The sequence below is a fragment of the Lynx canadensis genome, chromosome D4 (assembly GCF_007474595.2).
Source record: "Lynx canadensis isolate LIC74 chromosome D4, mLynCan4.pri.v2, whole genome shotgun sequence".
NCBI lineage: Eukaryota > Metazoa > Chordata > Mammalia > Carnivora > Felidae > Lynx > Lynx canadensis.
Window position 1 is genome coordinate 91,923,832 of NC_044315.2, and position 271,130 is coordinate 92,194,961.

The following is a 271,130-nucleotide window of genomic DNA, read 5'->3' on the forward strand; positions in this document are numbered from 1 at the left end:
CGGCTCGTAGTAGGTGTTCGGTTAACAAAGGGGCGGATGTGTGTGGTGGCTCCTGACGCCAGGGCCCCCTGTCCTCTGAGGTTCTCTGCTCTCCAGAGGCAGAGCTCCCTGCTGGCCTGCTGACGTCCCCCAGGGCCTTTGCCGCATGGAGACCCCACCCGCCACCACCTGTGGGTCCCGGCTGTGTTTTAGGAGATGTCTTGCCACTGGAGCCTTCTGGATGTCCGAGGAGGAGCTTGGAAGCGGGAAAGCAGGCACATTTCTAACGACGCCAAGCAGGGGTGTGGGAAAACAGGAGGCAGACCGTGAGGCAGGCTCAGGGAGGAGGAGAGATCCAGGGCACGGGAGGGGCGCGGGGTGCCATGGGGTGATGGGCTGGGGGTGCTGGTGGCTGAACAGTCACACACGGAGCCAGGCCCTGTGCTGCACGGCAAAGTGTCCAGAGCGGAGCCCAGAAGCATGGGGACCACGGCCAGAGCGTGTGTGAGGCGGGTCCCCCTGCCCCGGCCGCCAGCGGCCTGCCTGCCCTCCTCCTCCTCTCTCTGTCCCCCCAGAGGCGTCCTGGGTGCCTTCTGACAGCAGAGCTTTCCCACCCAACAGGCCCTGGGCCATCGAGGGGCCAGCTTGGAGGTGACCGGCCAGACACCAGAAGAGGACCAGGCCCCCGAGGGCAGCCCCAGCACCGTCAGTCTGGAGCTCCGTGAGCTCTGGGGACCCCGTGAGCTCCCTGCCCAGCCCAGGGCAGATGACAACTTTCTCTGCCCCGGGCCCAGGGGCTGGACATTCGGGAAGAACTTCCCCCTGCAGACCACGGGGGTCAGCAGGTGGGAGGCTGGACCACCAGATGGACTTCTTTGTTGCCCTGTCCAACTTTCTCGGCCTTTCTTCTGTCGAGCCAAGGCTCGAAGTTCAAGCGGGGGAACCCCGGAAATGGGTAGACCTCTCTGGTTCTCAGATTCCACCCAGATATGGAACAGGGAGGGGGCGGGGGGGTGGCGGGTGCATGAGAGGCCCCAGTAGCCTCTGCAACCCCCAGGGAGACGAAGCCCCAGGCCAGACAGGCGGCCGGGCTGCTGCTCAGAGCTCCACACCACGACCCTGGGAGGCAGGGGCAGCGCGGGCTCCATTTTGCAGATGAGGAGACTGAGGCTCGCTGGGCGAGGGGCACACCAGAGCCCCAGAGCCAGGCAGGGGCGGCGTGCTCCGGCTGGCTCACGTGGCAGGCGTTCAGAAGCTGGGGGTGGCTCGGGTTGCTAATTCTCAGCCTGCGGCTGAGGACGACACATGATTGCTCTCACAAGCTCCGTCGCAGACACACAGCGCGGACACACGCGACACGTGCACGGCGCAGAGGCCCCGGACAGCGGTCCGGGCTGCGGACCCCAAGGAACGAGCTGGAAAACATCAGAGCCCGGCCCCGCTCCGCAGGTGCGGGCCCGCCTCGGTGCACCCCTACGCAGGGAGCCAAGGCGCAGGGGCCGCCCGGGAGCTCCGGGCCGGGTGTTCAAAGCTGGGAGGACGCAGGCGCAGCCGCTGGCTCCGCTCTCCGGGCGGGCAGGGCAGACAGACAGCTGTCCGGGAGGCGGGGGCTCCGTGCCATTCCAGGCGTTTCGGCACCTCTATAAAACCCGCCTGCTCCGAGGCGAGGGGGCGAGGGACGGGGGGCTGGCGGGCGGGCTCCCTGGGGGCCTCCCCCCTCCCCTCCCCCCTCCCCCCCCCAGCAACCCCGGGCCAGCGCCACCTGCTGGGCGGAGCGGGGATGGCGCCTGGCGCCGCGCAGGGAGACTCCGAGCAGTCTCTGCTCCTCTCCGGGCCTCAGTCTCCTCCCCTGTAAAATGGGCACGGCAGAGGCAGCTCTCCCCACCCCCCTCCCCACCCCCCACCCCACCCTCTAGCAGCTGCCAGGACCCGACAGGGCAAAGTAGGAAGAGTGCTTGGCACAGGGCCCTGCACATGGCCGGCGCTGAATAAATGTCTGCGCCTGCCAGTGGTTTTCAAGACACACACAGTGTGTGTGTGGAGGGGGGTGGGTTGCAAGGGGGAGCCCACACCCCGCCGGGCGTCAGGAGAGGCTGAGGGCCACAGGGGAAGGCGAGAGCGGCCAGGCCGAAGGAGGGTGTGCGCTGGGACGTGGGCAGGTGGGGGCCGGTGGGGGAGGGTGTCCACGGCAGGCTGGCAGGCGGAGGTCACCGAACGCGGGGGGGGGGGGGTTGCACATCTGCTGCTCAGGCCGCTGGTTGAGCGGCCCCGTCCCCCCCTGCCCCTGCACCTCCGAAGGCAGCTCGACCCTGAAAGCAGCCGCCTGCCTTCCACTCTGCCTCCCCCTCCCCCAGCCCCCAGGCCCATCGCTTCGCCTGCTGCAGGGAGAGCCGAGGGTCATTTCAGTCCTGTTCGGAGCTGGACGCCTTCCCCCGAGCCAGCTGGTCGGTCTCCAGGCGGCCAGGTCTCAGAGGGGAGCCGCACGCAGGCCCCCCCCCCCGCCCCGCTCCACGCTGTCCCTGCACTTCCGGCCTCGCTACAGGGGCTCCTCGGGCTGCCCCCGGACTGGTCACCTGTCCCCCCGCTCTGGGGGCGGCCCCCCTCGGCCCCCTTCTGCCTTAATCACTGCAACACATGTACAAGCGGCCTCACCCTTGCTTCCACCACCTCCCCCTTCTCTTTTTCCCTTCCCCAAGCTCACAGCCCTGGCCCTGGAGTTTACGGCTGCAAAGAAAACACACACACACACACACACACACACACTCCTGCACAAAACCAACTGTGGAATGTTTTCCTGCTTCTGAGCAGGGTTTATGGCTCCAGAGAGTTCTCGGACACCTGACATCTACTCGTATTTCCACTCCTGGAAGCTGGGGCCGGGGGCCGGGGGCCGGGGCCGGGGCCGAGCAGGAGCCGAGGGGCGGAGGGGTGGGCCCGCATGGGGTCGCCTGCCTCCTGCCCCGAGCTGCACGCAGCAGGATCTGGTTTTCCCGTCTGGGGCAGGGAACTGGCCGCTAAGCGCCAGGCTGAAATGTGCAGCCGCCTGGCCTCCTCGGACTTTCATTCATTCTCTTAACAAAGTCATTCATTCAGCCGGTGTTTGTTGAACTCCGACCGCGTGCCAGGCTGGGGCTCAGCACAGGAGCGCCATCAGCTTGCCTGGGGGCCAGCGCGGGGGGCAGCCTCCCCACGGATGGCACGGCCCGGACAGCGACCAGAGGGACCGGAACAGGGGAGGGGGAAGCATGTTCTTACGGGGTCTGAGAGCACGGTGGGGAGCGGGGTGTGCGGTGGGGGCACCGGGGCCGGGGATGGCCCCGTGGTCTCCCTGACACTTGGACTTCACCCCAACGGCGGTAGATGCCTTGGAAACTTGGCAGGCGCTTACGCAGAAAAATGACACGACCAAATGCATCATTGCAAACAGCAGAAGCGGGCTCCGGCCAGCTCAGGTCAGAAATGAGATTTTTGGAAAGGGGTTTTGGTTGCTCTTTCGCAGAAGGAAAAGTGGAGTAGCCAGGCCCCTCTCTGAGACACTGAGATGCGTTGGCAGACCCTCCCCCGGCGCCCCCACTGTCCCCGGAACGGTCACACTCCGCGGCCCGGCTCCCACGAGAACCAAAGCGTGGCGTACCCGAACAGTAGAACGCTACGCGCCCCGCGACCGAAGGAACCACTTGCCACGACGTGGGCGAACCTCGGGGACATTCTGTTGGTGGGGCGAATGCCAGTCAGACCCACGAGAACGCGTGCTGCACAGCTCCATGTGTGTGGGTTTCCAGAACAGGCAAAATCAGGCAGAAATCAGGCCAGCGCCCGCCTGTGCCGGCAAAGGGCACGCGGGCACATCCTGGGGTGACGGGGACACGGCATGGGTCACCGAGGTGTATGCGCTCATCTAATTGCATCAAACCCGTACTTAAAATCTGTACATTTGGGGGGCACCTGGGTGGCTCAGTCAGTTAAGCATCCGACTTCGGCTCAGGTCACGATCTTACGGTCTGTGAGTTCGAGCCCCGCGTCGGGCTCTGTGCTGACAGCTCGGAGCCCGGAGCCTGTTTCGGATTCTGTGTCTCCCCCTCTCTCTGCCCCTCCCCCACTCACTCTCTGTCTCTGTCTCTCTCTCTCTCAAAAATAAATAAAACATTAAAACATTTTTTTAAATCTGTGCATTTTTCATATGTGAATTTTATCAGGATGAAAAAAATAGAGCAGAAGGGAAAGAATGTTCTTCTGCTGACAAGGAATCCATCCATCAGGAAACAAGCAAGCAATCAGACCAGGGAGAAAGTCTGTCTGTGGAGCTCACCACTCCCATCGTTCTTGGGCCGGAGGATAAGGGGGCACCCCGCCAGACGGCTCCCCTCAGACCTCTTAAAACAAGGGAAAGTCACTTCCCAAAGGCCAGCCAAGGGGTGCGGAGAAGGCGAGCGTCAGCCTTACCCTGGATCGCTTTGGAGACTATCCTGTGTCTGCTACAGATGCAAGACGATGTAAACAAACAGAAAAAAACCGTTTCGTTGGTTCTGTTTTGGGGGAATCTGTGTGGGGCGGGGGGAAAGGGGGGCGGAAAGCAGGCGAGTGAGCGGGACCCTGCCTATGGGCTCGTAAAATATGACACTTGTCTACAGGGTCCTTCAGTGATTAGAATTGACTAAACCTTGGGGCGCCTGGGTGGCTCAGTCGATTAAGCGTCCGACTTCGGCTCAGGTCATGATCTCGCGGTCCGTGAGTTTGAGCCCCGCGTCGGGCTCTGTGCTGACAGCTCGGAGCCCGGAGCCTGTTTCGGATTCTGTGTCTCCCTCTCTCTGACCCTCCCCCGTTCATGCTCTGTCTCTCTCTGTCTCAAAAATTAATAAAAAAAAAAAAATAAAAATTAAAAATTAAAAAAAAAAAAAAAAAAACCTTGGCTAAACCTTGGGTCCTCTCACCTCTAGCCGCCAGCGGACATTGGTGCCCTCGTCCGGGGCTCCCGAGTGCCCTGGGGAGAGGGCCAGGACGGAAAGAGGCTGCAAGTTGAGGCTGGTACTCATGGGGACTTTGTCGCCTCGAAGGAAAGAAGGATGGTCTGCTTGAATCAATAACTCTGGTCTCCCAAATTAAAAAAAAAAAAAAAAAAAAAAATCCGAGACAAGTGTTGATCACGTGGTACGTCAGCTGTTGGCCTCCGTCCGTGTGCCCTCAACACGTGCACTCAAGTCCCTGCCCCCCTTCGGGGCATTCGAACCACAGCTGCCATCGGAGCCCCCACCGAACGGAGCAGGCCTCGTCCCTTCCGTGTTCTCGGCCCTGGGGACCCGGGCGGCCCGCACCCTCCCCTCCTCCCCAGCCGGCGCCCTCCTCCCGGCCCATGGGGACGCTCGTGGCAAAGCTGCTCCTCCCCACCCTCAGCAGCCTGGCTTTCCTCCCCACGGTCAGCATCGCTGCCAAGCGCCGCTTCCACATGGAGGCCATGGTCTACCTGTTCACCATGTTTTTCGTGGCGGTAAGTCCGGGCCCCGCGGGAGGACCCACACGGGGCACCCTCCCCACGGCGGAGGAGAGGGGCCATCTTTCCACCACGTGCCTGTATCGGTGATGAGGAGAAGTGATTTGGAGGTGAAAGAAAGAGCCCGAAGACCAGGAGAAAGGGGTGGGGGCCCCCCTCCTCCTCCCTGGACCTCAGGTTCCCCGTCTGTGCCGGGAAGTCACTCTGGGGTCGGTGTGCGTAAAATGGGCGAGATTCGGTGGGTCCAGGACGAGCCCCTCCGGGGTGCCCCTTCTCTCACCGCTGGCAGGCCACCCCAGGCCCCCCCCCCCCTTGTCCCACCTACGAGCGCGGGGCAGCTGAGCCGGGGCGGAGGGGCCGCCCCGGGCCCCGGGAAGGGGGTAGTGGGGTTTAGGGAACGCGTAGGGCCTGGGTGAGTCTGATTCCAGGATTCTGGAATCCTGTAGCTGGCCCCTGTTCAGGAGGGCCTGCTCACGTCTGCTTGTCTCTCCTTCTTGGGGCCTACGTCTGTCTCTCTCTGAGTCCTTCTTTCTCCATTTATAAGCCTGGACGGCTGCCTTTTAGCACTGTCTCTCCCCCCCTCCCCTCCCCATGGGGCTCTTTCCCTCTGCCTTTGTCCTGTTGCTTTTCTCCACATCTGCCTTTTTTTCTTTCACTCTGTCTGCGTCTGGGTCTCTCTTGATTTCTGGAGCTCTGTCTCCATAGAACTTGCCCTCTTCCCAAACCTCCTTGTCTCTCCCTGTCTGGCTTTGCCCCCCTGCCCCTCCACGTGTCTCTTTGGCTCGATCTGTCCCTCTAGTTTCTGTCTGTCTGTCTGCCTATACTCCTACCCATGTACATCCCTATCTAATCAATCATTGCCCCCTACCTACCCAATCGGTGATCCTTCTGTCCACCTGCCCGCCCCCGTCTGTGTCTCACCTCCCTGCCGCCATGTCCCTCTGAGCCCCCCACGATCACGGCTGGCCCCCCTCCCTGGCTCTGACCGTCCTCCTCATCGGCTCCCCTCAGACTCACCCTTCACTGAAGCCCAGCTCCCCGCGAGAAGCACGCACCGCGGGGGCGAGCGTCCCCCCGGACGTGACAAATCGCACGATGCCTTTTGCCGCCGGCCTGGCTCCCCAGCAGCAGGGCCTCGGGGTCCCGGGGGCAGCCGTGGGCAGTAGGTGTGTGACCACACGCCTGTGTCCGCAGACGTGCCTGCACCTGTGTGTGCACTTGGGCGGGCGCCCCCTTAGGCAGCAGGGACCTGGGGCCAGGGGCTGCCTGGGGCTTGTCTCCACCTCTGGGCGGGAGAGACCCCCGCCGGGAGCCAGCATCCAGGCTGGGGGGCGTGCCAGGGGCTCTGCACACAGCGTCTTCTGTGGTCTTCTCGGCTCCCCGTGAGCCTGGGATTGTGACGGGCCCATTTGACGGATGGAGAAACCAAGTCCGACAGAGGCTGAGTCCCGTGTCACTGTGAGCACCAGATGTACCTTGGAGCTCCTGGCTCAGTCAAGGCATTTTGTCCGATGCCATTTCATTGGCCCCACAAGGGACCCCTGCTTGGGAGGGCTCCAGGAAGTCGGTTTGGCAGGTGGGAAGCCCAGGCACGGGGCGGACGCGGGACTTCTCTGCAGGTACAGGGGGCTTAGGGCCGGGGAGGGGAGCCAGGGGTCTTGTCCCCAGGCCCAGGTCAGACCCCACCCAGGAACCCACAGACACGGCCAGGCCACCCCTCCCTGCTGGGGCTGGGCTGGCCCCCAGCTGCCTCCGGGCTGACCTCAGCGGCCCGCCCTGGCCCGCCCAGAATGGCAGAGGCAGCTGCCTCCTGTGACAAATGTCCTCCAACCTCAAAGCCACACTCAACCCCTCTCTCCCAGAGCCCCAGGCAACACCACTGCAGCCCCTGCCTCCCATGTGGCTTCTTCTGCGTTGCACCCAGGACCCTCCTGGGCCAGTTGTCACGGGGGGTCGCCTGGCCCACCCCGCGGACCGACAGAGGGGGCCCCAAGCAGGCAGCCAGTGGCCGGGCTCACAAAACAGGGATCCGTGAGGTCGGCCTCTGGAGGCTGTGCGGTCTCCCACCAGGTCCCCAGCTGTACCCCACCCCCACCAGCACCCTCCGGGCCCCCAATCTGCCCCTGCATTGGAGGACGGAGGCAGGCCTCACGGGCGCCTATCCCCGCTCTGCCCTGCCTCCTTGGCAGGTAGCACTGCTCGGAATCTCACCGTCCCCACCTGCCCAACAGAAATGAACCAAGGGCCTGGCGGGAGAGCCCCCCCCGCCCCATCTCGGGTCAGCTCTCCTTCAAACAGCTCTAAACCCTGCCTCCCTGACCCTGCGTTCACACGGCCGGGATGAGACAGTATTCCTGCTCTTGATGGGGGCAGGGCACAGACACTCCAAGAATCTCTTAGCAGTTAAGTCCGTAATTCTACACGGTGATCTGTGCTACGAAGGAGAGGTGTGGGTGCAGAGACAGCAGATGATGGGGCTGGGGGGCGGGGGGAGGGATGGAGTTCTAGAAGTAGCAGGAGAATATCCATGTCACTTGTAAGGCCTCGCTCTGCCTGCCAGAGCCACGTGGAGCAAGTGTCCTTCTCCCCACTCTGTTCCACAGAGTTCTGAGCACCTTGATCAGGCCTCACCTGAAGCTTCCCTTTCCCCAAACAGTTATGTCCACTCCCTAGTTGTTCTTCTCTATCCTCTTTGCCTGTGTCACTTCAAAGGGTGCAGACTCCAAAGTTCAACACAGTCTTCTAGGTGGGTCTGGCCCGGACAGAGAGAAGCAGGACTCTGTCACCTCCTTTGTTCTGGGCACTATACCTCTATTAACACCTCCCGGGGGCACCTTAGCTTTAAGACACCCGTGATTGTAACCGATATGAGCTCTAAATCCACCCCAACTTGCTTGACTCACCGGGTGACCCTGGGCTCCTGCTCCCCCTGTAACATCCCTGGGGCCTCCGGACGTGGACTGCTCTCCTGCACACCTCCTCCCGCCCGCTGAGCTGGGCTCACCAAGAGACGGTTGTGCCGGTTTCCGGGCTCGTTTACGCCCGTGGAACTTGTCAAAATAATTACGTCACATAATTTGATATTCCTTAAAATGATGAAATGCATATATGCAAAAGGAAAGAGCCGTTTTTGGGAAGAAGTCAGTTGACAGCTCTGAGAATACTCCACAGAGGCATTTGGCTTTAAAAATTGCCAGTAGGGGTGTCTGGGGGGCTCAGTCGGTTAAGCGTCCGATTTCCGCTCAGGTCACGATCTCGCGGTCCGTGACTTCGAGCCCCGCGTCGGGCTCTGTGCGGACAGCTCGGAACCTGAAGTCTGTTTTGGATTCTGTGTGTCTCCCTCTCTCTCTCTCTCTCTCTGCCCCTCCCTTGCTTGTGCTCTGTCTCTCTCTCTCAAAAAATAAACATTAAAAAAAAGTAATAAAAAAATAATAGGTTAGAAAAAATTGCTATTAAATAAGGTGTCGAGGAGACGACCGTACGAGTGTGGGAGCGGCCGGGCAAACCGACCGTGCCGTCTGCAGCGCAGGGGTCCCTGCGGTGGTTCTCGAAGCGTGTTCCCCACTGGTGGCTGGCTTCGGCCTGAAAAACTCTTAAAAATGCACATCTCCGACCTCCCGCCAGACCTGCCGAGTTAACGACTCAGGGTGGGCTCAGCGATCCGAGGATTCACAAGCCCCCCCGGGGGTTCTGGTGCCCACTCGGGGCTGAGGGCTTCCTCTGCGGGGTAGCCCAGTCACGACAGGGGTCAACCGTACAGCAGGAGGCCCCTCAGGCCCCCCAGGAGCCGCCTGGCATCCCAAGAGTAGGCCCTGGCCTCACGTCCACGGCCGCGGGGAACGCACACCTGCACCCACTGGCGGTAACCCCGGCTGTTGAAGGAACGTGCAGGGCGCGTCTTTGGGCCTCAGCGGAGCGTCGCCCGGCCTCTGTCTACTCGCGTCACAGAAAGTAAGAGACGCGTCTGAGCCCTCAGCGCGTCCCAGGCTGCGGACCCCGACACGGATTGTTTCCTCGAATCCCCGCGAGACCCCATGAGGGGAGCAGTCGGCAGCGCCCCCATTTTTCAGGTGGGGAAACTGAGGCACGGGGCCGTGAAAGGACTTGCCCGAGCTGGCGAGTGGTCTGGCTCAGCTCGGAGTGTGGGTGTGGCTGGGGCCCAGCCCCGGCCCCGGTCCCCGCACCCCCCGCCCCTCCTGCCCTCCCCCACCCGTGCGCTGTCCCTCCCAGCCCCCAACCGCCCCGCGTGTTCCGGCAGTTCCACCACGCCTGCAACGGGCCCGGCCTGTCGGTCCTCTGCTTCATGCGCCACGACGTCCTGGAGTACTTCAGCGTCTACGGGACAGCGCTGAGCATGTGGGTCTCACTGATGGGTGAGTGGCCGCACCCCGAAGCCCAGTCTCCCCGCCGTCCGCGGGCCGGGCCCCCCGAGAAACCCGACCCCAGCGATCCTGCTGCCCAGTCCTCATCTGGAGCGTCTCCTCCCCCGCTCCCGGGGTCCAAGCACAGTCTGGTCTAGGAACGCGCAGTCCTTTCACGCCCGGATTCCCATTCTCGAAACCTCTAACGTACACACTCGGTAAAGGCTTGTTGCAACACACGCATTCTAGAGCCGTGCCGAGGGCCGGCGGAAGGGCTTCCGCTCTCTCCCCCGGGAGACCGCTGTCCCCAGGTCAGGGTTGGCCCCCAAGACGTTTCTTGAGGCTCGCGCAAGCCTTGACGCACGTCGCTGTCAGCCCGGGTCGGTACGAGGATGGAATCCCTGGACGCAAGTCGTTCCGCGACTTTGTTCTCACTTAGCGCCGTCTCGCGGCAACGTGAGTCAGGGCACGTGGACCCCGTCGCTCGGGGCTCCCTGCTACGTGCCCGTGAAGGACCCAGATCTTTCCTGTCTCTTAGCTGGGTGTCCTTGTCTCCGTCCCAGGGGTCCCCAGGGGCGGGCGCGTGCCGCCCGGGCTGCTCCGTCCACGTCTTTCCCTTCAAACCCGCTGGAACAACTCAGACCTCGGAGTGACCGGGCTGGGCCGTGGGCTGTCTCTGGCGGAGGACGCCCAGCACTGGGAGCCCTGAGGGATGCCTCTGGGGGAGCAGTGGCCGGGGGGGGGGGGGCGGTCAGGGGGCCGCTCACCTCTGCTGGTTCCTCTCCCCGCCCTCCAGCGCTGGCCGACTTCGACGAACCCAAGAGGTCGACCTTTGTGATGTTTGGCGTCCTGACCATCGCGGTCCGGATCTACCACGACCGCTGGGGCTATGGCGTGTACTCGGGCCCCATCGGCGTGGCTGTCCTCGTCATCGCCACCAAGTGGGTGCGTACTGCCTGGGCCTGCCCCCCCCCCCGCCCCCCTCACCCCTCCGCCCCGGGCTCTCCGATTACCGCCCGTCTCACCTAAAGCACAGAGACGGTGAGCACCAGGCACCCCTGCCCCACAGGCGCGGTTTGTGTCACCCGCACTCACCGGCTCTGGGCCTAAAACCCAAGTGACGTCACTCCCTGCCTCAGTTTCCAGGTCTGTGAAGCGATCATTACAGGAACAGTCTCTTCCTTACCTCGTGGGCTGGGTTCCGAGATGAACTGAGACAATGCACTTAAAAGTACTAGCTGGCGTCTCACTTGCTCAACAAATAGGAGTCGTTAGGAGTATTGCTGTTAATAGTATTGCAGACAGCGACTCCTTTAAAGATGCAAAACCCATCGGAAATGGCCTGGGCTAATCTGGGAAGACTTCCTGGAGGGGGTGAGCCTAGAGTTTGGTTCTAGTGAGGAAGGAGGCTGTGGTATGCAGTCGACAGGAAGAGGGATCTCCCCGTAAGCGTTGAGGAAGCTCGAGTTGCAGTTTCTGACACCGAGAGCCCTCTGCTGCCCACCCCTGGGGGGTATGGCGCCCAGTAGGCCCTTACACACGGCTGCCAGGCCTCCCCTAATCCTCTGTTGTACCGAGGCCCCCGCGGCGGTGAGGCCTGAAACTCACTCACACCCCCCAGGCTGACGAGGAGCCTTCGGCAGGATGGACCCAGGGCCATTGCCTGGGGCCCCAGAAGGGAAGGAGCTGAACCTTGCCGGGCCAGAACACAGGTCTGGACTGCCGCAGGCCTGAGGCCGGCTCACTCTCCAGCCGTGCGGCAGCTCAGGCCCCAGGGGGACGTACCTCTGCCCCATTTTAGCCCCTCTGGAGCTCCTCCTGGAACCTCGGGGTCCCAGCTCCAAGTGCTGGCGGGAGGTCCGGTCCGACCCAGCCCAGGCCACACACCCACTCAAGGCCCTAAAATTAAGCCAAGATGGCAGGACTTCAGAGGATGGTCTGCCGGGCCACCTGGGGAGCAAGCAGGAAGGCAGTTCTCTGGGAAGAGGGGTCCGGCTGGACAACTGGTTGCAGAAAGTGCCCACCAACCCATTTTACAGCTGCGGGAGAGAACATAAAGTTCTGGTGGCGAGCCTTCCCCACGCGCCCCGGGCTCCTCCCGCAGCCAGGGAGCAGAGGGTTTGTTTGGCCAGGCGGTTAATGAAGGAAGTAGGGCTCAGAGAGGTCAGCCACCAGCAAGAAGTCACAGCAGCACCGAGCGCGGCTGGGCCTCGACTTTTCAAGCAAGGGAAGGGAAGGAGCCTCTTTCTCACTGGGGCTCAGGGACGCACTGCTGGCCTGGGCCTGACCCAGGAGGCCCCTCGGAGCTGCCTCGGAGGAGGGGAGGCATGTTGGTGTCTGGACCCAGGGAAGGACCACATTAATGAACAGGCTGGAATGCATAAACACAGAGCCCTCGATAATGCGCTCACTCCTGGCAGGAAGTAGGATAGGCTCCTTGGTCTGCCCTGGAGGGCTGTCGTTCCCCGCCTCCCCCACTCCCCCCGCCTCGCAGATCTTGGCAGGTCTGAATCTGGGCTGCGTTGTAATCCGCCAGAATAGAAGTCACTCCCTAGTGTCCCTGAGAATCCTCACGGGGACTTCCACGGCCTTGGGGGCTGTGGGTCCAGCCACAGGAACCAGGAGGTCTGCCCGGCTCCCTACATCTGGGGCTCCAATTGTGTTTTGCAGACCATTTAGCGTGGAGTTTATTTTGGATTTTCAAGGGCAGTTGTTTCCTGGAATGACGGTGGATTTTTCTCCCGGAGGCTCGTCCCTCCTCGAGCCAGAGTTGGGAACAGCAACCCTCGGGGAGAGGAAGCCGAGCCGGGTGCGGGGGGGTGCAGGGCTGGTCAGGCCAGGCTAGGGCACAACCTGGGGCAGCCACGGCCGTGGCCACCCACACCCAGGACGCCCCCAGCCGCACCCAAGCCCTATCTGTGCCGTGCAGTTCCTGATTCCTCATCGGCGATGGTAAATTACAGAAACCTGAAAACCGGGCTTTGGCGGCCAAAGTTGCCCTGCCCCAGCCCAAGGCTACTCGGGGTCTCTGTGCTGTGCACTCCACCTGGTGGGCTGGTGGGGGGGAAGGGGGGCGCTTCCCCAGCCCCCGGGGGCCTCCATCATTCACAGTGTGTGTGTGTAGGCTTGCCACAGGCCTAAACACCCCGCTCTCTGAAACACTTCGGAACGCCCAAGGGTTCGAGATTTCAGGGTGTGGCCCTACATTTACTGCATGATTTCAGTGCATGTGAACCCGAATTCAAATGCCCACTTGAGCCTTCCGCTAACATCAGGGCCTGTGAAACCACAGATGTAACGCGCGGGTCAGGCTGTCTCATAAATACTGCGATGGGACACCGGTGAAAGCAACCAAAGGGACTTTCGGAGCACCACACGGGCGCCCCCACCGGCCATACTGGCGGGCAGGGCCAGTGCTCCAACACCCCCTTGCTGTGACTGGTGCCCTGGGGGGTCCCCTCCGGCTGGGGGAGGTGCATGTGAAAGGGTGGCCTTGTTACATCCCCAAGAGGCAGGCAGGGGTGGGGTCCCCATGGGGGGGTACTGGGCCCACGGTTCCCAGCTCGGCCGTCCAGGCTGGGGGCTCCCTTGGGTCCTACAGCCGCGAGGCTGGGCATGTGGGGCGTCTCCCTGCGCCCCAGCCCCTGCCCGAGTGTAGCCAAGGTGCTCATGCCCAGGGCGAGCTCTCCGGGCAGCCCAGGGCGGCGTCCCCCGCATCACCGGCCACTCTCCCCACAGCTGCAGCTCATGAAGGAGAAGAAGTGTCTGTACCCCGACAAGAGCGTCTACACCCAGCAGATAGGCCCCGGCCTCTGTTTCGGGGCGCTGGCCCTCATGTTACGATTCTTCTTTGAGGTACAAGGCCTGAGCCTCCTCGGGGTGGCCTCACGTTCCTGCTTTTCCGTCCCTCCGGGTGGGCAGAGGGGAGCCTCCCTCCCTCCCGCCACAGCCTGCTTGGTCCCCAGCACCGGGGGGGGGGGGGGGGGGGGGGGGGAGGCGATCGCTGCCTGCGCGCACCTGAGGCGAGGCGAGGCGAGGCGCGCAGCCCAGATGGGGCCTGGGGCGGGGGCCAGCACCCGCAGGGAGGAGGGAGGAGGGAGGAGGGAGGGGGGCAGGGAGGAGCCCCAGACTCCTTGTCAAAGGCCTAGCGAGTGGGGTTTGATGTCAGGAAAGATGGCCTGGGCCGGACACTGAGAGGAGGCTCCTTGGAGGAGGCCACTTGGCCACATTCCTGAGTGGGGGCGGGGAGGTGACCGGCAGATGCCCTGGGGAGCCAGGCAGGCCGGCGTGCAAGCAGGCGCCCAGAGCGTCGGGGAGGGGGGCCTGGGGCCCCAGACTGACCCCCCACCCCCCACCCCTGCAGGATTGGGATTACACCTACGTGCACAGTTTCTACCACTGCGCGCTGGCCATGTCCTTCGTCCTCCTGCTGCCCAAGGTCAACAAGAAGGCCGGAAGCTCCGGGCCCCCCGCCAAGCTGAACTGCCCCACCCTCTGCTGTGCTTGCGTCTGACCGCGTGCCGCGCCCGCCCCCTGCCCCCTGCCAGCCCCTGCCCTGCCGCATCTCCCGCCTGCGGAGAGACCCCCATGCCCCCCCCCCGGCTCTGAGCATCCGGGAGAAATGTCTCCCCTCAGAGGGATTTGGGGAGCATCTTGCCGAGGGCTGCTGGGAGCCCACTTACTAGGTTTCTACGGAGCACAAACCACCGTGCTGGAAAGAAAAGGACTTCCTGCCCCGCTCCTGCTCCCCCACGGTCATGGCCAGTCTGCGTCCGCGGGACCCTACAGCCAACATGTGTCCCCCCCCCGTCCCCCTTTCCTCCTCACCCAGCCACAGAGGGACTCTGCCCGTGTCCCCCTCACAACACCTGTCTCCTCCTGGACCCTGGTTGTCACCGCTTCTGTCCTGTGCCCTCGAGCTCTGAGCAGACCCGTGTAGGAAGCCAAGGCCAGTGGGGGCCGGCTCCGTCCAGGCCTGCTGGCCGTCCCTCCAGCCGGGTCCCTGAATCAAGCCCTGTCAGTAACGGCAGCCCACAGGAAGATCCTCAACCCTTGACCTTCCTGTGTGCCAGAAGCCGTATGATCATCGCTTCATCTAATTCGTAAAACAAGTCTGCATTAAAGGACGATCACTCCCTTCTACAGACAGAAGCCCGAGGCGCAGGGTCCGTGGTGTGTCCGAGGCCTCGAGCAGGCGAGTGCAGACCCGGGCCGGGCCCGCCGCCACCAAGCCCGCCCCCTCGCTGTGGAGCGGCCCACGGGCTGGGCGCGAGCACCTGTGTTGGCCCTTCGAGCGGCTCCACCCTGGGCTAACGGCCAGCGTGGGAAGGGGGTCTGGGCCCGGGGACACCCGCGCGGAGGCCGGCGGGCCCGGAGCCGGGCGCACGGGGCAGGCTTGCGGCAGTGCTGAGGGAGGGCGGCCGGCTCCCGCCTACAGCCCGTCTGCGCGGGGCCCCGCGAGGGCGGGAGCCGGCCTCCCAGACGCCACCTCACAAACCTGAGCCTCCCCAGCAGCCCCAGCCCACCCCGGCTTCCCGAACGATGTGGGCACATCTGTCAGGCGGGAAGTTGCCTACACCTGTCTGGGGCCCGTTTTGTGTTTCCAGACGGTGCACCCCCACCGCCACCGCACGGGGCAGCCCCTTATTTGTCCTGAAGTCACCTCTTGCTCCCCTCAGGGGGCCGGGAGAGAGCTGGGGACAGGGCTGGCCCCTCGGCGAGGCACCCCCGGTCTGTCGGCCTCCCTGACTGTCCAGAGGTCCCACGTGTGGGGCCCGGACGCCCACAGTCTCACTCTGGCTCAGCCCCTTCCTGAGCCTACAGACTGGATCACAGAACAGGCTCGGAGTCCCGGCCGGGCCCCGGGGAGCAGGCCTCAGCCTCAGCTTCGGGGCCGTCCTCCCGGACAGACGTGTCCCCGCGTCCCCCGCCCGGCGCAGGGACGGGCAGGAGCCGCTTCCGTTGGCTTCTGGTCCGGTTGAGGGGTGTGCACACACAGGTGCCCGCTCACACCGTGAAGAGATAGGGCCCCCTGGAAACAGCATCGTCCTGTCCGGCCTGTCTCCCAGCTCCGCGAGGGGAGACACCGGGCGGGAAGGAAAGGGAAGGCTGTGGGGGCCACGCGGGGGGCCCGCGGGCATCGCTCTGGAAGCAGGCCTCTGCCGGTCGCCTCCCTCCCCGTCACCTCCCTCCCACCCCCTCCCCCGTGTCCCCCCCACACACACCCGGCGAGCACACCCCAGCTCCCAGCTCCGCGGCAGCAGATGGAAAGTTGGAGGCCGCGGGATGCTCTTGAGCAGGGAGGAGGCGAGGGGCCGGCCAAGAGCGTTAAGGACCATACTAACAGGCTACTCACTGCGGCCACGCTGATTTATGAGGCCGTCTGGGAGCCCAGCCAAGTCTGTAAGTCATGGACAATTAGGAGGCTCGCTCCAGCCCTCAGCCCCGTCCGCCTCTGGGGCTCTAGGCCCACCGCGCCCCTCCTCAGCAGGGTCAGCACCGTGGAGACCCCACGGTGCAGATAGGGACACGGAGGGCCGGGAGGCCGGCGGCCGGCCCCGGTGACTTGGACACTGGGTGCTGAGCGGTGGCTGTGCCCAGGGTCTGACTCCTAACCCTAGCGGCATCTTCCTCTGCTTCCAAGGCCCACTGTGACATCTTGGGGGCTCCAGCCAAGGGCCGGGGGGGAGTGCCCGGGAGGGGGACAGAAAGAGAAGAGGCCACTTGGAACCTCCAGCCCTACACCTCGAGACTAACAAGGAAGAAAAGAAGTCTCATGGCCTTCAGACCAAACACCTCTGAGTCCCAGTGTCCTCGAGCCCGGGGCCTTCGTGCCCTGGAATTCAGCAGTCATGGCACCCGGTGCCAGGAGGGACCTCCGAGGGCCCCCCCCAGACCCCCTGGGGCTCTGGACGGGACTCACCTCCAGCCAGCCCTGATGAGGGAAGCCTGGGTCCCGACTCCAGCGTGCGCCCGGAAGCTGAGCCCGAGATGATGGCAGCCCCAGAGCAGCCTGTGCAGTAGAACTTGCTTTAATGATGGAGGCGAGGCGGGGGCGCCCGGGGGGCTCAGTCCACTAGCGTCCGACCTCGGCTCAGGTCATGATCTCGCGGTTCGTGAGTTCGAGCCCCGCGTCGGGCTCGGTGCTGACAGCTCGGAGCCTGGAGCCTGCCTCGGGTTCTGTGTCTCCCTCTCTCTCTAACACCCCCCCACACTCATGCTCTCGCTCTCTCCCTCTCAAAACTAAGTAAAAACAAAAACTTTAAATGATGGAGATGAGGAGACCACCCCCACGCCAACTGCCCGCCACACACATGGCCGCAGGGCATTTGAAATGTGGCTGGTGCCACGGAGGAGCTGATTAATCTAAATGTAAGAAGCCACGTGTGGAGGGTTGCAGATAAAATACAGGACACCCGGTTACACGAATTTCAGATAAACAAAAAACGATGATTTCGCCTACGTGTGTCTCACGCGGTATTTGGGACCTATTTACATGAGACGCGCTTACGGGAAGACAAGAGTCGCCGCTCATCTGAGATTCAAATCCGATGCAGCGCCCTGTCCTATCCCCGCGGCCGCGGCCGGCGCCTACCACACGGGACGGCGCGCCTGCCAGAAACCGAAGGAACGGGACAGCTCCCTGGACGTGCAGGTTTGGGGTCCTGAGTGAAAGCAAGTGCCGCGGGCCGAGGGGCTGCAGCGCCCAGGACGCGCCGTCTCCGCTCGCCGCATCCTCCTGCACCCTGGGGGCTGGGAGTGCGCAAAGGCCTCCCTGCGCCTGGACGCGGCCTCCAGACCCCGCAGAGCAAGGGGCACGGAGCAGTGCCCCCGCTCGAGCACCGGTGCCCCCGACCCAGGCACACACGCGCACACACACATACGCACACGCACGTGCACACGCATGCACACGCGCACGCCCATGCACACATACGCGCACACACAGAGCTCGGCTGCAGGGGGAGCCACACACCCCCAGCGGCAAAAGGCAAACGCAGAGGTATTATAAACACTTACAACCACGCAGACAAAACAGTCTATCGTAGGGGCCCCTCCGCCTCCCTGGAGCTGGGGCGGGGTCCGCCCGGGGAGCCAGCGGCCTCTGTTTGCTCAGAAGGAGGTGTTTTGGTCTGAGGGCAGTCTGTGTGCCCGTGGCCTTTGCCTGCTACCGACATTTCCTGTCTCTGTTATTCTCTTCTTCAGTAAGACCATCTGAAACCCAAAACTTTTATTGCCCCTTTTAAAAAGGCTTTACAGCTCCCCGTCTGCCTCATCCCTGCCGGCTGGCGGGCTGCGATTGTAGTTAGGGAAAGCGGGAAAGCGGCAGCTGCCGCAGGAATTCGCCCTGGGCTCAGCCGCAGGGTCTTGGCCGAGGACCCGCAGGGAGGAGGGCCAGGTATGTGGGCAAGGCCAATTCTGCAGAGTCGGCAGGAAGGCCGTGGGGGCGGGGGCGGGGGGACCCGGCTGGCCGGTTAGCCGGTGGCCAGAGCTCGCTGGGCGCCCCCCGGGGATCCCTCCCAGCTCGGCGCCCTGGGGCCCGTGTGGTCCCACCTCTGCAGCAGGTTTCCTCACCTCTGGCCGGGGACAGCAGCCTCGCCCGCTGCCGCACTCAGCACTCACCCCGGAGGGGGTGAACTGAGTCAGATGCTGGCTGCCCTGGTCTTGGGAAAGAAAACAAGGCAGGAAGAGGAAGCAGGAGTGTGTGTCGGGAGGTCCGGTGTGGAGGTGAGGAAACAGGCGTGGGCTCCATCTCCCTCTGGGACCTCGGGCAAGCCCCCTGCACCCTGCTGGTCCTCTAGGCCTCAGTTTCCTCCTTCGTAAGGCGCCTGCCTCACCTGGGAGTTGCCAAGATTAAATGAGGTAATTGAAAACAAAGCGCTTAGCACGGTATTGTTTAAATGGCGTTTAAAAAACTGGCCTTGTTTTCGTGATCAGTAGTCTTGGGCGAGCAAGAGGGTAGCAGGCAATCAAGTAGAGGGACCCTTACAGTCAGGGGACACGCACCCCAGATATGGCACCAAATGGCAAGAAAATGAAATGCTTCAAACCAAATGTTTATTATGGATTAAGAATTATGGATCAAGGAAGTAAGCGAGGAAGGCTGCCTGGAAGAGGCGGGTTTGAGACGGAAGCTAGAAAAGCAAAGCGGACTGAACCGTGTGAGCCTGCAGATGCCTGGCTCTTGAGACTCGTCTGTGACGGCTTCACCGGTCCACGGTTCTGAGTCCGACCGTCCTCTAGGCCCTGGGCCTCCCCGGACCCCCTGCGTCCTTCCCAGAGAACCGCTGCTGCCCAGCTGGAGAGAAGGATCTGCCCGGCTAGACCGTCCCGGCTTCTGTCGCCGGCATGTGATCCAGGATAAGAGGGACATAGATGGGCCTGGCCTGGCGTGCTCAAGGTCCAAAGGTGGAGGGAGGAGGAGGCCGCCCTGGGCTCTCCTGCCCTCCCTGGGAGCTGGGGTGGGCGGGGGAGGGGGCTGCGGTCAACCCAGCACATGAACAGGACTTCAGAGGCAGGCGTGTGCTGGCCTCGGGGTGCGGCCTTGCGCGAGAAAGGGCTGCTGGATGGCCCACGCCTCTGTGCCTCGTCGCCAGTGCCGCTCTGGGGTTTCTGTCTCGCCCCGATGCCTCACTTTAACATCACCCCCTTCCCGGCCGGTCACATTTGCCAAGCAGCTTTCCCAACCTCGGGGCTTCGCGGGGAGCCAGCCACGCCCGGGCTCTGTCTCCCCGCCTCGCACAAGCAGAGATAGAGGTGAGCGCGGGGGCGGGGGTCGGGAAAGACCCCGCAGAACGTGTGCCGTTCGCCGACCTAAGGAGAAGGGAGCGGTGGCCCAGGGAGAGGGTGGAAGGTCAGCGGGGTCTGTCTGGGCACCGCGGGGGCCGTTGTGGCCGCGAGAGCTAGCGGCGGGGGCCGGGCGGACAGGGCGCGGGCCGGGTGCCCCGGGGCCGGGAGGCTGTTGCTGCCATAGCGGAACGTAGGTGGACGTGGGTGACTCTCCACGCACACTTAACCAATATTTGCCAACAAATGGGTGGGCTTTTCCATGTCTTGGTGAGGGCAGACTCCTGGCCCCTTGGAGAGCCCACACTTGATAAAGGGCTAGTCGGTAGCCTGAGAAGCCTCGGCCTTGACCCCTCGCCGACCTGCACACCAGGACCAGGATGGCGGGGCCGAGTGTGGGAAAAGGCTCTGGAGCCGTGGGCCGTGGGTCCCTGGACGACCCTCGGCCCCCAACGTCTCCAGAGGCAGAGACCCTTGCTCATCCTGCTGGGGCCGTCCAGTGACACAGTGGCCGTGTTGGCACCTCCCCCACAGCCACCACCCCCTCCCCCAGGCTGCCGAAAACCTGTCCCGCTCAGGAAGGCTGGCAGAGGCGCACGGGGCCCTCACTCTGATGGCAAGCCGGCACCACGGGGTCAAGCCGCCATCCGGGCTGGGGTGAGCGGGATCACGAGGTCCGCATCACCACCCGCGGGCGCTTTGGAGGAGGATCCGGGGAGCCCTGGGCAGGGGTCACTGAGACTCCCCACCCAGGAGGCAGCCAGCGATGGCCGTGACCACCCCAAGTTCAGGGCCGGCTGGGCAGGCTGGGCTGTCCGGCCTGGAGGCCGCAGAGAAGGAAGGGGCCAGCAAGTGCCTAGAGCCACATGACCAGGCCGGTCGCCCTCTCTCCCTTCCGAGAAGCCGGGCCCCTGGTGCCTTCGTTGGGGTTTGTTTTCCTAATAGCTCGGCTGACGGGAGTCTGCTGGCTGCGGGCCCCAGCCAGAGCCAGGCTATCGAGTAGCTGCGGCCACATCTGGAAGATGTTTGCAGAGACCCCGGCCCCCTGCCCGAGGTAGCGGGCCTCGGAGCAGCAGGCCTTATCAGCTTGGGCTCCGTCCGGGAAGCCGCCTGCCTCAGACCAACAGCCCTGACTTCTGGGACTGGAAGGGGAGGGGCCGGGCGGCGGGGCGGTCCGTGGCCTGGGGCCTCCAGCGGGCTCCAGAAATCCCAGAATGGCAGACCCCAAGATGTCAACTCAAGAGACAACCTCAGAGGCCAGCTGATCCTGCTTCCTGCCAACGCTCGCCCTTCCGTGTGGGGCCCCACGACGCCCACGTCCTACGAATCGTGTGATCGGCCCCCATGACGGACTTCAGAGCCGAGAAGGGGCTCTCGAACCTGGGATCGCTTCCTCATCCTGATCCATCCCGGCCACCGTGGCTGTCCCCGTTGCACAGGTTGGAAAACTGGGGATCAGTGAAGCGTCAGGGGACCTGAGATCTCACACCGACCGAGCTGGGACTCGACCCTGTTTGCGGTGGGGCTTCCTAGCTCTGTGTCCTGTCCGCTGCCCCTCACGGCCCCCCTCGTCCTGCTGTGCGATGGCACAACGTGGCACTGCGCTGTGGACCACCCAAGCCACTGGGCACCGCGTCCTTCCGTGAGCACGCAGGAAACGTGACCGGCGAGGCATTGGTGTCGTTCTTGCTGACCGGGAACTCAGGGAGCTCCCCCACCAAGCCTGGTGCATGACCGGCCATGGAGGCAGCACCAGGACGTAAACCGGTTCGTGAGTCAGCAACGGAGCCTGACGGGCAGGGGGCAGAGGGAATAAAAGGCCAACCACCCGGGGCGCCTGGGGGGCTCGGTTGATTAAGCGTCCGACTCTTGATTTTGGCTCAGGTCGTGGTCTTGTGGTCCGTGAGTCTGAGTCCTGCATCGGGCTCTGTGCTCAGAGCCTGCATGGTTGGGGTTCTCTCTCTCTCTCTCTCTCTCTCTCTCTCTCTCTCTCTCAAAAATAAATAAATAAACCTTAAACATTTTTTAAGTAGGAAGAAAGGGCTAGCCGCCGGCGTGCACGGCGCCTTCCGGACACTTGGGTGCCCTGCTTTGCATGTCCTGACTCGGGCCTCTCCACCGCCCTCTGAGACAGGCACCATGACTGTCCTCGTTTTGGACTCTTTACGACGCCTTCTTTCCTAATTTTCAAGCTATTACTGACCCCTGGTCCTGAGGTCACTCTGTGAGACACCAGTGTGTAAAAAATGGGCAAAGACTGGCTTTATGCCCCGGCGTGTGGTCGGTTTTTGTAACTGGCCGAAGGTGTTTACCGTCCGCTTCCTGTAGGAGGTCCAGCAAGTTGAGCTCGTTGGCTTACTAAGTAGATGCCGTCAGTCACGGGGAGGGAGGTGACAAAACCTCCCACTCGGGAAAAAACAGCTTCTTTTAAAAAACGTTTATTTATTTTTTAGAGAGAGGGAGAGAGAGAGAGTAAGTGGGGGAGGGCAGAGAGAGAGGGAAAGAGAGACAATCCCCGGGAGGCTCTGAGCTGTCAGCACAGAGCCCGATGCGGGGCTCGAACTCACGAACCGTGGGATCATGACCTGAGCCGAAGTCAGACGCTTCACCGACTGAGCCCCCCAGGCGCCCCAGGAACAGCCAGCCTTTAAAACAATGGGTGCTGGCACCAACGAGACGAACCTCAACCCGTTCCTCGCACCACACCCCCAAATTCACTCAAAAGACCCCGAAAGCTTCCAGCGGAAACCACAAGAGAAAATCCTCGTGACCTTCGGGTAGGCAAACGTCCTTCGGAAGGACAGCACAAGAGTGAGCCATCAAAGACAAAAACTAGTAAGCCGGATTGTATCAAAATTTAAAACTTTGGTTCCCGAGAAGCCATCATTAAGAAAATTAAAAAGACATGGCACGTGGGTGGCTCAATCCGTTAAGCATCCGACTCTTGATTTCGGCTCGGGTCATGGTTTCACAGTTGGCGAGTTCGAGCCCCGCGTCGGGCCCTGTGCCGACAGCTCGGAGCCTGGAGCCCGCTTCGGATTCTGGGTCTCCCTCTCTCTCTGCCCCTCCCCCCTCTCAAAAATAAACTTTAGAAAACAAAAACAAAAAACAAATCTCCCACTCAAACAGTGAGTTCGTTATTTTTTGTAGCTCTGCCCCATTTTGCTTTCTATATCTTGAGGTTTTTGTTAGTAGGGGCACTCAAGGTAAGAACAGTTATGTCTTCCAATAAATCAAGCTTTTTAAAAAATCGTTAAGCAATGGACTGGGTCTGGTGGTTCTTTTGGACAAAGTATATTTTTTCTGGTACAAATAGAGTCTTTTCCAACTTTGCCTGGCCCAGTATTTGCACAAACTTTTCATTTCTAGCCGAACCGAATCCTTTTATCTCCCTCTTGAGCCTTACAGGACTTTAGAACCCCTTCTTTCCAGTTTCTCCCCTCCTGACTTAAAGGCCATATTACCTTGTATTTCTGCCCTGTCTTCATTCAAAGCCCACACAACATTGCTATCCTCTTTATATGTTCCAATCTGCCCACCTACACAGCCTTCCCTTTGACTCTCTTCCCTTCTGATGCTCCCCTCCCCCCCCCCCCAGCCTCGGTTCATTGGTTTTCCGCCTCAGATATGTCCTTTAGAACTTCCTCAAGTACACGTCATCCGTGGGACAGTTTCTTGATGTTTCTTTGCCTTGATTTTGGCCCCTTTTCCCTAACATTGACTTCTAGCTTGACAGTCATTTGCTGTCTGTGTTTTGACATTATTATTATTTTTTTTTTTAGAGCTCCCTGTTGCTGCTGAAGGGTAAGCTCCTGAAGAGATAATCTATACTTTCTCTCCAACTCATTCTCAAGCCTTCTCTGCTCTTGGGTGTTCAGCATTTTCCTCTGAAGTGATGAGGTGTGGACCCCTTTTCTACTCGTCTTGCTTGCAATACATTGGGCTTCTTATATTTGTAGGTGGCTGTCTTTCATTAGATCTGAAACAGTTCCCGCCTTAATTCTCTTCAAATGCAGCCCTGTCCCTATTCTATCTCTCCTCAATGGTCGAAACCCCACTTGGTGACCCGTGTACCTGCTCACTTTATTTTCCACGCTGTTTCACGTGTCCCAGGTCTTTACTTTCTCAGGAGTACAGTTTTCCTAACCTCCTTTGCCTTATCTTCCAGTTCAGTAATTCCCTCTTTGATTATGTTCAAACCATCCTCTGGTTGTTTTGTTTTGTTTTGTTTTTTTAATTTTTTTAACGTTTATTTATTTTTGAGACAGAGAGAGACAGAGCATGAACAGGGGAGGGGCAGAGAGGGAGGGAGACACAGAATCTGAAACAGGCTCCAGGCTCTGAGCTGTCAGCACAGAGCCCGACGCGGGGCTCGAACCCACGGACCGTGAGATCATGACCTGAGCCGAAGTCGGACGCTTAACCGACTGAGCCACCCAGGCGCCCCACATCCTCTGGTTTTTAATTTCAAGTACCATGTTTTGTTCTGTTTTGTTCTTTGTTTTACTTTTAGGAGAATGCTTGTTCTTTATTAATGTGTTCAAGCCCCCTTCATTTCTTCTATAAAACATGTTCATTTCGTGTTTTAGGTCGGCTATTCCTAATATCTGATTTTTTTTTTCTGATCTGATTCTAGCGCCCATTGTTTCTGCCAGCTTTTGCTCATGGTGCCTTGTTTCCTTGGGCACCATGAATGGGCACCATTCATTTTTTGGTGAATGTTGACTCTGAACTGCTCATTTGCTGTGGAACTTTGTGGAAATTCCCACAGGCCTGACAGAAAAGCAGCTTCCTTTGGAAAGTGCTAGCCTTTGCTTCTCCTGCACACCTAGGGCTCTCCCAGCCTCAGAGCCCTTTAACCACAAATCCCTTGTTTGAGGTTGGGGGATACGTGAGGGGATGTGAATTCAGGTTGCACACACATGGGGCCAGCTTGTAATCATGGGTTCCCAGAGCATTTTTCCTCCTCGGCCTCGGCACCAGGGCTTGAGATAAGCACTGTCGATGCGACGCCTAAAGAACAGATGGATTTTTCTAGTTTCCCTTACAGCGAGGGGGGACTTGGGGGTCCCCTATTCATGGAGGTGGTCTTCTGTTTCACCCCCAGCATGGCCAGGCTCGGCGCTTCGTCTTCTGTCCCTAGCCCCAAAGGGAGCCAAAATACGATGCTCCAATCCACCTATGAGAACAGAAAAGTTTCAAGTCCCCGTATTCAAAAAGAGAGGACAGGTGCGTCTGGGTGGCTCAGTCAATTAAGCGTCTGACGTCAACTCAGGTCGTGATCTCACGGCTGATGAGTTCGAGCCCCCCATGGGGCTCTGTGCTGACAGCTCGGAGCCTGGAGCTCCTTCGGATTCTGTGTCTCCCTCGCTCTCTGCCCCTCCCCCATATATATATATATATATATATATATACACACACACACACACACACACACACACACTCAAAAATAAATAAACCTTTAAAAAATTCAAAAAGAGAGGACACGTTGCTCTTTGGCCATCAAAACCAGTTAACGCCAGAACCAGCTTCAAATCTACCCCAACCTACTGGTGACAACTTGGCTGCGGTCAGCCAATCAGCGGCAGACAACTTGCTGCGGTCAGCCAATCAGCGGCAGACAACTTGCTGCGGTCAGCCAATCAGCGGCAGCCAGACTCCCGGGACTACACTTCCTCATTTCAAGACCGTCCAGCCCCCAAACTCCCCGCCGGGAGGGCCTGATGCCACCCTCGATAAAACTCTGCTCCGGGCCAGCAGTTTGCTTTGCTCGGGAGGTCTGTGCCTCCCAGTTGCGGTGCTCCCTGGTTTCACAAACAATACGTGCAGGCTTTTGTTCCAGAGGTGGCTTGGTGGCCTCATCCCCCTACATCTCAAAGCAAAACCAGCTTCGGTGCGCCACGTTCCTCCCTGGGGCGCCCCCTTTCCCCATCCTGGCCCGAAGATTCTGCGCCCCCTAGCCAACGGAAGATAGCATCCAAGATGGACATCTTTTAGTCTATCCCGAATTTGTAGCGGCTTTTCATACTAATAAGAACGGAAATCTTTTGCCTTTATTTTATACGTGAGAGAAAACTGAGGCACAGGGACGTTAAATAAAGGGCCGGTCAATCACAGACTCAAACCTCGGAGCCAGGACCCTCTGGCTCCAGGGTCCGTGCACTTAAACTCTGCCATCGTCAACAAATGAGTTAGTAATTGGTGAATTTATTCATTCGCCAGATATTCATTGAGCCTCCTCGAGACGCCAGGCACTGCTGGGGCACCAGACATATGGCAGGGAAGGAGACGGGTGACATCACTGCCCTCAGAAGCTTATATTCCAGTGCGAGTGGGTGCAGCAGTGAGTGGAGGACGTCTGCAGATCCCTCCTCTGCAGAGGCCAACGGCGGCGGTCAGACGTTCTGCATTCCAGGAGGGACCAGTGCCCACGTTGGCCATTCTGGCTGGACCTCAAGGTTGGGACCACTCTTCTAAGGCTGCTGGCATTTCTCTGTGGGGGACCCTGATGGCCATGACGAGGGAGTTATGAGCTCTTCCATTGGAAGACAGGGCCTCCCCTAACTTTACAAGCGTGAGCAAAGGGCATCCCCTGGGCTGGGCCATGGACAATACTTCTGAGCCCCCGAGTGTACCTGGGAGCCCTCAGGAAGTCAACAGTTTTCCCGAAACTCTGCGAGCCAGGCAGGTCTTGGCCTCTGTCCCGTTACCCCAAAGGTCATAGGTCCCCAAAAGGGCCCCGACACCTGTGTCCCTTGGTCAGCAGAGCTGCTGGGGAGAGGCTGGACTTTCTGGACGATGTCATTCGGGAAACAGCTGGGCACAGCTGTGTCCTGAGGACACTGTCCCAGCCTCGCCTGGAACACAGGCTCAGACGCCATTGCCAGCACGGGCCCTGCTCCAGGAGGCCAGGCCAGGCCAGGGGACGGCGTGTCCCGGGGCTTGGCTGGCCCCCATCCCAGCCTGACAAAGCAGTCCCCCGCCCCCCTCCAGCCCTGTGGGTGGGAGGATATCTCTAGCCCCAAACCAGAGGAATGTGTGAGCTTCTTGTCTGGAGGCTTTCCCAAGCTGGGTGACTTCTGTGGGGTAGGGCCATGTGCCGGCGTCCCACGGTGTCTGAGAAGAAGCCTGAAGAGGGGTTTGTAAGCTTCTGGGACCCCCGACCTACTCAGGAACCACCCCTGAGACCTGAGGACTTGGTGAAGCCTGTCCCCAGCGTCCCGCCCACCGCCCACTGTGCACCGAGACCTCTCTTGGTGAACCGTCCCTCCGATAGCCCCTGCCCAGCGAGATGCTGGGACCGAGTCACCCTTCTCAGCTCAGGTTCCTGCTTCCAAAGTCGACACTGCATCACGCGGTGGGCCTCGTCCAGTCTGCACGCCTCCCAGTGGACTGGCCTCACCTGCTCTCCAGTTTCCCCTCCTGTTAGGTGGCAACCCCACCCCCAGCATATACGGAGGGACCCGTGTGTGTGTGTGTGTGTGTGTGTGTGCGTGTGTGTAGGGACCCGTGCGTGCACACAGGCTGTTCCCTGCACCTGCACACCTTCGTGCACATCTCTGCTCCCCGACTGGTAAAAATCCTACACACCCTCCAAGACCCGGCCCTTCCGTGAACCCCTTCCTCCACTCATCGCTCCCTGCTGAGAGGCGTCGTGCACCCACAGATGCGTCCGCATGTGCAGAGCCGCGACCGGCGGAGCCCCTGCCACGCCCTGCCCCCCCTGGGCCTGTTCCATCCCCAGCCCTGCAGCTGGCCTCCCATCAGGGACGACGGATGCAGAGTTTTCTGTTTTATTAACTTTTCGTCACGTTTTACCACGTAGGCAACACACAGGTGACGATTCTAGTTTGTGCAAAGCAACCGTTTAACCTTTTCAAAAATGGCCCCCGCCATTCACGTGTGTTGTAGACAAATTCACACGTGCAGATGAGTAAAAAGGCCATCTGAATCCCCTGGAATCTGAGACGCCCTCCCCTGCAGACACCTCCACGGGGCTGTGGCTCAAGGTTCGCGCTCCCTGTGTGAACTCATTCGATCCTCTCCGACGCCCCCCGAGTGGGGGTGAGAGTACCACCCCAGCTGAGGCACCAGAAGTGTGGGGGAGGCAGGCGCCTGCCCACGGTCAGGGCCAGCTGGAAAGTGACAGGGCAGGACCGAAACCTGCAGAGCCCACGGTCTGGCCACCGCGGTTCCGGGTGGGCACCCACGTCCATCTCGGCAGGACCAGAGACTTCCCCTGACCGCCTCTCTGTCTCTCTCTCTAGCACCTTCCGAGCTCTGGGGCCCAGTGTTCTTTCCCGAGCCGTCACATCCCGCACAGGCAGGTCAGCCCCGGCCGAGACGGGGTGGACAGGAGCTCAAGGAGGGGGCCCGGTGTGGCAGGACTGCGCCCCCAGTCTGTGGCCGGCCCGGGAGCCCTTCCCCCAGGCCAGGCCGCTGCTCCCCCAGCGGCCACCAGGATTGCAGCGCCCTCCCACCCGAGGAAAGGCCAGCTCAGCTTCCCAGAGGCGGGAAGTGGGGGGGGGGGGGTGTTCCGGGTCCTCAAGTCTACAGATCAGGCTGGCCGACCTGGGGTGGGGGGAGGGCCGAGCATCAGGAGGCCACGCACAGCGAGGCCGCTGCCCTCAACCTGTCGCAGAAGCTGCGGGCAGTTCTAACCGGGCCAAACCCCGCCTGCCCTCCCCGAGCGGGGAGCACGAGGTCCTCGGGGTGCATCAGAGAAGGTGCCGGGTCCCCCTGGGGATGCTCAGCCGTCAGCCAGCCTCCTCACTTCTACCAGGGCTGTCGTGGGTGGGGGCGTGGCCTCCGAGCCGCCCAGGGACTCCGTCTGCCAGCATCTGGGAGATGCCCTCGGGTCTCCCAATCGAACATATTCTACGTATTCAAAACCATCAGCAAAACACGACTCCAAATTCAGTCGTTGCTTTTGGCGGGAAGTCCACGCGGCAGCACAGGGGCCGAAGATAAACTAGAGAGACACGGGGACGGCCAGGGAGGACAGAGCCAGACTGTCGCCTACACACGGCGAGCCAGGAAGAGTCCCACCGTGCGACCAAATGTAACGTCATGCTTGAGCAAGCAAGGCGGCCGTGTGCTGGCCGGCTGCGTCCCCAGAGAAGGCGCTGGCTGAGGCCGGCAGGGGACATGAACCCCAGGGCGTCTGGCCGGGGTGGGGGACCTGGGCTGACCCTTCCTGGCACCAGACAGGGAGGGAGCTCACCTCACCTGCTCAGATCAGACCGTGTCCGTCTCCCAGGCAGCCGCCTTCTCTCCCGCAGGCCTCGGGTCCCCGCCTGCCACGTGAGGGCTGACAACAGATGGGCCAGGTGACGAGCGCCCATCCAGGACCCCCGGGCGTCCAGCTTGGGGCTCCGCCTGCACCTGCCCGTGCGGACCTCCCCGCTGTCCCCATGTACGCATGAGAAATAGAGGCTCACGGAGGGGAGTGGCTCACCAGATCTGCACAGCAAGGACTCAGCCCCAGGCCGTCTGGGCACCCTGCCAGGCCCCCGAGGCCGGAGTGGGTGGGGGTCACAGCAGTGCCCTGAGCAGGGGGTTAGCCGGCGGGGCGGGGAGGGCCTCGCCCTGGCCTTTTCCTGTTCCCTATCAAGCCCGGAGCAGGACGTACCTGATGGTGCGGGCTGGCCGGCACCCCGAGAAGGTCCCCAAGAATATCCACAAGGAGTGTCCGGCCAGGTCTTTGGCGTGGCTCTCTGGGGCCTGGCCCCCAGGACTGGCTGCCTGAGTTATGAAGAAGGAGGCCCATCTGTTCACCTGCCGTCTGCGTGCCCCTCCGTCCGGGCTCCCCTCCCCACCCCCCCGCCCGTCACCCACCGTCCCCACTGGCTCTTGTGTTGTCACCTCACGGAGGACACGAGGCAGGAGGGCAGTGGCTGGCCCAGGCCCCATGGCCGCGCTGGGTCCCCGGCCACTGCCCGGTTCCCTGTGACCCGGAGCCTCCACCTCTCCACAGGGGGCCCGGCCAGGCCCCCAAACCTCTCTACTCAGGAAACGTGACCCTCCCTGGACACTCTCTCACCTACCCCTCTGGGCCAGAACTGATTCACTCGGTCACCTGACTGCGAGGACAGCTGGAGGACCTTTTAGGAAGGGGCAGAAAAGAACGGAGACAGTGGCGTCGCCCCCCCCCGCCTCCCGGCCCCCCGGCCCTCGTGGGCTGCGTGACCCCCCCAAGGACGCCCGGCTGGAGAGCGGAGAGCGGCCCGTCTCCCACACACTCTCTCCAACGGCAGCAGGGGAGAGCCCCGCCTGGAGCCTCGACGGGCCACTCACCCCCTCGCCCTGCAGACCCCTAGCGTCCCTCCGCCAGGCTGGGAGGAAGGATGCCCGCCTCGCTACCGCACACGCTCCTGCAGGGAGGCCACGGGGACTAAGCACACAGGCGCGCGCACACTCACTTGCACACGGCATTGTACACCCATATGCACACTCACATGCATACTCGCACACACATACACACAGCGTGTGTGCACGCGCACGCACACTCACACAGGTAGGCTGCCTGCCCCCAGCGACGCTGACAGCCTGCTCAGGAGCGGTCCGCCCGCCCCAGGCCCCAGGCCCATCGTGTCACCCTTGGCGACGGGCAACCCACCCAAAGCATATACTTTCTTCACCTCAGGCATCTGGCTGCCCCGGTATCCCTGGAAGTCGGTGGGGGCGTAGGGGGGTGGGCGGGAGGCAGGAGCCGGGGCAGGGAAAACCCCAAGTGGAACCCACAGCGTTTATAAAACCGGTCCCTGAACGGGATCCTCCTCGCAGGTGCAGTTCCCAGAGCTTGTGGCCCCAGCAGAGCCCTGCCCCTGCCACACGCTGGGCCTGCAGGACAGGAAGTGAAGTGGGACAAAGGAGGGCAGTCTCAGAGTCACTGTGCCAGCGGTCAGGCCTCCCGACCCCGGTAGCAGGTGGGGGGTCAGCTGACAAGCAGAGCTCCCGAGAGCCGCCCCGAGGTGCTGCTGACAGGTCAGGAAGGCTACTGTCCAGCCCCCAGGCCTCGGCTCCCTCACCCCCAGCTGAAGTGCCCGCCCCCACTTTTTCAAGAGGCGCCTCCAGACCTCCAGGATCCACCTGCACACCCCTCCACCCGGGAAGTCTCTGAGGCCCCCAGAGCCCCCACTCACTCCCCACCTGCCCTCTCCACTGGGCTGAATCCACGCAGCGGTGGGGGACAGAGGGCATCTGCCGCTCCCGGCACACCAGCCTGGACACGCAGGTGCGTGCTTTGACTCTGAGAAGCCGGAGGAGCGGGGAAAAGAAACGTCACCCCCGGAGGGGAAGTCTGTGGTTGGGGCTCGCGCCACAGGCCTTCCCTTCCCCGGGGAGGGCCGGCCCCGAGCTCTCTGGGCGCCCCCGCCCCGTCCACCTTCCCGTGTCTGGCACGTGGTGTCTTGATAAGTATTTGTTCAATGAGGACAGAGGGGTCCTGGTGCCTCCCGGTCCTGACCTGACGGTCCCACGCCCCTCCCATCCTCAGCAACGCGTGCCTTCCTTTGTCAAGGTCCAGGACGGGGCCACCATGGCGCAGCAAGACTCCAGTGACCCCGGGCAGTGTGACCCATCACCACTGCCCCCCCGATGTACACAATTCTCTCCCACCCCCTCCACCCCCTTCCCGGGGATATTTTGGGGGCAAAATTATAGATACAGAACTGAAAGGAACGAAGATAAATAGCAAATGGTAAAAGAAGCTCTCTCTAAGTAACAGGACTTGTGCTTAATCCATAATCTCACATTTTTCCAGTTTGAGGAATAAAACACCCTCACCTCCTCTGCCCTGAGGAACCCCCAAAGGGATCGCACCGCAGATGGTGCAATTCTCACTTCAGCCAGCAGGTGGCGGGCCAAGACCACATGGACCGGCACAACCCTTCGTGGCCAGAGCCTGGGCTGGAACGCTCATTTCTGGACTCCCTTTGATTTCGTTCCACAAGTTCCCAGGGATCACCTGGCTTTATTTGCAGCACCCGGATGGTCGTGCAAAGATGGGGACTCCGGCGCTGCGGCAAACCTGGATGAGGTGGATTTGAGCCCCATCTGCCGCAGCACTTTCTGGGGCCCCAGGCTCTTAGCCCACCATCTGCGGCCATCTGGAGGGCTGAGCCTCCAGCAGTGAGGTTGGAAAGCAGAGACTAGGGCTCCCCTGGGTTCCCGCTCTCCAGTAGGGGGGCCTTGGGGTCTTCCTGGGGTCCCACGGGGGCTGCCATAGACAGAGGCCACAAGTTTTCCCCACACTCTTACCCCCAACTCCCCGCCTCTGCAGACCCCCACCCTCCAGCCCCGTCCCTGGATCTGCTCCTGGAGCTCCACTCTTGACTCCCGCCCAGCCCGGCCAACAGATACGCCACCCTCTGCCTCGGAGGCCACAGCAGCAGCAGACTCAGAGGGGCCTGTGTTACACCAGCCAGGCCAAGAGCAGGAGGAACACCAGGACCAGGGCTGCGGCCAGGGTCACAGAGGGCACCAGGTCCGAGTCCTCGGGACCGAGGATGGCATCTCCAAGGGCATGGTGGAGGGCGGCAGGGGCACCAGACAGCTGGGTGTCAGCGACCTTCTCCCCGGGGGGCCCTGGCCGGCCCATCTGTGGGAAGGGGGACCTGAGGGACAGGAATTCCTCTGGGAAGCGTCGCACTCTCTGCCTGGCCGTCCCATCCCTCTCCTCTGGGAGGCCCTCCAGACATAGCAGGTGACCAGAGGTCCCCGAGGTGACCCTGGGCAGTGACTCCCTGAGCCTCAGTTTTCTCCGCTGTAAAACCGGGATGCCAAAGGCCACCAGGGAGGACAGGGACCAGATGAGACAGTAGCGCCTGGGCTATTGGCATCTCCTCCCCGCCCCTCAACCCCTTACCTTCTCTCTTGAGACGACTGGGGCTGGAAAGTCAGGTCCGGCACCACAGCCCCCGAGACCTTTGCCCTTGTGCCAGGGGATCTGGAATGCGGCTCTGCTGGTTTCTTGGGCACTTAGAAGCCTAGGACTCATCTGGGGGGAACTCTGTCAAACTGCGGGAGAAGCCCCATCAAGGCCTGCCAGCTGCCCTCTGCCCACACAGTGGCTGGGGCGGTGGGCACCAGATTACATCCGTTTTACAGTTGAGAAAACCCAGGTTCAGAGAAGGAAGCACCTCCCCGGAGCAGGGTTCCCGAGAAGCCCCAGAGGTTGGCAGAGGTGGTCACAGCATCCTGGGTCCTCTTGGACCTCAGGCTCCTCGTCTGCACAGGGGCAGACTGTGCATGAACTCGTTGGCTAAGCTCCAGCACCCAGGATCGGCCAGGGATGGAGACAGCCCAGGAGTCGGAGGTGGTCTCCACCCAGCCCCTCCCCACCCCAGGCAGCTCTGCAGGACGTTTACCTTCTGGCCAGGGCGGGAGGCGGCTCCCACGCCCGGGACCGGCCACGTTCCCCAGTGCAGGGACCTGCCACGTTCCCGAGTGCAGGCAGCGACCAGTGGCAGCTTGATTGGATCAACTAGGGAACCTTCTTCTAAAGAACCCACCCTCCTTGGGGCCTCCCTCGGGGAGGGACTGGAGATGGGGGGCGGGGAAATGAGGGACCGGCCCCTGCTGTGGGTGTGTCCGGGCCAGAGGGGAAGCAGAATGGGTGCTCCCACCCCCAGGCAAGTGCTCTCTGCTTCTTCTGAGCGGACAACTCCCTGAGGGGGCTGGAAGGGGCTCAGGAAATTGAGCAGGGACCTCTTGGCACCCCTATGTGCCTGCGCCGTGCCAGGCACGGGAAGGGGGGCAGGGGGGAGGAGGAGAGCCCCACCCCGTCCCAGAGGCCAGGTCCCCAAGCAGCCCATCTAGGGCAGGCCCAGGTGGCAAGAGAGAAGGCCCAAGTGACCCAGTGAGGGAGATGGTAGTTAAAAGAGGTCCAAGGACCAGAGAAACATCCTTGGTGGAGGAAATCATCCTTTAACGACAAAGATGGCCATTGAATCACTAATTTTAAAAGCAAACATGTTTGAAATAGCCTTAATGCCCATGACAGAAGATTCCTGAACAAACTCAGGTTATATCTCAATTGTTAAAATACGGTTACAAGGCTTGTGCAACACCAGCGACGAGAGTCACCATTTATTGGGTGCTGGATCCAAAGCCTGTGTCCTTTACGGCAATAAAAGGCTTAAAATACGTAAAGTGGTCACACAGCGGTATACACGCGCAACGAAAATAATGGGAAAATATGAAGATTAGACGCAGGTGGGGAAAGACACGGAAATGCCAGCAGGGTGATGGATGGGGCTTTCCGGAGCCTGTTTTTCCTGTGGGTCTACTAGTTGGATTTCCATAGTAAAAGGGAATGGTACCTTTTTTCCTTTTAACGTTTATCTGTTTATTTTTGAGAGAGAGCAAGCATTTGTGAGCGAGCACAAGAGAGGCGGAGAGAATCCCAAGCAGACACAGCTCGATGCCACAACCCGAGTGTGAGATGGAGACCTGAGCCGCAGTCGAGTCCTACCCTTAACTGACTGAGCAGCCCAGGCACCCCTATATAACACCTTTTTCAAACAACCCGCTGTTACAATAGCTAGAACTTGGAAATAACCTAAGTGTTCAACAACAAAGGATCAGTTCAAACATAACACGGGGCACGGCCGGGTTAGGGGCCGCAGAAGGGGGTGGGATCCAGCCGCTCCCGGAAGAAGCCCACAGGGGGCAGCGGGCCCCAGTGACTGTGCTGTTGTTGGAGGGGGAGCTTCCTGGGATATTCAGTTTCTGCTTCTCTTATCTTGTAATTTTATCTTATTACCTGGAAGATTCTCAACAAGCCGTTTATTCCTGCAATCAAAAAAGACCAGAAACGGGGAAAATGCAAGTCTGTGCCGCTGGAGCCACCACCCTCTCTTCTCTGGGTCACACACACACACACACACACACACACACACACACACACTGGCTGTCGGGGATGCGGTTCAGCCCGAATGCACCTCGTCCCCGGAGGGGAGGAAGCAGGGCCAGCGGTGACTCAGGACGCGAGGTAGCAGGGACGGAGTCCTGCCTTCGCTGGAGACCAGGGTTCTCCCTGTGACCTTGGCGAGTCGCTGCGCCCCTCGGGGCTCGGTTCCTCCGGCCTGTAGGAGCCACGGGCGCCGGACCCGAGGGTGGTCCGCAGTCCCCCCCACATTGCACACGGACGAATCCGCAGGGGCTCTGCCTCCAGGCCCCGCAAGGCTGTCGAGTCTCCTCGTTGGGCGCGGGGTGCCCATCCTCGGGGCCAGCCCGGGAGGTTCTCGGGGGCTCACGAGGCACGGGTGACGCCCATTTGGAGCCCAGCCACGCCCCCACACCCCCAGCCAGAGCTCCGCGCCCCAGTCCGCGCCCCGCCCCCAGGGCCGCGCCGCCGGAAAGCCCCAACGGAGCCCTGCCCCCGGCACCCGCCCCGCCCCCGGGCTCCGGCCCCGGGAAAGCCCGGCCGAGCCCCGCACCCCGCCCCGTCCCCGGGTCCGCGCCCCGGGAAAGCCCGGCCGGGCCCCGCACCCCGCCCGCGCCCAGCCCCGGCACCCGAGCATCCGCACCGCTCGCGGCTGCCCCATTGGCCCGCGCCCGCTCCGCAGGGCCGCCTGGCAGCCAATCGCGGCCGAGGGGCGGGGCTGCGGCCCGGGCCGGATGCTCGGCGCCGCTGCGGCCCGACGCGCCTCCCGGCCCGGAGCTGTCCCCCAGCACCCGGCCACTCTGCGGCGGCGGCGGCGGCGGCGGCGGCACGGACACTGCCAGGAGGGGCCGGCCATGCAGGAGCCGCTGCTGGGGGCCGAGGGCCCGGACTATGACACCTTCCCTGAGAAGTCGTCCCCGTCGCCGGGGGAGAGGACGCGAGTCGGGTGAGAGTCGCTGGGCATGGGGGCTGCGGGCAGGGGCTGGCTTCCGCCTTGGGCCTTCTCTGACCTTCCATGAGTGTCCACCAAGGGTCCATCTGGTCCCCTCCTGCCCCCAGACACCCTCGTTTTATTTAAGGAGCTGCTCCCCCCCCCACACCCCCTGTACCGGGCCCAGCCCCCAACTGCCTCAGATAGGGTGAGTGAAAGCCAGAGAGGGCGAGGGGCTTGCCTAAGGTCACACGGCAAGCTTCAGTGGCAAAGCTGGTGGCAGAAACCAAGCCTCCTCTTCTAGAGAAGAGTGCTCCTTCACCCGTGCCTCAGCCACGGGGATGGGCTTTGGGGACCGTCCTGGGGAATTCTCCAAGCGAGATGACACTCAGGCTCCGGGAGCTGGCAGTCTGGCCCTGGAGCCAGCCCTCGCCAAGCGCTGCCCTCACAGCCTGAGCGGGCAGCCATTGTTCAGCAGTTGGGGGAGGAGGAACTCAAAGACCTCATCGTTCTTCCCACCCCCCCACCAGGGCCCCACAGAACAAGAGGGTGTTCCTGGCTACCTTTGCTGCCGTGCTGGGCAATTTCAGCTTTGGGTACGCCCTGGTCTACACGTCCCCTGTCATCCCTGCTCTGGAGCTGTCCTTGGACCCAGACCTGAGGCTGACCAAAACCCAGGCATCCTGGTTTGGGGTAAGAGCCATGCTCTGAGCTGGAGGTGGGCAGGGCAGAGTGAGCAGGGACCCACGAAGCCAGGGACGCCCAAAATCTCAGGCGTGGGGCCCCCTCTAGGGCCCTGGTCTTCCCCCTCCCCCATCCACCCCAATCACGCTGGGCGGCAGGAGGGGCAGTGGGTGAGTGAGGCCAGATGATGGCTCTGAAATAGAAGGAGGAAGTGAGAGCTGAAGGAGAAGGTGTGGGAAGGAACAAGTGGGGAGGTGCCCCTCCAGGTCTCACCCCTGGGGGGTTGAGGGCTCCCCAGACTGCCCCCGCCACCCATAGCCGGGCTGTCACAGCAGAGCAGACGCCTCTCTGGATGATGGGGGACAGGGCATCAGATGCCGATGGAAAGAGGTGCCAGCTGGGGCGAGGGGGGTCCCAGGACAGAGTGTGGGCGAGTGGAAGGGAAGAGCAGAGGCCCCAAGAGTCCCAGAATTCCAGAATTCCAATCTTAGCAGCCTCAAATGTACAATGACAACACAGTAGCTAAGATAATACCCAGTGTGTGCCGAGCACTTAGTATGCGCCAGGGATGTGCTGGATACTTTACGTGAGAGCTGGTTAACTCCCGGGGCCAACCCTAAGAGTGGGTACTCCTGCCCCCCCCCCACCCCCCATAAAGCAGCTAACGAAACTGAGGCTCAGATAGACCAAGCAACGTGCCCAAGTCACTGACCGGATGCTACTCACTCCACTCTACAGGGAATCCAAGAATCCCCAAGTCTAAAAATGCCAGGGGCTTTAGGTTATAGAATACTCCTGTCTGCTATACTCTAGTATCAGACTTTTAAGCGTTCAGCTGAGCAGAACCACCATGGACACACGGCCCCACATCCTCTGCAGAGCAGGCCTCCCTACGGTGGCACCTCTTAGGAAATGGCTATGCACATGCTGCTTGTACACGCCCGGAGATGGGAGGCTCACTACCATTCAGGGCCTGAGTCCTGCACCCCAGGATCCCACGGTCAGCCTGGAAAAGCAGCTGCCTCTGGGCTCTGATGGGGGGTGGGGCGGGAGTGCGGGGTGCCCACACACGTCTGCCGTGCACTCCTTTCCTGCAGTCCGTTTTCACCTTGGGCGCGGCGGCTGGGGGCCTCAGTGCCATGGTCCTCAATGACCTCCTGGGCCGGAAGCTCAGCATCATGTTCTCAGCCGTACCCTCGGCAGCTGGCTACGCGCTCATGGCAGGCGCCCACGGCTTCTGGATGCTGCTGCTGGGGAGGACGATGACAGGCTTCGCCGGGGGGCTCACAGCTGCCTGCATCCCGGTAAGGCCAGGACCGCCCCTCACCGCCTCGGCCGCCGAGTTGGCCCCCGTGTTGCTAAAGCCTCCTGACCCTCGAGCCATCTGGTCGGCGGGGGGTGTGTTTGCCAGGGAGCCTCAGCTTACCTCCACCAGGGCAACCCATTTCGGGGAAATCTGGCCCCAGCTGACCTCACTCTGGACTCCCCATAGTTCCTACCCCATTTCCTGACAGTCAGGCACATTGCTCAATTGGAGAAAATCTGCACGAAGCAAGGGGGGAAGGGGAAGTGTCTGCCCCGAGCCGAGCCATCCCTCGGACTCCTCCCACAGTGCCCCACGCCAGGCCACCCATTTTCGGAGCCGAGTGCCTCTGCCCACTCGACGGGGAAATGGACTGAGTCCCGATCAGGATGAGAACCCCACCTGAAGCCCCCGCTTCTCACCTCCCGAGGTTCACAGGGCCACCTCTCCCGTCTCGGGCCGGGCCCCGGACCCTAAACTCTCACCAGAGGCCGTGCGGCCCGATGTGTCTTGCAGGTGTACGTGTCTGAGATCGCTCCCCCGGGTGTTCGTGGGGCCCTGGGGGCCACGCCCCAGCTCATGGCAGTATTCGGGTCACTGTCCCTCTACGCCCTTGGCAAGTATTGTCCAGATGAGCAATGGGCACCTCCTGTGTGCGGGCGGGCGGGTAACAGGGCGCCGCTGCTGAGCAGCCGTGGGTGGAAAGGCAGCGAATGTGCCCCAGAGCAAACCCCGAGCCGGGGGACAAGATACTTGCTCAGCCAGCACTGGGCTGCGTACCTCTAGGCAGCGCTCTGCCTCTCTCTGGGCCCATACGGAAAAGAGAGCAGGGTGCATCCGGTTGAGGTGGGGTGGGGGTTTGGAGATAGTAGCCCGGGGCCTTGCCTGCTCCGTCTACCCCGCCGTCCCCCTGCCGTGGCCCTTGAGACACTCCGAGAACCTCCTTCAGGCCAAGCCATCCCTGTAGCCCCTCCTGGTTTAGACCGCGGAGGCCTGAGGCAAGCAGGGTAGGCTTCCTGTAGGAGACGGCCCTGGGACTAGCGCTTGAGGACGGAGCAGGTCGCTCAGAGGCGTCGACAGGAGGGGACTGGACGTGTAGCCTGGACGCCGGCCGCTCACCCCGTCGTCACCTCCAGGCCTCCTGCTGCCGTGGCGCTGGCTGGCTGTGGCCGGGGAAGGGCCTGTGCTCGTCATGACCCTGTTGCTCAGCTTCATGCCCAACTCCCCCCGCTTCCTGCTGTCGCGGGGCAGGGACGCGGAGGCGCTGCGGGCGCTGGCCTGGCTGCGCGGGGCCGACACCGACACCCGCTGGGAGTTCTCGCAGATCCAGGACAACGTCCAGAGACAGGTGCGGGAGGGTGGGTGCGAGGCCCTGGGTGGTGCAGCCGGCCACTGGGCCCGAGCCTTGGCGGCTCGTCCTGGGGGGGTGGGGGGGGGGTAGACGGCGGATCCCACCTCCGAGAACGAGGGGAAGGGGAGGCGTGGCCGCGACCCAGAGCGCGTGCTCCGCGCTGCCGATGCCTGGGCGCCCGGAGATCCTGACCAGCAGACATCTGCCTTGTCCCACCCGCTCCCCCAAGAGCCTGGGGCGGGCGGGGGTCTGTGGCCGGACCGCCTCAGTGCCCAGGGTCTTTTCTGGGAGGAAGGGAGAAGGGAGTCCGGGGCAGGGTGGGGGCTGCCGGAGGGGCGGGCGCAGCCGCCTCGGGAGCAGCTTCACGTTCGCAGAGCACCCGCGTGTCGTGGGCCGAGGCCCGGAGCCCCCACGTGTACCGGCCCATCGCCATCGCCCTGCTGATGCGCTTCCTGCAGCAGCTGACGGGCGTCACGCCCATCCTTGTCTACCTGCAGCCCATCTTCGAAGGCACCGCCGTCCTGCTGGTGAGACCCGGGCCCCACACCGCCCCGGCTCTGCCCACCCCCCCCCCCCCCGTGTCCGCGGGGGCCGTCCCTTACCGAGCACCTGCTCCGCACCTCGGGTCGGGGGCGCATGCGCCGTGTGGAGCCCGCCGGGCTCTCTCCGCCCTCGTTGTGCCCCGCACCTGTTCTCAGAAGCACGTTTGCGCGTAACCTCACGTGTCTTAAGCCAGACGGGACTGCAGAGGAACCCCCTGTATAGAAACGCAGAGAGAGCCCGGGGGGGCGGGGGGGGGGGGCGCCGTGGACCCCCAGGTTCAGAGCATCTGCCACGCCCCTGCAGACCTCAGCTTCCGCCTCTGTAGAATGGAGATAGCAGAGAGGGGGCCTCCGTCGGCCCGTCCTGGGCTCGAAGGGAGATGAGATTTAGAGATTAGTGACAGTGCAGTCCCACGAGTCACCGTGATGCCCGGACTCTCTGCCGGCCTCGGGCTCGGGGGCGGGGGCGGCAGTTGCGTGCGCCCTGGCTGAGGGGGCCCGGCTGGGTGAGCAGAGGAAGTGCCCGGCACACGGTACGCGCCGAAGGAGCTGTGGCCACGGCTTGGCGTCTGAGCGCCCTGCAGCGCCGTGTGCGGGACGGGTGGGACAGGAGCGGCAGGCCAGCGTCCCTCAGCCCCCGGTGGCTCCCTCCCTGCAGCCCCCGAAGGATGACGCAGCCATTGTGGGGGCCGTGAGGCTCTTCTCCGTGCTGATTGCTGCCCTCACCATGGACCTGGCTGGCCGCAAGGTCCTGCTCTTTGTCTCAGGTGAGCACCGGCCTGGCCCCTGCACTGGCCCACTCCTCCCGCAGCCACCGCCGATTGTGTGCCGGCCCACGTGACTGGGAGCCCCGGGGCGAGGGGGGGATGGCCGGGTCAGACCTGCCCTGCTGGCCCTGCCCCCACCAGCGCCCAGCAGAGGGCCTGGCGGCCACGAGCTGCTCCACAAAGACCTGCTGGGGCTTGGGTGAGCAAACGAGCCAGTCGTGAGCCACACGGTGGGTGTGACAGCAGCTCACACGCGGGCAGGGTCAGAGCTCTGCAGGAAGTGTCCGGTCGCAGACGGGCCACGACGGCGGCCTGGATGAGAAATGGGCCGCACGGGTTGCAGGGTGCTGAGGAAGCACCGGGCTCAGACGGTCCCGGCCCCTCCGAGGGCCACCGGTCTGTCCACAGCCACCATCATGTTTGCTGCCAACCTGACGCTGGGGCTGTATGTCCACCTCGGTCCAAAGCCTCCGACTCCCAACAGCACCGTGGAGCTCGAGAGCGCGCCCTTGGGGGGCACGGAGCAGCCCCTGGCCGCACCCACCAGCTACCTTACCCTGGTGCCCCTGGTGGCCACCATGCTCTTCATCATGGGTAGGTGTGGCCGTGACCCCACCAGGATGGGCGGGGGGCGGGGGCCGGGAGGGCCGAAGGCCAGCCAGAGAGGGGCTGTCTGGGGCTTAGGTGTGGGGGACGTGCTAGGGCACGGGCAGGGCACCGCTGTCCTGGTCTGTCAGGGTGGTTGGGGCGGGGTCTCGGCAGCTCAGTGGAGGCAGAAGAGGCCCCACGTCCCCTGTGTCGGCAGGCTACGCCATGGGCTGGGGGCCCATCACCTGGCTCCTGATGTCCGAGATCCTGCCCCTGCAAGCCCGCGGGGTGGCCTCGGGGCTCTGCGTGCTGGTCAGCTGGCTCACCGCCTTCGCCCTCACCAAGTCCTTCCTGCTGGTGGTGGTGAGTGCCGGGGGCTGAGCTCAGGGCTTCAAGGGCACGGCCTCTAAGTGCCACACAGGGGTCCTCCCGGGCCAGGGCGGGACCAAGCCCAGAAGGCCGCACTCGTCCACATGGCAGTTTGGGTCTCTCAGCGTGGATCTCTGCTGGTCAGCCCACATCCGGCTCTGTGCCCGCTTCCCCCGTGCCACACACACACACACACACACACACACACACACACTTGGTTCAAACCCCTCCCCGGGCAGCTCGGCCGGTGCCTGCCCTGGTGGAGCCAGTGCGTCAGGGCAGGGTCGGGGGAACCCAGAGCGAGCACAGCCCCAGCAGAGAGGCACAGACGAGCTCGGGGCAAGGCAGGAGGGCGTGTGGGGTGCGCTCCCAGCCAGGCTGTGGTGGCGGCGCCGGGCAGCGAGGGAGAGAGGTGGGGGGGGTGGGGGGTGGGGACCGAGCCGAGGCGGAGACCAGAGGTCCGGGCCCCAGGTCCAGGCCTGGGCAGGCTGCTGCCCTCGAGTGGAGGAAGTCCTCGGGGCCCGGCACCACGGGGAGGCCGCCCCAGACCTGAGGGCCTGGGGGACGGGACTGGGGGGGGATGACTAAAGCATTTGCAGTTCCTGCGGGAGGCTGTGGAGCCCAGAGAGGCCCGCTGGGATAAGCAGGAGCGTGCTGGGAGCCCCCGGGTGACCAGGCATTCCCTCCATGTCCCCAGAATGCCTTTGGCCTCCAGGTGCCTTTCTTCTTCTTTGCTGCCATCTGCTTGGTCAACCTGCTGTTCACCGGCTGCTGCGTGCCTGAGACCAAGGGCCGGTCGCTGGAGCAGATCGAGTCCTTCTTCCGCACTGGGAGGAGGTCCTTCCTGCACTAGGTCAGGGTCCCCACCTGGGAGGGGCCGAGCACTGGACGCCGGGCCTCTGTGCTGGCCACAAGCCTGAACCCCAAGCCCGGGGGGCGACAGCAACACGCCATCAGACGGAGCCCAGGACCAGACAGAAGCACGACAGGCCCCCCGAGTGCGCTTCTGGCTCTGGGCGGGCTGGGCCCCAGCTCAGCCGTGCCGCACGCTCGTCGGCCAAGACCCGCTGGCAGAGGAGACAGCCATGGGCCACAGGGGAGTACGTGGCCCGGGGTCCAGGATGAAGCCGGGGCTGAGCAGGGGAGTACACAGCCCGAGGTCCAGGACAAGGCCCTGCTGGGTGACCCCAGGGCCTTGGCGCTTACTCAGGCTCAGAGGATGCCCCCACACAGGGCTGCAATGAGGACAGAGCCAGGCAGGGCAAGAGGCAGTGGACGGCTCCACACCAGGACGTCGTCGTGCCATTTTGTTCTGATCACTTAGTCACCATTGAGCGTCCTAACCACAGGGAGGAAGACAGATCTGCACTTCTGAAAGCTGTGGATGCCACAGAGAACATTCTGGACTCCCAGGCCAGGGCACAAAGCCCAGTACAGACCTTCCTCCTACACCCACCCGATCTCTGGGAACAGGGCTCTTAAGTGCCCCTGTCTGTAAACCGTGTTCACCCCGTTTGTAAAAATAAATCAGGCTCTCGGCCCTGGCGTGGAAGGGAACGGGGTCTGTCGTAGGTGGGGGAGCCCACGCAGCAGCCAGGCTCGGCCAGACCCAAACTCTCAGCCAAGGCTACCATGGCCTAATGCCCCAGGCAAGGCCCGCCCGGTGGGGTCCCAGGGAGGCAGAGAGAAGGGGCAAGGCAGCCTGGGAGGGAGAGCCTGGCCACACGACGGCCCCATCCGACAGGCCCCGGCCCTTCCCGGCTGTGTGACCTCGACAAGCCACTTGCCTGTCTGAGATGCTGCCAGCAGACCTGGGACAGGGCCAGCAGCACAGAAGGTCCTCGATAAAAGGGCAGTTCCTCCCAGGACCAGCGATCCCGGCCCCCGCACTCACGGTATCAGAGGGAGAAAGGAGCAGGCAGAGTGCGCGAGCAAGCATTCAGACCACGGCCAGGCTTTATTGCTCAGACAAGTTAAACATGGAGCGTGAACGAGGACCCCAGGAAGGCGGAGTCCAGACCCACTGAGGCAGGAGTGGGCCCTGGCAGCCCAGCCAGACAGACAGACGCTCCCTGCGGGCGGCAGCCCACACGGGCGGGGGACAGGATCCCCGGCTGCGGGACTGCTCGGCTGCACTCACCGGGAACCTCGGGCACGGAGCATGTCCATTCTTGCCTGTGACTGAGGGGTCAGAGGGCCCTCCCACCTCTGCACCTGCCTCCAGGGCCCCCCCCTCCCCTCCAGCAGGCCTGCTGACAGAACGGAGGTGCAACCTTCCGGGACACACAGCCAGCCCTTCCCCTCCTGCAGCAGGGAGACCCCCGCCAGCGAGGCCCCTGCAGCAGGGGCAGGAGGGCTGGGCAGAAGTGACCCCCGCGTCCCGCTTCCCAGATAAGAATGAGCCAAGAGGGGCGGGCAGGGCCCTTGCCCCTCCTGGGAGGTAGACGGTCTTGTCCACGGCACACACAGCAGACACACACACACACACACGCACACACACACTCCCGCCCGCCTGGAGAGGCCCGGAGCCCACAGCCCTTTGAACCCTGCGCTGGCTTGAGAAAGGTGGTCCCAGAGGACCCCTGAAGGCACGTGTCCCACCCGCCGGCCACGCCGCAGGGCCCGCGCCCCCCCCCCCCCCCCCCGGGGCTCGGCCTGGTCGGGCTCGCTGGAAGGCTGCCGGGGGGACTGCCGCAGACCAGGATCCCCGTGCGCGTCCCCCGGGACAGTGAGTGCTGCTCCTGCGAGGAACGCTAACGAGCCCCGGGGAGGAGGGCTCCCTCTGGGAAGCGAGGATCTGGACACAGCTCTAGGGGTGGTTTCAACAAAGGGGGGCTGGGCCCGAGCTCAGGGTTCTGAGCAGGGCCCAGCCGGGGGCCCTGGGAGAAGGACGAGTGGGAGCTGGGCCCCAGACCGAGCCTTTTCCACACCAGCACCGCCCAGGCTCAGCCAGGCCCCACCAGACACGCCTGGCAGCTGGGCGCCGCTCGGGCTGGCGGGGCAGGCAGCGGGCCGAGGGAGAAACACACAGGGGACGCCAGGAACAGTGGACGGAGGGAGGCCGGGGTGACAGTGCGCATCCCCGCCGGGGCGGCTCCCTCGGGCCCCGCACACGGGCCAGGCACCCGGTGCGCACAGCTCGTGGTGGTGGAGGCGGCTCTGGCCCCCGCCCAGCTCCCCCGAGACCAGAGTAGGGGGCAGGCCAGCAGGAATACGGAGGTGGGCGGAGCTCGGCCCCGCTGCCTGGGCCCCGGCCACGGCCGACACGCCGGGGGCACACAGACAGGTGGATGAGCAGCCCCCCGGGGCAGGGGAGAGCCTGCCCTCCGCGCTTCCTTGGCACCGGGCCCCTGGGGGCCGTGGGGGAGGACCCATGACAAGCGTCCCGGAGTGGCCTGTCCGAGGTTCCCGGGAACTGGGGAAGGGGCGCTCCCCAGCCAGCCAGCCAGCCAGCCAGCCGCTGCCCTGGGCACTCGAGGGGCATCCCGGGACTGCTGTGGGCTCCCACGGAGAGCAGAGCGGCGGGGAGGGGCCTGGGCAGCGGGACGAGGCCCTGCCCCGAGGGAGAGCCACAGGAGGCTCACCCCACCCCTGCCCAGGGTCGCCGTGCCTCCCAGCTCACGCCGGGACCGGCGTCCCCCAGGAAGCTCCTCCTGGCCCTGCGGCCCCGCGAGCGGTGTGAGTCCGGACACCCGCCCGGCAGCCTGCTTCCAGCGGAGCCGGGCCAGCTGCGAGGGGCGGGGCCAGGCGGGCCGCCCGTGCGCAGCCACTGCGGGCTCCGCTCTCCTCCAGCCCCGCGGCCTGGGTCACCCCGAGGCCCGCGCTGCCTGCCTGCCTGCTGCCACCGCCAGTCTCCCTGCTGCTGGCCAAGGCCCGGGGCAGGAGACACAGATCTGGAGAGAGGGAAGACAGGAGAGGATTCCAGGTGTAGGGACAGGTGTAAGGGGGCTGACAGGAGCTAGGCAAAGGCTCCTCTTCCAGGCTGTTCTCCAGGGTCGACGCTCCAGGCCTCATCCCTGCAGGCCGTGCTCACGCAGAGTCCCAGGGGCGAGCAGGGAGGAGCGGGTCACCTGACCTGCCTCACAGCTCTCCCTCCAGGGTGTCCGTGAGCTTCTCCTCGTCAGCCTGCTGCTTCTGCTGCTGGATCCTGGCATAGGAGATCGCGTCGCCCCTGGGGAGACAGCGAGTCAGTGTCACAGGACGCCCGGTCCTCCCACCCACCAGCAGATTCCTGGCCTGTGACCGAGGCTTCAGCTGCAGGGACAGCAGGTGTCCCCAGAGACCCTGCTGCTAGGATAGCAGCCTCTAAGAGAGGCACAGGCTGCCCGGGATCTTGGATTCAGAGTCGCAGCCCGGGCTCCGAAGCAGAGGGCGGCAACTGACTGGGACGCCAGGCGTGGGCGCTGGACGGGAAAGAGGCTCTGCCGAACCACAGACCTGCCATCCCCACTGTCGGCTGTGGCGAGGCACAGCCAGGCCACCAGGAAGTCCACCAACCCTCCTGCTCTCATTCCCGTGAGCGGCAAACACCCTGGGGACACTGATGAGAGTCACTGACAACTGCCGTGCCCGTTCCCACAAACGGACACCAGGGGCCCCTCCTGGACCCTCCGCACTGAGAAGACTACAGGAGGTAGGATGTGAAGATCCCTCCCAGGGGCTGGGAGAGGCAAACGCACTTTTTGCCCAGAGCCGAGAGTCCGTACAGCACCCCAGTGGCGAAGGCGATGGCGTTCCCCAGCAGCGTGGTCAGGGTCAGGCTGATGACGATGGGGACGATGGCCATCCTAGGAGAGAAGCCCGGGTCAAGGCGGTACCCCTGCCCTGCGGCTGCCATATGACTTCCAGGCTCCCCAGACTAACCCAGCCCCCCCCCTCCCAGAGAGCCAGGTGCAGGAAGGGTCCCCAGAAATCAGTCCAGACACAGGGTCACGGCCAGGCTTCAAGAAGTCCTTAGACACCCGTGCACTTGTCTGCGAAGTTCCGTGAGCTTTCTGAGGCGAGGACCCAAGCCTTCATCAGACCTCTGGAAGGGTCTGTGGTACACAGAGTAAAACAGCGCTGGGGTCATCCACCCACCCCTTCGGGGAACAGGCCGACCCGAAAATCTCCTGTCAGTTCCTCCCTAGCGGCTTTGTGACGGGCCAAGTTCCTGAACTCCTCCCGTGTGAACTCCACACACAGTGCCTGGAACAGCATCAGCACCAGGTAAAGGTCAGCTCTTCGTGGTGCAGTGAAACCAGCCTTATCTCAACAAGAGAGATCCCAGAGCGTGAACCGCACAAGGCAAGGGGTTTCCTTCTGGTCCCCGCCACGGTTGGGCGCCCCCTGGCGGCAGGTGTCCCCTCTGGCTCGAGTGTCCATGGGCTGACTCTCGATTCCGGCTGGGATTTCCAGACCCCCGTGGCAGTGGGTTAACTAGGCCAGGGAGATACCGCAGCTGGGGGACCAGCGCTCTGTCCCGTGGCTTCCCTGGGCGAAGCGGTCTGGCCCAGCAGCCGCACCCGCCCACGCACACCCCGCACGCTAAGGCGAACACTGGGCCGCCAGATGGGCCTCCGCAAGTCCGCCTGCCTCTCTACTCAGGCGGGACATGCGATCGTGAGGTTTTGCTGTGCTTATAAAATCTGTCAGTAGTAAAAGAATAACGGGAATTAGAAAGAAAAAAAAAAGACCAAGGGGGAAACCTTCTATCAACAAAATTAAAGGGAAACCGGCTGGAAAGATGTCTGAGAGAAGTAGAACAAAGGGTTAAGAAATCTTCACTATAGGAAACACATAACTTGCTAAGTGAAACATGGAGACGCCAGTAGGTAAGAAGTAAACCAGAACATTTTCAGGAGGGAAAATGCAATTAGTAAAAACGTTCAGAAAAACAGCTCAATTCTTGTCAGACACGAGACGGGCAGCACCAGCGGGGTGGAGAGGAGGCAGAAACCCTGATCGCCTCTTGGGAAAGCAAGTCAGTCACATATTGAAATCTTTCCAATGACTAACCTACAGCCTAACAATTCCATGCCCAAGGAGAGATCTATCCTAGGGAAAGCACCACAGGAAAAGTTTTGCTCATCGCTGTTTACTGTGGTTTGATTTAATCTGTACCACTGTTTACAGAGGAAGAAAGCATGACACAGGCAGTGCAATAAATATTCCTGTCAGTAAAAGTAATCTTATGAAGTCTTTACCGGTGATCCTGAAAACGTTTACGTTGTGGTATTAAGTGAAAACGAGCAGGACACAAATTTACTTCAAACGGTCATACTGTGTAAGAAACAAGTTTAAAAAACCTGCAGGGGTGCCTGGGTGGCTCAGTCAGTTGAGCATCTGACTCTCGATTTCAGTCCAGGTCATGATCTCACGGTTTGTGGCATCGAGCCCCACAATGGCCTCTGCACTGACAGTGTAGAACCTGCTTGGGATTCTCTCTCTCCCTCTCTCTCTCTCTCTCATTCTCTCTCTCAAAATAAATAACTTAAAAAAAAAAACTATTAAAAAAAAGTTTTTTAACGGACAGAAACATACCAAAATGTTCCAAGCAGTAAAGCTTTAATATTTTCCAAGTTATTTTTAGTAAACGTATATTACTGTTAGTATTTTTAAAATACAGATCAAGGCAAGGGGCATGATGGCAGATAGTATTTTGTGAACCTCTATTTCTCCGTGGTTTAGACCCAGTAGGAAGCGGCTCTAGAATGCAACGCACATCTCCTGCTGTCAAAGCAACTGGCCTCCACGAAGGGAAAAAACCCTGGAATAAAAAACTCCACATTTATTTATTTATTTTTTTAAAGTTTACTTATTTTGAGAGGCGGGGAGGGGCAGAGAGAGAGAGAGAGAGAGAGACAGAGAGACAGAGAGAGAACCCCAAGCAGGCTCTGAGCTGTCAGCACAGAACCCGATGTGGGGCTTGAACTCACAAAACCATGAGATCATGACCTGAGTGAAAATCAAGAGTAGGACGCTCAACTGACTGAGCCCCCCAGGTGCCCCAAGATCACCGCATTTATTGCTAAAGATAACCTAAATCATGGTAACCATTGCCATTGCTGTCAGAAGCCGCGAAGAGCCTCCTGTGCACCAGCACTGTTCTAGAAGCTTCCGTGCATGGGACACACCCTGAAATTCGTTCAACCTCATGACTCAGGTGGACAATGCCCCACAGCGAATCTGCGGTTAGAACCAGGAAAATCAAGGGAAGCCCACTGGCAGGTAATATTTTCTGTTCTGCGACCTGCCTTCGTGCCGGGGCGTCGGGATGGACCCCTCGTGCAAGGCTGCACAGAAGCACATCGCTGGGCCTACCAGGGTCGATTTAACAACTCTCAAACCCCGGGCCAGAGGTCCAGGCCCCGCTCACTTTTCTCTAGCCCGTACAGGCTGCAGGGCACGCATTCTCCCTGCGGAAGTGCGGGCGGCCACGGCTGTGGGCTCACCCCACCAGACGCAAGACCACACACGCCACACCCACCGTCGGAGGAGGACTCTGCACGAAGCCATCGCAGCCTCGCCCTCCCCGAGAGGTCCCCCCCAGCCCGGCCCGCTGGCCATCGCCTGCCCTTCAGGTCCCTGACTCTGGGAACCCGGGTCGGGGGCCCCGGAGGGTTAAGTCCCCGCACCGTCCAGCCCCACCCGGGGGCCCCGCACCCGCAGTAGAAGACGGCCTTCTGCCAGGAGCGAAGCCGGTCCACCTTCTCCGCCACCGTGTTGGCAAACTCGATGAACTGGCAGCAGAAGGGCGCCTCGCAGAGCAGCAGGATGAAGGCGTTCATGCTGGAGGGCGGGGAGAGAGGCTGGTGGGCTGACAGGGTCGGGGAGGGGGGGGCCAGTGCCCACCAGAGTGCCGCTCCCCCTCCCCCAGCTCCCCCTCAGCGCCTCTGCGGAGCCGCTCCCCACCCGAGGACCAGAGCCTTCCCTTCACCCCTCCTGTCTCAGAAGGTGCCCCTCAGCTCTGCCATGAGCACGCGGAGGGGTTCCTCGACACAGGGCGCTTTGCAGAGAGCCGGCCGCCCCTCGGCCACCCGGTTACCGCCACTGTCACCGACATCGTCGTCTGTGCGGGGAAAGCTGTGCCCGGCAGCGGCTCACCCATCAGGATGGCCAGGAGGAGGTCATCGGTCCACAACAGTCACTGGGGGCTGACCCCTGGGAAGCCCACACGGGGAGGAGGGCACCTAGCAAGCCCCGTACCCTGCCCCTCCTTCCTGTGTTCCGGCTGGGGACAGTGAAGCCACGGAGACAGACCGAGGGGGTCTGCTCCAGTCTTGGTTCTCCACGGCTGGGTCACGGTCACGGACGCCGGGCCCTCAAAGAATGCCACAGCCTGCGTCCACCCCAAGCCTCGGAGGAAAGTGCCCTCATTACCTACCGGGGACAGAACCCAAGCTGAGGTGCCCCGGGAGCCCACCTGAGCCCAGGGCAGGGACTCTGCACAACTCACACGCCCCCTGCTACGGGCCAGTCCCCCCAACCCCCCCCCCCCCCCCCCCCCCCCCCCCCGCATCCAGGCCGGCCGGTCTCCTGACTGCCTCTGGCCAGCACAGGCCTCCGGGCCCCGCTCCCACAGGCCTCACCACTGGCCTGAGTTCCCTGAGGGCAGGGTCCCACCCGTCCGCCTCTGTGTCCCTCCCAGGCCAAGCCCCACGTGGGCACCGACGATGCTTGGCGCACAGCCACTTCTCACGCGCAGGTGGCTCAGGCACGGCCGGAGCTTCACTGGCTGATTCCCACCCCACCCCCTCCGCCTTCCCTTCCAACGGGATCGGGCTGCCCAGGCAGGGGGGGGGGCAGGGAACTCACCTGGGGCCTTCTAGCCCCTGTCCCACACCAGCTCTAACCTGCCCCGTCTGGCTTGCCCACCTCCGACCTGGAGCCCCCGGCACCTGACTCCAATCCCACCAGACACCAAGCCTCCACCAAGCCTCCTCCAGCAGCCCTGACGGCCCCCGAGCTCCCCCAGGCCAGGCCCCTGGTAGCAGACACAGTGCCTGCAGAGTCTCGCTCCGTGGACACTCAGGAGGCATTTGTGACCCCGGCCCTAAACCCAATGGAGGCCTGGGTGAGTGTCGTCCCCCCCGGCCCGGCCCTAATGAGAATCGGGACAAGTGAACACGGCAGGGTGGAAAGGAGGTGAAGACCCCCGCAAGGCGACCAGAAATCCACGTGCCCCCAGCCCCATGGGGCAGGACGGTCACGGGGCTACTCACATCATCCACACGCCGGCCGCGATGTTCAGAGGGTGGATGGTGACGCAGTTGAAGAGGCCCGAGATGGCGCAGGCTTGAAAGCAGACAGGAGCCGGAATTAGCAGGCAGGAAGGGACAGAGCCTGCCGGGGAAGACCCCTGGCAGACCCCTTGCGACACCAGCACTGCACTCTGCCCTCTGAGACAAGCGAGGTCCCTGTAAGTGCCCCACGTCGTGGGTGAGGACCCAGACTGGGAGAGGCGAGGCGGCTTGGCCCAGACCCCGCGGCAAGGGCGCGGCCGGCTGCGAGGGCATCTCACCCTGTCTCCAGTCCAGGGCCTGGAGGGCCGGCCTCCGCACCCCAGCTGTACCAATACCCGCCGCAAGGCATCGAACGTGAAAAGAGAAGAGGATCTCAGGCCTCGGGCTCAGGCAGGTGTCACCAATCACAGGGCTGGCCACACGAGAAGCCTCTGACGCCAAAAATGAGGCTTGGATTTTGCCGGGGCGAGGCCTGCTGCCCCTCTGGGAACAAAAACTGGGACCAGGTAGACCTGGGTCACAATCCCAGCTGTGACCTGCACACCAGCTGAAGAACCTTGGGGACGTCCTCGTCACTTTTTGAGGCCTGTTTTGTCCCCGGAGTGCGGGCAAGTGCCACAGCCCGGCCCAGCCACCCCTGAAACACCAGGCCCTGAAAGTGGCTTCTCCGGGGTCCCAAGTGTGGAGCCTCGCCCAGTGCTCCCAACCGCACCCCGAGGGGCGGGTGTGCCACGCTCCCCTCGCTTCTCCCTACAGCCAGCGGCCCAGCTTCACCAAGAACTGGCGGTTCCCAGGCACAGGCTCCCAGCTGGAAGCAAAGCCCAGCCCAGGGCCATAGCTGGGGTGGGACTGGAAGCTGGGCCCCGAGGCAGCAATCAGCAGCCAGTTCATTAAACTTGCAGCAGCTTGCCTGGCACCTGATCCCTGCCTGGGCCTGGAATTCTCCTGCTGTTCTCCCAGGTAACCCTATACAGGCTGCAGGGGGAGGATGAAACCAGACGAAGTGAACCCAGACTGCAGGGGGCCTGCCCTCGCGTGGTCCCAAGGTCTCCTAGAGGGACAGAGGTACTTTCTGCGTACTAGCGGCACTCAGCCCGGACACGTCCCATCAGCCTCCAGGCAGCAAGGTTCCCCGGAGACACAGAACACAGACCTGAATGCCCACAAGACAATGCCCCTGCTGAGTCAGTACTTCTCCTCCAGCTCTGACCCTGCCCCCACTGTCCTACCAACAGCCCACCTTAGGGGAGGACTAGGTTTCAACCCAGAAAGAAGGCTGCAGCAAGGAGTCCTTTAACAATCCAGCCCGGAGGGTGTCTCACCCCTTGGAGATCCGGACTAAAGTGACCAGCCTAAAGTGGCCAGCTGGAAGCACAGCCCTTATCTGAATTCCTGTTTCATCACTCAAACTTTTTTAAGATTTTATTTTTAAGTAATCTCTACACCCAATGTGGAGCTTGGACTCACAACTCCAAGACCAAGAGTCGCAGGCTCTACTGACTCGGCCGGCGGGGCGCCCCGCATCGCATCCCTAAAACTCTCGCCTTGCACCCCACCCTGCGATCTCCTATTTGGTATTTGCATAACAATCACCTCCCCCCAAATACTCAGGTGAAACCGACACAAGTTTCTCCTGATGCTTCTGGAGTAGCCCCAACACCACGAACTCCTGGGGCGGCCCAGGTACCTCACTTTAAGAAGCACAGAACGGGATGGAAGACCAGGGTTAACCCGGGAGCCGGCAGGGCTGCTGAATCCAAGGCAGAGGGAGGGTGAGGGCCCAGAGGCCACAGGCAGAACCTTTCCTTTCTCCACCACTGGCCCCCTCACTCCCTACAGGACCCCCACTCTCGTCTGCAAGGAAAACAACTAGCCACACTTGAGAGGATCCTATCTAAAGCCCTGATCCTGAGCCGCCAGTCTCTCCTACAAAGTCAAAAAGATGCTTGCTCTGACAGCAGTGACCGGGACTCAGGGGCCTCTTTGGGATCTGCAGAAGGGCCTGTCCCATGATCACCTCTGGATAAGGGTGTGCCCTTCTGCACAGCACACGCCTAACCCTGCACCCCTGAACTTCCTTCCAGCACCCAGCCACCTGGGACGACTGTGGGACAGGCAGGGGACCCTGAGCGGTGTTCCCTCCGGCCGACTTGATCAGGATCTGGCCTGCTCCAGCCCTCTGTGCCAAGCGGGCACTGTTGAAACCCACTCCAGTGATTCCCAAAGGTGAGGGCCGCAGGACAGGACAGCAGACCATTCGAACAGATCAGACACGTATTTGCCACATGAGCTTCATTTTACTCCTGCAGCAGGTCTGCCTTCCTAGCGGTGTTCTTTGGGCGGGGTGCTAAAAGAGCCTGGCTTCCGTGCAACTTGAGGTCAAGATGTGTGTCGGGATGGCGCTGGGGGGATATGAGGAGGGGAGAGGAGCGGTGGCCGACGCAGAGTCGACAGCAGAGGGAATGCACTGGCCTCGGAGTGGACAGTGAGGACCCAGATGCGCACTGCCCGGCCCTCCCTCGAGGACTACTTGTGCCCGGGCACCACCCGCCCATGTTTAAACAGCCTTGGCCCAAAGGTTAAGGGGGCCTCCGCCCGCGCCAACAGGTGAGGCTGCCTCCGGGCCGGGCAGTGCTGCGCTCTCCCGGCAACATAAGGGAGGTCTCGGAAAGCCCCCGGGGCAGAGGCCGCACGCACCGTCCCGGCGCTCAGATGCGGCGCGGGGGGGGGGCAGTAACTCGGCCACGGTAGTTAACGTTCCCTCCTGGAATGTCCCCATCGCCGCCAGCCCAGCCGCGGGCCCCGCGGGAGCCCGGGCCGCGGGGCCGGGACCATAGCAACCGCCAGGGCGTCCGCCCCGCGCGCGCCCACCCACCGCAGACCGCCCCCCGCCCCACCAGCCCCTCCCCGCGGGGGCGCGCCGGAGGGGCGGGGCCGAACACGCATGCGCGGTGGGCGGCGAGGCCGACCCCTCCCCCGGGCCGGGTACTCACAGACGGCCCCCAGCACCCCCGACAGGCGACACAGCCAGCGGTACCACCACGTCATGCCCTCCTCCTGCGCGGGCGGCGCGGAGCTGACGGACGCTGTCGACGCCCCGCCCGAGCCGCTCATGGTGCCGCTGTCTGGCGCAGCCCGCCACCCTCACAAAGGGCTCCGGAGCCGGCCGCGTTGGCCCGGCGCGCTGCCTTGTGGGAGAGGCGGCCGCTCATTAGCATAAGGGGCGGGGCTCGCTGGGCGGTGGCGGGTGCGCCCGAGGGTCTCGCGCTGATCAGCATAGGGGGCGGGGCCTGGCGGCACCCGCCCTCCCGAGTGGTCAGGTCCTCCCAGCCGGACCAGCACAGGGGCGGGGCCTCGCAGAGAATTAACGAGTGTGCCAGCGTGGGGGCTCATTCTCGGCCCCACGCTCCCTCGTCCCTCCTTCTTGGGTAGAGAAAAAGAAGACCACCACGGGTGGCGTGGGGCTTGTTCAGCTCAGTATTGGGTCTAGAGCCCTGCCGCAGCCAGGGAATTCCGGCAATGCCCCGGGGTGGGTTTTCAAGGCAGATTGGACAGGTTACGTGAAGAAAAACGCTACTCAGACTGCACATTCCGTTTATTGGTACAGAGGGACTGGTGACTGCCATTCCAGACAGAGTCCAGACCCTGCCTCCCGCCGCCTAGCCTTTTGCATGTTGGAGGAGGCCCTAAAGGAGATACTTAAGATTGGACGGAATTCAAATTGGAAAGCACTCAGAGACCAGAGTCAACCCTCTGGGGCTTGCCAGGCACCTAACAGGTGCTCATAAATGTCAAGTTCGTTTCTTTCCTTTCCAGAACCTGGAGGAGACATCCTACTGTGCACGCAGGGCACTGGAGGTTTGTGCTTGGAGAGCAAGCTAGGGTACGGCCCAGCCAGGTTCCTGCACTCGAGATCCGAGGGTCCAGTACAGGCCCCACAGGCTAGCGCCCGCCTCCATGAAGCCCTGGCTAAACTCCATCTCAGCCTGGCTTCCCTCGGACTCCCAGAAGAGTGCCTGCTGCCCACGGAATGTCATCGTCTTCAGGCTGTGGATGTCCCGGATCTGAGGGGAAAGGCGCAGCCCCAGAGGGCCGGCCAAAAACGGTAGCTAGCATTTATGGTGCCTTTAATATACAAGGGATCATACACTCAGGGCCACACACTTAATCCTCACACAACAGCCCTGTCAGGAAGCCACTACTTTTCTACCCAGGAAACAGGTTCAGAGAAGTTGTATTACTTCCCCAAGGACACACAGCCAGGGTGTGAGAGATGGGTTCTGAGCCCAGGTCTGTCTAATTCCAGAAGCCAGGTTGCCTCCAGCAGGGGAGCTGACACTTTGCAGAGGGCAGTTCTCCCAGAACACACAGACCTCATGGGAGGAGGGTTTGATCCACTCTTCTGGAAAAGTTATATCAGGATCTAAAATTATGCTTGAGTTCTGGGTTAACTGTCTACATCAGAAAAGGTCTTGTCTATTTCACTCCTGTGGGGAGCTCAGTAAACATCTGTTGGTGAGTAAGTGGAGGAAACTCTTCTCTCTCATTCTTTCACAAATGATTTTGAGGTTTGGGGGCAAAGTGGGTACAGCACCCCCAGTTCTCATCCCCAGGGACAGCTGTCTAGACTCATAGCAAAAGTCAACCCATTCTTGTCCCCATCCTGGTAGCCTTACCAAGATGTGGCTGGCATCAGTGCCTGTGCCCACGCTGGTGACCAGGGCATGGATGGCAATGCGGGCCCGTGGAGCCACATTGATGAAGATGCGGCAGCCCCCCAGGTTCCTCCCACGTGGACTCATCGAGGGGCTCACGATTTTACCCCAGGGTCCAAAGAGCTGCATATCACACTCTGCAGAGGAGAGCAGGTGGATGGGCTGGGTGTGGGCCACTTCAGGACCTAGCAGCCCTGGGAAAGACCACTAATGCCAGAGGCCAGGGCGGCTCACAGCCAGGGGGCAGTGAAGGGGGGCAATATGGCATTGTGGTCAAGATCGGGTCTCCGCCACAGAAGCCCTCGCCGAACCCCACCTGTACCACTTTCTGCTGTGAGACCCTAGGCGAAGGTGTTAAATGCTCTGAGCTTCAGTTCCCTCCTCTGTAAAGTGAAGGTAACTGTCACAAAGGCCATTGACATTAGGAGCCCACGGGAGCCCCGCCTGCCTGCGCCTCCTGCCTGTGCCCCTGGTGAGGCAAGAGCCCATGTGCGGGAGGGAAGCCAGAAGAGAGGAGCCTGAGAAGGGGTGGCCCGCCCTTGAGCACTCAATGCCTGTGCTCAGGCACCAAAAAGCTACTCGCTGAGGGGTGGGGGGGGGGCAGGCAAATCTCTGTAGAAGTGAAGACTAGGGGGCCCAGAAACCTCTGGAGCTGGCTAGGGAAGCCACCTTCAGCCAGCTTGGGCTGTTGGGAGAGGGAAAGTCCCCTGAGACCTCCAAGAGGGCTACTGGAAGACACCAGTGGGGCCACGGGATGCCATCCTCTACCTGAGGGGTGTGTGTGTGTGTGTGCGTGCGCGCTCACTCACACGTGCAAGCATGCACGCACACACCAGCTCTGTGGGGGCTGAGCAGAGAGGACACCGCACTGGAACAGGGCTGGGGGAAAGCTGCTCACAGAGGACCTTGAAGGGTCTTGAGGGACATGAGTGCCAGGGCAGCCACCCATGTGGCTGCAGGGGCCTAGCGAGGGACCTCGTCCTGGCACAGGGAGCTGGTGGTGTCCTCCTCCATGACAGTCAGCCGCCCGGTAGGCGGCACCCGCAGGGACGTGGGGGGGAGGCTCTGCTCCCCCCCCCCACCCCCCATACCTCTGTGGGAGGCTCCCGGGGCAGGCTGGCTCCGGTACCGCAGCACAACTCCGCCTTCCGGCCGCTCACGGCGCTGCCTCACCAGGAGCGTGTTGGCTCTGGAGCTGAAAGTCATGTCCGACAGTTTCCCGCACATCTTCCTCCACGTGAGCCTGCTCCAAAGCAGCAACATGTCCCCTAGGAAGTGACGGAGTGGTGAGGGTCCAGCACCCCCTGCTCTGGGCGGGCAGCAAGACGGCCCTGGGGTAGACTGAGCTGTGGTCGGGTCCCAACCGTCCCACTTCCTGCCTTTGTGGCTCTAAGTCATCGGACACAGCCTCAGTTTCCCCATCTGCAGAACGGGGACAATCGCACGACAGGCTCGAGATGGCCATGATGATTATTGGGGGGGGGGGGTGGAGAATGCACTTGGTGCATCCCGCTGGGAACGGGGCAGGCTGGAGTCCTGCTCACCAGTGCCCGAGGCCCCACACCAAGACCGGTGGTGCGTGCGGCCCCAGACGTACCAGTGCTGCAGTTGAGGGAACTCTCGAGGACTTGAACGGTCACCGCCTCACCCAGGGGCCGCCCGATGGCCACTACACAGTCAGCCTGCCCTGGGCCTCGCATGTCAATGGTTCCTGTCGGCTCAAGGTGCTGCCGGCCACAGGCGCCTGGAAAGGAGGCAGGAGCACAGGAGAACGGAGCTTCAGGGCGGGGCGTTCCCCGAAGGGAGGCCCGGGGTTTTCCACGCTGGGTAGGAGACGGAGAGGTAGGGTGGCTGACAGCTTCCTAGGCCCAGCTGGAAAAGCATTCTTAGGTCAGGGGAGGGGCTGCATGGGTGCAGGCAGGGCACAGAGCCGCTTCCAGATGCTCCAGTGAGAGGGAGGCAGTGTGGACAGCAGCACGTGGCCTTGCGTCCCACAGACCTGGGTCGGATCCTGTGAAACCTCAGGCTGAGGGTAAGGAAAGCGAGGTGCACTCGGCCAGCAGAAGCAAAGTGGAAGGAGAGGGCCAGCCTGGAGCCCCACCTCCCAAGGCCACGCCTTCAGCCCCCGCCGCACCTAAGGGCTGCTTCGCAGGATGACCCCAGGAGGTCCCCACAAGGAGGCTGTCCCAGCTCTCCCAGCTGGGGACGGCTTTGCCCACCCTTCCCGCAGCCAGCCAGTGCCCAGACAGAAAGTTGAAGGACATAACTGGACTCAGCCGGGCTTTCCTGGGGCCCAGGCAGAAGCCCCTGAAGCCGGGGAGCTGGGGAGAGGAGGTGGGCCTGGGGCCGGGGCCGCTCCGGAGGAGCACCAGCAGTGGCTTCCTCGGGGGGCGCCGGGCTGGGGGTCCCCTGCCCAGCGCAGGGCCCAGCCCAGCAGCCCCGCACCGTGGCTGGCTTGGGCAAGTGCTGGCAGAAGTGGGCTGGCACCGGAGCCTGGGACCCGGGTCCAAGGCAGGCATCGTGCCGGTGCTGAATGCCGTCTCCGCAGGAGACAGAGCACTGCCGGGAGACAAGAGAGGGAGTTGAGGCTGACCTCGCCAGAGGGCGTCGAGGACAGCAGTGACCGCTGGCCAGGCATGATCTGATCTCACTTGTGCACAGCCCGGGGGGCGGGCACACGTCTCCATTCCACAGGTGAGGAGACTGAGGCTCGGAGGGGTTACCTTGCCGGGTCACGGCACCAGCACCCCCCCTGCCCTCCTGCCCTGCACTGCCCTCGTCTAAGCTCTCGTTTCCACCAGGACCCGACGCCCAGAGTCCTTGTGCCCAACGCCGGAGGTGGCTGTCTGCTTTGCCTCCTCTCCCCCTCCCGACCATGAGCGAGATCTTCCCGCAGGAGACCTAACCACATCTACCTTTGTCTTTCCACTACCTTGCGAGGTGACGGCGCCAGAAAGGCAAGAACGGAGACCTGAGTCACCTTCCCCTTCGTGGCCTGGTGTCTCCAGACCTCGGTCCAGACCCGCCCCTCAGGTCTCCAGGCTTCGCTGTGTCTTCTGTCTCTAGGTGCCCTGACTACTTCCTCCCGCCCCAGTCTCCCCCTTCCTTTCAGGGGTCACGATGAATCCAAGCCCCCAGGTCCCTGCGTATGAGGACCCTCGGCCGACGCACGCCCCAGCTGCCGTGCTCACCTGTGTCCAGGTGCTGACACGCCACCGGTAGGCGCAGTCGGCGGTGATGCAGGGGATGCTGGCCTGCGGCCTTACCAAAGCTACACAGGCCGCCCCGTCCACCTCGACGTCCTGGCCTTGGTCGAACTGCACACAGGCCACGGAGCGCGTGGCGGTGCCAAGGCCACAGCTGGCTGAGCATGGGCCAAGGGACACGATCTTCCACCTGCGAGGACAGAAGACCCCAGGGTGCAGCCCCGAGCCCAGGAAGGGTGGGCCCTTCCCGTCCAGGGCTCGCGGATCCTTAGTTATGCAAGTGACAGGGACGGGGGAAGAGACGCCCTTGGATAAGGGAGAACACATCCCAACATCGGTCGGTCCTGCCCGTGTCGACTTGTGATTAGCCTCAGCACCGCCTTGGCACCACTGACATCTGGGGCCGACGGTTCCGTCGGATGCGGTGCAGGAGGTTCACTCCACCCACTCGCCAGATGCCAGTGGCAACCCCCCTTCCCTAGTCACGGCACTTAACGTGTGTCTGCACATCTGATTCGAAGGGGCACGGGCACCCCCATGTTCATAGCAGCGCTATCGACAATAGCCAAAGGATGGAAAGAGCCCGAATGTCCACCGACGGGTGAATGGATAAAGATGTGATTTATATACACTTGCCGATGAAAAAGAATGGAATCTTGCCATTTGCAACAACGCGGATGGAACCGGAGGGTATTAGGCCAAGTGAAATAAGTCAGAGAAAGACAAATATCGTAGGGCTTCGCTCATCTGTGGAATTTGAGAAACTTAACAGAGGAACATAGGGGAAGGGAAGCAAAAGTAAGATAAAAACAGAGAAGGAGGCAAACCACAAGAGACTCTTAAATACAGAGAACAAACTGAGGGTGGATGGGGATGGGAGATGCGGGGGGTGGGGAAAATGGGTGATGGGCACTGAGGAAGGCATTTGCTGGGATGAGCACTGGGTGTTATATGTAAGAAGTGAATCAAGGAAAGGAAAGGAAAGGAAGGAAGAGAAAAGAAAAGAAAACAAAAGAAAAGAAAAGAAAAGAGAACCAAGGCTGGGAGAAAAAAAAAAAAAAAAGAAAAAAAAACAAAAGAAAAGAAAAGACAAGAAAAGAAAAGAAAAGAAAAGAAAAAAGAAAACCAAGGCTGGGCTTCTGGATGGCTCAGTTGGTTAAGCGTCTGACTCTTGCTTTCTGCTCAGGTCGTGTTTTCACGGCTCCTGAGTTCGAGCCCCTTAGCATTCTCTCTCTCCCTCTCTCTCTCTCCCTCCCCTGCTGTGCTCTGTCAAAATAAATAAAGAAAAACTTAAAAGAAAAAATGTCTCTAGACAATGCCGCCCCCCGGTTGAGAAACCGCTACGCTCAGTGAAGGAACAGACAGAGAAATCAACAGCGAAATAAACGCCAGGGCGTAGCACATGCTATGAAGAAGAGGGCAGAGCCGAGAGTCACGGGGTGGGCTGAGTGTGCCGTTCTGGAGTGGCGCTCAGGGAGGACTCCCCACCTCTCTGCTGCGGTGCTTTGAGCAGAGCCTGGACGCAGACCAGAGAAGACCCGTTCTGCCAGCGGGAAGGCAGCCACAGAAGCCCTGAGGCAGGTGCCATCGGGGGAGTATAAATCCCAGATAAATTCCCATACGAATGACTGGGCTGCGCGGCCAAGGGACTTCGGCACAAGCCAAGAGACACCGGTGTGGGTGGTAAGTGGACCATAAAGCCACAGTATTTAAAACACTCTGACACGGGGACGGGTGGGGGAATTACAAACAACGGAAGCCGATAAAAAGCCCTGACACAGATCCCAATGTACACAAGGATCTAGGACACGATTAAGGGGCCGTCGGGGGAAATTCAGTGACTGACGTGGAGAAATAAAGTGTGCTCCCGACTTTGCGACAGACCCCAAATAGATGACAGGTGAGCTAAGCGTTTTAATTGGAACGAATTCTTATCCGTAACGGTGTATTTCTTTGAAGCCAAGGAGACCGACAGGAAGGAAACATGGCAATACAGCGCGTCTATTAAGGCTGGTGGCGGGACACGGGTGTCTGTTCCCTTGTTTGGGTACAGAAAAGCAGTTCGGTGGTAAAAACGCAAAGCTCCCGGGGCGGCTGGGTGGCTCAGTCGGCGAAGCGTCCGACTTCGGCTCAGGTCACGATCTCGTGGTTTGTGGGTTCGAGCCCCGCGTCGGGCTCCGTGCCTACAGCTCAGAGCCTGCTTTGGATTCTGTGTCTCCCTTGCTCTCTGCCCCGCCCCCGCTCACACTCTGTCTCTCTCTCACTCCGTCTCTCTCTCAAAAATAAATAAACGTTAAAAAAAAAAAAAAAAACAACAAGAACGCAGAGCTACAAAGAAGCAGCCGTGGAAGCAGGGCCGACCAACAAGGTGACTGTCTGCTCCTCCCCGTCAGGCTCCCACCCCACCCCTGGACCTCGTCGGCTGCAGCTACTCTGTCCTGTGCCCAGCAGGGACCAGCCGCGGACTCCGCGTCAATGCTGCCCCCTCCCGGTGAAGCCCCCCAGCCCTCCCCACACCCGCGCACCCCACGGGCACGCCACCTGCGTTTTGTTGGAACGTCACCTCGGACGCCTAGTGCAGCCTGCCAGGTGGTCCTGCTTCCCGAGCACCGTCTCCCGCCAGAGCCACCCTTTAAGCCCCACCGCGGCCGGCCGGGCGTCCACACGCTCCAGGACCCCGGGCTGCTTGCCGGACACCTGGGGGCTGCTGACCTGGGTGGGCAGGGCTCCGGGCCGCACGGCTCCTGCTGCTCCGGGCGAGGCAGCCCCAGGCACCGGGTATCCGGCAGGATCTCTTCGCCCTCGTCCCTCCCGTGGGCCCGTGCGCAATACAGGATCCTCCGTGCGACCCCTCCTCCGCAGCTCACGCTGCAGGCTGCCAGCTTGTACTGCCACCTGGGGCAAAGCGGAGTCAGGCGGCGCCCAGAGAAGCAGGTCCCATTTCCCCAGACCGGGAAGGGCCTGGCAAGGGCCTTTCTCCGAGGGTCACCTTCACATCTCCACCGAGAGGCCGGGCCCAGTGGACAGAAAACACGCGGGAGAGCCCATTCTGCAGAACGCAAAGCTAAAGGCAAACCGACGTGTTCGGAGGGAAGTTGGGGGCGAGGCAGGGGACCCAAGGGAGCCTGCAAGGATATCTGTCTCTAGTGGGAACCCCAGCCCCTCACCGCGCCCGGCCGGCACTCCTAATCTTCCTTCCCGCCACGTTTGCCACATCCCCCCACCCGACTCTGTCTCCCATCCCCCCCCCCCCCCCCCGCCCCTGGCGCCCGCTCCGGGAGGCCAGGGATGCCTGTCTGTCCGGCTCCCTGCTGGGTCCCCAGGAAAGGGCAAGCGATAAACGAACCGTCAGCCACATGGGCCCACGGCATCCCAGACCCCGGGAGACAACACTCACACGCTCTAAACGTTACCCACCCCCCCCCACCGCCACAGCCTTCCCGGACGCCAGTGTGACCTGCTCCCGCAGGCGAGGACACGGAGGGTCAGGGGCTTCCTGGAAGGCGATGCCTGGGACCACCCGTCTCCTTGGGAAGGGGCCCACCTGGCAGGGCAGGGCTCCGGACTGCAGTCCCGGACGGGGCGGGGCCTGGGCAGCGGCCAGCACTCGGAGTGAGGCAGGGGGATGGGGCGGCCGCGGTCCAGCCTCACGCAGCGGACAGCCAGTGGCACCCGCCCCCCTCCGCAGGTCACTGGGCACGGCGCCAAGGCTCGGGTCTCCCACCTGCAGTAACAGGCCAGCGTTCCCTGGGAGGCTACACGCCAGGGTAAGACTGCTTCCTCCCCGGGGGACCCAGGCTGCCGCCCCCAGCACGGTCTCCACCCCCACTCACCAAGCCGGGCACGGGGCAGCCTGGCAGACCTCCCGCCGGCTCCCAGGCTTGCTTCCCAGGTCACATAGCTCTTCCTGGACAGGGGTCCCCAGGACAGAGTCCACGCACACGAAATGCAGCTCCTTCAGGCCTGCAGGGAGGGAGCAGAGGCCCCGAGCCCCAAGAGGAGGATTCGGCCAGAACTACAGGCTCCCAGCTCTCTGGAGACTCTAGCAGATAAGGCCGACGTGGGCTCCAGCCCTGCCTCTGCCACTTACCAGCTGGCCAAGTCACGTGTTCGGGTGACTTAACCTCTCTGAGCCTCGGGTTGTTCATCTGCCTAACGTGCAGGGGTATTTATAAAGACTTAAAAATTTTTGTTAATGTTTCTTTTTGAAAGAGAGAGAGAGAGAGACAGACAGACAGAGTGCAAGTGAGGGAGGGGCAGAGAGAGGGAGACACAGAATCTGAAGCAGGCTCCAGGCTCCAAGCTGTCAGACGCGGGGCTCAAACTCACGAACCGGGAGATCATGCCCTGAGCCGAAGTAGGACGCTTAACTGACTGTGCCAGCCAGGCGACTCTAAAGATTTTTTTTTTAATTTTTTTTTTTAACATTTATTTATTTTTGAGACAGAGAGAGACAGAGCACGAACGGGGGAGGGTCACAGAGAGAGGGAGACACAGAATCGGAAACAGGCCCCAGGCTCCGAGCCGTCAGCACAGAGCCCGACGCGGGGCTCGAACTCACGGACCGCGAGATCGTGACCCGAGCCGAAGTCGGACGCTTCACCGACCGAGCCACCCAGGCGCCCCAAGATTTTTAAAGCACAGATACAAAGTGCCTGGCACATAGTAGGTCCAGAATAGCTATATGAGAATCTCTTAATGTGTTTCTGATGACGATGTTATCAGGGCTGGTTTCCTTGAATCTCTCCTTTAGGAGCGTCCTCGAAAGAAATCTCTGGTCTTGGCTGTACACATGCTCAAGTTTCACGAAGCAAGCGGTTAGCGTTTTGGTTTAAGAACGCGGCCTATCTTGGAATTTTCTTCTGGTTTGGCTGCCAGGAAGCTCAGAGCTAAGTTTGGGGCCCTCCTCTCACTGCTTTTCCACACCTTAAGAAATACATCTGGGTGCCAGGACTGCTGGGTTTTATCATCTTTTCCTATCTTTCAGCCAATCAATGAACACATTTACACGACTGTCTGCACTTTGCCCCGGTCCCCTTGCGTATTATGTTACGTTCTCGTGGAGTTTGGATTCTCTGTAAGCCCACCCAAATGCTTCTAGAACTAGGTAAAACGCGGGGCGCCTGGGGGGCTCGGTCGGTGAAGCGTCCGACTTCGGCTCAGGCCATGATCTCACAGCTCGTGAGTTCGAGCCCCGCGTCGGGCTCTGTGCTGACAGCTCGGAGCCTGGCCTGGAGCCTGCTTCGGATTCTGTGTCTCTTTCTCCATCTGCCCCTCTGCCGTTCACGCTCTGTCTCTCTCTGTCTCTCTCTCTCAAAAATAAATAAACATTAAAAAAAAAAAAGAACTAGACAAAATGTAGACAGGTAAGAGTTAGCTAACGAGCCCTGGGGGCCTTACCTCGACTGCAGGAGACAGAGCACGGCCCCGCCAGGGGAGTCCACACGTGTGCGGCGCGGGCCCCCGGCCTGGCAGGGGCCGGTGGGGATGTGGCCTCCTCCTCTAGAGACCGGGGGTCCGTCTGCAGGGAACAGGGAACGAGCCGCTGGGTCTGGGTTTCACCCTCTCGATCCCCGGGCACCTGGCCTCCAGCCGTGCCGATCTCTTCAGGAGCGAGCGGAAGCGGTCAGCAGCACCCCCAAAGGCTGCGCCCCTCCCTGCCGCCCCTTTCTGGGGAGATGTACTTCTGGCTGCCAGAGAGCGCCCTCAGCCCACACCCACCTTGGCCTCCGTATCACGGTAGCGCAGGGCTGAGGCTGGGGCTCGGGAGCCAGATCTGCAGGCGCCCTTGACCCCGCAGCCCCCACCAGTCTGGAGGGGACAGGCTTGGCTTGTCTGAAAGCAACGCCCGTCAGCCAGGGCCCCGGGACGCAGGCAGGAGTGTGTGTGCTGCAGGGAACTGGCAGCATTCTAACAGGGTCTGGGCTTCGGCCTGGCTTGCCGGCCGCAGCGGGGCCTTCCGGTAGGTCCCGAGCCTTTCCCCTAAGTTTTCCCTCTGACCGGGGCGGGGGGATCCCGCGCACAGCAGGACTGCGCAGGGACAACCTCTGCGCTCTGGCCAGGAGGCGGATGGTAACCAGCGCTCCCCGTTCTCTGGCCAGAGAAGCACCCAATAGCCCAGGGCACTCACGTGGCCCTGTGCCGGAGGACACGCTGTGGCCACGCACGGCTCGAGGGCGGGCAGCTTCTCGTCTGTGGAGCAGGGCCCGGCTGTGGCCAGCGCGTCCGGGCCACCTGCCCCGTGCACACACGTCCCGTTGTGCGAAGCCAGGTGGGCCTCACAGGCTGATGAGCACGCGTCCGACTCCTGGCGCCTGAGGAGGATGTGGGACTCACATCAGGCCCTGTCCCTGCCGTTGGGCCACAGGTACAGCCCAGCCCCTGGGGCAGGAGGCAGCGAGCCTGCGCCCCAGGATCCGAGAGCTCAGAGAGGCGCCCCACCACGGAGCAAAACCCGGAGGCCTCTCCCTGCAGCGCGGGACGAGCGGCTGCCGGCATCCACGGTGACACGGCCCTCACCCTCCTGCCTTCCAGAGAGGACAGCGGGCCTCCGTCCACGTTATAATATCACTGCCGTGACAGAATCGGGTCACCCAGATCGGGGACGGCCGCTGCGTCTCGTGTGCGTGCGAACCCTGACAGGTGGCGTCGGGCCCGCGGCGCCGTGTTGAGGATTCGGAGGCAGGCGCGGGCCTCGGTGGGACAGGGGGGTGGATCCTACGACTGCCACGGATGGGAGAGGGAAAAAGGAGCCCAAGCCACGCGTGGGCCACCAGTGACCTAGGCCAGCCCCCTCGCCGCCGGACAAGCAACAAAACCGGGGCCCCGAGAGGGAAGGGACTTGCCCCGGTCACCCACCCAGTATATGGCACATCAGAATGAGCCAGCTTGGACGCTGAAGGGATGGGGGGAAGGGGTGCCGGTTGCAGACAATGATAGCAGTGACAAAGTGACCCTTATTGCTTTCCATCTGTGGCTTCGTCACTTGGTCCTCACAGCCCCTCCATGAGCAGCGACCCGGGGGTTCAGAGAGGGAAATGGCCAGCCCGGGGTCTCTTGGATGGCAATTCTGAAGCCGGCCACTCCGGGCCGCCCCCGCCTCTCACTCAGGAGGGTGGGGCCCAGCCAGAGTCCTGGGGAGGACGGGGCACTCTGGAAGGGTAGGGCTCGGTGCAGGGACGAGCCCTGCCAGGCAGACGGTGCCCCCGCCTCCCCCGCCTCCCCCGCCTCCCCGCGCTCACCTGCCGGGGCCAGGCTGGGGGGTTGCGGGTTTCCAGCACTGCCGGCTGCAGGGCCAGGGCTCGGCACCGGGCAGGGGGCAGCGTCCTCAGGAGGCTGCCCTGGGCCTCCACGAAACGGACCGCCCTCTCCCACGTGCGCCCAAGTCTCCAGTGGCCCAGCTGAGCGGGGAGGAACAGAGCCGCTGGGGCTCCGGCTCCCGGAGGACCGGCCCAGGAGAGGCGGTGGGAGACAAGGCGGACCTGTCCTGCCACCTGAGCCTCGGGACAGCTGTACAAAAGTGCTAGCGGGTGTGCACCAGCCCTGCACCCAACAGGGACAGCCTGGTCCCTCGCGTTACGCTCCTGCCAACGGTGCATGCAGCTGCTTTCCACCGTCACCTCTCTGAACCTCACCTCCTCCCTCCCAGGGAGGCGACCACCTCCACCCTGCGGCGAGCTCAGAGCGGGTGCACGCTGCCCTTAGACGAGGTGCAGCGGGAATGGGTCACACTAGGCTGACCCTGGCACCGCCTTGGCCCAAATCTCGGTGTCCTCGCCTGCAGGACAGTGTCCGGGACGGCAGAGAACACGCCTGGAAGTGGCCTCGCCGAGCCCAAGCTACGTGGACCCCGCAGCCAGCAAGAACCCAGGGGACGCTGCCGGGCGCAGACAGCACTCACTCTGGGGGGCAGGGCCCAGGGGCGCAGGACTCTGGCCACGCTGCTGGCCGCTGGCTCCCTTCGCACCGGGCAGCCTCTGCCCACTCGTTCCTGGCCTGGTCCAGACAGCTGTAGGTCACCCAGCGCAGCCCTGGGGTTGGGGGGGGGGGAGGGGGAGGCTGAGCTACCTCGCCGCAGGGGGCGGAGGGTGCTCCGGGCCAGCCCCACCCCGGGCCTCACCTGCCCCACAGCTCACGGAGCAGGACCCCCGCACGGCGGCCCATGCCCAGGCCTGTGGCTGCTTCGGCTGGAAGTAGGTGAAGGTGATGTCTGGGCGCGCAAGGTCACCATACTCCTCCCCGTAGCGCCTGTAAACCTGCGTGAGACAGACAGGGGCCGGGCTGGCCCCCCCCCCGCGAGAGGTTCTAACACCTGTCCCCACGATGCCTCATTTGGCCACTCAGCATCGGCACCGTGTTGTTTGTTAAAACCCGCCTGGCGGGTCCTGCCTCAGCGGTTCTCTCTCGAGCGGCCCAGGAATCTGTATTTTTTTACCCACAGAGTAAAAGGTGCAGACAGCTGCCAGGCGGACACATCCGGAGCAGTGTTCCCGGGGCGGGGGGGGGGGGGGTTGGAGCTGGGGGCCGAACCGGGCTGTACGAGGAGGCAGGGAAGGAGTGAACGGCTTACCAGGAGGCTCCCTCCAGCCTGGCTTGCACTCTGGGGGAGCCCCCGGCCGTCTCCCCCCGCGGTGGGGGCAGAGGTGGGGCTGCCAGACCAAAGCCAAGGGCCACCAAGCCTCGGACCCCTCCCTGAGGGTTCTCAGGGCTATTTCAACACATGCTAACTTGCATCCACCCCTCCAGGCGCCTTCCTCGGCAAAGCACACGTGCGGACACGTGCAGAGGAGCTCGTGCCTGGAGGATGAGCCCGAAGCCCGTGCTCCCGTGTGCCTCTGTCCCCAGCAGAAAGACCCCGCATCCACCCGGTGCCAGCGACTGCTGCCCATGCTGCCGGGCGCGTGTGTCCCCTAACCCCGGGAGGCGGGACGGCAGCCTCCTGCCCATTCTACAGGAGAACACTGAGGCACAGGGCGGTGGCATACACAGGCGGCAAGGGCAGGGGGAGAACCTAGCAGCCTCTGCGGAGGACAGCGTGGCTTGGGAGAACATTCAGCTGGCAGGCCTGGCCCTGTGCCCGTCCCTCTGTCCCACGGCTCCCGGGGGGTCTCACTTTCCCTCGATTAGGGTGGGGCGTGCCCACCCTCTGGCACCTTCAAGATCCAAGCCAGCAAGCCCTTTAGCAGCGGCCACCTTTCAGGACGTGCCCCCCTGCCACACGCTTAATGCGCCTTATTTTTTTTTTTAATTTTTTTTTTTTTTCAACGTTTATTTATTTTTGGGACAGAGAGAGAGCATGAACGGGGGAGGGGCAGAGAGAGAGGGAGACACAGAATCGGAAGCAGGCTCCAGGCTCTGAGCCATCAGCCCAGAGCCTGACGCGGGGCTCGAACTCACGGACCGCGAGATCGTGACCTGGCTGAAGTCGGACGCTTAACCGACTGCGCCACCCAGGCGCCCCTAATGCGCCTTATTTTTGACAAACGGATCTTGACAAAACTTCGTAACGTAGGCATGCCTAGCCCCATTTCACGGGTGGGGAAATTTAGGCTTAGGAAAGTTCATGCCCTTGCCCAAGCTCTTGGAGAGCCGGGATTCAAACTCCAGTCCGTCGGAGTCCCAGGGCCTGGCCCCTTCACCTCTGGGTCACCCTGGGCTGACGCGGCTCCAGGAGGGATGCCCCCACAGTGGGTCTCTAATCAGGGCATCACCGACGGTCTCGCTCCCCATGCCCTCCTCGGGCCAGGTCCGACACAGGCCTGATCCCCGGTGCACCTGATCGCCCTGCATAGAGCCCCCTCTGCACCCTCCCTCCCCAACCCCCAGTCCCCAGGGGGTGAAGCCCCCACTCTTCCCGTGGCCAGCAAGATCCCTGCAGATCTGTCCTGCCTCCTTGCCTGGGGCGGGGGTGTGTGTCCCCTTCCCTCATCCCTCCTAGTTACCCATCCTGGGCACACACTGTTCCCTCAAGACGCGTTCGTCACTCCCTGCTTGGCCCGGCCAGCTCATCTCTGACCTCAGCAGCACAGCCCTCTCCTGGGGAAGCCCCCGACCCCTGCATGCCCACTCTCAGAACGCCAGGGACCCCGTGGGCTGACTGCTGAGCGATACCAGGAGGAGGCCCCACTGACCCCCCCAGGCCCTCCTGGTCACCTGGATCTCCACGTCTTCCTGAATGGGTCCCCGGATGCGGATCTCCTCCAGGTGAGGCAGCCGGTCCTCGGTGAGGGTCACTCTGTACTCGACACGGCTGTCCTCCAGGAGGGAGGGGTAGGTGGTGCTGGGAGAGATGCTAGAGTTCCCGGCCACGATGTAGCGCCCTCCGATCCGCACCGCTGTGGGGGGATCCAGCCTGTCAGCAGGGGGAGCGCCACCCCACCCCACCCCAGCCCCACGGCAGGTGGCCGCCGGAAGAGGTTCCGGTTTAAGGAATGGGGTGGTGGCAACCACGGGACGTGATCTCTGCTGCCACATCTGTAGCCTCCCCCCCAGGGTCCCAGCCCTCCCTGGGGAGCCCATCTGCCTGGCGCCTCGGTGGGTCAGGCGGTCTCTGCAGCCAGCAAGGCACAGCCTCCCAGGTGTGCACAGGCATCTGACCACAGAGAGCGTCCCCAGGGGGCACCTGGGGGGGGTTCCGTTAGTTGAGTGTCCAGCTCTTGACTTCGGCTCGGGTCATGATCTCACGGTTCGTGAGTCTGAGCCCTGTGTCAGGCTCTGTGCTGACAGCGTCCCCGTGTCGGTGGCTCTGCGCCTCTGCCCAGAACCTGGTGAGCACTGTGGACCTGCCGTCTCACCAGGCGCGCTCACATGGAGCTCTCCAGGCAGCTTCAGGGGCCCAAGGACCCCCAAGCGCCCCCACTCCGGATTCCAAGGATGGGTGTAGGCGCCCCCGAAATCAAGAACCACCGTGGCATTGGGTAGTAACGCAACCGGTCCAAAGACAGACGTGGCCTTTGCCCTGGGCTTCCAGGCAGGAACTTGCGTCACACCTGATAGCTGTATCTTTGTTTAAGGTGGGGGCTGGCCAAGCCGGCAAGACCAAATACGCGATTTAGACAGCAGCTCTGAGTCAACTGCCTCAGCGAGCCGAGATGGAGACCATCCACGTGAGGAATCGGTCTGCCGGTCAGGCCTCACGTCTACATGATGAAGCCCTAATTCAAACTGGACGCTGAACCCCGGTGAGCTCCCTGGGTTGGCACTACTCGGTGCATGTTGTCACGCTTCGGTGCTGGACACGGAACCCTCCCACGTTCTGCCCTAGGCGTCTCTTGCTCTGGCTTTATTGTCTAAGCCATAACTGCGGGTATAAAAGCTCTCCAACTTCTGGGGATCCTCCTAGTGACGTATCCACCCTGGCGGTGCTCAGGGAACCCCCTGAACTTGTAGCTGGCATCCGAAGTGAGGGCATCTTGGGGTCTGTGCCTCGCCGTTCGCAGTCTGGCTAACTCTGGGTGAGTGCCCTCTGCCCAGCTCACCCAAGTGTGTGAAGAGAGGTTTCTGGTTGGCGACGTATATGCTGGTCAGGTTGCGGGTAACCGTCAGGAACGTGACATACTCTAGAAGGAAACAGGGGAGGGTGGGTGGGAGGGTGGGTGGTCCCAAGTCACTTACATCGCAGTCAAAGGGAGCAAATTTCAGGTGTACAGGAAAAAGAGCCTCAGCCCCGAAAGCTACCAATACAATGGGGCTGCCTCCGGCAGTAGAGGGCCCCCTGTCACCCCTCGGGCTGTAGAGAGCCCCGTGTCACCAGGGGCCAATCAAAGCCAGGCTGGGCAGCCACCCTCCAGGGTGCTGCCCCGGCCAGGAGGAGGGACTGAATCCAAGGTTCTGGGCTCAGCGTGTGACCCGCCACAGGGAGGTGGGACTCAACTCCTCAGCTGGCCTTCTAAGCGCCCACTTTGCAAATGACTTGACCTCCTTTATAAACAGATCACAGCCAAGGGATTCCCAAGTATAACATCCCTTCTGATGGGATTCCTTGGGTAGGAAGGGCCAGGCCGGCCTCCCACAGACTGCCCAGTATCCTGGTTTTATCTGCATCACAGCTACTGTGAGCAGTCATTCCCAAAACTCCATTGCCCCCCGCGGCGGCCTCATCAGACTCCGAGCTGGGTGGGGAGGCTGGCGAGGCGGAGGGCAGAGGCCGAGGCCCATGAGGAGGGTCCGGGGCTCACTGCCAAGGCTCTGAGCTGCAGGTGTCTCTTGGAGGCTGGCAGGGGCCCGGCCATCCACCCCGAGGGAAGCCCCTACCTCTGGCTCTTCCGGCCGTGAAAGAGCCGTTGCGGGGGCTGCACGTGCTGTTGTCCCCTCCACACACCTGGCACGCGTCTCGCACCTGCTGGGAGTCCATCCTGCCGTCACAGCCGAATGTCTGTGCAAAGAGCAGTGGCAGGTGACGCCTGTCCCACCGACCCCACTGCTCTGAGGCCCTGGGATTCACACGACAAACTCGAGGCGTTTTGCGGCATCTGACCTCCATGCAGGAAGCAGGCATAAATGACTCCCCCAAGGTCACAGCGGAGCTCTTGACCCCCTGCTGACTCCAAGGTCAGTTCAGTGCCCTAGCATCACCCCATGCGGATTCCGCGGCACCTTCACAAGGACCGTGCCCGCAGACCGGGCCCTCTCCGAGCCCCTTAGCATCTGGCTTCCGACGTGACTGGCCGCAGGGCCACAGCGGGTGGGAGGGTACCTCCGCTGCCCGCACACGCGTACCCTGCAGCTGCCCGACACGCACAGGCTCAGGGTCCCGTCCTCCCGCCGACCACTTGGCACACACCGGGTCCCATCCAGGAAACTGTCCCCACGCCTCACAATGAAGGTCTCGCCGATGGCTCGGCACATGTGTCTGCACAGAGCGTCCCCTGGGAAGGTGGAGAGACAGAGAACCCTGACGGGAGAGTGACCGGGAGCTGGGAAGGCGGTGACCCTGCAGAGCACAGCCCAGGTGGGCCTGCCCTTGTCAGGGCCACCTCACTTCATCCTCCGGGTTTGGGGCCAGGGCCCCGCCTCCTGAGGCAGTGATCACGATCACGACGTAACGCTTGTTACCGCATCGAGCCAAGGAGCCCCCTTGGTGCTTCCCGGTGTCGTCTCACTGAATCCTTCCAACAACCGAGCAGGGAGACCCTACTTTTATTTCCATCTTACAGATGGGAACACCGAGACTCAGGCCCCTTAGCAAGGGGGCCGAGCCAGGACGCGATACAGAGCCTGAGTCCGAGCCCTGCTCTCAACAGCATCAGGGTGATGGGGGCCAGCCCACCTTGACTGTACTGCTCAGCGGAGCCCCAGCGGTAGAAGGAGGCGTTGCCTGGGGACAGGTGTAGCGGTTTCCTGTCCGTCCGGGAGCACTGCTCAGACATGAAGTCCAGCTGGGTCTTCTCACAGGCCTGGCCGGGAGGAGGCAGAGAACAGGCACAGGAGGGGCCCTGGGATGGGGGGCCTGGGGGCGGGGGATCTAGGACAGGAGCCTTTGCCACTGGGGACGGCAAGGCACCCCGCGGCACGAGGGCCACGATGTGGGTTTGCTCCTGGCTGTGCTGCGGTTCCCCATTCCATAAAGCAGGGGAGCCAAGAGCCTTTCTCTGCTGAGGAGAGAATCCCGGAGAATCTGCAAGGACACAGGGCAGGGCCTACCACCCAGCAACAAAGAAATAAAGAGCACTGCTCGCCTGCTCCCCTCCCTGAGCCCGTGCTCCAGGTGAGGACTCTGCCCTCCAGGTCTGGGGAGGCCCGTGACCGCCTGGAGAAAGTGGGAGGGAAGGCCTCGCCACGTGCAGACCTTGACACCACGTCAAAGGAGCCATCCGAGCGCCTCGCACCCAGGGTACTGGCCATGATCAAAGAACACCGGCAATAGGGGCGCCCGGGTGGCTCAGTCAGTTAAGCGTCTGATTCTGGATTTCGGTTCAGGTCGTGATCTTGTGGTTTGTGAGTTTGAGCCCTCAACCCTGACAGTGTGGAGCCTGCTTGGGAGTCTCTCTCTCTCCCTCTCTCTCTGCCCCTCCCTGGCTCGCTGTCTGCTCTCTCTCTAAAAGTAGAAAAAGAAAGAAAGAAAGAAAGGCGAAAGAAAGAAAGAAAGAAAGAAAGAAAGAAAGAAAGAAAGAAAGAAAGACGAAAGAAAGAAAGGCGAAAGAAAGAAAAGAAAGAAAGGCGAAAGAAAGAAAAGAAAGAAAGAAAGAAAGGCGAAGGAAAGAAGGAAGAAAGAAAGAAAAGAAAGGAAGGAAGGAACAAAGAAACAAAGAAAGAAAGAAGAAAGGAAGAAAGAAAAAATCTTAAAAAAAAAACTCATGGGCAATAAAGATGGGGAGTGGAGAGGATATGGAGAAAGCGGAACCTTTGCCCACAGCTGGTGGGAGTGCAAAATAGCTGGGCTGCTGTGCAGGATGGTTTTGGAGGCTCCTCAAAGACTTGAACGTAGAAACACCATACAATCCAGCGATTCCGCTTTTGTTTTTAACGTTTATTCGTTTTTAAGAGCAAGAGAGACAGAGCACGAGCAGAAGAGGGGCAGAGAGAGAGAGACACAGGGGGACGCAGAATCCAAAGCAGGCTCCGGGCTCCGAGCCGTCAGCGCAGAGCCCGACGCGGGGCTCGAACCCACGGACCGCGAGATCGTGACCTGAGCCGAAGTCGGACGCTTCACCGACCGAGCCACCCGGGCGCCCCTACCCAGTGATCCCACTTTCAGGTGCATACTCAAAAGAAATAAAAATTGGTGGGGTGCCTGGGTGGCTTCTGGCTTCCGCTCAGCTCACGATCTCACGGTTCGTGAGTCCAGGCCCCGCACTGGGCTCTGCGCTGACACCGAAGATCCTCTGTCTCCCTCTCTCTCTGCCCCTCACACCCGCACGCGCGCTCTCACTCTCAAAAATAAATATTGAAAGACAGGAATAAGAATTGGTCCTCGAGTCCACATACACAGCAGCACTATTCACAATAACCAAAAGGCGGAAATGGCCTAAATGTCCGTCAACAGATGGACGGATGACACGTGGCCCATCCACATGATGGGCTGCCGTTCAGCCACAGAAAGCACTGCACTTCTCACACCTGCTACACCGTGGATGACCCTTGAGGACACGGTGCTGAGTGACAGAAGCCAGTCACAAAAAGGCCACGCGTTGCGTGGTCCCATTTGTATGACATGTCCAGAACAGACGCATCCGCGGAGACAAAAGGTGACCGGTGGCTGCCAGGGCGGGAGGATGGGGGAGGGGAGCAACGACTTAACTGGTCTGGGGTCCTACTCCGGGCTGACAGAAGCGGTTTGGAACTTGATGGAGGCGGTGGTTGCACAACATTGTGAATGTGCTAAATGCCACTGGATCCCACCCTTAAAATGGTTGATTTTATGGGACGTGAATTTCACCTGCTCTTAGAACGGAGGAATGGTTTCAGGGGGTGCTGGGGGGGGCAGTGGCAGGTGGGGAGGGAGGGGGACACTGCAGGGACGTCCTGGAGTATGCACTGAGGTCCCAGTAGAGGTAGAACAGCACCCCCCTCTTTCAAAAGCGCCCTGGCGTGAGCCACGAATTACAGCCGCCCTGATCCTTCCACGCCCCCGGCCCCGCGCTGCCGACCTGACCCTCTGGCTGCACCCCGGGGAGGCAGGCCTACCTGGGTGTTGCACATCTCCGCCTGGAGGTCATCGCCCACACACGCACGCCCTCCAAAGGCCGGCCTGAAAATACCCACAAGACACAGGGGGTGACAGGGGAGCCACTCCCCCCTAGCCAGCCAGCCCTGACCTGGAGAACAGCGCCTCCTGCATGCAGTACCTGGGGTTGCTGCACTGTCGCCTCCTGGTGACCACCCCTCCCCCGCAGGAGCGGGAGCAGGGACTGGGGGGACCCCAGCTAGACCAGTGCCCGTGCACCACTCCCACGGGGGTCAGCTCCGCCAGGGAGCGGCAGTGACCTTTGGAGCACCACTGCGAGAGAAGGGCACACCATCGCACACCCAGGACGGCTGGCATCCCCAGGGCCCCGCGCCCGCAGGGTGGCCACACAGGCATGTACACGTGCTCGTGCCCCGCCCTCCCATCCTGCTCAGGAAACGAAGCTGAATACGAAAGAGGGCAAACCCCCGCGTGTAGGACAGAGGGGTCTGGCCCCCGCAGAGTGGAGGAGAAGGGCAGAGGCACAGAGGTCTGCAGGGTAGCGGGAAGCCGAGCGCCTGGTAGAGCCCGCCAGCCAACACATGCTCCGTCACTCCCGCTCCGACCTTCTGCTCGCCACACTCTGTCCCATCCAGGAGGGGAGTCAAGAGGCGGCTACAGACGCTTTGGTCCAGGGGGTCCTCGTGGCAGGAGAGAGCCTGGCACACGTCCTAAACGGGGACACAGGGGGCTCGCTGGAGGGGCTAGTGTCCAGCCTTAACTGTCCCCCCGCAGACCACGGGGGCACACACACCGCTCTGTGGGCACCGGTGGCCGGGGAGAATGGGCACAGCACACCTGTCCGTGAGCCCACGAAAATGTTTTCACTTTTTCTAAAATCAGCAGACAAAAAATGATTCTTTAGGTCAAAGCAGGTGTCCTCGTATGTAACGTTAACACGTCTTGTTATAACAACGCGAAGAAGAAAAACTTTATATGTTTTATAAAAACACTGATAACAATTCTCAGTATTCCCTATCGAGAAAGAGGCCCTGCTAGGGCAAAGGTGCCTGGGGCCCATGGAAGTCCAGGGAGGAAGACCGTCTTTGGGGAGCCGGCCCCCCTTCATCTCCCCTTCCCCCGCTAGCTCACACTCCTGCTATAGGATTCAGTGTGGAGGGGACTTCCTCCGGGGAGCCCTCCAGGTTCCCATTGGATCGGAAGCCCTTGGTGACTGCCTATTTAAGTCCCGCGTCCATGGGCTCAGGGGCTCCACGTAATCTGTGGGACACAGTCAAAAGGAAAACATGAGCACCCTCGCTCAAAATTTACGCATTTTAGGAGGCGTCTGGTGGCCTGGCACGGAGGGCGCTCACAGGGCACAGCGGAGCAGGAGCTGGGCGCGGGTAGAGGGTGCAGGGGCTGGGTGGCGGAGAAGCGGGACGGCCGGCGGGACTCACCAGGTGCCCCCTGGAGAAGGTGCAGGCCACCGCTGCAGGGCCGAAGGCGACGCGGCACTGCTCGTCCGCGCCGTAGTGGAGGCCGGGCTGCGCCCGGGGAGGGCTCCCCGCGGCCCCGGCCTGCGGCCCCGGCGGGTCCCACAGGCAGCGCGCCCGTCCTGCGCTGCGACAAGTCCCGGCTCAGACCCCGGGTGCACACCGGGGTGGAGGGGTGGGCGCTGGCGGGCGGGCAGGGGGTTCTCAGCGCGCACCCCCAGCAAGAGCTGGGACCGGGCTCGGGCCCCGGCGGAGGGGAGGTGGGGCCGGGGCAGATGCCCGCGCGAGGGAGTGGGGAGGAAGGGGATGAGGCAGGGGAGCGGCGAGGAGGGAGGGGTGGCTGGAGGGAGGGGCGGGGATGGGGCCGAATTGAGGAGTGGGCGCGGAAACCGGTGGACGCGAGAGGGTGCGTGGGAGTGGGGGAGAAACAGGATCCGCGCAGGGAAGGGTGGCTGGAGGGAGGGGCCAAGGAGGACGGAGGAGGGCCCCGGAGGGGGGGAGGGGACAGAGCGCGATGGGGATTGAACAGAGAGGGCTGGGGCACAAGTAGGGGTGGCCCCAAGTGGAGATAGGGCGGGGAGGGCTGCGCGGGTGAGGGACGCGGCTACCTGAGCAGGTGCAGCAGTTGCTGGCGGCTGCAGGCGGACCACGAGAGGTCACCCCTGGCGGTCGCCGCGTCCTGGGACGCCATCACGTGGCCGCTGGGCCCACAGCCGCTCCCGGGCGCGCCGTCGTGTTCCAAGCCCAAGCTGTCCCGGGGAGGCAACGCTCAGAGCCCTCGTGCCCCCTCCACCCGCCTGGAGTCCAAGCCTGGCCAGCCCTTCGGTCGGGTTGGAAGCGTTTGCAGACCCCACGGCCCCCTGGCCCCCCCACCAGCGAGCCCTGCCTCCGTTTCCCCCAGAGGGAGTGCTCAGCCAGCCAGCCAGGTGGTTCCTGCCTCTTTGGGCTAATAAATATCAAAAGGCTTTAGTGGCCCTTGGGTGGCTCAGTGGGTTGAGCCGCTGACTCTTGATTTCCACTCAGGTCATGATCCCACGGTTGGTGAGATGGAACCCCCCCCCCCCACTCTTGGGGCTCTGCACTGACAGGGCAGAGTCTGCTTGGGACCCCCTCTTTCTCTCTGCCCCTCCCCTGCTCATGTGCATGCTCTCTCTCAAAAATAAATAATAAATAAAACATTTTTTAAAAGGCTTTAGGGCGCCTGGGGGGCTCCGTCGGTTGAGCAACTGACTTTGGCTCAGGTCACGATCTCCAGGTTTGTGGGTTCGAGTCCGTGTGGGGCTCTGTGCTGACAGCTTAGAGCCTGGAGCTGCTTTGGATTCTGTGTCTTCCTCTCTCTCTGCCCCTCGCCTGCTTGTTCTCTGTCTCTCTCTCTCAAAAATAAATAAAAATTTAAAAAACAGGAAAAAAAACAACATACAGTATAATCCTGATTTTGCAAATAAAAACTATGTGTGTGTGGGTGCCTGGGTGACTCAGTTGAACATCTGAATTTTTTTTTTATGTTTATTTAGAGAGAGAAAGAGAAAGAGAGCGTGAGCAGAAGAGGGGCCGAGAGAGGGGGAGACAGAGGATCCAAAGCAGGGTCTGTGCTGACAGCAGGGAGCCCAGTGACAGGCTTGAATTCAGGAACCATGAAATCAGGACCTGAGCTAAAGTCAGATGCTTAACTGACTGAGTCACCCAGGGACCGGAGAGTCCAAGTCTTGATTTCAGCTCAGGTCATGATCCCAGGGGGAACGAGCCCACATCGGGCTCTGCACTAGCATGGAGGCTGCTTAAGATTCTCTCTCTCCCCTTCTGCCCCTCCCCTGCTCGCTTAAGCATGCTCAAGATTCTCTCTCTTCGTAAAATAAAAGTAAATATGTGTGTGTGTAAGACCTGACTACAATTACGTACAAAAGGTGAACAGATGTTACCTCTAAGGGCTGGGATTTGGGATAATTTTTACAGCCTGCTTTTCCTTTACCCGAATTTCCTAGAAAACGTTTTCTAATTGCGAAGTCTGTCTTGCTTTTGGGGGGAGGAGGGGGTAAAAACAATTTTTTTAATCACCTGGTAATCAAGAAATAGCAGATTTCCCAGCCCTTGCCCTCCTCCCCCCCCAAGTCCACTGAGGTCAAGGGTACAGGTTCCTTCCAGCAGACTCCTACAGGGCTGCCCTCCTACCCCACGGCAGCCTCAACGTTCCCTCCTGGGAGCCCCAGTCGGCTCCTAGACCTCAGCTTGGGGACAGTATGCCTACCTGTGCCCAATCTCATGGGCGATGGTGACCCCCAGGTCAAAGCCGGTATCCTCAGTGATGAGGCAGCTCCAGGAGGACGAGCAGACACCCCCCAGCTGGGTGACCCCCCGAACCTGCCGGTTACCATCAGGCAACTCCAGGTCAAACCTTGGGAAGGAAAAAGGCACCAGGCTGCTGCTGAGGGCGGGCCGCCTTTGCAGAGCAGGGGTGGGGAGGGGAGGACAGCTCCCAGGCAGGCTGGCGTGCCACGGGGGCGCTCGGCTACCTGGTGATGTAGAGGACCAGGTCGGCATGCCCAGGATCTGTGTCGTCCTCGGGGTTGACCGTCCTGCTCCACTCACAGACACTCAGCAGTGAGGCCGTGATGTTGGCTGTGATATTCGGAGCATCCTGGGGGTGGGGGGGTCACAGAGCCCGTGTTTATGGGACCTGCGCCACCACAACCCTGTCGCCGTCCATGCTACAGACGGGGAGAGCGACACGAAGAGATAGAGAGAATGGAAATGGGGTTTCCAGGGACTCTGGGCTCCCAGCTTGGTGCCTACCTCAGGCTGGGTCAGGGTGACCATCTTCACCAGATGCACTCGGAACTGAGTCCCCAGGGATGGGTCCCTCAGCAGCTCTGACCCCTGTGGAAAGGCAGGAGGGAGAGGTGACTGGTGGGTGGGCGGGGCCTGGCTGGGGCGGGGCCTGGAGAGACTGCTCCATTAGCAGTGGGGGGAAATGCTGGTCTCGGGGCTGGCGGCCAGCCACAGAGATGGGCAGACGTGTGCTGGTCCTCCTTGCTCACGGCTCAAGGAAGCCAACCACAAAGAAAAGAAAACCTGAAACCATGGGATGCAAATAATTATGAGTTTAGAACATTCCATTCCAACACCGTTTCCTGCTCACCAGACTCACCCCGTCCTTTCCCTTCTCTGTCCATCCGCCTGGAACACCCTTCTCTCCACCTCGGCTTGTTCCACCCGCGCCTCTCCAGGAGGCGGCACGAGGGCCTCCCCTCCCTCTGCAAACCCTTTTCCGGGCTCCCGACAGAGCGCTGCCCCCACCACCCCCCCGGCCAGGCTCCTGGCTCTCTCTCTCTCTCTCTCAGCACATCTGCCAAGATGCCCATCATGGTTGACCGTCTGTGGTTATTTGCAGCAGCCTGTCCCTGAATTAGACATGCCCCCCCACCCCCAGAGAGAGAACCCTGCCATCACTGGCCTCGGCTGACCTGAGTCTGAATCCGAGCTCTGCTGCGAACTACCCGTGTGCGCGTGATCCTGCTAACCAACCTTGGAAGCTCAGGTTCCTCATCTGTGACATGGAGGTAAAGCCTTCCGTGGCTATTGGCGGACTCAGAATGATGCCACGGGCACAGGATGGGTGCCCAGCCACGACAGTGGCTGTCACCACGGCCAGCCACCATCGGGGCAGGAGCCAGTCCGGTACCTACCACTGTCCCAGGTCCTCGTAAGACACATCAAGTGACCAGAGAGAGTACGGCTTGATGACCGAATTTCAGCAGAGTAGACGGGGGGAGGACCCCCCCCCCCCGCCAAGCTTTCAGGTGACTGAAAGGAAGTGTTTTTCACCTCTGGGGCTGCAGGCAAAGACCTGTGGACTCGGGCTATGTCTGCAAGGGGACAGGACCGCACGGGTGTGTCCCTGAGGCCCAGAGAACTGACAGCGGACAGGGTGGTCTGATGGCCTGGCGCTCTGAGCCCGGGGGGGCTTTTCCTTTTGCCCCAAACAGGTGGGCACGCCTAAGGCTGGGCACAAAGTGGCGCCAAGCTCTGCACATTCTTGGAGCGGGCTCTGCCTCCCTGCACGACCAACTTGCAGACGGCGGCCGTCTCCTCGTCCTGCCCGCCACCCGGCACTGGTGTCCATCCCCCGACGTGGCAGACACTCGCCGGCGGCCCAGAGCAGTCACCGCGTGTCATACGTGTATTCTCAAACTGCTGCACACGGGGTTTCATGCAGTCCGTTAGGTTACACGCGAGCGTCAGGTTGTTGAAACGCCCCTTTCTTTGCTTACCCTGCCCCCCGAGACGACAATCAGTGGGAGCCACTCTTCCCACGCCACCTTTAGCCCTAGAAGCCAAGGGAAGGGGGGGCCAGTAGAAACGGGGGTGCCCCTAAGAAAGGGAACAGAGAGGCCAGTGTGGGGCACCCCGGCTGGTGCCCGGGCAGTGCTGGCCGAGGTTCCCATGGAGCAAATGGACTTCAGGCCAGAGGCCAGACCTGAGGGGCCCTTGGAGAGAAGGGACCCAAGTAGCAAGAGGCCGTGGGGTGCACTAGGGAGCCAAGAGGGGCTCCAGGACCTCACCCGCCTCCACTGCAGGTGAGGGAGGGGAGGAGGAGGAAGGAAAGGACAGACCACACCCCTCCCCGCCCCAAAGCCCTGGGCCCCAAGCATGACCCCAGCCTTGCTTAGGTTTACACCCGAGTTCAGCCCAAGTTCAAACTACCAGATGAGCCAGCCCACTCACATTCGGCCCCAAGTCCCCGGTGTGGGGCACCGTGTCCAGAGGCTCCCGAGCCCCACCGCTTGTGTCAGCGCCATCCAAGGGGTCCGCTCCCCAAGGAACACTCACCATGTTGAGGTGGTGAGCACGTAGCGCTCAGTGTCCTCCTGGTGAGCCTGGTAGACGTCGGTGGCCCACGGCCACCAGCAGCTCCAGGTGCAGGACCCTGCCGGCAGCCCATCTCCGGAGGCGAAGGCGAGGGGAAGGAGGACGGCCTGGTGAGGGAGGGGGCAGGGCTCAGAGCGAAGGTTCCGGAAAGCAGACGACCCATAGCTTTGGCCGCCCACGGCCAGGTCTTTCTTGGACTTGGAGACACGGTTGTGAGCTCTGTCCCTGCCGCTTATCACCATGGGTTTACGGAGTCAGGGGGCCCGGTCCCCAGCTTTCTCATGGGAAAGGTGGGGAGCAGGGAATGCCTGCTCCCAGGCGGGTGGGCGCCGAGTGAGAGGGCCTGTCCTGGACCCAGTCTCAGCCCCTACCTCGGGCCCTCCGGGAGCCGGCCTCTAGGCTCCTCCGAAATCAATGGTCTCAGAGAGCAGAGGGGCCCGAGCTGTCGAAAGTCACTTTATATTGGGACTGTCAGAAACAGTGGCAGCTGGCCCAAGAGGCTTCTGGGTCCTGGATTTCAGCCCACCCCCACGGCCAGGTCCCATCAGCGACTAGCCATTCCGGAGCATTGAAAGGACCAGGTGGCAGGGCAGGGCCCAAGGAGGGAGCTGTCGTGTGGCTTTTACGTCCTTGGTGTCTCCCCAGAGTCCCACACTGGCTCTGCCCCCTTGATGTGCCCCCGCTCTGGGCACATGCTGGAGAACGGGGTCATCCCGAGATGAGCCCAAGACAGGACCCTGCTTGCACCTGGATGCAGCTGGGGGCCCGACGAGCAGGCCGGGCAGCCGCAGAGCCAGCCATGCCAGCCCGAGTGGCCACCTTCTGTCTTTGGGCCTCAGTGTTCCCATCCGTGGTATCGGATGTCCTGCCAGTCCCGGAGCTGGGAGACCCCAACAGCACATGTCTGTGAACGTGCTTTGTGATCGATGAGGGGCTACTCATAGGCTGGAGGCCTAGCTGTCCCCCTCTAGGACAGCTGGGGGCACGGCCGATGGCCACGTGTCCCCCTGGCCTGCCCACTCCCCAGCATCCTGAAGAAGATGGCTCAGCCGGGCTTGTGGCATTCTGCACAGCCACCTGGGCACTGGGGAGAGCTGGCCCTCCCCCAGAGCTGTCCCCCTCTCCCAGGAGCCGTACCTCGGATGACTTGGGGGGCCTCGGGGCGGGCCTGTGGACCAGGTGGGGCTGCGCACGAACCCGGGGAGGCGCATCTCCAATGCCGCCTCCTCCCGGCCGGACGCGGAACCTGTCCGCGCCCACCAGTATGTCGCCCTCCCTAGGGAGAGACAGCAGCAGGCAACGTAGCCCACCGGCCCCACCGAGGGACAGGGCCTCTCTGGGACGTCGCGCTCACCAAGTGGCCTGGCAGTAGGTGACCCCTGGCCACCGCGCCCAGGGTCAGCATGGGCGTCCATCCCCGCGAAGCATGTATTGTATTCCGCCTCTCAAGCCTTGATGGAGGCGTTCAGCACGGGCTCGCTGGTGAAGGAGGCGGTGAGGAGTCTTCCGCTCCGGCGGGAAGGAGAAGCGAAGAGCTGTCCCAGGGCGAGCAGGGAGCAGCTCTCGTGGCCCTGCAGGGAGGCCCCCGGGGCCCATCCTCACAGATGCAGGTGAGCGGGGCCACGTCGAACTGCAGCCCTGCGGGACAGAGGAGACCACCTTGCTCCTCCCCTCCCCCCGGGGCTCAGCCCTCCGCGTCTTCCTGCCCTGGGGAGGGCCCCCCCAACCGATCCGTTCCCTTTGGTGGGTGAGTGGGGCGCAGGGCTGGCCTGGAGCCCGAGAGGCCTGGGCTCAGATCCAGCTCCTCCCGGCACGCAGGGTGGTGGGCTGAAAGTTTCCTCTCCAATTTGGGCCTCACCCCGGGGCAGACCAGCACTCAGCATGCGAGCCTCGCCCCAGAATAGGGTTTCCTGAGGGGTGCCTGAACCCCAGCAGGCAAAGCAGGTACAGCCACAGCCCTCTCTGGCCTTTACGGAAGAGCAGGTGCCCCAGGCCAGCCTCACCACCTTCTCCACCGATCTGCCTCACGAAGCAGCCCCCAGGCCCCAGGAGGTCCCACCCCAATCCCCAGGCAGCCCCAAGCAGTGCTCAGTGTGCATGTGACCCAGGCCACAGGGAATTCAGTCACAGATGGGACATCCCCTACTGCTCTCCACCCTGACCGCTAGCCCACCCTGCCTCTGGTCCCCAACAGCCTTTACGTCGATGGCCTGACTTGGAAAGGGGGCTGGCACCCCAGCGAAGTCCGCAGGCACGGCCAAGAGCGACACGAGAGGCTCCGGCCGGGGCTTGAGCCAGCGCCTATCTCGCTTCTCACGGAAAGGATAAATAATTCCATTCCGTCCGCGGCCAAAAGCCACAAGAGCTCCTGCAGCTTGGCCAGCCCTAGGGAGGCCCAGGGGCAAAAGGGACCAGCTAATTAGGAACCATTCCCTGGAGATACTGAGCAGAAGCCTGGGGTCAGAACCCCAGCTCGGTCCAGGACGCCCAGACCAGCTTTTACGGACTTGGCGGAAGTATGGAGTTAATAAGCAGGAACGATGGCAGCTTCTAGGACCTCCTCCCAAGCGGAGCTGAGATGCTCCCCCCCCCCCACCCCACCCCGGCTCGGTCGGGGGAGCTCCCTCTGCTGAGAAGACGCCAGGACAGATACCTTCTAAGGTAGCATCGGGGCCAAAATAAGAAGTCACTTCCTCTGGCTCCAAAGCTTGGAGAAATTGCTACAGGACAGAAAGCACAAGGGAGAAGAAAGGCGGGGAGAGGGGGTGGGAGAGGGGCAAGGCAAGGAGGAGGGGGAAACCAAGGCAGGGGTGGGGTGGGAGGAGATCAGTACTGAGAAGCCCTTTCCTTCCTCGGTGAGCACGCTCTATCCCCGAAACCCCAAGCTCGGATCCACCCCTCTCCCGGTGCAAACCTGAAGCTGAAAGGACGCCCTCACTCTGCCCAAAGGCCGTTTGGGGCAGCTCCATCTCTCCCGGGGGGCACCCCCCTGCAGCACCCAGCAGAGCTCAAGATTCCCAGCTCCAGGGCTCCCAAACACCCAGCTCCTGCAGATTCGCCCACCTGCTGGAAATCGGAGCGTCCCCAGCAGCCCAGGAGAAAGAAGGCAGAAGTGAGCGTTGTCCCCACGCATCTCCCCCAGGGGCGAGGCTCCCTCATCCTCAGGAAAACCAGCCTGCTCAGAGGGAGAGAGCCTTGTGACTGGAAATCTGGCCGGTGTGGAATGTGGCAGACCCTGGTGGGCGGAAAGAGGAGGCTGTTGTTTACTCTTAGGAGCTTCCTCCAGGGGCAGGGGCCACGGGGGTGGGCAGCCTGCAGGCCCTTGCACTAGGCTGGTCCTGGGTCTGGAGCTCCGGACCCTACACCCCCGAGCGGGGCTGAGCCAAGCAGCAGAGTCTGGAGGAGGGAGCACTGGACTAGGGATCTTAGCAGATGTGGACCCAGGCGTGATTCTAGAACTGGGGCTGGGTTACTCACCCTTGGCTGGTGACAGGCTGCACCGGAGACAGCAGCATTCCAGCCTCCAACAACCCGCTCACGTCCACGGACGGCCCATGATCTGCCCTGCTCTCCTGTCCTCAATTCCCTTTGTCAACCTAAAATTGTCCGGAGGTGATAATTACACGAGCACATTTACCTGGGATCCAAGAACCGCAATTCAGGCCACGTAGATTTGGGTCACAATCCAAACAGTGCCCCACCAGGGAGCCAAAGTCAGGGGCCTTTACAGCAAAAGTAGGCTCGCTCGTGTGCATTGCTTACAGAGAATTTCACACTGGTGTTGGTTGCCGCAAGTTAAATCCGTGTAAGACACACCTCGACTAACGCTGTCAGTAAACAACCTCTCACTAGCTGATTGCAAGGGTTCAGGCTCGGTCCTTGGAACGTTTGCACTTTGGCCCAGTTCAAAAGTGCGTGGTTCCACCGGTGAGGATGTCGAGGACGTGAATATGGCCCATCTCCTTAATGGACTCCGGCTCCACTTAAAACCCCTTGACATAAATGGCCCCGTCTCACTTCACCCTCTGCGCCCAGGGCAGATGCCCGGCCCCCCACTGAACTCACTCCTCACTCTCCCCCTCCCGCCCCCGCCGGGCAGGGACGGTCACAGAACCAGGTGAGTGGCACCACATGTCACAGACTGCTTGGCAGCCCACTCCACTTTCTGGAAGGTTCTCAGCCACCCTCTCCAAAGCCCTGTTTCACACTCCCTCCCACCTCCAGGACACCGCCCCCCAACTCCCCTGACAGCTAGAGGGGGATCTGAAGGTCTCCTGGCTTCTCCTCCTCTTTATCAGGGAGGCTGCCCCGACTCCACCCTGGGCCAATCCGCTTCCCATTCCCTGACCACACCTGCAGGACTGTCTGAGGCTCTCTCTGTCCATCCTGCTTTTCTCCCTTTCCCTTTCCCAGGTATGCCATCCTAATTCACACTGTGCACTCCTGACTTTCTCTGTGACTGCTCTCTAGAGACCCAGATGGACACATGCCCTGATCCAAGCTGCATCACTGCCGGTCTGGGCATCTGTCATTGGTTCCCTCCGGCCTCCCTGCTCTCTCCCTCACGTCCTCCCCATCCCGTTTCTCTTAGAGCGGCAGTGACTTGACTTAAGACTCAAGTCAGATTGCATCACCCCCCAGCTCTGTAACAATCGATGGCTTCCCCTTGCCCTTGGGGTAAAACGTCCAAACCCCTTCCTGAGGCCTCCAAGGCTCTGTAATCATAGATCAGACTGGCCCCTGCCATCCCTCCGCCTGCCTCTCTAAGGCCTCTTCTCCCCGCACACAGAGCCTCAGCCACACCAGCCTGCTTCTCACTGTTCAGATACTGCTCTTTCCTCTGAGCCCTGGCTTTACGTTCCAGTTTCAGCTCAAATGTCACCCGCTCAGGAGGCCTTCCCTTAGGACCTGATCTAAGCGACCTCCAGGTAGGGTTGCCACATTTAGAAAATAAAAACCGGGGCACTCTGTCAAATTTGAATTTTGGAGAAACAAAGAATACTTTTTGTTTGTTTCAGTTGACGTATGCCCCAAATAGTGCAGCTCTTGCATCGGATACATTTATACAAGAGCTATCCTTTGTCAGAAATTCCCATTCCCCTGGGCCCCCACACCCCTGGTCACCCTCTTCCCCAGCATCTCACTTCATCACCTTAGCGACAGGTACCCGCATCCAGAATTACCTGGTTCAGTTTGTGATCAGTTTCTCTGAAAACCCCCCACCCCCGCACGACACACACTCACCGCGAAGCTTCAGGGAAGCGAAGGCGTCATGGGCTCATCAAGGTACCGAGGGGCCACGCAAGGTGTGCTAGTGATTTATTACCACCGATGTCGCGCAAACTAATACGCAGCATTGTCATCACGCTTTCTCACTGCTGCTGGACGTGGCTCAAGTGCTTCTGCAGCCCCAGGACACACGTGCCGCTTTACCAGCGCTCTGGGGCCCTTTTTCCGTCTCGCGGGCTCAGTTTCCCCACTTGGGGAGGGCGGGGCGGGGCCCGCGCGCCTTTGCTCCGCTACCCGCTCCCCCCCTCCGGCGGCTCCCCAACCGGGGCCCGTCCGCCCAGCGCCCCCTCGCGGTCGCCTGCGCCCCCGCGCTCAGCCGGCCCAGCTGCGGTGCTACACCGACAGCGGCCCCCCAGTTCTTTTCCGGCGCACGCGTCTCTCGTCCCCCGTCCCGGCTCTCGGTAGGGCCCCGGGCCTACCCCAAGCCTACCCCAGGTCATGGACCCCGGACGCCGCTCCTGGGGTGGTGGCCCTTCTGCCAGGCGGGAGAAGAGCCCCGCCCTGCTCCCGGCCGTGCGGAACCAGGAAGGGAGGCCCGGTTTCCAGCCGGTCCGGAGAGAAGAGCACTTCCGGAGGCCGGGACGCACGTGCCGGGGCGCGCGCGGGGTCGCTTCCGGGGTCCCGGAGGCTGGTGTCTCTCGGGCGCTGGGTGGGCAGAGCCCGGCCGGGGGCGGGATGGCCAAGGCGCTGACCTCCAGGCGCGCCCCCGGCGACCCCGTGGCTGAGCCGGGGCTTGGCAAGAAGGTAGCTCGGAAGAAAAGCAGGAAGAGGAGGTTCTGGAAAAGCCGAGGGCGAGAAGCGAGCAAGACAGCGGGCTGCGGCCCCGGAGTCGCCGTGGTCCGACCTCCGAAGGCGCCGGAGGACTTTTCCCGCAACTGGAGGGCGCTGCAGCGGGTGAGGTTTGAGGGGCCGCGCGGACGGAGGCAGAGGAAGACGCGTGGGGCCGCTGTGCGGGCACATGGCGGCAGAAACCTTGCCGACAGAGCCTGTCGCGGGAAGGTTAGCCTGTGAGGGTGGACAGCGAGTCCGCGGGAACGTGATAGAACCGGGGTTTGTGAGTGAGTAAAGACCTTGATGGCAGCTGCCCCCCGGGGTACTGATCTCTGGAAATGCGCGGACTCCGCCGGTAGATCTACACGTGTGTTGTTGTTTAACCCCCACACCGACGGTGTGCGGTGGATGCCTGTGTCGTCTCCTTTTACAGACGAGGAAGGGAGCCCGGAAAGGTTAGAGAAATTGTCCAGGACTGCAGCCGGGTGGGCAGAACCGGGTGTCCCACACCAACAGCCACTGCTCTGAACCCCCTGTGGTGCCCTACTGCCTTTCTCCGCACGGGTGGCCAGGCCCTTCGTGGAGGTTTCTTCTTCTTTCTCCCTTAAGTTTATTTACTTACATATTTTGAAAGAGGAAGAGAGCACCAGTGGGGGAGGGGCAAAGAGAGAGAATCCCAAGCAGGCTCGATGCAGGGGTCAGTCCCGTAACCCTGGGATCGTGACCTGAGCCGAAGCCAAGAGTCGGTTGCTTAACCGACTGAGCCACCCAGGCCCCCCACGTGGCGGTTTCTTTCTGCCCGATGCTGTTCCATGCCGTTCAGTCATCAGTTCTCTACGCCTTCCTCGAAGCGAAGCTGCCGTTGTGTTGTCATCGCTGTTTTCCAGGTGAGGAAACGGAGGCACAGAGCTTGAGGAGTTTGGCCCAGTGTCACAGAGCTAGTAAAAACGCGGCAGATCGGGGTGCAGACTCACCCTTCCCAGCGGGAGTTTGTGTTCTTTGCTACCACCGACCTTCAGAGTCTTCCACAACGTCTTGGGCTCTGTTTCGGAGCCTCGGGCGATAGAGAAAAGCTTCTTGAGCCTCTTAATACGGCCAGTGTCGTAGGGATGGGAGATCCTAACCGCCTGTCTGGACGGACAGGACTGAGGAGGCTCCTTCAGGCAAACCCAGGGTTCTGGACGATTTCTTGAGCTGTGGCTCTCCTTCCCTCTCTTTCAAGAAGGTAAAGCAAAATCAAGTGAGCGGAAAGGAGATTTATTAGGGGGAAAGCTTGTATTTTCTGTACGTTCTACAAAAAGTCAGCCCTTCCGTGGTTAAACGTTGCAGGAACAAGTAAGTAGAAACCCACGTTGTCTCTCAGCTCGGTGCCACCTCCCAGGGTCTTAACTGCGGTTGAGAACCGCCGTGCTGGGGGCTGGGGTGCAAGGGAAGGGACACAACAGCCCTGCTTGCCTGAGCACAGTGTATGGCTACCGGCAGCTCTTCAGCCGCCACGGGCTTGAACCCGTGGCTTGAACCAAACTCTTGGTCGAACACACGCCCCTCTGTCTTCCTGAGACCCTCGAGGGGTTTGTAAAGGATCTGGTTCCCATCCCCCCTCCTCCCCCGCTTTGTTGGCCTAGTCTGTGCAGGAGGGAGCTCTAACACGAGCCCTAAGCAAACGGGAGAACAGCTTGCTCACCATCCCTTAGGCGGAGTGAAGTCATTCGGGAGGCACTTAAGGTGTTGGACGGGCGTTTAAAATTTTGTAGGAATGAGGCAGCAGGTATCAGATCATGCCTTGTAACGAGATAAGCGAAGAAGACCGTCTCACCGCAAGTGACCAGGCGTGAATGAGAAGGGCTTTTGCCAAACTGTCAGATGATGGATCTCAGCGATGCCCGTAGGGGTAGACGGGGTGTATACACACGTAAGTTTTTCAGTCTCTCGTGCTTGGTTTCCAAATTAAAACGTGTCGTGTATTTTATTTTGGGTCCTCTTAGCTCCTGAAACAAAAAACACAGGCCCCGGAAAAGCCTCTTGTTATCTCTCAGACGGATTCCAAAAAACAGCCCGGAATTATCCAACCGAACAGAAAAGTCGTCCCAGATAAAGCAAAGAGAAGTGAGACGGGGCCAGAAACAGCGGCCCCAGCGGCCACGGGGGGCTCTGGTCCTTCAGTACCTCCAGCGGACAGGAAGGCGCCGGCTCCCCGCACAGAGGTCAGCAGAGCGGGGCACGATGGGAAGGGAGCCGAGAAAAGGACAAATGACGATACTTCTCCGAAAGGAGGAGATGCCAAGCGCAAGAAGTGGAAAGCTAAGGAGGCGACTGTGGCCTTGACTCCGGCCGTGCCCACCGAGTGAGTACAGGGGGTGTGTCCGCCTCCCTGTGCTGCGCGTGGCCTTCGTCAGCTCATCCCTGAGCATCTGTCTCCTGGGGGGGGCCTGGGGGGCGGGGGGGGTGGCCTCTCCGCAGTCTCTCCATCACCTCCTCCCAGTGCTGTCTCTCCGTTTACTAGTTTCCCCCAGGACGGAGGCGTGATGAGGGCAGGGCCTGTTTGGTAACCGCTGTATCTCCAGGGCCCAGAGCAGAGCGAGGCCCTTAGGCCTCCGGTAAAAATTTGTGGGGTGAACGGAGGTCAGAGCCAGAAAGGCCCAAGTTTGAAACGATTCCTGCGTCTGGCCAGTCAAGTGCTTTGGTGGGGTTCCTCGTGGCCACCTGTGGTGCTGGGAGGCGGGGCTTGCGAGATGGGCGGGGCTGCCCCCTCCCCTTCCCCGGGCACCCTGTGGAGGTCACTCCCACGGGGAGAGCAGGGGCCCGGGGTCAGTGGCTGCCTCCAAATGGCTCGGCTGGAGGCAGCGCAGGAGTTCGTAAGTCAGGCTGCTGGCGAGTTACCTGGGCGCCGAGGACACGGTTGCTGAAGCTTCCGGGAGAGAGCGGTGTGAGTGCCGGCCACGTGTCGCTGTGCCGGTCCGCTCTCTGGAAACCCAGGGCCCTCCCCCTGAGGCCGGCGGTCCGGCAGGAGAGACGGCCAGACGGAAGCTAGGCGGGTAATTCTGTGAGTGTGGGCAGCGTAAATCGGTGAGGACGGAGCTCGTGGGCGCAAACGGCCAGAGGAATGTGTCCACCCAGTGGGGTCGGGAAGCGGTTTCTAAGGAGGTGACGTTTAGCTGCGCCCGGGAGGCAGTTCACCAGGCAGACGTGTGCGTCCTCGCGTGGGCCTCTGTGTGGGCATGGTGTGCAGGTGCCAGGGGTCGCCAGAGTTTGGGGGGGGGGGGGGCTCGGGGCGTCTGCGCTTCCCTTTTATAGTCGATGTGTGTATCTGTGTCTCGTGTTCGGTGACGAGCTTCCTGCTCTCTCAGTTCAGAAGAGAGCGTTAGCAGCCGTCGCCCGCAGCCCGCACGTCTGTGCTCTGTGTTCTTTGTGTTTCTCTGTGGTTCCTGGGTTTTGGGGTAGCGAGCGCGTCTCCCAGTTAAGAAAAGCGGCCGAAGGACCGCGCTGAACCAGTAGCAAGGGCGGCGGTGTGGGCCCGACCGCGGGAGCCCCTCCGCTGACGCCCGGTCCCTCTGCCTTCCAGGGAAGACATCTGGTTCGATGACGTCGACCCGGCGGACATCGAGGCGGCCCTGGGCCCGGAGGCGGCCCGGATAGCAAGGAAGCGGCTGGGGCAGAGCGAGAGCAGCATCGCGCTGGTGAAGGAGCAGGCCTTCGGCGGGTACGCGGGGCCGGTGCCCAGCCGGGGAGGGCGAGGGTCTCGGGCAGGGGCTCCCCCGCGCCCCCAGCGGAGTCGGGCAGGCGCCGCCCCATCCTACGAGGAGCCCTGAGAGCCAAGCCGGTCTCCAGGCGGCGGGGGGCGCAGCGTTGAGTAAGTGGGACCTTCGGCTCCCTTCAGCCTGACTAGAGCCTTAGCCATGGACTGCGAGATGGTGGGCGTGGGCCCCAAGGGGGAAGAGAGCGTCGCCGCCCGCGTGTCCATCGTGAACCAGCATGGGAAGTGTGTTTACGACAAGTGCATCAAGCCCACCCAGCCGGTTACGGACTACAGGACGGCGGTCAGCGGGATACGGCCGGAGAACCTCAAGCAGGGTGGGTCCTCCCTGCTGGCGAGCGCGGGAGAGGCGGCGCCTGGGTCCCTTTCTCCCCATTTATTGTTACTATTAAGTTTATTCGTTTAGAGGGGGTGCGAGCAGGGGAGGGGCAGAGAGGGGGAGAGCATCTCAAACAGGCTCTGTGCTAAAAGCACAGAGCCTCACACACAGGGCTTGAACCCACGAACCATGAAATCGTGACGTGAGCCGAAACCAGGAGTCAGACGCTTCACCCACGGAGCCATCCAAGAGCCCCCTTTTTAAGTTATTACTTTATTTTTTTGAGTAATCTCTCCACCCAAGGTGGGGCTTGAACTCACGACCCCGAGATCAAGAGTCGCACGCTCCTCTGAGCCAGCCGGGCACCCCCTGTCTCTTCCTTTTGTCCCCTTTCTGTTCTGGAGCATTGGCCACAGCAGGAGCCCCAATAGTCCCACGTCTCCCAGGGTGACTGTTTTCAGATGGCTCTCAGGCACATTTGTGTCTTCACCCGTGTGTCATTTGGCAGTAGGGACCCAGAGAGTGTGCCGGCGTGGGGGTGAGGAGGGAAGGTGGGGACAGATGGGAGTGTCTCGTGGATCTTCGTGAGGACCTCGGGAAGCCACGGGGAGGTCTGAGCAGTGACAGGCCCGGCTCAGGTTTCCACAGGTTCCTCCCGGCCACGGGATTGAGAAGAGACTCGGGCCACGAGGGTGGAAACAGGAAGAGGGGGCACGTGCCGCCAGTGACCTGGTCATGGTCGGGGGGCGCCGTGAGAGGTGACAGGACGTGGCCCAACTCCGGGTGCACCCTGAAGGCGGAGTCCGTGGGGCCTGCTGGACTGGCCGTGGGGGAGGAGTCACCCAGGGCGACTCTGAGGTCAGGGACCTGAGAGGTCCCGAGGCCACTGCTTTCCCTGGCCCCCGCGGCCTCCTTTCTCTGTGCCTCTCAGATCCCCCGTGCGCACATAACCAACCAGGCGGTGCCCCGGCCTGACCAGTCCCTCCGGTTCCAGGCTCGGTCAGGTCCTGCTCAGCGTGGGCCACCCTGGACCTGAGCGCTTCTGTCCGGGGGCGGGCACGGTGGCTCCGAGCCTTCCCTTGGCGGGGGAGGGAGAGGACCAAGGGCGTCTGCCAGGAGAGCAGGCGGGGCTGCCTCCGGAGCTGGAGGTCTGGGGGAGCACTCCTCGCCGTCTGTGGCGGGGGACCAGTCTTGTTTTTACCTCCGGTTGGAAAGCACGACATCTAAGACCGATTCTGACTTGAGTCAACAGTAAAAAGGACTGTCGGGTCGCTTCCGAAAGGCCACTCTCCTCCCTGCCTCTGTCGTGGCCGTGGCAGGTGTGATGGGCTCAGCAGCGTGGCACACGGCGCTAAAATCCACTTCTTCGTTCTCGTCAGGAGAAAACTTCGAAGTTGTTCAGAAGGAGGTGGCGGACATGCTGAAGGGCCGGATTCTAGTCGGACACGCGCTGCATAACGACCTAAAGGTACCGCTGCCTCGTGCGGGCTGCACCCCTGCCGTCGCCCACACCGCGTTTTGGACGCATTTCAGTGTTTGGTTTGTGCACCTGGGTGTCGGGAAGGCCCCCCAACAGCATCAGACGCCAGTCGTCCAGTTCTCCCTGTGTCCTGGGGGAGCGCTGGGCGTTTCTCAGTTCTTTAATTTTTTTTTTAACGTTTATTTATTTTTGAGACAGTGAGAGACAGAGTGTGAACAGGAGAGGGGCAGAGAGAGAGGGAGACACAGAATCCGAAGCGGGCTCCAGGCTCTGAGCTGTCTGCACAGAGCCCGACATGGGGCTCGAACTCACAAACCGTGAGATCGTGACCTGAGCCGAAGTCGGAAGCCTAACCGACTGAGCCACCCAGGCGCCCCTTCATGGCCTTTTAAAGTAACCCGGAAGTACTGAAACGAATATAGCAGGCGCTCTGCCCGCCGCAGCACGGTGCCGAAGTCTCAGTGGCCCCTCCCTGTTGGGCCATGCTGTCTCCTCACACCTGTTCCGTCCCTGGCGACTTGGGCAGGCTCGTGTCCGGCGGTCTCCTGAGACCATCCTGAGGTCGCGAGATGAGCTGTTAGAACACGTTCTCCGTAACTTCCCCGATGTGCGACACCCACTCAGGACACAGGAGCGCGGTGGTTGCTGGATAATTGATGGCTGTCGGTCTCCGGTTTCCGTGGTTTCGAGATTGTGTTTCTGTTAACGTGGTTCTTGCTGTTGGGCGTCGTCTTTAGTCCGTGTGAGAGTTTTCCATCCCGAGTCCAAGTTCACGTCAATACCTGCTTACCCGTGTGTGTCACCCGTTAGGATTCCTTGTAAGAGGCTGTTTGAAAAAAGGGAGTCCCACTGCTGCACGCTGACAGCGGCTGTGACCGTCGCTGTATTCTCTTCTTCCAGGTGCTGTTTCTTGATCACCCAAAAAAGAAGATTCGGGACACGCAGAAATACAAACCTTTCAAGAGTCGAGTGAAGGTATTTAAATAAGCATGGCTGTGTGCGTCGTAGTTGTTGGCTGGTTCATGTGATGATTGGTTTTGGGTGGCCTTCTAAGTTTTGAAACAGAAATGTTTAAAAACCAAAAACAAAACAGAGTTTTACTGAACGTTGCCCTTTAAAAGTCAGTGTGACCAAGGGCCGGCTACCCCGGTCTCCACGGGGAGGCCCCCAGCAGTGGGAAGAAGCTGCCCTCAGATCTGCTCCAGAGGGAGTCAGACACGCAGACCCCTTTCCAGGCCCTCCCCTGCGGGCAGACCGGGGTGTCACGTGCCCTAGGTGCCCCGGGCGCTTCCAGTGAAGGCACTTTGGAGGTCCCTGGGCCGGGGCTCAGTAGGTGACCCCCCTGCTGAGGCCTCCACCCCAGCATGGCTGCGTGCTGTCCCCTGGCAGAGCGGAAGGCCATCTCTGAAGCTGCTCGCGGAGAGAATCCTGGGGGTCCGGGTGCAGCAGGCAGAGCACTGTTCGGTAAGTGTCCTGGGGTGACAGTCCTCAGGACTGGGGGCCATCCCTCACCTTGTGGCCAAGGCACTCTGTCGGGGCCCGGAAGACTTATTTTTAGAAGGCCGCCGGTCCACAAAAGATGACATGGTACAGCGGGCTTGCAGAGTGGCCGTGAAATTCTGGATGTTTGTATGTAGCTCGTCAACACTTACACACAAAAAACTGCCACATCACAGCCCTTAGGAGAAAAAGTCCCCCGTCTAGATTGAAGCCTTTACAGGCCGTGCGGCCCAGGCCGGTTGTTCCCCTGGGCCTTGGGACAGGCTCCAATGACAGGGCTGGGGGGTGCTGGCACCAGGCTGCTGGCCCACGGAACCCAGCCCCTGCGTCGAGGCCTCGGTCAGCATCCCGCCCGGACCCCCGCTCGCATCTGCGTGTCTGCGTGCATCCTGTGGGTTGCTGTCCGATACACCTCGCGAGAGGCAGCAGGTCTGTTCCTGCCTCCCTCTGGTCCTTTCTTCCCCCGCAGGCTGGCACCTGAGCTGCCAGAGCCCCGCTGGGATCAGACCCCCAGGTGGCTGCTCTGCTTGGCTTTCTCCTTGGCGTGCCCCGCGTGTGGCTCGAGGGCTCGGGTCGTGTGTGCCCTGCCCGTCGCCTGCTGGGACAGTCACAGTGGTGTTCTGTGCCCCCTAGATTCAGGATGCCCAGGTGGCGATGAGATTGTATGTCCTGGTGAAGAAGGAGTGGGAGAGTTTGGCCCAGGACAGGCGCCCCACGGCCCCCACTCCAGACAGCCACAGCACCTCCCGTCCGCAGGCGGTTGTGACCACGCACAAGACAGCTCGGGTCTCCCCGTAGCAGCAGCTCTGCTGAAACATGTTCACCGTCCTGGCGGCAGGGCGTGGGGGCGGCCGAGAACTGCTTCCTCCCTCTGTGCCATCCCAGACCTGGCCCTCCTGCTGCGGGCAGGCAGCACGGCGGGGCTCTGTCCTGAAGACTGACGGCAAGTCGGGGGGCGTTCTGCAGTGTGCTGTCCCCACAGCGGGGTGGCATCTTTGCCGGGGATTCGCCGGGTCCCAGGAGCCGGGGGCACCCAGCATCCACTGGGTTTGTAACATCTTCCTGGGAGGAGGCCAGACCCCTTTCTGTGCCTCGGGTCACAGGTCACGTAAAGAACCCCACCGGACTCACGGGCCGCACCCAGCGTGTGCAGTGAGCTGTGCTCCAGCCCCAATCCCAAGTTTGCCGCGGCCGCCTTTGGACTTGGAGAGATTCTCTGAGGGTGCCGATCCTTTCTCACACCCCCAGCCCCACCCCACAGGTCCACCCGCCAGGTTTCAACTTGGGGTCAGGGCCCGCGGCGCGGCGAGGGAGGCTCAGCTCGTCTGTGTTGGGTGACCCCCCAGAGGCGGGTGTCCCTCCCCGTCTGGGACAGATGTGCCGATCCCCAGCTGTGGGGCTGGAGCACCGTGCGGGTCTGTCCCGGGTGTGAGGGTCTTTGAGAAGAGTCGGGAGCCCGGCATACGGCCCGGCTTTACCAAACCGCCTGACGTGGCACAAGGAAGCCCCGGACCCACTGAGGAGATTTAACACAGGTGGGCTTTTACTGGAGGCGGAGTGTGGGGAGGTCGCTCTTTCCGCGTTTAGACGGGTCTGAAAGGGCCGCTTTTTCCACAAGGGCCACGCTGACGGGTCCAGGGCCGAGGTCTGTGCGGAGCCTGCTGAATCGAGCCCCCGGGGCCCCACCGGTGCGCCACGCTGCCCCCCAGGGCGCCTGCATGAGCGAAGTGGAACCCCCCCCCCCCCACACACACACACAAAACCTAAGGAAAATGCCGCTCACCGGGCAGCTCCAGGGCCCGACAAGGAAAGGAAGGGCGGGAGAGAAGGTGCGGGGAAGCGGGAGGCCGTGGGGTGTCTGCCTCCTCAGGGCAGAGCCGACTGTCCTCCCGCGGAGCCTGGTGGCGTGCCGGCCTCCAGCCTCAGGAGTACCTTCTCTGCGTAGGAAACCAGCTCCTGGAGAGACAGCCAGTAGGCACCGTGTCTGTGACACTCTTGGGACCTACTCGTAGGTCTTTTTGTGACCGAATCTGCTCTTCTGTGAAGAGGTCCGATCGTCCCTGCCCCTTAGGTTTGGGGGGCCCAGAGACACATGTGAAGTCAAACGGGAAGAGAGTCATGAAAACTACACACACACAGTGGGTGCTTGGGTGGCTCAGTCGGTTGAGCGTCTGCCTCGGTTTTGGCTCAGGTCATGATCTTGGGGTCGTGGGATTGGGCTGCACACTGAGCGTGGAGCCTGCTCGGGATTTGTTCTCTCTCCCTCTGCCCCTCGCCTGCTCATGCCCCCTCTATAAAATAAAACAAAAAAACACCGTACACAGAGCCAAGTCTGTTTGGCACAATGTGTCTTGTTCTGGGCCCCTCTGTGCTACCCAGATCTGGCCGTAGAGGCAGTTGGGGGCCTGGTGTGTTGGGCCCCCGCTGACACTCACCAGGCTGGAGGTGAAGCGCTCCTTGATCTCCTGGGCCAGAGGCTGGATGCCACTGGCCCACAGCTCGGGCAGGATTTCCTCTGTGGGCAGAGCGGAGGGTCCTGAGGTCAGGGCCCAGCCAGCCCGATGCTTGTACAACCCGGGCCGGGGCACTTCTGAGGCCAGTGGGACAGAGCCGGGCGCCATCCCACTTGGGCTTAGCATGACCGCACGCTGCCTCTGGGGCTCACCAGCCGGTGACCCCCACGGTCAGCGCGGCACCCGCTGCCTTGAGTTCTGTTGAACGCACAGAAGTTGCAGGGAAGGGTTCCTTTCCTTGTCCCCACCAGTAAGCTGGGAGCAGGGTGCCTCTGACCACTGGCTTCCTGGGGGGATGACAGGGAAAGGGGGACTCGCACCGTAGGACGTGAGGTGGGCCAGCAGCATGCAGATGTTCACCACCACCTCCGGGTCATCCTTGTACAGCCGGTACGTCTCCCGGATGAGGCTGAGGCCGCCACCGCCCTCCTCTGGCATTGCCACCTGCAGCGCTGCCAGCTCTGGTGGGGGTGGGGGGGGTGGGGTTCATTTCCTGCAGCTGCCTGTGCCTTGGTGTCCTCCAGGAAGGGGGCTGACGGCAGTCCAGGGTGCTCAGGATAGCAGGGACCTCCGCCATTGGCAGAGGAGGCCAGTTTCCTGCTGCCTGGGGAGCCGCTGAGGCCAGCATTGCCCCACGGGTTGTAAAGGTCGCGAAGGCATCTGCAGGCCGCTTTCCTCCTGGTGGGAATGTACACCCCGCCCCCCCAGCAGAAGGCTCCCGCTCGAGGGCTGGCCTCTGGCCGCAGACGGAAGAGAAGCACTAGGACGCGTTCCAGAGCATGCCTGTAGGGTGGGCCTGGGGGAGTGCCAACGCGGTACACGTACACCCCCAGTTAGGGGTCAGGCCCTGGCTCTCGAGGGGCCAGGGGCCTGTGAGATGTTACCGCTCAGACCCTCCCGGAGCCTGGGGGACCTCACACGCAGACTTGAGTTGTCGGGCAGGCAGGTGGCAGAGTCCGTTCCCGCTCACGCTCTGGCCCCGGCTTCTGACCACCCCTCCATTGCTGAGCCAGGTCACATCTGCCCTCGGGACCCCAGCTCCCCTTCCTGTCCCACGAAGGTCGGCAGCTGCTGCAGACCCCGTGTCGGGAGAGGACGACCCTGCCGGCGCCCTTTGGAGCCTCTCCAGGAAGGAGGGCGGCCCCACTCCCGCAGGCCCGGACCGCCTCAGGCCGAGAAGCAGACAGAGGCCTGGCCGCCTGGCCCCCGTCCAGCCCACCCTGTGTACCTGCCCTGAAACGCTGCGTTGGGACCAGACCTCAGAGGGGCTGGAGCATCCCTCACGCGCCAGCTGGCGGCCTGTCCAGTCTCGGGTCCCAAGCGTCTCCGAAGGGTTATTGTGCCACGAGACAGTCACGGCCCCTAGCACTGCCACCCCAAGTAACAGCGCTCAGGCTACTGGGGGGGGGGGGGGGAACCCGTCTCCTGGGTGTTTCCATAAGCTATACCCGTAGGGATACTGCGCTGACCTAACACCTGTTCAGAGTGTTTATGGGCAGGGAAAGAGAATCTCAGCGTAGCATGGAGCTAAAAAACCCCACAAAACCAGTATGTATGTGAAAAGTCTCCACGGCAACTTCTGGATGATGGGACTATAGGTTGCTCTTTTTCGATTTTGACTTTTTGGTTCTGCTTTTGGTTTGTGGGCAGCTGGCAGACACGACTTGTTGAGTCCTGGCCCCCCGCCTCCTCGGAGTAGCCCAGTCCACTCCCTGGCTCACCGGACACCTTTGCGAGGCTGGCCAGTCCCCGGTAGGCGTTGTTCACCAGTGGGGTTCTGTCCTGGCAGAGCCGGATGCTTTGGAGGAACAGCGTCACCACATCTGCGAACTGGTGCTCCTTTATGCAGCCTGCGGAGGGCCTAGTCAGGCCTCCTCGCCTCACGGGTGGGGTCCGTGCCGCCCAGCCCAGGCCGCTCACCCAGCAAGGACAGCAGCCAGAAGACCGCGCAGCCGGCTTCAGCCATCTCTGCGTCCGTGGGGTGGGCAGCCAGCACCTCAGCGATGAGGACCGGGGCTCTCTCCAAGGGGGTCTTGTTCACAATGACGGCTGGGACCGGGACAGGATGAAGGAGGGGACACCTAGCCCTTGAGTGCCCGCAGGAGTGCCTGCTGTGTACGCGACCCCACGCCCCCTGCCTCCCACCAAGGACACCAGGGCCAAAGCTGCTGGGAGAGAGTTCAGGCGAGAGGGGAGTTTGGGGAGGGGAGGGACTGTCTGTCCCCAGGGGGTCTCGGGGAATTTTGCACTTTGGGTGTGGGCAGGCCTCTCTGGTTTCCCAGGGTCTCCGTGGCCCGGAGCCCCCTTCTCCTTAGAACTACTGCCCAGGTGCTGCAGGGCCCAGAGGGCGCCTGGAGGAGAGGGAGCAGCCCAGCCCCTTTTCTGAATCAGAGGCATCCGCCAAGGGCACCCTCAGAAACCAGGGACTGCCCAGGAAATCCCAGGGTGGGTGGCAGGTAGAGGGGGCTCCCAGGGCAGGAGCCACCAGAGTCGGTGTGGGCGGGGGGGGGCACCCCACCCTGGGTGGAGCCCCCCTCCCTTGTCCTCCTCCCCTCCTTTCTCTTCCTCTGCTTCCAGGCTCTCAGAAGAGCCTCTCTGTGGGCTCTTGTCCTGAGGCCCTCGAAGGCTTGCAGAGGTGATCAGGGAGCAGTGAGGACACCAGCCCCCAGGCGGGAGAGCAGGAGGAGGGGACCCTCACCGTCCACCATCAGGGCCCAGAGCAGGCTCAGGCCGTCGACGCAGATGTCCCTGTTTGTGGGGAAGGTCCTCAGGTGCTCCAGGATATGCTCGAACAGCCCAGCCTCCTGGAGCTCCTCTGAGGCCGATTCTGTGGGCAAGACCCGGAGAACCCCGTCCGTCTGTGGTCCTTGCCCCCCACGTTTCTGGGCGCCTACTCTGTGCCAGTCATACCCAGTGCAGGGCCCGGAAACTGGAGGACGCGGTCCATCCCCTGGGCCGCCAGTCCCCGTATCGCCCATCCCAGTACTGGGCTGGGACCGGCCTCCTGAGAGGACAGCGTGATTGTGTCCCGGCGGGTGGGCCGACCCCCAGTTTGCCTGATGGCTCTGATGTATGTCTGTCGTCCTGACGTGCCTCCTCACGGCACCCTTGCCCACTCCCCAAAGGGGGATCCAGCCAGTGTGGTGAGGAGCAGTGCGGGGTCCCTGCCCTTGGCTGGCCACAGGGCTCTAGGTCCCAGGGTTCACGGGCCCAGCTTCCCGCTGGAGAGAGGGCTGCTGACCCGGGGAGGAAGGTGGGAACAGGTCAGGTACCAACGCCCTGGTCGCGATCCTCCCCGTGGCATTCCCCATCTGGCCGCCTACGGCCTGCCTGCCTGGTGGCTCCAGGAGCCCAGGTGCTCCGGGGAGATGAACAAGGCAGAAGCCGCTGCCGTGAAGCCCGTGGTGGCACCTGGCACCCGGTCGGTGTCCGTGCACGTTTGTGGAGGGAACAAGTGACCGTCAAATGGAAGCTCCGCGTTGGGAGATAAAACAGAACGACTGCGTGGGCGACACCCGCCGAAGCCAGTGCAGGTCGGGCCGCATCCGGAGCGGGCACGCCCCTGTGCCCCGGCAGTGCCCCCGCCTCCGCCCAAGAGAGGGAGGGCCAGGCACACCCACCCTGGCTGGAGATGATGGCGAGCACGCTGTAGACCGTGACCAGGAGCTGCTCTGACTCGGGATGAATCCGCAGGCAGCTCAGCAGGACGGAGACGACGGAGCTCTCACTCGGCACCTTGGCTGCGGGGTCCTGTGCCAGCGCTGCTTGGGCCGAGGGAAGATGCCCAGGGTTACGTCCCGAACCTGGGTTCATGGGGCAGGTGGCAGGCAGGTGTGCCCCCTCCCTGGCTGGGGTGGGGGTGGGGGGCAGTGCCCCCACTTCGCATGGAGAAAGCCTTGCCCGCCTGGCACGGAGCACGTCCCCCCAAGTGCCCGCTGCACGACAGTGAGTGGCGCTGTGCAGCCAGGGCTGGTTTCCAAGGCTCTGCTGGCTCTGGGACGGCGTGCCAGAGTCCACATCTGACACAGGCGTGGCCCGGAACCCACCTTGGCCCAGGGTGCGCAGCAGCAGGGAGCAGGCGTGCAGCTGTACGTCAAGGATCCTCTCGTGTTGCTTCATGATGGCGGTCAACAACTCCACCAGTTCTGTCGGCCACGGCAGACCTGGCAGGGCAGGGTGACGAGGTGAGCCTTGGCATAGGAGCAGGGGTGGGACGGGTGTACAGACCAGACCAGGGACCCCAACTCCGCTAGGAGTCCACAGGGCATCGTGCACGCGGCCCCGGAGGGACGCGGAGGCGGGGAAAGAAAGTCCTTATTGGGCGCCTGCCGCGTGTCTGCTGTGGGCATCTCGTTCCAGCAGCCCTTCTTGTCACTCTCGTCTTACAGATGAGGAAACCGGGCAGAGAGAGGACAGCTCTTGCCTCAACAGCCTGACTCTGGAGCCCGTGGCCATAACTACCCTGAGTGTGGGCATCTGTGGGTGTCGTTGACTCTCCTCAGTGCTGTGTGTGCTGGGTAGGAGTGAGAGGTGGGGGCGGGCAGCTGACGGTCCAGTGCCCGCTGTGCCCCTCCACTGCTGCTTTGTTGCCTCGTTCAGTGAGAACAACCAGAACGAGAGTGCTGGCGCCCAGGAGGCCGAGTACAGCTAGCCCGCCTCCGAATGAGGCTGGCTGGGGCAGGTGTGGCCCCGGGGAAGCCTCCCTCAGCTCCTCCGGGAAGATAAAATCTCCCTTCCTATGGACTCTACCCTGGCCACAGCCTAGCTCCAGAAGGAGTCAAGGGGAGGAATGAGGAAGAGGGAAAGGCAAGTGGCCAGTGTGAAGTCTCTGCTGCTGCCTTAGAGGGCTGGGACTGGGCCTCTGCAATCTGATGCCCCAGCCACCGAACGGACCTTTGTGCAAGGACGGATGGACAGATGGTTGATGGATGGGTAGATGGACAGATGGACGGATGGCTGGATGGATAAACAGACGGTTGATGGATGGTTAGACAGATGGGGGGGGGCGGGTGGAGGGCTGATGGATGGGTGGATAGATGGATGGATAGATGGGGGGTGGATGGATGGGTGTGTGAGTGAATGGTTGGATGGATGGATGGATGGATGGATGGATGGTTAGATGGGGAGTGGATAGACGGATGGATGGACAGTTAAGATGGGGTGGTGGATGGAGGGCTGATGGATGGGTGGATGGATGGATGGATGGATGGACGGATGGACGGACAGTTACATGGTGAGTGGATGGATGGGTGTGTGGGTGGGTCGGCAGATGGATGGATGGGTAGATGGACAGTTAGATGGGAGGATGGATGGAGGGCTGATGGATAGGTGGACAGATGGATAGACAGATGGGTGGATGGATGGATGGATGGATGCATGCATGGAAGGATGGTTAGATGGGGGGTGGGCGGATGGATGGACAGTTAGGTGGCGGTGGTGGGTGGATGAAGGATGGGTGTGTGGGGAGGGTGGGTGGGTAGATAGGTACTTAGGTGGGGGAGGTGGATAGGTAGACAGATGGATAAATAAATGAATAGATGGGTGGGTGGATGGATGGATGGGTAGATGGACAGTTAGATGGGGGGATGGATGGAGGGCTGATGGGTGGCTGGACAGGTGAGTGAATATAATATTCACTCTCGTGAGACAAGTTGAATGGAGAGATTTTATGAAACCATGTTTTGCAAGATTTAAAGGATTACGAACACTTATTGATGGAGAGTGTTGGGAAGAAATGCTGTCCTTGATAGGTGGGTAAGTTGGGGTCTCCGTGGAGGGCAGTTTGCAGTATCTGTGAACTCTTCACACCCCAGACATCTAGGAACTCATCCTACAGAAACGCTCACACAAGTGCACAAGGGCATGTGCCCCAGGGCGCCCACTGTGGGTTTGCTCACGATACTGGACAATCAGGAACAGATCAGATGCCCGTCAGTGGCAGCGGTGGAAGAGATGGGATGTCACATTAAGAACCCACGAGAAGCGCGTGACGGCAGGCTGCCACAAGCCACACACCGAACCGTCCCGTTCCCGCTGTCTGCCGGGTAGAAGGCGCTCACCCGCCAAGAGTTCCGGGCTGCCCGTCCCAAGCAGGTGGCAACATGAGCCTCAAAGGTGTAGGAGAGCCCCTCTGGGAGAGCCTCCGGGAGGGATCACCGCTCCCCCAAAGGCCTGTGCCACAGGGTGAGCCCCGGGGGAGCTGGGGAGGGGGTGGGGGGCTCTACCTAGCTGCTCTTCCGGCATCGTCAGGAGCCTCTTCAGGGCTTTGAGCTGGACTTCGGGTCTGCTGGAGAAGTTCTGCATGACCTCTGCAGGAGACAGGACGGCATGGGAGGAGCCCGGCTGGCTCCGGGACCCTTCCGAGGGCCCCATCTGTGGGCACCCCGCTGCTCACGGATACATATGATAGGGCATGAGGGGGCGCCCTTCTCCCCACTTCTCAGGCCGAACAGCCTGTCTTGGAGTCTCACTCGAGGCTCGACATGGCCAGGGTTCTGCCCCGAGCCCAGGGCTCTTCCCACTCTGCCTCTGAGCCTCCCCGCAGGGGTCTTTGCCTTTGATTCATGGCAAACGCCCCCAGCCCCCAAAAGGAGCAGCGGTCTCCGGGTGTGCCCATTGTAGAGCCCTTCCCTATCCCCTGGCTGACTCAGAGCCCCTCCTGCACCCGTGTCTGGGCACAGGGCACCTCGTAGAGGCCCACAGCTGGGCCCTGCAGCTCCCCTCGCTCGAGATGAGGGAACGGGCTCAGAGGGGGTGGCTCGCTCAAGGCCACTCAGCTTCAACCGGACCTAGGGACCTGCCTCCAAAGCCCGGGACCGTGAGACTCAGGGAAACAGAAGCTAGGGCCTCGTGAGCACCCCTTCCCCAGAAGCGGGGGCAGAAGCGGCAGACGGGGGAGGGGGTCCCTCGTCACAGCAGCCAGCGCAGGGAGCCACAGATGGGGAGGAGGGCTGGGAGAGTGGAGCTCGAGTGGAAACTGAGGGTGACCTGTAGACCTCATCGTTCACCCAAGACCTCAGGGGTACTGTGGGGAGCCGCGGGGCGCCCCCGGCCAGGGGCACTTGGTGGAGATACGGTGCTGTGTGTGCGCACGGGCACCAGGTGACTGGTGGCACCCCCGACGGAGGCCAGTGTGCGTCACACTGCACGGAGCCCCCACAGGGATGCGCCTGCCAGTCTGGCAGTGTCCGGCGCCATGACGGGCATCGGGGCCACCGTGTGCCAGGGCGTGGAAGCAAAAAGCAGGCAGTTCTGGGGGCTGTAAGAATGAGGGGGCTGCTCGGCTATGTTGAGGACCGTGGAACAGGAAGGGAAGGGAAGCAGGTGGGGGCCAGGCACGAGGATGGACGCTTAGAGGTGGCGGGGGTGGGGGAGGGGACGCGAGGGGCTGGATGGAGGGGAGTGCCCCGAAACCTTCCCAGCCACCGGCCGCATGTCGGGAGCAGACCAGGGGACTGGGCCTCAGGGGAGGTAAGAGAGCAGTGCCAGGGCCCTCCCCATCCGGTCCCCGCCATCACCTATGATGCTGGCGATGCTGCCCCCTAGCAGCAGGTCGGTGACAGAGTCAGGCATCAGCTGCCAGTGCGGTGAGAGAGCGATGCTGGAGGACCTGAAGTTGCTGCCCACGAAGGTGATGTGTATCACTTCCCTGGAGAGGAGCGGAGGCAGCTGGCTGGGCTCACCTGGGGGCTCTCGGTGGGGGGGCTCAGGGTGGCCGGCAGGCGGGCGCACGGACGCCGGAACCCCACCTTCCCGTTGGGGACCCCATTCGGCGGCACCTCTCCCGACGTCGCAAGCGTGCCCCGCTGGCGCCCCAGCCACTCCACCTCCTGGAGGGGCCCTGGGCTTGCTCCCAGGGCGAGGGAGGACGGTGCTGGGCCCCGGCAACCTCACCCGCGGGGGCTCCTTCCTCGAGAAAACGTATTGAAAGATCAGATGTTACTATTGTGTCGGTATAATGGCGAGTAGGGCCCAGGCTGGACTCGTTGTTGTATATTCCTGTTTTCCTTCTTATTTGAACGTAAACTGCAACGAAGACCGGTCCTGGTCCTCAGGGCCTTGGCACCTGACGGAGGAGCCGGAGCCGGCTCTGTCGGCTGTGAGGTCACCGGTTACCGCGGTTTGGGACGGCCACACCGGGAAAGCCAGTGGTCCACGGATGGGACGGCGTGTTTGCGGCGTTAAAACACCAAGTGGCGGGGAGACACCGTGAGAGATCCGCGGGAAGATTAAAACACGGCCCCAGCCCCCAGCTCACCTGATCGTTATTCGCTCCGAAGGGTTGATCCGCAGCATCAAAGGCAAGAGGGAACCGAAAGTTTCCGCGTTGGGGATCTTCTTCTCCTCCAGGGTCTCCAGGACGCCCCTGAGGCCATTCGGGAGGGTCCGGAGGGACTTTCTCAGAAGCATGGCTTCCGTTTTCTGAGGGGACACAGACACCGCTGCTTCCCGCGCTGCGTCAACGGCGCCCCGGCTGGGCCCGGCCCCGGCGGAGGACTGGCTGGCCTGTCCCAGGGCCGCCCTGAGGGGGCCAGAGGTGGGAAGGCTGGGGAAGTGAGCCTGCACGGCCACCTGGGGGCCCCGGGTGACAGGCAGCCCCTGTGTGTCAGGCCAGCCTCGGTCACTTTCCTGTGGCACCTGCATCCCACCGCGGGCCGGCTAGTGCGCCTGAACGGGGCCTTCTCATCCGCAGGAGGCAGTGAGTACGCGGGGAGCCCGCTGTGCGGGTTAGCGTGGGGCGGTCTGCCTGTCATGGCCGTTGCCCTCCTCACCACGCCGGGGCCCCGCAGGCCCAATGTTGAGCGCGAGGGTCCCCCGGCAGCTGGGACGGGGGGTCCCTCACGGCCCCTTGGAGGCTCAGAGCAAGGCAGGAGGACGCAGGTGGGAAGAGTGAGCCCCTTTTGAGCAAGGTGGGCAGGGCCGGCCTTCTGGGGGCGTGGGGTGTGGCAGGGAGGGGCAGGCAGAAGGCAGCTCACGTCTGTGAAGGAGCAGCTGGCCATGTCCAGGATGATGCAGCCCAGGGACCAGACGTCAGATCTCCGGCTGAAGGAGAAGCGGAGGGCCTCGGGCGCCATCCAGGACTTCTGACAAGGGTCTGTCGGCAGGAGAAGGTGTCAGATGTGGGAGTCCTGTCTCCCTGGGAAAGTGAGGGGAGGCTCACTTTCACCAAAGAGGTGCTCTCTTTGGAGGGAAAGGAAGAGGGCCCTGGTCAGCGACATCCCGGCCCTGGCTGGTCTCAGACGGCGAGGAAGGTGCCCAGCCAGGCTGGCCCGTGTGTGCACACACGCGTGTCTCTGCACCCAATGTGGCTGCAGAGGTGGCCCAAGAGCCGTGAGCCAACAAGGCTGAAACTTCCGCCCTCTCTGACCATCTTGCCCCTCTAAAGGTCGGAACCCGGAGGCAACATTCCAGTTTCCCCGCCCTCGTTTCTAAAACCTGAACCCCAGACAAGGAGCCAAAAGAGCAGGGTCACCAGTCTGTTAGTCCCTGATAGACCTCAGGCAGCCCCTCCCTCTCCGGGCCTTCATTCCCCAATCGAACGGTAAAGGGGTGAACTCCAAGGACCCTCCTACGTTTCCAGTAGACCCGCCCACTCACCCATCCGCCCACACGTCCATCCCTCCGCCCATCTATCCGCCTGTCCGTCCATCCATTTGTCCTCTAGGCAACCAGGACTCTGAAATTCTCAACTACGGTTACTCTCTCCGTCCCTGACAGCTGGCATGGGCTTGAAGCCCAGCTCCCTTTGCCCCACTGTCCTTCCAAAGGAAGGAGAAGCCGTCTCCCCTTACTCCCCATGTCTACCATCTCCTCGGTTATTTTTAGGGCTCAGTAAAGTAACCCAGCCCTCACCGGTGCCTGGCACCCACCAGCTCTCCGTCTCCTTCTGAGGCCATTCTTCTCCTTCCACGAAGGCTAACATTTCCTGGGTGTCTTTTGGACCCTGCGTGCGCCCCCTCCCCTGCCACGGTGGTACCCCTGCTCAGTTACAACCCAGGCAAGGGGGTCTCTTTGGAGCCCACAAAAGCCCATGGGGGTCTGTGGGGACCTTCTGAACAAGGAGAGGTTTGACCCGTTCCACCAGGGGGCCCCGCCCTCTGGGATCTGGGAACGACCCCGCTAACCCCACTGGCAGCGTGGCCCCTCCCCCAGCCTGGGACGCAGCCTGGGACGACCCCGGGCCACCTTCCTCCGCGCGGACGTTCCACTTGGCTTTGTCCATCATCAGCGTGTTGGAGCTCAGGTCCTGTAATTTGCAGTGGTTGCTGCTGCTGAGGACTATGTTGGAGGGCTTGAGGTTCCTGAAACGAAGAGGCAGGACTCTCCACCTGCCCCCACCACCGGCCGCCACGGGTGACCCTCCCGGGGCAGGGGCCAGCACCTTGAACCTCCCTCCCTGCTCCCTGCCCCACCCAGTCCTGCTCCGCTCTCCGGAAATGCCCCCCTTGCAGCCTGCTTTTTAAATACTGCTTCCTACAGAAATAAAGTCTACTCCGTTCTTCTAAGTGGGAAAACCGCCAGCCAGCCACAAGGAGGAAAACACCTGACCGTCTGCCGTTTCTCCACTGCCATCTCGCTCACCTCCCTCCAGACCCTCGCTATCCATGCATCTGCTTAGGGATTTGGCTTTTGACCATTTGTTGAGGTCCAGTGACGTCAACACTAAATCGTGAGCATTCTCTTTGTGCACATGGTCCACGCGGTTCTTCTCTCTTCCTTTAAACCCGGCACTGGTTCCGTCCGAAGCCATTCCCAGCCCCTTCGGGCCATGGATGCCACAGGGTGAGCGAAGCCGTGCTGGTGGCGACCTCGAGCTCAGCCCCGGGGACGGCGGCAGCCCCGCCAGCCGGCCAGAGGCCACGGCGCGCAGCCTAATCTCTTTCCTCCGAATGCGGTTATCTGGGTGCTCTCCCTGCACTTTAGAACCAACCTGCCCCGGTCAGCTTGCGCTTCATGAGGCTGGGTGAATCACCGCAGGTGACGTGGAGGGGCTAGCCGTCCCTTTACGCCTGGGAGCTGCTCTGGAAAGGTGCCCGCTCTTATCCTGGCTGCGCTGACCCCAGCCACACCTCTCTGCCCTGCCCCCGCCCCTGGGTGCTGACACCTAAGGGGACTCAGTGCCTTTGCTCCCGAAGCAGCCTGGCCGCCCCGGTCACCTGTGGATGATGTCTAAGTGGTGCAGGTATTCCAGAGCGTCCAGCACCTGGCCCAGCATGTTCTGCATCCACTGGGGGGAAAACGAGAGACGCCAGGATTGGAGGGGTCTCCCGGCAGCCGGCTTAGGCAGGTCAGCGACCATGCAGAACAGCCGGTGGGATCGTGGTGTATTCTCTCCTTTTTTTTTTTTTTTTTTTTTTAATTTTTAAATGTTTTTTATTTATTTTTGAGAAAGAGAGCGAGAGAGAGAGAGAGGGGGAGAGTGCCTGTGTGCTGGTGGGGGAGGGGCAGAGAGAGAGGGAGACACAGAATCGGAAGCAGGCTCCAGGCTCCGAGCCGTCAGCACAGAGCCCGATGCGGGGCTTGAACCCACAGACCGTGAGATCGTGACCTGAGCCGAAGTCGGACGCTTAACCGCCTGAGTCCCCCAGGCGCCCCTCTCCTTGCTTAAGACAGGCCCAAAGCCCCACAGAAGTTCAGAGCCAACGCAAGAGGCTTCTGCTTCATGTGCCTTTGAGGCTGAAGTGTGTGCGGCCTTCCAGACAGTGACAGCACATCAGCCAGGGCAGCGCCCCAGTTTCCAGACCACCTGCCCCTGCCTCCATCTCAGAGTCCCCGGGTGCCCTGACCCCAGCCCTGTGCTCCACCCCTTGTGGCCCAGGGGCCTTGTGGGGATCAAAGATATTGAAATCTTTATTGCCTACTTGAGGTTTGCCTCTCCATGCCATTGGAATGAAAAGTGCTCTGACAAAGAACATTCTAGAAATACTTTATGTCAGAAACAAGATCCATCTAGTGTCCAGGGCAGTGATTTCTTTTTAATTTTTTTTTAATGTTTATTCATTTTTGAGACAGAGACAGAGCATGAGTGGGGAAAGGTCAGAGAGAGAGAGACACACAGAATCTGAAACAGGCTCCAGGCTCTGAGCTGTCAGCACAGAGCCCGACACGGGGCTCAAAGTCACGGACCGTGAGATCATGACCTGAGCCGAAGTCGGACGCCCAACCGACTGAGCCACCCAGGCGCCCCCAAGGGCAGTGATTTTCAAACCGTGTTCCTAGGAACCCCGGACTCTACCCAGGGGTGTCAGAGAGGAGCTGAGCGTACAAGACCCCGGGCTTCCACTCTACCCTCCACCAACCCTGCCATGCCCCCTGAATAGACTAGCTTTGCCTTCCTTGCTGGGTTTCTGAGAACATTTTGTGCTTGAAAGGGTTCCACCACTAACAGAAAGTTTGAAACCTACTCCAGAACCGACCCTGAGGCCCACGTTGGGAGAGGAGCTGTGTGCCCTTCAGAACCCCTCAGTGGTGACACGGTGCCCACAGGCCCCCTGAGCAGAGGGGCGCTCACAGCAAAAGCAGGCAGAATTCACTTGGGGTGCATCATCGGCAATGTGAAAGCAAAAATGACCTAAGCAAAAATGACCTCGCTTAAAAGGCAACAGGAAAATATCCTCATGACCTTGGGGCAGGACAGGCCCTCAGATAGGCTCAAAGGCGCTAACCATAAAAGAAGGACAGAGAACCTGACTTCATTACAATTCAGGAGTTCTGTTCATCAAAAGACAAGGTTAAGAAAGCAAATCGGGAAGCCACAGTCTGGGAGAAGACTCTGGATGCCCGCATCCATGATATGTAAAGAATACCTACACACCAACAAGAAAAGACAAACAACCCCAACGTTTAAATGGACAAAAGACTCGAACAGGCACAACATCCAAACGGCTAAAAAGCACTCGCCACGATTACTGAGCTTATCTCAAATTAAAATGTGATTTTTAATTAAAATGGCACAGAATGCCGTGTTGGCCAGGAAGCAGGAACCGGAATGCTCACAGCTTGTGCTGGGAGTAACCCCGAGTCACCCAAACTGTGCCGGACACTGGAACATGTACGGAAGCTACTCACACACACACCCGCTCTGCGGTCCAACAACTGCATGCCCAGGGATTCCTCCAGGAAAGGTGAGCACTTAGGTTGACCAGAAGGCACATCCAGCATTGTTCATGGCAACCTGATTCATAACAGTCCGAAACTGGGAACAAGCCACGTGGCCAGACAGACGTGGCCCCACAATGGGGCGGCACCTAGCCACGACACGGACAATTTCATGATACATTCGCACAAGAAACCAGACACAAATGGTGACACGCTGTATGAGCCCATTAATGTGAACCCCAGGGCAGGCAGAAGAATGTCTGGGCAGAGAATTCCAACCGTGGGCATGGACAGGGACTTCTGGAGCTCCAGGAGTGTTCTGCATCTCCACGTGGGGGAGGTTACGTGAGCGTATGCCTGGTACGGTGCACCAAGCTGTGCACTGAAGGCCTGTGCATGTCACAGCGTGAAAATACCTCTAGGCATAGATGTGAGAAAAGATAAGGCACGTCCGCCCTCCCTTCTGCCCCCGATTGAGGTCCAGGTGGCCCCCAGGCCTGGTGTTCTAGAGAGTCTGTCTCACCTCGGAGTCAATGATTGTCTTTGTCTCCCTCTTCTTCTCAATGACCTTCTGGAAGCTTCCATGGTTGTACTCCATCACCAGGCAGAGGAACAGAGAGGAGATCTGCTGGGGACATGAGGCCTCAGCCAGATGTCACAGTCCCAGCCCCCACAAGCCCAGGCCTGGGCGCCTCTGCGAGTCTGTGAGGGCCTCCCTCCACAGGGCTATGGGAGCACTGCCTGCAGTGGGATATGAGCCCCCCCGCAAACAGCCCCTGCTCACGCCTCTGGCCTCATCTATCCTCTCGTCCCCTTCCGTCCCTGTTCCATCTGTATGAACCCCTCAGACTTTTCTGAAAGTGGCCCAGGCCTTCTGGCCACTGCATACACAGACCCCCGCGCCTGGGACCCCTTCTTCACAGGTAACCATTCAGTCTTTAGGGCTCAGCTTACGTCCGTTTCCTCTGTCAGGGGAGCCTGGCCCGGGTGGGACTCCAGCAGACCAGGTCAGGGGCCTCAACTCAGGGCTCTCAGAGGACCCCTGCTTTTCCTTCCACGGTGAAATGCCCTCTTGGCTTTTCTGTGTTTCCTTGAGAGCGTTACAGGGCGCTCCGAAAATATTCGGGGTGCACACAGTGATGGCCTCTCCCTAAGGCTTTCCCCAGGGCCCAGCTGAAGAGGGGGAATATGTATGAGGGGACCCTCCACTCCTGCTCAAGCCCTTGGTTGCCACCCGCCCCTCCCCCAGACAGGGACACCAAGGCAGAGGTCTGAGTCTGCCAGGAAGCCTTGTGGCCTCCCTTCACCTCCAGGGCCCCTGCCCCACCCAGCTCAACCCATCTGGGACGATTTGCAGGACTCTGGATCCCTGTAAAGACCAGAAGTCACATGGCCTATGGGGTGAAACACAGGGCTTGGGGACTTACAAGACCCTGATCTGAATCTTAACTCAGCTGCCACTGGCTGTGTGGTCTCAGAGAGCTCCTTAACCTCCCTGAGCCCCGGGGAAATGAGGACACTACGTCCAACCTGCAGATCTCCCAGGCCGTAGGGACGGCCATTAGTAAACTTCAGGAGCCGCAAACGTCAAGGGTCCAGAGGCCCAGGACAAACTGATGCCAAATAAGGGGGGAGAGCAGGGACCAGCTTCCTAAAGCCTGCTCCTTCCGTGAAAGTCAAAAGCTCCCCCTCCGGAGGGCAGACTCACGGAGCCTTTGGCTGCAGGATGAGCTCAGCAGTGGAACACACAGGGCACCGGAGTCAAGCCTTGCAGGCCCGGCCTCCTGGCTGGGCCACGGACTAGGTAGGTAACCAGGAGGGACTGGTTTCTCTTAGCCTTTCTTTCCTCCCTAAAGTCGTATACTAACCCCTCCTCCACTGAGACTCCTGCGGGCTCATAGGAGATGATGCCCACAGAGTCCCCAACGGGGCCCCGGTAAGTGCTGAGTCAGGGGCCGCCGCATTTACAGTCCCTGCCATTACTGCTCAAGGGGTTAAATGGCATCGGGGTGCTCTGTGCTCAGCTGGCTTGTTCCTGGAGCCATCGGACGTCAGCTGAGCCCAAAGGTGTCGGCTCTGACCCACCTGACTGTTCCATATGATGAACAGCTCCTGGTATATGGAGATGTGGGCGTGCCGGAGCTTCAACAGCGGCATCAGCTGCAGGGACGAGAGCAGAGGAAGTGGCCACGTGCGGGAAACACTGCTCCTCAGCTAGTGCTTCTGTGTCACGTTATCCCGACAAAAACGCAAGCTTCTGGCTCTGAACGGGGCTGGGGAGCGCGCACGAGGAGGGTATGCAGTCTTGTGCTTCAGAGTCAGACAGCCCCGTGTGGGTCCCGGCTCTCCAGCATGTGCCGGCTGTGCTGTGTGGCCGAGGAGAGGCTCCTCAACCTTTCTGAGCTTCTAGCCTCATCTGAAAATGGCAGTAACAGTGACACCTGCCTCACGGGGGTGTCGAGGGCCAAAGTGAGCTCATCCAGGGAAGTGCCTGATGTGGACGGCACAAAGCACGGTCAGGGTCAGCTGGAGAAGGTGGTGCGGCCACAGGGTGGCGGGACACTGATGCGCTTGCCCCCACCTTGCCTCCTGGGTGGCACACACTTGGGGCTCCAATGGCCCACTCCCGGCTGACGGTGCTTGAAGAAGCCACGCGGCTGGGCCACAGCAACGGCGGCCGTAGCCACCAGGAGGCAGGCGGCCAGCCGCTGCTGGTGGAGGGCTGGCTGCCAGCGCAGGTGGCCCAGCGGAGTGGGGAAGGGGACGGGGTTGGGCACAGCTGCGGTGGCGTGGGGGCTGCGGGAGGTCTCCCACGGTCTCTCTCTCACTTTGTCGGGATGTGGCCTGGGTCCTGCACTGTGCCTCCCTCACACTGTGGACTGGACAGCTGCGTGCTGGCAAAGCTCAGGAACCGGTGATTCCGGCAAGATGGCAAACGGGTGACCACACAGGAAGGGAGGCATTTGCTTCACGCAAGTTGAAGGTGAAGACAAGCAAAGGAAAACTGCTCGGAGCCTTTGGGCAATCCAAGCGCATGCGGCTGTTAGTGCGATTGTTATAAGTTAGGATGTTATTGCGGGTTCTGACTGGTAGATTGAAGGAACGTAAGAGAACGTACATTTGCTTTCTCAAGCACTTCCAAACTTCCCAAATCTTCTACTGTGACTGGTATTTTTATAATCGAAGGGACAATGTTTTAAAAGATGGTGATCGGTAGATTAGTCTTGGGGCCTGGCCACCTTGTAAACTTTATCTTCTTGGGGCACCTGGGGGGGCTCAGTCGGCTAAGTGTCTGACTTTGGCTCAGGTCATGTTCTCACGGTTACTGAGTTCGAGCCCCACAATTGGGCTCTCCGCTGTCAGCAGAGAGCGTGCTCTGCATCTTCTGTCTCCCTTTCTGCCTCTGCCCAGTTTGCTCTCACCCTCTCTCTCAAAAATAAATAAACATAAAAAAAAAAAAAAACGTTATCTTCTCTGAGAACATATATTCTGGGTTGTCTGCACCAGGATTCAGAAACGAATGTTTGGGGCACAGACTCTCTTCATGACCTTGGGGCTTCTGGCTTTGCAGCACTGGGCAAGAACTGGTTCTGACCCTCCTTGCCTCCAATGAGGTCTTGGAGAACAGTCTTTGTGTGTTCTGCATCGGGTCCTCTAAGGAGGGAACCACCCAGAAAGTTACCTCCTCCAAGGCCTCGTTGGCCTGATGCTCATCAATGCACTCCACCTGTAGGGGTACAAGAACACTAACTCAGTAAACAAGTAGGAACCCATCTCCACCACCACCCTCATCAAGATCACCATCTCCACAACTACCACCGCCACCACCATCACCATCATCATCATCATCACCGTCATCATCATCACCATCATCACCGTGATCATATTATCACCATCACCATCGCCACCATCATCACCATCATAATCACCATCACCATCGTCGCCATCATCACCGTCATCGCCATCACCAACATCACCACCATCACCGTTGTCACTGTCGTCACCATCATCAATCATTGCCATCATCACCATGACTACCGTCATCACCATGATTGTAACCATCACCACCATCCTCACCACCATCCTCACCACCATCACCATCGTCATTGTCATCACCATTGCCACCATCACCATCTCCATCATAACCAGCATCATCATCATTACCATCACCATCATCATCACCATCAACACCATCATCACCGTCATCGCCATTACCAACATCACCACCATCACCGTTGTCAGTCATCACCATCATCAATCATCGCTATCGTCACCATGACTACCACCACCACCATGATTGTAACCACCACCACCATCGTCATTGTCATCACCACTGCCACCATCACCATCTCCATCATCACCATCATAATCATCAATACCATCACCGTCGTCACTGTCGTCACCATCATCGTCATCACCACTGCCACCATCGCCATCAGTATCACCACCATCCCCACCATCACCATCACCATCATCACCGTGATCATGATCATCACCACCATCACCGTTGTCACTGTCATCACTCTCATCATCACCATCATCATCATTGCCACACCACCATGACCATCATCACTGTCACCATCATCACCATCATCATCACCACTATTATTCACTGGGACGGGGGCCAGGCTTCTACCACTCGTGCCCCACCACATGGCACCAGATGAGGCCTGGAGTTGTTCCTAAGGCAGGGATATCCAAAAATGCTTTGAGCAATGAGAACATCTTTACTCCTGTCACAAGGATAAGCCTAGGATAGAATAATATAAACTCCAAACAACATTAGAGGATCCTCCGGTTGGCCAAGTATCAACCTCACTGCTTCATTCCTTATCCAAACTGGGAAGATTGTCCCTGTCACTGAACACGGGGCAGTGGGGGAATGTGGGAGAAAAAGGGTGGTTGATGGGAGGAGCAGCACGAAACTTCGAGTCTACCACATACTTGGTGGCAAAGTATGCACGTATTTTGCAGGAGCATATCATCCCCGCCTCTAATACCAGATCCTCACCCAGAGCTTCTGCTCGTAAGACTTACAGATGACGAACTCTTAGGGGCGCCTGGGTGGCTCAGTCGGTTAAACATCTGACCTCGGCTCGGGTCATGATCTCATGGTTCGTGGGCTCAAGCCCCGCATGAGGCTCCGACGGCTGGGAGTCTCGAGCCTGCTTCAGATTCTGTGTCCCACTCTCTCTTGGCCCCTCCCCCGCTCACACTCTGTCTCACTCTCTCTTTCTTTTTTTTTTTTTAAAAAAATTTTTTTTTTCAACGTTTATTTATTTTTGGGACAGAGAGAGACAGAGCATGAACGGGGGAGGGGCAGAGAGAGAGGGAGACACAGAACCGGAAACAGGCTCCAGGCTCCGAGCCATCAGCCCAGAGCCCGACGCGGGGCTTGAACTCCCGGACCGCGAGATCGTGACCTGGCCGAAGTCGGACGCTTAACCGACTGCGCCACCCAGGCGCCCCTTTTTTTTTTTTTTTTTAAATTTTTTTTTTCAACGTTTATTTATTTTTGGGACAGAAAGAGACAGAGCATGAACGGGGCAGGGGCAGAGAGAGAGGGAGACACAGAATCGGAAACAGGCTCCAGGCTCCGAGCCATCAGCCCAGAGCCCGACGCGGGGCTCGAACTCCCGGACCGCGAGATCGTGACCTGGCCGAAGTCGGACGCTTAACCGACTGCGCCACCCAGGCGCCCCTGTTTTATTCATTTTTGAGACAGAGAGAGACAGGGCACGAACGGGGCAGGGGCAGAGAGAGAGGGAGACACAGAACCGGAAACAGGCTCCAGGCTCCGAGCCATCAGCCCAGAGCCCGACGCGGGGCTTGAACTCCCGGACCGCGAGATCGTGACCTGGCCGAAGTCGGACGCTTAACCGACTGCGCCACCCAGGCGCCCCTGTTTTATTCATTTTTGAGACAGAGAGAGACAGGGCACGAACGGGGCAGGGGCAGAGAGAGAGGGAGACACAGAATCGGAAACAGGCTCCAGGCTCCGAGCCATCAGCCCAGAGCCCGACGCGGGGCTCGAACTCCCGGACCGCGAGATCGTGACCTGGCCGAAGTCGGACGCTTAACCGACTGCGCCACCCAGGCGCCCGTTTTATTCATTTTTGAGACAGAGAGAGACAGGGCACGAACGGGGCAGGGGCAGAGAGAGAGGGAGACACAGAATCGGAAACAGGCTCCAGGCTCCGAGCCATCAGCCCAGAGCCCGACGCGGGGCTCGAACTCCCGGACCGCGAGATCGTGACCCGGCCGAAGTCGGACGCTTAACCGACTGCGCCACCCAGGCGCCCCTGTTTTATTCATTTTTGAGACAGAGAGAGACAGGGCACGAACGGGGCAGGGGCAGAGAGAGAGGGAGACACAGAATCGGAAGCAGGCTCCAGGCTCCGAGCCATCAGCCCAGAGCCCGACGCGGGGCTCGAACTCGCGCACCGCGAGATCGTGACCCGGCCGAAGTCGGACGCCTAACCGACTGCGCCACCCAGGCGCCCCTCACTCTCTCTTTCTCAAATATAGATAAACGTTAAAAAAATTTAAAAACAAATGATGAACTCCTATAACTGGGGTGATCGTAGGTGAAAACGCAGAGCTGGTGGCTTATTCCCAGACCCCGTAAAGACCCCAGATGGAGCAGCACAGTGAGGCTGCCTTCCCTTCCTCCTGTTCCAGGGGCTCATGCTTACCGGCGAATTTGGCCAACACACCCTGAAAGCCTTCAAAATGTCACCTCCTTTGCCCTAGATGCCCCACCCCTAGGAATTGATCCCCAAGGATGTCATGGATCCTCAAGAAAGTTAACTAGAAGGTTGCTTATCAGAGTTGTTGACACAGAGTGAAAAATCAAGAACAGGCTAAGCGCTTATCATACACGAAGGGCTCAGGGATCGTTGGCAGTTACAGTCCATCAAGCAGGTGGGGCCACGCTCCTTGATCCCCCAGAAGGCGGTCGGCTGTCCTGCTCCAGTGGCCGGAGAGACAATGGGGGCGGCCCTCCAGCCAGCCTGCAGTGGAGCCAGAGGAAGGTAAGGACTCCAGGCCCAGCCTCCTCTGGGAGAGGCTGCTGAAGTGCTCCACAGGCAGGCCGCCTGGTCAGCGGAAGTGGGCCCAGCAGCTGATGCCAGCGAGGCTCTCCCACGTGCACGGTCAACCCCAATTCCACGGTATCCCAGCCGTCACCGTGCACCACGAGGGCGGGGCCGGAACTCTTCAGCGCGGCCCTCTTCTCCTACACCTTCTGTGCGGACACCTGAACCGCCCTGGCTCGGAGGCACAAAGGGCTTTCCCCCTGCGGGTCCGTACCCACCCTCTGCCGTGCCACCCCGGTGAGGAGGTGGCGGAAGGGCCCAGGGCCCGATGGTGTCCTGTGTGACCTCGGGCGAGTCCCTGCCCACCCCTCCTCCACCCCAGGCCTGGCTCCCCTTTGGTAAAAAGATGGCCCTGCTGAGGTAGCCTGAATTCGCATCCTCTTGGGAGCTGATGCTGGCCAGCTGCAGCTATCCTTGTAGGATATCCTTGAAGGCCAAGCCTCCCTATCCTTGTAGACCGGGGCCATGGCTCCTGCTTGGCAGGGCTGGGGGGAGACTGAATGCGACTGGCTGGAAGCACATGTTGAATAAGGGGCTGGTATGGTTGCAGTCGTTGAACTTAAAATGAGCACCCCTACTCCACGCAGGTGAGAGTCAAGTGTGTCGGGAAGCCCGGGGAGCCTCGTGCCGCCCCCACGTCTACTCTCAACCGGATCTGCCTCCGTGACTGCCGGCAGAGAGGAAACAGCTCTCATCGGGAGGGAGCCCTTCTCTAACATGGGGGCGATAAGTGTACGTTTGGGGACACCACTCGCGCTACGATGCCACCGGAGTCAGCTCTTACCTGCTTTATCACGTACTTTACTTTGTTTTCTGTTTTCTCCACCACCAGGTTCATCCCCAAGGCCCCAGGACTCAGCTGGTCCAAAACCTAGCAGGAAGAGAAAGAGAAGCTTTCAGCAAATGCACAGGGATGGCTTTTCCCTTTCCAAAGCGCGCTCAACTCCGACGCCTTCTCTGACCCCAAGCCCCCTCGCAGACTAGCAGAGCAAGCGTCTCCACCACATTTTGCAGAGAAGGAAATGCCCAGAAGGCTGAGGAGCCCTCAGAAGGCAGAACCTGAGCCCGTCTCTCCGTGGGCCAATTCTGGAGCTCTTTCCACCACCCTGTAATCCCTTCTCCACGCGGCAGCAGGGAGCAGTGGGCATCCAAGAGCCAGTACCTCCCTGGGGCAGAGCTTTGTTCACTCTCTCTAGCCCCCCTATTATTCCAGCTTCCAGCACCCACCTCCGAACTGGACATCCAAACGAGAAAATAACTGGTCCATAATGGCTGTGTAGTTACAGCTATGTGTGGCCTGGCACTGTGCCAAGCACTTTACAGCCCCCTCCCCCTGGTGAGCGGCACTATTGTTACGTTCGTGTCCATACTGGAGAAAACTGAGGCATAGGGAGCGAGGTCCTTGCCTGAGGCTACAGTGTTAATAAGTTAGACGGCCTGGAGTGGACGGGAACTCTGGGGTCTGACTCCAGGGTCTGCGTTATGAAGCAAACCTGCAGAGATGGCCGCCAAGTCAGAAATCTGTGCAGGGAGGCCAAGGACTATGGGGTAGGCTGGACGATGGAATTACACCTGCCAGGGGATAGAGGAAGCCTGGCAGGACGGAAAGGAGTGGATGTAGGAGGTGGAACCCTGAGTTTAGGGTCTTGGATTCTGCAATCCAGCCCCTGTGGGTGGACTGAATTGTGCTTAGGGAATTTGGGGGGTCAATGTACTACTGAGTGGCTTAAGCCAGTCTAAGGATGCACAGCTGAGGCTCTCTTAAGTGGTGGGTTAAACAGTAAAACACTCGTAGCTCAGATGGGGTCTCCGGTTTTCTCCCCCAAAAAGTAACTTTGCCTTTAAAATTCTCTGCCCCCCAGAAACTCATCTCCTTTACAGGGCTGACTCCCCCACAGCCCTCCCACACAAAGGAAGGGAGTTCTCCCAAAGTGAGCAAAATCTTATCTACAAATTGTTTTCAAATTAATGAAATCTTTACAAAGACTGAATCTAACATTTGATAAAGTTGGCCTATCATGTATCGAAGCAGTCAATTAAACAATTAAACACTCATTCATTTTAACTTTGCATCTTTCCTTTTGTTTTGGGAATTTTTCAAGTCTTACACATGGTCACGGGCCCTGGAAATGGTCCAAGCCCTCCCACCCGGGACTACCGACGGCGTGTATTAGGAGTTTGGAGGCTCCTGATTGTGAACTCTGGACGTTTTAGGGTGTCCTGTGTCCGCCGGCAAAACGGTGGACTTCTCTCCCATCAAGTATTCAGACGAACGATGCTGGAGAGTCATTTCATCCATCATTTTAGAGAAGGGGAAACTGAGGCCCAGAGAGGCAAAGGGCACCCAGGGGGTCGTTCCACGCGCTGGAGGCAGACCCTGGCGGGGGGGGGGGGGGGGGGGGGGGAGGGGTGGGACTTGGCCACCAGCCCCCTCTCCAGCGGCTGTGACCGGTAAACCGGTAGGGGGCTGGGTGGGGGTTGCAGGAGGTCGTTGAGGTCCCTGGCTCGCCCCAAACCGGCGGGTTCTCGTCGCCCCGGCCTCCCCACCAGGGAACAACTTGGCACCTGGTACTTCTCCATAGTGTCCCCAGGGGAGACTCCCCGCGTCCTCTCCCTTGGCACGGCGCTGGGGGTGCGCCCCTAGCCGGCGCCCACGCGCGGACCCTCGACTGAGCATGCTCAGTAGAGAGCGCGCCCGGCAGAGCGCCCCTTCCCCCGCCCCGAGGGCGCCCCCTCAGCCCCAGGTGCGCCTGCCTGAACGGTGCACGCGCGGGCGGGGGCGGGGAGGGGGGGGGAGCTCCGACACGCCCCTCCAGCGGGGCGGCCTGAGAGCGCTCGGCGGGCGGGGCCTGAGAACGTGGGGGGCGGGGCCTGAGTGCGCGGCGGGCGGGGCCGGGCGGGGCCGTCCGGGCCAGGGCGCGGCGGGCGAGGCCCCAGCGCGGTGGGCGGGGCTGCCGGCGACAGAACGCGGCGGGCGGAGCCTCGAGCGCGGCGGACGGGGCGGCGGCGGGCGGCGGGCGGCGCGCGGCCCCTTTAAGGCGCGGCCGGGGCGGGCCCGCCGGCGCGGCCCCTTTAAGGCTTGGCCTACGTGGCAGCCGCTGGAGCCGCGGACGAGGAGCGAGGCCGGCCGCCGGGCACTTCCTGTGGAGGCCGCAGCGGGCGCGGGCGCCGACGGGCCGAGCGCCGAGCGAGCGAGGGAGCGAGCGAGCCGAGCCTCCCGCCGCCGCCATGGGCCAGAACGACCTGATGGGCACGGCCGAGGACTTCGCCGACCAGGTGCGGCCTGCGGCCCGACCGGGCCTCCTGCCCCGGCCTCGAGGCCCCTCCCGCGCGTCCCCTCCGACTCCCCCTCCGGGCCTCGGCCCCGAGCTCTCTGCGCTCCCAGAGTCGGGCCCCCGGCCCCCGAGGGCCGCCCCTGGGTCTGCGCCGCGTCCTCACCCCTCCCGAGCCCGCCGGAGAATCGCGCCCCCTCCCCCAACCGGGGCATTCCCCTCCGGGGCTCGTCGCCTTCCCGACCCGGGGCTCCCCGAAACCCGGCCTGCCCTTGTCGCCGCCTCCCCGCCAGGGCTCCGGGTGGGTTCTCGGGCCCGTGCTTCGGCACCCAGGTCGTGAGCCGCCCCCCTCCCCCCACCCCCCCCAGCCTGGCCGGCCCCAGGAGGTGAGGGGTGTGAGGGGCTGCCTCGCCCGGTCCCGAGAAGGGAGCCCGAGGCCTGGGGGCTGGGGGGCGCTGCGGGTTTGGGCCGAGTCTGGCTACTGGGGAGCGTTCTCTCCGTATCGAACTGTTGGGGTGGTCCCTGCACGCTTCTCCTTTCACTGGCACTCTTAGGGGGCGGGGTGGGGAGCTGTGATCCTGAACGGGGGGTTGGTCAGAAAGGAGGCCTGGGGGTCCTCCCAGAGGAAAGGGGGCGCCCTGGTATGTACCCCAACTACGGAAAGCAACCGCACTTTCTTCTGTTACTATTTCCCAGATGTGTTGGACTCACGGGGTCCCTTTGACCCTCCCAGCATTTTCCCTCCCTGTTTGGACTCTGCCCTGGGACTGAATTGAATGGGTATCTATCAGTACACAAACCTGGGAGGAGGGGAAGCCTATCTTCCTGGGTTTTTTTTTTTTTTTTTTTTTTTTTCTTCCCCGAGTGTACAGGTGGCATTCTGAGCACCGGGGAATCTCTTGAAACAGGCAGTTGACACAGACCAGATGGACAGAATCAGATCCTAGAAAGGGGAAAGGACGGAGCTTCCTGGCGATTTTCATCAAGCTTTGATTATTTGGTGTACCTTTTAGCTGTGAAAGTGTCCCCGTACGTCTACAGATGAGCAGCCTTATCCCTGCAGGCAGAGCCATGTCTGGCCCACTGGCCATTTCTTTCCCTTGTGCACTTAACGGGTTTGTGGTTTTTGCGAGACTTAAAAGTAGTGAGGTTACATTTTTTATTTTTATGGGGGTGGTATTGAGTAACGAAACTCTGAAGTCTGGGTTTATTGGAAGGCTTGTACGCGTTTGTGTGAGTTAGGAACACAAATGCGTGTGTTCTGATCCGGCATGGGCGAGCTCGAGCTTCCCTTGTTCCCCTTGAGGGGTGCCGTCTGTAGTGTGGTCTGGTAGCGGGGTTTCCATTGCACCACTCTCCTGTGAGCTGGTATTTGAGAACCAGCTTGGGGGGGTGGGGTGGGGAAAGCGTGTCCATTTGAAAAAACAGTTTTTGCTCAGGTCATGATTTTGTGTTTAGAGACCTTTTAAAAATCGTATCCTTCATAAACACAATTCATATCAAAAGCTCTCAAGAACCACGTAGGCCTTCCCTGTCCATTTTTCAATGGTTTTAGTGACCCGATTGCATTTCCCCAAGTAGCAACTCCCTGAGAAGATGGCTCCTTTGAGCCACGGGGACCGTGAGAGCTCTGCACACTCACTCTTCGGTCCGGAGAACGCTGATTTTGCAAGTGCATTTCATAACCAAGTCTAGATAAAATGTCTCTAACCAAGCTGGTGCCAACTATCAAACGATCAACTTTCCTACAGAAAAAAAAAAAAGCTCAAAACCTCTATACGTAATCTTTTCTTCTGTTTCTCCCTGCATTTTGTTTAAATCAAAGAAGCAGGATCTTGGAACCTGAAAGGCCCTTCAGGCAGACACACAGTCTGGCTGCACCGAAGTTACTGGTGGGAAAGATGGCCTGCCGGGGCTTCTGGACTGGCCTGGGGCACAGCCCCGGGGGGAACCCCAGACTCTGACCTCAAAGCTAGTGCCACATACGACGAGCTTCCGAGGCCTGGTGTTCTTCTGGTGCAAATGGAGGGGAAAGGGCCTGCCTGCATCGCAGTCGAACACCCAGAGTGGCCCAGGGCTGCGTCTTGTCAGGCAGTGTGGGGCTCCTGCTGTCAGTCTGTCAGGGCCAGGGCCCACCTTGGTGGTGGCAGCGGATGTCAGAAGACCCCTCCACGCCCTTTTGTGGGTGACTCAGAGGGCAGTGGCCCTCATGCTCTCCAAAACCAAAGTCAGGAGCGTCTTCTGCCCGGGCAGGCTTGGCGCGGGAGGATGTGGGCAGAGTAGAGGGTGCAGAGCCCAAGTGACGGCTTCCCGTGGATAGCAATCTGGCCAGGCTGGGGTGCCGCTTTAACATTTATCCGCACGGTATTCAAACAAAGCTGCCAATAATAAAGGTGCTGGAGTCCAGGCTTTTAAAATGAAAATGATCTCCTTTGAAGGGCGTGGGGGAATATTGTCAAAGTCACTCATCAGTAACACGACAGACCCATTTTTTCAAACCCTGTGTTCAGAAAACGAAAGCAAAACTCAAGTGACAGGTGTTAACCAGAAAATCTAGGTTGCTGGAGTGGGACCTGTAAAGCCTGCGTGTCCCCCAGTAGTTATGATAAGAGACACTAACTCTGGGCCAGGTCCTCCACGCTTAGTACCGTGTTACCCTCTGGACCGCGTGAGGCTGGCCACAGTGCCTCTGTCTTCAGGTGTGGGGAGGGCGGTCTTGCATGGAGTGAGGTAGGCTGAAGTTCTGAGTCCACATCTTGGTACCAAAGACTGGGCTCCTCGCCTCCTGGCTGTCCTGCAGCCTCCCCTTGAGGCCCGCAGAGGTCAGAGCACAGGGTCAGCTGTCCTGTTCGTTCTGACTGGCCGGCTCATCCAGAGCTACATCTCTGGCATCGGGCTCCTTGCCCCTGGCGGCCAGGAGGCCAGGCGCTTAGAGAAAACGCTGAGCGTGCCCTCTGCAGGAGCTAGGCGTTCGGAAGCCATCTGAGACCAGGTCAGGAGGGGCCAGAGACCAACGAACTCAGCAATCCAAAATTACGTCCGGGTCCTGAAGCCGGTGCTCGCTGCCCTTCGGCAGAGCGTAATTGCAAGCACATCTGCGCCAGTAAATGGGAATATTAGCACCTACTGGGTCCGGCCTGACGGCTCATCTGTCACCAGGGTGACAGGTAAGCTGCATGGGGCCTTGCTGTCCCGTGTGGCCTTTGGGGCTTTTACCTGTCTTTTGGCATGATGGAGCCATCCTGGGAGCCTGTGCCCGCAGGAGCCCCCCTGGGCCGCTGGTCCAGCGTTGGGTAGCTCGGATGGCCCGACAGAACGCGAGTGGGCACGCCTGCTCCCCGGGTGTTAGGGCTCTGGACTAACCGTGTGTGGACGGCCATTGGGTATGAGTGGGGCTCTCGTAACAGTGATGGGTTCTGAGCATCATTTTCCTGTTGCTCTGCTCTGTGTCCCCCTCCCTGCCGGGGCTTCCTGCCTTGCGCCATCAGGAGTGAGGAGAGAAGGCAAAGAGGGCGCATTCTTTCCTGCTTGCCCTAAGAAGAGCCATCCCGCCTCTTCCGGGGAGCGGGGTGGAGACACGGGGGGCACTGGTCAGCAAGGCTTCTGGAAAGTGAGGCACAGCTGTGTTCTCCTCCCTGGGATTTGTTGCTACTCTCCTATGGTTAGGCTCTTAGTCACGTGGATTTCTGGTACGGAAGCCAGGGCATCTCCAGGACCAGTCGACGCTTGTTCCTGTACTCGGAGGTGCAGCGTGAACCCACACAGCAGCACCCCCGGGAGACCTGCCGGGGGAGTTCTGGGGTCATGGTGAATGCCCACGTGTGAGTCATCGAACTCTTGCTCGGGCCCTGACTCAGCCTGACGTGAGGGAGGCCGTCTGGCCACAAGTTCTAATCTTCTGGGATGTGGAGGCTTGAAGTGGCCCTTGAGAAGGGCAGCCCCAGTCCCTGCGACCAGATGGTCTCATGCCCTTTTTTGCTTCCTCAGAGTTCCCAACCAAGAATTGCAGGCAGCTTTCCTCAAGTCCCTTCTGTGCTCAGTACTCAGAGAAAGTAGCTTTTCTGTGTCATGTGAGAGCTGCAGGTGGCTGTGTGACATGATCACTGTATTCTCAGAGTCAGGTTTCTTAAACCCCCTCTAAAATCAAAATCATAGCCCTTCGTAAGTAAATCCCAACTTTCCGTATTTCATAAGTCACCCAGGTCCTGTCATCGCTTGTGAACCGCACCCTGCTTGACGGTGAGCTTGGAGGTTCCAGTGAAAAGCCTGCCCCACGCAGGCTAACCGTCCTCTCCTGTGGCCTGGCCTGCCCCTGCTTGCTGCCCGCTTCCGGCTTTCCCTCCACGATTCTGTCCCAGGCGTGGCCGTCGTGGGTCTCCGTGTCCCCCGCGGGCAGCACCCAGCCCCCGGCCCGCAGGACCCGTTGCACAAGCACGGGACAGGGGACTGCTCCCGGGCTCCCGCGTGCTGCCTGGATGCCTGCTTCAGGGCTCTTCTCTGCTGTGCCAGGAGGATGCGGTCCCCAGACGCCTGACGTGGATTCAGTGGCCGAGTCTGAACCGCCGTAACCAGCACGCATTCGGAGAATCCGAGTAAAATTGGGTCTGGCCTCGTGTTGAAACAGTTTTTTTTCTTTCCTGTTGAGTCCAAACAGGTGCTTATTAGAGGCTGGCTGGTGTAAAGAGGTTCTGGAGCAGCCTGGCTTGCAAAATACAGTCGACCCGTAGCCTGAACCACATCCAACTTGGAAATAACCCGAATTTTGGCTCCCCCCCCCCACCCCCCCAAAGCACAGAGCTGTCTGTCTCCTCAGCTTGTCTCACGGGGAAGGGAGGAGTCTCCCTGTTGCTCTTTAATCCTCTTGACCCAGACACTCAAATTAGGCGTACAGACTCATCACGGAAGCTCTTAAACGCTGCCTGTGTCTCTTGGGCCGGGCTGTGGAGCAGAGCGCGTGTTAGGCGGGGTGCTTCATGGTGAGGAGGCTTAGAATGAAGGCCAAGGGCCCGGGCTTGTTTGCTCCTCACTGGTGGGCACAGCACGCAGCTTTCAGCTCCAGTTTGGAGGCGGGTCAGGACGTGTCCCATGTCTGTCTGCCCCTGCCTTTTGGGGTCAGCCTCCCCCAGAATTGCGCCGTGGCCCCAGTCGTGTCCCTGTGGATTAGACTAGGAACGACTCTTACCGCTGACCCTGCTGGGGCTCACGACAGCATTTGGGCCATGAGGCAGAGGCAGCAGGGCCAGTGGTCAGCTGTCCCTCTACCTCCCGGTCTGACGCCGGGGGGGGGCGGTGTACCCTGAGTGGACAGACATCCTGTGTGTGCTTTACAGAGACTCCAAATTTTGTAGGGGCGTTAAGGTTCTTTCTCCTTCCCTCTTCTCCTCTGCTTATTCAAGTTGGAAAGAACCTTAGACCCACCTGGTTCATTGTCCAGGCGTCGGTCTCTCCCTGTGACCTCTGCCCCCGCTTCGGTGAGGGTCAAGGGCTGAGCAGGCGTGTGCAGAATCGCTACCTTGGGGCTCAGTCAGGCTCGGGAGATTTGAAGAGAAAGGACACCTGGCTTGTAAGGGCTTTCTCCCCGCTCTCCCTCCCACAAGTGCCCGGCTGCCATGGCCCAGCGGAGGGGAGGGGAGGGGAGGCGAGGCTTCTCTGCTGACTGAGCCCAAGTTGACAAACTGGAGGTTGATCCCAACAGCCAGAGGCTCGTTACTTGCGGCCGAGAGCATCAGCTGTTTTCTAGGACTTGAAAGCAACTTTTCAAAAACGCCAATAATTAACAGACTCTTCGGACACACCTTAGCTGGTCCCAGTAAGGTTTCACCAGCCCTGAGAGGGGCAGTGATGTTCATTTGACTGTCCTTTGCGGGGGCCAGGCCCACAGGTGCCCTTTAGACTCGGCTGCCTGACTCGTCACTTCTGTGGGCGGACTTCCCGGAGAGCCTGCCCTTACCGTGTGCTGTAGGGTTTCCTTCCCTTTGCATTTAGCTTGGACGGTAGGAAAGAGAAAGTGGCTGCAGGGCACCCGAGTGACATTTGTGTCTCCACCCGATATATGTTTCATAACCACGCCGTCGTTAACGGCACACTTTGCACGGAGCGGGAGGAAGTTCTAAATGTGCTTTCTCTCCCTTTGGTGCTCACCAGTGATTTTCCGAACTGGACTCTTCACTGCTATTGAGACAGTCGTGCGTCCATTTGTTAGCATGTCTTTGTAAAAGACTCCAGAGCCTTCTAGCCATTAGCCACACCAGTTCCATGTGTGTGCTCACCGCTGCCCACCCCACCCTCTCCAGTCCAGGGCTCTGGGAGGGACTGGGGGTGCGCGCACCGCCGCCAGAGCCTGGCCTCTTCTCTCGCTGCTCGGAGGTTTGGGATAAGCGTAGACACATGAACTTACCGCTGGTCTACCGTGAGGCCCTCCAGGCCTGGGACCCTGGCTGTCCCCTAAGTGGACTGTCCTCTCAAGAGCGTGCTCAGCCCTCTTCCATCTAGAGTGGGTCTGAGCACCATTGGGGGTGTTGGGAGGCCAAGGCTTAGCCGTGTGTGACCGTGTGTGACTGGCAGGCCAAGCCTCAGCGGGCTGTCTCGGGTCCGTGCAGCTCTCAGGGAGCCCCTTTCCCCTGTGGGGTGCAGTCTGCCCACTTGTGAAACGAGAGGGTCTCGAGGGAGTGGGCGCGGTTCTGTGGCAGTGTCTGGAGGCGTTTTTGGCCGTCACAGCTGGAGGGGGGCTGCCGATGACGTCTGGTGGGTAGAGGCCAGGGGTGCCACGCGCCCCCCTTTGGTGCCGGTCGGCCTAGGATAAAGACGACTCAGTGCAAATGCCGGGGCGCACGGGAGGGGAGACCACGGGTGAGCCGGCAGGGCCTCATCGGGGTGATCCTGATCCGCCAGGGCCCTCGCCCGAGCGTCCGCGAGGTGTGCCTTGCGTGGGCCCCTCGTTGGGTGACCGTAGTTGGCGCCTACACGCCTGTGCTGACAGGGCGGAGGCTGTCGCCCTGGGGGTCCGAGCCTGACGGGACGGGCGGGCGCAGAGACACACAGGGCAGCGCGGGGAGCGGCCCTGAGGGTCCCGCAGCCCTCAGCCGGGTCTCTGTGGCCCGCAGTTCCTCCGGGTCACGAAGCAGTACCTGCCCCACGTGGCGCGCCTCTGCCTGATCAGCACGTTCCTGGAGGACGGCGTCCGCATGTGGTTCCAGTGGGGCGAGCAGCGTGACTACATCGACACGACGTGGGGCTGCGGCTACGCGCTGGCCTCCGCCTTTGTGCTCCTCAACCTGCTGGGACAGCTGAGTGAGTGGCCCTGATACGCGCTGGCTTACCTTGTGGGCGGGGACGGCAGGTCACTCGAGGGGCTCCCGGGCCGGCGTTGCCGGCCCTTTGCCCCTCCCTGGCGGGTGGGCCGGGCCTGGGCATTGGTTCTGTGGGCCTTCGGGTGGGTGCTGTGCTCACTGAAGTCCGATGACACGGGCCCCGCTCTAAGTGCCTGGACCGGGACGCGGGGGAGACTGGGTGACCCGGGTGGGCCGGAGGGGAGCCAGAGCAGGGGAAACGCAGGGTGTCGGAAAGGATGAATCGGAGGCCGGATTCACGTGGGCCGCAGATCTTCTGCTCCCCGGCCGCTGTCTGCTGGCGGCAGCCCCCCTCCCTGTACATTTTGGGGCCGGAAAGGGGCCTGCGCTTCTCAGTCCGTCCCGTAGCTCCCACGGCAGTTTCCACTGCACCGCCTGCTCCGGAAAACGGCCCATTCCCTGGAGCAAGGGATCCGTTTTCTAGAACGGTATCTTCGATAAGTAAGGTCCCGTTGACTCGTGTGTGGTCCGGGTCTACGATGAATTCTCCCAGGAGTTGCTCTTTTCTCGGGGCGCGTGGCTGGGCCACCAACCGCGCAGGGCTCAGGTGAGGGCGCCAGGTGCCGTGGCGGCGGCCCTCGCCCGGAACTCGCCCGCGGCCCCCTGAGCCTGGCCCTTCTCCTTTCCAGCCGGCTGCATCCTGGTGTTGAGCAGGAACTTCGTGCAGTACGCCTGCTTTGGGCTCTTTGGAATCATAGCGCTGCAGGTACGCGGGGCCGGGTCTCTTCTCTTCCTTGCCGTGCTTGGGGCATAGCTTCCGCAAAGGCGTCTCTGAGGATGCGGCTTCACCCCCTTGTGTCTCTGCCTGGGTCTCCTTTTCTTTCCTGAGAAAACACTGGATTTTCCCGAGTGCAGGCTCAGGAGAGCTGGAGAGGATGGGGCCCCTGAAAAGGTGCCAAGCTCTGGGCGCCCACCTCTTTGCCACCTTCCCGAGTTTCCTCTGATGGGGACAAATGACAGGGTTGGCTGCAGCCAGGACACTGTCTTATCGTTTTACCTCGTGAACACCCAGCTGGCCACATGAGCTGTGTGCACCTGGACCAGAGCTCCCGGGCGCCGTGCCGGCACCTTGCGGGCTGGGTGCTCCCAGGGAACGGTGCTCGTTACGCGGGCCTGGGGTGGTCAGCACAGCTCGAGAAATGCTGAGCCCGTGGTTGAACTCGGAGCTGTCCTGGGCTCCTAAAGTGTCCCGTGCACCTTACGTTTACGCTTCTGTGGGAGAGATTGCCTACTGCTGTTCTCAAGAAGTCCCAGTGCGTTTGGAGACGTGAGACTCAAGTTTCTGTCTCTTCTCTGTTCCCTTCAGACGATCGCCTACAGCATCCTGTGGGACTTGAAGTTTTTGATGAGGTACGTGCGCTCCGCATGCTGAGCTTGCTTTTCATGTCTGTCGACTCAGTAACTAGCAGTCTTGGGAGTGAACTTCTTGGGGTCCAAGCACTTGGAGTCTGTAGGAGGTGTTGGCAGAGGCTCCCTCCCCCAACAACCCCCCACCCGCACCCCGGGACACAGGTGAGAATGAAGCTGTCCCTCCCAACCCCCTGTTCGTGAGGGAGGGAAGGAGGGCCGGAATGGCAGCACTTGCTCACAGGGACCCAGCTGGTCAACAGCAGGGCCAAGGCCGGGCCAGGTTCCGAGTGTGTTCAAGTTAATGTCACTGTTGGGCGGAACAGACCCATCTGTCTTCAGCCGTGGAGCGGCTGTGAGTCCTGTGGACTCACACCCGGCCGGTCCGGCACGGTTTGGAGAGAGGGACCTAAGGGCCCTCCCTTCCCGTGCTCCCGCCGAGGTCTCCCGACCTGGTCTGACGGGCGTGCGTAGCGCCTGCCGAGGCCCGGCGACTCAGCTGGCGTTTCTGTCCTCAGGAATCTGGCCCTGGGAGGAGGCCTGTTGCTGCTCCTGGCGGAATCCCGTTCCGAAGGGAAGAGCATGTTCGCAGGCGTCCCCACCATGCGCGAGAGCTCTCCCAAACAGTACATGCAGCTCGGAGGCAGGGTTCTGCTGGTCTTGATGTTCATGACCCTCCTTCACTTTGATGCCAGCTTCTTCTCGGTAAGCGCTCCTGCCTGCATACGTGGACCTGGGCTCCTGTCCTTCAGAAAGGGCCCCGACCTCTCTTCCCCGCCTGTGCACGGAGCCTAGTCCAGGGGCTGTTGGAGGGAGTCGGCTTGAAGGAGGCAGACGTCGGATCCTACTGAAAGGAGCGAACACCCAGCAAGCTCTTAGGGGCCCGGAGCTGACAAAGGAAGTCCAGAGTCTCCCTGACCTCACTGGAGGTCCTGGTGTCCTGTGTGCCGGCCTCCAGGCGGTCCACCCGGGCTCTTTGCAGACCCTTGGTTCTTTAGCTGCCCACTGCTCGTACCTTTATCGTGTGCTGTGTGCACGCCGGGTGTCTCGTCCCCGGGAGCTTTACAATGCCCGTCTTTAGAGCTGGCTGGGCGCCCTGGCCGGGAAAAGCTCCCAGGAGGGGCACCTGGCGCCATGGGAGGGGGGAGCCCGCTCCTAAGAAGTACTGGGGACTACCTGGATGGCTTGGGGGCCCGCAGGCCGGGGCCTGAGTGTGTCCTGGTAAATTGCAGCCTGTTCGCCGAAGCCCCTGGCGCCTCCCTCTTTATTCCTCACTTGAATGCACACCCCTCTGTGACATCACCTGGACACATACCGCAGTGACAAGGGCAGTTGGAATATCTCTTCTTCCTCACCTTTTTTTTTTTTTTTCTTACCTTCTAACCTATGCAGATTCTCCAGAACATCGTGGGCACAGCTCTGATGATTTTAGTGGCCATTGGTTTTAAAACCAAGCTGGCTGCTTTGACTCTTGTCGTCTGGCTGTTTGCCATCAACGTGTATTTCAACGCCTTCTGGACCATTCCTGTCTATAAGCCCATGCATGACTTCCTGAAGTACGATTTCTTCCAGACCATGTCGGTGATCGGAGGCCTGCTCCTTGTGGTGGCCCTGGGCCCCGGGGGCGTCTCCATGGACGAGAAGAAGAAAGAGTGGTAACAGACCCCTTCCCTGCCTGGCTAGGACCCGCGGCCATCGAGGACTGGTTCGGGGTGGGTTCGACCAAAATGCCAGCATTTATGTGTCCTCTTTCCTTCCCTCCCTTGGTAAAGGCACAGATGTTTTGAGAATTTATTTGCAGACACCTGAAATTTGGCGGCTAAATCTGCTCTGGACCCACAGCCTAGTACCTGACCACTGGGGCGGGCTGGCTGGGCACAGCGCCTCCCTCCCCCAGGCACGGCCTCGGCTTCCCACGAGCAGCTTGCTGGGCTGTGGCCTCAGTTCCCGTTTTTGTTTCTGTTTTGTGGGTGGGGGGCCTTCAAGCTGTACTGTGAGCAGATACATCTGTGTATCCTTCAAAGCGGTCTCCCTCTTACTGTTTTTTAAGTTTACGTTTTTAGCTAAAACTAAATGATTTGGGATGGCCCAGCCCAACACCACACAGTCAACGTCCTGGGCGTAAGCCTCGCCCACGGCTCCGAGTTGTCCCCGTGCCGCATCGTAACGCTCGCAGGGACGACAACGGCATTTGGACCCAAACCCAAAGAACGAAGTGGTGCCAGAGGGGCCACCGAGGCTGCCGTTCACTCGGCACAAAACCGGCTCCGATTGGTGCAGCTCGTTGGGTAGGGGAACCCCCCGGGAGCCTCAGTGGCTCAGGGCGGGAACGGCGGGGCTAGAAGTCCCCAGGTGCACCTGGAGCCTATGGGGACCCCCGCCCCGGCCCGGCCCTATGCCTGCGCGCTGACTCCCGCGAGGGGCGTGGCTCTCAGACCAGTTACCTCACCCCCGGTCTTCACACCGAGCCTGGGCTGCCGCTGTGGGCTCCCGTGGGCTCCGACCTGGCCAAGCGCCCCGCCCGCCTCTCCTTCGGCTGGAGGGACTTTTCCCAAGCTGCGCAGCCGTGACTTACCACTTTCTCAAGGCTGTTGCTTGCTCAGATTTGTCTTTGCTACGCTGAATGCAGCCCAAATTACTTTTTACGATTTGTGATGCCTTACCGATTGGATCTTAATCCTGTATTTAAAGTTTTCTAACATTGCCTTACACTGCGTTTCTCTTCTTGGGGGTGCACGCGCCTGTTGGCTCTTCTCCACTCGTCCACGCTGTAGCGACTGCCACGAGGGGAGAGTTGGACTCGTCTGTGCCTCCCCCAGACCCTGGGGGGGGGTGGGGTGGCAGGCTGACCAAGCTAGAACGAGGACTGCCTGAAGCTGGTCTCTTTTTTCCTGGTTCATGGCTAGATGTGCAAGCCTGAGGGCATCCCTAGGGATGCCGGGGCCAGTCCCGAACCAGGATCCACATTTACCAGCCAGACCAGAGCCAGCGTGGGGCGGGGAAGCTGCCCCGCTTTTGCCTCCCAGTGCTCCTAGAGCCTCACTTGGCTCTGCGGCCTGGACCCGCCAGACCTGACGGGAGCGATGGCACCCCTCTCAACACCCCACCTCGTGCCCACACCTCAGCCCCAGATGTTCCCAACGCCCACCCATTTGCAAACGCCTCCGGCCTTGGAAAAGCAACAGATGGAGAGGGCTTTTCTACTTGGTCACCCGGATGCTCGCCGCACGGGGTGGTTTCTGACGCCGTGCGTCCACCTCGGGGCCACCTCTCGGTCCACCCCCTTTCCCGTCAGCACAGCACCGCAGTCCCATCAGATGACACTCAGCCACGTCTGTGCCTCCGGGACACCTTTGACGGTTCCAACACCTCTGTTGGTTTGCAGGAACGGTCTGACCCCAGGAGGCCAAGGGGTACGGTCAGAGGGCACCCTCAATGCTGGAGGAGGTTGCTCGGGCCTCCCCTGGCCCTCGGTGGGCTCGTGCCTGGGACGGGGGTAGATGCCTTTGCAGGAAGGAGAGAAAACTACCATCTACCAGTTGGCTTCGGCAAAACCATTTCTGACAATTTTTTGGCTTTATGTGGGAAATAGGTATAAATCTCATTTTATGCTGTATTTTATATCTTAGTTGTGTTTGGAAACGTTTTGATTTTTGGAAACATCAAAATAAATAACGGCATTTGTTGTATGCGGCGTGATCCTCTGGTGTTGTCCAGCTGGGGTGGGGCCTGACCAGGCCTCTCCTCGGATGCCCAGCGAGCCAGCCGAACCCTCTAGGCTTCGCCAAGGCCCGCTGAGAAGCCACGTCCGGAGAGAATGCTTCCCTCGGGGTCCCTGGGGGCTGCTTCCTGGGGATGGGTAAGGTGGCCCTGATGCCAGTGGCACAGACTCCCAGCCCCAGCCCCGGGGGCAGCAAATGTGAGCGGATGGAGGGGACCCGGAGACACCCACCCCATCGGCTGAGAGGGCGCACAGCAGGTGGCTTGAAGAGGACCCGGGCTCGAGGACCTGAAGGACTCTGGAAAAGCTTTCCGCATGCGCTTTTCTCCGGCAGCCGTTTATTAACCTGACTGTTTAAAAGAGCTGAAGCTCTTGGGTTTACGGTGGTGACGTCTGAACTTCTTCGCTGAGCCCAACTGCCTCTGGAACACGAACACGGAGCTCCGGTTAGTGAGCCATCCCCGTCCTCTCGGAGGGGCGCCCCCGAGTCAGGCCAGCTGTCCACCCGTGGCTTCCCTGAAATGCCCCCCCCCCCCCCGCCCCCGCCCCCAGCGAGCTCTCGATCTCCTGTAGACCCGAGGGTGACGGAACCTTGGCCCGGCCTAACGAGGCCCTCCCGCGGGGCCCCTGCGGCGTGTGCCAGCCCCTGGCCCCGTCAGGCCAAAGCAGCCTCGGCTTCTAGTTTACTCCCGAAACGTTAGCTTGGCATTTTATCTGCCACAGAAAGGTTCTTTAAACAGGTTTTGTAAGGAAACGGAGAACCGTCGGCAGGGGAAGCTGCCACTCACCTTCCGGCGCTTGAGGACCGGCTCCTGGTCCCCTCGCGTCTCTTCTCCGCCCCCAGGGCCCGTTTCTGTCAGGCCCCTTGGCCTCTCGTCCTCCCCCTCGGTCAGAAAGTCCTCAGTGCCGTCCCCGTGTTCAGTCCCTCCCGGGTCCTTTCTGGTGAACACCTCGGCTGAGAGGGACGGAGGGATGGGCAGTTTTAGGTCCGCGTCACCGTCTGCGCGGGGCTGAGGGGGCGCAGCCGGGACCGAGGGCCCGAGCACACGACGTGGGAGGGAAGGAGGCTGGAGCCTGCTGGCTGCAGGCTCAGGACACACTGGACGTCCGGGGGCGGGGGGGCCGGTCCCACTCACGCGGGTACAGGTCTGTCATGCTGTCATCACTGTCACTTGTAGCTGCGCCGTCCTCACCGGACGAAGGTTCCCAGAAGGCTTCTCCCCGGCGAGGCGGCCCGGCGCCATCCACCCGGTCCTCCCTCCTCCTCCTCCTGTGCAGGAGGCAGGCGGCCACGTACTCCGCGCCCTGCTTCTGACACCTTTCATCTGGGAGACGGGCCGGCACGCCGTGTCTGCCCCCCTGTCCTCCGGAGCAGAGACCAGCTCCACCGGGCCCCCAACCGCCCCCCCCCCCCGCCCCGGTCTGCTGGGTAAAATGTGGTGGCGGGAGGTGCCCTGGCTCAGCTCCTACCAGGAGAGGAGAGGAGGGGAGGCCAGTGGGGGCGCGGGCGAGGCGTGAGCAGACGCAGAGCTGTGCCGGGCCCCAGCCTGGGCGAGAGCGGAAGCTTGGCCGCTGCTGACCCTGCCCGGAGCAGGGGGGGCCGCGACGAGGCCTCCACACCGTCTTGTGTACAGAGGCCTTGGGGAGGCCGGACGCCCGGCGTGGCGGACACAGACCAAGCCCCGATGAGCAGCGGGGTGGCACCAAGGGGCCTGGCTGTTGAAGGTGGCCCTCTGTGGGTGGCGCTCTCCTGTCTCAGGGAGGAAGGGGAGGGGACCGGGCCCTGGCCTCTGATGTCCCCCACCGCCAGGCTCTTCTCTCCTGCCTCATCTCTGCCACTCGCTCTGTGGCCCCACACGGCCTCGGGGCCAGCGGACCCCACACCTGGAGTCCCCTTTCAGAACCCCCGGCCAGAGTCCCCGGCTGCCGGGCTCTGGCTCCTCTCGGCCGCTGGTCCCGTGAGCCACACGCTCCAGCATCAGGATGACTCTCTTACTGGGGAAAACCCAGTCCCTTTCTTCCCACCCACACCCAGCAGCCCCCAGGCTCTGTGCCAACGTGGGACCCTTCACGGGTCCTTCACTTTTGCCCGTGGGCGAAGACTGGGCCTCATTTCTTCTTGGGGGAACACAGCCTTCAGAGTTCTCTCCCTCATCTTGCCTCTCTCTCCATACCCAGACCCACTGGCTCTGCCCCACCTGGCCCTCTCTTCCCCGTGGGGCTCCCGCCGGCTCTGTCCCCACCTTCCCTTCGGGAGCATCTGAGAAGCGTCTACCATTTCCTCCTCGACGCCTCCGTCCCGACACCACCCCGCCTGCTTCTCCCCCTCCTGGGGCTCTTCGTGTCCCCTCTTCTGTGGCTCTGTGGACGCAAACGCCACTCAGTGTCAGTGGTGTGCATCATCTGAGCACCGGCCCGTGTCTTCAACAGCCACCTTCCCTGACACACGTTGAAGAGAATGCTTCATTTCCCCACAAAGCCTGTGACTCAGATGCCACTCTCGTAAGCACCCCAGTTCTCGAGCCAGGAATCCGGGAGTCACGGCTGACTTCCTCCTCTCCCTCACCTACTGATTCTACCCACAGAACAGCTGCAATCTGTCCACATCTTCCCTGCCAGCACCTGTAGCCCCGGCCACCGTCACCTTCAGCTGGCTGCACAGCCGCCAAGGGTCCCCTGCTCCACTCCTTCCCACCCCCCACCCCTGCCCTCAAGAGCCACAGTGACCCTGACGCACACAGTGACTGCCAGTCCCTGCTTCAGTCCTCTGTGGCCTCCAAGACCCCCTGTGGTCTTGTCCCACCTACCTTGCTGACCCCGACCCCATCTTGCGTGGTGTCACAGTGGCCGTCCTTCAGGACCTCCCACAACCAAGTGTTTTTCTGCCTCTAACCTTGCCGGAATCCTTCCTCTGACGGGAGCACTCTTGCCTCTACTCGCTATGTCCCTAAAGTCTCAGCCCAGAAACCCCGCCTCCCCAGGGCTTCCGCATTAGGCAGGCCTCCTGGCGGCCCTCGGCACAAGACCGCCACAGCACTCACGGTTACATCGGAGCCCACTGCCTGCTTCATCGCAGTCTCCGCCGCCACCCCTCCCCTGGGCTGGGCCGGGTGCACCACCAGCTACTGCCAAAAGCTGACTGAGACACCACTTCTGCCTTCGAGGGCACTGGTCCTGGAGAAGAGCAGGCATGCACCCGAAATACTTGTAAACTGAGGCAGGCTGCGTCCGCCCACGGCTACTTACATTCACGCAGAGCTCTCTGGTACCGCTGGCCCTGGGTGTGCCTCAGCACATGCTCGGGGACCTTGTTGATGTGCCGCAGGGTGAGTCTGCAGAACAGCTGGTGCCTAGGGGACAGGCAAACGTGGGCTGGCAGGGATGTTCACGAGGGTCTGGACCAGTGGCTCTCCAACCACGGCTGCATCTTGGAATCATTCCCGGAGTCTGGCAAGGAAGTCTCCGGGGCAGACTGGGCATCAAGATTCTTAAAGGCTGGAAAACAATTCCACTCCGCAACTGGGGTGGAGAACCAGTGACCCGGACGGACCGTGACCTCTCGGCGTTTACCTGGAACACACCTGGTCATCAGCATCCGCTCCCGCACAAGGGGATGCAAGTGAAGACCTGGCTTGGCAAAGTCCTAGATGAACGGGAGCATCCCCCGGCCCCCTCCCCATCCCCCGGCCCCCTCCCTTCAACTAGTGCTGTCAACCGTACACGTTCAGCTACACCAAAGTTCTCCTTAAATACGTGGAACTCACCGCATTCAGAGCCTTAGGTGACAAGCCTCAGCTTTACAAAAAGCAAACACGCACCGCGGAGAGGGGGCTCACCGGGGAGCTCTAGCCTGCAACCCGGATGTCCAGTCTCCTAACATCTACCTACGAAGGACGGCGCCAAGCCCTCGAGGAGCGCGCAGCCAGCGGGGAGGGGCCGGGGTTCCGAATCCACCTCGCGGCAGCGGCCAGACTCAGCGCTAGGACCTGGCCCCACTCGGGGCCCCTCCCGCAGTACCCGGCCTGCGCCCCCTCCCACGTACGGGTTCTTGGTGCTGGGCACGATGTGCGGCTCGAACTCCGCGTAATCGAAGGCCGGAGAGGCGCTGACCAGCCGCCGGTACTTCTTGCCGCGGGTGTAGACCTGGAGCTCGGGCAGACGGCAGGGCAACTCGTGGCCGGTGAGAGCGCATTTCACCTGCGGGGCGGAGGGCGGGCGAGAGGGTCAGGGTGTGCGGGGGCCGCCCGAGCAGGTCCGCACCTCCTCCTCTGGCCCCGCGGACCTTAGCGGCGCCGGGCTCCAGCCGCAGACTCGGGTGTTCGCGGAGGAAGGCGAGCACTTCGACCGGCGGCTCGCTCATGGCTCGGCCGCCCTCGGAGCTGGAAGCCGGCGCCGCTCGCACCACGTGGGCCGGGGGCGGGGCTCGGCGGCGCCCCGGAAGCAGACGCCTCTCGGCCCGGAAGCGCCGGCGGGGCGGGGAGATGGCGGCGGCGGCGGTTCGGTGGCTGGGGCTTCGCGCTGCGCGGCCGGCGCCGGTGAGCGGGGCGCGGGGCGGGCACGTGTCGGGCGGGCTGGGGGACCCGGACCCGGCCTGGGCCGGCTCAGCCAGCCCCTCGGTCTCCGTAGGCCCCGGCGCGCGCCGTCCGGAGGAGCGTCCTTGCGGTCCCCCTGCGCCCAGGTGAGGACTCGTCCGGGTGTGACCTGGGCACCTGGGAAAAGACGCCCAGCTTTGTAAGGAGGGGGGGGGGGCGGCCGCAGGCACTGAGAGGAGCTTCGAACTGCGCCCGAACGCGGGCGTGCCTCTCAGCCGAGGTGGCCCGCGGGCCGGCCCCTCTCGTACTCCCGAGTCACGCCCGGCCGGGGACGGTCCGTCACTTCCCAGCGCCTCAGCGGGCTGAGGAGGGGCCGTCCCAAGATTGAAACCGGGTGGCCGGGGCCCTAGACGACAGCACAGCCACGGCGTGCGGGTTGCGCGTGCACGTCCGGCAGGGTAGCGTGCTGCGTAAGAAGGAAGGGCGCTGTAGAACCCTTGCTCCAGGCCTGCTTTTTTACCGTCCGCGACGCCCGAGGTGCCCTCATTTGCTGAGGCTCACACTCTGACCGCTGAATTACACTTTCCCTGTATGTGGTTCCGTCTTTAAGTTCACGAGCAGTGAACAAGAGAAGCTGTTGGGAGTGCTCTTGGGAGCCCCTTTCCCGAGTTGGTCGCGCTTCCCTCTCTGCATAGCGGGTGCATCTTAATGCGACGGAGTACGCGGCAGACTGTTCTTGTGTAAAAGGCGGGAGATGGTTACACGAAGTACCCAGGGTCGGGGTTGGTGGCAAAGGCAGGACTAAGCCCTAGGTCTTGCTTATGCAGTCGGTGAACATCCAGGGAGCGTGCCCGGTGGCCACAGGCTGGTCTGTTCACTCTGGGGCAGTAGTGCTCGTGTCTCCTTGAGGAATAGGCTGCTCCAGGTCTATTTGCCGGGGGCTTCTGACCCCACGCCAGGGTTGGAAACCTTCCTAGGGTTGGCCTGGAGCCCAAGCAGGTGTGGTAGTTCTGCAGCTGAAGCACCTGCCACCAAAGCGGAGGATGACTCCTTTCTCCAGTGGTTCCTGCTTCTCATTCCTGCGACTGCCTTTGGCCTGGGGACCTGGCAGGTAAGTACTGGCTTTGGCGCTGATGGCTCTAGCTTTTTTTTTTTTTTTTTTTTTTTTTTTTAATGTTTGTTTATTTTCGAGAGAGAGAGAGAGAGCGCGAGAGAGAGCGAGCACGCAGGGAGGGGTAGAGAGGGAGGGAAACACAGAATTCGAAGCAGGCTCCAGGCTTTGAGGTGTCAGCAGAGTCGGACACGGGGCTCGGTCCCATGAAACATGAGAGCATGACCTGAGCCGAAGTCAGATGGTTAACCGACCGAGCTACGCAGGCGCCCGTGGTGGCTCTGAGCTTTTGCCCTTGTTGCCATCTGCCTGGGTGTGCTGTTTCCACAGGTCCAGCGTCGAAAGTGGAAGCTGAAGCTCATAGCAGAGCTCGAGTCTAGAGTTCTGGCTGAGCCCATCCCTCTGCCAGCAGAGTGAGTGTGTGGCTGCCCGCCTGGGACCGGTCTCCCTCAAGGTCGGCAGCGGGGCCTGGCTGCTTCCGCTTGCTCTCCTGACCCTCAGACGGGAGCCCTCGAGATGAGTTGTCCTGATGAGCTTCCTGACCACCGTTGGGGAGTGGCATGATGTATTTAGAAAGAGATCTGTGACTCGGGGTTTCACCTTTTTTCTCCAGGCCCGTCGTACCTGTGGGGGCACGGTGCTGATGGGCTCCCTGGAGCAGGAATTCTTACCTGGCGGGTGGGGGTGGTGTGCCCTCAGGCTGTCTTGACAGGAGAGCAGAATCTTGAAAAAGCATCCTAAGTGATCCTATCGTCTCTACCCCTCATTTTGACCCACTGTCCTGGAGGGACAAGAGCTAGTTTAAGGGAGCCAGCGTGTGCCCTATTTGTGAGGCGCAGGCCTCACAGGCTTTGACGTCCCGCCCAATCTTGTTGGGCCTCACTTCTCCCCACTGCTGTGTAGCCCAATGGAACTGAAGAACCTGGAGTACAGGCCAGTGAAGGTCAGGGGGCACTTTGACCACTCCAAGGAGCTGTACATGATGCCTCGGACGATGGTGGACCCGGCCCGGGAGGCCCGGGAGGCCGGCCGCCTCTCTTCCTCGCCAGAGAGCGGGGCCTACGTCATCACCCCCTTCCACTGCACAGAGCTGGGGTGAGTAGGACAGACAGGCCAGAACTCGGGTTGTGGGAGAGGGTCATTCACTGCTTGGATGTTGCAGGAGGAGGCCCAAGGGAGGAAGCGGAGATGGATGCGGGGATGGGTAGCCAGGGGCCCTGGATATCGGTCTTCAGAGTTGGTGTTCTGCCAGTCAGGACACAGGCTGGACACAGGCAGGCCTTCCCAGGGCACACCTGCTCCTCATTCTCCCGGGACTACCAGCGTTAACCTTTGTCCAAAAATCCTTCTCCGCCTGAGAGCATACTTTGTTACTTCAGAATCACCATTCTGGTAAATAGAGGGTTTGTCCCCAGGAAGAAAGTGAATCCGGATACACGGCAGAAAGGCCAGGTAAGGGGCAAGAACCCTCCTTTTTTTGTGAGCAGGGCTCTATAGAAACCACAGGCCTTAAGGAGGAATCTCACATTTTCCTTTCTAGATCGAGGGAGAAGTGGACCTAGTTGGGATGGTGAGGCTGACAGAAACCAGGAAGCCCTTTGTCCCTGAGAACAATCCAGAAAGAAATCACTGGCATTACCGGGACCTGGAGGCCATGTCCAGGCTCACGGGCGCAGACCCCGTTTTCATTGATGCTGACTTCAGTACGTTGTGATCAGCCCATCCTAGAAGATCGAGTAGCTTTTTTATAAATACCCCGTTCTACCTTCCTTTTAGCCCTGGAAATTTTCTAGTTATTTCCTGTTAGTTACGTAGTAGTATCCGTTGGGAGAAAGGGGAATTATCTGTCTGGAAAGAGGCAACCCAGGGTTGGTTACAGGTGAAAGGTATGTACTGAACTTTTGGCCGCGCAAAAATCTAAAAAGCTCTGCAAGGTTCCAAGGAAACAGCTGGCCAAGCCGCTGTAGGGAGAAACTGGTGCCGAGAAGCTGGCGGCATAGCTATTGTGGATTGAGTCCGTTATCTCTGCAGAGAGCACCGTCCCCGGGGGACCCATTGGAGGGCAAACCCGAGTCACTCTGAGGAACGAGCACATGCAATACATCATCACCTGGTGAGTCCCCAATACGATGTCCCGTGGTGAGTCCGGATCTCTAGTCCCCCCCCCCCCCCTTCAGAACCCTGACTGTTCATCTTTTTGACGTTGACCCAAGGTATGGACTCTGTGCGGCTACATCATTCCTGTGGTTTAAGAAATTCCTACGTCGGACTTCTGGTGTGTGAGACTAGCAGATGTAGCCCTTCCCCTAAATTGTCAGGAAGTGGCTGATTTCTGGAGATGTTTTCATGTGGGATCAGCAACTATTGGCATAAATAAATCTCTGTGCTACGCTCTGTACCGTATCCGTCATTCTACCTGGGCCACTTATAACTGGATGACCGTAAAGTCTAGGCTTGGGCCTGGTAGGTGACCCAACAGTCAGTCTTAAGGCTGCTTTTTCCAAATGATCAATGTACAACCTAGACAGCAGGTTTAACTCTACCCTACAACAAATAAGGACCTTGCCACCACCCCAAACGTGTGTAAGACGACAAAAAATTGCAGTCCACCCCAAATGCCAATGGGCCCGGGCTGAGAAAGAGCCTTTTATTTACTTTTATATACAGAAAAGTCACCTGTGCCCACTCAGCCCAGTTTGGTGGCCAGTTCTTTAGCCTTTGCCTTTTCCAGCTTGGCGATGCGAGCCACCGACTTTGGACCCAGGACGTTGCCTCCCCAGTGGCGGCGGATCTGCAATGACAGGAGAGGCAGTTGGCGTGGGCTGTCGCTGTCAGGCTCTCAGAGCCATGCTAGGTCGTGCTGTCTTCTCCTTGGCCCTCCGAGTCCTTTGCCCAGTAGGACTGCTCTGGAGGAGCTGGCCAGTCCCCCAGAGACAGGCCTGACTTACCCCAAACGTTTTGTGTCCTGCTGCTGCTTACCTCATCGTATCTGTCGTTGTAATTGGTTCTGACAGCTTCCACCAGCTTAGCCAGAGCTCCTTTGTCTTCCCTGAAAAGGCGGGAGGGACAAGGGGGTCATCAGCATGTTACCTTTCCAGAAAACAGGAAAAACTTCCTTTCTGTAGCCCCAAACACAAGGCCTTTGCCTCAGACACAACATGACCACACGGCTTATTCAGGTGAAGAAATTCGTAACCATCATCGGCAAAGATTCAGATGAACGTGTTGCTTGAAGGTAGAACGTTTGGTCTTTAAGGTAAAATCCCAAGAAGTGAATGAAACGTACTGGGGGAGAGGACTGCCTGACCTCTACTGACACCTGGGAGTTCGGGGGCCCCTTGCATACTTACGAGTTAACCTGTGTGAAGGCGACAGTGGTGCAGGTCTTCCTGTGGACCAGTCGCCCCAGCCTGGCCTTCCCCTTGATGATGCAGTAGGGAACCCCCATCTTACGACACAGGGCAGGCAGGAAGACAACCAGCTGGAAAACCGTATTAGCTTTAGAATGTATATTGGCCAAAAGCAGTAATTTAGAAGCTAACTTAGCAACTGCTCAGGGTTAAAAAGCTCATGTTTTGCACTTCAAGGTTGAATTCAGTGAGAAATCCACATCATTGCAATGGCTGTCGGTGGGATCCCTCATCAGTACTGTTTTCAACGGAAAGCAGTCACATGCCTACTTGGGCCTCGAGCCAAACCCCGGCTTACTTCCAGTCTTCCCAGTACTGACATGAGGGCCCAATCTGACTTTAACAGCGTTTACCAACCAATACGACACACCTCGATAGGATCCACATCATGTGCGATCACCACCAGCTGAGCCTTCTTGTTTTCCACCAAGGTGGTAACAGTGTTAACCCCTGGAAGCACAAACAGTTTGCATGAGCAGTTCACAGGGACTGCCCAGGTCACAAAAGCAGCTCTGCTATGGTACGCTCCCAGCTGTGGCTCAGGGTTAAAAAGCTCGGATTCTGCTCTCCACGGTGTTTCCAGGTGAAGAAATTCATACATCACTGCCAACAGCCTGCCCCACCCCACCACTCACCCCCTTCAAGGAGGGGCCCACTACTCACCAGCTCGAAGGACAGGGGGCCTCTTAGTGGGGACATCCCCTTTGCCAGCAGCCTTCTTCTCAGCCCGGGCCAGCAATCTCTGCTTCTTCTCTTGCTTGGTCTCCGGCCTGTATTTGTGGGCCAGCTTGAGCAGCTGAGTGGCTGCAAGAACGACGTCAGTTTAGCCTCGCGTTTCAAGCTCTGATCTTTGCTATCTACACGATCCTTTAAGTCACTGTCCGGGATACTATCGTAGTGCAGATCTCAGACCACGGGGCGCGTGGGTGGCCCGGTCAAGTGTCAGACTCCTGATCCTGATCTCCAAGTTTGTGAGTTCAAGGCCTTAACAGGGCCCTGCGCTGATGGTGTGGAGCCTGCTTGGGATTCCGTATCTCCTTCTCTCTGCCCCTCCCCTGCTTGTGCCACCAAGTGTGTGCTCTCAACAGAAATTAACTTAAAAAAAAAATCTCAGACTATGCACGAGATCACTTCAGCTATGCCACCCTCGCGATCTGGAAACCAGACAAGATAACCTAGATTTTAGTAAGCCAGTTTCCTGCAAGTACCCAGAACTCCTTAAAGACCTCAGATCCAGTCCTAACTGCCCAGGAAACGTCTCCGTGCTGGTTTACACAAACTCACCTGTTTGGCGGTCCAAGGCCTGGGTGAACTGGTTAATCGCAGGAGGCACTTTGAGACGTTTATAGAGAATAGCCCTTTGCCGCTGCAGTCGGATGTAGCGGGGCCACTTGACAAAGCGCGTGAGGTCCCTTTTGGGCTGGATGTCCTGTCCTGAGAAGTTAAGGGCAGCGATGTAAGTGAGGCTCAAACTCCCGGTCAAGTTCGCGCTTAGCGCCACTTGGGAGGGTGTAGGTGCATCAGCGATCTTGGTGGTTTAAAGCGTCATCACCAATTCTCGGATAGCAAATATTCTCTTACATCATCTGCACACAAACACCTATGATCACAGGGGGACTGGCGACGCTCCCCCATCCAACAAGCAGCCCAGCGGTCCGCCCATCAGTGCAGCGGTCAACGTGCCTGTGAGCGCTGCTTTCCTGGCGGCCAAGCCGAATCCTAGCGGAGCTGACATACACTCGGGGGGGAGGGACAACGAGGCCACGCACCCGGTGCCGGCGTACCCACATCCCGGCCAGGGGGGGACCCCACACCCGCTGAAACCTATCAACGGGGCAGGAACACGACCCTCGCTCCGCTCAGCACACTTCCGCTGCCGTGCTCCCCTCTCCTTACTCACCGATGCCAAAGTTCTTGGGCCTTTTCTCAAACAGGGGGTTGACCACCTTCTTGGCCTCCTGCTTCTTCACAACAGCAGGGGCCGGGGCCACCTTCTTCCCCTTGGCCTTCTTCCCTTTCGGCTAGGCGAGAAGCGACACCCAGATCAACCCCGCGCTCCCGCACGCGCTGCTCTGGAGGCGCGCCGATCCCCGCCTACGAGCAGAGCCTGACCCCCCAAGCCCCGGCCAAGGCAGCCCAGAGGCGAGCGCGGCGACGGCCCGTGTGCATCAGCGATCTTGGTGGTTAGGAGCGTCCTCACCATCACTCAGACAGCAAACAGTCTTCACATCACCTGCACCACCCGGGCTGCCGCGCCCGCCGCGTCCCAGAACTACGCGCCCCGTCTCTAGGGGCCCGGCACACGGCAGCCTCCGCAAACAGCAGCGGTGGACTCGGAACCTCTCGCCCAAGGCCGCCGGGGGAGCCCCCAGGAGTTCGGCCCCGTCGCTCCGAGCCCCGCATTGCGGCGCTGCGCTCCGCGCCGGGGCCCTCCTCTCTCCACTCCCCGACCCAGCCGCCGGGATTCTACCCGGCCCAGTGCCACCCCGCCAGGCCCCGCGGGGTTCCCCTAGCGCTACGCCGTGGAGGGATCCCCGCACGGCCACGCCCCGAAAAGGATGGCAGTGGATAGAAGCCGGACCCAGCTCAACACCGAAAACCGCCAGATGGCTCACCATCTTGGAAGGCTGGAGAAGAGAGAAAGAAAAAGAGAATTGTGGGTAATATGTAGGCGACCTCGGAGATCGCGAGAATTGACGCCTGCGCGGGATTTCGGATTTAAAGCCACAGGACCGCTCTCGCGCGCTTCCTCCCGGGGGCGGTGCCTACCGCGCCTACCGCGGCGAGTCGGAGCTGTACGGGAGCGGAGTGGAGACGGCGGCAGGGAGCCGGGTCTTACTGGGAGGGACGCACGCTCGTCTCCACCCCGACCGAGTGCCCGTCGCGCCGGGATCTGCGGACCAGGTGGGGGCGGCGGAGCGGGGTCGCCGTCTTTACTCGGGGGTGACCCTCCCCACTAAGCGACTCCGAGGCCGCGAGTTCCGTCGGTCGGCGGCGCGCAGGCGCAAGGCTCCTGGCGCGGAGACGGAGGTGGTCCGCGACTACCCCCAGACCCCCACCCCGAGCGAGGGAGCCTTGGGCGCGGCGGTGGCGGTAGAGTCGGAGGGACGCTCCGGCGGAGGGGCCGGGGAAGGCTCGGGCCTCGCCCCTGAGCGGTCGGGACACGAGTCCCCGCAGTGTGCCCGTGTGCGGATGGTGGGACAGGTGTGCTTAACGGAGAGGGCCTCTCCCGAGATCCCAGTTCTGCTGGGATGTGGGCGGCTGAGGCTGGCTCCGCTCACCCGGACTCTGGCTCCCAGGTGGCGACCGGTGGCCCCAGATCTCTGTCCCTGCACTGCCTGAGGCCCCCGCCATGGCCCAGCAGAGAGCCCTGCCGCAGAGCAAGGAGACACTGTTGCAGTCTTACAACAAGCGGCTCAAGGATGACATCAAGTCCATCATGGACAACTTCACCGAGATCATCAAGACTGCCAAGGTGGGCGCCCCGGGGTCTGAGACCAAGGGAAGGAGCAGGGTCTAGGGATGGTGGTGAGCTGAGTAGCTGACCTGCTCTGGTCAAGGGTCATGGGGTGGGGGGGGAGTGATTTCTGCTTTCAGCAGCACCCACTGAACACGGAGCAGGTGCTCTGTGCCCGGTGGTGAGGATACAGCAGTGAACACACAGGCCCGGCCTATGTCCACATGGGAAAAACATTTGGGAGGACTGTACGGTGGGGGGGGGGGGGGGGGGGAGGGGTCAGCAATGACAAGCAGGTCAACAGATGAAGCTGGAGAGGAGTCTAGTCAGATCGCCAGGGTTGAACGTCCAGCGCCACTTACCAGCAGTGTGGGTCTGGGCGGGAACGAGCCTTCTCAGTTCCTCAGTTTCTCCCGCAACCTAAAGCCCTCTGGCGATTGGATGACTTTATAAAATGGTTGCTGTGGGGCCTGATGGGGGGCCCAGATGTGGTAGCTGTTGCGAGTGAGTGAGGTCAGTGAGAAAAGTTGGGGAGACTCCTCCAGGACGGTAGCGTGGCCAGTGTCTGGGTGGGGTTGGATCTTTGAGACTGCTGCCACCCTCCGAAGGCTTTCTGAAGACGATGAAGCTGGCTGGCCTGTGTTTAGTGTTTGTTCACCGTGTGTCGCTGTATTCCCAGGGCTGTCTGGGTCTCCTTCCGTTTAACCTTCACAGAAACTCTCCACGGGGCAGTACTGTTGTTTCTATTCTTAGAGAAGGAAACCGAGGCTCGGGAGACTCAGTGATTTGCCAAGGTCGTTCTGCTAATAACTGGCAGAGCCAGGATTTGCACCCAGGGTGTCCAGCTCCTCACTTCAGAGTGCCCTGATCCCTGCCCGTGCCTGGCAAGACCCCCTGTGAAAGCCCCGTCCAGATGGACGGGTTGGAGCAGTGACAGGCCAGCAGCACTCCTGGCGCCTCTATTTACCGTCGGAGACACCTTGAGTGCACTCTCGGGTCTGCCCTGCCTCAGCTTTGCCCTCCTGTAAACCAGGGATGGCAGTCGGGGCTTCGGTGAGAACGTCGTAAGTTAATGGTGGTCACGTGCTTAACGTGGTGCCCGGCACCCTGGAAATGCTCTGTAAATGGTCACCTAAGAGAACCACGTTGTGCCTTTATTTGTTTGGCAGTTGGTTCACCGAGCACCTCAGCTAGTGACCCCATTTCACACAGAACAAGGCTCCACACCCCAAAAAAGACTTGCCCAAGACCTCCCTGCACATGGTGAGGCAGTCAACATACACAGGCATCCACCTGTCCCAATGAAGGTGCCCGTTATCTCCTTAGAAGATGACAAGAGGGGGTGCGGCTGAACGTCGCCCAAGGTCAGGTCAGCAGTGCCCGGCGGAGAAGGTACGGCGGACGACAGGCAGGAGGCAGCCACTGTGGGTGTGTGCAGCCGGCCAGTCACCTGTGGGCTGGGGCACCTGCCGATTCTGGGCTTTCTTGTTTGTCCTCCAGATCGAGGACGAGACTCAAGTGTCGAGGGCCACTCAGGGCGAGCAGGACAATTACGAGATGCACGTGCGAGCTGCCAACATCGTGAGTCACTAGGTGGAGGGCACAGCCCGGGCTCCGGGAGCCTCGCGGTCCCCACGGGGGCTTTCCGGTCGGGGGCGGGGGGAGGAAGAGCAAACCGATCCTCAGGAGACTCCTCTCGAGAGGAGGGCTGTCTGTGGCAGTCGTGTGAGGGGCGGCAGGTGGTGGGCCACGTCCATCACGTCGAGCGCCGTGCGGTGCTTAGAGAGGGGTCGGCCCTCCTTGGCTGACGAGAAAGCTCCTCGAGATTCACTGGGGGAGAAGTAAATTGCTGAGCGAAACGAGGTGTGCGTTTTAATCCCTTCCGGTGCCACAGAACGAGCACATCGACCAAACGTTCCCGTCAGTGTGTGCCCACCGGTGAGAATGTGTGGGGAGAGCCCCGAGGAGTCGCACCCAGCTGGCCTGCACGCTGCCCCAAGGAAGCGCGGGGCAGGCATCAGGCAGGGCGGTGGTCTTATCTGGGGTTTGAGGCTCTATGAAGTGGGGGTGGGCTCAAGGAACCCATGTGATGGGAGTGGAGCACCGCCTGGAGAGGAAGCTGGCGGCCCCGTGGGGCTGGGAAGCCCCGGGGAAGCCTCTTCTGCAGTCAGCGCGGGAGCCAGGGACCGTGCCCTCCCGGGACTCCTCTCTAGTTCTCTCCCTTCCCACAATGACCCTGGGAAGGTCCACGCCCTAGTCCCACTTTATAGAGGAAGAAACGGAGGCAGGGCCGCCGTGGCCTCCTCACCACCCCTGCCCTGCTCCTGGTGGCCGCAGGTCCGAGCCGGCGAGTCCCTGATGAAACTGGTGTCCGACCTCAAGCAGTTTCTCATCCTCAATGACTTCCCATCGGTGAACGAGGCCATCGACCAGCGCAACCAGCAGCTGCGAGCCCTGCAGGAGGAGTGTGACCGGAAGCTCATCGCCCTGCGGGATGAGATCTCCATCGACCTGTACGAGCTGGAGGAGGAGTATTACTCGTCCAGGTACAGATAGGGCCGGACCCTGCGCAGAGCACACCCGTGGGCCCGCGCCCGGCCGGCAGCCCCGAAGGCCCCGTCTTTCCGAGCCCTTCCTGGTCTTGGCGGCACAGCCCCGTGCCCGGGTTTGAGAGCAGAGCTCGTGGTCAGAGCCACTGGTGGACAGACAATTTATATTGACTGCCAGGCCCTGGGCAGCAGGATGAAAATCACAGAACTTCAGGGGTTGGGTGGGCCCAGCCCGAGAAGGGCAAGCAGGAGCCAGCATTCCTGGGGGGCTGCTGGCTGCCTCACTCTGGGCCTGTGTGGTTCTCTTAGCTTGTTAGCCAGTATTTAAACATTCCAGCCGGAGCCGGGTGAGTTTCTGGCAGCCCAGGTTCACGCCCAGAACGTGCAGGACGCTAGTGCCTGCCTAGGGATGCAGTTCCACGGGGGCGTCACCGAAACCTCACAGCACGCGTCAGGGTCCACAGAGGGGTGCGAAGGAGGAAAAAACTCGAACAGAGGATGGCCTTGAAGGCCGGGCCAGGGGTACGACCCCACTGAGTTCCTGTTCAGCTCGGCCTGGTTCACAGACCGGAGCCCTGCTACATGCTAGGCCCATGCTGGGCCACAGGGATACGGCAGCGGGCAGGACCTGTCACCCCAGCCTGCGTGCACAACTTAGAATTCCAAACCCTGAGTCTTCTGAGCTCGAGGGGCCCTGAGAAATCAGAGTCCCTGTGTGATTCACATGGAGGAAAACGGAGGCTGGAAACTGGGAGGCCTCGCTCCTCTGTGCCCCTTGGCCGGAAAAATCAAGTCTCTGTTCAGACAGAGTCTGTGCCCCCCATGCCCTTGCCCACACAAACCTGTGGGGTTTGTTCTTCCTGTGCTGGCTTTCAAATGCTCCTTCCCGTCCCACGGAGGCCATGCTGGGGCCACAGAGGCCCAGGGCCAGCACTGTCTGCGGTCTGGGCCTTGGTTTCCCTGCCCTGTACTCAATGCCAGCCCCCACTGTCTTGGCCATCTTGGTGTCTATGAGAAGGCATAGTGTCTCTCTTTAGCTGGAATGGTTCTACACTTTTCCAGAGGGTTCTGGGGCCACCTCTGGTCCCTGATATCTATTGGCTCAACAGACACGTGGCAAGCACCTCTTAAACACCCTTCAGAGAGGGGTCCTGAGTAGGTCCACAGGGGTAGGGGAGTCTCAGACCACGCTGGGACATGGCTCCCAGCCCCACTGGATATCGCATGATCCCTTCACGTCCCTGTGTGTGTGTTTCCTGATGTTCCCGAGGGCCGGGCGTGTGGACTAAGTGGTTACAGGACAGCAGTTCAGCCCTGCCTGTTGAGGTTGGGGGCCGGGGCCGGGGGTGGCCATGAGGGACCTGCCCAAAGTCACTTGACAAGACTGCAGGGAACCCAGGGGCCTGAGTGGCAGGCTTCCCATGTCCTACCCCGTCAGTCTCTGGTTCACCCAGGGGGTTCCTTGCCATCCTCGGAGCCGCAGGAGGCTGAGTTCCTCTCGGCTGTAAACACCTGTAGAAGGCGGGGCCTCTACACGGGGTCGAGTCCCCTAGAGCTCCCAAGCCGGGTTGCCGTGCCCTGCATGCCCGTGGCCGTGCTCGCCTGCTTCCTGTTCACAGCTTGCTCTTTCTCTACCTATCACCCTGCACTCTCCTTGGGCTGCTGCTCTGTGCCCAGACTGCTGAGGGCAGGAGGAGCAGGGGAGGGAGTGGGGCGGGGCCGGAGGAAGGAGCAAGCCAGTTAGACGGGTGTGGGGTAGTCGCCCCTTTGACAACCCTAGCGAGCCGTGCTGCTCACCCACATCCTCACCCGTATCTGCCCGTGCCCAGGGAGGCTGCCGCCACCGCAGACCCCGTGTTAGAGGCAGGGAGACTGAGCTCAGGGGGCTTAGGCGCCTGTTGGAGACTACAGGGTACAGTGGTAAAGAATGGAGCGCCGGGGTCTCTGGTTCTCGTCACCTCATCCGGCCATCCCTGCTGAGCGGAGATCCCAAAAAGACCAGGTCTCTGCTTTTGCGTCCTTGCGAAGTGTAGTGAGTGTGGAGAGACCACAGCAAGCTCTGGGCGCTGCTTTCCGGGGTCTGCAAAAGGAGGGCAGCCACGCCGGGAGGGACATGGCAGCGCAGGCCGCTCAGCCTTGTGGCGGTCAGCTGGGAGGGACTTGCCGAGGTCACACGGGCGGCTGCTCCTGGAAGGCCTCCCTTCAGGGTGCTCCGTAGGACCCCGAAGCAGGTGCGGCCGCACGTACCCACCCTGAGCCAGGCTCGCCTGAAGAGGGGCCCGCACACAGGAGGGGAAAGGCAGATTTGGGGTGTGGTCTGTTTTCTTAACTCTGCTTCTATCTCGCTCCCTGCCCCGCCCCGGCTTCCATCCATCTCTGCCTGCTCCTGTCTCTCCCTGGGTTTCTGGTGGTGGAAAAGCTCAAGTCTTTGCGAAGCTAATGACCTGCCTCTGTGCGAAGCTTACTGGAGGCTGGACCTCGACACAGACTCTGCTGATGGCCTCTCAGCCCCTGTGCTGGCGTCCCCGGAGCCCAGCGCTGGCCCCCTGCAGGCTGCAGCCCCTGCCCACTCCCATGCCACTGGCCCCGGCCCCACAGAGCACGCCTGAGCCTCCCAGGGTTCCCCTCCCCGCAACCCTAGGTTCTTAAGTCTGGTGTGGCCTCCTTGGGACCTTTGGCCCGGGGCCAGCACCCCCCAGAGCGTTGGGGAAGATACTGCCCTCAACCGTTTCCAAGGTAGCCCATCCCTCGGAGATGCCACCTCTGTTCACTGCCCACCTGGCCTGCTGGGCAGACGTTTCCTAGACAGTGTGTCCAGGCCAATAGTGGGGCAGGAGGGCGTCCTGCTATGTACAAGCCACAGGGTGGCACTCAGTGGACAGTACTGGCCAAGTCCACGCTCCACCCTCCGGTCTCCTGTGCAGAGATGCACCTGCTGCTTTGTCCTGAGGGCCCCTGGTAGCTGACCGTCCCCGCAGGGTTGTGGTGGGGAGAGGGGTGCTGAGAGCAAGGGACCTTCCTCACTCTGCCACACACATTCCGGTGGGTTTTGTAACAGGACATTTGAATAAAACAGCACTGCCATCTTGCGTTGGTTGGCTCCTTCTTGGTGGTCCGGGACCAGTCTGGGATCACCCCTGGTTTCCCACTGGCTGTGGGGAGAACAGCTGCTGGGCTCTGCCTGGACAGCCTGGGGCTCCAGGTAAGCCTTCCACCCGTAGGGGCTTTGGGCAAGCAGGGACTTGGTCAGTTTGGGGCTAATGGCTGCATTCCCGTTGCCTAGAACTGCCTGGGAGCTGGAAAGTCCTTAATGCTTGGCGACTAAAGAAAAACTGGCATCGTTGCACGTTCCGAGGTCCAGCTGCCTGTACTTCGGTCCCATCTAGTCCTCACTGGACCTGGCGTTGGTGTGGCAGTTACCTGCACTACAGGGAGGAACGGCCACGGGCTTGGAAGGGGTTGAAGCGTTGTGTCCGCCGCCACCGAGCCGGGAAGGGAAGCAGCAGAAATTGGGGCTCAACCCAGACGGAATGCTAGGCCCGGTGCCTGGGTGCCGGGCCCCCCCCGGAGAAAGGGGGTTTCGAGCCCACGCCCTGTCGCCAGCGTGCCTCCTCACGAGGGAGACAGCAGTTGGTCTACGGAGGAGGTGGCAGCACACAGTCCAGTCTCAGGGACAGGGAAGGACACAAGCCCAATGGTGTTGGGGCCCAGAGACCCCCACGGCCAAGCAGGGGTGGCACACAGGTGGGAGCTGGGGCCCAGTCCTGGCTCTGGCCCTGGTTTTCTGGGGGTGGCCTGGGGAAGGCTCCGCATCGAGGAGACAGGTGATGATCTCTTCCTGAAATACCCTCGTTGCAGAAATAACTTGTATTTGACACTGACGAAGAAAAAAGGACTACAACCAATGGAAGCACGTGTGGGGAAAAGGCTGGACGGAGCGGACCAAACTTAATGGGGGTTTCGACCGTCTTCGGTGTCATAACACCTGAGCAACAGGCTCTCTGCACCATCAGTGTGTTGTTCTCCTGGGCTGAGGCCACCGTCCCCATTGGAAATGGAAAGCGAAGTGGTTTCTCCCCCCCTGGAGCAAGGCAGCTCCCCACCACCACCTCCTCTCTAGCCCACGCCCCCGGCAGCAGACCTCACTGGAGAAACGGGCTCTTTGTTTCCAGGTGTCTCTCAAGTCTGCTTCAGGCCGGCTTCGTCTGCACGACCCCGGCCGAGCTACGGGTATTAAGGTCCCCCGTGGCCTCCGTGTCACTCAAGCCTGGTCAGTCCTCAGTCCTTCCTGCCTGTGTCCCAGGCATTTTATTCCAAGAACATTCGAACCCCTGGCAAAGTTATAAAGGTCGCATAAAGAACACCCACCTGGGTGCTTTTCTGGATTCACTTCCTGCACCTCTGCTTGCTCTCTCATCCATAAAAACCACGCGAACATCAGCCGCAGACCTCACGCCACCTCACCCCTAGATGCCTGTCAGCTCGTCTCTCTAGGAAAAGCAACTCTCCATGGCCTAATGCCAGCATCAGGCCCATGTGAACAATTATCCCATAATATCATCTAATATCATGACACTTTTTTTTTTCTTTTTTTAATATTTATTCTGAGAGAGTGAGGGAGGGAAGAGAGGAGAGAGAGAAAATCCCAAGCAGGCTCTGTGCTGTCAGCGTAGAGCCTGACATGGGGCTCAGTCTCAAGAACTGAGATCATGACCTCGGCCAAAACGGAGTCGGACGCTTAACCTGACTGAGCCACCCAGATGTGCCTCGTGACGCATTCTAACTTCCCCAGTTCTCTAAATGTTTATTTTTGAATGTTTATTTCTGAAAGAGCAAGGGGGGAGGGTTAGACAGAGGATCTAAAATGGGCTCTGCGCTCGAACTCACAAACCGCAAGGTCGTGATCTGAGCCGAAGTCGGCCGCTTCACCGACTGAGCCACACAGGAGTCCCTGCAAACATCTTTCTACGTGTATTTTCGTTTTGCGTTGCAGTTAGTTACCATTTCTTAGAGCCTTTTGAAATCTAGAGCAGGATCAGGGTGGCAGTCTGGAACAAGTCAAACACAGTTCCGGATATACTTTGAAGAGAGAGCCAACAGAATGCACTCAAGGACCAGATGTAGGGAATGAGGAGGCAGGGTGGCTTCAAGGTCTGACTTCTGTGCCTGGAAGCATGGAGTGGCCATAACTGAGGCAGAAGGCAGGCGGTGAGGGGAGGTGGGGTCGGGGGAGGCCAGGACCCCTGTTCTGTACATACCCACGACGATGTGTCTCATGTCCAAATGTGGGCCTGGAGTTCAGGGGAGTTGGCAGCACCGAGTCACGAGCTCTGAAGGGAGTCACTGCACAGTAAGAGTTAACAGAAAAGGGAAATGAGACCCAAGGAGGAGAGTAGGTGTTCAGGGAGGAGGTAGGATCCGCTGGTCAAACCCTCCAGAAAACTCACAGATGAATAAGGCCCATGAGTCAAGATTCGCACTCAGAACTCAACTCTTCTCCCGGCCCTTTGGCAACGCTGCTGCCATCAATCACCTCCCGCCCAGACAGGACCTCAGCAAAGCCTCAAAGACCCCCCCCTGGAGATGGTCACACGGGACGGAGAACCCCAGACTGGTCGTGTGGACTGGAAGAGGACACATCATCCCCTCCCCTCCCACATCCCTGTTCCTCTGCGCCTCTGGCTTTGATGGTGAAAACGGACGGTGCCAGGAGGGACACGTTTATGGCTCAGTGAGTGTCCTGGAAATCTACCGTGGGGGACAACGAAGCCATCCTCTCCTCAAAACGTCACCTCACAGCAGAGATCCCGGGCAGAAAGTTACATTCTTACTGCTTCGTCAGAAACCTTTTCAAATAGCTTTTGAAATTGTAGTTTATAAATCCAAGCCCCTGCCCCCTCCCTCCCTTGAGGAATAAGGCCTCCCCTACTCACCCCAAGGCAGCCCTTGAAGGGCTGGGTGTTGTGACAAAGCCTGTCACTGCCATGAATTGCGGAACAGGGGTGCGGTGGTCTCCAACCTCAGGCTGAACACTCCCGTCCCTTCCCTCGTGAGTTAAGGGATAAGCCTTGTCCCAAATCTTAGCCTGTGGCTGCACTGCCCAGAGCAAAGACCCCAGTGGGTCTTCCTCGAGCGCCCCAGCATCCTCCCTCCCGACACCGCACATCCCTTCCTCCCGGACCTTTCTCCTTGGCACTCCCCGTTACCCGACTCATCCTGCGCTTGCCTTACGTGTTGCCGGTGGCCACACACACGCAGACCCGCCGAGGACGCCGCTGCATGTCTTCTCAGCGCTGGCATCTCCCGCCCTTGCAGCCCGCCCGGCACCTGCTGGGCGCGCGGTGCTTTCGGAGCGGACCCGCTCTCGCCGGGTCCCGCTTCGGATCTGGGTCCCCAGAGGGCTGAACCACGGCCGATCGGTCCCGTCGCCCCCGGGTACTGAGCGCCCACTGTGTACGCGGCACCGTGCCGGGCGGTGGGGCGCGGCGGCCGGAAAGTCACAGCTCCTTCGCCATCCCCGCCCGAGGGAAGAGGCCGGGGGCCACGGACGCCCAGGACCCACAATGCTTTGCGCCCCGCCCCGCGCGTCTCTTCCGGCGGAGCCAGGCCTGGCTAGTCGAGCACCGCGCGCTGGCGGCTCGGCGCTCGGCTGGCGGCGCCTGCGCACGCGCGGCTTCCGGCGAGGGCGGTCCGGCGGCGTGGTGAGGGTGGCGTGGCGAGGGGGTTGCGTGTGTGTCTCCCAGGAGAGTCCCAGAACCCGCGACCATGGCCTCTCTGCTCGCCAAGGACTCCTACCTGCAGGGCCTGGCCAGGAAAATCTGCTCCCAGCCCAGCCCGGAGCCGCAGAAACGCAAGTCCGGTACAGAGCAGCCGGGGTCGGGCCTGGCAGGGCTGGGGGTGGGGTACGCCCCTGCGCCGCCCCGCGCAGCCTGCGGGTGGGTGAGACACGTGGGTGCGTGAAGCAAGCCCGTAAGATGGTGGAAAGACTCTTAAGGGTGATGTACAGTTGTCACTGTTTCCCTGCTTGTGGGCATCAGCTCGGGGGTGCCAGGGAACCCACCGGGCCGGAGGCCCCTGCGGGGCTTGCAGGAGGTGACCCGATGGGATGGGGGAGGTAGGGAGAGGGCGGGAACGGGACGGCTCCTACCAGTGGGGTTTACCGGGAAGTCCGTACACGAGCAGGTGAGACAGAGGTTGGCACTTGTGAGTGCTGCCTGGACCCGAAGGGGCAGAGAGCATCAGCGTCTGACAGGCAGCTAGACGGAGAACCGCCTTTTGTCTTTATGCCAGGCAAACTTACTCATTACCTAAAGTTAGGAAAATTGAGGTTTCTTAGCACTGGGTTGTAACTTTATACGTTAAAAGATTAGTTTTCCTTCTGTGAGTGTGTCTCAGCGTTTTAAAAAGTCTCGTTTCGTACTCACTGTACTCTTTTTGTTAGCTTAAGTGTAAATATCTTTTGATCCCTTAAAAAAACAAAAGCCTGTGTTCTCGTTTTTGACGGCTAGGTACCGCTTTGTAATGTACAGGTGGCTTAACTTGTCCTTGTAGGTGAGCATTCAGGTTTTTCTAGTTTTTCCCTGCGATGAACATTTTTGAGGTCAAATCTTGGTGCGTAACCAGGACGGATTCTCATAAGCAGACTGCTGGGTCAAGTGTGGATGTATTGCAGGGTTTTACCACCTGTGGCCAGTCTCCTTTCTCGGGTTTGTGGGTGGCTCTGAGCTTTACAAAAGGACATGCTCCGTCCTGATTCGCCTACAGTATCCTGGGATCAAAGGCTTTGCAAAACTTTCATGCAGGTTGGATGGGTCACAAAGGTTAAGACTTCGGCCCTTTATGATTTTGTGTTTCAGCCAACAAAACTCGAGGCTCAGAGGCTTCTGGGCCCCCAAAAAAGAAGAGGAAGAAAGCGCAGAAGAAATCCTGGGAGAGGGAGGAGAAGGCTGTGGAGCCAAAAGCCCGACCCCTAGGGGAGAAGTCTCCAGAAGCTTCCAAGGCCGGAAACCCAGCAGCAGCCACGGAGGAAGAGGCCTTCACCTCCACAGGATCTCCTGCAGGTGGAGATGTGGGGCAGGGCTGACTGAGATCCCTTGAAAACATGGCCCTCTGGACATGAGAAAATATGGTGTCACGCACATTTTTGGGGTATCTTGAGACTTTCTAGAGAGCAGGTTTCCAAGGGACAGATCCCAGGGAATACATAGTGGTTCTAGGCCGTTGGGCATTGGGGTCTGGTGAGGGGCAGGGTCATGTTCCCCTGAGGACCTTGCCCCGAGGAGGCTCTCACTGCCTGCAGGTGTCCGGAGTGGCATCACGAGAGCTGACCTGTTGGGAGAGGTGGGGAAGCCCCGCCTGCAGAAATTGGAAGAAATGAGAGATGGGTTTGTCTGGACCCATCAGAAGCATTTTGTCTTACTGCACGGGGGTGTTCTGTTCTGGGGGCCAGTCCAGCTTGGGGAGTGGAGAGTAGTATTTACTAGAACCGTCCTGCAGGTCGACGAGTGGCCACTTGGGGAGTGGGACAGTGTGTGGGGTTTCAGGCTTTGAAGCTGGACCTTGGGAAAAGGGACGGGAAGGTCAGGCAGGGGGTTTTCTCTTAGCTCCCCACTTCTTTCCTCATAGACGTCGAGGTCACAGAGCCCGAGTCTTTGTTTGCCCTGGATGTTCTGCGTCAGCGGCTACGTGAGAAAATACAGGAGGTCCGGGGCCAGGTAAGTTGGGGAGGCTGCTGGGGTGTAGAAAGCAGTGTGGTTCTCTGCAGTGGTTTTCCTGCTCTGCGTGGAGGAGAAAGTACCTTGGTGCCCTTTGTGGGCTTGGTCCTCAGTTCTGCCAGCCACTGTGGGCAGCCGCTGTTCCCACCCCTGCAGCAGGTCTTGCCAGGGCCACGGCAGTTTTGGTTGGCAAGGGATCAGGTGTAGTTTCCGGCATCTTGGGGAGACTCCGTTCCCACGGTAACCTGCTTTGTACAGTCTGTGCTGTGGGTCCCCTGTGCCCTTGGAGAGAGGCTCAGTCTGTCGAAGGACACTGCCTTTGTTGGACACGACACCGGGCAGCGCTGTGTCCTCTTGACGTCACGACAGCTCTATGAGGTGGCGAGGGTCTGTGATGAGGTGACCGCCACAGGAAGCACCAGACCTAACCCTCCTGGGTTTTTTGTGCTGAGTGACATAATCTTTTCACTTAGCCACCACCTGCCCTTTCCCTGGGGACGTACCCTGGGCCTCTTGCTGTGTGGGACAGTCCCCCAGCTTCTTTGTGCGGTGCCCTGGGACAAGCCTGGGGATCGTTCCTAAGGGGCAGTCTGAGCTCCGGCCTGGCCTTCCTGCATGCAGGTCTGGGTCAGTCTGGTAGAGATCTCTTTTTGGCCTCCAGACGGAAAAGGCCGTCTGTGAGAGCAGAGGTCAGGTGAGTCACCGGCAGAACAGCGCCATAGTCCGCATGGGCATTGAGCGTCCCGATCTGATGCCGAGTTCCAGATGGTGTCCTTGGCTAGGCCTGTCCTCGTCTGCAAAACGATGGAGGACACACCTACGTCGAATTATTTGTAAAGGGCCCTGGTGCAACGTCCGTGTCTGGGAACCGGAAGCCGTGGTTCTTACCTGGGGGTCCTCGTGTCCTTTTTGGGGTCCCTTGGATTCCAGGTGACGGGTCGTCTCCCGGGGGAACACTGAGCTCAGTGAGCACCTTGTCTTGCACAGGCGTTTCCTCACCCGCTTTCCTGCCCTGATTCCACATCCCAGACCGGGGGCCCCGAAATTGGGAGGCCCTCGTGAGGGAGCCCTGACTCTCCTCCTCCTCCAGGGCAGCACCTCGGAGCCGTCTCCCGCGGCTCTGGAGAAAAGACGCCGGAGGAAGCAGGAGCGGGACCGCAAGAAGAGGAAGCGGAAGGAACTGAGGGCGAAGGAGACGGTGGCGAAGGCCACGGAGGCTGTCGAGCCGCCCCGCGAGGCACCCCGCGAGCCACCCCGAGAGGAGGCACGGCTGGGGCTGCTCTTCAACAAGGTGAGAGGCAGGTGCGGCCGTGCAGGCGCAGGGACCCGGGCTGTGCCCCCGGCTGGCCCCGTGGCCCGAGGCCGCCCGTTCGCGGAGGCGGGTGGCGGCAGTGCCTGCCCCCGGGGGCGCTCATGGGGGCTCACGGGAGAGGCACGCCTTGAGGCTGGGGTTCACTGGGGTTGCCGCCCGCAAGGTGGAGGTGAGCGCGGGGGAGCCGGCCGGCAAGGCCCAGCGCCGGAAGGAGAAGAGGCAGAAGCTGAAGGGGAAGCTGACGCCGCTGACGGGGAAGAACTACCGGCAGCTGCTGGAGCGCCTGCGGGCACGGCGGGGTCGGCTGGCCGAGCTGCGGAGCCGGGACGAGGCGAAGGCGCGGGAGCTGGAGACCAAGACGCGGTGGACCAACCTGCTGTACAAGGCCGAGGGCGTGCGGATCCGGGACGACGAGCGCCTGCTGCAGGAGGCCCTGAAGCGCAAGGAGAAGCGGCGGGCGCAGCGGAAGCGCAGGTGGGAGAAACGCACGGCCCGCGTGGTCGAGAAAATGCAGCAGCGGCAGGACAAGCGGCGACAGAATCTGCGCAAGAAGAAGGCGGCCCGGGCCGAGCGGCGTCTGGACAGGGCTCGCAGGAAGGGCCGCATCCTGCCCCAGGACCTGGAGCGGGCTGGCCTGGCGTGAGGACCCAGGCCGCGTCCCTGACCGGGGGCTGGGGTGACGCCGGGCGGGGCTCGGTCGGCGCTGTCTGGGCCCCTGGGCACGCGGGCTCCGTGGGCTCAGCCCGCGTGTGGAAGGGACGGTGTCCGGAACGGAGGTCCACGTCTTTTGGACCCCCGGTAAGGAGTGCCCGGGTCCGGGTTCCCGCCTTCTCTTGGGAGGCCAGACAGCTCCCTGGAAGTGTGCAGGGTGGGGGTGCAGGGGGGCACCTCCCTGGCCCCTTCTTCTCCTCCCAGTTTACACGAGCAGGGCGGGAATGGCCTTTGGGACTGCCCGTGTCCGTGCGGAACTCGCCTGGAAGGGAGGGATCTCCGTAGACCGAGCCAGAGGTGGAGCCTCCGGTGAGGGCGAGCTGACCTCGGTGTGGCCGGAAGGGAGTTATCTGGGGTTTATTTGTAGGAGGAACAAAAGGTAGCGCTTAGGTGAACACACGTTCAAAGTCTCAGGGTGCCTGCTAGATCTGCACGGTGCGTACTAGGCTGGAAAGAAAGGGGGAGACAAAGGAAAAACCGAAGCTCAGACTCAGCGAGGGAAACGAAAGGTGCCCAGTACGGCGGCGGGACTCCACGCAGACCTGCAGGGGGGCAGAAGGGGCGCAGACGTGCAAAACCCCGGGGGCGGGGGGGGGGCTCACGGCACATAGATTCTGTTTGGGTAAAGCTGTCAATAGAATCGTTTTGACTCGGGTTCGCTAAAGAAACAGATTGCAGAAGGCCACCTTGGTTGCTAATGACTGAGCTAAGCGTCCAACTCCTGATTTCGGCTCAGGTTGTGTCTCCTGGTTCATGAGTTCTAGCCCCAAGGGAGGCTCCACGCTGGCAGTGTGGAGCCTCCCTTGGATTTTGTCTCTCTTTTCCTCCCCTGCTCGTGCTGTCTGTGTCTGTCTGTCTGTCTCTCTCTCACAATAAGTAAACTTAAAACACACCCAGCGGACTGTAACGGAAAGGCTGGTGTGGCCGAAGTGGACAAAGCTGACTTGAGAACGAACGGCACCGTGAGGAGTAAGGAACGCCCGCCCCCTCCCCCGGTGGAGGAGTTCTGTGCTCCCAGCAGGCAGAGCGGCTCTGACGACCCCGGGACTGGAGCCTTGAGTCTGCCCAGAGCGGGAGATTTGTGATTCCTTTCCTAGGCCTGGAGACATCAGGCAGAACTCTGGTGGATGTAGAAGGTCTGGAGCAGAGTCACGAGCTCCATCTAGCAACACAGAACGGTGTGTCCGGAAACACACTTTGCGCGTCTCTGAAGCAGCAATGAGAACTGAGCATCTGGTCTATAAAGGACGTTTTCGTTTCAAGGAGTCAGACCAGGTGTGGTGTCCGGCCACGGCAGGGTTTCGTCGTCAAGGTCAAGAGGTGGTCAGAGTTTCACGTTTGGAATTTTAAAAACACACTCTCGAGTTTACCTGTGGGTGGTTGTGGGAGGCGGAGCCTGACTCCCAGGTGTCCGTGCTGAGCGCGTGTCCTGCGGCAGGCGGCAGCAGGAGCAACTCCTCCAGGGACAATAGTGGGCAGTGGGATGTGGCCAAGGGAAACTCCCAGGACGAGTCTGGGAGGCCCGATAGACCCCTGTTGGGTGTCGTCGCCTCCAGTGTGGGAAGACAGTGCAGCGTGGTGGGAGAAATCTTCAAGGGCCTAATGTCAGAACGTTTCCAGAGCCAGATGGCGGAAGTTCCCCCTCCCGGGGTGGAGGGGATTGGATGAAGGTTGTCCCAAGCAGAACACCTGCCCGGAGCAGTGGTTCCAACTGTCCCGAAGGCCACGGCGGTGGGAAAAGGAACGAAGGGAGAAAGCTCACTGAAATGGAGTCGGGAGGCCGGAGAGAGGAGCACTCGTGCATTGTGCCGACTTGCGTTCACCGTGGGAGGAAGTGTCACCGGCCCAGCAGAAGCGTCCTCGACAGGAAAGCGTCGTGAACACAGGCTCAACAGGGAAGGACGCTGTACCTCCTGTGAGACACCCAGCGACCCGGCCAGCAAGGAATGGCCCTCGTCCTGCGCTGTGAGTCTCTGGGTCAGGACAGCCCTTCCCAGCGTCCTCCTCGTAAAATAATCCCCTCTTTGTTGGATTTGCCTGTGGTTTTGCCCTAGTTTGCATGTCCCGGGTTGCAGTTCTCTGCTCTTCCTAAATAAACACGTTTTGCTGGTAAGGTAACTGGTAATTGTGTTGTTATTATTATTTTTAATGTTTATTTTTGAGACAGACTGTGTGAGCAGGGGAGGGGCAGAGAGAAGAGGGAGACACAGAATCCAAAGCAGGCTCCAGGCTCTGAGTTGTCAGCACACAGCCTGACGCTGGGCTCAAACCCACGAACTGTGGGATCATGACCTGAACCGAAGTGGCTGCCTAATGGACTGAGCCACCCAGGTGCCCCTGGTGGTTTTATTTTTAAGCTCAGCACTAGTCTCCTTTTGCCACTGGCCCTTTGGGTGAGTCTGGGAAGGAGCACAGCCTGTCTTCCCTCCTGTCCAGGGGCCCTAGGACTTGAGCTGATGGACGTTGAGAAATTCAGTGAGTGGCTGGGACCAGTCAGGCAGCTCAAGTGAGGCTTCTGTTCATCAGATCTGGTGGGGGTGGGGCGTGCAGAGAGAGCTGTCTCTAGACCCTGGTGGGTCAGCTCATCCAGTTCACTGCACCAGTCATGGGAGCCTTGCGTACGTGGCCTGTGGAAAGAAAGGTGCTGTGTGTTCCCTGCGGTCGGGTCCTGACACCTGCGTCGGCCCTGAGCTCAGTTCTGGTTTCATCCCAGCACTCCAGCTTCGGAGAAGAGCTGCCGTGTGCTGCTTCTCCAAGATGCCTGAACTCGCACGTGGCAAAGGTGTGCCTCTTGGATCCTTCCCAGACAACCTGTTGGGCAGATGAGCAGGTAACAGGGTCCGTAAGGCCCTTCCAGCAAACCTACGTCTCCACTGGGGCGTCTGACCTTCCTCATATTCCAGGGAGTTTCCAGAAGCCTCACTTACCTTAGTGTGCACTTCAGGGGACTCCAGGTTTTGGCTGAGCAACAGAGGAAGTCACCGAATCCTTCCTAGTTCCCTAGCTAGCCTGTGGACTCTTGACGCCAAATGGAAGCCAATCTGAGATTACATCCCGGGGAGTTGTTTCTAGAGAGCACGTTGTGAGTCCTGCGGGGTGAACGAGGCAGTTGCCAAAACGTCAGCAACGTTCTGGTCTCCAGGCTCTGGAATGTGATAGCTTGAGTTTGGAGCCTTGATCCCCCAGAGGACAGATACAAAATCGGCTGGAACTTCCTGGCACTCCTCAGAGCTGCACGCACTCCTGGGTGTTTTCACAGAGCCGCCAGTAGATCCTTTGTTTCCTCACTCATACTTTGAACTCTTTAATAACTATATCTGATAAAATAGAAAAGAAAAGCTACGTGCAGTTCGCTGCTGCTGCTGCTGTTTCGCTGGCCAAGGCAGCCCGGCATGGCTGCTCAGTCCAAGCGTCTGGGAAGGTTTTCTTCGGTGCACGGCTACGGCAGCCCTCCTTCCTGGCCAAGCACTGCCCACATGTTCTGAGACGTTCCCCTGGATTTTCTCCAATACAAAACAGCAAATGTCTCTGTCCATTTAGTGAATTGAACCTTCCTACTTTGGCCTCGTAACTGGGTGCTTGGAGCCTGTTGGGGTCGGGCTCTGCTTGTAGGTGTAGATACCAGGCGGCGAGGTGGCCTTGGGGATGAGGACGCTGGCTCCTTGCAGTTTTGCTGTGAAGTTGAAACTGCTCTTGACGGTAAAGGTTATCGGTTGAGAAAACAGGCCGACCAAACATTGGATCCGAAAGCTTTTGTCTGGAAGTGCCACGTGTTCTCACACGCCACTGGTCACATCACGTGGCTGCACATAACTTCCAGTGGGGACAGAAACGCAGCCCACCTGGTGTCCGGGGGAAGAGCCAGGAAGTTTTGTTTTTTGGGTTGTTAAAAATTTTTTTTAATATGTATTTTTGAGAGAGAGGGAGCACGAGCCGGGGAGGGGCAGAGAGAGGGGGAGACACAGAAGCCGAAACGGGCTCCAGGCTCTGAGCTGTCAGCACAGAGCCCGATGCGGGGCTCGAACCCACAAACCGTGAGATCATGACCAGAGCCGGAGTCGGAAGCTTAACCGACTGAGCCACCCGGGCGCCCCAGGAAGATCCCTGTTCTTAAATGTGTTTCAAAATGGGAATTAGCGTGAGGTCTGTAATAATATCACACGATACAAGAAAGCAAAGAAAAAAAGCAATCACCTCTATGAAAGAATGCCCAAAGTAGAAAAATGACCTTACGGAGGAGATGGTGAGTCAGCAGAAGGATTGAAAACTATGAAAGGGTACCCGGCTGGCTTAGTCGGTGGCGTGTGCGACTCCTGATCTCGGGGTGTGGGTTCAAGCCCCATGCTGCACATAGAGGTGACTTTAAACAGACAAGCTCGAAGAAAAAGTGGAAGTAAAATAAGTCATCATGGAAATAAAATTAGAAGGAGCAGACGAAGAATAAACACTCCTAAAATTTCACACACCAAGAAGCATAATAAAAGACAAGGAAATGAAACAGGACAAAGCGTTAAGGCGCAAAGAGAAATCCCAAAGTATTGAAAAAACACATCAAAGGAAACCAACCAAAGTGAAAGGTCTTTCAGAGCTATAAAGAGCAAAACAAATTCAAAGAACTTCACGGGACCAAGAGTAAACATCGCCCCAGCTCCCTTATCAAAGGGGCAGAGTTTCCACTCGGACCACAAAGTGAGCCCGAACTCCGTGATGTGGATAAGAAATACACTTTACGACGATGTGATGCAGATCGGCTCACTGACAAAAGGTTTGCAAGGAATTGGCGTGAATGCAAAGAAAGAGAAGGCCCAGGTCACGTGCTGGCGGTTCTTGTCGTCCCTGACTTCAGGGACACGAGCCCTGGGTGAGAAAAAAGGACCTCTTATGACAACAAGCACGTTCTCAACAAAGATACAGTCAGTGCGAGTATCTGTCCACCTAATGACACGTCATTAACCTGCACAATGAAGGGGAGACACAGAACGCTGAAGGAACACGATTACCCATTCAGGTCTGGTGTGTGTACTGAGAGCGGAAAATACAACTTTTCAAAGACTCCGGGGACGGTCACAATGACATGTCCACGAACATTAATTCACTGTAGAATAAATCTTCATAAACTAAAGCACCACAGGCAACATTAACCTCAAATTATAGCCAGTAGTAATCATACAATAAAAAGTTGCTACCCTTCCAATAATTTCTTAAAAATCTCTAGACTCCTGGGAAGAAAGCGAGGGGACGGGGGCATCAGCATGGCAGGCTGCAGCTGGCGCAGTGCTGAGAGAAATGAGCTGATGTAATTACTTAGAGGAAGAAACCAGAAGAAATACGAATAAGTAAATTAGATATCCTGATCAACAATAACAGAGACAGAAAATGACTCGATACGGATAAAAGGAAATATGAGTCAGACATCATCACTATCAACTATTAACAGAGGAAGAAGGAAAAGAGGAACATGAAGAAAAAATGCAAAATAAGAAATGAAAAAGGGGAAACAGGCAAGGGTAGAGGAGAGACTTGAAAGCCCGTGATCAGGGAGCACCTCGACAGCTCAAGTCAAGTCAGTTAGGCGTCCGCCTCTTGATTTTGGCTCAGGTCATGATCTCACAGCGTGTGAGTTTGAGCCCAGCGTCAGGCTCTGTGCTGACAGCGTGGAGCCTGCTTGGGATTCTCTCTCTCTCTCCCTCTCTCTTGCCCCTCTCTGCTTGTGCACGCGCTGTCTCACAATAATTTTTTTGTCTTAAAGGTACGTTGCCTAACTCTATGCCAATAGACTTGAAAATCTGAACAAAACAGATCGTTTCCTAGGAAATATAATTTGGCAAAGCTGATTTGGGAAGAGGTGGAAGGTTAAAGCAGACTGATTTTCGTAAAGGAAATGGAGAAAACTTCCAAAGAAGTTTGTCCCTGCTGTAGACAAACAGAAAAAATCAGTGCAGAACTTCCATGGGATCGTTTTAGTTCCATTTAAACCGTTCAGAGAATCGAAAAAATACTGCTTCTAAATTACTTCTATTAATTGAGCGTAACACCGGTAGTGAAATGCCACAGAGCTCAAGTGAGAGTGACAGAGGGGCAGCACTTAAGGTCCCGCAGAGCGTGGTGGTGAGGAGGGGCCCCAGTCTCTCCAGCCCCTGGTGTCCTGGTGCACAGCAGGTGACGGACAGTCACCGAGTATGCGAACGAGTCTGCACCGGGTCCTGTCGGAGGCACGATGCCAAGAGGTCTCATCTTTGCCCACAGTCCCTGTATTCTGGAGGGGACAGGATGCTCTGTCCGGTGGTGTGGGGAGGGTTTCAGGGGGCAGCGCCCACTGCACTACGGGGGGGACTGAGGCACAGCTCCGCACGCGGGGTCGTGGTGCTGGGGGAGACCCCCCCCCCCCCAGGGGAGCAGTACACGAGGGAGAGGCCTGGAGAGGTGGCCGATCCAAGGAGGGGTGTTGAGGCAGATCTGGGGGTTGGGCAGAGTTTGGTGAGCCTCAGGGCCACGGGCGAGAGAGGGCCGGGGGGCGGGCTGGTCCCCAAACCCTGGGGAGCCACCAAGTGTGCGGCAGGAGCCCATGTCCTGAGGCGTGTGGGCGAGCGTCTGATGGCAGGGGTGGGGGGTGGGGTGGCAAGAAGGCCTGTTGAGTAAAGACGCGGCTGAACAGACCGGCCCAGACTAAGGGCCGGGCCAGGGGAGTGGTGGCCGCAGGACAGGTGAAGACAGGAGAGGGGTTCTTGAACCAGGAAGAAAGTTTTGAGGAAACAAACTGTACTGTGACTGATGGGTGAGGGAGGCGCTTGTAACCATCGGGGAGGGCTCCCTGCCAGGTGGCCGTGGGCCACACTCCTTCCTTCATTCCCGGTGGACCCGGCTCTGCCCCACCTGCCGGTCTGCGTTGCCGACCTCGGCCCATTGGGAGTCGGGAACGTTTCGTGGGCTCCACAGCTGCTCCTGGCCTGGACCACGGTTCTTGCCGCCTCGCGGGGCCACACGGTGGTCCTCAGGCCCCCACCTCGGGCTGGGCTCCCCCAGGGCCTCGCTGTTGTCGCCCAGGCCTACGTCTGGGTCCCGCATGCCCGTCAGAGGCCCAGCCCTCTCAGGCAAGTGGGGAACCGCCCAACCAGGAACTGGGAACTGGGAGACCGGGAAGCTGGGGTTGAATCGGGGGCAGAAAGTGGCCTTTACTTGTTTGTTGTGAGCCAATGGTAGAACATACGACACAGTCGATTTGTTAAATTATAAGGATGAAATCCATACAACGTAAAGTGATTTTTTTCTTTTCACATGTTTGTTATCTATTGAGAGAGAGAGAGAGAGAGATTGTGTGCATATGCACTGGGGAGGTGCAGAGAGAGGGAGAGAGAGACAGAATCCCAGGCAGGCTCCATGATGTCGGCACAGGGCCTGACACAGGGCTCGAACCCACAAACTGAGATCAAGAGTCAGACGCTTAACTGACTGAGCCACCCAGGCGCCCCAAAACAAATCATTTAAAAATGCACAGTTCAGGGCGCCTGGGTGGCTCAGTCGGCTAAGCGTCTGGCTTCGGCTCAGGTCAGGATCTCAGGGTTCATGAGGTCAAGTCCCGCGTCAGGTGAACACGAGCCCCGCCTTGAGGGAGCCTGCTTCTTTCCGTCGCCCTCTCTCTGCCCTCAGTCACTGCCCACCCCCCGTCGAAAACAAAAGTGTGTGGTCCAGGGGCATCTGGTCCATTCACACCGTGGTGCCGCCACCCTCTGCGTCTGGCCTCAGAACTTCCTCGTCGGCCCCCACGGGAAGTCCAGGACCCACAGGGCAGTCTCTCCTGTCCCTTCCTCCCTCCCGCCCCTGGCAGCCCGTGGTCATCTCCACAGATTTACCGCTTCTGGACGTTTCACGGAGGCGGGGTTCTAGAGTTCCGGCCTTTTGTGTCTCCCGGCTTTCACCGACCGCAGGGTTCGGCGATTCCTGCGCGGCTGTGTGATACTCCGTCGTGCGGACGGCCCACGCTCTGCTCGTCGATGGGCCGCCGGTGGGCTGTTGTCAGTCCGCTGCTGTGAACGCGTGTGGACGTGGACGCGGCACGGTGTCTGTTTCCGGCCCCTTTGGGTCTGTACCTGAGGCGTGGGACTGCTGGGGTCCGCGGTGGTTCTGCGCTACATTTTGGAGGAGCCGCCAGACTGTTTTCCACGGCAGCTTCACCGTTTTCCGTTCCCACCTGCGGAGTGTGGGGCCCCAGTTCCCCCCGTCCTTAGCAACACGTGTCGTTCTCTCGATTTTTGATTCTGGCCGTTCCAGTGGGTGTGGCCCTGACTCGCGTCTCCTCGAGGGCCAGTGGCGTGGAGAACCTTTGCGCCCGCTGGCCGTTTGCGTGTCGTCCTTGGAGAGGTGTCCAGCCGAGCCCCTCGTCCGTTTTGAAGTCGGGTGTCTTTTGTCGAGTTGTAAGACTCCTCCATACGTTCCGGCTGTTAGACCCTTATCAGATGCGATTTGTAAGTGTTCTAAAATACTATTTTGTGTGTTGTGAAGAGTGAGACAATTTTCTCTGCGTGGTTTAAGCTCCTGTTTAGGCCGCTGGCCCATTTTGAGTTAAGTTTTGTGTACAGAGCGAGGTGGGTGTGACAGCTGACGTCTCATTCAGCCTCTGCCGCTGCGTGACCCTGACAGGGGGCCCCCCGTGGGCCCAGCTCCGCAACCCTGCCCTCAGCCGGATGCAGGCCGGGGCATGCCTTGGGGATGATCCGAGGCAAGGGCCTCCCTTCCGACCGAAGTGGCTGGCGCTGAGCTGTGGGCCCGGCCGGTTGGGAGTGGTGTTGTGGTGTCTCCACCCTACCCTGCCCGCTTCCCTCATCCCTCCCCCTGGACCAGGTGGGAGCCCACACGGAGAGCGGGAGCGGGAGGACGGGGCCTCAGAGACAGCGGTCCTCTGCCTGTTCCCCGCTCTGCAGCGTACTGCGTTTAATCCCTGAGTGGTGTCCCTGCACCCCGGTGACACCCTCTCGGAGGCTTTCACTGGAGCTCATCTTTATCCCAGGGTGTCTGAAACCTCTGCAACCTTTCCTCTGGAGAAAACAGTAAGGCCCAGAAAGCGTCCGAGCCCCCTGGGCTGCGTGGAGCTCGGGCAGGCGATGCGCCAGGAGCAAAGCAGCTCCCCACGACGGGGCACAGGTGAGGAAAGGTCGAGAGCTCGAGAGCTCGGGGAGGGCAGGGGGAGTGGGAGCTAGAGACGTGAGCAGGGGCCAAATCTCCCAGGGCTTGGAGGCCGTGATGCAGGCGGGCTTGGCCCCGAGATCAAGGGAAACTGCCAGCTGGGCCCCTCTGCGATGTGAGGTTGGGAGAATTGGCCTCGGGCACCTGGCTGAAAAGTGTGGTGTTTGTCATGGGACTGACCTAAGCTGGCCACCCCCGCCAGGTTCCTCCCACCCAGGAGGGACAGGTGGGGTTGGGCCCAGGCAGGAGCCGGACTTTGTTACCTGGGTTGGTCTGGCTCTGAGCCTGAGTTCTGAGCTGTGCTTGCAGTTCCGCTAGGGTGCCCTCCACCTCCTACCCACCCGGCCTTGGGTCCTCAGAGGAGCCATGGACCCCAGAGGTGAGTGGAGAGGAATAAGGGCTCCGGGATGGGGCAGTGGTTACCCACATGGGCTCTGCCCATCTCTGCTGGGCTTCCGGCCACCTGGAGCCAGAGGTCGGGTCGGGCTGAGGGCCGGCGGGGTGGGGAGGGGGGGCCGGCTGGGTGCCGTGGGAGCAGGGAGGGTCTGGGAGCTGCATTTGCTTATGTGTGCGGGCGTGGGGGTAGGCTTGGGCAGGGATGATGCTGGCGCCCAGGAAAGTGCAGCAGAATGTGGCCAGAGCACTTAGTGTGGAGGGCAGACTTGGGGGAAATATCTTGATTTGCCATGAAAAGCTCCCTGCCCAGCCCTCCTGTCCCTGTGCCCTCTCCCGGGCTCTCTCCTTTCTCTACTAGTCTAGGCCCCAGAGGCTGGAGCAGGTGGTCGATGAGGGGATTTCCTCCTGCCGTGAAGCCTGTAGGAGACTCTCAGGAGCTCAGAGCTCAGACACAGCCAGTGCTTGGGGTAGGGGAGCCGGGTCACCTTCTGGGGGACCAGGACAAAGGAGACAGAGAAAAGGAGGGACAGAGGAAATAGGCTGAGGGGAGGGCCACCTCCTGTGGGTGCAGGCTGGGTCCCTGATATCACTAAAGCTGTCTGTAGCTGGCCCAAGGTCACACTACGACGCTGGGGTTTAAGGACAGAGGAAAGGAGAGAAGGGAGAGGGGAGGGGCCTGGAGAGCCAGGAGGAAGGCCCCTTCCTGGCCCAGCCCCCACCCCAAGCCTGGCCAGGATGCTGGGGTCTGCTGCATATTTGCCCACAGGGTGGTCTCTGCACGTCTGGCCGAGAGAGGGAAGCTTCTGTTTGGCCCTCGGCCCTCTCCCTGCCGTCTCTGCAGCTGCCTGGAAACAATTCAACACAGCAACTCGGGTTCTTACTTGTTAGCAGGACTACAGCCCCTGGCCCAGCCCCTGTGGCTGAGAGTAGGTGGAGAAACCCTAGCCCCGTGGGCAGGCAGAGCTCTGGGCATTGGGAGCCGTCGGACACGCCCCCCCACCTCCCCCCCGACACGGGGGCATTGACGCGAACCGCACAGCAGGCCCGCCAGCTCAGAGCTCCCGCCGGGGCCACCCTGCGCCCTGCTGCCTGTCCTCGGTGACCAGGATGGCGAGGACGTGATCCTGGTTTGTGCACATCTCCTAACGCCCGAGACCTGCCATTGTTTATTCACCTTCTCATCTGTGGCCCTTTGCAAGAGCCTGGCACACAGTGTGGCCTCAGTGAAACTTCCAGAACGGCAGTGCAAAGCCCGTGCCCAAAGCTGGGACGTGAAAATGGGCTGTGTGGGTCCAGATCTCCCAGGTACCCTCCACAGCTGGGGTCGAACCCCAGGCCCTGCGGTCTCCCCTTCTCCGACCAGAGGAGAAAGGTAGGTGACCCGGAGGCCTCTAGGAAGGCCCCCGGGTCTCTGCTCAGCCGTCTCCCCTGAGAACAGGAGGAAGCGGCCCTGGAGAGACGCTGGGGAGGTCCAGGGAGATCAGGACACAGCCCTAGGTTCCTCCCTCCATTCCGTCTTGCCTCCTGGGACTGGGCCTGGCTGGGGTGGGGGGATGCGGGGGGGGGGTGCCCTGGGGGCACCTGGGAGGAGACAGAGTGGGAAGGGGCTTCTTCAGCCTCTTAGGGAGACAGGGCTCAGCCTGGGCAGGAGGGCACATGTTTTTCCAGAAGAGGAAGGCAAAGACAACAGTGTGGTAGTCAACATTCTTTTGTTGATAAGAGGCAGCCAGACTGGGAGCAGGGCTCCCTCAAGAAACCCTGTCCCCAGCTAGCTGGGAGGGGTCACTGGACGTCCACTGTTGACTTGTGCCCTGGTTCTAAAGTGTGTCTGCTCTCCATGCCCAGAGCAGAGACCCTGTGTGGGTGGTGGCTGGTGGGAAGGACAGCTCCTGGAGCCAGCGGAATCCCACGGCCGCGAAGGCACGAGCTGAGTGATATTCCACGGTGTGGACAGACCGCACTTCCCTTATTCCTTCATTCGTTGTTGGACACTTGAGTTACTCCCACTTTCTGGGACCACTGCCGCCATGAGCACGTGCGGACCCAGCAGTGGGATTGCCGGACCACGCGGCAGTTCTGTGTACGTTTTGAGGAATTGCCGAGCTCTCTCCCCCAGCAGCCGCACCCAGGACCACACTCTGAAGGTGTGACTGACAGGGTGTGCTGGTGCGTTGAGTTGGGGTGGGGAGACGCCTCTGATCTGTCCATGCGCTCTGGTGCCTGGCCATGACGTGGAAAGTGTGCCCCACGGGGGGCCTGGGTGACGGGGACCCAGGGTCCTGTTTGGCTGTGAAAGGGCTGATGTGCCTTCAGTGGGGAGGGTCCATGAGTGCTTAGGTCTCCAGGTCCAGGGGTCGACAGAAGGTAAAGGCTGGAGAATGACCGGAGGGGGTGGCAGGGTAGATGTCATAGTTCATGCTCCCATGGTGCACGGTGGGGGCAGAAGAAAGGCTGGGGCCACGCCTGGAGCCTCCAGTGTCTGTGGCTCCCCCACCCCCCAGGAGGAGGTACAGAGGTGGCTGGGCGTGTGTCACCAGCAGACAGACCAGAGGGAGCAAAGTTCAGCCACACTGATGGGGCAAGTGGACTGAGGGCGGAGGAGAGAGTGCGGGGTTAGGGCTGCAGGGGTCCCAGTGGGTGGCTGGGGTGAAGGCTGGTTGGGGAGGGGGAGGAGAGAAGGGGAGGACGGACGGAGGGTATGGAGACAGGATGATTCAATCTCTCCAGGGCAGGGGAGCACTGGGAGGGCCCCAGGAAGGGAGTGTCCGGGGAGAACATGCATGACGCACGCGCACCATATGTGCCCCGTGCTGTGCAGGATCCCTCTCACCCAAGCCCTGCTCTGATTGGGACGGGGTCTCCCAGCTCACCTGGGTCAGCCCAGCCACTGCCCCGTGGCGCACCTGATGGGGCAAATCTGGACTCTTCAGTTCAGTCTTTCTTGCGCGGTGGTCACCGTAGCGAGGTCGAATGCCTGCGGCCTGAGTTGTCACCCAAGACCCCTTTGCCCTTTGTGGGCAGGGCGCCTGGCTGGCTTGGTTGGTGGAGCTCTCAGGTCACGATCTCATGTTCGTTCGTGGATTGACCCCCATTCCGGGCTCTGTGCTGACATCACAGAGCTTGCTTGGGGTTCTCTCTCCCTCCCTCCATCCTTCTCTCTCTCTCCCCCCCTTCTTCCCCCCCCCCAAAATAAATAAATAAACATTAAAACAAACCAAAGAAAAAACAGTTCATGGGTGCCTGGCTGGGTTGGTCCAGTCCGTGGAGCGTGCGACTCTTGATCTGGGGGTTGTAAATTTGAGTCCCACATTGAGTTTAGAGATTAAAGATAAAAAATTAAAAAAAAAAAAACCTAATTCAGTAGTTCTTATTTATTAAATCCTAGGAGCTATTATCAAAGGGCTTGGGGGTTTATGATATGAGTTCCAAACTTTAAAAAAAATTTCTTTGATTGCGTTTATGGTTGTCTTTTCAACTGTGCGTGAAAATCTTATTTTCACCGGGTCATATTTATTTGTCTTCATTTAGGGCTATTAAGAAGAAATCTGTGGCCAGACTTAGAAAGGGCCTGACCCTCTCCAAGACTGAAAATGCAGCATCTCTGTCTTATTCTGGTTTATTTCTGGGTTTATCTAATTTTATTATTTGGAGCGGGCGGTAGCCTTGCATGGTTCAAAGCTAAAAACGATCCCTCGACGTGGTGGGCCTCCTGCTCCCTGTATGTAACCGTTTTTAGTCATTCCCCACGCAGCCTTTTAGGTTTTTTAGGGAAGCGTGAACAACATACAAAAGGTGGAGTATTGTCTTCACTGTTGCGTACCTTGCTTTAAACCTGTGCTAAGCGTGCCCCTACTCTCTCTCAGAGCTGCACAGCATCCCCTTTGTTGGTCACGCAGAAGTGGACTTCAGTCCCTAGCCATGGACACTGGGGTCCTTTCCAGGCTCCTGCTGTTGTAGACAAAGCCTTCGTGAAAAACAATCATTTTACGCGTGGGCAGGTGTCTCTGTGGTGGAGATCCCCAGAAGTGGATTTGCCCGATCACATGCTGAGGGAGTCTGACTCTGGGTAAACACTGCCAGATGTCCCTTCCCATGGACTCCCTCCCCTTCCCACCCCCTACCGTGGTGTTTCTGAACCTCACCCCTCCCCAGTTATAGCAGTATAAGGAGGGAAATATAATTGAATTTAAATTGCCTCCAAAGAGAGGGGGCACCTGGCTGGCTGGGTCAGCAGAGCACGTGACTCTTGATCGCGGGGTCTTGAGTTCAAGCCCCACATTTGGCATAGGGCCTACTTTAAAAACAAAAAAATGTATTGTCCCTAAAGAGAAAAATACAAAGGAGTAAGATTTTGGCGGGTAAAGTTAAGCTTTGGAAGGCCACAAATAATTAATGTCTAAGGTGGTGTTCTTTTTGTCTTTTTTTTTTTTTTTTTTTTTTTTTGCATCCCCAAGAACCAATTTTGACCTGCCGGCTCCCCACACCCCCTGCCTTGAGAGCAGCCAGCAGACGCGGTGTGTTATCGCCCTCTGGTGGTGGGAAATGGTATCTCACTGTGGCTTGCTTGCTTTTTTTTTTTTTTTTTTTTTTTTTTTTTTTTTAAACCAGCTCCAGTATAATTGACATATAACTACACATATTTAAACTGTGCCTTTAGGGGCACCTGGGTGGCTCAGTCGGTTAAACATCGACTTCAGCTCAGGTCATGATCTCACAGCTTGTGAGTTCCAGCCCCCACGTCAGGCTCTGGGCTGACAGCTCAGAGCCTGGAGCCTACTTGGGATTCTGTCTCCCTCTCTGCCCTCCCCTACTCGTGCTCCCCCCTCTTAGAATAAATAAATAAACATTAAAAAAAAAATAAAACCTTTGCCTAATCCGAGGCCAAAGAAGCTACTCTTTATTTTCGCACACACCTCTGGGATTGCACATTTGGGTACATGTGGGTTTTCACATTTTCACACCCAGAGGAAACGGACGTATCCCTCTTAGACCCAGTGAAACTCTTTGGTAACAGTGTCTGGGCTGCACCCAGGTGTACATGTGCACGTTTTGTTTGTTTGGTTGTTTTCTCAGTCCAGCACTTGGGACCCCCCAACACATTTGTGATCAATGAGGTTCTCGCCGCTGGGACATCGGGCTTGGGCATCGTAAAACCCAGCGGTGGGTGGCTCGGGGGAGGAGGCTCTTTATCAGTGGTGGGTCCTGCTGTACCCGCCACCTTCAGCTAAGATTTAACTGATGCACGCTGTATGGCTTCCTTCCAACGCGCCCCTTTCCCGGGGTGCCACACCCCTGTAGTGGGCTCTCCCACCATGATGTATTATTGTGTGTACCTGTGCTGTCAGCCCCCACGGCATTAGGGCTGCGAGGTGCCCGTGGGGTGTGGGGTCCCCTCGGTGAGAGGGTTGGTGCACCGTCGTCTGTCACAGCCCTCCTGGGCCTTGTCCTTCACGCTCTGCCTGTGGCGTAATTGCTGCGGTGCGCCCCAACCTCTGAAGTGTGAAGAGTGGACCCGCGTCCCCGGGGGCTTGTCAACAAGGAGGGGCACCAGGGCAGGTGCCCAGGGGCTGCAGGGCAAGGCTCAGCGGGTTATGCCTCCAGGAGAGGTGTAACCCTCCTTCCCTGAGGGCACACAAGAGGGAGAGGGCTTTCAGCTGGAGCCCACAGAAGCCCCTCCCTGCCCGGTGCCCAGTGCCCAGTGCCCAGTGTGGGCCTCAACAAGGTGATTCGGGTGAACTGGCCCCGGAATAACCCAGGCTTCCTCTCCGCAGGCTTCTGGGGAAGGAGTGCCAGCTCCTGGCTGTGCGGGCTCCTGCTCTTGGCTGCGTGTCTGGGCTTCTACAGGTGAGAGTCTGGGGACGTCCCTGGGGTCCCTGTGGTGGGCTGGGGTTTAGTATAGCTAATTTGACTTTAATTCATGAAAACGGTCAGTGTTTTGGCCCACAGCCATGGTCCCGGAGAAGGTGTTACCCACACGGTCGCTGTCATTTTGCAGATAAGGAAACCGAGGGAACACGGTGGTGTTTTCTGCCTCAGATGCCCACTTCGCAGGGACGCAGACCCCCAGGCTCTGCTCCCTGATGAGTTGTCGGCATTTATAGGTTCCCTGGGGAGAGGTGGGGGGCAGAGGGCTTCTGAAGGCAGTGTTTTACAGCCTGTTAGAAACACCGGTTACGTAGAGCTCACACCGTGCTTTAAATGCATTTACCGAAAACAGATAACACTTTTTTTTTTTTTTACTGCCTTTCATTTGTTTAAAACAAACAGTAAAGGTTATGTTTCCAAACAAACTTAGTAAAATTGCATTCCCTTAAAAAAAAAATAGAATCTAGTGGATCCTTTTCAGTGCACTGGTTTTTATTCAAGGTGAAACTGCCCCTAGCCTCAACTTTGAGGTGGAAACTGAATGTTCACACGTACAGTCGAGACCACAGGAAGGCATTTTCACGTAGTGGTTAACCTTGAGAGCTATACGCGTTTTCACTGATGACTTCCGTAAAGTAATTTGTTAGGCGTTCACACTTACTGGATGTGGTGTCCTGTGCTGGGCACTGAGCAAGATGCTTGACGGACATTCTTGTACATTCTCTCAACAACCTGTAAGATCTGCATTATTATCCCCGTTTCACACCCGAGGAAGGTGAGGCTCCAGAGGTTAAGGTGAGACGCGGGTTATAAGGTAGGAAGTGGCAAGGCCAAGACGCAAACCCTTCCAAACCCACTTCCCGGGCCCCTGAGGGCGAGTCGACCTGGGGCCAGCATCTCATCTCAGGGCTGCGGGTCCAGCCAGTGCGTGCTCTGGAAAACGGTGCCCTCACTCTGTCGGACACGTCAACACATTGCCCTGGAGAGGCGTTTACTGAGCCTGGTGTTGGGGTGTGTGTGTGTGTGTGTGTGTGTGTGTGTGCGTGCCAGGACGTCACTGTCAATGGGACAGCTCCTTGTCTTGAGCAGTGTCCGATCTGGTAGGGGGAATACACAGGTGAGAGGCTGCCACGAGAGTGGGGACAGGCTTTCCTGGATCTCCCAGGACGAGGACACCCCTTGATCTGCCAGAGGTGGACACTGGCCAGGGCTTTGAAGGGCCAGTCTGGTCTAAGCGACAAGTGCTGGTGGAACCGATGGAACAGTGCTGGTGGGGGCAGTTGTACCCGTCCAGGTGGCCCCTCCCACCGCGTGGGGGCACAGGGACCTCCTGAATTGCTGTGCTGTCCTCCCGGGGCCTGGTGCCCACTTCAGAGCTTGCCTGCGTCCTGCTGCGGGTCAGGGGGCTGAGCTGGCTCCACAGCCGGTCCGGCAGGTGATCAAGGCCCCACCTGAACTTTATACGGCAGCAGAACTCCGTCCTCTGCGAGCGGCCTGTCCCGATGTCTGATTCTTAGAATGTGCCCTTGAACTGCATGAGAATATTCTTCCTTGTAGCGTAAGGACCCAGGGAGCGCTGAGAACGTGTGGCCCCTTCGGTGTCACGCCTTCAGCTTTTTGGAGACACCTGTCCCCGCGCCCTGCCGCTCCCTGCTGGGACCCAGTTCTGAAGCCCCTCACCCCGCCTGGACTCGCTGAAGTTCACAACGTGTGTTACAGCAAGTTTCCCAGGGTGGCAGCCCAATGGGTCTGGGGTCTGGGGTCTGGCCTCTTTTCTCCATCGAGATGCCATGGTTCTTTTGGGTTATTCATCCAGCGCCTCCTTCCTCTGCATTATCCCGTGTTTAGATCTTGTTTTCTCTTATTTTCTCCCTCATTTCAACACACCTTGGATTCCTTTTTAATATTTTTAGACTGGTAAATGTTTAGTACCCAAAAGATTCACCTGATCATTACATTAAGCTTCCTTGTAAAATATTTATTTATTTTGAGAGAGAGAGGAGGGGCAGCAAAGGAGAGAGAGAATCTCAAGCAGGCTCCACACTGTCAGCACAGGGCCCACCGTGGGGCTCGAACTCACGAATTGTGAGATCATGACCTGAGCAGAAATCAAGCGTCGGCGCGTAAGCAACTGAGCCACCCAGGCGCCCCCGGCTCCCTTCTGTGTTTTAACAGGCCCCCTAGGTGATTTGGATGCAGGCCGACATCGGTCTCTCTTTCTCACTCTCTCTCTCTCTCTCTCTCTCTCTCTCTCTCTCTCACAAAACAAAACAAAACAAAACGGAAAAGAAAATAGAAGCGGGGGTGGGGGGGGGGGCGCCTGGGTGGCTCAGTGGATTGTCTGACTCTTGATTTTAGCTCAGGTCATGAGCCGGGCGGGGGTTGTGGGATCAGACTCCACACTGAGCGTGGATCCTGCTTGGGATTCTCTCTCTCTGTCTCTCTCTCTGTTTCTCCCCCCCCCCACCCCTCTCCCTGACTCATGCACTCTCTCTATCTCTAAAGAAAAATAAAAGAGAGAGAAATAAACATAAAGGAATATAGAAAGGAGGCATGACTCTAGACTTGAGAGTGTCCGCAGGTCACCTGGGGAACTTGTTAGAAAGAGAGCTTTCTACCTACACACCCCTCCTAAGTGCTCAGCACTGTGCAGGGGCCTGGAATTGCATCTAGAAACGACTCCTCAGGTGAACGGGATGCCGCGGTCCTCGGCCCTGCTGTTGGTTACTATGGTGATGGGATTGCGTTACAATGGTCCAGATGACCAGCAGGAGTGGGGATGGGGCCAGAAGGGCTCTGGTCGGGCCCCACGTCCATTTTCTCAGGAGCCAGAGGCCAAAAGGGTGAGAATGTGTGTGTTAAAGTCTCAGCCTCGAACCCCCATCCTGTCGGTCCTCCCGCCCAGCGAAGACTCAGTTTCACACTCTTGTTTGTCCCCCAGCAATGTCTTCAGGCTGATTCCCGGACGGAGGCAGATGGGAGAGTCTCGAAGGTAATGGCGGCGTCTTTGGATTCAGGGCGGTTCCTTCTAGAAAGATCTAGAGCAGAAATAGAAATATACATATGTACTGAATTGGAGGTACTTCTAACCAGAGACCCTCGGTTCCCAGTGTGACTCCCGAGTCCCTCCCTCCACCGTGTTTTCTCAAACCTTGACAAAGGACAAGGCAGAGAAAGTTCTAGCTTGCGCTGGAGAGAACACGTTTACAGAGTTCACGCACTGCCCAGCGGGCTGTGCGGCAAGGCGGGGGTTCTGGGAGGGATAGCGCCTGGTATGGGTTCCGGGGTCCCTTCAGCCGCTTCGACGGGGCCGAGCGGGGGTGGGGGCCCTCTGACCCCGTCGGGGCCCAGACAGGTCGAGGCTCAGTGTCCTCTCAGAGCTCATTCCTTCCAGAGCTGGCCTCTCTGGCGACCTGTGAACAGATAAGGTGACAGCTCCCAACCGGGACGCGTCACGAGCCCCCAGGGCGTGGCCCGACCCCAGTTCTCTCTCCGTCCAGCTTGGGGGGCCCACACATGCTGGTCGGATGGCCGGGTGGATGGTGGGCTCAGCTGGTGTCACTTTCTCTCCAGCAGCACTGAGGGCCGTCCCCTGCAGGGCCAACGGGAGAGCCTGCCATCGAGGTAGTGACTTCCGCTCCTTCCTCCTCCCTCACAAACACTGGCCTTCGTCGGCCCCACTGAACTCCATCCAGGAGCCTGTCTCCCCTCCCCCCACCCCCAGGCCTGGCTGGGGTCCCCAGGGGTCGGTGGGGAGGGGGGATGCACACCTAATCCTGGCCTGGGGCGCCCCCCTCTTGAGGGCACGGCTCTTTGTTGGCAATCGCTACTTTTCACGAAGTGAGTCGATGGAACCTTTCCTCCCTCAGCCAGGATGGCCGCCGTGTGGTCCCGCAGGGGATGCTGCTGGAGACAAAGCAGTGCAGGTGAGGGGCGGGGAGCGGGGCTCCCGGGGCTGACGGGGTGAGGGGGGCCTTGCCAGAGCTCTTCTGGGGATTCCAGGACCCGCAGGGACAGCCACGGTCCTGCCTCCTGGTCTCTGCTCCTCCTCCCCAGGTGTGTGTGTGTTGGGGGGGCAGTGTCTCCCGAGGCCGTGGTCACCCCCTGCGGGTGGAGCCGTGCACCACGCTCCCAGACACGGTCAGCGTGTCCAGGGTTTCTCGGCCCTGCTTCAGACCCCCGCTCCACTCCCCTGGCCCAGGCTCGGCATCACACGGGAACTTTCTCCTCAGGGGCCGTGACGTGGCTGGCCCTGGAGGAGACCTGCCCGCTGGCGCGGGAGCGCTTCCCCCAGGACCCGGCCCTGGGCTGAGTGCTCTCTGTTTCCCTCCCTCAGTGAAAGGGACTGCCCCCCGGACGCCTGCAGAGTCCCTGAAGTCCCCAGGTATGGGGACCACCTCTTCGGGTGTTTCTGTGCCTCTTTCCGAGCAAGTCAACATGTGCCTCCCCATCCCCTTCCTCACCCCCACCCAGTCCAAGGCCTGATTCCCAGGGGAGAGGAGGGTGATGGGGGAGAGGAGGGTGATGGGGGCACAGGAGAACAGGAGGAGACGTTAGATGATGGGAGTCACAGGGGGTTTCCACTTGACCTCCAGCCGTGGGGCTGCTCAGTGTCTTGCCCGTGGCACACTCAGCCCCGGCTTCTCAGCCCTCAGCTCAGCTAACACCTGAGGATGATGTGGCCCGGGGAGGGCATGGAGGTGGGTGTGGCATGGGGGCTGGATGGGGTGGGGGTGGGCCTTCGTAGTTGTGAGGTAGACCCATGTTAGGACTTTCAACACAGGGAGAGAGAGAGAGAGGGAGGGAGGGAGGGAGAGAGAGGAAGGAGATGTGGGGAGTCTAGAGCCTTGGCAGTTACCAGAGACCTTGAGGGGTGACCCCCCTTTCCTCTGCGTGGCTTTTAGCCTCATCGGTTTATCACTGGGAAGCATGTGGCGTCCCCAGGGCTGGGTGGGCACGTTTGACCGCTGTCTGTCTAGTGAGTGGACAAGTGACGAGTGGACAAGAGGAAGAAAGGAAGGAGGGAAGGAGGGGGAGCAGGAGAGAGGAAAGAAGGAAGGAGGAGGAAGGCAGGAGGGCGGACGGGCAGGCTGGCAGTCCTGTGGTGCCCCTGGCACAGCTGGCCGTCTAGACGGGGAGGACAGCACCTTGCAGCTGTGGACGTAGACTGCCTGGCTCCGAGACGCTTCTGGGTGCGACTGTCCGCCTCCCTGACGCGTGTCTTCTCTGCAGGATGGTTTACCCCAAGGCCCAGCTCCTGCAGCCTGCGTAAGTTAGCACATCCCTGCCGTGGCCACCGGCCCGCCTCGAGTTCTCCTCTCCCTCACTGCCACCTGTCCTAGCCTTTTCTTTTCCTTCTCTTGCCGTGAGAGGGGGCTGGGCTCGTTGCTAACGGGTCTGGTCCCGGGCGAGGGTGCCAGGGAAGGCGCCTCCAACTCCTGGGCCCGGGGAGCATGGGTGTCCACAGAAGGCACGGAACCCTCTCTCCAGACTCTTCCTGGGGACGCAGGACAGGTCTGGGCTGGGTTCCCCCGGTGCGGGCGCCCGTCCCCGCAGCCCGGCCTCCTCAGCCCGCACCTCCTGGCTGTTCTGCAGCCGGTCCCTGTGGCCTCAGACAGGAAGGTCGCCCTGAGGCCACGCTGGTCAGCCCTCGCTTTACAAGCAGGGAAACTGAGGCTCAGAGAAGTGAAGGTACTTGCCTGAGTCTGTGCGACCGGCGAGGGCGCGGTCGGGTTCCGAGCCCAGGCCGTGCGACCTCCCTGCCGGGAGAGCTGTGAGCGCGCACTGTCATTTCTGACACCAGTACCCACGCCTCCTTGAGTCCTTAGAGCCACCCGGAGGCCGTGACACCTGACACGTGACCTCCCTGGAATGAGAGGGCTGTCCCTGGGGAGGACACACACACACACACACACACACACACACACACACACACACACACAACAGGTCCAAAGCACTCCATTTAAAATATCTCAAAAATACGAAGTCTCTTATTTTAAAAACCGATCACGTATTGAAAGGATGGTATTTTGGACGTTGTGGGTTAAACAACATACACCAGATTAATCGTAACTTTACCTGAGACAGAGCATGAGTGGGGGAGGGGCAGAGGGAGACGCAGGGTCAGAAGCAGGATCCAGGCTCTGAGCCATCAGCACAGAGCCTGACGCGGGGCTCAAACTCACAAACCGTGAGATCATGACCTGAGCTGAAGTTGGGCGCTCCACCGACTGAGCCCCCCAGGCGCCCCTCACCTGGTCACTTTTACCTTTGTGTGCTTACTAGAACAATTTTAAATTACAAATCTCTGTTGGACACAGCCCATCTGGAGGGACGGGCTGGCGTGAGCCTGTTCCCGTGGGTCGTGGAGCCGTGTCCCGAGAAGCCACGAGTGAACGGGCACTCGTGAGACGGGATGGGAGGAGAGGAGAGAGGCGTCCGTGCGGGCTAGGGTGGAGAAGGGACAGAGAACGTTCTGTGGGGCTACACTGGGGGGAGGGGAAGCCCTCGAGATGGGAGGGGGCTGGAGGCCTAGCTTTGTCCCTGAAGAAAACTCGTGTTACCCCCTACTCCCAGCAAACAGGTAGGTTTCCCACAGGGAACAATGCCGCCGCTCCCCCCAGTCAGCAGCCCCCACGGCGGGGGCTCCCACAGCCCGCCCCCCGCCCCCCACGTGCCAGTCGCAAGTTCTAGGCTGTCACCTGTGCTTTTGACTGACCGGCCGTAGCTCAGGGCTCCCACCGGCCCCTCCTCGGGCTCGATGACTTTCTAGGGTGGCTCCAGAACCCAAGAAGACAGTCTACTCTTGGTGATACTCGGCGTATCACCAAGGGCGCGGAAGCAGCCAGGGGCACAGGTCCCCAGGGGGCGGCGCGGGGAGGCCAGGGAGCCTCCGTGCCCTCTCGGACCCCGTCGTCAGGATCTGGCGGAGGCTCCCTCACACACGCACCTGCCGGGGGGATGGGGGCTGCGGCTGCAGTGTCACGCTTCTGACCACGGCGTGGTCTTTCCGGTGGCCGGTCCCATCCCGAGCCATCCAGGAGCCCGCCCCGGGTCACCTCATTAAAACAAAAGGTGTCCCTGTCACCCAGGAAGTTCCAAGGGGTTTAGGAGCCCCGTGTCAGGATCTGGGGTCAAAGAGCGAATATGTGTTTCTTACGGCCAAGTCCCTATTGCTGGGAAAGGGCTTGGCTATTGCTCTCACTGAGATGCAGCTCCTTCTCGGAAATGGGGTTGGGGGCCTCCCAGAAGGAGTGTCCTGTGGGACCCAGCACTCGGCGGTGCTCAGGAGATACTCCACGCGGGGCAGTGAGGGAATGGCAGGGTCAGGGCTCAGGGGCTGAGCTTGTGAGGCAGAGAGCACTGGATTGGGAGTCTGGAATCCCGGCTGCGTCTAACTGCGCTGCTCGTGGACTGTGGACCTTTGGTCCTTCCTTCCCCGGCTCACCTTTCCATGCCCTGCTCTAACGCACTGTGACCTGTTCCCTCTAGGAGGGCAGACGTGCTGGTCATGACCCCCTGGTTTGCTCCTGTCATCTGGGACGGGGTCTTTGACTCTGCCATTCTGGACGCACAATTCGAAAACACCACCGTTGGACTGACCATTTTTGCCATCAAAAAGTAAGTGAGACCTGGGACGCCTGGGTGGCTCAGCCAGTTAAGTGTCTGACTCTTTGGCTCAGGTCATGATCTCACAGCACCTGGGTCTGAGCTCCGAGCTGGGCTCTGCCCTGATAGTGTGGAGCCTGCTTGGGATTCTCTCTCTCCCTCTCTCTCTCTGGCCCTCCCCTGCGCGTGCTCTCTCTCTCTCTCTCTCTCTCTCTCTCAGAATAAATAAACTTAAAGAAAAAAATAGGTAGGTAAGATCTTGGCAGCTGTGTGGAGAAGGACACTGCCCAGGCTAAACCAGGAAGCCAAGCCCCAGGTAGGGGGCACTCCTCACCAGATGTCTCTCTTTGCCAGGATGGGGTGCTCACAGGGGGAGGGGGAGGCGTGGGTGGCTTTGTGGGCAGGTGAACCTGGTGGGATTTGCACGGGCCACCAGGCACACCCCTGCTCAAAATAGCAGCCCCACACCTGAGAGTCGTCTGCTCCAGAAGTGACCGTATCAACCATTCAGAGGCCTGGCAGCCACTGCTGACCACTTAGCGGGACTAACCCTGTGACCCAAACCCATGAGCAGGTGCTCGGCCGCCCCGATGCGTTCCCCTGGGAGGCTGACTGAGGCTTGGCGTCCCAGTTAGCCGGAGCAGGCTTACTATGCGGTGGAGTCGGACCTGAAGGCTCCAAGCTGCATTTACGGCTTTGGGGCTAGCTTGTTTGCTTTGGAAACCGGCTCGTGTTTCACATCCGGCACCTTCGCTGGCATGTGTCGGGCGCCTTTGCACGTCGGCACACGCAGACCTTCCTCATTCTTTCGAACGGCTGCCCACTCTTACTCCAGAGCCACTGCATTCCCCGCTTGAGCTGACCGTTCCGGAGAGCTGCCTCAGGCAGCACCCTTGCAGACAACCTTGCATCACGAAACTTTTCAGTTGCGAGGCCGAGTTGCGAAAATGTCACAGTGAACGTGTGTCTGCCCACCACCCGGACTCCGCCGCTAACGTTCTTGTTTTTCCCCTTCTCACTTTGCCTGGTTTTATTGGGATATAATCAATATATAACATCATCTCGATGTAAAGTGTACAACATAATTGTCTGATGTGTGTACGTGTCGTGAAACGATCACCCCAGGAGGACCTACTCTCGGCAACTTTCAAATATGCGATACGGTATGTCAGCTGCAGTGGCCATGCTGTGCGCTCCGTTCCCACAACTGATTTATCTTATGTCTGGAAATCCGTACCTTTCGACCACCTTCACCGCTTTCCCCAGTCCTGCACCTCTTGCCCCTGGTAACCACTTATTGTCTGTTTCTATGGATTCAGGGTTTTTTGTTTTTGTTTTTGTTATTTAAAGACTCCAAATATAAGTGGGATCACACAGTACTTATCTGTCTCTCTCTGACTTAATTTCACTTACATAATGGCTTCGAGTGTCAACCATGTTGTTGCAAATGGCAGGATTCCTTCCTTCTTTTCTTTTCTTTTCTTTCTTTCTTTCTTTCTTTTTTTCTTTCTTTCTTTCTTTCTTCTTTCTTTCTTTCTTTCTTTCTTCTTGCTGAGTAATATATATATATATATCTCACACTTTCTTTATCCAGCCATCTGTTGGTGGACACTTGGGTTGTTTCTCTGTCCAGGCTGTTGTAAATACTGCTGCAGTGAACGTGGGAGGGCAGGTATCTCTTCAAGATACTGATTTAGGGGCACCTGGGTGGCTCAGTACATTGAACATCAATCACCTAAAATGATTGCTGAGTGTCCCAGGGTCATGGGATGGAGCCCCTCATTAGGCTCTGAGCTGAGTGTGAGTGTGGAGCCTGCTTGGGGTTCTCTCTCTCTCTCTCTCTCTCTCTCTCTCTCTCTCTTCCTCTCCCTCTCCCTCTTAAAAAAAAACTTAAAAAAGGATATTGGGGTGCCTGTGTGGCTCAGTCAGTTGAGTGTCTGACTTTGGCTCAGGTCATGATCTCACAGTTCGTGAGTTCGAGCCCCACATTGGGCTTGCTGCTGTGGGCCTGTCAGTGCAGAGCCCCCTTCGGATCCTCTGTCCCCCGTTCTCTCTTCCCCTCCCCTGCTTGTGCTCTTTTTCTCAAAAACAAAGTAAAACATTTTTTAAAAAATTAAAAAAGATACTGATTTAATTTCCTATCTTTACCCCCATCTCTATCATCTGTCTCTTTCTACATCTCCAGAAGTGGGATGGCTGGATTGTAGGGTAGTTCCGTTTTTTTCTTTTTTTTTTTAACGTTTATTTATTTTTGAGACAGAGACAGAGCATGAACAGGGGAGGAGCAGAGGGAGAGGGAGACACAGAATCTGAAACAGGCTCCAGGCTCTGAGCTGTCGGCACAGAGCCCGACACGGGGCTCGAACTCACGGACCGTGAGATCATGACCTGAGCCGAAGTCGGACGCTTCACCGACCGAGCCACCCGGGCGCCCCTGGGTAGTTCTGTTTTTAACTTTGCAGGGGCCTCCCTACCATCTTCCGACAGTGCACAAATGTGCCCTTTTCTCCACATGCTCTCGGGCACTTGTGTCTCTTGTCTTCCTGAGATGAGCCTTCTAACGGGTGTGAAGGGATGCCTCATTATGGTTTTGATTCGTGTTTCTCTGACGATGAGTAATGTGGAGCACCTTTTCATGTACCCGTTGGCCATTTTAATATTTTCTTTTGTATGATTTCAATCTTCTTAAGTTTGCTAAGATTTGTTTTGTGGCCTAACATATGGTCTATCCTAGAAAATGTTCCATGTGCCCTTGAGAAGAACATATGTTCTACCACTATCAGATGGAATGTTCTATGTTGTCTGTTAGGTCCATTTGGTCTATAGTCTTGTTCAAATATGCTGCTCCCTCACCGATTCTCTGTCTAGGTGACCTATCCATTTTTGAGAGTGGCTTATTAAAGTCAGCCATCAATATCATATTGCTGTTTATCTCTCCTTTTAGTTGTGTTAGTATTTGCTTTATGTGTTTAACTGCTCTGATGATGTTGGGTGCATAAATGTTTACAATTGTTATATCTTCTTAATGGATTGACCCCTTTATCATTATAGAATAACCTTCTTTGTCTTTGATCATTTTTAGCTTAAAGCCTACTTTGTGTGATAAAAATATATCTTCTCGTCTTTCTTTCAGTCAGTGTTTGCTTGAAATATCTTTTTCTATTCCTTCACTCTTGGTCTGGTCTCTAAAGCTAGAGTAGGTCTCTTTTAGGCAGACTATTGTTGGATCTTTGAAAAACTTTTTTTTAAATCCATGTAGCCATTCGACATCTTTTGAGTGGAGAATCCTTTTACCTTTTAAAAAAGGTAATTCTTGAGAGGTCTCAAGTAATTCTTGAGAGGTCAGGACTTCCTGTTGCCATTTTGTTCATTGTTTTCTGACTGTTCCGTGGACTCTCTGTTGCTTGCTTCCTCTCTTGCTGCCTTCTTTTGTGGCTGGATGACTTTTCACCGGTAGCTTTGACTCCTTTACTATTCCTGGTAGTGTATCCACTACAGATTTTCCCTCTGTGGGTAGTAAGGCTTACATAAAATATTTTCTGTTTATAACAACCTCTTCTACGCTGATAACAACTTAATTTCAATAGCTTCTATAAACAATACTTTCACTTCTCTCTCTCTGTCTCACATTTTAGGTGATTGGTGCTACAATTCACATATTTTTAAATATTGCTTACATAAACAGATTACTATATTCATGGTTGGATTTTTTATGTTTGTTTTTTTAACTCTTAGAGTTGTAAGTGATTTATGCACCGCCATTACAACATCTGACCTTGACTGTATGTTTACCATGACCAGTGGATTTTATCAATATATTAATGTTTTTATCATATTAGTCAGCATCTTCTTCCTTCTGCTGGAAGAGCGTGATGCCCTGTGGCATTTCTTGTAAGGTGGCTCTACTGGTGATGAACCCCCTTAGCTTTTGTTTGGGAACGCTTTCTCTCTCCTTCATTTCTGGAAATCAGCTTTGCCGGGTGTCGTATTCTTTCAACATTTTGACTATATCATCCCTCTCTCTCGTGGCCTGCACAGTTTCAAGCGTCACATGCTCTTCCCATTGAGCCACCCAGGCACCCTCCTTATCTTTGACTTTTGACAACTTAATTATAACGCATCTCTCCGTAGCCCTTTTCAGATTCAACCTATTTGGGGTCCTTTGAGCCTCATGAATCCAGATGTCCGGGTCTCTCATTTGGGAAGTTTTCAGCCATTATTGTTGTAAATGTATTTCCTGCCCATTTCTCTTTCTCTCCTCCCTCTGGGATTCCCATCATGCATATATTATTTCTTTTTATGGTTTCCCATAAGTCCATAAGCTTCACAATTAACATTTTATTGTACTTGCGTGATCGCTAATCTACTCGTCTGGTCATCCTTCTGTCCATCTATCCATTCATAGTTGCTTTTGCCATGTGTGAAGGTAAATCTGGGACATCAGCACACTCGCCCTAAATACTTCTCTGTGCATGTCATTAACTGGAGCTTGAGATGTGTTTATGGTTTTTCTTCTTCCCAGGCGAAATGTACATACACGAATTCCCTGGGTTTTGGTGAATACATATCGTTGTGTAACCAAAATTCTTTCTACATGTACAGTGTTCCCATCACCCCCAGAACGTTCCGTCGTGCCCCTTTCCGGCCAACCCCTCCCCCTACAGCCTCTCCTGCGGCGTCGCTTGTCCTGATTCTTTTCTACTCTAAGATTATGTTTGCCTCCTGGAGCCCTAAAGCATATCCTGCTTTGTGCTGCCTTTTCTGAGCATCGTAATTTTGAGATTTAGCCGTGATTTTGCGTGAACCGGTAGCCCTTTCTCGCTGCTTAGCGTTCTGTGGGGTGGGCGCACCACAGTTGTCTGCTGCACTTTCCGTTTTGACGGACACCTGCTTCCAGGGCTTGGACACTATAAGTAAATATGAATTATGTTGGACAGACCTTTTGCGGACACGCAATCTACCTTTTCTCCATTGAACATCTAGGAGTAGAACCGCTCAGGCTTAGGCGAGAGATGGCTTTCCTTTTGTAAAGAACCACTCCGCACGTTTTTCCGGTTTCACGCCCCCACTCACAATACACGGAAACTCCGGCTGCTCTACCTGCCTCACCAGCATCTGACGGCGTGAGTCGCCCGTGAACTTTTATATCTGGGTCCTTATACTCACATACGAGTAGATCTGCGGCATAGGGTCCGGGCAGTGGAACCGGGGGAAGAATATACACATTTAAAGTTTGAGCGTATTTTCTCCTATGCCCTCCGAAAGGGTTACACAAATGGTTACTTGACCCAGGGGTACATGAGAGTGCCTGCCTTCCCGTGCTCTCAGCCACACCGACGTATTCACTTACTCATCTGTTAAAAAAGACCTTTACTGAGTGAGCAGTTATGACGTGTGCACAATAGGGGTAAGGTAGTTTCCCAAGCAGACAAAGGCCTACTTTCATGGAGCTACGTTCTAGATGGAAAGAACACGTAAAGATGGAAAAGACGGGAGAAGAAGTAAAACACAAATACAAAATATGTCAAGGTGGTGATAGGGGCTCTAAAAGAATACCTAAGGCTGGGTAAGGGGTGGAGAGGGATGTATCTTCATGTTTATTTGTGTATTTATTTGCTCTTTCTTATTGGGTTATAATTTCCACGTTGTAAAATGTACACCCGTTCGAGGGCATAGCCTGCAGCATCCCCTCCCTCTCCCCACCGCCTCATGCATCTGCGTTGATGCTAGCAGGGAGACCTATGAGGCATATGCAGTTCTGGGCATTGGTCAAGGAATGGAAGCTATTATAGGGGGCGAGCACTGCAGGGAACAGGCTCCCAGCCCCAGGGAACAGGTAGTGTGAGGGCCCAGAGGAGCATGCCTGGCCTGGGTCGGGAACATCAAGTAGCCAGCCTGCCCGGACAAAAAGGTGGACAAGAGGAGAAGGAGACCACATCAGAGGCGGGTCTTGTAGGGTCTGGAGGACCACTGTAGTGTCCTGAATTCGTTTCTAGTTTTTCTTAAGGACAAGGAACCATTTGAGGGTCGTGGGTTGGAGAAATCCATCATCTGGACATTATCTATCATTTGAACTTTTGCCAGCCTTGTGGACTAAGAAAATACCTTGTGGTTGAGACTATCTGCTCCATACCCAAGCAGTCTGAAGGCCTCCTTTTACTATCCAGTTGAGATACATGATCTTTAGCTAGTCTAGTAGATTGGCTATGGTTTTATTTTTATCTTTCGATTAAAAAAAATTTTAATATCTTAAAATTTAAAATATTAGACACAGAATCGGAAGACACAGAATCGGAAGCAGGCTCCAGGCTCTGACCTGTCAGCACAGAGCCCGACGCGGGGCTCGAACTCACGAGCTGAGATCATGACCTGAGCTGAAGTCCGACGCTCAACCGACTGAGCCACTCAGGCACCCCATATCTTTTGATTTTTAATCATGGTAAAATGCACAGAACATTGACCATCTTAACTATTTGTAAGCGTGCGTTTCAGTGGTGTTAAGTGTTCACATTGTAGGGCAACCATCCCCACCATCCGTCTTCAGATGCAAACCTGAAATTCTGTGCCCATTGAACACTAGCTCCCCATTCCCCCCTCCCCCAGCCTCTGGCAACCACCCTTCTGCTGTCTGTTCCTATGAACTTGCCTCTTCTGGACACCTCCGTCAAGTACATTGACTTTTGCAATTGGCTTATTTCACTTAGCATGATGTCCTCAAGGGATGGCCATGGTATTATAAGCTGGTTTTGCCTAAGTCTGTTTTTCTGCTGCTGTTTGATTGTGTTTAACACCCACCGTCTCTCCTGGGGTGCTTGTTGGTCTTAGATACGTGGCCTTCCTGGAGCTGTTCCTGCAGACGGCGGAGAAGCACTTCATGGTGGGACACAAGGTCACCTACTACGTGTTTACCGACCGGCCGGGGGATGTGCCCCGCGTGCCCCTCGGGGAAGGGAGGCAGGTGGTGGTCCTGGAGGTCCGGAGCTACTCGCGCTGGCAGGACGTGTCCATGCACCGCATGGAGATGATCAGCAACTTCTCCCGGCGGCGCTTCCTCCACGAGGTGGACTATCTGGTGTGCGTGGACGTGGACATGAGGTTCCGCGACCGCGTGGGCGTGGAGATCCTGTCCCCGCTCTTCGGCACCCTGCACCCCGGCTTCTACGGGGCGGCCCGCGAGGCCTTCACCTACGAGCGCCGGCCGCAGTCCCAGGCACACATCCCCAGGGACGAGGGCGACTTTTACTACGCGGGAGGCTTTTTCGGGGGGTCGGTGGCCGAGGTTCTGCGGCTCACGTCGGCCTGTCACCAGGCCATGGTGGTCGACCGGGCCCACGGCATCGAGGCCGTGTGGCACGACGAGAGCCACCTGAACAGGTACCTGCTCTACCACAAGCCCACCAAGGTGCTGTCCCCCGAGTACCTGTGGGACGAACATATGCTGCAGAAGCCACCTTTCCTCCGGAAGCTGCGCTTCGTGGCGGTGCCCAAGAATCACGCAGAAATCCGGCACTGATGGGCCGGGGGGGGGGGGGGGGGCTCCAGGAGGTCTCCCTGCAAGGCTGCGGCCGGCCTTAGCGGGTCTTCCACTGGGAAAGGGATCGGCCACAGCTCTGGTGGCGAATGAGTCCCCGTGCCTCAGTTTCCTCTTCTGGAGAGACTCCCACTACCCACCAAGCACACACGGCTCTGGTTTTTCATCTCTCCCTAATCCTGCCTCGTATTTAAAATCGGCTCACCCTTCGTGGTGCCGGTAAGGTCCCCGTCCCCGGCAAGGTTTCTTTGTCTCTTCCTCCTGCGGTTGAGGCCCGCTGCTCCCCGCTCCGCCTTTCTAGCGCTGTGTCCTTCCGGCTCCATCTGCCATCCCGCCCCTATTTCCAACTGGCCTTGCCCATTACGGTGTGAGCTCCTGGGCCGAGAGGCTGAGATCTCTCCGCCTTTGTCCAGGTCCCTTCCTACCACAGGGCCTTGTGCCCGGAGACTCCCAAAACAGGTTCACATTTGAGTTTAAGTGACCCGTAAAAACCCAGGACACCGTGTGCTGAGACGGTGGGCGAGGCCCAGCCAGGGAGCACTTTTCCAGGTTTGGTCTGGGTCGGTTGGTGGCTTGCGGCTTTGGGTTGTTGGGCTTCTTCTTCTGGGGTTTCTGGCGGTTTGTCACATGCTTTTGCTCTTACTGCTTTTCTCTGACACACGTTGAAAACGCCTTCTTCGGGTTTTTACGTTGCCACTTCAACTCTTTCAGCGTAGGCAAATTTAAGAGATCGCCCCCTGCTTCGAAATCGTGAAGATAGTCTCTTTTGTTATCTTCCAGACACTTAATGTTTTTGCCTCACACTTGAGTCGTTAATCTACCGAAAGTGACCTGTGTGTGCTTTTAACGGAAGGGCTCAATTTAATGCGGCTTTCTCTGGATAACCATCACCCGAGCACCGCTTAGTGAACACATGTTTGAAAACCTACCGGAAAGTTCTTCTCCCTGACATGCACTGTCATCGGCCTCATGCTGGCAGCTGTCCTTCCGTGCCGGGTCCGTTAGGGTCTCTCTATTCTGTTGCATTTGATGCGGTTTTGGTGTGGTGGGGGTCTGGAGCCGATAGCCGAGAAAGAATTCTTGTGTCTTTGGTGCTTAAAGGTGATTTCATCAAAGCACAGGGACAGGGCCCGTGGGCGGGAGGAGCTGCCCTAGGGTTGTGAGGAGTGACTGGTTATACACTACAGAGTTGGGGGAGGTCAAGGCAAAAGGAAGCCTCCAGAAGGAATTTCACATGGTAAAGAAGACTGCTAGGATAACTGAGGCCTGGCTGTTGTCACCCTGAGGTGGTTTTTCCTCTAGTAAGTCAGTAACATGAAGACAGTAGGGAGTTCCTGGAGGAATGTTCTACTCTGCTTGCCTCAGGAGGCTGCACGTTATAAAGAAATTTAATGTTAAAAAAAAAAAAAAAAGAAAGAAATTTAATGTTATTTGCATTTCCATCTTGTCTTTGTTCCCCACATCCCTACGGAGGAGAGGGTGGGTGATGTTGGGGCTCCAGGAAACTGAGTCTATGGGTTTCTGGAGGTTAAGCTATTGAGGAGATTGCCTTTTGGGGGGCTGCCTGGGTGGCTCGGTCGGTCAAGTTTCTGACTTCAGCTCAGGTTGTGATCTCACAGTTAGTGAGTTCGAGCCCCGCGTTGGGTTCTGCACTGACAGTGTGGAGCCTGCTTGGGATTCTCTCCCCTTCTCTCTGCCCCTCCCACACGTGCTCTCTCTCTCTCTCTCCCTCAAAATAAATAAACATTGAAAAGAAAAGATTGCCCTTGTACTTTATTCAGACACGTACGAACTGATGATGACTGTGATGTCTATCAGCCAGCCTTTGGTTTTTCCCTTTCCTTTCTTCTTGGGCAGCCAGGAGAGCCTGAGGAACGTCACACGCATCCCGCCTGGGGGCAGGGGGTCGCTTGTGGGGTGTCGGCCTGCCTGACGCCCCCTCGGCACATCGGCCAGCTGGTCTGTCCTCGTGGCGCCAACCAGCATCTTACTCGTTCTGGGCCTAGAAACAGGTCTTGGTATCTGGTGACAAGTCCTCCCCCGACTCTTTAAGAGTGTTCTGATTGCCCTTGGCCCTGGCCCTGCTGCATTTCCATCTTTAATCTTCTGTCACACGGCACCGAGGAGCCTGCTGGAGGTTTCCTCAGAACCGGGGTAAAAATATCTTGTCGATATCAGAGATCCCACCCTGTGAGCAAAGCTCTCGGTTTACTCAGTCCTTCAGTCTTTCAACGGAACTTCGTAATTTTCTCCGTAAAGGTCTTGCAAATCTGTTTTTCAAGACTCGTAGCTAGGTGCTAGGTTTTTTTTCCTCCAACGTTTTATTTTTTTGAACTTAAAACATACAGGGGTGCCTGGGGGGCTCAGTCAGTTAAGCCTCCGACGTCGGCCCAGGTCATGGTCTCGTGGTTGGTGGATTTAAGCCCCACATCAGGGGCGCCCGGGAGGCTCAGTGGGTTAAGTGTTCGACTTCAGCTCAGGTCACGATCGCACAGTTTGTGAGTTTGAGCCCCGCGTCGGGCTCTGTGCTGATGGCTCAGAGCCTGGAGCCTGCCCCGGATTCTGTGTCTTCTCCTGTCTCTGTCCCTCCCCGCTCATGCTCTGTCTCTCTGTCTCTCAATGATAAATAAACATTTTAAAAAATTAAAAAAAAAACTTGAAACATGCAAAAAAATTTTTAAAGAATCACACAGCAAACACTCCCGTACCTACCACATAGATGCCACTGTGAACACGGTGCCGTGATTCTACCGCTCACAGAGTGAAAAAGGTCTTTAGCTGCCTCCGTTTTGACCTCACACTTTCTGGTTGGGTTCTTCTTTCCAGCTGGTCTCCTGGCTCAGGCAGAAGACCCTGAGGAGAAAACTTCCCCTGACGGGATCTGAAACTACGCCCTCAATGAGGGGTGCCTCCAGCCAGCAAGACCCTGCTTGTCATTGACTCCAGGGACTGGGGCCGACTTGGCCTTCCCTGCCCACCTGCACGGACCCAGCCACCTTTGCCCTACCCTTTGCTCTCATAGGCCTGGAACTGTTTCTGGCACTCTGGAGACAGCCTTCGAGACGCGCCAGTCCACTCTTCCCGGTGCTGGCCTTGCCGAGAAGGAACTTTCTCGTTCCACTTGCCACTCATTTCTCTGCCTTTGGATTTTGTCAGTGGCCAGTGGCCCAACCTGGTCGGTTTGGGGCCCCCAGACCCAGAGCTCTTGCACCCCTGCGCCCCGGCTATCATGTGTCATCCGTGCACCTATCCGTGCCTCCATCCATCCATCAGTTCACTTAAATTTGTATTCTACATTTAAAAACAACTTGCAGAGGGGAGCCTGGGTGGCTCAGTCCGTTAAGCATCTGACTTCGGCTCAGGTCACGATCTCACGGCTCGTGGGTTTGAGCCTTGGTGTCGGGCTCTCCGCTGTTAGCACAGAGCCCACTTCAGATCCTCTGTCTCCCTCTCTCTACCCTTCCCCCTTTCACACACACACTCTCTCTCTCTCTCTCAAAAAAATAAACATTAAAAATTAATTAATTAGTTAATTAATTTAAAAAATAATAACTTGCAAAGGCACCTGGGTGGCTCAGTGGGTTAAGCATCCGACTCTGGATTTGGGCTCAGGTCATGATCTCACAGTTTGTGAGATCCAGCCCTCTGTCGGGCTCTGCAGTGACAGCTCCGAGCCTGCTTGGGATTCTCTCTCTCCCTGTCTCTGCCCCTCCCCTGTTCTCTCTCTCTCTCTCTCTCTCTCTCTCTCTCTCTGAAAACTAAATACACATTTGGGGTGCCTGGGTGGCTCAGTCGATTGAGCGTCCGACTTTTGCTCAGCTCATGATCTCGTGGTCCATGAATTCAAGCCCCATGTCAGGATCTGTGCTGACAGCTCGGGGCCTGGAGCCTGCTTCGGATTCTGTGTCTCCCTCTCTCTCTGCCTCTCCCCCTCCCACACTCTGTCTCTCTCTCCTTCAAAAGGAAACAAACAATAAAAAAATTACAAAAAAGAAAAGCAAAAAAATAATAATAAACACTTAAACAATTAAAAATTGCAGATTTTAGTATCTGTCGCTTCAAACACTCAAGCGTGCCTACTATGAATTAGAGCTCGGTCTTTACCTAGAGTTCTTTTTGAAATTAAAACTTACGTATGGTAGAGATGTGAAGTGTACCATGTAGTGAGTTTGACAAAGGCCTACTCCTGTGTCCCACCAGCCCAACTGAAATAGACCACCAGTATCACTCCGGAAACCTCCTTTTCCAGTCAATTCCTGCTCCCAGTCCCCAGAGGCAACCGCTGGTGTGACTTTTTTTCACCATAGGTTAGTTTTGCCTTTATATAAATGGTATCACAGAATCCTAATTGCATTTATCTATTGACATTTTAGCCATAATTCTTTGCTTTTTTTTTTTTTTAAGGGCTGTTCCAGGGATCGCAGGATCCGTTCTGAGCTTTTCGCGACTCGCTTCGAGTTAGTATTGTACTGTTTCACTTTGCAATTGTGTGTGCCCATTTACTGCCTCCGTGTCCTAGAGGACACGTGTCCTGTTGTTGTCGCGTGTGTTACACTACACGCTACAGAACCCAAACTATGGTGTCATAACTCTTGCTTAAAAGACTCATATGTACTCTTAAGAAATTAAGACTATAGATGGTCCTTTTCTACGTATCGAGGTACCTGCCATTTCTGGTGCTCCCCCCCCCCCCCCCCCCACATATTCAAGTTTCAATCTCGTGCCATGTTCCTTCAGCCTGAAAATTTTCCTTCGGCATTATTTTTTAAGGAGGCTCCACGCCCGACATGGGGCTCGAACCTCTGACCCCGAGATCGAGAGTCACACGCTCCACCGATTGAGCCAGCCAGGCGCCCTGCTTCAGCAGTTCCCGTAGTGCAGGTTTGCTGGCAATACGTTCTCATTGTTATGCCTTATCTGAATACACCTTTTTTTTTTTTTTTTTAAGTTTCTTTCTTTATTTTGAGAGAGAGAGAATCCCAGGCAGGATCTGTGCTGTCGCGCAGAGCCCGCCGTGTGGCTCCCGTCCCATGAACCATGAGATCACGACCTGAGCTGAGATCAAGAGTCAGATGCTCAACTGACTGAGCTCTCCCAGGAGCCCCTGGATGCATCTTTTGATACCACACAGAGTATTCTGGGTTGGCAGGTTTTTTTTCTTTCGGCCCTTTACAGGTGCCAGTTCACCGTCTTCTGACCTCCATGCTTCTGATAAGCGAATGCTGTTTGTTTGTTTGTTTGCTGTTTTCTCGTACGTGTTTTTTTCTTCGCCTTTTTTTAAGACTTAAAAAAAAAAACCCCACCTCTGGAATCATCCATTTGATTGTGTCCAGGTGTGTGTGTGTGGTTTCACTCTGCTGGTGGCTAGCTGAGCTCCCAGGCTCCCCGAATGTCTGTGTTCCATCAGACTCGGGAAGATTTCAGCCATCATTTTTCCAAATATATTTTCCGCCCCAGTCTCCCTCTCCTGTCCCGTGATTCCAGTCACGCATAAGCTGGATCTTTTGATATTATCCCACGGGTCCCTGAGATGGTTTCCATCTCAATCCCCGCTCTGTTCTTCACAAGAGAGGACCTGAGCTGTGCCTGCAGGTGTCCTGCCATCTCCGATCCGTTGTTAAGTCCATCTGCCGAGTTCCTGAACTTTCAGATTCTGTACTAGCATCTACACTGGGCTCTTTGGTGGTTTCTATTTCTTTCTCTGAGGTTCATGTTTTTCTTTTCTTATGAACATAACTTGTTTTCTTTATATCCTAGAGCATCACTCTAACGGCTCCTGTAAAATCTCTGCCCACCACCTCCAGCCTCGGGGACACCTCGGTGCCCGGTGTCGCCCACTGCCTTTCCCCGTGTCCTGTCGGTGTCCCGTTTGCTCATGCGTCTGCTCTTTCTGCATCGCCTCCTACACGGTGACGGTTCGCCGTGGACAGGATTCTGTTACGGTCTTCGGGAAAAGGTTAATTCTTTTGCTTTACTACAGCTTGGCTGGACTCCGGCTCAAGCTCCATCCCGTCTGTGGTGGGCGGCGTGACCAAGTTCCCCGTGGCTCTTTCAGGGTCATCTTGGTGGCTTGGGAGTCCACCCCACCCCCCACCCCACGAGTAGTTGGTAGGTCAGCCCGAGGAATTTAGAACTTGCTGTTTCTGGATCTCTCTCTCCTGGTATTCCCCCCTGTGGCTGTGGCTCACCTCCTTCTTCAAACCAGTGAGATGGGGATTTTTTACTGGCTTTTAGCTGCATGTCGCTGATGGGCACCTGACCTCAGACTAACCGCTGCAGGCAACGGGAGTCTCTCCTAGTGTTCGTCTCTCCTTCCAAGTGAAGACTCCCCTCCAAACCTTTTCCTTCGGTCACTCTCCAGAGCTTGTTTGTTTTAAAAATTTCTTTCTAAAGTTTATTTTTGGGACAGAGAGAGACAGAGCGTGAACGGGGGAGGGTCAGTAAACACGTGAGCCAGACACCAGACACAAGAGCACACGGACTGTCGGATTCCACGTATCATGTTCCATGTTATCCGCGTAACATCCAAGCACGGGCAGTACCCCTCTATGGTGACTAATGTCGGAAAGTGTTTGCCACTGATGGAGGGGGTGGCAGTTGTCTGGAAAAGGGACTTGATTGAGATGACAGAAATGTCTTTGATGCTATTATAGGTGACTAAGGGTGTATTGTGTGAGAAGTAAGGGAGAGGATTCATTTTGAGCAATACCAAATAAAAGCTGTGCTGTCTAGTTAACAGTAGGTTTACAACCTATTGGAAATATATATGACCCCTCCCCCACCCCGCCCCATGGAGTCCCAAACCGTTAGACACTTCGCTTCCTGGTTCTTCTTCCCTTCTCCTATTGGAGGGCTTATTTTTGTGGGCTTTGCAATGAGCATGCGCTGAAGAACAAAGGAAGGACTGAAAGTCTGCGTCACCTCAGGGAATGTACGCTTGTTCCGGTCAGACTACTTCTTGCCTTACATGGGCATAGGCGACTTCCGGGGAAGGCCGGAACCTCTGTAGTGCTCAGCCAATGAGGGATCAGGGGAGGGACTTACCTCTGTAGTGCTCAGCCAATGAAGAACCAGGGGAGGGACTTGCAGGCTAGGGGATAAATTGTCTGCTGTAACCACCCTGAGTGTGTCTGTCCATCAGACACCTGCTCTTGCAAGAACGTGGATTAAAGCCTGTCTTCCTTGTACTCTGAGTCTCCACGTCCCTCCTTTGATTGAGTTGGTGGGCTTTTTTCTAACATATTGCACTTGCCAAACATATTTGGCATGTTATTGTATGTAGATTACGTGCCGATGAAAAGGACCAAGACTCTCCCTGTTTGTCAGTTACAGAATTCTAAATAGTGGGGTTTTATTAGTGTTCTAGGATCGTCAAAACAAAGCAGCAGAAACCAAGTGGCTGAAAACAACAGAATTTTGTTCTCGCCCAGCCCTGGAGCCCAGAAGTCTTAGATCGAGGCTGTTGACAGGGCTATGCTCCTTCCTAGATTCTGGGTTGAAAAGCCCTCCCGGCCCCTTCTAGCATCGAGAGGTGGCCGTCAACCCTTGGCCTTCAGTGGCTCGCAGCTTCTCAGCCCCGATCTCTGCCTCTGCCTTGCGCAGACTTCCCCGGAGTATCCATCTTCAGGCGGCTTCCATCCCTTTGTGTGTCTCTCCTCTGCTTGTGATGCCATCAGTCATACTGGATTAAGGGTCCACTGTACTCTGCTGAGTACATGAGATGACCTCATCTTAATTTGTGTCTTTCTTGCACCTGCAAGAACCCTATTCCAGATCAAGTCACATTCACAGGTGCCAGACTTCAACTTACATTTAGGAGGGACACAATTCCACCCGTAACATGGATTAAATCAGCCTTTCTGTTCAAATGTTCCATATGTCTCCTACCTTTTTTTGTTTTCATTAATAGGTGTTTTTTTTTTTTTAGAGCAGTTTGAGGCACGCAGAAAAACTGAGCAAACAGTACAGAGTTTCTGTGTACCCCCTTCCCCCCTACATAATTTCCCCTGTTGCTAACATCTTGCCTTAGTGTGGTACAGTTGTTGTATTTGATATATAAGTCAACATCGGTGCATTTGCATTAACCTAAGTCCATAGCTTACATTAAGGGGCCTCTTTGTATTGTACATTCCATGGGTTTGGAAAAATATGTAATGATAGGCACCTGCATTACAGCACCAGACCAAGAAGTCTCACTGCCCTAAAAAAAACCCTGTGCTCTGCCTGTTCACCCCTCCTCCTCCTCGCCTGGCCTGAGGCACCCACTGATCTTTTCCATATGCCTACAGTTGTGCCTTTTCCAGAATGCCGTGGAGTTGGAATCATACAGAAGGGAGCCTTTCAAGATGGGCTTCTTTCACTTAGTAACAAGCATTTAAAGTTCCTCCATTGTCCTTATAGCCTCATAGCTTTTTTTTTTTTTTTTTTTTTAAGTGCCAAATCATACTCCATTATCTGGAGGGACCTCACTTTATTTATCCATTTACCTCCTGAAGGACATCTTGGCCGTGTCCAAATTTAAGCAATTGTTTATAAAGCTGCTCTAGACATCTGTGTGCAGGTTTTTATGTGGACGTGAGTTCTCACCTCACTTGGGTAAATACCGAGGAATGTGGCTGCTGGATTGCACGGCGAGAGGATGTCTGATTTTGTAAGAAAAAGCCAAACTAGCTTCCAGAGTGGCTGCACCGGCTCCATTCCCTCCAGCAATGATGGTTTTGGTGATTTCATCCGTCAGGTGTTGAAGGTGCCCAAAACCCCTGCAGTGTTAGGCCAGGCGACGCACAGACGCTCCCAAGTACCCCATCTTATCTGTGAATTGTGCTTTTTAAAATACGAAATATTGCCCTGAACTGCTTATTGTTTTCTGCTTTGAATTCAGCTTGGTCCTAGATCCGTGTTGTTCATACCTGCGTTCTCAGATGGGCCTTCTCTTGTCGTAACCTGGCTCCCCGCTAAAGCTTTGAAAGCTGTCACGTGATCTGTGCATCTTTATCTTCTGCCAGGGAATTTCACCCCTTCGCACTTGTGATCGTCTGTGCATCTCATGCTTATTCTTGGCGTCCCACATCTGTTCTCTGTTTGGCATTAACCGTTGAGGTTTGTAGTGCTACTTCACACACCAGGCATCTTTGTTCTCCTGTGGGATGGCCTGTCTGCCACCCAGGCATCCCCCTCGCCTGGGCCCACTGTGACTGTTTCCTCTGCAGCCTCAGTCACCAGCCCACGGCTCTTCTGTTCCCTGCATTTGCCCATGGTGTGTTCCTTGTGCAAGAGACTTTGGGGTCTTTGTTTCCAGGTCTGGGATCACCTTTCAGTGTCGTTTGGGTATTTTAGCATCTCATCTCTGAGCCCTCGTTGTTGTGAACTCTTTTGTTATTATTTATGTATGTATGCATTTATTTATTTAAATGTTTATTTATTTTTGAGAGAGAGAGAGAGAGACAGAGACAGAGCGTGAGTGCAGGAGGAGCAGAGAGAGAGGGAGACATAGAATCCGAAGCGGGCTCCAGGCTCTGAGCTGTCAGCACGGAGCCCGATGTGGAGCTTGAGCCCACGAACTGCGAGATCATGACCTGAGCCGACGTCGGACGCTTAACTGACTGAGCCACCCAGACACCCGTCTAGTGAACTGAACTCATCTTAAGTCCACGTCTGACACTCTGGTGTGGAATGCCCTTTAATTCCCTTTGACGTGTCCAGGCTGAGCTCTTCAACTGCCTCCGCGAGCCGGGGGCCGTGTGAGCGAGGCTGCTGTCGCTGTGTCTCCCCATCTTGCCTTTGCTCGGGCCACGGCTTGGGCCACGGTGTCCAGAGCTTCGGCTTGCCCCAACGCCCTCCAGATGACCTTACACTTGTCCCACCGTGGAGGAGTCCTCTTGATGTCCCAGTTTCCCCAGGGAGCCACAGCTTGAGGGCTGCTGGTCTTGTATTGGCCCGCCCTGACTTGTAGCTGAAGGGCATGAAGACAAGGCCGTTGCAGAGGTTTAGTTATGTGCCACTCCTTCAAGGTCATCTGCTGGCCAAAGATTAACCCCAAGTGGGGTTACAGTGACAACCAGAGAGCGGTGCTGCCTCCTGCCAGGCCCAGGGCAGCGCCGTCTTTCTCACGTTGTGTCTGAGCTGTCCCTGTTAGTGCACAACATCCCCTACCTGGAGAAGGGTGTGGTCAGAAGGTGGCCACATGGTTACTCATCCAAACCAGGACGCTTGTAAGAAGGGACTCTAGTAATAATTGTGCAGGCCCATGAATCAGGACCACCCCAGGATGCTGGGCCGAGGCTGATGGTGGGAGGCCAAGATGTGTGTGCTTTCAAGGTCGAAGACACGGAGGGGACGGCTAATCGGAGGAGGAGGGACCTGGACTTATGGAAAGCGTCAGGTGGGGTGCGGGAAGAGGTCTGGGGTGGAGAGCACAGATGGGGGAGTCTGTCTCCCTCACCCTAGGGGCCAGGGGAACGTGGAGAGCGGTTCCAAGATGCTGTCTTGTCTAGAGCACCCACGGGGCTATTTGCTCGTCACGCGCTTTTAGATCTCATCCGGGAACATTGTGGAACACATGGCAAAGAAGACAGCGTAAACCGCTTCCTTCATCTTTGCTTCTGGAAGCCCAGCTGGTTGAAAGTTTGCAGTCCAGTGAGTGGCTCTTCGCTCATTCAAAGGTGCTGAGGTGAAGGCGGTCATGTGCTGCTGGGCTCATTCACTCCTTCTTCCTACAGAAACTCCTGGGGGGGGCGGTCTACTCCCCACAGCACGGCTCTGAATGCAGGCCGCAGAGAGGCACAGATGAGACTTTCGTGCCCGGGGCAAACATCCCTCCCAGCCCATGCTAATGCTCAGAACTGGTCAGACTAGGTTCCTGGAGTTCCGTGAACCAGGTGAGAGGAGACAAACCTCCTGGGGAATTTGTAGCTTTCTGACAGTGGGTTGGGAACTTGGCACGAGAATACGGGCTGGTGCCGCGTGGTGCGCAGCGAGGGATGATGTCTTTTGTCTCCGACCTGGAAACCCCACGTCTTCCGGGGCGCAGCGGAGGCTCCGTTGTTAGCCGTTGTTAGTTTGCAGGTGGGGCCGAGTCTCAGGCGCTTCCTGGTTCTCCTCGCGCCACCAGGGACCAGCTCAGAGAGTTGGGACGCAGAGTTGGGGGTTGAGGAGAGCAGGAAAGGTGTAAGTGGCTTTTTTTTTAGGGACAAGGGTAGGTTTGGGGCTCCAGCTAGTTCTGGGTCGTGATGGGGCAGTTAAGAGGGCAGCCTCTGGATCAGATGTCTCAGCTTCAAATCCTGCCTCAGCCTCAGACTTTGTGCAACTCACTTCCTTTCTCTGTGCCTCGGTTACCTTTTAAGGGTAAGGTTCAAGTGAAGATCAGTGAGTGGATCCAGGGAAAGCACTGGCCACGACGCCTGGCAGAGTGCAAGAGAAGGCTGTGTGCAGTTGAATGAGCACGCCAGGGTCCCTGGGGCGTGGGAGCACTAATGGCAGGATGGCATGGGAGGTAGGGCAGATCACCAGGATGAAGAGGACGGGCGCTGGGATACCCTCCACCTGAGGCCTTGTTACCCAGAAGCTCCCCCGCAGGGTGAAGGGGCTGCTGACAGGATCCGACCTTTTCTGGGGTGTGTTTGTGGGGTGGTGGGGAGTGGTTGCAAATTTTCTACTGGTCAGGTTAAGAGTCCCAGTGGACCACGTGGTGGGACAGAGAGCGACCCTGAAATTGGCTGGTGGGTTGGTTTCTTGCTCCAGGAGAAGTGGTCTTCAGCTTGGGGACAGGGCCAGGGCGATGGGGCGCAGGACTGGGGACCCAGGCTGGGGCTAGCCGTTGGGGTCCTGCCCGGGGGAGGGGGAGGGAGGAGGGGGCGGGGCCGGGGGGGGGTTGAGGAGCACGGTGGGGCGGAGCGGGATGGGGCCGGAGTGGAGGGGGTCGAGCCCAGGGGCGGGGCCGGGGCCAGGTGCGATCCTCGCAGGTGCCTGGCGGGGGGTCGTCGGGGACCCAGAGATTTCCTCCCCCCGGCTCCCGCGCCTCGCTGTCACTCGCGTGGCCGGGCGTGGGGGGAGTCCGGGCCGCGGGAGCCGCTCCACCCCCAACCCCCCCCCCCCCCCCCCCGGGGCAGCCGCAGGCGGAAGGTCGCGGAGGGGCGGGCGCCCTGGCGAAGCAGAGGGAAAGCGAGCAGGCGGCCGCGGGACACGGAGCCATGGCAGGGTTGCTGCGGACGCAGGCCGGTGAGTGGCGGGCCCCGGGGGCCCCGGGGGGGACCGCGCCCCGATGGCCGGGCAGGTGGGCGCCCCGGGCCGCGGACCGCGACGGGAGGTCAGGAGCCTCCTGGGGCCCTGGTGCTGGGAGCCGGCGGGCCGGGCTGGCGCCCCCGAGGTCCGCGGTGCCGGTCCTGCGGGGGTCGGGGGCCCTGCGGACGCCTGGGCCGCGCGGGGCCCCTCGGGGCCGGACCGGCGGCAGTGCAGTGCGCCCGGGGCTGGGGTGCGGGCAGCGGAGGGCGGACCGGGAGCCGAAGGCGAGAGCCCGCGGGCGGTGCGGGCCCCGGCTGGAGAACCGCCGCCGCGTTGCTGGGGGCGAGCGGAGGTTCCGGAAAGCTCCGTGGGGGTGCGGTGCTCAGTCTCACTGCCCTCAGACACACTCACCGTTTGTTCGTGCTTCCTGTAAGCCCGGGAAAGCCTGGGTGGTGAGGGCTGTTCTCGTTTTACCGGCTGGAAGGCTGGTTCAGGGAGATCTAGGTCGCTGTCCTGGGTCACAAGGCAGGAAGGGGCACAATGGAGTCTGGAATCCAGGTCTCCTCGCCTGCGGCTCATGCTTCCCTGCGCTCCTCCCTGAGCCTCCGTGTGCTCCTGTTGTCCGCTCCCTTTCTCCTCGAGAAATATTTTCCTTTTTCTTTCTTTATTTTTTTAAGTTTATTTCCAGAGAGAGAGAGAGAGAGAGAGAGAGAGAGAGAGTGTGCGAGGGGCAGAGAGAGAGAGAGAGAGAGAGGAAGAAATAGAATCCCAAGCAAGCTGCTGGCTCCACAGTGTCAGTGCAGAGTCTGATGCGGGGCTCGAACCCACAAACCGTGGGATCATCTCCTGAGCGGAAGTCAGCTGCTTAACTGACTGAGCCACCCAGGCGCCCCCTTCTGTAAAAATATTTTAACAGCATCTATGCAATAAACCCCACGTAAGGTGTGCAGCTTAGTCGTAACCCATGCGGACACCTGCAGGACAGTTGCTCTGGTCTCCCTGCTCGCCTGCCCCCCAGGCCCCAGGTCCTGTGCTGTGTTAGTTGGCCTCAGGCCACAGGGACCGAGGTTCTACCTGCTCTGGGACTCTTGAGGCCCAGGGACTCTGCCCTTGGTCTCCATACCCCTGAGGCTGCAGGGACGTCGGGCCCACAACTGACCCCATGCAAACCTGAAGACCAAGTTCAGATCTTTCGAGAAAACTGGCAAATAATCCCCATTCTTAGATTCCCTGTTCATTCGTTCAACCAATATTTTAAAATATTGTCTTAAGTTTATTTATTTATTTTTGAGAGAGAAAGAGGGAGGGAGAGATTGCAGCAAGATTCTCGCACAGAGTCGTGACCCCGAGGCTTTTCTTTCTGGAAGCAATGTTATTCGAGCAGGCACCGCTCAGTTGGGTTCTTACACGGAAGAACTGAGCCTACCGCCGTGGGAGGTAGTTTTTTATGTATATTTTCATTTCTTTGTCTCCCATATATGGTAACACGCAAACTTGCAGTCTGATTAAGTGGTCTCATGTTAAAAGGTCGTGAGGGATGTTGTCACTTAAGTGGAGCCAGTTGCCTTGAGGTTTTTTTTCTTTCCTTAGGGAGGGGACCCGACCACAAGAGAGACTCCCAAACAGGTTCTGTGCTGACAGCACAGCCCAACGTGGGGCTCGAACTCATGGCCTGAGCCGAAGCCGGACGAATAACTGACTGAGCCACCCAGGCCCCCCTGATGGCTCTTGTTTTTAACGGTTTTATCGAAGTATCATTTATATACCGTAGCATTCGCTTAGTCACTTTACAGAGTTTGTAATAGATTTTGGAACTTTCCTCAGAATTCCCTGGTGTCCATTTGCAATCCCTCCCTGTTCCAGTGTGGCCCCACCCACCTCAGGCAACCACTTTGTTTCTATAGCCTTACCTTTTATGGGATTTTCATATAAATAGAGCCTAACAGGGGCACCTGGGTGGCTCAGTCGGGTTGGGCTGGGCGGCTGACTTTGGCTCGGGTCACCATCTCACAGCTCATGAGTTCGAGCCCCGCGTCGGGCTCTGTGCTCACAGCTCAGAGCCTGGAGCCTGCTTCCGATTCTGTGTCTCCCTCTCTTTTCTGCCCTTCCCCCACTCACACTCTGTCTCTCTCTCCTTCAAAAATAAATAAACGTTAAAAAAAATTTAAACAGAGCCTAGGGGCGCCTGGGTGGCGCAGTCGGTTAAGCGTCCGACTTCAGCCAGGTCACGATCTCGCGGTCCGCGAGTTCGAGCCCTGCGTCGGGCTCTGGGCTGATGGCTCAGAGCCTGGAGCCTGTTTCTGATTCTGTGTCTCCCTCTCTCTCTGCCCCTCCCCCGTTCATGCTCTGTCTCTCTCTGTCCCAAAAATAAAATAAAAACGTTGAAAAAAAAATTAAAAAAAAAAAAATTTAAACAGAGCCTAATAACATCCTAATAACCTGTGATCTCTTGCATCGGACTCCTTTCTCTTGGAATGAATGTTTTAAGACTCGTCCACCTCGGAGCGTGTATCATTTATTTATTTTTTTGCTGAGTCATTCCAGTGTATGGATGTACCACTCATCTGTGGATGGACATTCCGCGAGAGTACAAAAAGTGGTACAGACCACCTTGTAGTTTTGTGGACAACGCTGTAGTGCGCACCGCGTTCACGTCTTTGTGTGGACCTGTGTTTGTGTTTCCCCCCGGGTGGTTACCTTGCGGAGGGATCGCCAGGTCGTATGGTGAATGTATGTTTAACATTTTAAGAATACTACCAAACTCTCTTCCAAAGTGGTTCCGCCATTCCACGTCCCCATCAGCGGGGTACGAGGGTTTCCGTCTCTCCATATCCTCGCTTTTTCTTGCCACACGTGTCGGTGGAAAGGGGTGTCTCCCAGTGGTATTGATTTGCGTCACCTAATGACTAATGACGTTGATGGAGCACCTTTCCATGCACTTATCAGCCGTTCAAATGTCTTTGGTGAAAAGTCGGTAAAAAATATTTGCCTTTTAAGAAATTGGAGTGTTCGTTTTCTTCGTTGTGTATGAAGAGTTCCTTAATTTGGGATGCCTGGTCCTTACGTATGGTTTGCAAATATGTTTTCCTCGTTCATGGCTTGTCTCTTCACTTTCTTAAGGGTGTTTTTGAATGCCAAAGTTTTAATTTTAGGGAAGCCACCTCACGTTTTTTCTTTTATCATGTGTGCTTTTGGTGTCCTACGTGAGAAATCTCTGCTTGACCCGTGCTGCAAAGATGTAGTCCTGGGTTTGCTTCTAACGTTTGCCAGTTCGTGCCTTTCAAGGATGTGTGCATCTTATCCAGGCCATCTCAGTTGTTGGCAAACAGTTGTCAGTAGCGTTCCCTTCGGATCTTAATCTCTGTAGTACTCTGGCCTTGGTGCCTCCTCTCCTGTTCCTGATTTTATCGTCATTTGTGTCTCCTCCCCACCCCCAATGAAATGCTTGGTTTCATTGTTTTTTCCCCTTTCTGTTTTCTATTTAATTGATTTCCGCCCTAATCTCTATTATTTCCTCCCTTTGCTCACTTTGGGTGTAATTTGTTCTTCTTTTTCTTCTTGTAGTTTCTTTTCTTTTTAGACATTTTTTTTGGGGGGGGGGTGCAGATGAGCAAGGGCTGGGCGGGGGAGAGAATCTCACAAGGGGCAGAGAGAGAGAGAAAAGGTGGGCTCACCCAAAGTGGGGCTTGAGCTCACAAACTGTGAGATCGTGGCCCGAGCCAAAGTTGGACGCTCAACCGACTGAGCCACCCAGGTGCCCTCTCTTAAAGTGAGAACTTCAGTACCGACCTGAGGTTTTTTCTTTTCTTACCTAGGCATTTACAGCTATACATTTCCCTCGAAACACAGCTTTGGCTACATCCCGTAAAGTTTGGCATGTTTTGCTTTCCTTCTCATTCAGCTCAGAAAATACTTCAATTTTTCTCTTTGACCCATGGGTTACTCAGATGCGTGCTGTTGTCTTTTCACGTATTTGGGGGGTTCCCAATGTGCCTTGGTCGTTGCCCTTGGAATCTCACTCCCCTGTGGTCAGAGTGCATGCTCTGTACGACAGCGGTCCTCTTAAATTTGCAGTGACTTGTTTTAGACCCCAGCACATGGTGTCTCTTGCAGGAGGTTTCGTGCACCCAGAGGAGAGCACGTGTTTTGCTATTGCCCGGCTGAGCGTTGTGCGGTGTGATCAGTCAGATCTCATTGGTGTGCGGTGTTCAGCTGTATCTGCCGATGTTCCAATTATCCCATCCATTACTGACAGCAAAGTAGGACTTCGAAATCTCCAACTTAATTGTTGAGTTGACCATTTCTTCTTCAGTTGTGTCCGCTTTTTGCCTCGCATATTTTGGGGCTAGGTTGCAGGTGTACATGAATCTTCAGCATGGTCCTCTGTGCTCATTTCAGCGCGGCCATGTCAGCCTCCCTCCAAGGAGAGGGGGTGCTCGGTGGAAAGAGACCACAGGGAGGCCTGTGTAACTGGGGATTGGAGGGGACCCTTGGGCAGAGTGCCGGGAGGAAAGAACCGACCTCCTACCCCCCTGTCTGTGAGTGAGAAAGGAGAACCTAGTCTTGGAGCGGCTCCTTCAGACGCTGCCTGTCACAACGCTCAAACCACCTGCTGGCGGGAGGCGGCCGCCATGGGAGCTGATCTGAATCACACGGGGTGGGGGGGAGAAGTGGGCAGGTTGGGAGGAGCAGAGTGGGGTGATCGGGGTCCCACTGCTGTTTTCCAGGGAAACCAAAATGCTGCTCACTTCGTACTGTGATCTTCCTCCTGATAATACTCGTCTGGGTCCTCTTGGGGTAAGGAACGTGTGCACCGTCCAGGCCTTCCAGGCAGCAACAACAGCGGTCGGCTGCTTGTAGGGTGCCGGGCTGCTCCCCACCCCAGGACCAGCGTGGTCACCGCAGGGCTGATGAGCTGTCCCTCCACACACACCCTCCCGTTGGACCCCACCTTGTGTGGGAGCTGTCTTCCCCCAGCTCCTGAGCGAGGAGCCATGTGGCCGGGCAGTGGCTGGGCAGTGGGGAAGGCGCAGGGGAGCTGAGTGTTAGCTTCCAGATGGAGATGGTCTCCGGACTATGGAGTAAAGGCCCGCGGCTACTTTCCCGGGGGCTGTGCTGTCCGTGCACGGGGACCCTCTCTGGCTGCCGCGGGAGCTCACGCAGAAGCACTGTCTTCAGTGACTGCCCTCCTGCCGCCCCCTTGGGTGTCACCCGTGCTTTGGGTGACAACTGCTCCCAGCCCCGCCCAAGCCCTGCAGCTGTGCCAGGGGGCTCTGGGCTCCCCACGCGGGCTCCGGCTCCTGCTTTGCATGGGGATGGATGAACAGCCAACCCAGGTGCACCCTCCTCAACAGGGGCCTCTGGTGGCTCTTTCCACAGGGCCGGTTTCCTGAACCTGAGGAACTCGAAGCTGGGGAGGCAGGTAGGGGCCAGGTGAGTGGAGCGGAGGCAGGGTCGCATTGCCCAACAGCCTTGGGGACTGGCTGTGTGCCGGGAGGGCAGAGACGGCTGCTGCCCCCACCCCTCAGGCTGATGCACCCGTGATCTGGGCCTCACCCTCTGCCCCCTCCGCTCTGCCCAGAGCAGCCAGGTCATTTCCGGGGCCTTGGTGGGTCACCTGGGCAGGACTAACACCCACCCCACCCCGGGTCTGGCTTCAACCTGTTGGACACTTGGGTGTCCCCACAGTGACCCCCTGCTCCTGCTCTCAAGTCCCTGATTCAGTGAAAGGCCTCACCTCCCCCCACCCAGCCCAAGGTGGAAGCCTGGGCATCATCCTTGCCCCTCCCCTACCCCCACCCGCGCCCCACTCAGAGCAGAACTGCCGGTCAGTATCTCTCAGTTCACGCTCTTCTCTCTGCTCCCCCCCCGTCCTGCTCTGGGTGAGGCTCCCCCATCTTTCTGGCAGCCTCCGTGCCGTCTCCCCATCCTCCTGCGCACGGACCCACTCTCCTCCGTTAGTCAGAGTGATCTTTCCGGAACATATGCATGAGCCCCTCTGTGGTTGGCTCCCTGCCTGCCCGTCCTCTCCAGCCTTACCTCTCCCATCGTGAACCCCACCTCTGCGGTCCACCCGGGGGTCTGTGGTTGCCTGGCACGTGTCATGACTCTGAGGCTTTGCACGTGCTGTGTCGTCTGCCCGGACCGCTCTTCTGTCTGTCCCCTGCTGTGCGTCTGGCTTTTCCCCCTTGTAGCAGCCATCTGCTACTGGGTCACAAAATACCCAATTCGTGGTGTGAGACCATCACAACCACTGAGCCCACATCTCGCCAGATCCTGGGGTTGACTGGGCTCAGCTGGGCAGTGTGGGCCCAGGTGTGTCAGGTGAGTGTAGACCGACGGTGGCTGGGACAGGGGCGGCTTGAAGGCCCCTCATATTTGCAGGGTTGATGCTGGCTCCCGCCTGAGATGGCACCCAGGGCTCGGCCTGGGCTCCTTCCCGGGTCATTCGGAGGTTCCCCGATCTGTGTCTCCCAGTCAGACTGTTCCCCCTGAGCACGTGGCTTCAGAAGACCCACAGCCCCAGCACAGCTGTTCTGCATTTGTCGGGTCCTTGAGACCAAGACCGCTGTGTGCAGGGCCTGGGGAAGGACCCCCTGATGGGAGGGGACTCGGGATGCCCACATGGTCTGAAACCACCAGCTGCTCAGTCTCCTTCACTCAGAAGCATGAGGTGAAGGTGGGGGTCTGTGGCTGAGCAGAGGCCAAACCTGCCCCCGTGGGGTCTGACGTCACGTCTGGGGACATGCGGGGACATGGGCCGGCGCCAGGCCCACTGCCCACAGTGACAGCTGTTCTGGCCACTTTCAGACGGACGCCCTCTTCATACCCTAGGCCACCACTGTCCCCCTCTCCTGGGCCCCCAGCCACCATCTATGAACCTGAGCCCTGAACTCTCCCGGTAAAGCCCCCACTCTGTGTTCTCATTCCGCAGCGAGGTGGGTGGAGAGCTGGATGGCCCGCAAGCAGTGACACTGTCCAGGTAGGACGTCTTCCCTGGGTGCCTCTGCCCCCTTCACCTGCTCCACAGCCCCAGGGGAGAGGCGAGAGCGCCTGGACAGGCTCTCTCCTGCGCCTCACAACGGGAGCACCACTCCCCTCCCCAAGTCCTGGGTCAGACTTGGCCCTCCCCTTGAAGCCATGGAAAGATCCAGGGGTAGCTGGAGGTTTGGGTTTGGCCAGCTGCCTGGAATTTGGCTCTTAAAGAGGGTCACCAACTGGCCTGCTTTGTCTGGGCTCAGAGGGGTTCCTGGGAAGAGGGTCTTTAGAGGGGATGAGACTGGGAAGGTCTCAGGCAGTCTCGTGAACTGGTGTCCGATGATTTTTTTGTTTTAATTTTTTTTTTAATGTTTATTTTTTTAAAGAGAGAGAGCACAAGCAGGGGAGGGGCAGGGAGAGGGAGACAGAATCTGAACCAGGCTCCGGGCTCCGAGCTGTCAGCACAGAGCCCGAAGCAGGGCTCGAACCCACGAACCGTGAGATCATGACTGGAGCCGAAGTCGGACGCTCAACTGACTGAGCCACTCAGGCGCCCCTCTCGTGCCCAACTTTAAAAAACAAAAAAAACAAAAAAACTTTTAACCATGCAAATATGTATGCCCTGAAATTTACCCTCTTGACCATTTGTAGGCGGCATGAGGTGTATCACCGTGTTGTGCAACCATCACCCCCGTCCATCTCCAGAACTTTCTCATCTTCCCAGACTGAAACTTGGCCCCCATCCCCCTGCCACCAGCCCCTGGTGCCCCATTCAGCTTCCTGTCTCCATGAACTTGATTTCTCTGGTCCCTTCTGTAAGTGGGGTCACAGCGTGTTCGCCCTTTTGTGACTGGCTCATTTCACTCTGCACGGTGTCCGACGTCTGCGGGTTCACCCATGGGGTGGTTTGTTGCAGACTTTCCTGCCTTTTCAAAGCCGACGCCCTGCTTTTAAATGCCACCCAGGAAATGCAAAGTGCAGTCATTATGGACAATGACAGACGGCCCACTGGCTAATTTTTCCTCGGGCTCCACGACACTTTAGTCTGGGGCAGGACCGCTGCGCACACATTTTCCCAGACTGCACGCCGCTGTCGGGGCTGGGCACGGGTGTCCCTCTCTGCAGACAGGAAGCCTGGGCCCCGGGAGCTTAGAGACCTGCTCCGTCACCCAGCCGGGGAGGCAGTGTCACGTCCAGGTAGACTGTCTGTGTGTCTGACTGCCGTTCCCTTGACCCAGCCACTTACTTGGGTGAAATACCTGGGACAGTGGCCACTTCCAGCCCCTCCCGCCACGGTCAGATCTCTCCCTGAGGTTATGAGGGAGGGAATGCACCCCAAGGTCTCCACTCCCAGTTTCGAGACAGTGAAACCGAGCCACAGAGGCTCCGCCGTCCTTCAGGTCCTGGGATTGTGTCCAGGAAGCGTCCGGTGCAGCTCCTCCTGGGGGGACTCAAAAGCTCAGTCACCTGCAGCAGCTTCCCAGCCCCACTGACTGGGATGTCCATGCCATCTTCCTGCAGACTCCCATTGTGCTGTGTTTCTTTTCAGGATGGTTTACCCCCAGCCCAAGGTGCTAACACCCTCGTGAGTAAACTTGCTGAACCCACCCCCCACCCCGCCCCGAAATTCACCATATACACTAAAAGGCGGTTTCACTGAAAACTCGGTGGGAACTTGCTTCGGCAGCTTCTGAGTCTGAATTTGGAGCCCACCAATTATTCTCCGTCCTTTCTCTCTCCACCAAAGAATGCCCAAGGGGCGCCTCCACCTTCCCGGAGGATGGCCCCCGCCCCTCGCCGGCAAATCCCAGCTCCCACGCTGAGGCCCAGCAGGGTCCAGTGTTCGCTAAGGGCTGCGAGTGATTTGCACGAGTCTGAGTTTTGATTTCCATGTCATTTGTTTCTTGCACATGTGAAGGCCTTCTGGAAGGAGGGTCAGCCCTGTGGGTCCCTGATGGGGTGCAGGCTGGGTGGGTGGGGTGGGGTCCCGGGTGGGGGTGGTGATGCACCAGGGCCCTCCGTGTGTTCACTGTCATGCTACTGACACCGGGTGGCTCTCTTGTGCCGCAGTAGGAAAGATGTCCTTGTCCTCACCCCTTGGCTGGCCCCCATCGTCTGGGAAGGGACCTTCAACATTGACATCCTGAATGAGCAGTTCCGGCTCTGGAACACCACCATCAGACTAACGGTGTTTGCGATCAAAAAGTAAGGTTACGGGGCGCCTGGGTGGCCCATTCTGTTCAGCGTCTGACTTCAGCTCAGGTCAGAATCTCGCGGTCCGTGAGTTCGAGCCCGACCACATCGGGCTCTGTGCCGACAGTTCAGAGCCTGGAGCCTGCTTGGGATTCGGTGTCTCCGTCTCTCTCTCTGTCCCTCCTGTGCTCATGCTCTGTCTCTCTCTGTGTCTCAAAAATAAATAAACATTAAAAAAAAAAAGTAAGTAGATGAGATGACAGAGGGTGGGGACCGGGATGCAGGAGAGACCGAGGACATCAGGTCTGGCTGTGTGTTCAGCACACGGTGGGTGGGGACCCGGCCTGTCCTCCTAGGGGTTAATGTGAAAGTCCACGTGTTCAGCAGTCTTCCCAGGCTCAGTGAGTGGACACGACCTGGCTCCCCTTCCAAAGGCTGCACGTCACCCAGGAAGGCAGCTCCAGACCCAGCAGTGATCCCAGGTTGCTCTCCTGCTGAGTCAAGGAAGGGGCAGAGCACCCCAACATCCAGGCGGCAGGGGAGCCCTCCTCCAGCCACAGTAGCAGAAGGGAGGAGGCTGTGTGCTTCCTTGGACGGGTAGGAAGCCAGTGCCTCTGGGGCTGGGCTCCTGTGTGCTCCCTTATAGGGTGACGGTCATGGAGGGGGGACAGCCAGGTGAGGCACAGCACTCGGTGCCAGACCCCAGGCGCCTGTGAGGGAGCTGACCAGTGAGGCCCTGGGACTCCAGGGTCAGGTGACTTCCGCTGAATGAGCTGGGCAGCCGCAGGTAAGTGGCGTGGTCTCTCTGAGCCTCTGGAAAGTGGGGCTGACGACAGCATCCTCTCTCGAGATCGCCATGGGGGAAGTGAAAGCTCGTAGGTGCTGGGCCCGCGTGTGGACAGGTGGGGCTTCCTCCCTCCGCAGAGTTCACCCGAGACCCCAGAGGATGGCCCTGAGGCCTTGGCAACCCCTTTCCCAGGTCTTGGCCCCAAGTGCAGGGAGTAAGAAGGGCACAGGGTCGCCTCAGAATCCTACTCCAGTCCCTGGAGACAAGCGGCTGAAATCACCAACCAGAAGCTTCACTGCCCAGGGTCCTCGGCCAGTGCCAGTAGCTCTGACGCAGCACTGCCTGCTGCGCGTGCGCTGGCTGTCTGCGTGTGTCCCCTCTGGGCTCCGAGTGCAGTCCCCAGGGGGTGGGCAGGTGGTGGGCATGTCCTCAGAGGAAACCAGACTCCCCGAGTCGAGCTGTGAACCCACAATCACATCGGCTGGGTCTGGACTTGCCCCTGGTGACCTGACTGGTGGCTGGGCAGGGGCGTGTGTGTGTGAGTGTGTGTGTGTGTGTGTGTGTGTGTGTGTGTGTGTGTGTGCATGTCCCCTATTGACACGGAGTGCCCACCTTCCCTGTGGGAGGGGTTTCTGGGCCAGGCACCGGGAAGTAGCCTTAGGGCCTGCTCAAAAAACTGTCACCGAGGGGCTCACCGCACTTGCCCGATGACGGGGGAGCTGCTGTGTGCAGGGTGGGGAGCAGCGAGCCCCCTCGAAGAGGGACCAGCCATGGGAGGCGGTTGGAGAAGACTTCCAACCTCTTGGGGTTGGGGAGATACAGACCTGGACCCGGGAGCTTACACGCTCGGGTTCAGTGCTGGGGCCCGAGCAAGCCCCCTCTTCCTCCAGGGGCCCTCTTTGGCCTCCCCTGGCCACAGGCTGGGCCTGAGTCCTGATCTGGGGGAGATGCGGGGGTGACCCCTCCTCGGAATACCCGCCGTTGACTGAGGGCCCAGTAGCCTTCAAGGGAGGGCCCTGCAGGGGCAGACACAGTCCTGGGGGGCCAGGGACCGACCACTGAGCCAAGAGGGGCAGGTGGCCTGCCCTGCAGGTTCTGCGAAGTCTGCGAGGGCACGTTGACCAGAGCTGTGCCCGGAGGGTCTCGACTCCCTCACAGCAAGTGGGAACCTGCAGGGGATTTGCCAGGGGCGGGTCCTGCGGGTGGAGGGGGTCTGCCAGGGGAGCTCGGCACGGGGGTGCGCTGCTGGCTCCAGCATGCTGACTCGTGGCTGCACGGGTTTCCAGCCTCCTCCGCCGCAGGCTCGCTCCCCTTTGTAAGATGGGGCGCTGATGGTCCCCCGTCCCCCGGGGCAGAGGTTAGGGAGGCGCCGCGGGCACACTCGCCCAGGACAGGCCAGGACAGCGGCTGTTCCTTAAGCAGCCCAGGGTCTGCCTCCTCGATAAGGCGCACAGGTCCGCTGCCCCCGGCTTTGGGCTCCTGCCGCCAGCCTCTGGCAGCGACCCTCCTCCCGCCCTGTCCCCTGTCCCTGTAGATACGTGGCCTTCCTGGAGCTGTTCCTGCAGACGGCGGAGAAGCACTTCATGGTGGGACACAGGGTCACCTGCTACGTGTTCACCGACCGGCCGGGGGATGTGCCCCGCGTGCCCCTCGGGGAAGGGAGGCAGGTGGGGGTCCTGGAGGTCCGGAGCTACTCGCGCCGGCAGGACGTGTCCGTGCACCGCGTGGAGATGATCCGCAACTTCTCCCGGCGGCGCTTCCTCCACGAGGTGGACTCTCCGGTGTGCGCGGACGTGGACGTGAGGTTCCGCGACCACGTGGGCGTGGAGATCCTGTCCCCGCTCTTCGGCACCCTGCACCCCGGCTTCTACGGGGCGGCCCGCGAGGCCTTCACCTACGAGCGCCGGCCGCAGTCCCAGGCGCACGTCCCCAGGGACGAGGTCGACTTTTACTACGCGGGAGGCTTTTTCGGGGGGTCGGTGGCCGAGGCTCTGCGGCTCACGTCGGCCTGTCACCAGGCCACGGTGGTCGACCGGGCCCACGGCATCGAGGCGGTGTGGCACGACGAGAGCCACCTGAACAGGTACCTGCTGGACCACAAGCCCACCAAGGTGCTGTCCCCCGAGTACCTGTGGGACGAACAACTGCTGGGCTGGCCCGCTGTCATGAAGAAGCTGAGGTATGTGACCGTGCCCAAGAGTCACCGGGGCATCCGGGACTGATGACGGGCTGGCCTAGTGTCCGTCAGGGGTGCCACCCTGACCCCAGCCGTCAGAGCGGATGGCCTGTCGCCGCTCCCTTTCTCTGTCCGGTCGCGGGACATGGCCGAGGCCCGGCGCCGCCCGCATCGGGCACGGGCACAGTTAGGCTTGACCGGGGGCCTGCCGGGGGGCGCGGCTCCAGCAAGACCCCTTGCTCTTCGGGTTCCTGGTCAGAGTTGAAATGTCGCTTGCAGCCGCGGGCAGGACGTGAAGGTGAGGCCGGATCAGGACCCCCTTGGCTGGCGCCTGGCTTCCCGGCAGCCTGGGGCACAGCCCGCCACCCGCTGGGGCAGGACAGCCCCCCCACCCCCTGGCCTCCCTCAGTCACTGCGGTGTTGTGGGTGTCACGCTTGCCCTGTCACTGCCACTAAAATGTTTCTGGCGGATGACGGGAATTGCGGGTTGTCCCGGAAACCTGCCTTGTGCGCTTCCTCGAGGCCCCGGCCAGGCCTGAGTGCTGCAGTCTCTCCGCCTCGCGTCTCCCTTCTCACATCAAGGACAGGGCGGTCCGCGTTGCCACTGCTATTTCTCCTTGACGTTGGCCAACTGTTACAATTTCTGGGTCACTTGCCGCCGTAAACGGCTCCAATTTTATGTCGGATGCTTTTTATTTTTATTTTTTTATTTTTTTTAAGGTTTATTTATTTTTGAGAGAGAGAGAGACCATGAGCTAGCGGGGAGGGGCAGAGACAGAGGGAGACACAGCATCCGAACCAGGCTCCAGGCTCCGAGCCGTCAGCACAGAGCCCGACGCGGGGCTCGAACCCACGAACCGTGAGCCGAAGTTGGACGCTCAACCGACTGAGCCCCCCAGGCGCCCCTAAACCTTGATAATGTTAACCATGTTCAGGTGTCCAATTCAGTGGCAATAGGTACATTCACTGTTCTGCAACTGTCCCCTCCGTCCATCTTCACGACTTTTTCGTCACCCCAAACTCTGTGTCTGCCCACTAGACCCTAACCCTCCCACACCCATCCCCCTCCCCAGGCCCGGCACCCACTGCTTCTCCCACCCCTCTGAATCTGACTGTTCTCGGTCCGTCATGAGCGGGGTCCTCCAATATCGGTCCTTTAGGGACTGGCTTATTTCCCGTAGCACAGTGGCCTCAAGGTCTGTCCCCGTGAGCCTGGACCTGACCCACTTTTCCCCCAGAGGAGTTGCTCAGCTCTGTCTTGTCTAACCTGAGCCTCCTCAGTCCCCTGTGCTCCCCTCATCTTCCTCCTCAGCCTGAAGGACCCCGGGGCCCCGTCCCTTGGGCCTCACCGATCCCACCCCATCCGAACCGAACTGTTCAGTCCAGATGCCAGACACACACCCCTGGGGGCCTCGGGCCTCCCCTGCCCACCCGTCCGTGTCAGGTATCTGCTCCTCCCGCAGGTGTCCCCATGTCAGGAGAGAGACACCGGGTCCAGACCCTTGGTGTCATCTGTGACTTCTTGCTGGCCACCAACTCTCCCAGTGGTGAGGTGGCTACCGGAGGGCACTAAATGTTCAAAACATTTCAAGGCATATGTTAGTCTCGGCTGCCTAAGGCAATGGCTGAACCGAGCAGAACGACTGGAAGAAAGGCCGAGTGGTGAGGAGCTTTAGGGAATAAGGACCTAGAACCTCTGGCCCATTATTCCTGAGCCTCTAGGACGCTTGCGTGCATGGGCTGGGTGCATGTTCAGGAAAGACCTGAGAAGGGCCCCGGCTCTCCCCTCTGGTGACTGTCAGACTCTGCAATTAGGAAGTAAAGGTCAAGGCAGAGTTGTAAACAGCCTGGGTGGTGTGGAAGGTGTATCCTGATCTTTGCAGACCATCTCCTCCCCATCTGTAAAGACTGGAGGTTGTTTTCTTCTTTGGGGGGGGGGCGGTGGTTCCGCGTGCTTAAGGAAATGTCTGCCCAATGAGCACTACATTCACAGAACAGACGCTTCGGTGACCACACACGACAAGGCATACAGATTTTACACAATTAGTTCAGAAAAGTCACTACAGTAGCAACTACTGCGAGCTGTGCCAGGAAACCCTGGAGGGGAAGACTGATATTTGAGTTGTACATTATACTATTCAAAATGTCAATTTTCAACAAAAACATTAAAAAAATTTTTAATGTTTATTTGAGAGACAGAGAGACAGAGACAGAGACAGAGCGCAAGTAGGGAGGGGCAGAGAGAGAGGGAGACACAGAATCCAAAGCAGGCTCCAGGCTCCAGCTGCCAGCACAGAGCCCGACATGGGGCCCGAAGCCACAAACCATGAGATCATGACCTGAGCTGAAGTCAGACGCTTAACCGACTGAGCCACCCAGGTGCCTCCCCCAAAACACTTTTTACAAAAAGTTTATTTATTTTGAGAGAGAGAAAGAATGAATGGGGGGCAGAGAGAGAGGGGGACAGAGGATCCTACGTGGGCTCTGTGCTGACGGCAGAGAGCCTGATGCGGGGCCAAAACTCACAAATCATGAGATCGTGACCTGAGCTGAAGTCGGATGCTTAACCAACTGAGCCACCCGGGCACCCCAACTAAAAAACACTTTTTTTTTTTTTTTTTTTTTTTTTAACGTTTATTTATTTTTGGGACAGAGAGAGACAGAGCATGAATGGGCGAGGGGCAGAGAGAGAGGGAGACACAGAATCGGAAACAGGCTCCAGGCTCTGAGCCATCAGCCCAGAGCCCGACGCGGGGCTCGAACTCACAGACCGCGAGATCGTGACCTGGCTGAAATCGGACACTTAACCGACTGCGCCACCCAGGCGCCCCTAAAAAACACTTTTGAGGTGTGCAAAGAAACAGGAACATGGACCCTGTAGACCGTTGAAAACAAAGCAATTGACAGAAACCGTTCCTGAGGAAGCTCATGCATTAGACTCTCTAGACTTACTTAAAACCAACTATTTCAAATATGCACAAATACCTAAAGGAAACCACGAGAACAATATCCCCCAGGGAGAAGATAACAATGGTGAATGCATTAGGAAGTGTCCCCTCCTCTCTTTTTGAGGAATGGGGGGACAAGTCGTGTTAATTCTTTGTCAGATGGTTGGTAGAATTAACCAGCAGTGAATCCTGGCACTGAGATTTTCTTTGTTGGGAGGGTTTTGATTCCTGATTCAATCTCTTACTAAAGGTCTATTCAGATTTATTATTTATTCTTGAGTTGCTTTTGGTAGTGTTTTTAGTTCTAGGAATTTATCGTTGTTGTTTTTTTTTTTTTCAACGTTTATTTATTTTTGGGACAGAGAGAGACAGAGCATGAACGGGGGAGGGGCAGAGAGAGAGGGAGACACAGAATCGGAAGCAGGCTCCAGGCTCTGAGCCATCAGCCCAGAGCCCGACACGGGGCTCGAACCCACGGACCGCGAGATCGTGACCTGAGCTGAAGTCGGACGCTTAACCGACTGCGCCACCCAGGCGCCCCTGTTGTTTTTTTTTTTTTGAGAGAGAGAGAGAGAGAGAGACGGAGAAGTGGGGCTCACTGGAACTTGTGTTTTACCTGAAGTGGGGATTGAGCTCACCTGATGTGGGACTTGAACACACAAATTGTGAGATCATGACCTGAGCCGAAGTCAGTCTTAATGAATGAGCCACCCAGGTGCCCAGAAATTTACCCGTTTTATCTAGGCTGTCTGATGTGCTGGTGTAAAACTCTTTGTGGTATCGTCTTATAATCCTCTTTATTTCTGTAAGGTTGGTAGTGATGTCTCCATGTTCATTCCTGATTTTAAATTTTTGAGTCTACTTCCCCCCCAACCCCGATCAGGCTAGGATGGGGCTACTATTATAAACAGCAAAGAGAAAAAACCAGAAAATAACCAGTATTGGTGAGGATGTGGAGAAATCAGAACCCTCGTGCCCTGTTGGTGGGAAGGTAAAATCTGCCACCGCTCTGGAAAGCAGTGTGGTGTTTCCTCCAGCATTAAAAATGGAACCGCCATAGGATGCAGCCATTCCACTTCGGGATACACATTCAAAGAATTGAAAGCAGGATTGTGAAGAGTTATTTGCACACCCAAGTTTGCAGCAGCACAATTCCCAGCAGCCAAGAGTCAGGAGCACCCCCAGTGTCCACCTCCACCAGTGAGTGATGGAGGAACAAATGTGGTAGGAACGGGCATTGGTACATCACCCAGCTTTCAGCGGGAAGGAATTGCTGACACGTGCATGTGGGTGAACCTTGAGGACAGGATGCTAAGTGAACTAAGCAAGTCACGAAAACACAAACGTTGCATGGTTCCACTTCTATGAGATGAGGCATGTAGGGTGGTCGGCCTCACAGAAGCAGAAGGAGCAGGGTGGTTTTGGGGAGCTGGGCAGGAGAGGGAGACCGGGAGTTGTTGTCCACCGGGTATAGAGTTCCGGTTCTGCAAGATGCAAAAGATCCGGGCATCGGTTGTGCACCACTGAATACGCACCGTGATACTGTGCTTCACGTAAATATATTTGGTCTTCGCCCCTGTTTCTGGCACAGATTTCCCCAATTTCCTGAGTGATGAAAACCGTGACAATGCCTTTCGCTGTGTTCATGGGTGGCTTTTGGACTCTACCTGAGGGGGGAGGCTGGCTGCTGGGGGAGCCAACCCTGCGATTAGATGGCTGGAACTTTCCATCCCCTCCCCCCACCTCTGGGGAGGGAGAGGGGCCGGAGACGGCGTTCGGTCCCAGTGACCAGTGATCCAATCAATCATGCCCGTGTAATGAAGCCTCCCCGAACGCCCATCCGACTGGTGAACACGTGGAGATAGCAGAGAGTGTGACATGCTCGGTACTGTCACGGGGCCCCGAGTGTGCTGGGCACTGGCTTCGAGGGTCCCAACAGACCAGGTTCGGCCACTCACCGCTGACAAAAGCCAAGGGCAGAGAGACACAGGAAAGGGTGGTGACTCAAGAAAGGATCCATTTCGGTGAGGCCGGCGCTGGGAAGACGGGGGGCTGACATCTCAAGGTGCTGCAGACAGTCCTCGGTGGTGGTTCTCTCTCTCTCTTTTTCTTTCTTTTTTTAATTTTTTTAATGTTATTTATTTTTGAGACAGGAGAGACAGAGTACGAGCAGGGAGGGGCAGAGAGAGGGAGACACAGAATCGGAAGCAGGATCCAGGCTCGGAGCTGTTAGTACAGAGCCTGATGCGGGACTCGAACTCACAAGCTGCGAGATCATGACAGGTGCCCCCCCCCACCCTTGTGAAGTTTTATTTGTTTCCTAGGATTTTACATGAGGACAATCAGGACAATGGTCATGGGTACATTGAGGTGGACAGTGAAGGTCGGGCCGATCGCTGTCTTGGGTCAAACCGCGGGGTCTTGCTGACGTCAGGGACGTCCGTTCCTGTTGCTTGAGGGTTAGTTTGGCTGCCCTCAGGGTCTTTGGCTGGCGTTACGAGATGAGCTGGGAGGAAAGGACCCGATCGGTCAGGAAGCACAGATGATGGGCAGAGAGCAGGGGGGCTCCGAGCCTCCCCTGCACCTTGCCCTGTGCTCCCCATCCCTTCCGCCCGGCTGGTCCCGAGTGCTGTCCCGTGTGACAAACGGGCGATCTAGGAGGTGACAGGCTTGTCTGAGTTCTCTGAGCCGCTCCAACAGTATTCGAACCCGAGGGCAAGGTTGTGGGAACCTCCTCTCTATAACTTAGAGACGCGGGCGACCTCTCTGCCCGGCCGCTGAGTGACCCCTGAGTTGGCCGCACAGACTCCAGGGGCCACACACAACAAAGGAAACAGACCTCACGCGGTTCAGGACAAGTCACAGCCCCGAAAAGCAAACAGTAGCAGCTTCACGGAGCAGCAATGATGAGGCTCGGGGAGCGGGGGCTGCAGAACTGAACGGTGGGCGGGTCGCCAACCTTCCACTGGAGCCAAGCCCCGCCCCCTGCAGGGCCGGGTCCTGGTGGCTGCCAGATGTTCCAACTGCTTCTCCGCGACTCCACGGCCGGCCGGACACAGCGACGTCACAACGTGGGTCAGAAAACACACACATCTCTGGGCATCCACCACCACCTGAACTATTGTCCATTTTTGTAACTTGAGGTGGGCAGAGAGAATGGGGGCAAGGCCTTGAAGAGGGTGGTTCCCGGCCCAGACTTTGTGTTTGGGGGTAAACGCCATGCAGACGGGCCTTTGCTGGGCCCGAGGAGGGGACAGGTATGGGGACCCCAGCCGCAGGCACCGCTGTCCCGGTGATGCCACCTCAGGGACGCCCGAGTCCACCTGCCCCTTGGGAGCACTTGCGACCCTCCGCTCTGCCTGAGGGCTCTGTCCTGCCCCAGAGGCACCTCCTCTCCTGCCAGCCAGGGCCACGTGCCCCAGGGAGCGCGGGTACCCTGACGGCGCTGGGGACAGAGCCAGTCTGGTTAGGACACCGTCTCCCAGAAGCCCTGAGCTCCAGGCCGCCACGGTGCTCCCCCTCCTCCTCCGGGCTGCGTGGGCCCAAGTCCTCCTCTGCTCAGGGACCACCCTCTGTCCAGGCTCCACACGCTGGCACTTGGGGCAGGTCGTCTAGACCTTCTGGACTCGTGTTTCCTTGCCGGGAACATGGGCAGAGGCCTCCCTCCCAGACTCGCCAGAGGGAACACGGCCAGGAACATTGAGACCGTGCCAAGGAAGATGCCACGTGGGGGACCCCGTTGGGTTGTGCAAACCGATGAGGTCACGGTGGTCGGCACACAGCAGGCACCTGAGATCCCCGGCTGAATTACAGAAGGAGGGAGGGAAGGAGGGAGGGATGGAGGGAGGGAGTGAAACCACAGAAGCGGGGTCCACACCAGGTCAAGTCAGAGGGCGTCACAGCTCGGGCCCTGGAAGGGGGCACAGGACACGTCCTTCTGTCCCTCCAGCGCTGACCTGACTCCACGTAGGACCTGCTGACCTCCTGGATCATCTTCACCTCCTCCGCAAACGAGGCTGAGTGTTCCCAGAAGGGGGACAGCAGGCAGGGGCCAAGGAGGGGCTTCCGGAATCCTGTGCCCTGGGGGACTCTGGGACAGCCTTCCAGGTGGCCCTTTATGTCCTCCAGGCACCAGGCCACGATTCCACCTCATGTCTCAGGGAATGCGCCAACCCATCTGAAGGCCCGTTACGTCCCCATGTCACAGATGGGGACACCGGGGCTAATAGCACAGCCTGAGTCACTAGTAAGACGAGCTGGGTCAGGAAGCCCATCTCCTTGACTTTGGATTGTCCTACCAGCAGGCGTGCATCTTGGCATCCTGGGGCTCGGGGTCCCTCTTCCTGGGGGATCCCACCACCCGCCGAGGGCCCCCTACCCACTGAATCAGGGGAGCAGAGCTGACCAACCTGCCTGGGGCCCCACATGGGGCTGGGGAAGGGCCGACCCTGGGCTCTGGGGGCTCTCCCAGTACTGGGCCAGCCGGTCCCCTGCAGGACGAGGACTTCTCGCTGGGGAGTGGCTGGGGCCTCTGCTTCCTCACATTGTCACCTGGGCTGCCGGTCCCTAGACCAGAAACCTGCCCATCTGAAGGTGACCACCGCTGCCTCCCTCGGGTCTCACTTGCCCGAGTCCCTCCCCGGGACACCCCACATCCCTGACCCCTGTTCCCATGGGGGCCGCCTCCCCTTGGACTGGGACGGGTCTGGCCTCCATCCCGGGGAACGCACTGGCTTTGGAGCATTATTTGGCCCAGAGGCCTGTGAACCTTCTGGCCCTGGGTCGTGAGGGATGCTCTCCCCTGTGTGGTGTGACCGTCCGGCCTTCTGCATCTCCCGGTTTCTGTTTGGGCCACGGGAGGACCAGCCGTGTCCTCTCTGGCGTCAGGCTGTGGATGTCACAGGCACGCACAGGGGTCTCCACCCCGAGACCGTGCCCATTGTCACCGAAGGGGCCTCCATATTCCCACCTAATCCCTTAATCCATTGTGATTTCAATATCAAACGAGAAAAAGTCTATTTCAAACAACCACAAAGTACAAAAATGAATCTGTCCCATCTGAAAATTCGGTGCGGACCCAAAGGTATCTCTTACAAGATTCCACTTGAAGGAAACCTCCAGACTAGGTAACGGAACATGGAGAGAAAGCAGACTGGGGGTTCCCAGGGGCTGGAGGGGGCACGAAAGGGGAGTGAGGGCTCTGGGTACACGGTGACCCTTGGGGATCGAGATATCCTGCAGCAAAATTCTGTGGCGCGGTTCACAGCGTTGTGAGCGTACCCGGTGCTCGGGAATTGCACAGCGTAAAATAATAAAACATTTTATTGAAGATTAATATAGATTATAACTAATGAACAAATAACATAACAGCTAAAAATACAAGAGAAAAAGGATAAGGGAGAAGAGGAAGAGACATTTTGGTGGGGGGGCGGGGTCAGGGATTGGAGAATGAATTTGAAATAAAATATAATAAACAAAAAATAAAATAAGATAAAAAAAGCACCCTGTATAGGTCTTCAACCCCTTGATTTTTGGCCGACATCCATGCGGGATCAAGGGCAGTGGCAGGGGCGGGGAGAAGGGCGATGGCAGGAGCAGTGTTGGGAGCAAAAGCGGGAACAGTGGAACCAGCAGAAGCAGGACCCAGCTGAGTCTGCTCAGGTGCCCGATGTCCCCGCACAGGTCCCAGGTCACCTGCTGGCTCCCGGGCCCCTGCAGGGGTCGCTCCAGATACCTCGCCTGCCTGCAGATACGCCGAGGCCCCTGATGCCTTTGGGCCGGGCTCTGGGGCCGACCCGGCTTTTGCTCCTGCACCGGACTCTTGAGAAGAAAACAGAGTGATGGTTGCAGCGGCTCCAAGGCCTCAGGGTGAGAGGAGGGAAGGTCCCCCACGCCACCCAGCGCCGGCCTCTCCAGGGGCCTTTGCAGAGACACAACTCACCCTGGAGCCTCCCCGAGAAGCCGCGGCCAGGAACCCACACGAGGACCTCTGCACCCTGCAGTCCGCAGCCCGGGGCTCTCAGTCTCTGCTCCTGGCCCCACACCAGCCCGCGGGGGCTCCTCCCAGGGTGGCCCAGCACCACCCGGGCCCCGTGCACCCCCATCGCCCTCCCCCAGCCTTCTCACCCTCGGGCTCTGACTCCGGGGACTCCAAGTACTGGTCCCAGGACCGGTGAACGAAGACCTTACGGCGGGGCCGGGGCGCTGGAGGAGGCCTTCCCAGGCCAACTCCAGGCCCTGCTTCCGGAGACCTGCGTGCGGCCACTCTCTCCACGGGTCCAGCGTGGCCCTCCTGGGCGACGGGGCACACACACAACTCTGTAGGGCAGGTGAATCGGGATTCCGCCAATCGTTTCCCGATTTCATCGGTTGATTTCTGTAAAGACAGTGACCCGCGGACGGCCCGGAGACATCACAGCCCCGCCCGGCCACCTCAGTGTCCTTCCGCCCTCTCCCCCTGCAGCTCTCAGATCGGACACAGACCTGAGTGTGCACAGACCTGCACCCGGAGCACAGTGACATCCACCTACAGGGCTCGGGATGAACGTTGGGGACAAGAGGGCCACCCCGGCACACCCTGTCCCTCCTAGCCAGCCTTGACCTGGGGTGTGAGCATGACCCACCCACCAGGCATCTGACCCCTTCATCAGCCTGCACCTGCTCAGGTGGGCCCTCCACACACGCCCCCTCCTTCCACACACACACACACACACACACACACACGGGAGGGGACCTGGGGCCACACAGGTCATATCAGAGCGGTGTCAGGCTGGACTGGCTGTCTCTGGGTCTCCCTGTGTTACCTTTGGGTCCCTGCGAGCTGGAGACCTGAGGCGTCCTGTGCACGACCTGACCCACTGTCTCCAGGGTCGGGAAGCGTCGCGGCCACGGGCTCCCCCGAGCCGGCAGCCGCGGGACACGGGCACACAACAGGAGAACATGTTCGTCAGGCAAAGGTGTCCCAACGAATGAGCCCAGTCGGGCGCTGTCTCCAGAACGTGGGTGCCTGGTGACCCGGGTTCCGAGTTCTGTTGGGTCTGTTACCAGGGAGGTGAGGTCACTTCCTGGGGTCCCCTTACCCGGCTTCCTGCTCCTACAAGAGCCCCTCCCAGGCTGCAAAGGGGCTCCCCTCCACCCCACGCCCTGTCCCTACAGTGACACCAACACAACCCAGACACGTCCCCGCGAGGCCTGGTGCAGCCGGGGCCGCGGCTTTGGGGCCACAGAGCTGGGTTCAGACCTGGGTTTTCCCCCTGACCAGTGCTGGGACCCTGCACTGTGCCTCCCGGGGCCCCTGGTCACCCGTCTGCACAGTGGGGTCCTTGTGGCATCTACTTGTAGGGGCGCCATCAGGGAGCCACCTGTAGACACGTCCCGTGCCTGCTATCCCATGAGGCTCGTGGGCACATGTGATCGTGGAAGGACGAGGAAGGGATGGGCCTGGCACGGAACACACTCACGCGGGCCTGGGTCTGTTCCGGGTCCAGGCACAGCCACCTTTCCTGCCTGGGTCCCAGGCCCGGGGGAAGGTGGAGGTGAACTCGTTCAGACACTGTGCCCTCCGGACATGCACGCCATGGGCCCCATTACATTTGGGCTCGGGTCCCAGCGCCTGGTCTGGGCCTACGTGCTGGGCGGTCCCCACTGTGGATCCCAGCCTTCCCGATTCCTGGTCCCACGTGCCTCTGTCACCCCCTCCCCTCCCGGGTGGACGGCCCGTGTGACCGGGTTCTAAGGGCTAGAATATGGTGACCGGGTGTCATTTCTGGGCCGATGCATGGAATTTCTCACTTCCTCTCTCGTGGGTCCATTCTTTTTCTCTGCCTCGGACTCTGTCTGTCTCTGTGTGTCTCGCGGGAGCAGGGCCTGTGTGCTCCAGGGTCCAGGTGACAACCCTCAGAAGCCTCCCTTGTGGCCCATGTCCCTCCCCAGGCCCGGTGCTCAGCTCCCTCATGAGGCCTCCTCGGCCCAGCCAGGGCACTGCCTGGGGAACTACTTCCTAATGAGAGCCCAGGCTCCATCAAGGAGGGTCTTGACCTCGGTCCCCACACCAGGGGCTGCTGCTCGGCCACGTGCTGCCAACCCAGGTCCTCGGTCCTCCAAGCCCCCAGGCTGCCCTCTGCTCAGAAGGACCTTGAGGGAGTAGGAAGCATTTTCCCAGGAGGGGAGAACAGAGGGCCAGGGATGAAGATCCCAGGACACAGAGTCGTCTATGAGCCTGTGGGACCCTTGGGACACTGTCGATGCAGCCCAGTTTAGGAGGAGGAGGCTGAGTCCTTCTGTGCCGTAGCCCCATCCACACTTCCTAGCTCCAGGGGCCCAGCGTGGTGGACACAGGACCCCAGGCCCCGTCCTCCCCTAGTTCCTGGCAATCCCCCCGGACACCTTGGGGACCCCTGACCCTCAGCCGGCATGTGTCCCTCCCTATGTGGTGGGTCCCGGGCTATTGCCAGGAATCCTGATGTCCCTGCCCCATGGCCCCACTGCCTCCAGCCTTTCTCTTCTTTCCCCCGTATTACCCACCCCCTCCCAGTGTGGACTCCCCTCTGATCTCCAGTTGGACAGTCAGAATATGTGTGTGTGTGTGTGTGTGTGTGTGTGTGTGTTTGTGTGTGTGTGCACGCGCCTTTCTGGAGATGCCCAGAGGTCACAGCCTCACAGGGGCGGGGTGGATAGGGACCCCCGAGCAACTCAGGGGCTCTCATTCCCAGGGGGAACCCCATGTGGGGTTAGAGGCTGGCCTAGGATTAGAGACCAGCCCTGCTCCTTGGACCCTGCACACCTCACTTGTCCTGGGCCAGTCCTTGCCATTCCTCAGGGTCCCTCTGTCCCTGGGGGTCAGACGGGGAAGTGCATCAGTGTGGCCATGGCCCAGGCTCGCCCCCAGGGGTAGGTGGAGGGGAGGTGTCCCAGGTACACAGGCCTCCCTCCACAGGGCCGGATGGGTCGTGCGGAGGCCAGGTGTGGCCAGGGACCCGCACTCAGCACCTGTAGATGATCCAGACGGACCGGTGATGTGCATGAATCCAACCGCTCCCCACCTGGCTGGTCCCCCACGTTCCCACCTCTGCCAACTGCTCTGGGAACCAAACCTCTCCTGAGCCTCAGAACCAAGCCCGCCCCTGCCAGGCAGACCTCAGGGTGCGAGGCAAGGTGGGTTGGACATCTGGGGACACGATGGCCAGTGACTACACCCACCCCACCCAGCTGGCCTGGACCGCAGACTCCACTCCGGGGTCCAGGTGAATGGACCCTGGGGCATGGCTGGGCCAGGGCTCCTGGAGGCAGCAGTGGAGGCCGACTCAGGGCAGGGAGAAGTCGGTCCTCCCCTTGCCCTTCTCCTTTCCTCCTTCCTGCCTTGTCTTCCTGGCAGGACGTTGGACGCGGGTCCAGCCTGTGCCTGGCTGCAGCCCTGTGAGGAGTCAGAGGGTGGCAAGCTGCCCGGGGAGGCCGGGGGCCACCTCCAGGATGACCAAGTGTCAGGGGGCTACCGTAACTGGCATCCCCCGGGCACTCAGTGATTTCAGCCCTTTGTATACATGAGCCGTGACCCCGGGACCGGGTATCAGCCCATTCCTCACCCCAAGAGGCACGTATCCTCCCCAGCCGAGGCCCCGTCGGTGGCCGGCCCTCCCTCCAGCCCCAACAGGTCCAGCTGCTCCACAGGCTCTACATCTTTCCCGGCTGGAGCCCGAGCAGCCATCAGGGGCCTGGATCCGGGCCCTGGAGCCCCTCAGGGAGGACAGGTGAGACCGGGCAGGAGCCAGGAGAGGGCCGAGTGGAGGCTCCTTGAGGTCATGGCCTCCTGCTCAGCCCAGACCCTGGTGTGTGCCGACCCCTAGGGCACCTGGGCCCCAGCTGCAGGGCAGGTTCGGGGACAGAGACCACAATGTGGCTCCTGGTAGCTCACAGGTGTCCCTGTGTCCTGTCGTTAGACCTTTCCTACCAGCTGGACTCCCTCCTGGTTGGCAGGCAATACCCATGGCCAAAAGGAACAGGCCACTGTCAAGGTCTGGGAAGAATGAGTGGCCAGGCAGAAGGGGAATGCTCGTCCTTAGCTTGGGGGTCCCTGCCGGGCTGGCGGGGGCTCCGGAGGTGGTATTCCAGCTCTCTGCTGACCAGCCCTGTGCCCAGAAACAGCCTGCCTCCCTTCTCTGGGCCTCACTCTCCTGCTCTGTGAAATGGGTGATGCAGAGCGATCACTCCCAGGGCAGGAACAAGGCGGGTACCGGTGACGGATGGAGCACCCGTACAGGACCTGGATCACAGACCACAGGGGGGAAGGGGGGAGGGGACGCCAGTGAGGCCCCGCCCCAAAGGCATCCAGCCTTTCCATGCAGCCACCAGGGCCTGGCATGGCCCCAGGAGCGGTGGCCGACCAGACTCCTGACACAGGTCACTGTGGCCTCTTTCTCAGCAGTGGGGACCCGGGGACGGGGACACCCAGGGTGCAGGGGTGCTCGGGGCAGCTCCTCCCTTGGAGGGAAAGAGAACAATGGAGACATTCTCTGGGGTCCCCCCAGGCCAGGAGAAATGGGAGGAGGCTCCCCCAGCCCAGAGAGCTCTTCCCCGTGACTATTTCCCTGGCGGGGATAGGGGGTCACCGGGTTATACTGGCTGTAGACAGTGACTCTGCACTTGAATGTGTGAGCCCCCAAATTCACCATGTACACTGAAAGGCGGTTTCATTGAAGACTCGGCAGGAACTTGCTTCGGCAACTTGTGAGTCTCAATTTGGAGCCCAGTCCCTGCCAGAGTCCCCAGGGCCGTGCTGTCCTCCCAGTCCCTCTCAGAGACCCCAGGGCCCGCGCTGTCCTCCCATTCACCCCCAGAGGCCCCAGGGCCTAGGCTGTCCTCCCGGTTCCTCCAAGGGACCCCAGGGCCCGGGATGCCCTCCCAGTCCCTCCTGGAGACCCCAACGCCCGGGCTGCCTCCCGGTCCCCCCCCAAGGACCCCAGGCCTGGACTGTCCTCCCCGGTCCCCCCTGGAGACTCCTGGGCCTGGGATGTCCTCCTGGTCCCCCCCCCAGAGACCCCAGGGCCCGCGCTGTCCTCCCATTCACCCCCAGAGACCCCAGGGCCCAGGATGTCCTCCTGGTCCCTCCTGGAGACCCCAGGGCCCTGGCTGTCCTCCGGTCCCTCCCGGAGACCTCAGGGCCCTGGCTGTCCTCCCGGTCCCTCCCAGAGACCCAGGGCCGGGCCTCTCCTCCGGTCCTTCCCAGAGACATCAGGCGTCAACCTAGCCTCAGCCTCCACACGCCCCGGGCAGCCTTGGGCGCTCACAGAGCTCTGTGTCTCAGGGTCCCAGGCACAGCTCCTCACTTGCCCTGTCCCCCCAGCCGGCGGGCGCCACCGCATCACCGGTGCCGGCCTGGACATGAAGATCAGCAGCTTGGACGAGAGCATTCGCAGAGCTGGCAGGGGGCACGTCCCTTGGTCCCCTCTCCGAGACCTCCTCCCCCGGGTACCGACCTCACTTGAACAACGCCTCTGACTGGAGACCATCTCTGGACCTGCCGGGGAATCCAGCCCCGGGAGGAGATGACGACCTGCTCTGCTCTCACAGAGAGAGGAGACTGAGGCAACATCATCCTCCAGGCCGTGTGCACCGGGAATCCATGCTTGCCTGGGGGCAAATACCAAGCCCGCGAGCTCCCTCCACATCTAGGAGTGCCGTGGCTCTGACGACACTTGCCTGGTCACGTCCCCTGCGCCTGGCAAGCTGCGGTGACCCCCGACTCCTTACCTGACGTCCGAGCCCCGAGTGAACTGGGCCAGATGCCCTCCCCAGGGTGTTCCCTCCCCCCCCCTATTGTTTTCCTCCCCCAGGGAGCCCCACCATCCCTGCCCCCTCGAGCCCCCTGCTAACCACCCACCGCCCCGCTCATGGCTCCCATCCAGAGCACCCTCATCTCTAAGGCTGGCTTCGGAGGTCACCTCCTCAGGGTCCTGCGAAAGCCCACGCTTCGGGTCAGAGCGACCCGGGCTCACACTCACAGCGGGGCCACGTCTGAGTCCTGTGACACGCAAGCTCTATGCCAGCTTCTGGGACCTCGGTGCTCTTTTTGCAGATGGGGTCGGTGGCTCCGACCTCCGGTGGGTGTGTGGGGGATGAAAGCAGGGAGGTGAAGGTGTCCGAAGTGGGGGCGCTTGTGGGAGGAGGGGGCTCTCGGGAAGGCAGGGGGAGGGTATGGGGAGGAGGGAAAGCCGGCCTGACCTGCCCCCTTAGACTGGTGTCCACCTCCCCCTCCCCCTGCTCAGCCATGCGCCCGGATGAACAGCGGAGTGGAGTGTGGGGGCCAGGTCAGCAGGGTGGGGGTCTGTCTCGTTTCCCTCTTGACCCGGGTCTCCATACCCTCTGCGTCCAGCCGCCCTGCCTGGGTGGAGTGGCCGTGGCCCAGGCCTAAGAGGATATGAGGGTCACTGAGCGGGCGGTGGAGATGGGATACGTGCGACCCCAGGTGTCGTGGGCTCCTGCCGCGAGGTGGTCCCGTGCGCGCAGTCCCATGGTCCCGGCGCACCTGCGCAGGCTCCACCTGCCTCGACCTTTGGTGGGAGCACCCCCCCGCCCCCAAGGCTCCCGCGCCACATCCTGCCCGAAGGTGGGAGCCAGGGGCCACCCTAGCCGGACTGGTGAAGCTCCTCCTCCAAGCGCTCGTGGAACAGTCGGGAAACTGAGGCCAGGAGAGGCAGGGACTGGCCGGGGACCCACCAGGGGAGCAGAGCCTAGAGGGGCTGGGGGAGGTTTCGGGCTCCTAGGCCAGGGCTTCACTTTCCCAGGGGGTTTTCGAGGGAATGAGAGCCTCTAAGATCCTGGAGGACCACTGAACCCATCCCGTGTGGGGTCCTTTCCTCTGGGCATCCCCGAGTGGGCACAGGTCCACGCAATTGCATGGAAACACAGTCCCCCGCCCCCCAGTAACTAACCACTCGCGTGGGGGTCAAAGGATGAGTGGACCCTGGAGGTGACAGGCGTTGGGGGAGAGAAGAGGTGTGGGGCGGGGACATTGTCTCCAGGGAACATGCCCAGGAGGGGAGCCGCGCCAGGCCGATGGCCAGGGGATCCCCAAGATGCCCCCGTGTGTATCATAGGCACCCCCATTCTAGAGAAGCACCCCACTCAGCTCCCGTGGTTGGAGACCTTCGGAATGCGCAACGTGTTCTCATGCTGTGTCCTGATATCTCGAGGCCGTGGTCTCAGGAAAGCCCACAGGGAGAGCCTTTTCCCACGTGCAGACGGTGGGTCCGGTCTCACCCCCGAAGCCTCTGGTCACGTGCCCGGAGGGACGCAAAGGTGACACCGGGAGGCCCAGGGCTGGCCGGTCTAGCCTGACACGGCCCTGATCCGACTGGTGAGTCGCACGAGCCTCCCTGTGTCTGTGAGTGTGTGCGAGGCTGTGTGTGTGTGTAAGGATGGGACGTGGGGGGGAAGCCACCCAGAGCAGGAGCAGGCTGATGGGAGGGTCATGTCCACACCCCAGGTCAAGGGTGACTGGGAGGGACAGGGTGAGTTGTGTAGAGCTACAGGACACAGGGACACACTCTGGTGTCCGTCCCCGAGCCCGGCCGGCAGCTGGGGTCCAGGTGCCCTAGGGGTCGGCACACACCAGGGTCTGGGCTGAGCAGGAGGCCATGACCTCAAGGAGACTCCACTCTGCCATCTCCTGTGGTCCGTGCCAGGCGCGCCCCTTCCTCATCCTCCACGGCCACGTGTGCCCACGAGCCTCATGGGATAGCAGGCACGGGACGTGTCTACAGGTGGCTCCCTGATGGCGTCCCTACCAGTAGATGCCACAAGGACCCCAATGTGCAGACGGGGAGACCGGGGGGCCCCGGGAGGCACGGGGTCTGTGAGGGGTCCCAGCACTGGTCAGGAGGAAAACCCAGGTCTGAACCCAGCTCTGTGGCCCCAAAGCCGTGGCACCGGCCGCACCAGGCCTCGCGGGGACGTGTCTGGGCTGTGTTGGTGTCACTGTAGGGACAGGGCATGGGGTGGAGGGGAGCCCTTTGCAGCCTGGGAGGGGCTCTTGTAGGAGCAGGAAGCCGGGTAAGGGGACCCCAGGAAGTGACCTCACCTCCCTGGTCACAGTGCCCAATTGAACTCAGAACCCGGGTCACCAGGCACCCACGTTCTGGAGACAGCGCCCGACTGGGGTCATTCGTTGGGACACCTTTGCCTGACGAACATGTTCTCCTGTTGTGTGCCCGTGTCCCGCGGCTGCCGGCTCAGGGGAGCCCGTGGCCGTGACGCTGCCCGACCCTGGAGACAGTGGGTCAGGTCGTGCACAGGACGCCTCAGGTCTCTAGTTCGCAGGGAACCAAAGGTAACACAGGGAGACCCAGAGACATCCAGTCCAGCCCGACACCGCTCTGATCTGACCTGTGCGGCCCCATGTCCCCCCCCGTGTGTGTGTGTGTGTCTGTGTGTGTGTGTCTGTGTGGAAGGAGGGGTCGTGTGTGGAGGGCCCACCCGAGCAGGTGCAGGCTGATGAAGGGGTCAGATGCCTGGTGGGCGGGTCAGGCTCACACTCGGTCAAGGCTGGTTGGGAGGGACAGGGTGTGCTGGGGTGGCCCTCTTGTCCTCGATGTTCATCCCGAGCCCTGTAGGTGGATGTCACTGTGTCCCAGGCGCAGGGCTGGGCACACTCAGGTCTGTGTCCGATCTGGGAGCCACAGGTGGAGAGGGTGGAAGGACACTGAGGATGGCCGGGCATGGCTGTGATGTCTCCGGGCCGTCCGCGGGTCACTGTCTTTACAGAAATCAACCGATGAAATCGGGAAACGTCTGGCCGAATCCCGATACACCTGCCCTACAGAGTTGTGCGTGTGCCCCGTCGGCCAAGAGGGCCACCCTGGACCGAGGGAAAGAGTGGCTGCAGGGAGGTCTTCGGAAGCAGAGCCTGGAGGTGACCTGGGAACGCCTCCTTCACCGCCCCGGCACCCCCACAGGGTCATGGTTCACGGGTCGTGGGATCAGGACCCGGAGCCCCCGGAGCCAGAGCCCGAGGGTGAGAAGGCTGGGGTGGGAGATGTGTGTTCACGGGGCCCGGGCGGTTTGGGCCACCCAGGGAGGAGCGCCCGGGGGTGGTGAGGGGCCAGGAGCAGAGACTGAGAGCCCCGGGTTGTGGCCTGCAGGGGGGCAGAGGTCCTGGTGTGGGTTCCTGGCCACGGCTTCTCGGGGAGGCTCTGGGGTGAATTGTGTGCCTGCAAAGGCTCCTAGAGAGGCCATCGCTGGGTGGGGGGGGGGGGGACCTTCCCTCCTCTCACCCTGAGGCCTCGGAGCCGCTGCAACCATCACTCTGTTTGCTTCTCAAGAGTCCGGGGCAGGAGCGGAAGCCGGTGCGGCTCCAGAGCCCGACCCGAGGGCATCGGGGTCCTCGGCGTCTCTGCGGGCAGAGGTGGCGTCTGGAGCGACTCCTGCAGGGGCTGGAGAGCCAGCAGGTGACCTGGGACCTGTGCGGGGACAGCAAGCACCTGAGCAGAGTCAGCTGGTTCCTGCTTCTGTTCCTGACACTGTTCCTGCCACCGCCCTTGTTCCCCTATGGATTCCGGCCACAAATCCAGGGCTCAAAGGCCTTCGAGGGGTGTTTATTGTATTTCTAATTGTTGCTCCAGTCCCAGTCCCCGGCCCCTCCACCAGAATGACTGTTCCTCTTCTCCCTTATCCTTTCTCTCCTCTACTTTTTAGCTGGTACATTATTGGTTCATGGTATGTTTAAAATCCACATTAATCTTCAATAAAAATTCATTTATTTTACGTTGTGCAATTCCTGAGCACCGGGTACGCTCACAACGCTGTGAACCGCGCCACAGAATTTTGCTGCAGAATATCTCGATCCCCAAGGGTCACCGTGTACCCAGAGCCCTCACTCCCCTTTCGTGCCCCCGCCAGCCCCTGGGAACCCCCAGTCTGCTTTCTCTCCACGTTCCGTTACCTACTCTGGAGGTTTCCTTCAAGTGGAATCTTGTAAGAGATACCTTTGGGTCCGCACCGACTTTTCAGACGAGACAGATTCATTTTTGTACTTTGTGGTCGTTTGAAATAGACTTTTTCTCCTTTGATATTGAAATCACAATGGATTAAAGATTAGGTGGGGGGGCGCCTGGGTGGCGCAGTCGGTTGAGCGTCCGACTTCAGCCAGGTAGCGATCTCGCGGTCCGTGAGTTCGAGCCCCGCGTCGGGCTCTGGGCTGATGGCTCAGAGCCTGGAGCCTGTTTCCGATTCTGTGTCTCCCTCTCTCTCTGCCCCTCCCCCATTCATGCTCTGTCTCTCTCTGTCCCAAAAATAAATAAACGTTGAAAAAAAAAATTAAAAAAAAAAAAAAAAGATTAGGTGGGAAAAAGAGGCCCCTTCGGTCACAATGGTCTCGGGGTGGAGACCCCTGTTTGTGCCGTGACACCACAGCCTGACACCAGAGAGGACACGGCTGGTCCTCCCGTGGCCCAAACAGAAACCGGGAGATGCAGAAGGCCAGACGGTCACACCACAGTGGGGCGAGCATCCCTCACGACCCAGGGCCAGAACGGTTCACAGGCCTCTGGGCCAAATAATGCTCCAAATCAGTGCGTTCCCCGGGATGGAGGCCAGACCCGTCCCAGTCCAAGGGGAGGCGACCCCCACGAGAGCAGGCGTCAGAGATGAGGGTCGTCCCGGGGAGGGACGCGGGTAAGTGAGACCCGAGGGAGGCAGCGCTGGTCACCTTCAGACGGGCAGGTTTCTGGTCTGGGGACTGGCAGCCCAGGTGACAACGTGAGGAAGCACAGGCCCCATCAGATCCCCAGCGAGAAGTGTGACGGGCACCCCTCTCTGGGACAACAGAGCCCAGCCCCCACCCACGGCCGCAGGCGCGGACCCTCCCCCAGCAGGGCTCGTCCCAGGACCAGCGGAGAAACTGGTGCAGCGTGTGGGGTGAGGCGCGTGCCGGGTGTGGGCTCTTCCCGAACCAGCTTTCCCCGGGGCTGGGTGCTGGCCACTCCAGTCTCTTCCTCTGCATCCTGTGTCCCCACACCAGAATTTCCAAAGTGCCCAGGCCCTGGAACATGGGCCGCTTCTGAGTTTTCACTCCCAGCTTCCTCAAGGGATCAACCGTGTCCATAAATCTCTCCTTTTTCAGGACACAAGCCGTCAAGTGGAGTTTCTGGGTCAAATTTTATATCATTTGTCAGGGACAAGCCTCGGCTTTCAGCCTCCACGGTCTCTTGGTCCACTGAGAGCCTTGCTTGGGAAAACGGGGGTGCAGAGCCCCCGGGACCATGATCTCCAGGAGGGATCGGGCAAGCGAGCTCTGAGTGGAGTGACCAGGGTACCTGGGGTGGCCGGCCCAGCAAGGACCGTCCTGACCCCGGCCCCATACCGGCCCCCACGACGGTGGCGGTTGACGAGGAAGGAGTGGACACTCGTAGGGGTAGTTCCACAGCTGGTGCTGGAGCTGCTCTGGCTCGAACGGGGGCTCTAATCCCGGAACTGGCCCCAGGGCTGAAGCTGGAGCCGGCCCCATCTCTGCAGCTGGGGCAAGAGGCGGTGCTGGACGTGGCTCCAGCTCTAGGGAAGGTGCTAGAGCGGCGGGCACCTCCAGAGAGGACCCAGACCTGCTTCTGCAGCCGGATACAGCTCTGGAGCTGAAGCTAGAGCCTCTGCTGTAGACTCTGGCTCTGGCCCTGGCTCCCGAGTGGGTGCCGAAGCGGCTTCAGCTTTGGCCCTGGAACTGCAGCTGGCCGTGCAGCCAGTGCGAGCGAACAGCTGGTGCCAGAGTCCCGGGGGGTCCAATCCCGGAACCGCTGCGGGAGCTGTCCATGGTGCTGGAGCTGCTGTGGTTCGGAGGCTGGCTCTCGTCGCGGCTGCCATGCTGGACCCGGTGCCGGGGGCCCTGCTTGCATCGCCGGTCCTGGATGTGGCCCTCCGGCTGGTGGGGAGACCGGCGGGGGAGCTGGTGGGAGCCCCGGCGTGGGCTCCACCTGCGGAACCGGTGTCCGGGCGGACGCCGACTCCAGAGCCGGCGCTGGAGCGGACACGGGCCGTGATGGAGCCGGTGCCAGAGCGGGACGTGGCTGGGATGTCGGCGCCGGAGCTGGTTCTTTGTCCGGAGGTGGCGTCGGCTCTGCGTCTACCACTGGTGCCCAAGGCAGCTTTCGCTCTGGAGCTGGCGCGGCAGCTGGCACTCGCGGGGGCTTCTGCTCCGGATCCGGGATGAGAACTGCTGCTGTCGCAGGCTCTGGCCCTGAACTCGGCCCTGACTCTAGTTCTGGAGCCCATGCTGGAGCCGATGCTGGAGCTGGCTCTTCCTTGCAACCTGGCACCGGCGCTACAAGGGGCTCGAGCAGCTTCTCTCTCTAAAGTGGGCACTGGAACGACCACCGGGGCTGACACAGGAGTTCGCGAGAGAGCGGCCGCCGTCTCTGGAGGCAGCGCTACAGCCGGCATCGAGCCAGGGCTGGCTGGTGGGAGAACACCCACCCTGACCTTGGAGCTAAAGCTGGAGCGGCCTCGATCTCGGCAGTTGAATCAGTGCCGGACCTGGAGTTGACTCGAGCTGGCAAGTGGCTTGACCTCGGGCTCTGGAGCCGGTTCTGGCTCTGGTTCTGACCTGGTGACGGAACCGGCTGTGGCAGTGGCTCAGACGCAGAGGCCAGGGCTCAGACTGACTCTGGGTCTGGAGCTTCGGCGGGAGTGGGCTGGCTCTGCAGGTCTCTCAAGCTCTTGAGCCGGTGCCGGAGCTGGCTCTAGGGTGGGACCTGGCACTGAGGCCACTTCCGGTGCGGACGCTGGCTCTGGAGACGGTTCCAGCCCTAGAGATGCCCGTAGCTCTAGTCGTGCTGCCGGAAGCGATGAGGACCAGGTCTAGTTCACTCCTGCCTTGTCCGTTGCTCTGGAATGTACGTCGGTCCGACCCACACTCCAGAGCTGGCTGGTGCCGGACCTGGCAAGTCGGTTGACGACAGAGCTGCCTCTGTCTCTGCAGCCGGTGATACCCGCGGGTGCCTGTGCTGGTTCCAGCCCTTCCGCTGGTCCTGGAGCCGGTGCTGGAGCTGGCTGTGGTTCCGGGGCTCTCACGTGAGCTGATGTCAGAACAACACCCCAGGGCGTCTTCCTCACCTGTAGACCGTATGCGTGACTATCAAATACCTCTCTTTTCTTCCCTTCCTTGTCTTCTTATCGTGTAACATAAGATGCATTAATAATGGGTAACTTCACATCATAGGATGTAAGTCACGGGATATCAAAGACAAGCGTGGACGTCCCCTGAGAGCTCAGCATCCTCCTCGGGGAGAGGATTTGTATGGTTTGAACCGTACGTGGGACAGCTGTGCTACGTTAGGAGGGAGGATGACTTTCTCACTCTCTTTATTTGGAGCTTAACCTGGAGAACCTCAACTACCACAGCGCTAAACTGCCTTGCCGTTCCCACTTTAAGAGTCTCTGTCACTTGCGGGCCTTAGAGACCGAGCGCCACGTAGTGTGCAAAGTGCGTCCCAGGTCCAGGCCTCGTGCTGCGTACTGGGCTCTGCGAGCACCTCCTGGGAATGCCAAGAAGTGCAAGGCTGATGCTTTCCTGGCTGAGGACACAGGTGACCCCCCAAGCCCTCTTACCTGGAAGAGGCCACGTTGTGGGCACAGAGCTGCCGCTCGTGAGACTGGCCAGAAACACCGTCAGCACCCAGACTCCTGGAAGAGAAAAGCGGGCCTCCCGACGCGAGCCTCAGAAAACAAGCCAGAAACGGTCTTTTCGGAACGTGGACTTCCACAAAGGAAGTCAGTACAGAAGATGCTGTCTTCCCTCTGACATGCGTCTCGGGTGAGCAGGGGTTTTTGCCTCCTGGTCGTTACCCGTTAGGACACATGCTTGATATGTTCTGTTTCCCGTACAGTTGTCTCCTTTAATGCTAAAAGTTCTCACTCTCCAGTCGGGACAGAGAAGAGGAAATCATGGCATACGCATGCGAGAGGCAGCCACCACCTGGAAGATTATCATTCCTATTTTGATTTCTAGTTGTCCCTTGTGGGGCGTGTCCTCTGAACGGGCCCAGCCCCAGGCACACAGCGGCCCGAACGAGGCTAAACAGGACCAAAGGGCTCCCATCCGCATCCTGATGAGCTTCCAGAGAAGTTCTGTGTGTTTGTGTGAGGGAGAAAGGACAGAAGAAGAGGGAAAGCGACACGACTTCGTGGTTTTCAAGTTGCTGTAAAATCCGATCGCCACTGAGTACAGAAAACCCTTGACAGAATCCAACACCATTTCGTGATACGAACGCTCAAAGCAGGAACAGAAGGGAACTTCCTGAGCGCTCCTACAGGCCACCTGTGAACAAGCCACAACTCCCGTCACCCAGAATGGAGGAAAGACTGGAAGCCTTGTCCCTGAGTTCAGGAGCAAGGACGGACGAGGCCCAAGCCCCCGGCAGCAGCCCACCGCTGTCCTAGAGGTCTCGGCCGTGTCGACGAGGCAACAAAGGGGGGATAACAGACATCTACATTGGAGGAATGAAGGAAAGCCGTCTCTAGTTGCAAACAACAGGACTGGGTATACAGGAAATCGTACAGAATACACAGAAAAGCTTCCGAAGTAATAAAATAGTTCAGCAAGGCTGCAGGATACAAGCACGGTACCAAGAAAGAAATTGTACGAGACAGTAAACTGGTGCAGCCAATGTGGAAAGCAGCATGGAAGCTCCTCAAGACATCGAAAATAGAAACACCATGTAACCCGGCAATTCCACTTTCGGGTATTTACAGGAAGAAAACGAAACACTCACGCCAAAAGATATCTTACCCCGCCCCCCCAGCATTACTTACAGAGTCGAGACGTGGAAGGAACACAAGCGTCGACGATGGATGTACGGAATAAAGAGGATGTGGAGTGTGCGCACACAGAAACGTACATATCATAGAATACTAGTCAGTCATAAACAAGGAGGAAACCCATTTGTGACAACACAGACGAGGATATTATGCTAAGTGAAATAAGTCCGACAGAGAAAAACAAATATCATATCTCCTTTATAAGTGGGATCTTGAAAACAGAGCTCAAAGAACTCACAGATAGAGCGATCATCCTGGTGGTTGCCAGAGGCAGGGGCTAAGGGATGAGCGAACCGGGGAAGGTGGTTCGAAAGGTACAATCTGCCGGTGATAAAAGAAATAAGTCTAGGGACGTGATGTGCAGCGCGGTCACTATAGTTAATACTGCATTGCACGTGTGGAAACTGCCAAGGGGTAAATCTGAAAAGTCTCTGTAACAAGAAAACATGTGCAACCACGTGTGCAGATGGACGTTGACAGGACCTGCTGTGTGATCACTCGGCCATACACACAGCTACCCAATCATCGAGGTATATACGGAACTGACTGAATGCCACGCGTCACTTAAACAAAATCAGGGGCTCCCGGGGGGCCCAGTCGGTTAAGCGGCCGACTTGAGCTCAGCTCATGATCTCACAGTTCGTGGGTTCAAGCCCCGCGTCGGGCTCTGTGCTGATGGCTCAGAGCTGGAGCTGCTTCGGATTCCCTGTCTCCCTCTCTCTCTGCCCCTCCCCCACTTGCACTCTGTCTTTCTCTCTCTCTCTCAAAAAGAAACGCTACAAGTAGGTGAACTGAAAGACAGGCATCACGAAGGCTAGAAGGCACCCTACTGAATGGGGACAATGAATCGGCTAAGGACATATATCCTAAGAGACTTGCATGTGGAATGCATATTAAATCTTACAACTCAATAGGAAGAAACTGCGCATCCAATTTAAAAATGGGAAATGCAGGGACTCCTGGGCGGCTCAGTCGGTTAAGCGTCCGACTTCGGCTCAGGTCACAATCTCACAGCTCGTGAGTTCGAGCTCCGCGTGGGGCTCTGTGCTGACCTCTCAGAGCCTGGAGCCTGCTTCGGACTCTGTGTCTCCCTCTGTCTCTGCCCCTGACCCACTCACATTCTGTCTCTGTCTCTCTCAATAATAAATAAATATTAAAAAAAATTAAAAAAAATGGGAAATGCAGCTGAGGAGACATTTCTCGACAAACGATAAACAAGTGACCAACAATGTTCCACATCGTTCTCTAGGATGGAAATCTAGTCAAGGCCACAATGAGATGCAAGTTCACATCTACCAGGACGGCTGTCATTAAAAAGATAGATATTCAGAAGTGTTGGCAAGGATCCGTAGACGTTGGGGTCCTCCTCCTTTGCTGGCAGAAATATAAAGTGATGTAGCCCTTTGGGAGACAGTCTGGCCATTTTTCAAAACGTAACACGGAGTATCCGTCTGATCCAGCGATGAAAACCTGTGAAAAGCCCTGACCGTGAACATTCACAGCATTGCCACTCACACTTGCCCAAAGGTAGAAACACCCCCAATGTCCATCGACTGCCGAGTGGATACAGAACACGGCCTATCTACACAATAAAATGATTTGAAGACCATATTAGGCTTGAGACCGACTGAACTCCCGGTCCATGCCGCACTCATGGTGAACCTTGACATCAGCTGCATTAAAGGAGCCTTCGGAAACCAGCACATCTGCGTTATTCTGTGTATAGAAAAGGCCCAACACAGCCTCCCTAGCTACGGCTGGACACCTGCTACCAGGTCATTACAGGAAAAATGACCTCAGGTGTGCCCCTGCCCCCGGGCCCCGAGGGGGTCGAGGGCAGTGGTGGTGGACGGTTGCCCCCCTTGGTGCCGAGGATCCGTTCCTCTCACCTGCTGGATGACGGGGGTCCCCGATCCTCCATGGAGGGACGGAGGCTCCAGCCGGTCCCTTCATACAACAAACAAGGACACAGCGCAAGACAAAGGCCCGGGGACAGGCAAAGGATCCCCGGTTCCCCAGGGCAGCTGGACAGTCGAAGGGCACCCAGACCTGCCCCGGCACCGGAAAGTCCTAAGTGGACTCTGGGCACCGGCTGAGCCCCGTGCAAGGGCTGCAAAACTGTGGGCGGGCACGGGTCGCCTGCAACAGGTTGCGCACAACCAGTGCGCACGACGTGGTCCCCACAGCGGCTGGAGGAACCCTTCCAAACACCCCCACGGACGTGCGCCAGCGGGACCAAGGAGGAGCGGAGTCTCAGGGGCGGGAGTGCGTGCCCTCCAGGCTGGGTACCGGACGCAGCTAAGTGAGGACAGAGGCCCGCGACCTGAGCCCGAGCCTCCCTTCCCCTGCCCCAGGTTGCGTCTCCTCCCCTGCCCTGGTTGGAGGGCCCCAGTCCCTGCCCCAGGTCCCCACCCCTGCCTCCGGCGTCCCCACCCCCTGCCTCCTGCTACCCTCCAGCCCTGCTGACAAGCCCACACTGCCCCCAGGCTGGGTGAGCGATGTGGTTCCAGCTCAGGCCCTCAGGGGACAGTTGGGAAACAAGCCAGGAAAGGCGGGCACTGGCCCAGGGCAGCTGTAGGAAACACCTGTGCGCTCACTCCTCTGTCCCGGCTGTTACTGGCCACGTGAAATTCTGGAACGAACAAAGGTTGGGCCAGTTTCAGGTGGAATACAAAATGTAGACATGCGGGGAGGGCTGAGACCCAAGTAACACAGCAGGTTTCCGCGGGAGATGTGTGTCCCCCAACATCCCCGCCCCTGCCAGGCGGCCCTGCCGCCCCAACCACCCTGCACGCCAGCCACTGGTGTATCCCGCCGGGGTGCTGGCCGGGGTCCAGCGTCTGCCATGACCCTAATCGTAGAGGACCTTTGTTCAGAAAATCTAGAACAGGGTGTTATGCAGACATCGTGTGTGATACCTTGTTCCAGTTACTGGCATATTTCCTACAGGATGTTAGAAATGAGAAAGAAACAGTGATGGGCCCGGAGACACCCCATAATCCCACCGCTGACCTCCACCTCCCCTGGCTCCCAGGTGGGTCCTGGGCGTTTGAGTCGGCATCAAAGTGGGAAAAGGGTGCTTGGCTTTCCGCGGCATCGCCCTCGGACGCCCCGGTGTCGGGGCTCCAGGACTGACCGGCTAGAGGTCACCTGCTTAGCCCACACGCGTGTCCAGACGGGCAGGCTGCAGGCCCTGGGCGCTTCTCCCTGCCCCTCCGCGTCAGCTCTGTGCTGCCCCTGCCCCTCGCCTGGGGGCCGTGTGGACTCCGCTCCCTCCCGTTACTCCCTCTGCCGCAGGCCGGCGGCCACCACGTCCCCAGCCGGAGAGGGAGGCCGACGAGAACACCCGCAAGCGACGTATTTCTGGCGTCTGTGCCCGGCTCGAGCGGCACCCGCTCCGGTCAGCTCCATGCGCACACACCCCATCCCGTCCCCTGCTGAATTCTCAGCCCTCAAACTGTGCCGGGTGAGGAATAACACTTCACGTCTCGCTGACTCACGGGGACCGTCCCGAGCCGCATGACGCGGGCCCCGCTGTTTACAGCGACAGATGGGAGCCGCGGTCCGGTGTCCGTTCACTCATCCCCGCACGCGTCAGCAGCCGTGTCTGTCTGCTGCCGTGTGCAGGCACCCGCACACGACGGTGAAGCCCAGTCACCACCCCGCCCTCGAGCTCACAGCCTAGGCGGTGGGATGGCGTCTCCCCCACAGTGAGCAGCTGGGGGCCACAGAGGCAGAGCATCCCCACCCTCCCCAACCTGCAGTGACCCCCCACTCCTGGCCCGACATCCGCGCCCTGCGTGAACCTGTCCAGACGCCCTCCCCTGTTGGGCACCCCTCCCCCCACTCCGCCTCCCTAGGCCTTCCTCCCCACCCACGCAGCCCGGCCCCTCAGAGGCCCCTGCCGCCACCGCCCTCCCATGGCCCCCTCCCAGGACGCCTCTCATCTCAGGGTTGGAGCCTCCTCAGGCTCCCGTGCGAGCTCAGGCTTTGGGTCGGATTGTCCGGGGGGCAAACCCACAATAGGGCCATGTCCCAGCCCTGTGACCCACAAGCTCACGTGGTGGTGTCAGAGCCCTCATTTTCTTCTGCTGAAAATGGGGTCTGTCATTCCCATCTCAGGAAGGTGAGCAGGGGCACGGGGTCACCTGGCTAGGGGAGCCCCAACCCAGAACAAGACCTGTGATGGTCAGGGCAGGGCTCCATGAGGGTGAAGACTGAGTCCCTCGTCCCGTTCACGGCTGGGACTTGGGTCACTCAGAGCTGAGTGCCCCTTGATCCCGGGGCCGCAGTCATGTATAAGAAGGGGTGAAGTCAGGAGCACCCCGGGGGTCCCTAGCAACTCTAACCACCCCAACATCAGACATCCCCCACGATTGTGCCCCCTCCTTCCTGGGCTCCCTCCCACCCCTCTAGACCCGGCCAGGGCTGCAGGCCAGGGACAGGCTGCCCCTTGTGTCCCGGGTTCTGGCAGGAAGACCGTGGAGGAGGTGGAGGAGAAGGAGGGGGAGGCGGGATGGGGACAGGCCGATCCTTCTCCTTGCCCGTACTTGGTGTCCACCGTCTCCTCCAGGCCCCCTGCCCCGGCCGTGCACCCAGCTGGACCCTGGGGGGGGAGCGTGGGGTCTGTGACAGCTGGGACGGCCTAGGTACATTCGGCGACCCTCGTGTACCCGCGTGTCCAACCCACCCGGCCCTCAAGTCTGCAGCCCACTGGACTGGGGTGGGCTGATCCGAGGGCTCCACAGGATTTGGGGTTACAGTGGCAGCGGGTCTGGAGGCAGGGTGCCACAATGGGAATCAGAGGCAAGGAAGCCCCCCGTGGAGGGCACACAGCCGTGCCAGGCCGAGGACACGAGACCCAGCTGCCCTTTGCTAGGGGAGGCCTGTGTGCCTGGCACATCTCCTCTCCATCCCCCAGGAGAGAGCCTGGGCCCTGTCCACGCTGACGTCACTCCACGCCCAACCTCAGGGCCAGGTGGGAGACTGAGGCCAGGGACCGGCCCAGGATACGTGAGGTGGGCAGGTCCAAGCAGTGGGGGTCTCCGTCAGCCAACTCAGTCCTCCCCTGGGTTTCGCCTGGAATGGACCCCTGAGATCCCGTCGGATCCCTATCAACCCATACGAGGTGGGGCTGTTATATCTGATGTCCCCGACCGTACAGGCAAGCAGACGCACACACACACAGACACACACACACCACACACACCCACACCCACAGACACACACACACACACAGACACACACACAGACACACACCACTACGAAGACACACCACATACCACAACACCAGACACACACACAGACACACACCCACCACAGACACACACACACACGAAGACCACACACATACACACACACCCACGACATCCCCGCACTGTCCACCCGCGCATCGGCTCAGGTGGAGTCCACCCTGGAGGGGGGAGGTGACACCGGGGCAAGAAGAAGGGGACTGGATGCAGCTCTTGCCACGGGGCAGGGGCGCCCAGTGTGCTGGCAGCATGACCAGGGCTCATACGTGGGGTGGGGAGACTGTGCCAGCCTGATGGCCAGCGGGGTCTCCAGGGTACCCAGGGGGCTGCCTGGGCTGGGCACTTCCCCGGGGCACCCAGAGAAGTACGGGGTTTGGGGTCTTGTGTCCACCACCCGCCTGGAGCTAGAAGGAGACACCCCGTACTGGGAGGGGGCTACGGACAGGCCTCAGCTTACTCCTGTGTAAATTGGGCTGCATAGACGTGGTGTCCAAGGGTCCCACAGGCTTATCTGCTGGCCCTGGACCTCCACCCCTGTCCCAAGATGCTCCTGGTCCTGGGAAAATGCTTTCCTCCTCCCTCAAGGTCCTTCTGAGCGGAGGGCAGCCTGGGGGCTTGGAGGACCGAGGACCTGGGTGGGCAGCACGTGGCCGAGCAGCGACCCTGGTGTGGGACCGAGGTCAAGACCCTCCTTGTCGGAGCCCCGGGGCCTCATTAGGAAGGGATTCCAGAGGTAGTGCCCTGGCTGGGTGAGGAAGCCTTAGGAAATGAACGGGGAACAGGGACGGGAGAGGTGGAACGGGGGACAAGGGAGGCTTCTGAAGTCCTCACATCGCCCCTGGAGCCCGCAGGTCCTGCCCCTGTGCCCCCCTAGGGCCAGGGAGGGCTGCTGCCTTGACTACACCCAAACAAAGGTGTGGTTTTGTTTTCTGGTTTCCCTGCCTGGGGCGTCATGCCGGTGCTGACACCAGGGGGCAGGCTGTGTCCACTGTGCTCAGTGAAGCCTCTGGAGCGGGAAGGGACGGCTCAGGGGTCAAGCTGGGCGTCCCCTGCCCCCAACCAACATGTACCTCTTACTATAGTCCTGCATGTGCACAGTGTGAGCCTGCTCAGAGGCAGGTAGGGACTCTGAGATGCTCTCTGGACACATACACGTCCTGTGCCTCTCACCCTGAGCAGGGTGCTGGTTGGGCCCGGGGGCCGGAGTCAAAGGTCCCGGGAGGTCCCAGCCCTCCAGGAGCTCACAGCCCAGAGGGGGAGGTGGGTCAAGGCACAAGAGGGATCCGTGTGAAAGGAAAGACAGACACTGTCGGGAATGAAGCAGGGTGAAGGAGGGCGGCCAGGGGCCCCTGGGTAGGGGGGGGGGTGTCTCACAGGCCTCCAGGGTGGCCCTGATGCTGGGACCCAGAAGGACAAGAGGAGCCAGTCCCGCACACGTCTGCAAGCAGTGTGCTGCTGGGGGACGAGCAAAGCTGCAGAGACTCGGAGGCACAGGAGGGTTTTGTCCGGAGAGGAGCTGAGAGGAGCCAGTGTGGCCGGAGAGAGCTCAGGGAGGGAGGAGGGCGGGCCCGGGCCCCAGCCTGGAGGATGGGCTGTTTGTCTGTGCTGGGGGACACATTCACCTTACTTGGACCACCTCACACTTTCTGTGCCGTCTCCCGGCTCAGGCTCGGCTGGGAGCCTCAGCCCCACGGTCACCCAGGAGGCCATGGCTGCATCCTCAGCTGAGGCTCGACTGGGGCAGGGTCCGCCTCCAAGACCGCGACCGGGCACGTGCTCTTGGCAGATTCGGCTGGCCTGGGGGGTCTCGGGACTTCTGTGTCTCACCCGGAACCTCTGCAGGTTCTTGTCACTGGGCCTCCTGGGCAGCTCATGTTATCTGCTCTTGCTTCGTCAAGAGAGACACACACACAGACACACACTGACACAGAGAGAGAATGGACCCGGGAGAAAAGGAACCAGAGACCCACAGGCTTTCATGAACCAGCTTGAAGGCACCATCGTTATATCTCTCTCCTCAGAACCGGTCACACGGGCCTTCCACCGGGGAGGGGAGGGTTGTCGCAAGGATACAAGAGGCTGTTTAGTAAAAGAGGACATGTCAGAGAGAGACCCTGTGCACGCTGTGACACCCAGCCTGACGCCAGCAGGACACGGGCCGGTCCTCCCGTGGCCCAATGAGAAACCGGGAGATGCAGAAGGCCGGACGGTCACACCACAGGGGAGAGCATCCTCACGACCCAGGGCCAGAACGGTTCACAGGCCTCTGGGCCAAATTTTGCACCAAAGCCAGTGCTTTCCCCGGGATGGAGACCAGACCCGTCCCAGTCCAAGGGACGGCCCCACGGAAGCAGGCGTCAGAGATGCGGGTGTCCTGGGGAGGACTCGGGCAAGTGAGACCCAAGGGAGGCAGCGGTGGTCGCCTTCAGAGGGGCAGGTTTCCTCTGGGACCAGCCGCCCGGTGCAACGTGAGGAAGCAGAGTCCCCAGAGACAGCTGTGACGGGCTCCCGCCGGAGAGAGAGTCCTCAGGCAGAGAGGAGGGACCGGGGGCTCCTGGGGGACGCTGCCAGCCTGCTGGGAACCGGCCCTCCGGCTGTAGGTGCACCAGGTGGCAGAGGGACCTGAACGGGACAGCGGTGCGTGGCCGGCCTCGCTTTCCCCATCCAAGGCCAACGTCCTCTGCAGCCCTTGCCACTCCGCCCCTCGTCTCAAAGCAAAGTGGTCTCTTCACTCAGGCGTTCCCTGGTGCCCGTTCAGGACAAAGATGCCGTCCCGGGAAGAAAGAGGAGAACCGGCGGGGCTCCACCCAGACCCTGGGGCCCTGGCAGACACGCCGGCACTCGGCCTGTGGGCCACGGCCCTCTCCTGCCCCCACCGGCACCGTCTGCCCTCTGGCCCCCTGACCCCACCTCCCAGGAGGACGAATCCAGCCCGAGGACCGCCTCGGGCGGCCGGGAAGAAGCTGGGTGGAAGGACAGGTGAGGGAAGACACAAGGGGTGTTCTCGACTCCCAAATCTGACGACCGAAGTCTGGGAGGCGAGAGGAAGATGGGGGGAAATGCAGGGTGTGCATTTGCACATCTTCTAAGAGGAGAGGTGGGTGGGTGACCCAGGGACTCGGGCGGAGACCTGACGCCTTCAAGGGAGCCGGGAGAGGATCCGAGAGAACCAGAGCAAACCCACAAAAGCACAGGGGCGGCGGAAGGTGCCGGAGACATACGTGTGCGGGTTCTCCAGGGCCCCCACCCTTCGCTCTATGTGTGTGTGTGTGTGTGTGTGTGTGTGTGCGGTGGTGTGTGATGGTTAAAAACCTTGGTGAATATGCTTATGTGTCTTCTAGGGTGAGGAGGGCCATGGGGACGGCGCTCCCCCTTGCTGGCTGTGGCCCAGAGCACCTCCTGGGTGTGGTCCGGGGCTCCCTTTTGGGATCCAGGTGCGTGCTCACAGCGGGAGCAGACAGGGTGCTGAGGGCAGGCATGGACGCATCCACAAAGGAGCAAGGACATAAGCGGTTTCTGTCAATGACAGCACCTTACGCATATCAATTCACCTGGTTATTCGAGAGAAGGTGAACGTCCACTACGTTGCGGGAAGGTTCTGGGGACTTGGACTTAGAGCAATGAGCCAACCTAGTTCCTGCTCGCATGGAGCTGACCTGGAGCAGGGAGGGTTCACTGAGCAATTCTGGTGGCAGCAGTGTGGTCTCGCTGGGATCAGCGGGCTCGTCCAGCAGCTTAGGACCAAGCCAAGTGAGGCCCGCGGTGGAGGGGCTATGCCGAGCTACCCCGGAGAAGCAAGCCTCGGTTCCCTTGGCCTGTCCTTAGATTTCCCATCTGTCAAATGGGTGTGTAGGGAAACACGCCCCTCGATTTGTCCGTGAACTTGGTCTCGACTCTTCCGGGCAGATGAGGGAAGAACTTCCTGGTGGTCGGTCTCCCCGCTGGTAACTCCAGGAGAGGGGTTGACAATCACCAAGGGGATGGGGCGGCACCCCGGGGGAATGGCTAGGGATCCTTTTCTGGTTAGCGGCCAAGCTGGACCGGGAGCCCTGGCCTCCAAACTCCGTCCTCACCTCCCTACCGCCCAGATCCTCCCGCTTGCATCCCTTGCTGTGACCTCCGCCTGAGGTCCCGGAGGAGGCCCGGGAATGTCTCCCAGGAAGGAGGGGCTCTGTGGTCGAGCATGTCTTAACCCTGGAAGGAGCAGGAAGACAGGGCTCCCCAGACCTTAATCTCCAAGGGCAGGTGGGGGCAGGGCCTCTAGCCCAGTGAGTGCATGCACCTCCCTTTTCTTACCGGAGGGCAGAACCTTCTGTCTGGAGCAAGGGCCAGCGTTTTCCCGGGAGCCCAGCAGACGGCTCTGGAAAGCTCAGGGTAGACCCAGACATCAATGTCAGGCCCCGCGGGGCCTCGGTACCGGGACCGGGCGACAACAGGAGACGTGTCTCTGTGGACAGATGCCAGGTCTCAGGCCACCTGCCACGGGCTCTGCCCTCGAAGTTCTGGGTGACCTTGGACAAAACCTCAGTGTTCCGTGCTTATAAAAAGAAGCGATGGGTTCCTCATGGGCTCATCAAGCTGTGCTTCTGGGATTGGGGGTCGGGCCTCTAGGGGGCCGTGGACGTTCGGGGAGTCCACGCCTCATCCCGGTGTCACCCTGAGCAGCTCTGTCCTGTGTTTGCCACACAGGGCTTCTGCCTTAGGTACCGTCGGGACGGCGTACGCCCGCACCCGTATAGGTGAGGTTTGAAACCGTAAGGGCAGGTGAGCGCTGGGCCAAGCCTGTCCCTCCGGGTCTCTGCCCCTCTGTCCCGTGTTGTCCTGTGTGCTCAGGGGGGACCAGTGGGTATGCAGGCTGGTGGCTCGGTCTACAGGAGTCCAGCTGAACCTGCAGGTCATTCTTTTACCAAATCCCACGGTCCCGCACTCGCTAAGGCCTGGCCTCGACCCACAGCCCCCATCCTGTCCCTGATCCCACGCTGGTCACGGGGAGCAAATCTGCAAGCTCTTCTGAGACCAGCAGGCCGGGACCCCAGGAGCAGACCCAGGGAGAGGAGAGGGCTCCCCCTGCATCCGGCAGAGGAGCTGAGGGTGGGGCAAGGGGCCCAGACCCACATGTGAACGAGGGCATGTTCGGAGGGGCCCGTGTGCCCAGCAGGCTCGCCCCGGGCTGGAGAGAAGGCCTTGCACTTTGGAGAAGGCTGGGAGGGACGAAGGTCCAGCCTCCCTCATCCACTGTGGGGGTTGGGGCCGCCTTGCCGTTCAGGCTCCACACGCTGCCACTTGGGGCAGGTGGTCTGGACCTTCTGGACTCGTGCTTCCTTGCAGGCACATGTGCAGCGGCCTCCCTCGCAGACCTCGCCAGAGGGGACACAGCACAGGAACATTCAGACCGTGCAAAGGAAGATGCCACGTGGGGGACCTATCGGGTTGTGCTCACTGGAGAGGTCACGGTGCTCAGCACCAGCAGGGACCTGAGTTCCCCAGCTGAATTAGGGAAGGAGGAAGGGAAGGAGGGGAGGGGAGGGAAACCATAGAAGTGGGTCCACACCAGGTCAGGTCAGAGGTCCGGTCAGAGGGCGTCACAGCTCGGGCCCTGGAAGGGGGCACAGGACACGTCCTTCTGTCCCTCCAGCGCTGACCTGCCTCCACGTAGGACCTGCTGACCTCCTGGATCGTCTCCACCTCCTCCGCAAACAACGCTGAGTGTTCCCAGAAGGGGGACAGCGGGCAGGGGCCAAGGAGGGGCTTCCGGAATCCTGTGCCCTGGGGGACTCTGGGACAGCCTTCCAGGTGGCCCTTTTATGTCCTCCAGGGCACCAGGCCACGATTCCTACCTCATCTCTCAGGGAATGCACCAACCATCTAGAAGGCCCGTTATGTCCCCATGTCACAGATGGGGGACACCGAGGCTAATAGCACAGCCTGGGTCACTAGTAAGATGACCTGGGTCAGGAAGCCCATCTCCTTGACTTTGGATTGTCCTACCCGCAGGCATGCATCTTGGCGTCCTGGGGCTCGGGTCCCTCCTCCTGGGGGATCCCACCACCCGTCAAGGGCCCCTACCCACTGAATTCAGGGGAGCAGAGCTGACCAACCTGCCTGTGGTCCCCACATGGGGCTGGGGAAGGGCCGACCGGGGCTCTGGGGGCTCTCCCAGTACTAGGGGCCAGCCGGTCCCCTGCAGGATGAGGACTTCTCGCTGGGGAGCGGCTGGGGCCTCTGCTTCCTCACATTGTCACCTGGGCTGCCGGTCCCCAGACCAGAAACCTGCCCGTCTGAAGGTGCCCAGCGCTGCGTCCCTCGGGTCTCACTTGCCCGAGTCCCTCCCCGGGACGACCCGCATCTCTGACGCCTCCTCCCGTGGGGGTCGCCTCCCCTTGGACTGGGACGGGTCTGGCCTCCATCCCGGGGAACGCACTGGCTTTGGCGCATTATTTGGCCCAGAGGCCTGTGAACCTTCTGGCCCTGGGTCGTGAGGGATGCTCTCCCCTGTGTGGTGTGACCGTCCGGCCTTCTGCACCTCCCGGTTTCTGTTTGGGCCACGGGAGGACCAGCCGTGTCCTCTCTGGCGTCAGGCTGTGGAGTCACGGCACAAACACGGGTCTCCACCCCGAGACCATTGTCACCGAAGGGGCCTCTTTTTTCCCACCTAATCCTTAATCCATTGTGATTTCAATATCAATGGAGAAAAAGTCTGTTTCAAACGACCACAAAGTACAAAAATGAATCTGTCTCGTCTGAAAATTCGGTGCAGACCAAAGGTATCTCTTGTGAGATTCCACTTGAAGGAAACCTCCAGACTAGGTAACGGAACACGGAGAGAAAGCAGACTGGGGGTTCCCAGGGGCTGGCGGGGGCACGAAAGGGGAGTGAGGGCTCTGGGTACACGGTGACCCTTGGGGATCGAGATATTCTGCAGCAAAATTCTGTGGCGCGGTTCACAGCGTTGTGAGCGTACCCGGTGCTCAGGATTTGCACAATGCAAAATAAATAAAACTTTTTATTGAAGATTAATATAGATTATAACTAATGAACAAATAAAGTAACAGCTAAAAAGTAGAACAGAAAAAGTATAAGGGAGAAGAGGAAGAGATATTCTGGTGGGGGGTCGGGGTCAGGGATTGGAGAATAAATTTGAAATAAAATATAACAAAAATAAAGTAAACACCCCGTGTAGGCCTTCAGGCCCTTGATTTGTGGCTGGCATCCATGTGGGAGCAAGGGCGGGGGCAGGGGCGGGGAGAAGGGCAGTGGCAGGAACAGTGTTGGGAGCAAAAGCGGGAACAGTGGAACCAGCAGAAGCAGGACCCAGCTGACTCTGCTCAGGTGCCCGCTGTCCCCGCACGGGTCCCAGGTCCCCTGCTGGCTCTCCGGCCCCTGCAGGAGTCGCTCCAGACGCCACCCCTGCCTGCAGAGCCCCCGAGGCACACGATGCTGTTGGGTTGATCTCTGGAGCCGCACCGGCTTCCGCTCCTGCCCCGGACTCTTGAGAAGGAAACAGAGAGATGGTTGCAGCGGCTCCGAGGCCTCAGGGTGAGAGGAGGGAAGGTCTCCCCCCCACCCAGCGACGGCCTCTCCAGGGGCCTTGGCAGAGACACAACTCACCCCGGAGCCTCCCCGAGAAGCCGCGGCCAGGAAGCCACACGAGGACCTCTGCCCCCCTGCAGGCCACAACCCGGGGCTCTCAGTCTCTGCTCCTGGCCCCACACCAGCCCGCGGGGGCTCCTCCCTGGGTGGCCCAGCACCGCCCGGGCCCCGTGAACACACATCTCCCACCCCAGCCTTCTCACCCTCGGGCTCTGGCTCCGGGGGCTCCGGGTCCTGATCCCAGGACCGGTGAACCAGGACCCTGTGGAGGGGCCAGGGCGGTGAAGGAGGCCTTCCCAGGCCAACTCCCGGCCCTGCTTCCGGAGACCTCCGTGTGGCCACTCTCTCCCTGGGTCCAGGGTGGCCCTGCTGGGCGACGGGGCACACGCACAACTCTGTAGGACAGGTGAATCGGGATTCCGACAGTCGCCTCCCGATTTCATCGGTTGATTTCTATAAGACAGTGACCCGCGGACGGCCCGGAGACATCACAGCCCCGCCCAGCCATCCTCAGTGTCCTTCCACCCTCCCTCCCCGCTGCTCCCAGATTGGACACAGACCTGAGTGTGCACAGACCTGTGCCTGGGACACAGTGACATCCACCAGCAGGGCTTGGGATGAACCTTGGGGACGAGAGGGCCAACCCAGCACAACCTGTCCCTCCTAGCCAGCCTTGACAGGGGTGTGAGCCTGACCCACCCACCAGGCATCTGACCCCTTCATCAGCCTGCACCTGCTCAGGTGGGCCCTCCACACACGACCCCTCCTTCCACGCACGCGCACACACACACACACACACACACACACACGGGAGGGGACCTGGGGCCGCTCAGGTCAGATCAGAGCGGTATCAGGCTGGACTGGATGTCTCTGGGTCTCCTGTGTTACCTTTGGGTCCCTGCGAGCTAGAGACCTGAGGCGTCCTGTGCACGACCTGACCCACTGTCTCCAGGGTCGGGAAGCGTCGCGGCCGCAGGCTCCCCCGGGCCGGCAGCCGCGGGACACGGGCACACAACAGGAGAACATGTTCGTCAGGCAAAGGTGTCCCAACGAATGAGCCCAGTCGGGCGCTGTCTCCAGAATGTGGGTGCCTGGTGACCCGGGTTCCGAGTTCTGTTGGGGTCTGTTACCAAGTAGGTGAGGTCATTTCCTGGGGTCCCCTTACCCGGCTTCCTGCTCCTACAAGAGCCCCTCCCAGGCTGCAAAGGGGCTACCCTCCACCCCATGCCCTGTCCCTACAGTGACACCAACACAGCCCAGACACGTCCCCGCGAGGCCTGGTGTAGCCGGTGCCGCAGCTTTGGGGCCACAGAGCTGGGTTCAGCCCTGGGTTTTCCTCCTGACCAGTGCTGAGACCCTGCACAGAACCCGTGCCTCCTAGGGCCCCCAGGTCTCCCCGTCTGCACAGTGGGGTATTGTGGCATCTACTTGTAGGGGCGCCATCAGGGAGCCACCTGTAGACACGTCCCGTGCCTGCTATCCCGTGAGGCTCGTGGGCACACGTGGCCGTGGAAGGACGAGGAAGGGGTGGGCCTGGCACGGAACACACTCACGCGGGCCTGGGTCCTCTCCGGGTCCAGGCACAGCCACCCCTCCTGCCTGGGTCCCAGGCCCAGGGAAGGTGGAGGTGAACTCGTTCAGACCCTGTGCCCACCAGACACGCATGCCAGGGGCTCCATTACATTTGGGCTCGGGTCTCAGCGCCTGGTCTGGGCCTACGTGCTAGGCGGTCCCCACTGTGGCTCCCAGCCTTCCCGATTCCTGGTCCCACGTGCCTCTGTCACCCCCTCCCCTCCTGGGTGGACGGCCCGTGTGACCGGGTTCTAAGGGCTAGAATATGATGACCGGGTGTCATTTCTGGGCCGATTCATAGAATTTCTGGTTTCCTGTCTCGTGGGTCCATTCTCTGTCTCTGCCTCGGACTCTGTCTCTCTCTTTGTGTCTCATAGGCGCAGGTCCTGTGGGCTCCAGGGTCCAGGTGACAACCCTCAGAAGCCTCCCTTGTGGCCCGTGTCCCTCCCCTGGCCCGGTGCTCAGGTCCCTCATGAGGCCTCCTCTCCCCAGCCAGGGCTCTGCCTGGGGAAGAACTTCCTAATGAGAACTTCCTAATGAGCCCGTGGCTCCAACAAGGAGGCTCTTGACCTCGGTGTCCACACCAGGGTCCACTGCTTGGCCACGTGCTGCAAACCCAGGTCCTCGGTCCTCCAGGCCCCCAGGCTGCCCTCCGCTCTGAAGGACCTTGAGGCAGTAGGAAGCATTTTCCCAGGAGGGGAGAACAGAGGGCCAGGGATGAAGATCCCAGGACACAGACTCATCTATGAGCCTGTGGGACCCTTGGGACACTGTCAACGCAGCCCAGTTTAGGAGGAAGAGGCTGAGTCCTTCTGTGCCGTAGCCCATCCACACTTCCTAGCTCCAGGGGCCCAGCGTGGTGGACGCAGGACCCCAGGCCCCGTCCTCCCCTAGTTCCTGGCATCCCCCCGGACACCTTGGGGACCCCCTGACCCTCAGCCGGCACGTCCTCCTCCCCATGCTGTGGGTCCCGGGCTATTGCCAGGAATCCTGATGTCCCTGCCCCATGGCCCCACTGCCTCCAGCCTTTCTCTTCTTTCCCCCGTGTTACCCACCCCCTCCCAGTGTGGACTCCCCTCTGATCTCCAGTGGGACAGTCAGAATATGTGTGTGTGTGTGTGCGTGTGTGTGTGTGTGTGTGTGTGTGTGCACGTGCCTTTCTGGAGATGCCCAGAGGTCACAGCCTCACACGGATGGGGTGGATAGGGACCCCCGAGCATCTCAGGAGCTCTTATTCCCAGGGAGAACCCCATGTGGGGGTAGAGGCTGGCCTAGGATTGGAGACCAGCCCTGCTCTTTGGACCCTGCACACCTCACTTGTCCTAGGCCAGTCCTCGCCTCTCCTGACCTCAGTGACCCCCTGTCCCTGAGGGTCAGACGGGGAAGTGCATCAGCGTGGCCATGGCCCAGGCTCGCCCCCGGGGTAGGTGGATGGGAGGTGCCCCGGGCACACAGGCCTCCCTCTCCAGGGTCAGCCGGGTCTGTGTCATGGCCAGGTATGCCCAGGGACCGGCACTCAACACCTGTGGATGATCCGGAGGTGACGTTGACGTGCATGACTGCAACCGCTCCCCACCTGGCTGGTCCCCCATGTTCCCACCTCCGCCAACTACTCTGGAACCCCAACCTTCCTGAGCCCCAGAACCATGCCCTCCCCATCCAGGCAGGCCTCAGGGTGTGAGGCCAGGTGGGTTGGACATCTGGGGGCACGACACCAGTGACTACACCCACCACACCCAGCTGGCCTGTACTGCAGACTCCTCCCCGGGGTCCAGGTGCTTGGACCCTGTGGCATGGCTGGGCCAGGGCTCCAGGAGGCAGCAGTGGAGGCCGACTCAGGGCAGGGAGAAGTCGGTCCGCCCCTTGCCCTTCTCCTTTCCTCCTTCTGCCTTGTCTTCCTGGCAGGACCTTGGACAGAGGGCCGGCCTGTGCCTGGCTGCAGCCCTGGGCGGAGTCAGAGGGTGGGAAGAGGCCCCTGGAGGTCAGGGGGCACCTCCAGGAAAACCAAGTGTCAGGGGGCTACTTTAACTGGCCATCCCCCGGGCACTCAGTGATTTCAGCCCTTTGTATACATGAGCCGTGACCCCGGGACCGGGTATCAGCCCATTCCTCACCCCAAGAGGCACGTATCCTCCCCAGCCGAGGCCCCGTCGGTGGCCGGCCCTCCCTCCAGCCCCAAGAGGTCCAGCTGCTCCACAGGCTCTACATCTTTCCCGGCTGGAGCCCGAGCAGCCATCAGGGGCCTGGATCCGGGCCCTGGAGCCCCTCAGGGAGGACAGGTGAGACCGGGCAGGAGCCAGGAGAGGGCCGAGTGGAGGCTCCTTGAGGTCATGGCCTCCTGCTCGGCCCAGACCCAGGTGTGTGCCGACCCCTAGGGCATCTGGGCCCAGCTGCCGGGCAGGTTCGGGGACAGAGACCACAATGTGGCTCCTGGTAGCTCACAGGTGTCCCTGTGTCCTGTAGCTAGACCTGTCCTACCAGCTGGACTCCCTCCTGGTCGGCCAGCAATATCTGTGGCCAAGAGGAACAGGCCACCGTCAAGGTCTGGGAAGAATGAGTGGCCAGGCAGAAGGGGAAGGCTCGCCCTCGGCTCAGGCGGTCCCTGCCGGGCTGGCGGGGGCTCCGGAGGTGGTTTTCCAGCTCTCTGCTGACCAGCCCTGTGCCCAGAAACAGCTGCCTCCCTTCTCTGGGCCTCACTCTCCTGCTCTGTGAAATGGGTGATGCAGAGCGATCACTCCCACGGCAGGAACAAGGCGGGACCCCAGGGCCCGGGATGTCCTCCCGGTCCTTCCCAGAGACATCAGGCATCAGCTCAGCCTTAGCCTCCACACGCCCCGGGGCAGCCTTGGGCGCTCACGAGCTCTGTGTCTCAGGGTCCGCAGGCACAGCTCCTCACTGCCCCTGTCCCCCCAGCCGGCGGGCGCCACCGCATCACCGGTGCCGGCCTGGACATGACGATCAGCAGCTTGGACGAGAGCATCCGCCGAGCTGCAGGGGGCGCGTCCCTTGGTCCCCTCTCCGAGACCCCTCCGGGTACAGACCTCACTTGAACAACTCCTCTGACAGGAGACCATCTCTGGACCTGCCGGGGAATCCAGCCCCGGGAGGAGGCGACGACCTGCTCTGCTCTACAGAGGAGGAGACTGAGGCAACATCATCCTCCCAGGCAGGGGCCTGGGAATCCATGCTTGCCTGGGGGCAAATACCAAGCCCGCGAGCTCCCTCCACATCTAGGATGCCGTGGCTCTGACGACACTGCCTGGTCACGTCCCCTGCGCCTGGCAAGCTGCGGTGACCCCCGACTCCTTACCTGACGTCCGAGCCCCGTGTGAACTGGGCCAGATGCCCTCCCCAGGGTGTTCCCCTCCCCCCCCCTAGTGTTTTCCTCCCCCAGGGAGCCCACCATCCCTGCCCCTCGAGCCCCCTACCACCGCCCCCCTCCATGGCTCCCATGCAGAACACCCTCATCTCTAAGGCTGGCTTCAGAGGTCACCTCCTCGGGGTCCTGCCAAAGCCCAGGCTTCGGTCAGAGCGACCCGGGCTCACACCCACAGGGGGGCCACGTCTGAGTCCTGTGACACGCAAGCTCTATGCCAGCTTCTGGGACCTCGGTGCTCTTTTTGAAGATGGGGTCGGTGGCTCCGACCTCCGGTGGGTGTGTGGGGGATGAAAGCAGGGAGGTGAAGGTGTCCGAAGTGGGGGAGCTTGTGGGGAGAGGGGGCTCTCGGGAAGGCAGGGGGTAGGGGATGGGGAGGAGGGAAAGGCGGCCTGACCTGCCCCCTTAGACTGGTGTCCACCTCCCCCTCCCCCTGCTCAGCCACGCGCCCGGATGAACAGTGGAGTGGAGTGTGGGGGCCAGGTCAGCAGGGTGGGGGTCTGTCTCGTTTCCCTCTTGACCCGTGTCTCCATACCCGCTGCGTCCAGCCGCCCTGCCTGGGTGGAGTGGCCGCGGCCCCAGGCCTAAGAGGATGTGAGGGTCACTGAGCGGGCGGTGGGGATCGGATACGTGCGACCCCAGGTGTCGTGGGCTCCTGCCGCGAGGTGGTCCCGTGCGCGCAGTCCCATGGTCCCGGCGCACCTGCGCAGGCTCCACCTGCCTCGACCTTTGGTGGGAGCACCCCCCCGCCCCCAAGGCTCCCCCGCCACATCCTGCCCGAAGGTGGGAGCCAGGGGCCACTCTAGCCGGACTGGTGAAGCTCCTCCTCCAAGCGCTCGTGGAACAGTCGGGAAACTGAGGCCAGGAGAGGCAGGGACTGGCCGGGGACCCACCAGGGGAGCAGAGCCTAGAGGGGCTGGGGGAGGTTTCGGGCTCCTAGGCCAGGGCTTCACTTTCCCAGGGGGTTTTCGAGGGAATGAGAGCCTCTAAGATCCTGGAGGACCACTGAACCCATCCCGTGTGGGGTCCTTTCCTCTGGGCATCCCCGAGTGGGCACAGGTCCACGCAATTGCATGGAAACACAGTCCCCCGCCCCCCAGTAACTAACCACTCGCGTGGGGGTCAAAGGATGAGTGGACCCTGGAGGTGACAGGGGTTGGGGGAGAAAAGAGCTGTGGGGCGGGGACATTGTCTTCAGGGAACATGCCCAGGAGGGGAGCCACGCCAGGCCGATGGCCAGGGGATCCCCAAGATGCCCCCGTGTGTATCACAGGCACCCCCATTCTAGAGAAGCCCCCACTCAGCTCCCGTGGTTGGAGACCTTCGAATGCGCAACGTGTTCTCATGCTGTGTCCTGATATCTCGAGGCCGTGGTCTCAGGAAAGCCCACAGGGAGAGCCGTTTCCCACGTGCAGATGGTGGGTCCGGTCTCACCCCCGAAGCCTCTGGTCACGTGCCCGGAGGGACGCAAAGGTGACACCGGGAGGCCCAGGGCTGGCCGGTCTAGCCTGACACGGCCCTGATCCGACTGGTGAGTCGCACGAGCCTCCCTGTGTCTGTGAGTGTGTGTGAGGCTGTGTGTGTGTGTAAGGATGGGACGTGGGGGGGAAGCCACCCAGAGCAGGAGCAGGCTGATGGGAGGGTCCTGTCCACACCCCAGGTCAAGGGTGACTGGGAGGGACAGGGTGAGTTGTGTAGAGCTACAGGACACAGGGACACATTCTGGTGTCCGTCCCCGAGCCCGGCCGGAAGCTGGGGTCCAGGTGCCCTAGTGGTCGGCACACACCAGGGTCTGGGCTGAGCAGGAGGCCATGACCTCAAGGAGACTCCACTCTGCCCTCTCCTGTGTTCTGTACCAGGCCCACGCCTTCCTCATCCTTCCACGGCCACGTGTGCCCACGACCCTCATGGGATAGCAGGCACGGGACGTGTCTACAGGTGGCTCCCTGATGGCGTCCCTACCAGTAGATGCCACAAGGACCCCAATGTGCAGACGGGGAGACCGGGGGGCCCTGGGAGGCACGGGGTCTGTGAGGGGTCCCAGCACTGGTCAGGAGGAAAACCCAGGTCTGAACCCAGCTCTGTGGCCCCAAAGCCGCGGCACCAGCTACACCAGGCCTCGCGGGGACGTGTCTGGGCTGTGTTGGTGTCACTGTAAGGACAGGGCATGGGGTGGAGGGGAGCCCTTTGCCGCCTGGGAGGGGCTCTTGTGGGAGGAGGAAGCCGGGTATGGGGACCCCAGGAAGTGACCTCACCTCTCTGGTCACAGAGCCCAATTGAACTCAGAACCCGGGTCACCAGGCACCCACGTTCTGGAGACAGTGCCCGACTGGGCTCATTCGTTGGGACACCTTTGCCTGACGAACATGTTCTCCTGTTGTGTGTCTGTGTCCCGCGGCTGCCGGCTCAGGGGAGCCCGCGGCCGAGACGCTTCCCGCCCCTGGAGACAGTGGGTCAGGTCGTGCACAGGACGCCTCAGGTCTCTAGCTCGCAGGGACCCAAAGGTAACACAGGGAGACCCAGAGACATCCAGTCCAGCCCGACACCGCTCTGATCTGACCTGTGCGGCCCCATGTCCCCCCGTGTGTGTGTGTGTGTGTGTGTGTGTGTGTGTCTGTGTGGATGGAGGGGTCGTGTGTGGAGGGCCCACCTGAGCAGGTGCAGGCTGATGAAGGGGTCAGATGCCTGGTGGGTGGGTCAGGCTCACACCCCCGTCAAGGCTGGAGGGCAGGGACAGGGTGTGCTGGGGTGGCCCTCTTGTCCTCAAGGTTCATCCCAAGCCCTGCTGGTGGATGTCACTGTGTCCCAGGGGCAGGTCTGTGCACACTCAGGTCTGTGTCCAATCTGGGAGCCACAGGTGGAGAGGGTGGAAGGACTCTGAGGATGATTGGGCAGGGCTGTGATGTCTCCGGGACGGCCGCGGGTCACTGTCTTTACAGAAATCAACCGATGAAATCGGGAAACGTCTGACCGAATCGCGATACACCTGCGCTACAGAGTTGTGCGTGTGCCCCATCGCCCAGGAGGGCCACCCTGGACCCAGGGAGAGAGTGGCCGCACGGAGGTCTTGGGAAGCAGAGCCTGGAGATGGCCTGGGAAGGCCTGCTTCACCGCCCTGGCCCCTCCACAAGGTCCTGGTTCACCGGTCCTGGGATCAGGACCCGGAGCCCCCAGAGCCAGAGCCCGAGGGTGAGAAGGCTGGGGTGGGAGATGTGTGTTCACGGGGCCCGGGCGGTGCTGGGCCACCCTGGGAGGAGCCCCCGGGGGCTGGAGAGGGGCCAGGAGCAGAGACTGAGAGCCCCGGCCTGCGGACTGCAGGGGGCAGAGGTCCTGGTGTGGCTTCCTGGCCGCGGCTTCGCGGGGAGGCTCTGGGGTGAATTGTGTGCCTGCAAAGGCTCCTAGAGAGGCCATCGCTGGGTGGGGGGGGGGGGGACCTTCCCTCCTCTCACCCTGAGGCCTTGGAGCCGCTGCAACCATCACTCTGTTTCCTTCTCAAGAGTCCGGGGCAGGAGTGGAAGCCGGTGCGGCTCCAGAGCCCGACCCAAGGGCATCGGGGGCCTCGGCGTCTCTGCGGGCAGGGGTGGAGTCTTGGGCGACTCCTGCAGGGGCCGGAGAGCCAGCAGGTGACCTGGGACTTGTGCGGGGACAGCGGGCACCTGAGCAGAGTCAGCTGGGTCCTGCTTCTGCTGGTTCCACTGTTCCCGCTTTTGCTCCCAACACTGCTCCTGCCATCGCCCTTCTCCCCGCCCCTGCCACTGCCCTTGATCCCGCATGGATGTCGGCCAAAAACCAAGGGGTTGAAGACCTATACAGGGTGCTTTTTTTATCTTATTTTATTTTTTGTTTATTATATTTTATTTCAAATTCATTCTCCAATCCCTGACCCCGACCCCTCACCAAAATGTCTGTTCCTCTTCTCCCTTATCCTTTTTCTCTTCTATTTTTTAGCTGTTATGTTATTTGTTCATTAGTTATAATCTATATTAATCTTCAATAAAATGTTTTATTTATTTTACGTTGCGCAATTCCTGAGCACTGGGTACGCTCACAACGCTGTGAACCGCGCCACAGAATTTTGCTGCAGAATATCTCGATCCCCAAGGGTCACCGTGTACCCAGAGCCCTCACTCCCCTTTCGTGCCCCCGCCAGCCCCTGGGAACCCCCAGTCTGCTTTCTCTCCGTGTCCCGTTACCTACTCTGGAGGTTTCCTTCAAGTGGAATCTCGCTAGAGATACCTTTGGGTCCGCACCGACTTTTCATATGGGACAGATTCATTTTTGTACTTTGTGGCCGTTTGAAATAGACTTTTTCTCCTTTGATATTGAAATCACAATGGATTAAAGATTAGGTGGGAAAAAGAGGCCCCTTCGGTGACAATGGTCTCGGGGTGGAGACCCCTGTTTGTGTCGTGACACCACAGCCTGACGCCAGAGAGGACACGGCTGGTCCTCCCGTGGCCCAAACAGAAACCGGGAGATGCAGAAGGCCGGACAGTCACACCACAGAGGGGAGAGCATCCCTCACGACCCAGGGCCAGAAGGTTCACAGGCCTCTGGGCCAAATAATGCGCCAAAGCCAGTGCGTTCCCCGGGATGGAGGCCAGACCCGTCCCAGTCCAAGGGGAGGCGACCCCCACGGGAGCAGGCGTCACAGATGTGGGCCTTCCCGGGGAGGGACTCAGGCAAGTGAAACCCGAGGGAGGCAGCGGTGGTCACCTTCAGACGGGCAGGTTTCTGGTCTGGGGACCGGCAGCCCAGGTGATAACGTGAGGAAGTAGAGGCCCCAGCCGCTCCCCAGCGAGAAGTCCTCGTCCTGCAGGGGACCGGCTGGCCCAGTACTGGGAGAGCCCACAGAGCCCCGGTTGGCCCTTACCCAGCCCCCATGCCAGGCCCCAGGCAGGTTGGTCAGCTCTGCTCCCCTGAGTTCAGGGGGGCCCTCGGCGGGTGGTGGGGTCCCCCAGGAAGAGGGACCCTGAGCCCCAGGATGTCAAGTTGCAGGCCTGCTGGTAGGCCAATCCAAAGTCAAGGAGATGGGCTTCCTGACCCAGCTCGTCTAGTGACCCAGGCTGTGCTATCAGCCTCAGTGTTCCCATCTGTGACATGGGGATGTAACGGGCCTTCTAGATGGGTTGGCGCATTCCCTGAGAGATGAGGTGGAATCGTGGCCTGGTGCCTGGAGGACATAAAAGGGCCACCTGGAAGACTGTCCCAGAGTCCCCCCAGGGCACAGGATTCCGGAAGCCCCTCCTTGGCCCCTGCCCGCTGTCCCCCTTCTGGGGACACTCAGCGTTGTTTGCGGAGGAGGTAGACATGATCCAGGAGGTCAGCAGGGCCCATGTGGAGGATGGTCAGCACTGGAGGGACAGACGGACGTGTCCCGTGCCCCCTTCCAGGGCCCAAGCTGTGACACCCTCTGACCGGACCTGGTGTGGACCCCGTTTCTGTGGTTTCACTCCCTCCCTCCTTCCCTAATTCAGCCGGGGATCTCAGGTGCCTGCCATGTGCCAAGCACTGTGAACTCTTCAGTGAGCACGACCCTACGGGGTCCCCCACGTGGCATCTTCCTTTGCAGGGTCTGAATGTTCCTGGCCATGTCCCCTCTGGTGAGTCTGGGAGGGAGGCCTCTGCCCATGTTACCGACAAGGAAGCATGAGTCCAGAAGGTCCAGACGACCTGCCCCAAGTGCCAGTGTGTGGAGCCTGGACAGAGGGTGGTCCCTGGCAGGGGAGGACCTGGGGCCACGCAGCCTGGAAGAGGAGAGGGAGCACCGTGGCGGCCTGGCGCTCAAGCCCGCTGGGAGACGGTGTCCTACCCGGACCGGCCTTGTCCCCAGGGCATTCGGGGTACCTGCGCTCCCAGGTGGCAGGCTGCCCCCGGCTGGCAGGAAAGGAGGTGCCCCTGGGGCAGGACAGAGCCCTCAGGCAGAGCGGAGCGTCGCCCGTGCTCTCACAGGGGCAGGTGCACTCGGGTGCCCTGAGGGGGCATCACCGGGACAGCTGTGCCTGCAGCTGGGGTCCCTATACCTGTCCCCTCCTCAGGCTCAGCAAAGGCCTGTCTGCATGGCGTTTACCCCCAAACACAAAGTCTGGGCCAGGGACCACCCTCTTCAAGGCCTTGCCCCCATTCTCTCCACCCACCTCAAGTTACCAAATGGACAACATTTCAGGTGGTGGTGGATGCCCAGAGATGTTTGTGTTTCTGGCACACGTTGTGACGTCGCTGGCATTTTAAAGATCAGGGCTTTGATTCAAAAGGGGCAGGATGCCGAGGACCCTGGACAGCTTTCTGGAGACCTGCCTCCGTGCTTTGCCGCACCCCCTTCCGACCGGCTCCGCTCCGGGCCACGGTCCCACGGCCTGGAGTCCTCAGATGGCCGAGGTGACGGCCTCGGCCTCTCACACCTTCCTAGAGCGAGCCAGCTGGGGTGGCAGGATGCACTGAGGTTTTCAACAAATGCTCCTCCCAGAGAGCAAGGCTCACTGGACGGGCTGCCAGAGAACAGCCAGCTCAGGGTTCCGGGAAGACACTCGAGGCTCACGAGCACTGAGGGGCATCGGAACGCCAGGCAGGAAGAGGGAGAGCGTCCGGTGTGCACAGGTGGGGAAGCCCAGCCGGCGAGAATTTCCGGAAACGGTGACCATCTCAGTGGCAGCCGATGTGGAGATCCACTTACAGCTGCCTGAGTTTCGATCAAACAGTAGAACAGCCTGCTCAGGAAAGACCAGAGTGGGTCCTAGCCGTCTCCTCCCTCCCAGCTCAGCGTGAGGCCTTGCACACGTGCAGAGGAGACACGAGAAGGTTGGGAAAGAGGTACGTCAAGGGTAGATTTGTAAATGGCCAGAACTTTGAATGTGTTTCCAAACCACACCCAGATCCACTGGCAAGAAACAGGAGCCTTCCTGACTTCAGGTGTTTGGGCCCAACCTCTGGGCAAGAACTTGCCAACAACTAGGAAGCCAGAATTCAAAGTAAAAACAGAATTAATGTAAACCATGTTTAAAGAACTAAAGGAAAGGGATGTCTGGGTGACTCAGTCGATTAAACGTCTGACTTCGGCTCCGGTCATGATCTCGCGGTTCGTGGGTTCGAGCCCCGCGTCGGGCTCTGTGCTGACGGCTCGGAGCCCGGAGCCTGCTTCTCATTCAGTGTCTCCCTCTCTCTCTGCTCCTCCCCTGCTCGTGCTGTCTCTCTCTCTCTCTCTCAAAAATAAGTAAACATTAAAAAAAATTTACAGAAACTACAGGAATGTATGTGGATAATGACTTATGGAATAGAGAAAATAAAGACATGGAAATTATAAAATTTTTTTGAATATTTATTTATTTTTGACATAGAGAGAGCCAGAGCATGAGCAGGGGAGAGGCAGAGAGAGGGAGACACAGAATCTGAAGCAGGCTCCAGGCTCCGAGCTGTCAGCACAGAGCCCGACATGGAGCTCGAGCTCACAGACGGCAAGATCATGACCCGAGCCGAAGTCAGACACTCAACCGACTGAGCCACCCAGGTGCCCCAAGACACGGAAATTATAAAAAAAAAATGCAATGGAAACTCTGGAGTTGAAAAGTACTGTCACTTGTGTGGAAGATTTTCTGGGAGAGCTCAACAGTATATCTGAGATGGCTGAGAAAGTATCCCACACATTCGGCAAACTGTGAAGGGAGACCAAGAGAAACCATCCGATCTGAAGAGCAGAAAAAATGAAGGAATAGGAGCAGAGCCTTCAGGCCGTGGAACTCAATCAGGCAGCATAGCCTTACTCACAGTCCAACAGAAGAGGAGGAAGAGAGAGGGAAGAGACAAGTATCTATTTAATACAAAAGAAGACAGTAAGCGACATGAGACATATAGAAAACAGATAGTGGAGGGCAGACATAAATCCAACCTTATCTAGAGTTCCACTAAATGTAAATGGATTAAACATTTCAATCAAAAGACAGACACTGTCAGACTGGATGGAAAACACCATCCAGCTCCATGATCTACAAGAGAAATGCTTCAGATTGAAGACACAAGGAGGTGAAAATAGCACGATGGAGAAAGAGACACCATGTGAACAGTGACCATGACAGCTGGAGAAGGTCTATCAAATTTAGAAAAATAGACTTTAAGACAAGAGAAATATTACTAGACACCAAGAGGGATATGCCATAGCAAATGGAGACTTGATTCTTCAAGAAGATAAAATAATTATAAATGTCCATGCATTCAACACCAGGGTCTTCCAAATTCATGAAGGTTCTCTCCGGTTCACTCTGACAAAAAAAAATGAATAATAAGCACCACAACCAAAACCAAAAATGAGAAAAGACACTTAAGCTCCCAGTTGGAGAGGAAGAAGCGAAATGGTCTTTCTCCACAAACGACTGGTTCTCTCTGTAGAAGATCTTGGGAATCGACAACAAGAAACTATAAAAATCAATAAATGAGTTTGCAGTGTCATCCACTGTGTTTCTGTGTACTAGCGTTGGACAGTCTGTAACGAAAGCAAGAAGACAATTCGAGTCACAATACTCCCCAAAAGAGTGACACGCTTAGCATAAATTTAACGAAGAAGTGCAAGGCTTGTGGGCTGACCTATAAGCCATTGCTCAGAGAGCTCAGATGTTGTACGTAGACGGAGGGATGTTCCATGCCCGTGGATTGGAAGAGTCAGTATTGTCAGGATGGCGAATCCCCCCGAATCAATATATAGATTCAATTCAATCACTGAGAAAATCCCAATGGGATTTTGGTGGGGTTTTTTGGGAAAGATACCAGCTGATCTTAAAATTTATATGGAATTGCAAGGGATCCAGGTAGTGAAAACAATCTTGAAAAAGAACAGTGTTGGAGGTCCTATACTTCTCAACTAAAAAGTATTGTTGGGGTGCCTGGGTGGCTCGGTCGGTTGAGCGTTCGACTTCAGCTCAGGTCATGATCTCACGGCCTGTGAGTTCGAGCCCCGCCTCAGGCTCTGTGCCGACAGCTCGGAGCCTGGAGCCTGTTTCGGATTCTGTGTCTCCCTCTCTCTCTGACCCTCCCCCGTTCATGCTCTGTCTCTCTCTGTCTCAAAAAAATAAATACATGTTAAAAAAATTTAAAAAAATAAAGGATAGACATATAGATTGATGGACTATATCGGAGAACATGGAAAGAAGCCCAACTATTTTTGTCTAATTGATCCTGACAAGGTGCCAGGGCAACTCATTGGTGAAAGGGAACATCTCCTACTAATTCTGCCACGATAATGGTGAAACCACTTGCAAAAAGATTAATTTAAGCTTGCACTGCACACATATGAAAAAACTAACTTAAGATAGAGCATAAATCTAAATGCAAGAGCTAAAGCTATAAAATTTCAAGAAGAAAACACAGGAGAAAATCTTCATGACCTTGGGCTAGCCAGATTTCTTAGATATACACCAAGAGCACGATCCATTTAAAACAAGACAGATTGGACTTCATCAAAATTAAAAACTTTTGTGATTCAAAAACACCATCATTTCCAAAATGTAGAAAGAACTCTTGAGTAATGAAATAATAGAGGAAGAGGAGGAGGAGGAAGAGGACAAGCCCTAAAAATGAAAACTCAGCTTAAAAAACGAGTAGAAGATCTGTATATGCGTTTCACCACAGAAAATGCACGAATGGCCAAAGTCCCGTGGAAGCGACTCAGCGCCACTAGTCATCAGGGAAATACACATCGAAGCACAACAAACACCCCCTTACACCCACTAGAACGGCATCAGCCGAGAAAATGGGCAAAAACAGGTGTTGTCACGGATGTCGGGAACATGAGGCCATCGCCCGTTTCGAGTGGGAATGTGAAAGTGCGGCCACCATGGAAAACACCCTGTCAGTTTCTCAAATAATTTCCTAGCGCTGCTGGATGACCCAGGAGCCCTCTCCTAGGCACGTACCCCACAGAGCTGGAGCCGTACGTCCGCACGGAGACCTTTACGCAGATGCGGACACAGCATCCCTCGCCGAGCCCCAAGGTGAAACGACCCAGATGCGCAGCAGGTGGGGAATGGACAAACAGAACGTGGTCTGCCCGTATGATGGAATATTATATCATTCGGCTGTGAAAAAGACCAAAACACCGGCCCCACTACCACGGGGATGTATCCCGAACACATGATACTGAGTGCAAGGCCACGTATTATATGGATCCCCTTGTATGAAATGTCCAGAAGAGAAAAATCCACAGGGCTGGCTTCCAGGGGCAGGGGTGGGGTTGGGAATTGATGTTGGGAATTATGAGGGACCTTGTTGGGGAGGTGGGAATGTTCTAAAAGTAGATTTTGCCGAAGTATGCGCAAGCCTGAAATAGAGCAAAAATCCCGAATTGTCCAGTTAACACGATGAACTCTAGCAGATGTGACGTACGTGCCGACAAAGCTGTTCAAAGGCAGCGTGACCTGGAAGCCGTTCTGTCCCTTGACGGAGGCGGAGGAAGAAGAGAGAACTGAGAAACATTTCCAATCTAACCCAGCAGTTCGATGGGAATGTCCGCACTGCTGGCACCTGGGGCAGGGTTGAAGGCGAGCCGAGTCACTCGGGAGTCACAGCAAGGTCACCAGACCAGCCTAGTTCTGGGATGGTTTCCGCTGAAACCCGCAGCGTCCCCCGCTTCCCCAAACAGAACAAAATCAGAACAGAGAAAGCAGACACGCTTGCTCTGTCCAACCTACAGCAAGGCGGTGACGGTGGGCTGACCCTTGGAAGTCACCGGGTCCTCCTGGCCCTGCCGCCAGGCGGTCAGTGCCGGGGGCCACGAGCCAGGCGCCGGCTTCACTTCCCCGCGCAACGGCCAAGCCAGCTGGAGCCTCGCGCACGCGGATATTGATGTTGGCTTTTCCACATGCACGGCAGACCGCATAATTGTTTGAGAGTGAGGACTTTTGAGACGGGCACGGTCCGTCTCTGGAGTCTTAAAGGTCAGCTGCTATGGGTTTAGAGATACATCCTGTTGCTTTGTCCCGGTGCCTCCTTCCTTGTTGCTGGAGATCAGCAGTGATGGTGGCCTGTGCAGGCCCCCCCCCCCCCCGTGTCACCGCTGCCGACCTCTCGCTGCCCAGCACCTGCCTGTCCCCCGATGCTTGCGCCCGCCGTCGCCCGCACCTCTCCCGGTAGAGCACCCTCACTGTGCCATCCACGGCAGGGCTGTCCTGACCGCAGCACCCACACCAGGTGCTGTGCTTTGCCTCCCACCGCCGGCTCAATCTGGCCGTGTGTCGGCTCATGTGGCTGGAGTCCAAGCTTCGGGGCGGGCTTCCGTGGGGTCACTCAGGGTCTGGGAACTCTCCATGTCTCTACTCAAGGGCCCACGAGCTTGGCTCATCCTGATGGGGTTCCTGTTGCGGCTCTCCTTGGTTTGTCTCTTGGTTTGTCCTTGGTTTGTCTCTTCCCGTGTCTCCCGGCTCGTTCCAGAGCCGTCACTGACCAGAGGATGGGGTCGCGGTTAGATCAGCCAGACTCACTGTGAAGGGCGGTCAGCATCCATGAGGATACCGGTCCATGGGGAGCAGGGAGGGTGGAGGCCGGGAACGGTTGCTGGGTCACCCGCCACGGTGCCACCAAAGGCTTCCTTGAGCCCCTGACTTCCGGCACTAACAGGGCTCCTGTGGGCCCAGCAGCCCAGGGACACTGTCAGCCCGTCACACTGGTCCCCCTGATGCCTAGGAGAACCTGAAAAGATGTGTTCGGCACCCACAAGGAAATGCCCAACGGCCCCAAGGGACATGGTGGCCGCAGACCAAATGGGGAGCAAACGAATAGGGGGGAAACCATGGCAATAATTGGATTATCCCCAAATTCAACCTCATTCCTAATGGCAACCCTGTTAAAATCCCTGGGGAATGTTCTTTGGGGGGTGGTGGTGAGATTATAGACAATTTACATGTTTTCTGAAAAGCATAAAATTACAACACAAATATATCGGCTTATATTTAATGTAAACAGCCTTTTAAAAAAAAAATTCTGATTATACAGCTGACCCTTGAACGACACGAGTTGGAATTGCGTGGGTCCACTTGCGACCCGGGATTTTTTTCAGGAAATACAGGCCAGCGCCGTAAATGTATTTTCTCTTCCTTTTGATCTTCCTCTGACGTTTCTCTTCTGCGGCTCCCTTTACGGTAAGAACACAGCGTGTGTTCACAGAACGGGCCAACTATGAGTCAGTCGACTGTTTGTGTGATCAGTACGGCTTCCAGTCACCAGCGGGCTATGAGCAGTTCAGTTTTGGGGGGAGGTCAAAAGTTTTATGTGGATTTTCAACTGCCCAGGAGGTGGGGTTGGGTACCCCAACCCCTGCGTTATTCAACAGCCAACCGCACAGAACTCAGAAGAGGCTGAAAATTTAAAAGTAGGAGTTAGACTCTCCCTTGTTCAGCTCCCCCACCCCCCAGGGTAGTCTTTCTATTAGTACTCAGAGTCTGGTAGGGCCATCCCGTAGGCAATTGCAAACAAGGGCTGAGAAAACCAGAAAAGGGGAGAAATGGGAGCGTGTCAAAGGGCATGGTGTTGTAGACCCCCCTCCCCAGAGCACCCCCGGGTGAGCCTGCCGCGGGAGGCGGCCCCTCGGTCACGCACAAGCCCCAGCGCGCACCAGCCTCTGAGGAGTTGGCTCCCTTCCCACCCCCTGGCCCCTCCACGCCTTCCGTGAAGGGGGACAAGACTCACGGCCTCTCCGAGGTCAAGGCCGATGGCACCTGTGAGCCGGCCTGCCGGGAGCAGGGGGAGGGCGCGGGGACAGGGCCTCCCTCCCTCGGCACTGGTCTCAAGGCCCCGCCTGCGACAACTTCAGCTGGGGTGGGCTGGGGACTGCCGGGGAGGCGAGGCGGGAGAACTTCAGGGTGGAGGGTGGGGGCCAGATTCCCCGGGGGGCAAACAGGGCCGGTTTCATTCTGTTCCCTCCTCAGCGGCCCCTGCTAGTGAGCCCTTCCTCTCTGCTCCTCCTAGTCGGTGAGGGAAAGCGCGCAGCCTGTCATCTGAGGCACAGGGACAGTTACCGGCCCTCAAGCCCCCTGCTCAGAACTGGCCCCAGCTGCAGAGTGAGGCGTCCGGTCCCCCGGAAGAAGCCCGGCTGAGAGGTCAGCATGTCCGTAATGAGGCCCCTGCACCCCCCTGGGCCGGCCAAGGCCGATTGGGCACGACCCCCATGCTGAGCACACCGGGGGGGGGGGCCCGATGCGGCTCCCCGACACCGACTGGGAGAGGCCTGCCTTCGGGTCCCATTCCCTGGGATCTGCCTCCCGGGAGGAGGGTGTGAGGAGCCCCCGAGAGGCTCCTCGCGCCGGGGCAGCGGCCCAGAAAGGTTGGCCAAGCCTCCCCTGGGGGCCATGGCCACTGGCACTGACCTAGCAGCCAAGACAGGAGGACACACTGTTTGTGTGACATTCACCATAACACAGAGCAAACTAGTGGTACAAAGGGGTCCTGTGTTCAGAGAAGCCGGGGACCTTGCAGGAGCTCAAGGTAGAGAAAGAGCTGGAACAGAAACACGGCGTGACCTTTCCTGGAAGCCGCCCTGGCACCGCTGGGCCCTCTGGCTGCCTCGCTGCTCCCAGGCCCTGAGGTCAAGTGTGGCTCGCCTCGTGCCAAATGGCTGCCACTGGGTCAGCTGGGCTAAGTCCAAGCTTCCTTTTGAGCCCAGTCCCGAAGGAGCGCGTGAGCCAGCCAATGGGGGAGGAGGGAGCCGAGCTGACCTGGTGACGGGGCCCCCTCGGCACCATCAACCGTGACACGCGGTCCTGCACGGACGGTGGCCCCGGCCCCTTCGTCCCGAGGACAGGGCGGCCGCGCTGGGCTTTGGGACGGCACAGGCCGGGGGTGGGGTGGGCGGGGGTCAGATGGAGACAGGCCGACCCGCGCTGGACATAGAGCAAAAACAATACAAATTATTAACCTGAACTAGATAGGAAAGTAAATATTTAGTTGGAGCGAGGAAAAAAATCCACAAAACTGCACACCGAAACAGCTGAGTACCAGGGCACCTGGGTGGACCCGACGGCTGAGCATCTAGGCTCTTTTTTATTTTTATTTTTTATTTTTTAAACTTTACATCCCAGTTAGTTAGCATGGAGTGCAACAATGATTTCAGGAGTGGATTCCCTGGTGTCCCTTACCCGTTTAGCCCCCCCCCCCCAACCCTTCCCATAACCCTCTGTTTGTTCTCCATATTTATGAGTCTCTTCTGTTTGGTCCCCCTCCCTGTTTTTAGATTATTTTTGCTTCCCTTCCCTTGTGTTCGTCTGTTTTGTCTCTTAAAGTCCCCATATGAGTGAAGTCCTATGATTTTTGTCTTTCTCTGACTAATTTCACTTAGCGTAATACCCTCCAGTTCCATCCACGTAGTTGCAAATGGCAAGATTTCGTTCTTTTTGATTGCCGAGTGATACTCCACTGTATCTATAGACCACATCTTCTTTATCCATTCATCCACCGATGGACATGCGGGCTCTTTCCAGACTTTGGCTATTGTCGATAGCGCTGCTATAAACATGGGGGTGCATGTGCCCCTTCGAAACAGCACACCTGTGTCCCTTGGGTAAATACCTAGTAAGGCGATTGCTGGGTCATACGGTAGTTCTATTTTTATTTTTTTTTTTATTTTTATTTTTTTTAATTTTTTTTTCAACGTTTATTTATTTTTGGGACAGAGAGAGACAGAGCATGAACGGGGGAGGGGCAGAGAGAGAGGGAGACACAGAATCGGAAACAGGCTCCAGGCTCTGAGCCATCAGCCCAGAGCCCGACGCGGGGCTCGAACTCACGGACCGCGAGATCGCGACCTGGCCGAAGTCGGACGCTTAACCGACTGCGCCACCCAGGCGCCCAATTTTTAGTTTTTTGAGGAACCTCCAGACTGTTTTCCAGAGCGGCCAGATTCTTGATTTTGGCTCAGGTCGTGATCTCACGGCCATGAGATCGAGCCCCGCGTCGCACTAAGTGATGACAGTGTAGAACCTGGGGGCTCTCTCTCTCCTCTGTCTGCCCCTCCCCGGCTCACACTCACGTCCTCTCTCTCTCTCAAAATAAACATTTTTTTAAATAAAATAAATAAAATAAAAATTACAAAGCTACATGCCGCACATATCACCAAATCCAAGGAGAACCACGACATTTGAGTAGTTACTACGTGCACATCTCCAGAACACGTCATTGTCCCGTGTCTTCTAGCCGCTTCCCGTGATGTTGACTTTCTACTGTTTCCTGCAGCAGGAAGAAAATTCAGGCTCCGCTCTAGTATGGGGCACCAGAATTCATTTGTCATTGCTGGTGGCTGGGGCACAGAAGACACGCGACTTCCAACGTGACACGTTTGTTACCCCCGTCGGGATTTGGTGCCTTGACCAGAATTCCGATCAATTCTGCTTCGTGTGATTACCGTCCAAACCGCATAAAAGTGTGTGGCATCACCCGGTGGCTTCAGACAGAGAGGGGCTTGCGTTTAGACCGGCCCTCGACGGGAACCGACCGCCGTTTACAAGTGTCCGCAGCGGGGCGCGGAAGCACGGGAAGCAGACCGGTCCCCCGGCTTCGCGCAGAGAGGCCTTTCTCTCCCTTCGCTCTCCGCGTGCGGTGACCTGCAGCCCACACACCCGCGTGGGGACCCCAGTGGCATCGGCACAGAGGGCAGTGGGGGGGGGGGGGTTCCTGAAAGCCAAGGCCACAAGGGGGAGCCAGCAGAGAGTAGCTCTACACTCCAGTGACCGTCACACCGTCCCACTGAGCCGCAGACTGCCCGTGGCCCCCTCCCACACCACTGAGAAGCTTCAGCAAATTTACAAACTCTCACGACCAGGGAGCAGTTCACCTGCGCATGGGAGGGGTCCACAGGGACGTTTCAGGGTCTGTACGAGCAGAACCGCGGGGGCCCAGGGCACGCTTGTCTGCCGGGGACTGCCTGTGGTTCTCCCTTGGGGGCTCACACCCCGTGGCCATGGATGAGAATTCCGCACGCCACGTGCTAGGGGCACCTATCCTCGGGTGGGGCTCTGCGGGGGATCTCCTTTCCGTCCCGCCCTGCGGTGACGCCGAGCGCCCCGCACCCCGCTGCCTCTTCTGTCCACCGCCCACTTTGTCCCCCGCCGCTGCTCTTTTCTCTGATTCCTTTGCAGGAGCTCCCAGTGGACCCCGCATAAACCTCCCATCTGTACACGCTGCAGACGTTTTCCTCCTGCCTGGCTTGCCTTTCACAGCCTTTGTTAGGACCTCTCCCTCTCTTTTCGGGTGTCCAAAGCTTTGTTTTTCATATGGCGCCTCACAGTCTGTAGGGAAAGACGTGTGTGTGGCGTGAGGCAGGGACATCAGCGTTCCCACCTGTTCCACACGGTGGGATCTGTTTATCCAACGCCCCTCCCCCCCCCCCCCGCAGATGTTCTTGTCACCTGCAAGGCGCGTCTGCATTTCCGCTCCTGCTCAGGGCTGTTCCTGGGCCGGCCACACCATCTGCTTGGTCTGTGGGTGCAGCCCTGTGACAGCACCCGGGTCTCCAAACGGCCGCGGCTCCTCAGAGACCACCAGGACGGCCAGGCGCTCCTTCCAACCGCTCATCCTCAGCACGGCTCGAGCTTTTCCTCGATCTCATTTCCTTGATTTCATTGCTTTTCTGATTTTTTCCATCAGCCTTGCTAGGAGTCTATTTTAATGCATTTTCCCACAGTCAGCTTGACCACTATTGGTTTTCTCCAGTTTAAAAATATTCTAGGGGCACCTTGGTAGCTCAGTCCGTTGACTTCAGCTCAGGTCATGATCTCACGGCTCGTGGGTTCGAGCCCCGCATCAGGCTCTGCGCTGACAGCTCGGAGCCTGGAGCCTCCTTCGGATTCTGTGTCTCCCTCTCTCTCTCTGCCCCTCCCCTGCTCACACTCTGTCTGCCTCTCTTTTTTTTTCTCTCTCAAAAATAAACATTAAAAAAATATTCTAGTTCGTTTATTTCTGCTCTTCATAATTGTTTAGATTTTAATTTCTTTAGGCTATCTTTCTTATTTCTTGACTCACATGCTTAGCTCATTTATTTTCATTGTTTTGTTGTTGTTTAAGAAACCCACCCAACGCTCTAGACGTTTCTCTCTGGATTTCTTTAGCTGCCCTGTCTTTGTCCACGCAGGCTGCTATAGCAAAAGCACCAGACGTTGCTTTCTCAAGAGTTTTGAGGCCGGAAGTCTGAGATCACCGTGTCAACAGGTGCGGTGTCTGGTGAGGGCCATCTTGTCACTGTG

At 59.4% G+C, this 271,130-nt stretch overlaps 14 protein-coding genes, 1 long non-coding RNA gene and 5 other non-coding genes across 30 annotated transcripts; 9 read left to right on the top strand and 11 right to left on the bottom strand.

Moving 5' to 3' along the window:
- The first annotated feature begins 5,329 nt into the window (after positions 1-5,329).
- MYMK (myomaker, myoblast fusion factor) lies at positions 5,330-14,341 on the top strand. Its single transcript, XM_030306539.1, has 5 exons — positions 5,330-5,464; positions 9,726-9,840; positions 10,625-10,773; positions 13,567-13,683; positions 14,192-14,341. Exons 1-5 carry the CDS (start codon positions 5,330-5,332, stop codon positions 14,339-14,341), a joined length of 666 nt encoding a protein of 221 aa, XP_030162399.1.
- Positions 14,342-35,261: 20,920 nt separating this feature from the next.
- On the top strand, positions 35,262-42,818 carry SLC2A6 (solute carrier family 2 member 6). 2 transcript variants are annotated; one of them, XM_030306533.2, is made up of 10 exons: positions 35,262-35,447; positions 35,963-36,125; positions 37,214-37,420; positions 37,936-38,035; positions 38,556-38,767; positions 39,268-39,297; positions 39,971-40,079; positions 40,488-40,673; positions 40,885-41,030; positions 41,734-42,818. In XM_030306533.2, exons 1-10 carry the CDS (start codon positions 35,356-35,358, stop codon positions 41,887-41,889), a joined length of 1,401 nt encoding a protein of 466 aa, XP_030162393.1. In that variant the 5' UTR covers positions 35,262-35,355; the 3' UTR covers positions 41,890-42,818. The 2 variants fall into 2 exon arrangements, with proteins under 2 accessions (XP_030162393.1, XP_030162392.1); XM_030306532.1 differs by having other exon boundaries at positions 35,263-35,447; positions 39,145-39,297.
- A 2,211-nt stretch (positions 42,819-45,029) lies between these two features.
- CACFD1 (calcium channel flower domain containing 1) lies at positions 45,030-53,404 on the bottom strand. Its single transcript, XM_030306540.2, has 5 exons — positions 53,254-53,404; positions 50,240-50,312; positions 48,681-48,806; positions 45,716-45,823; positions 45,030-45,207 (listed from the first exon to the last, which is right to left on the bottom strand). Exons 1-5 carry the CDS (start codon positions 53,372-53,374, stop codon positions 45,117-45,119), a joined length of 519 nt encoding a protein of 172 aa, XP_030162400.1. The 5' UTR covers positions 53,375-53,404; the 3' UTR covers positions 45,030-45,116.
- A 417-nt stretch (positions 53,405-53,821) lies between these two features.
- Positions 53,822-85,654, bottom strand: ADAMTS13 (ADAM metallopeptidase with thrombospondin type 1 motif 13). Its single transcript, XM_032592312.1, is given in 33 exon segments — positions 53,822-54,324; positions 54,937-55,112; positions 56,067-56,243; positions 56,573-56,719; positions 57,243-57,534; positions 58,167-58,371; positions 60,894-61,076; positions 62,015-62,144; positions 63,582-63,702; positions 64,312-64,488; positions 65,417-65,559; positions 65,562-65,581; positions 66,082-66,211; positions 66,301-66,436; positions 68,334-68,515; positions 69,659-69,739; positions 70,434-70,554; positions 70,899-71,047; positions 71,449-71,575; positions 73,806-73,869; positions 73,967-74,118; positions 74,412-74,516; positions 75,246-75,408; positions 75,890-76,030; positions 77,527-77,673; positions 77,792-77,916; positions 78,072-78,155; positions 80,105-80,170; positions 80,172-80,254; positions 82,801-82,867; positions 83,211-83,382; positions 83,625-83,743; positions 85,392-85,654. Coding segments are annotated over 32 exon segments (4,290 nt in total). The 5' UTR covers positions 83,663-83,743; positions 85,392-85,654; the 3' UTR covers positions 53,822-54,138.
- A 390-nt stretch (positions 85,655-86,044) lies between these two features.
- Positions 86,045-95,447, top strand: REXO4 (REX4 homolog, 3'-5' exonuclease). 3 transcript variants are annotated; one of them, XM_030306515.2, is made up of 8 exons: positions 86,045-86,330; positions 88,193-88,551; positions 89,770-89,907; positions 90,085-90,278; positions 91,660-91,748; positions 92,661-92,735; positions 93,150-93,224; positions 93,894-95,447. In XM_030306515.2, the coding sequence occupies exons 1-8, from the start codon at positions 86,112-86,114 to the stop codon at positions 94,056-94,058; spliced, it is 1,314 nt and encodes a 437-aa protein (XP_030162375.1). In that variant the 5' UTR covers positions 86,045-86,111; the 3' UTR covers positions 94,059-95,447. The 3 variants fall into 3 exon arrangements, with proteins under 3 accessions (XP_030162375.1, XP_030162376.1, XP_030162377.1); XM_030306516.1 differs by lacking the exon at positions 86,045-86,330 and adding an exon at positions 86,914-87,094; XM_030306517.1 differs by lacking the exon at positions 86,045-86,330 and adding an exon at positions 87,101-88,119 and having other exon boundaries at positions 88,244-88,551.
- STKLD1 (serine/threonine kinase like domain containing 1) lies at positions 95,127-118,548 on the bottom strand. Its single transcript, XM_030306512.1, has 19 exons — positions 118,534-118,548; positions 116,753-116,839; positions 112,554-112,598; positions 110,957-111,031; positions 109,395-109,496; positions 106,930-107,000; positions 105,959-106,074; positions 104,749-104,867; positions 104,031-104,194; positions 103,291-103,421; positions 101,998-102,081; positions 99,820-99,936; positions 99,394-99,534; positions 98,472-98,600; positions 97,694-97,822; positions 97,495-97,623; positions 96,094-96,234; positions 95,696-95,775; positions 95,127-95,216 (listed from the first exon to the last, which is right to left on the bottom strand). Exons 1-19 carry the CDS (start codon positions 118,546-118,548, stop codon positions 95,127-95,129), a joined length of 1,965 nt encoding a protein of 654 aa, XP_030162372.1.
- Positions 118,549-119,055: 507 nt separating this feature from the next.
- Positions 119,056-131,012, top strand: SURF4 (surfeit 4). The gene is made up of 6 exons (XM_030306525.3): positions 119,056-119,244; positions 126,344-126,530; positions 127,219-127,295; positions 127,896-127,939; positions 128,455-128,641; positions 129,329-131,012. The coding sequence occupies exons 1-6, from the start codon at positions 119,197-119,199 to the stop codon at positions 129,593-129,595; spliced, it is 810 nt and encodes a 269-aa protein (XP_030162385.1). The 5' UTR covers positions 119,056-119,196; the 3' UTR covers positions 129,596-131,012.
- A 481-nt stretch (positions 131,013-131,493) lies between these two features.
- On the bottom strand, positions 131,494-136,046 carry SURF2 (surfeit 2). 2 transcript variants are annotated; one of them, XR_003966937.2, is made up of 7 exons: positions 135,940-136,046; positions 135,700-135,854; positions 134,904-135,007; positions 132,794-132,982; positions 132,446-132,612; positions 131,889-132,079; positions 131,494-131,785 (listed from the first exon to the last, which is right to left on the bottom strand). XR_003966937.2 is itself a non-coding variant. In XM_030306527.2 (6 exons), the coding sequence occupies exons 1-6, from the start codon at positions 136,015-136,017 to the stop codon at positions 131,999-132,001; spliced, it is 774 nt and encodes a 257-aa protein (XP_030162387.1). In that variant the 5' UTR covers positions 136,018-136,046; the 3' UTR covers positions 131,494-131,998. The 2 variants fall into 2 exon arrangements, 1 of the variants encoding a protein (XP_030162387.1); XM_030306527.2 differs by having other exon boundaries at positions 131,494-132,079.
- LOC115508124 (surfeit locus protein 1) lies at positions 136,001-139,694 on the top strand. Its single transcript, XM_030306523.1, has 9 exons — positions 136,001-136,192; positions 136,284-136,335; positions 137,167-137,300; positions 137,631-137,713; positions 138,204-138,395; positions 138,680-138,752; positions 138,841-139,003; positions 139,332-139,413; positions 139,514-139,694. The coding sequence occupies exons 1-9, from the start codon at positions 136,016-136,018 to the stop codon at positions 139,581-139,583; spliced, it is 1,026 nt and encodes a 341-aa protein (XP_030162383.1). The 5' UTR covers positions 136,001-136,015; the 3' UTR covers positions 139,584-139,694.
- A 219-nt stretch (positions 139,695-139,913) lies between these two features.
- RPL7A (ribosomal protein L7a) lies at positions 139,914-143,370 on the bottom strand. The gene is made up of 8 exons (XM_030306526.2): positions 143,326-143,370; positions 142,611-142,731; positions 141,995-142,144; positions 141,374-141,514; positions 141,081-141,160; positions 140,651-140,781; positions 140,280-140,349; positions 139,914-140,091 (listed from the first exon to the last, which is right to left on the bottom strand). The coding sequence occupies exons 1-8, from the start codon at positions 143,326-143,328 to the stop codon at positions 139,987-139,989; spliced, it is 801 nt and encodes a 266-aa protein (XP_030162386.1). The 5' UTR covers positions 143,329-143,370; the 3' UTR covers positions 139,914-139,986.
- Positions 140,442-140,508, bottom strand: LOC115508146. The gene has a single exon (XR_003966941.1). It is a non-coding gene; the product is annotated as a small nucleolar RNA SNORD36 (small nucleolar RNA).
- LOC115508144 lies at positions 140,849-140,920 on the bottom strand. Its single transcript, XR_003966939.1, has one exon. It is a non-coding gene; the product is annotated as a small nucleolar RNA SNORD36 (small nucleolar RNA).
- On the bottom strand, positions 141,245-141,319 carry LOC115508145. Its single transcript, XR_003966940.1, has one exon. It is a non-coding gene; the product is annotated as a small nucleolar RNA SNORD36 (small nucleolar RNA).
- LOC115508147 lies at positions 142,227-142,301 on the bottom strand. Its single transcript, XR_003966942.1, has one exon. It is a non-coding gene; the product is annotated as a small nucleolar RNA SNORD24 (small nucleolar RNA).
- On the top strand, positions 142,730-149,805 carry MED22 (mediator complex subunit 22). The gene is made up of 5 exons (XM_030306524.1): positions 142,730-143,614; positions 144,010-144,185; positions 145,668-145,748; positions 146,505-146,713; positions 149,136-149,805. Exons 1-5 carry the CDS (start codon positions 143,269-143,271, stop codon positions 149,323-149,325), a joined length of 1,002 nt encoding a protein of 333 aa, XP_030162384.1. The 5' UTR covers positions 142,730-143,268; the 3' UTR covers positions 149,326-149,805.
- LOC115508148 lies at positions 142,875-142,948 on the bottom strand. The gene has a single exon (XR_003966943.1). It is a non-coding gene; the product is annotated as a small nucleolar RNA SNORD24 (small nucleolar RNA).
- A 1,945-nt stretch (positions 149,806-151,750) lies between the features above and the next one.
- LOC115508129 lies at positions 151,751-153,267 on the bottom strand. Its single transcript, XR_003966938.1, has 3 exons — positions 152,948-153,267; positions 151,975-152,059; positions 151,751-151,882 (listed from the first exon to the last, which is right to left on the bottom strand). It is a non-coding gene; the product is annotated as an uncharacterized LOC115508129 (long non-coding RNA).
- Positions 153,268-153,412: 145 nt separating this feature from the next.
- On the top strand, positions 153,413-158,213 carry SURF6 (surfeit 6). Its single transcript, XM_030306518.1, has 5 exons — positions 153,413-153,575; positions 154,573-154,776; positions 155,342-155,430; positions 156,521-156,721; positions 156,906-158,213. The coding sequence occupies exons 1-5, from the start codon at positions 153,482-153,484 to the stop codon at positions 157,383-157,385; spliced, it is 1,068 nt and encodes a 355-aa protein (XP_030162378.1). The 5' UTR covers positions 153,413-153,481; the 3' UTR covers positions 157,386-158,213.
- An 8,249-nt stretch (positions 158,214-166,462) lies between these two features.
- LOC115508120 (histo-blood group ABO system transferase-like) lies at positions 166,463-189,477 on the top strand. 6 transcript variants are annotated; one of them, XM_032592306.1, is made up of 9 exons: positions 166,463-166,591; positions 172,801-172,873; positions 175,836-175,886; positions 176,468-176,518; positions 176,764-176,820; positions 177,231-177,278; positions 178,127-178,162; positions 180,386-180,514; positions 187,328-189,477. In XM_032592306.1, the coding sequence occupies exons 1-9, from the start codon at positions 166,552-166,554 to the stop codon at positions 188,013-188,015; spliced, it is 1,173 nt and encodes a 390-aa protein (XP_032448197.1). In that variant the 5' UTR covers positions 166,463-166,551; the 3' UTR covers positions 188,016-189,477. The 6 variants fall into 6 exon arrangements, with proteins under 6 accessions (XP_032448197.1, XP_032448199.1, XP_032448198.1 ...); XM_032592308.1 differs by having other exon boundaries at positions 176,471-176,518; XM_032592307.1 differs by having other exon boundaries at positions 175,839-175,886.
- Positions 189,478-200,199: 10,722 nt separating this feature from the next.
- LOC115508123 (histo-blood group ABO system transferase) lies at positions 200,200-212,722 on the top strand. 2 transcript variants are annotated; one of them, XM_030306519.1, is made up of 7 exons: positions 200,200-200,249; positions 204,980-205,049; positions 205,632-205,685; positions 207,187-207,234; positions 208,780-208,815; positions 209,301-209,435; positions 211,745-212,722. In XM_030306519.1, the coding sequence occupies exons 1-7, from the start codon at positions 200,222-200,224 to the stop codon at positions 212,430-212,432; spliced, it is 1,059 nt and encodes a 352-aa protein (XP_030162379.1). In that variant the 5' UTR covers positions 200,200-200,221; the 3' UTR covers positions 212,433-212,722. The 2 variants fall into 2 exon arrangements, with proteins under 2 accessions (XP_030162379.1, XP_030162381.1); XM_030306521.3 differs by lacking the exons at positions 200,200-200,249; positions 204,980-205,049; positions 205,632-205,685; positions 207,187-207,234 and adding an exon at positions 207,886-208,045.
- The last annotated feature ends 58,408 nt before the right edge of the window (positions 212,723-271,130 follow it).

Coding starts and splice junctions, on each gene's coding strand:
- MYMK (XM_030306539.1), top strand. CDS start 5,330: ATGGGGACGCTCGTGGCAAAGCTGCTCCTCCCCACCCTCAGCAGCCTG. Junction 9,841..10,624: donor CATGTGGGTCTCACTGATGG/GTGAGTGGCCGC, acceptor CCCGCCCTCCAG/CGCTGGCCGACTTCGACGAA. Junction 13,684..14,191: donor TGTTACGATTCTTCTTTGAG/GTACAAGGCCTG, acceptor CCACCCCTGCAG/GATTGGGATTACACCTACGT.
- SLC2A6 (XM_030306532.1), top strand. CDS start 35,356: ATGCAGGAGCCGCTGCTGGGGGCCGAGGGCCCGGACTATGACACCTTC. Junction 36,126..37,213: donor CCCAGGCATCCTGGTTTGGG/GTAAGAGCCATG, acceptor CCTTTCCTGCAG/TCCGTTTTCACCTTGGGCGC. Junction 38,768..39,144: donor AGGACAACGTCCAGAGACAG/GTGCGGGAGGGT, acceptor TCACGTTCGCAG/AGCACCCGCGTGTCGTGGGC.
- CACFD1 (XM_030306540.2), bottom strand. CDS start 53,374: ATGAGCGGCTCGGGCGGGGCGTCGACAGCGTCCGTCAGCTCCGCGCCG. Junction 45,824..48,680: donor AAGGCCGTCTTCTACTGCGG/GTGCGGGGCCCC, acceptor CTTCTCTCCTAG/GATGGCCATCGTCCCCATCG. Junction 45,208..45,715: donor CTCTCGGCTCTGGGCAAAAA/GTGCGTTTGCCT, acceptor CTGTCTCCCCAG/GGGCGACGCGATCTCCTATG.
- REXO4 (XM_030306515.2), top strand. CDS start 86,112: ATGGCCAAGGCGCTGACCTCCAGGCGCGCCCCCGGCGACCCCGTGGCT. Junction 86,331..88,192: donor ACTGGAGGGCGCTGCAGCGG/GTGAGGTTTGAG, acceptor GGGTCCTCTTAG/CTCCTGAAACAAAAAACACA. Junction 90,279..91,659: donor GCCGGAGAACCTCAAGCAGG/GTGGGTCCTCCC, acceptor CGTTCTCGTCAG/GAGAAAACTTCGAAGTTGTT.
- STKLD1 (XM_030306512.1), bottom strand. Junction 109,497..110,956: donor TCATCATATGGAACAGTCAG/GTGGGTCAGAGC, acceptor TGTCCCCAGCAG/ATCTCCTCTCTGTTCCTCTG. Junction 95,217..95,695: donor AGCGCTTCACCTCCAGCCTG/GTGAGTGTCAGC, acceptor CTGTCTCTCCAG/GAGCTGGTTTCCTACGCAGA.
- SURF4 (XM_030306525.3), top strand. CDS start 119,197: ATGGGCCAGAACGACCTGATGGGCACGGCCGAGGACTTCGCCGACCAG. Junction 119,245..126,343: donor CCGAGGACTTCGCCGACCAG/GTGCGGCCTGCG, acceptor TGTGGCCCGCAG/TTCCTCCGGGTCACGAAGCA. Junction 126,531..127,218: donor CAACCTGCTGGGACAGCTGA/GTGAGTGGCCCT, acceptor TCTCCTTTCCAG/CCGGCTGCATCCTGGTGTTG.
- LOC115508124 (XM_030306523.1), top strand. CDS start 136,016: ATGGCTCGGCCGCCCTCGGAGCTGGAAGCCGGCGCCGCTCGCACCACG. Junction 137,714..138,203: donor CCCATCCCTCTGCCAGCAGA/GTGAGTGTGTGG, acceptor ACTGCTGTGTAG/CCCAATGGAACTGAAGAACC. Junction 139,414..139,513: donor ATGCAATACATCATCACCTG/GTGAGTCCCCAA, acceptor CGTTGACCCAAG/GTATGGACTCTGTGCGGCTA.
- SURF2 (XM_030306527.2), bottom strand. CDS start 136,017: ATGAGCGAGCCGCCGGTCGAAGTGCTCGCCTTCCTCCGCGAACACCCG. Junction 135,855..135,939: donor TGGAGCCCGGCGCCGCTAAG/GTCCGCGGGGCC, acceptor TCCGCCCCGCAG/GTGAAATGCGCTCTCACCGG. Junction 132,613..132,793: donor CATGACAGACCTGTACCCGC/GTGAGTGGGACC, acceptor CGTCCCTCTCAG/CCGAGGTGTTCACCAGAAAG.
- MED22 (XM_030306524.1), top strand. CDS start 143,269: ATGGCAGTGGATAGAAGCCGGACCCAGCTCAACACCGAAAACCGCCAG. Junction 143,615..144,009: donor CGCCGGGATCTGCGGACCAG/GTGGGGGCGGCG, acceptor TCTGGCTCCCAG/GTGGCGACCGGTGGCCCCAG. Junction 144,186..145,667: donor AGATCATCAAGACTGCCAAG/GTGGGCGCCCCG, acceptor TTTGTCCTCCAG/ATCGAGGACGAGACTCAAGT.
- RPL7A (XM_030306526.2), bottom strand. Junction 142,145..142,610: donor GCCCAAGAACTTTGGCATCG/GTGAGTAAGGAG, acceptor TTAACTTCTCAG/GACAGGACATCCAGCCCAAA. Junction 140,350..140,650: donor GCCTTCACACAGGTTAACTC/GTAAGTATGCAA, acceptor CCGCCTTTTCAG/GGAAGACAAAGGAGCTCTGG.
- SURF6 (XM_030306518.1), top strand. CDS start 153,482: ATGGCCTCTCTGCTCGCCAAGGACTCCTACCTGCAGGGCCTGGCCAGG. Junction 154,777..155,341: donor CTCCACAGGATCTCCTGCAG/GTGGAGATGTGG, acceptor CTTTCCTCATAG/ACGTCGAGGTCACAGAGCCC. Junction 156,722..156,905: donor TGGGGCTGCTCTTCAACAAG/GTGAGAGGCAGG, acceptor GCCGCCCGCAAG/GTGGAGGTGAGCGCGGGGGA.
- LOC115508120 (XM_032592306.1), top strand. CDS start 166,552: ATGCGCCAGGAGCAAAGCAGCTCCCCACGACGGGGCACAG. Junction 176,519..176,763: donor CGGGAGAGCCTGCCATCGAG/GTAGTGACTTCC, acceptor TTCCTCCCTCAG/CCAGGATGGCCGCCGTGTGG. Junction 180,515..187,327: donor ACCATTTTTGCCATCAAAAA/GTAAGTGAGACC, acceptor TGTTGGTCTTAG/ATACGTGGCCTTCCTGGAGC.
- LOC115508123 (XM_030306519.1), top strand. CDS start 200,222: ATGGCAGGGTTGCTGCGGACGCAGGCCG. Junction 200,250..204,979: donor GTTGCTGCGGACGCAGGCCG/GTGAGTGGCGGG, acceptor GCTGTTTTCCAG/GGAAACCAAAATGCTGCTCA. Junction 208,816..209,300: donor CCCAAGGTGCTAACACCCTC/GTGAGTAAACTT, acceptor CTTGTGCCGCAG/TAGGAAAGATGTCCTTGTCC.